This window comes from Schistocerca cancellata, chromosome 6, assembly GCF_023864275.1.
Source record: "Schistocerca cancellata isolate TAMUIC-IGC-003103 chromosome 6, iqSchCanc2.1, whole genome shotgun sequence".
NCBI classification, from domain to species: domain Eukaryota; kingdom Metazoa; phylum Arthropoda; class Insecta; order Orthoptera; family Acrididae; genus Schistocerca; species Schistocerca cancellata.
The window spans coordinates 694,644,253-694,932,610 of record NC_064631.1 but is presented as its reverse complement, the minus strand read 5'-3'; positions in this window follow the sequence as shown (position 1 = coordinate 694,932,610).

Genomic DNA, 288,358 nt, shown 5'->3' with positions numbered 1-288,358 from the left:
AATATTAGATGTTAGCAAATTACTTTATTTTAGAAACGCATGTACAGATAAATGCATTTTTTGTCTCTACTTCATCCATTATCTGTTTTTTGATGCCCAAGTAGTAAAACTCATCTACTACTTTAAGTGTCTCATTTCCTAATCCAGTTCCTTCAATTTTGCGGGATTTAAAGCTGTTACATTCCATTACCCTTGTCTTACTTTTGTGGATGTTTCTTCAACTGACTTTTCAATCCTCCAACAGATCTTCTAACTCCTATGATAGAATTCCAATGTCACTGACAAAACTCGAAGTTCTTAAGCCTCATCCCTGAAGACTAATTCCCTTCTCAAATTTCTTTCATTTCCTTTATTGCTTGCTCAACGTACAGACCGATTAACATCGAGAATACCCTACAATTTCATCTTATTTCCTTCTCAGCCACTGCTGCACTTTCATGACCTTCATGTCTTGCAAGTGCAGTTCTGTTTCTGTAAAAGTTGTAAAGAAACTTCCACTGGCCGCAGTTTACTCTGCTACCTCCAGTATCTCAAAGAGTATATTCCTGTAAACACTGCCAAAATCTCTCTCTAAATGTACAAATGCTAATTGATATACACGGTGGTCCACTGATCGCGACCGGGCCAAATATATCACGAAATAAGCGTCAAACGAAAAATGTACATAGAACTAAAGTTATCTAGCTTGACGGGGGAAACCAGATGGCGCTATGGTTGGCCCGCTAGATGACGCTGCCATAGGTCAAACGGATATCAACTGCGTTTTTTTAAACGGAAACCCCCATTTTTATTACATATTCGTGTAGTACGTAAAGAAATATGAATGTTGTAGTTGGACCACTTTTTTCGCTTTGTGATTGATGGCGCTGTAATAGTCACAAACATATGGCTCACAATTTTAGACGATCAGTTGGTAACAGGTAGGTTTTTTAAATTAAAATACAAAACGTAGGTACGTTTGAACATTTTATTTCGGTTGTTCCAATGTGATAAATGTACCTTTGTGAACTTCTCATTTCTGAGAACGCATGCTGTTACAGCGTGATTACCTGTAAATACCACATCAATGCAATAAATGCTCAAAATGATGTCCGTCAACCTCAATACATTTGGCAATACGTGTAACGGCATTCCTCTCAATAGCGAGTAGTTCGCCTTCCGTAATGTTCGCACATGCATTGACAATGCGCTGACGAATGTCGTCAGGCGTTGTCGGTGGATCACGATAGCAAATATCCTTCAACTTTCCCCACAGAAAGAAATCAAGGGACGTCGGATTCTGTGAACGTGCGGGCCATGATATGGTGCTTCGACGACCAATCCACCTGTCATGCAATATGCTATTCAATCCCGCTTCAACCGCACGCGAGCTATGTGCCGGACGTCCATCATGTTAGAAGTACATCGCCATTCTGTCATTCAGTGAAATATCTTGTAGTTACATACGTAGAACATTACGTAGGAAATCAGCATAGATTGCACCATTTAGATTGCCATCGATAAAATGGGGTCCAATATTCCTTCCTCCCATAATTCCGCACCATACATCAACCCGCCAAGGTCGCTGATGTTCCAAGTGTCGCAGCCATCGTGGATTTTCCGTTGCCCAATAGTGCATATTATGCCGGTTTGCGTTACCGCTGTTGGTGAATGACGCTTCACCGCTAAACAGAACGCGTGCAAAAAATCTGTTATCGTCCCGTAATTTCACTTGTGCCCAATCACAGAACTGTACACGACGTTCAAAGTCGTCGCCATGCAATTCCTGGTGCCTAGGAATATGGTACGGGTGCAATCGATGTTGAGGTAGCATACTCAACACCGACGTTTTTGAGATTCCTGATTCTCGCGCAATTTGTCTGCTACTGTTGTGCGGATTAACCACGACAACAGCTAAAACACCTACTTGGGCATCATAATTTGTTGCAGGTCGTAGTTGACGTTTCACGTGTGGCTGAACACTTCCTGTTTCCTTAAATAACGTAACTATCCGGCGAATGGTCCGGATACTTGGATGATGGCGTCCAGGATACCGATCAGCATGCATAGCACAAGCCCGTTGGGCATTTTGATCACAATAGGCATACATCAACACCATATCGACCTTTTCCGCAATTGGTAAACGGTCCATTTTAGCTCGGATAACGTATCACGAGCTAAAATGGACCGTTTACCGGATAACGTATCACGCCCCCCCATGAACCATGGACCTTGCCGTTGGTGGGGAGGCTTGCGTGCCTCAGCGATACAGATAGCCGTACCGTAGGTACAACCACAACGGAGGGGTATCTGTTGAGAGGCCAGACAAACGTGTGGTTCCCGAAGAGAGGCAGCAGCCTTTTCAGTAGTTGCAAGGGCAACAGTCTGGATGATTGACTGATCTGGCCTTGTAACAATAACCAAAACGGCCTTGCTGTGCTGGTACTGCGAACGGCTGAAAGCAAGGGGAAACTACGGCCGTAATCTTTCCCGAGGACATGCAGCTTTACTGTATGATTAAATGATGATGGCGTCCTCTTGGGTAAAATATTCCGGAGGTAAAATAGTCCCCCATTCGGATCTCCGGGCGGGGACTACTCAAGAGGATGTCGTTATCAGGAGAAAGAAAACTGGCGTTCTACTGATCGGAGCGTGGAATGTCAGATCCCTTAATCGGGCAGGTAGGTTAGAAAATTTAAAAAGGGAAATGGATAAGTTAAAGTTAGATATAGTGGGAATTAGTGAAGTTCGTTGGCAGGAGGAACAAGACTTCTGGTCAGGTGACTACAGGGTTATAAACACAAAGTCAAATAGGGGCAATGCAGGAGTAGGTTTAATAATGAATAGGAAAATAGGAAAGCGGGTAAGCTACTACAAACAGCATAGTGAACGCATTATTGTGGCCAAGATAGTCACGAAGCCCACGCCTACTACAGTAGTACAAGTTTATATGCCAACTAGCTCTGCAGATGACGAAGAAATTGAAGAAATGTATGATGATATAAAAGAAATAATTCAGATAGTGAAGGGAGACGAAAATTTAATAGTCATGGGTGACTGGAATTCGAGTGTAGGAAAAGGGAGAGAAGGAAACGTAGTAGGTGAATATGGATTGGGGTAAGAAATGAAAGAGGAAGCTGCCTGGTAGAATTTTGCACAGAGCACAACTTAATTATAGCTAACACTTGGTTTAAGAATCATGATAGAAGGTTGTATACATGGAAGAACCCTGGAGATACTAAAAGGTATCAGATAGATTATATAATGGTGAGACAGAGATTTAGGAACCAGGTTTTAAATTGTAAGGCATTTCCAGGGGCAGATGTGGACTCTGACCATAATCTATTGGTTATGACCTGTAGATTAAAACTGAAGTAACTGCAAAAAGGTGGGAATTTAAGGAGATGGGACCTGGATAAACTGAAATAACCAGAGGTTGTACAGAGTTTTAGGGAGAGCATAAGGGAACAATTGACAGGAATGGGGGAAAGAAATACAGTAGAAGAAGAATGGGTAGCTTTGAGGGATGAAGTAGTGAAGGCAGCAGAGGATCAAGTAGGTAAAAAGACCAGGGCTCTTAGAAATCCTTGGGTAACAGAAGAAGTATTGAATTTAATTGATGAAAGGAGAAAATACAAAAATGCAGTTAATGAAGCAGGCAAAAAGGAATACAAACGTCTCAAAAATGAGATCGACAGGAAGTGCAAAATGGCTAAGCAGGGATGGCTAGAGGACAAATGTAAGGATGTAGAGGCTTCTTTCACTAGGGGTAAGATAGATACAGCCTACAGGAAAATTAAAGAGACCTTTGGAGATAAGAGAACCACTTGTATGAACATCAAGAGCTCAGATGGAAACCCAGTTCTAAGCAAAGAAGGGAAAGCAGAAAGGTGGAAGGAGTATATAGAGGGTCTATACAAGGGCGATGTACTTGAGGACAATTTTATGGAAATGGAAGAGGATGTAGATGAAGATGAAATGGGAGATACGATACTGCGTGAAGAGTTTGACAGAGCACTGAAAGACCTGAGTCGAAACAAGGCCCCCGGAGTAGACAACATTCCATTGGAACTACTGACGGCCTTGGGAGAGCCATTGCTGACAAAACTCTACCATCTGGTGAGCAAGATGTATGAAACAGGCGAAACACCCTCAGACTTCAAGAAGAATATAATAACTCCAATCCCAAAGAAAGCAGGTGTTGACAGATGTGAAAACTACCGAACAATCAGTTTAATAAGTCACAGCTGCAAAATACTAACACGAATTCTTTACAGACGAATGGAAAAACTATTAGAAGCCGACCTCAGGGAAGATCAGTTTGGATTCCGTAGAAATACTGGAACACGTGAGGCAATACTGACCTTACGACTTATCTTAGAAGAAAGATTAAGGAAAGGCAAACCTACATTTCTAGCATTTGTAGACTTAGAGAAAGCTTTTGACAATGTTGACTGGAATACTCTCTTTCAAATTCTAAAGGTGGCAGGGGTAAAATACAGGGAGCGAAAGGCTATTTACAATTTGTACAGAAACCAGATGGCAGTTATAAGAATCGAGGGACATGAAAGGGAAGCAGCGGTTGGGAAGGGAGCGAGACAGGGTTGTAGGCTCTCCCCAATGTTATTCAATCTGTATATTGAGCAAGCAGTAAAGGAAACAAAAGAAAAATTTGTAGTAGGTATTAAAATCCATGGAGAAGAAATAAAAACTTTGAGGTTCGCCGATGACATTGTAATTCTGTCAGAGACAGCAAAGGACTTGGAAGAGCAGTTGAACGGAATGGATGGTGTCTTGAAGGGACGATATAAGATGAACATCAACAAAAGCAAAACAAGGATAATGGAATGTAGTCGAATTAAGTCGGGTGATGCTGAGGGTATTAGATTAGGAAATGAGACACTTAAAGTAGTAAAGGAGTTTTGCTATTTGGGGAGCAAAATAACTGATGATGGTCGCAGTAGAGAGGATATAAAATGTAGACTGGCAATGGCAAGGAAAGCGTTTCTGAAGAAGAGAAATTTGTTAACATCGAGTATAGATTTAAGTGTCAGGAAGTCATTTCTGAAAGTATTTGTATGGAGTGTAGCCATGTATGGAAGTGAAACATGGACGGTAAATAGTTTGGACAAGAAGAGAATAGAAGCTTTCGAAATGTGGTGCTACAGAAGAATGCTGAAGATTAGATGGGTAGATCACATAACTAATGAGGAAGTACTGAATAGGATTGGGGAGAAGAGAAGTTTGTGGCACAACTTGACCAGAAGAAGGGATCGGTTAGTAGGACATGTTCTGAGGCATCAAGGGATCACCAATTTAGTATTGGAGGGCAGCGTGGAGGGTAAAAATCGTAGGGGGAGACCAAGAGATGAATACATTAAGCAGATTCAGAAGGATGTGGGTTGCAGTAGGTACTGGGAGATGAAGAAGCTTGCACAGGATAGAGTAGCATGGAGAGCTGCATCAAACCAGTCTCAAGACTGAAGACCACAACAACAACAACAACGTATCACGAAGCATATGCCTTCAGCACTGGTGGAATGTTACGTGCTGCCACGTACTTATACATTTGTGACTATTAAAGCGCCATCTATCACAAAGCGAAAAAAGTGGTCGAACTGAATGATTCATATTTCTTTACGTACTACACGAATATGTAATAAAAATGTTGGTTCCTATTTTAAAAAACGCAGTTGATATCCGTTTGACCTATGGTAGCGCCATCTAGCGGGCCAACCATAGCGCAATCTGGTTTCCTCTTCAAGCTGGACGAGTTTCGTTCTTTGTAGTTTTTTCGTTTGACGCTTATTTCGTGAGATATTTGGCCCGGTCAATATCAATGGACCACCCTGTATAGGGAAGTTTGCGTTTCTTTAGCGTCTCTTGTAGAATAGGTCACAGGGTCAGTTTGTCTCAAGTGTTTATGTTTCTTCTGAACGCAAAATGATCTATCAGTTTTTCCATTCTTCTGTAAATAATTCAAGTCAGTTTTCGCAACCGTGATTTGTTAAACCAATGGTTCGATAATATTTAAACCTGTCAGCATGTGTCTTTTTCGGAATAGGATATACTGCATTTTTTGAAGCCTTGACTATATCGCCCGTTTAATATATCTCACGCACTGGATGGAATAGTTTTGCCATGTCTGGCTGTCCCAAGAATTTTAATAATACGGAGGGAATCGCGTCTCCTCCAGGGACCGTCTTTTGAATTAGGTCTTTCAGTGCAGCGTCAAGTTCTTCTCACGGTTTCATACTCCCCATCTCATCTCCGTCTACTTCCTCTTTTCAATAATCTTGCTCAAGTTCTTAGCCCTCGTGTACAGCCTGTCTATCCCAATTTTCAGTCTTCCCTCCTTTGCATTGTGTGGGCTTGGCATCTGAGTTCTTAGTATTCGTAGTGTGCTTCTCTTTTCTGTGAAGCCTCTTCTTACCCTATAGGAGGGATCTTTCTTTCCCCTAGACAAACAACAGCACTGCATTTCTCGTCAAACTTTACTACTTAGCCATTTTTCACTGGCTGTCAAAATCATTTCTTATACGTCTGTACCTCTTTTTACTTTATTCCTTCTTCGCGTTTTTAAATGTTCTACTGTCATCAATTAAATTCAAAGTCTTCAGTGTTGTAGAAACATTTCAACCAGACTTTATATTTTTAAATATTTGATTCTCAACTGCTTTGACTATTTCAAAGCTATCCATTTGTTTTCTGTATTAGTCTTTTTCCTCTTTTAGAACAATTATGTCTACTACTCTCTCTGCGAAATAACTTCTGGTTGTCATTTTGTCCAGGTCTCATGCCACTAATTCCTTAGTTTTTTTTACAGTCTCCTAGTTTTTAACTGCAGTCCATAAGCAGTCAGCTATCGTCAGAGTTCACGTAGTCCCTTGAAACGTTTAGAAATCCCTTTCTGGCAATCTTATATAGACGATATGAAACCTTCAAATGTCTCCACATCTCTTCGACGTGTAGAACATTTTTACATGATTCTCAAAGCAGTGTTAGCAATGATTGAATTGTGCTTTGTGCAACGTATTAATAGACAGGTTCTACTTTCATTTTCCCTCCACGAGGTCTGTATCCTCCTGCTGTTTTTCTTTCTCTTCCTTTCTGTACTAGCGAATTAATGTCGCGGATTACATCTCTTAGTTATCTGAATAATAACATTTATTACGAGCGAATAAATTGTCTTCAGCTGCGTTAGGTGTAGATGTACTACCCATTGGAGACATATGATAACTTTTGTCGGACCGGGAGTCGAACTCGGATTCCCCGCTTGCTGCTGGCGGTCCCCTTAATCTTTAGACTCTCCGTGCACGTTCCCGGACGGGACCAGACTTCCACACGTCACACTGTGAGTATCTCTATACCATAATCTTCTACAGATCCGGGTTCGAGATCCACTTCGGCAGAAATTTTCATGTCACCAATAGGTGGTACAGCTACACTAAGTGATCAAAAGTATCCGGACACCACCAAAAACATGCGCTTTCCATATTAGGTGCATTGTGCTGCCACCTACTGCCAAGTACTCCATATCAGCGACCGCAGAAGTCATTAGAAATCGTGAGAGAGCAGAATGGGGCGCTCCGTGGAAGTCACGGACTTCGAACATGGTCAGGTGATTGAGCGTCGCTTGTGTCATACGTCTGTACGCGAGATTTCCACACTCCTAAACATCCATAGGTCCACTGTTTCTGACGTGGTAGTGAAGTGGAACCGTACGCACAAAAGCGTACAGGCCGACCTCGTCTGTTGACTGACAGAGACCACCGAAAGTTGAAGAGGGTCGTAATGTATAGTAGGCAGACATCTAGCCAGACCATCACACAGGAATTCCAAACTGCATCGGGATCCACTGCAAGTACTATGACATATAGGCGGGAGGTGAGAAAACTTGGATTTCATGGTCGAGCGGCTGCCCATAAGCCACACATCACGCCGGTGAATGCCAAACGACGCCTCGCTTGCTGTAAGGAGCGTAAACATTGTACGATTGAACAATGGAAAAACGTTGTGTGATTGACGAATCGCGTACAGAATGTGGCGATCCGATGGCAGGGTGTGGGTATGGCGAATGCCCAGTGAACGTCATCTGCCAGAGTGTGCAGTGCGAACATTAAAATTTGGAGACGGTGGTGTTATGATGTGGCCGAGAACTTCATGGAAGGGACTTGCACCCCTTGTTGTTTTGCGTGGCACTATCACAGCACCGCAGATTATCTTCCCTGCAGAATGCAGTCTCCATTTTATACACAAAAAATTGCTTCCTCTCATGTTAAATCAGTGTCCGGAGGTAAAATAGTCCCCCGTTCGGATCTCCGGGGGGGACAACTTGAAAGGAGGCAAAAAATCAAAACGAGAATTGGTACCTGGAATGTCAGAACTCTGCTACAAGCAGGAAAACTAGAAAACCTTAAAAGAGAGATGGAAAAGAATCATATGGACCTCATAGGAGTTGCTGAGATAAGATGGAATGGACATGGAGAGTTGCAGTCAGATGAATATGTATTCTACTAGTCAGGACGAGAAGTAAAAGGAATTAATGGAGTAGGAATGATTATGACAAAGGAATAGGCTAAATGTGTGGAATATGTAGACTATGCACATGACCGGGTTATTGGTGTAAGGCTGAAAGGAGCACAAAAAGATTTACTGATTGTCCAGGTGTATATGCCAACTTCAGAACATGATGACCAAATTGTAGAGGAAACGTACAATGTAATAGAGAGAATAATGGACGAAAATAAAAAATGCTGCAAAATAGTAATGGGAGACTGGAACGCCATTGTGGGAGAAGGGAAAGAGGGAAACATAGTAGGCAGTCATGGTCTTGGAAAGAGAAATGACAGAGGTGGATGGTTAATTGACTTCTGCAGGGAAAGGCAGCTGATAGCGACAAACACATGGTTCAAGAACCACAAGAGGAGGCTCTACACTTGGAAATCACCAGGGGATAAATGCAGAAACCAAATCGATTTTATACTGGTAGAAGGAAGATACAGGAATGGAATCAAGAAGGTGCACACATTACCAGGTGCAGATATTAATAGTGACAACAACTTACTTATGGCAGAAATAGAAATAAGAATGAAAAAACTGAAAAAGGCGACAATGGTGAAGAAGTGGGATTTAGAGAAGATAAGGTCCAACAAAGAACAAATTACAGAAATGCTGTCTCGGGACTTTCTAAACACATTACGAGACAAAAAAGCACCTGATAATGCCAACGAGTACTGGAATATGCTGAAAGAAGGAATCATTAAAGCAGGGCAGCAAAATGTAGGATATGTAGAAGGGAAAAGGTAAAAAAAAACCATGGGTCGCACAAGAAATGATTTCCAAGATGGAGGAGAGAAGAAAATTGAAAAACAAGAACACTGAAGATGCAAGAAAGATATGCCGAAGGTTAAATAACGAGCTGCAAAGAGAAACAGAGCAGGCTAGGAAAAAATGGCTAAAAGAGGAATGTGATGAAATTGAAGAACTGGACAGGAAGGGAAGATACGACTTACTATACAACAGAGTAAAGACTATGACATGGGAACAAAACAGAGCAGGAAGTGCTACTATGGAAATTTTGAGTAAAGACGAAGAGGTTGTGTACAAAGATCGTGACGATGTCCTCCAGAGATGGGAAGAATATATGAAAGAGCTATATGACACAAATAGCAAACCAGAAACTCTGGAACTTGAATCACACAACAGTGTAAGTGATGAAGAGAAAGGACCGACCATCATAATGGAAGAAGTAAAGTCTGCCATTGCTGCAATGAAAAATGGCAAAGCAGTAGGTACAGATACAATACCGGGAGAAATACTAAAATGCTTGAACCACAATGGAATAAGAGAAATATTGAGGTTATGTAATAAAATGTATGACAGTGGTGAATGGCCTGAGGACTTTTTGACAACAGTAATGATTCCATTACCGAAAAAACAAGGAACCAAGAAATGCAGCGAGCACAGGACAATCAGCCTCATTTCACATGCAGCCAAAGTGATGTTAAGAATAATTAATAAAAGACTAGAAAAAGTAATAGAGGAGAATCTCGGCGAGGAGCAGTTTGGCTTTAGACGGAATACGGGCACCAGAGATGCAATAGGGCTCCTACGAATCTTGGGAGAAAGGTTTATTGAAAAAGGAAGAGACCTATATATGTGCTTCATCGATTTAGAAAAGGCATTTGACAATGTGGTTTGGGACAAGCTGGTGACTATTATGAGGGAAAAGAGAGTGGACTGGAAAACCAGAAGACTTATAAACTCATTATACCTTAATCAAAAAGTTTCAGTTAAAGTGAGAGGAGAAAGTACAAACTGGATCAGACTAGGGAAAGGAGTAAGACAAGGATGCTGCCTATCACCTACTCTTTTCAACCTGTACTTGGAAAATATGATTGACCAATGCTCATTAGATGACAAAGGAGTAGAAATTGGAGGAAGAAGAGTAGGGTGCTTGAGATTTGCTGATGACATGGTCCTTCTAGCCACAGGGGAAAAAGAATTACAGGATTTGGTGGACACCATTGAAACTAACGGGAAAAAATATGGAATGAAAATTAACACAAATAGAACAAAAGTATCGGCAATAGGAGGAAATAAGTAAATAAAAATTGTGCTGAATGGAGAAACACTAGAACAGGTGTAAAATTTTAAGTATCTTGGAAGCAGGATAGACACCGACTGGAAGTGCACCACAGAAATTAAAACAAGGATAGCAATGGCAAAAGAGGCGTTTTATATGAAAAGGAGAATCTTCTGCAGCAGTCTGGACAGAGAACTCAGAAAGAGACTCATAAAATGTCTTGTATGGAGTGTTCTTCTATGTGGCGCTGAAACATGGACTATGAGGAAAAAAGACAGAGAAAGGCTGGAGGTTTTTGAGATCTGGACATGGCGGAAGATGGAAAGAATAAGTTGGATGGACAGAGTGAAAAATGAAGAGGTACTGAGAAGAGTGGGAGAGAAAAGACAGTTACTAGATGTAATAAAGAGAAGAAAAAGAAATTGGATTGGGCATATATTGAGAAAGAATGACGGACTGATAAAAACAGTTTTAGAAGGTTATGTAGAAGGGAAAAGGAAGCGAGGAAGGAAGAGATTCCAGATACTGGATGACATGATGGACGGTACAACATACAGCAGCCTTAAGAAGGAAGCAATGGATCGCAGAAAATGGAGAGGCAAAGGACCTGCTAATATAGCAGATAACTGATGATGATGATCACAGCACAGGCCTACATTGATGTTTTAAGCACCCTCTTGCTTCCAACTGTTGAAGAGCAGTTCGGGGAGGGCGATTGCATCTTTCAACACGATCGATCACCTGTTCATAATTCACGGCCTGTGGCGGAATGATTACATGACAATAACAACCCTGTAATGGACTGGCCCGCACAGAGTCCTGACCTGAATTCAATGGAACATCTTTGGGGTGTTTTGTAACGCCGACTTCGTGCCAGGCGTCACCGACCGACATTGATACCTCACCTCAGCGCAGCACTCCATGAAGTATAGGCTGGCATTCCCCTAGATACCTTCCAGCACCTGATTGAGCGTATGCCTGCGAGAGAGGAAGCTGTCCTCTAGGCTCAGGGTGGGCCAACACCACAGTGAATTCCAGCATTACCGATGAAGGCCGCCACGAACTTTTAATTCATTTTCAGCCAGGTGTCCGGATACTTTTAATCTAACACATCTGACGCCAAGTTATTCGCATTCAGCGAATTTATTTCGAAGTAATTTCGAACGGCTGTCTATCGTTAAGAGTGTTTGTCCATCCAGATACCCAAGTAAGTTTCCTTTATCTCATCGTACCTTCTTTCAACGTCTTCATCAGCAGCGGAGGTGGTTGGCATTTAAAATTGAACTACAGTGCAGACTTTGGCTTCGTGCCTATCTTGGCTCTTATGATACGTTCACTAAGATGTTCGTAGTAGGTTATTTGCATTTCTATTTCATTATTCATCATTAACACTACTCCTGCTCAGTTCTATCGGAATTTGTTCCAGTTTTCTACTATGTTTCTACAAGCAGTGCAAGATGTCCTGTCGATTAAGCCAACTGAACAAACTAACCCCTCAAAAATAGAGCCCTTATATTTACGAAACTACGAATATTATAGTATATACTTATATTAAACTAGTAAGGAAATATTAGAACCCATCAAGAAAGCGAAGTTTTGAAGAAAAACATTATTGGTTGTAGTGGGACATGAACCGCTAACACACTTAAACTTCGCTATGTAACTGTGGTGCTACTCATTGCTCTTTTTTTTGTATCTAGAAGATTTTTCTTCAGTCTGCATACATACCAATATATCGTTTATCTTTTCAATTGTACGAGCATTACACATGACCAACCTGTTCATGAATTCATTCAAAGAGCCAGATGCGTGTAAGGAGTGGGTGACGGGTGATTCAGAAAAAATAAATGGTAGCTCATCTGACTTTAAAATACGTCCCTGGTGGTTGTAATGAGCAGAATGAGAATACTCCAGTAGGCTTTTGCAACGGCGCCCCACGTCCCATGCTTAGGAAAACGTTTCCCAAGCTACTAACAATGTATTATAGACCATGAGCACATGTGGATTTGTGTATCCTCTTTGTAAGTGAAGCTTTCCTCATCCATAAAAACAACAAAAAATAAAGAAAGCTCCGATTTTTTTTTCAATTTATTGGCTGTCAGGCCGTACCCTTTCAGCCTCCTCAGTAGGAATCCCAATCATGACGGTACGAAAGTAAGCACAAGACAACGCCAGTCCCCAAGAGGGGAAAACATCTCTTACCCAGCCGAGAATTGAACTTGGGTCCCTTCACTTCGCAATCTCTCACACAGACCGCGCAGCTGTTTTGCTTTTTTTTTTTTCAGCGTGACCTGGTATTATCATGAAACTTCAGTACACCATAGTCAAATCATCATGTAATATAAGTTGCAAATGGGAGAAAAAATTAATCATGAAAAATAACAACAGTAAAAGGAGAAAGGGGAAAAAAAACAGAACACAGCCGAAAAACCACCACCAAGCTCTCGTGATATGTATAAACAATTTTAATATAGTTTTTATGTTTATTTACTTCTTCTTAATATTTATTCATTTTGTATTTTTTGTATATTTAGTTTAATATAGAATGTAAAAGCAGAAGGACACAGTGATCAGATTATATTCTAAATAGCAAACTAAGAAAAATTCCAATCTGATTTCAAGGACTGTATACGCTCATGTGTATGTATTCTTCATCTATACACATTTTACAATAGAACTGGAGCCATACTGAGTCAGAATACAAAGCAAAATGAGCAGGTCAACTAAGAGAGAACATGTCGAAGCAAATCAGATGGGAAACATACATAACAAAGAAAACACCTATCACCATAAAAATGAAATTAACCAACTCCTTGCCGACGGAAAACAAGACTGAACATGTTGATGAAGAGGTCTAGATATCGAGGCATTCGCAGGCACGTCCAATAGATCGTGATCGTGCACTGCACGAAAGTTCATGCGATCTTCCCCCTTATCTTCTACAACATAACGAACGAAGTGTCCCAGCAACCATATAATGGTAGACTACCGAGTCAATGATAATTACGCGCTCATATCTAGCTTGTTACCATGTCCTGAATGTCCGTCCCCGGGTAGCCGAGTTTCCCAATGGTACGTAGTCGTTAATGGGAAGCTGGTGACGCAAGAACGTCTCTACAATATCCACATGGCAGAATCTCCCAATTGTGTGGGTTGTAAATCAGTAGATTCTGACGAGCACCGCATCAGCTGTGGAGAGGCGGAAGCGGTTTGTCACCTAGTGCGGCAGATGCTGGCTTATCTCTTGCGAGTTCGGCCGGAGCATATATCTGCACGCACGTTATTGTTTCCGGATGAGACATTTTACCCCAAGGCTCGAACCAACTCTGTCACCTGGATACGTGGACATGCAGTCCATTACCTCTGTCGTGACGGACACAAGAATTTCCTTGACATCATGCTATTTCCGGGCATACCAGATATCGACAGTGCTTGGCGAACTACCTATGGAGTGCCTTTCACAGCCCGCCGTGCAGCTGGAATGTTCCAGGCAGTGGCAGATGAGGTCAGAACGAAACGCAAACGATCATATATTGAACAATCCTTATCAGTGGGCGCAGACGCTGGGAAGCCTCACTACGACGTGGTAGCTTTCTTTTCATTCTATTTATGTTTCATATCTTCGATGGCGTCTTCATTCTGTTTCAGTTTTCCCAGGCTTGATTAACTATGACTGTTCGCCCATTGATATCTATATAAATAAAAAAAAAGATTAAACAAAGTGGGCAGGAGACCTGCGTTCGTATCCAAATAAATACACAAGAACAAAATAAGAACAAAATGAACAACAAATAAAATATAATAAAATATTATACCCTTTCCTTTTCCTTTTTTTTTATACAAAGTTCAGAGGCATATTTAATTTTTGTTCGTTGGCGGAACCTGAAGTGGTGGCGAACGGCCGTCCTAGTTAGCTTTAGGATGAAAGTGGCGGTGGCACTAGTTTTGTTTTTGTTTTTAGGCTAGATAGGTTTTTGGGGGTAGTATGGGTGATAGGGGCCAACGCCTGAAGTGGAAGAGGTAATTTTCTTTTAAAAAAATAAAAAATAAAAAATAAGAAAATAAAAAAAAGAAAAAAAAAGTGGTCAGCGCGACAGAATGTCAATCCTAAAGGCCCGGGTTCGATTCCCGGCTGGGTCGGAGAATTTCTCCGTTCAGGGACTGGGTGTTGTGTTGTCCTAATCATCATCATTTCATCCCATCGACGCGCAAGTCGCCGACGTGGCGTCAAGTCGAAAGACTTGCACCCGCCGAACAGTCTATCCGACGGGAGGCCCTAGGCACACGACATTTACATTTTTTACCATGTCCTGAAAGCTTTAATTGTAGCTGTATTACTAACTGAAACTCAGTTATAGCAAACTGTACCAAGAGGAATGCGTTTTAACGGATCCTCAACATGCTGTTGATTTCAAATGGCCGACTCTCATAATACGCAAGTTACAATAATTCTCTTACCACGAATTCGTTACTTTTCTTGTCATATTATTACAACGAATCATACAATTAACGGAGGGTTTTCGAGACCTCCCCACTTCTCTGGTGTTCAGAAAAGCATATATACGTACGTGCTTCAACTGGAAGCCAATATGCCGCCTCACAACTCTGCACCGAAGGTAGACGGCGTGCGAGGCTCACGACAAAGACAGGCCGCGACGCGTACGTCAAAGAGGTGGGCGGAGCTAGCTCAGGTCAGCACACAAACTGCGTTTCTCCACCTGTAAACTCGGAACTAGACATGTATGTACAAACGAGAATTGCATCTTCTACTGGAATCCACTATTATGGACTCTTACTGTTATTACAGGAAGTCCACAAACTTGTTGATAATTTATGACGTCTGTAATGGGGTACAACAAATTTGAAATCATGCCAAAATGATTACCTGATGCATAAGGCGCCACATCTAGTATGACATGAGGACTATTAATCAGAAGAGGCTAAATGCTATAAAAAGCCGTTATACACTACTGGACATGAAAATGGCTACACCACGAAGATGACGTGCTACAGACGCGAAATTTAACTGACAGGAAGAAGATGCTGTGATATGCAAATGATTAGCTTTTCAGAGCATTCACACAAGGTTGGCGCCGGTGGCGACACCTACAAAGTGCTGACATGAGGAAAGTTTCCAACCGATTTCTCATATACAGCAGTTGACAGGCGTTACCTGGTGAAACTTCGTTGTGATGCCTCGTGTAAGGAGGAGAAATGCATACCATCACGTTTCCTACTTTGATAAAGGTCGGATTGTAGCCTATTGCCACCGAAGTTTATCGTATGACGAGACTGCTGTTCGCGTTGGTCGAGATCCAATGACTTTTAGTAGAATAAGGATTCGGTGCGTTCAGAGGGGTAATACGGAACGCCGTACTGGATTCCAACGGCCTGCTATCACTAGCAGTCGAGATGACAGGCATCTTATCCGCATGGCTCGTGCAGCCACGTCTCGATCTCTGAGTCAACAGATGGGGACGTTTGCAAGACAATAACCAATTGCACGAACAGTCCGACGTCATTTTTTCGGATAAATCCAGGTTCTGTTTACAGCATCATGATGGTCTCATCCGCGTTTGGCGACATCGCGGTGAACGCACATTGGAAGCGTGTATTCGTCATCGCCATACTGGCGTATCACCCTCTGTCATGGTATGGGGTGCCATTGGTTACACGTCTCGGTCACCTCTTGTTCGCATTGACGGCACTTTGAACAGTGGACGTTACATTTCAGATGTGTTACAACCAGTGGCTCTATCCTTCATTCAGTCCCTGCGAAACCGTACATTTCAGCAGGATAATGCACGACCGCATATTGCGGGTCCTGTACGGGCCTTTCTCGATACAGAAAATGTTCGACTGCTGCCCTGCCCTGGCCAGCACATTCACCAACTGAAAATGTCTGGTCAATGGTGGCCGAGCAACTGTCTCGTCACAATACGCCAGTAACTATCTTGATGAACTGTGGTATCGTGTTGAAGCTGCATGGGCAGCTGTACCTGTACACGCCATCCTAGCTCTGTTTGACTCAATGCCCAGGCGTAACAAGGCCGTTATTACGGCCAGAGGTGGTGGTTCTTGGTATTGATTTCTCAGGATCTATGCACCCAATTGCGTGAAAATGTAATCACATGTCAGTTCTAGTATAATATATTTGTCCAATTAATATCCCGTTTATCATCTGCATTCCTTCTTGGTGCAGCAATTTTAATGGCCAGTAGTGTACAATTTATGTCGAGACTTGATCTTCAATTTTGTTGTACGACTAGTATTCACTAAGATCTCACAGTAGAAGATTCCAATAGAAGATGAAATTCTCGTTAGTACGCACACACCCAGCTGCGAGTTAACAGGTTTAGAAACGCATATTGTCTGCTGGGTTGCGGGAGCTCGGGCCTACCTTCGTGACGTAGGCGAAGCGGCCTGTCTTTGTCGTCGGACTCGGATGGCGTGCATGTGACGTAGTTGGCTTTCTGCCATCTCATTGGTCAATGTTCAACCGCACGTTCAGAGTATCTGCACGTTCGAAAAGACTTCCCGACGTGGTATTCCACGCTACGAGGTCAGAAACTCGACACACTCAACGGTCAACGTTCGACAGCACGGTTCGTGTGCTGACGGCTTAAGGCTTATGACGTAATGCCTTCATTGGGGCGCTGGTCTCAGACATATGCGGTACGCTTGCCTTCCACCCCCCTTCCTGTACTTCGCTATCTCCGTTACATATTTGGAACCTAGTTCTGATGTAGATGGCTCTCATTTAGCACTTCTGATGTTTAGAATTGCCTATGACCTTCTTTGCAGCTATCCCATTCTTCACAAGTATATATGAAAACTGACGTCACTTCGTAAGTCTTCTTCTGAACCTCATTCCTCACTTTTTCTATCTGAGTTCTCGCAATTGTGCCACATATTCTCTCGTACTGGATGTCTGGACGGAACTGAATACTTGACGTTTAACAATTTTTGTAAAATGAAGGAGCACAAGAAACTACTTCTTACAGGTATAAAAAGTTTCCTTCTAGTGTAACCTAACGTACCTTTCTTGGAAATCACTTGAAACTTTTTGTTGTGTATATTTTACTCCTTTTTTAGAAATTCTTGCATATTTCCTATTCTGCCCCTCACTGGGGCAAAATGGGATACGACAACGTTTCGTGAAATTACTGCATAAAAGTCGAAATCATTAGGAATATCATCTTAAAACAAGACAAAGTTTTTCAGTGAACAGTTTAGACCAAGGAATACGGAATCTTCAAAAAATCGCTAACAAAAAGAATATATTTTAATGTCAATCAGAAAAATGTACGATTATTTTTAATGCTTAATACCAAGATACGGTCGTTCTTACTTTGTTGAATCACATCGCTCATACACCAGATGTATTTTCTGCCTTACGAAGAGACAAAATAGGATGTCAAATAATAAATATTATGACCTGTCCTCTTTGTTTGTCAAACCTGTATGGTAGGCCATTTCATTTTTCTAGCTGATAGGCTGATAATCTGACAGTGACATGTTTCATAGCCGGACTGGAAAGTCTGCTCTCTGTTGACTTCAAGTATGCTACCACATCGTCCTTTAGTTCTGTGGTGAACAGATTCTTGCATTTCCCATTTGATTAGTGAACTCTGTAGTTGGGGTTATTCTTAACTTTACGAACGTATCTTTCCAATGTTGATTTGGGTACGTTAAACTCCTTAGATACCTTTAATACTACCATTTCAGAAGATAAAACAGTAGGAACTGACGTTTCCATTGATTTAATGTACAACTGCTGTCTATCTCTGTTTCTAATGTAAGTTTACAATACCTGGGAAAAAAATTGAAATATACAGTTTGAGGTCCACCTGTATAAAAAAAATAAAGGAGTAGAAAACGGAAAACTATCCCAATCTGCCTCTTCCCTTTCCACCTTAAGAGAACTTTTCAGGTTAATAACTTTTATGGAACATAATGAATGATGGTTTTAAACATGTTAAGAAACTAACTTACAGCGAATGGCTTGCGCTTTAAGATTACTTTCATTTAAGGGTGTACAATTAAGAATTAACGGCTTATATTGCATTTAAATTCAGCAAAATTTATAAGAACAAAACTGTAAACGTGAAGGACAACCGATCACTTACAAGTCAAAGTTACTGTCGGGCTCTCCATTTCATTCAGACACATAGTTCCATGTCACTACAGTAGGTTGCAGCATTTTACACTTGTGACCTGTTATCCAGTTCTGGCCTGTCTTTCCCTAGATATCTTTTTTCCTTATCTTCGTAGATTATAAAGATTACAATGCAGTCGAATATTGAAAATATGACACTTGCTCCAATGTTTTACCATCGATGTAGACTTTATATCTCATCAGTTTCCTTCGAAGGAAACACTTTACCTTAGTTTTAGTTATTATAATCTTTAAATTGTATCCAGAGATTAGTGGACACCACCCCATGAAGTTTACCATCCGTTTCTTGAAAATTACTTTCGACAGCACATAGTATGCTGCCCATTACTGGATTTTCAATCAATCATAGCCTTCTTTCCAGGTTTTTATCACGGTGTGTTTGTGTATGTTTACGTTAAATTACGACGAAGACATACGGCATCCCTCTCTAGCTACCTGGTTGAAACCTGTCTCCGACAATTGATTTACAGTGTCATTGATGATTAATTTAAAGACCTAGTCACTTTGACTATTATCTTCGATAGCCTCTACTACACATTATCTCCAATAACTTCTTCTTGGGACCACGGTCAAATGCTATTTCAAAGTCCAAGAAAATTAGGTCTCTCTCCAAGCTGAATTCTGGTATTTTCTAAAGTACTTTCCTTCAAAAACCTTCACACTAAAAGATCACCCGTACCGTAAAGCCCTTCATTTATTTTTCTCCATACACTCTGTTGTCATCAGTGCAAAAGGGGATACTGCTGATTATTACGTACGTTCCTCTAGTTCAGATTTTCGCGAGAGAGTTGTGTATTCTTTCAGAGAGGTGGACCCTGATTTCGAGAAGATTGTTTGCGCTGATAACTATTAGGCTGGTTACATCTTCCACTTACGCTGCGCACAGCCTACAAGCCAGCACTTTTCTCAGTTTATGGAAATTAAGCTCTTTGAGAACTTATTCATACAAAACCGAAAAGAAAATATTATAATGTAGCTGGTAGGCTGAAGACACGTTCTTGTGCCCACACAACGGAAACAATTAGGAACATCAATTATCTGCGTACAAAAGATGACACTATTCAACAGGGACCGACGTCACATCGTACCACCTAATACCACGTAAAGAAGCAAGCTTTTGATATGTTCTCAACAGACGTAACAGAAGCCAACTGAACAAAATTTAAGCCGCGCGGGATTAAACGAGCGGTCTTAGGCGCTGCAGTCATGGACTGTGCGGCTGGTCTCGGCGGAGGTTCGAGTCCTCCCTCGGGCATGGGTGTGTGTGTTTGTCCTTAGGATAATTTAGGTTAAGTAGTGTGCAAAGCTTAGGGACTGATGACCTTAGCAGTTAAGTCCCATAAGATTTCACACACATATCAACATTTTTTTGAACAAAGTTTGAGTCGTTTACCTCATTTTAACTATTGCACCTTAACACCGTTGACTAAACCACAACATAAAAGCAGCTGTAATATTATTCGCGCAAAAGAAATAGACACAAGACACCACATTATTAAAATATGGGAACCTTCATTTCTATCGTGAAAACTTAAAATTTGTACAGATAATGATGAGAAACCATTTCTGCTGATTACCGTAAACTGACGCAATAACAATATAATTTTTTATTTTTATTTGTAGGCTTCTAAACCCTCCTTATAGTACATATCTTATATCACTAACTTTTTTTCTCCATCTGGCATCCCCCCATTCCAGTATGAAACAGACCAGCAGACTAATAACCCAAAAATGTTTGCTTTTGTGTCCTGTTAGCGTTATCTTGGTTTATAGCTATCATCATCTTTCACTTCGTCTACTATGTTTTCCCCAGTCCTGATACGTTTCTCGCCAACATCATTTATGTTTTCCTCTCTATCTATCTTTCTCCTAGTTTACTCTTCCTACGTATTATGTGGTCAGTAGACAGTTCATTCCAATAAGCGCATCTTGTAATTCTGCCTTACTTTTAAATACGATCACATGTTCATCCACAAGTCTTGTCATTCATACCGTTCACCCTGTATTTTAATGACACTTTTGAATTTTATTTGCTTATTGTATACACATTACAAACAATAGTTAAGATCATCTGCACGTGACGACCTTTCCAGTCTAAGTTCTTTTCTCTTGGGATTCCACTGTTGTTCCTTATTGGTTCTTATACACACTATTTCACATAGTGCGTAACTATATTTCCCACCATTTCAAACGTTTGTACTTTTGAACGCTTTTTCTAGATCAATAAATCTTTAAATTGTGAAAATCGGCAGCTATAAACTATTATAAGTACACGAATATAAAATAACGTATGGTATTACATTATAGAATATGGAGGTATAAATGAATTTCTCAAATAACCATCGTTTAAGTATCCACATTTCATGTGTAAATCTCACTCTCCAGCCTTATCAAAGACGCTACACTTCGCACACACTCTCCACAGGCGTCTACACTTAACATATATGTCCCATTTAACACACATGCGGCCGGAATAATGTCAAGTAGACATGGTTAAAATATGTATGAAGCCACACGAAGGGAAAAACATTAAAACACAAGCTGAAAAAAAATAACGTACACGTATCAACAGCTACATTATAATATTTTCTTTTCGGTTTTGTATGAATAAGTTCTCAAAGAGCTTAATTTCCATAAACTGAGAAAAGTACTGGCTTGTAGGCTGTGTGTAGCGTAAGTGGAAGATGTAACCAGCCTAATAGTTATCAGCGCAAACAATCTTCTCGAAATCAGGGTCCACTTCTCTAAAAGAATACACAACCAGTGGTGGCCAACTTCTTCATGGAACAATTCGAAGCACAGGCACTGGACTCGGCGACTTGCAAACCTAAGGTGTGGTGCAGGTACGTCGATGATACTTTCGTGGTGTGGAGCCATGGTGAAGAACAGCTCGGTGAATTCCTGAGACACTTGAACAGCCTCCATGCCAACATAACATTTACCATGGAAGTAGAAAAGGACAAGAAACTGCCATTTCTAGATGTGCTGGTCACAAGGGACGGCGAAAACCTGGGACACAGCGTGTATCGAAAACCGACACGCACGGACCGATACCTGCACAAACTGTCAAACCACCACCCGAGCCAGAAAAGAGGCATGATTAGTACGCTCGTAACGAGAGCAGGACGAATGTGTGAGCCTCAACACCTCAAACGAGAAATGCAACACCTGGAAACTGTTCTGAGGAGCAATGGGTACTCCACAAATTACATTAGAAGTGTAACAGAGCCAAACACTCGGCGAAGTAAGGAACCATAAAAAGAAATGTCGGGTACGGCCTTTCTGCCAGACATTCCCAGAGTGACGGACAGAATCGGCCGTATATTGCGCAAACACGGCGTAAAGACGATTTTCAAACCGACAAGGAAGATCAAAGAGTGTCTTAGATCAGCGAAGGAGAAAAGAGACCCACTTGCAATGTCGGGAATATACCGTATACCTTGCACATGCGGAAAAGTTTATGTCGGAATGACTGGACGATCCATTAACACCAGGATCAAAGAGCATAAGCGACATTGCAGGTTGGGGCAGGTGGAGAAATCGGCCGTGGCAGAGCACGCACTGAATGAGACCGACCACGTAATAAAATTCGCCGACACGGAAGTTCTGGCTGTAGAGAAGCACTATCACACGCGCTTGTTCAGAGAAGCTGTAGAAATCCAAAAACACGCGAACAGTTTCAACAAGAAAGAGGAAAGCCTTAAGGTAAACGGATCCTGGCTTCCCGTACTGCAGCGAACGACCATCGCAGGTAGCAAGAGGAGAACCGCACCGGAAATGACCGCGGAGAAGCCCTCGGACGTTGGCGCGCCAGGTACATATAGTCTGCGGCCGCGAGCTCGCCTCCAGTTCACCACCGGCAATGGAGGGTGAAGCTTTGACAATGCCAGCCACTCGTGCTGGCGAAACGTCAGAAAAATCATTAGATGAACGTCGGCCGAAGAACCCGAGACAGAAGCCAATAGGCAGTTTGTCATACACAACTCTCTCGCGAAAATGTATGTATTGTAAAAAACCGCGCCTCTATTTATTTAATTTTTTTCTTATTGACATTTTGTTTTGGAATCGACAGAAATATACTGATGGTGAGAGCGAACTGTCAAAGTTTATTTTGTTTCGAGGTTATCTTCAGATGAGAAACGTTGTGGAGGCTATTTTTGGATGTGGCGCGTGTTTTCTCGAGCGGAATGCCGCCGCAGTAAAAACCGTCCGGCCCGCCGGGAATTCGCCGCAGGCCAAGCTGCTATGAAAAATGTGACGTGAGAACATTTTCCCCGCTATTCACCGTGTCCGAGGTCCCGGAGCCGGTGGCAAAATTTGAAGACGGCGACTGGAAAAGATTGCTGTCCTCCAGAGTACAATCCCTGTCCCCGTGCTACCCACTGTGTCCACCTTGCACGGATCTGCGTTTTTCTGCGTTCGCTGACTGCCTCATACCCGGTAACGTCACTCAAGTCTTTCGTAAAGAGAGGCCCTGGAGGACGATCAATACAATTCGCACGGTTTTTTTACAATTATTTTGGTGAATGTTGAACAAGCAACCGCTTGCAGCAGGCTTGTTTGGTAGTTGTGCCCTCGTTCAGAAATTAAATCGACGCCAACTGCGAGTTAAATAAACTAAGCTACAATCGTCGTAGAGAGCTTCGAAGATTAGTAAGGATAATCGGAGTTAACGTTCTGACACGTAACTCGCGCTCTTCTCGTATGACATTCAGAAAGTCATAGATCAGGCGCCTGCATTTCTAAGACGCGCTTCCACTGATCAAAGAAACCCTTGGTCATTCGGGCAGCCCTTCTTTGTATTCATTCAATGTTCACTGGTAGTCCTATTTGGGCCGGCAGGGGTGGCTGAGCGGTTCTAGGCGCTACAGTCTGGAACCGCGCGACCGCTACGGTCGCAGGTTCGAATCCTGCCTCGGTCTTGGGTATGTATGATGTCCTTAGGTTAGTTTGGTTTAAGTAGTTCTAAGTTCTAGGGGACTGGTGACCTCAGCAGTTAAGTCCCATAGTGCTCAGAGCCAGTTCTATTTGGACAGGTTCCATGGTCTAGAGCAGTTGTTCTCAACTGTGAAAGGGTAAAATGTAACTTTCGTGAGGAGTGAAAACAAAACTGTTCAGTTGTGTTTCGGTCACCAGATACAGTATTTTTAAGAGATCATTACTATTTTGACTCTTTCATAAGTCCTTAAGATTGATTAAATAATTTATCAACAATTACAATTTCATTCAAATTACATTGCATCGTGGCGCAATATGGTTGGATTACGGCGAAATGCATGTATGACCATCTCCCTCAAATAGTCCATCAGCTATGCATATAGTTTGTACTTTATATCACACGTCTATTACAGTAAAGCTGAGACATCTACGTTTCATACTCATAAACAGCTCATAAAAATGTCTTCAGCGAGTTGTAGGTAGTTTCCGCAGTAGAACAGAAGTTTCTTCTAAATCGACTTCTGTTCCTTCTTCTTCTATCACATCAGAGAGATCTCCCCCGTCACAGAGGCCCTCGATGTTCTCTTTCCACCTATCCACTCTCTGCTCTGCATTTAACAGTGGAATTCCCGATGCACTTTTAATGTCTTCTTCTCTGATGTCTCACACGTTCTAATACTCCATCCCCTATCTCTTCTCTATCGACTGCTGTTTCTTCTTCTATCACATCATCAGATAAGTCCTCCCCCACATAGAGACCAAAGTGTACTCTTCCCACCTGCTCCCTCTCCCTTCTGCATTTAACAGTAGATTTCGTACTGAGCTCTTAATATTGCCGCGCTTGCTTTTAATTTCACCGAAGGTTCCTTTGCTTCTCTATACGCTGAGTGAATCCTTCTGACAATCACTATTTTCGATTTCTCCACATTTTTCACACAGAAATTTCGCCTTAGCTTCGCTGCACTCTCCAGTGACTTGCATATTTGGATTCCGATCTTTCCCTGAAAATTTATTTATGACCTTCTTTCGTCAATCAGCTGAAGTGTTTCACCTGTAACCAATCATTTCCCCGGAACTACTTTCACTGCACCTATATTCTTTCCAACTCCTGTGATTGCCCCTTTTAGACATGTGAGTTCCTCTTTGAATCAACTGGCTACTGAGATATTTATTATCTTTAGCCTCATGGAGCTTCAAGTCTATCTCTTTATTCCTTAGGGCTTCTCTTAAACGTGAGTCTGCCTTTCATCATTAAGAAATTGGAACTGAAAGCACAACACAACAGTAATTATCTAATGGCTAACATCCAGGTGTAAGGTCTGCACTGTATTATTATTACCGTTATTATTATTGGTAGTGGCGGTTGTCACACAAAGCAATGGCAACATAATGCCTTTTAATTTCTACCAGTTCATAAGTAAGTCCAGCAATAAAGTGATATACAAATAGCTGGCCTACGTGTAGTGCACACGTTTTAATTTGGTTGGTGTTCAAGTAGGGTGAAAGACAGAGGAAGACAGATTGAAATACGTACAGCAAATATTTTAGGACGTAGGAGACAGTTGCTGGGATGGAAAAGAAGTTTGGCACAGGAGAGGAATTCGTAGCTGGCCGCATTAAACCAGCCACGAGACTGACGACCCGAGAAAAAGGGGACGGCGGGTGTGGGTGAAGCAAGTGGCGCTGGGGAAAGTAGTGATGCAGAGGAAGCAGAAAAGATAGCTAACTATCCACAAGGGTTGTGATAAATCATGCTTCCTCTGCATCACTACTTTCCCCAGCGATACTTGCTTCACCACACACTTACTACTTTAAATGTCTCATTTCCTAACTTAACTCCCTCAGCATCACCTGATTTAATTCAACTACATTCCATCATCCTCGTTTTGCTTTTGTCGACATCCGTTTTATATCCTCCTTTCAAGATAGTGTCCATTCCGTTCAACTGCCCTTCCAAGTCCTATGCTGTCTCTGCCAAAATTCCAAGGTTATCGGCAAACCTCAAGGATTTTATTTCTTCTCCCTGGACTTTAACTAGTAATCCATTTTTTTTTGTTTCCTTTACAGCTTGCTCATAGCAATAGCAATTCACGCGAATTACATGGGGTGGGGTCTTTTTTGGGGGGGGGGGATACATTATGCCCACCCGAAAAAAAATTTAAATCACTAATGATGTTATAAACATAAAGAGTTGCTGATGTGTAAGGAGGGTCAAGGACCTGGAAATACCTTTTAACACATACTTAGCAGTATCAACGCAAGTGAAAAAGAAAAAAAAAACCTTCTACTTTATTGTTAATATTAGATTCCAAGCAAAAGAACATAAGAAGGAACGTAAAACTTTGATATTTCGTCTCTGTATGGATAACGCTGATGACCTAGCTGTTAAGTGCCCTACGTCATAAATCATCGTCATCATCATCATCTTTGGGGGTAGGTTGTATTTGATACTAAACAAATCTTATGTCAGATTTCAGTATCCGTAGAAAGCTATCCTACTGAAATTTGCATGAGAAAGGAGAGAGACTTGACCGAGTATTTTGGTAGTTTTAAGCTATAAATAGTATGGAAACTTTAAACACGAGAAAAGACAACCAAGGTCTATTTCTTAATCTGTCTGTTAGGCTGTTTATCAAACTCCAGACGTTGTAGCTTCTGTAACACACTTTGGGCGTCCATGAGTATCAATACGAGGCCGAAGGTCCGCGTATCATATGAGGTGCATTCAAGTTAAAAATATGGCTCTGAGCACTATGGGACTAAACATCTGTGGTCATCAGTCCCCTAGAACTTAGAACTACTTAAACCTAACTAACCTAAGGACATAACACACATCCATCCCCAAGGCAGGATTCGAACCTGCGACCGTAGCGGTCACGCGGCTCCAGACTGAAGCGCCTAGAACCACACGGCCACACCAGCCAGCCATTTTTAAAGTTCTAAGGCCTCCGTTTTTTTTTTCTCTGGACTCGAAAGAGATAGAAACATGCGCATTGTCGTAAAATGAGGCCACGTTCATTTTCAATACATCCCAGAGATGGCAGCACAGTACGGCAGATGGAATTTTACCGCCAGCGGCGAGAATGAGAACTGTTTTAAATACTTAAAATGGCGACGTTTTCCTTACTGGAACAGGGTGCAATCATTCGTTTTCTGAATTTGCGTGGTGTGAAACCAATTGAAATTCATCGACAGTTGAAGGAGACATGTGGTGATGGCGTTATGAATGTGTCGAAAGTGTGTTCGTGGGTGCGACAGTTTAATGAAGGCCGAACATCATGTGAAAACAAACCGAAACAACCTCAGGCTCGCACAAGCCAGTCTGACGACAAGATCGAGAAAGTGGAGAGAATTGTTTTGGGGGATCGCCGAATGACTGTCGAACAGATCGCCTCCAGAGTTGGCATTTCTGTAGGTTCTGTGCACACAATCCTGCATGACGACCTGAAAATGCGAAAAGTGTCATCCAGGTGGGTGCCACGAATGTTGACAGACGACCACATGGCTGCCCGTGTGGCCTGTTGCCAAGCAATGTTGACGCACAACGACAGCATGAATGGGACTTTCTTTTCGTCGGTTGTGACAATGGATGAGATGTGGATGCCATTTTTCAATCCAGAAACAAAGCGCCTGTCAGCTGAATGGAAGTATACAGATTCACCGCCACCAAAAAAATTTCGGGGAACCGCCAGTGCTGAAAAAATGATGGTGTCCATGTTCTGGGACAGCGGGGGCGTAATCCTTACCCATTGCGTTCCAAAGGGCACTACGGTAAATGTGCATCCTACGAAAATGTTTTGAAGAACAAATTCCTTCCTGCACTGCAACAAAAACGTCCGGGAAGGGCTCCGCGTGTGCTGTTTGACCAAGACAACATCGAGCTAACGTTACGCAACAGTTTCTTCATGTAAACAACTTTGAAGTGATTCCTCATGCTCTCTACTCACATGACCTGGCTCCAAGTGACTTTCGGCTTTTTCCAACAATGAAAGACACTCTCCGTGGCCGCACATTCACCAGCCGTGCTGCTATTGCCTCAGCGATTTTCCAGTGGTCAAAACAGACTCCTAAAGAAGCCTTCGCCGCTGCCACTGAATAATGGCGTCAGCGTTGTGAAAAATGTGTACGTCTGCAGGGCGATGACGTCGAGAAGTAACGCCAGTTTCATCGTGAGTAGTTAATTAGAAAAAAAATCGGAGTCCTTAGAACTTGAATGCACCTCGTAAGAAATAGGTTCCCTGATGGCCAGTAAGCCCGCCGTGTAGCTAGACGATTCAGCCGGCAGCGCAAAGGTTTGATATGTGTCGCTAGAGAGGCCGAAGAAGACGTATTCCACCCCGTAGATGTAAATAAACTGTGGCTATTGTAGGGTAAGGAAGTACTTCAGGACGTGATTAATGTTCGTTCCTGTCTGAAATTGGGGGGAAATACAGCACGAGGAATGGGTGAATAAAGTACCAAACGGAGAACGAAATCAGGTGAGTATCGGGTTTTGTAGGACTTGCGATAAAAGATGTCGCCATTTCTCATAGCTATGATTTAGTAAGACAGTTCGGTCCGTCCTTCGCCTGAGATGCCTGCGTGAGTCCTCAGGAGTGAGCCACCGCCTTAGGGAGCCACAAACGTGAAGACCGACTAAAGAGAAGATTATCAGACAAGACTTGCGACGTATGATGAGCGGCATTGCAGACGCTTCCAATAACAGTGCACTGATGGACGTTGATTTCATGACTCCAAGAACAAGATGGAGTGCACTGTCATGAAGAACACCGCGTTAATGTACTGAAGATTTCGTCGCGTTGCCTTAATCGAAGATTGAGCGGGTCAAAACCTTACACAAAGTGAACAGGACTGTCAGAACCGATAGTTCTCTTCACTTTGTATCAGGTTTTGACCCGCTCAATCTTCGATTATGCCAACATACTCTATGACACCCCACCAAATTCTAGCAAGCATTGGCAATATATTCGCAGTGTGTTACACCTTGTCTGTGACGTACGCAAAATTGTGTGTCCAGGTCAGCTTGTAGTCAAAGCAGACGCCAATCTGTTTATCATGCGACTGAACAGGAAGGTAGCACGAGTCAAGCTGAATCCAAATGATAAGTAACTGCGTCGTTTTCTTTATTAACACTGCAGATTTTACGAGTGAAAAAGTAAGTTCATTTCCTGACTCTTATGTGACCAGCTTGTCACTTGCACCTTAAAGCCATACTATTTTCACCCAAAAGCATTGCGAATGGGCATATATACAATAGACGATTTTCCCTGTTACAGGAGAAATAAAACCGTCTTCTCACAACGAACAACATTAAAATGCGATTTCTGAATGAGGGAGGCGCTGTGTAATCTTTACATATACACAGAACGTACACTTGTTAGCCAAATCCTTATGACCACTGCCCACCACGACGTTGGATACCGCCTGGTGACTCTGTGAGCACATAACGCGGTAACAAAAGTATGTAAACGGAGGAGACAAAGGCGGAAGACCACCCTAGCGAAGATATGTGTTGCAAATGAGGAAATGCATTAAGCGATTTCGACAAAGGTCTGATAATTATTACGCAGGACCTGTGAACTAGTATCTCGAAAACCGCGAATCTGGCCGAATATTCATAGTGAAACCAACAGCAGGCGTTAAATGTTTAGACGTCTACGACTCTTCACAGAACGTGGGGTTCGGATGCTTGTCTGCTCTGTGTTTCCGAACGCACTGTTCATCGTACATTGCTGGACATGGAATTCCGCAGCAGACCAGCCCTATGTGTTCACATGTTGACACAACGACATAGACAATTACGATTGCAGTGGTCACTGGACTATCGCGATTCGACCGTCGATCAATGGAAACGTGTAGGAGACGACGGTGGCTCGAAACCACGAAGCGTGCCACGGACGCGGGATGGTGGGAGCAGTATTATGCTATGAAATACGTTCTCCTGAGCTTGCATAGGACCTGTGGCAGTAATCGGAGACACGCTGACAGCTGCCAACCACCTGCATCCTCTCATACCAGTTGTCTTCCCTGACGGCGACGTCATCTTTCAGCAGTACAATGGTGCGTGTCTAGGAGCTAGAACTGGATTACAGTGGTTTGAGAAGCATTTTAGTGAACCCACGTTGATGTCTCTGGAACCAAACTCGCCTGATGTACACTCCTGGAAATGGAAAACAGAACACATTGACACCGGTGTGTCAGACCCACCACACTTGCTCCGGACACTGCGAGAGGGCTGTACAAGCAATGATCAGACCCACGGCACAGCGGACACACCAGGAACCGCGGTGTTGGCCGTCGAATGGCACTAGCTGCGCAGCATTTGTGCACCGCCGCCGTCAGTGTCAGCCAGTTTGCCGTGGCATACGGAGCTCCATCGCAGTCTTTAACACCGGTAGCATGCCGCGACAGCGTGGACGTGAACCGTATGTGCAGTTGACGGACTTTGAGCGAGGGCGTATAGTGGGCATGCGGGAGGCCGGGTGGACGTACCGCCGAATTGCTCAACACGTGGGGCGTGAGGTCTCCACAGTACATCGATGTTGTCGCCAGTGGTCGGCGGAAGGTGCGCGTGCCCGTCGACCTGGGACCGGACCGCAGCGACGCACGGATGCACGCCAAGACCGTAGGATCCTACGCAGTGCCGTAGGGGACCGCACCGCCACTTCCCAGCAAATTAGGGACACTGTTGCTCCTGGGGTATCGGCGAGGACCATTCGCAACCGTCTCCATGAAGCTGGGCTACGGTCCCGCACACCGTTAGGCCGTCTTCCGCTCACGCCCCAACATCGTGCAGCCCGCCTCCAGTGGTGTCGCGACAGGCGTGAATGGAGGGACGAATGGAGACGTGTCGTCTTCAGCGATGAGAGTCGCTTCTGCCTTGGTGCCAATGATGGTCGTACGCGTGTTTGGCGCCGTGCAGGTGAGCGCCACAATCAGGACTGCATACGACCGAGGCACACAGGGCCAACACCCGGCATCATGGTGTGGGGAGCGATCTCCTACACTGGCCGTACACCACTGGTGATCGTCGAGGGGACACTGAATAGTGCACGGTACATCCAAACCGCCATCGAACCCATCGTTCTACCATTCCTAGACCGGCAAGGGAACTTGCTGTTCCAACAGGACAATGCACGTCCGCATGTATCCCGTGCCACCCAACGTGCTCTAGAAGGTGTAAGTCAACTACCCTGGCCAGCAAGATCTCCGGATCTGTCCCCCATTGAGCATGTTTGGGACTGGATGAATCGTCGACTCACGCGGTCTGCACGTCCAGCACGAACGCTGGTCCAACTGAGGCGCCAAGTGGAAATGGCATGGCAAGCCGTTCCACAGGACTACATCCAGCATCTCTACGATCGTGTCCATGGGAGAATAGCAGCCTGCATTGCTGCGAAAGGTGGATATACACTGTACTAGTGCCGACATTGTGCATGCTCTGTTGCCTGTGTCTATGTGCCTGTGGTTCTGTCAGTGTGATCATGTGATGTATCTGACCCCAGGAATGTGTCAATAAAGTTTCCCCTTCCTGGGACAATGAATTCACGGTGTTCTTATTTCAATTTCCAGGAGTGTACATCCTATGAAACCTATCTGGTCGCCATCGGGAGCCAACACCGCGTACGCAAATCAGCGGCCCATTATTTACCCGAATTACATGATCTGTGCGTAGATATCTAATGATCTAATGGCACTATCTCAAAAAACCCACTAACAAATTGTCGGATCCTCGATACGAAGAATCGGTGATGTATTTCGTTCTAAAGACGGTCAAACAAACTATCCAGCAGGTGGCCATAATGTTCTGGCCCATCAGCGTAGATGGCATTTTCCTAGTTTGAGCAGTTGCACTGAAATGTTAGCGATTTGATTATGCAAGCAGCTATTATTTTTCATGTAAATTTGATGATTGTGGCGCACCGCTTTCCTGGAGTTGTAATTTTAATTTTCCTCCAGTGCAGGAGTGATCTTATGCTCAGACACATGTTGTATTGAAATCACGCTCTGTAATGAAGTAAAACAATTTTTTTATTATTTTGTGACTATTAGTGTAATGTAATAAGAAAAATATGAGCCCTGACTTATACAAAAAAGAAACACGTTAATGCAATGGCTGAGCATAAAAGAGAAATAACTAATGTAAGAATATTATTAACAGTGTAATATGTTGTTTAATTTAGCCCGACGTGTATAAGCACTCAGTAAACTAGTTCAGTTCTCAGGGTAGTTACGTAATCGTCTATAATTAATTGCCCTTTTCTTATGCGTCCAACACTAGGTTCGTGAGAAGTCGTGTGCTTATTGCACCAGAGAATATTTGCCAAGTCTGTTCGATGTACACTACTGTAGTACGTAACTTAATGTCTTGGTTTCGTCTCGATTCCCCAATATAAGATAACAAGAGTAGCATCTACAAATGAAATCCTATAATGGAACTGGAATCCTATGACCAGACCTTTTCTGCCTGGGATGTTATCTCGTTATATAAAGAAAATCTGTGAGTAAAATTGTTAAACTATTAGTAGCTGTCTCCGGTCTCGTGGGATCTGAAATAAAGTTAATTGTCCTAACCGACGGCACGTCTCGTAGATGAACTAAAAGAAAAATATTAAAGAATCTTCTAAGATGGCGCCTAACAATGAAAATTCTTTGTTGAGGCCTATATCTACAAAGGCAGTCTAGTTGTCAGACTAACAATAGATTGACCACATACACAAAATTCTTTTAACAAAATAAGCACTACATTTTTCGGGTTTTAAGTACAACTTACATTATCAGCTGGTACAGCAAGATGAGCTTTACACAAGATCGTTCTCTTAGGTCCGAATCCAAGCAAATAAGATAAGCAAATGACAAAGGAAAGATAGTTCATGCATAGAAGCGCAAGAGTACATGGAATAACATGTCCATTGTAGTTCCATCTCTTATTATTTATAAAATTTATCGTAATAATTAGTTTACATTTTTTTAACCCAAGCCCACCCAGGAGAAACAGTACAGCTGATATGTATCTGATTTTATGGCCTAACCGTACACCATGCGGCACAAACAGTGGGTTTTCTCACGATCTTGATTCATCACGCTCATAATATCTGAGCTGTAGATAGCCTGCGGTCGGAATGTTTACATCTCAGAACTCTGTTCGTAGGAAACAGATATTCGTTTCATATGATTTAGATGTTACATCAGAAATATAAATAACGAAACACAGTTACCCTCTAAACCAATCAAAGACGACTATGAGTACACCAGGCAGGTGCTTGAAGGACTTCATAAAACTCCAGCAAATGTGATATTCGACGAACAGGACACACAATTCAGGAGGACAATGTGAACGGGTCGGCATACTCGTCTCCTCGAGCCATTGGTAATGGCTAGTCGATGCACTATAAAGAAACGAAAATTGTTTCTTACAATTCAAACTTTTGGGCATATTGAAACTTTTGGGCACATGTGTTCGAGGAGTCAGTCGACTTACGGCTTTCTGAGAACTTGATTAGAAGGGACGGTGGTTTCCGGTTGGATGCAGCATGGAGTCCTTTTATTGGGAAACATCGTGGTATGCGTAATCAATGTTGGTCGCAGATTTTACCAAAAGAAGAAGACTTATCTGATACTGATAAGTGAAATCAGTGCGCACCTGAGATTTGTAATCAGTGCGCACCTGAGATTTGTAATGTATACACACGCAGTGTGCATATCAGCAAAATCGCGGCTGTGTGCAGATTCACAGTTACATCGCTGGTTAACACAGCAGTAGTCCTGGACAGATAGTGGACACGTCAGAGGATAATCTCAAAGTAACGACGCAAGTTACCGAACACAGAGTGATGTTATCTTGTAGATAAGAAGAAGAGCTGCATCGTTAGTAATGAGCGAACTCTTGATGATCGACGCTGCTCGTCAGGAAAATAGTTAATATTACGTACGCTTGGTAGTTGCACCGACGTAATCAGCTGCTGCGTCAACGTAAATTCTTATGTCGCATTGTCGTATTATTCACGTTGATTACTGTTTGAAGATTACATCAAGACAATTATGTGCGATCTACTTAACTTTTTCTTTCAGGAGTGCTGGGTCTGCAGGGTTCGCAGGAGAGCTTCTGTAAAGTTTGGAAGGTAAGAGACGAGATACTGGCAGAAGTAAGGCTGTGAGGACGGGGCGTTAGTCGTGCTTGGGTAGCTCAGTTGGTAGAGCACTTGCCCGCGAAACAAAAAGGTCCGGAGTTCGAGTCTCGGTCCGGCACACAGTTTTAATCCGCCAGGAAGTTTCTTACATAACTCTTATCTGCAGGCATATTGAGTTCTAATGGACGTAAATTCGTGGACTGAGTAATATATTACATCTTTCAGTTCTTTGTCTTTTTTAATGATGCAGGTACTGGATTTCTCTTCAGGTTTTGTAATTGTTGATCAGAACGTTGGCGACAAACAAATTAAATTTTAAAAAATGCGTAATATGTTTCTCAGTTCTAAAGATAAAAAGACGTAACTTTAGAGAAGTATGACAAAACAAATATGTTGGTCACCCGTGGTGCCAGCATAAAATCTGTATGACACGAAGTGTTGCCTAAGTACGCAATAACTGTGGCACAAGTCGTGTCAAAATCAGTACTAGGTACGTGCTGTCCACCTTTAGCTGAGGAAGATTATTTTTAAACAACGGCTCGCGTTATTGTTACTGTGTCAAACGAATTACATTTCGTAACCAGTGGCGGATACAGGAAAACCTCAAGAAGGGGGCGCTGAAGATATCTTGAGTTACCTTTACTTTTACCGTAATAAAATATAATCAAGTCATATGCAAATTATAAGAAAGTTTTATTTAAACTAATTATACACATGTACAAGACAATGTCATCTTATGATATAAAAAAGCTACAATTGTGGTTCTCTTCCTTAAATGATAAATCCTATACGCCTATTCTCGCTGGCAAATTGGGTAATTATACCGTCAATAGGACAATCGATGTCAGTGTGAATGTTAAAACAAAGCTAAGCCATTAAGTCGATCCGACGCAGTCACGTGTGCTACATAGGAAAGTACAACTACTCGATAACTCGATTCAGTCGAGTCGACTGACGAAAGAATCGAACAAATAGCATGGCAACTGACTGACGGAGGCGGCGTGAGTCGTAATGCGGGTAGACTCGTAACGGGTGGGGGGTTCACCCCGCGCTACCCCCATATGTATCCGCCACTGGTACTAACTACATGACATGTAATTCAACTGGTGTTTTAAAAGTGCAGCTTACTTTATAACAGAAAAGAATCTGTCGCGCAGGGCGTCAGTCCAGTATCCATGCAAATCGTGTTTATGAAATACTGATAGACTTTCTATACATTAGTAATGATAAAACAAACGAAACGAAAACTTAAATTTATACATGCTGTAGAGACGTTAATCAGGACAGCCACCGTATTACACTAGTCACCATTAAAATTGCTACACCACGAAGATGACGTGCTACAGACGCCACATTTAACCGACAATAAGAAGATGCTGTGATATGCAAATGATTAGCTTTTCAGAGCATTCGCACAGGGTTGGCGCCGGTGGCGACGCCTACAACGTGCTGACATGAGGAAAGCTTCCAAACAATTTCTCATACACAAACAGCAGTTGACTGGCGTTGCCTGGTGAAACGTTGCTGTGATGCCTCGTGTAAGGAGGAGAAATGCGAACCATCACGTTTCCGACTTTGATAAAGGTCCGATTGTAGTCTATCACGATTGCGGTTTATCGTATAGCGACATTGCTGCTCGAGTTGGTCAAGATCCAATGACTGTTAGCAGAATATGGAATCGGTGGGTTCAGGACGGTAATACGGGACGCCGTGCTGGATCCCAACGGCCTCGTATCACTAGCAGTCGAGATGACAGGCATCTTATCAACATGGCTGTAACGGATCGTGCAGCCACGAACTCGATCCATGAGTCAACAGATGGGGACGTTTGCAAGACAACAACCATCTGCACGAACAGTTCGACGATGTTTGCAGCAGCATGGATTATCGGCTCGGAGACCATGGCTGCGGTTACCATTGACGCTGCATCACAGACAGGAGCGCCTCCGATGGTGTACTCAACGACGAACCTTGGTGCACGAATGGGAAAACGTAGTTTTTTTGGATGAATCCAAGTTCTGTGTACAGCACCATGATGGTCGCATCCGTGTTTGACGACATCGCGGTGAACGCACATTGGAAGCGTGTATTCGTCATCGCCGTACTGGCGTACCACCAGGCGTGATGGTATGGGTGCCATTGGTTACACGTCTCTGTCACCTCTTGTCCGCATTGACGGCACTTTGAACAGTGGACGTTACTTTTCAGATGTGTTACGACCTTGGCTCCACCCTTCATTAGATCCCTGCGAAACCCTGCATTTCAGCAGGATAATGCACGACCGCATATTGCAGGTCCGGTACGGGCCTTTCTGGATACAGAAAATGTTCGACTGCTGCCCTGGCCAGCACATTCTCCATATCTCTCACCAACTGAAAATGTCTGGTCAATGGTGGCCGAGCAACTGGCTCGTCACAATACGCCACTAACTACTCTTGATGAACAGTGGTATCGTGTTGAAGCTGCACGGGCAGCTGTACCTGCACACGCCATCCTAGCTCTGTTTGACTCAATGCCCAGGCGTAACAAGGCCGTTATTACGGGCAGAGGTGGTAGTTCTGGGTACTGATTTCACAGGATCTATGCACCCAAATTGCGTGAAAATGTAATCACAGTTCTAGTATAAGATATTTGTGCGATGAATAACCGGTTATCATCTGCATTTCTTCTTGGTGTAGCAATTTTAATGGCCAGTAGTGTAAAAACTTAATAGAAAACTTTTTTCGGCTTTCGTCACTTTTTACTAATATTTATTCACACATTCATACCCTGTAGACCAAATACTATCATTTGATTTCCATATCTCCAACATCCAGTTTTTGTTTTGTTTTGGTAATATTTTGATGAAACTTGCTTTTTTATGCAATTTCAGTAATTTTTTACAAATATTTATTAGCACAATGCATTTCGGTAGCAATCTGCCATCATCAGGTGCTTCACCATCATCAGGATCCTTACAGTTTTGAAGCACCTGCTGATGACCACATGCTGCCGAAACCTTCCTGGAAGAAATTTTAGTAAATAATTACTCAAGTAGAAGAAACTGTTTCATAACCAAAGCAAGTTTCATCAAAATATCATCAAGAGAAAGAAAGGGGATGTTTGAGATATAGTAACCAAATGATACCATTTGGTCTAGGAAATAAGAATGTAGAATCTAATTTTGTCTAGGTGACGTTTAGTAAAGGTATTCCACGTACTGTCTTTATAGTTTATTCAATATTAGTTAAATTGGGGTCTTAGTGGAAAGCAAATGCCTGAATGAAGGGGTACTGACAAGAAAATCAAACGTAACAACTGTATTACACAAATAGCAACTGACAGAGCAAATATAAGTAAAAACGATTGTTATTGAAAAAAACAGGGAATTTCAAGACATTTTTGGTAGTAGTAGGAAGTGAGCGTTATGTTACTTAGAAACAGCTTTTAAAAGGCAAATATTGACAGTGACAAAAATCTTTCAGGCAGAAGAACCTTATCAGATATAAAGTGCCGGAACAGTTCCAATTTTTTGAGTGTATTCCCCTTGTTTCCTCTTCTCCCCATACAGTTCTGCCAAGACACCTGAATGTTCTGGTTTTTAGAAACCAAATTTAATTCTGGCTCATGTGATGCTTCAGCAAGTAACTTTATATTTCTAACAAGAATCTGTTCATTATTTCCATAGCGTATGGCTAATCTTAGATACCGTGACGAGCTATATTATGAAATGGGTTCGTACATCCTACTTGATGACGCATTCAAGTTAGAGATCTTCAATAATACTTGAGCTGAAGTTGGTTTTACTGAGCTGGATTTGCTTAGCGGTGACCCTGATCCATTCGTGTGTATTTCGCTTGTATGAATAGTGTAGGACTTCTCATGGGGCAGTAATGAAGGTAAAAGGATTGCATTTTATTATTTTAGAGATTGGAGAAGCTGTTCATGATATCATAATGAATATGACAGAAAAACGAATATCCACAGTCATGCCAAACGTTGTAAGAAGTGCTTTAAGCATATTCGAATCTGATTTGATGTAAACATTACAAGTTCACTGAAACAGTGTTTGAATTTTATGATAGTAGTGTACAATACATTGAACAGTGGACCAATCTTTTAACGCATTTTCAGACTACATATGGGTTCTTTTGCATTGTATACCTGTATGGGATGATATACAAAAATGCTAAGAGTCTTATAAAAATGTATTAGCAAACTGCAGAGTTAATGATAATTACTTGCTCCTAGAGCACTTAATATGTAGCAGTTTGTCATACCTCAGTAAATAGAGAAATGGAGTGTAGAAGAAACTGTCACTGATATGCGATGCGCACAAATGTTCCAGCACTTCACATTGAAACATATAACTTATTAACGTATTTATAACATTGTGCAATTTGCGTTATGTATTCCTGGTAAAAATGCAGCAGTCGAGCGTGCATATTCTTTGGCGTATAAGAGGGGGACATCAAAACTCAAATTAGAGATTTCATAAGTATTAATGATACTGTATGATAATTTGAAACACAGATCTTTGGAATTTGATGACTTCTTGAAAGGAAGCAAACATCTCCTGAATCAAATTCTTTCGCCGGTGAAGTATGGTGTTATGAATAACTAAGTATTAAAAACTGTGTGTAATTACCTAAGCATGTGTTGTGTTCTGTTTACCATCTGTTAATATGTTATTGTGCTGTAATTATACAGTAGCTCTGAATGTGCCTATGTTTTAGATAATGTTTGTTATACTATCATCTGACGCCATATTGTTGTATCATTTAATAATGTATAACAATTACAGACTATTGTTGCATTATGAGGAGTGAGCGAAAGTAGAATAGGTCCCAGCTTCGACTCCCAGAAATATGGTGACCTTATCAGATACCAATCGAAAGCTTACCACCGGTACTGAATGTTGAGAAAGATGGACTAACGAGAATTATATCAGAAATACTCTGATCAGGTGTTTGGCGGGCTATGTCAGGCAGCATGGTACCTCCAAAGTTAGGAAACAGAGTTCTTTAACGTTTTATGATTTTCAGTTTTGTTCCACACAGTATGTTAGAGTAGTAGTGTACACCTTCCAGAATTGTTTGCTAATTGCTATTTCACGGAATGGTGAATGAAGGGAGGGGGAAGCAAGCAGAACAGCGCAGAGGAGAAGGCAGAGAGGCTTGCATATCTACTGTTTTATGGATCTCTGACAGGGAAGGCCAGTCAGCTTCTGAAGGCAACGTTAGATAAGTCTTCAGGGCATTAGCAAAAATAAGCAGCGTCATGAAGACAGTGAATAATGATGGAGGGCATAGAACGCTTGCCGTATATAAAACACCTTCTGAGTGTGGGCATTCATGTTAATGTGAACACCGCTTATGTTCAACGTCAGCTTGGAGTAACAACTCACAGACGGCAGATGGCAGCACTGGCAATGGAGGGGATATAAAGCGTGTCGCGGAAAACATTGCAACCTTTGTCGTAATGCTAATAGAGGGCGATATTTCTGAAGTGCAAGCGCGCTTGATCGTTGGCTTTTGTCCCAGGAGTGAAAGCACTTCCTTCATGGCTATGTCTGTGCACTGTTGCGTGTCGCCGTGTACTAAGCACATAAACCGTGCATGGCAAAATGGCGCCGTCCAAAACTGGCGCCGATGTAACTGTTTCACCAATGGCCCTAAATGGCAGGGTTGAACGACGGCTGCCGAGATGTGTACGAGCAAACAACTGTTGAGCATCTGACTGCCCAGATTCACCAACATAACATCAGTGTCTCCTCAACGCTCGTTCAACGAACGTTGCAGCGTGTGAGCCTCCGCGGCAGGCGTCCGGCTCATACACCCACGTTGACTGCTGTTCGTCGGCGACTAAGCCTGGAATTTGCATTCCAGTACGACAACTGGAAGTCCACTGATTGACGACAGGTGGCCTTCCCAAATGAATCACGTTTTATGCTCCATCGGACAGATGTTTGTTGGTGGGTACGGCGTGAAACATGTGATATCAAATACCCTGCAGCGTTCACGGAGAAGGTCGAGTACGGAGTAGTGGGTATTTTAGTTCAAATGGTTCAAATGGCTCTGAGCACTATTGGACTTAACTTCTAAGGTTATCAGTCCGCTAGAACTTGGAACTACTAATACCTAACTAACCTAAGGACATCACACACATCCATGCCCGAGGCAGGATTCGAACCTGCAACCGTAGCAGTGGCGCGGTTCCGGACTGAAGCGCCTAGAACCGCTCGGCCAGTCCGGCAGGCGAGCATTTTGGTCTGGGGGATGTTTCCTTGGCATTCCCTGGGTGATCTCGTCACTCTAGAGGGTATTAATGTCCTTGGGGACAATAATCAGGCTTTGGCAGGATGTGACATTAATGTAATTAATAGTTCAAATGGCTCTGAGCACTATGGGACTTAACATCTGAGGTCATCAGTCCCTAGAACTCGGAACTACTTAAACCAAACTAACCTAAGGACATCACACACATCCATGCCCGAGGCAGGACTCGAACCAGCGATCGTAGCGGTCGCGCGGTTCCAGACTCAAGCGCCTAGAACCGCACGGTCACACCGGCCAGCTAATGTAATTAGACTATGTATAATGTTGAACAGAAAATGAGTGGTACAGGGCAATATTTGATACAATACGAAGGTGTTTGCAACTACAGTATCCCCAGGATTTAGCTGAAACAAAATGTGCTCAAAAACTCGCAGAAATTCTACCAGTTGGCTCGACTGCAAGTTCAACACAACACTACTATCATAACACCTAACGTCTTCTTGGCACACTGGACTCGCATTCGGGAGGACGACGGTTCAATCCCGCGTCTGGCCATCCTGATTTAGGTTTTCCGTGATTTCCCTAAATCTCTCCAGGCAAATGCTGGGATGGTTCCTTTGAAATGGCACGGCCGACTTCCTTCCCCATCCTTCCCCACTCGATGACCTCGCAGTTTGGTCTCTTCCCCCAAACAACCCAGCCTAACCCATTTGTAAACAGATCATATCACGATAGTAGATATCCTATCGAGGAAAATATACCGGAGATCCATACGTCTGAAATGCACCAATGTGCTGCTACGACCATAAAACGGCATTTAGTCAGCGTCGAAAAGTCAATATCCGTGGAGACATGACTGCAAAAGTACTTCTGATTGCGACAGTTTTTTGCGTCAAGCATCTTCCAGTGCATGCGCCAGTTCTTTCTTCTCCGGTGTCATCTTTGCGTTGATGACAGAAGAGGAATTTCGAACATTTACCCTAAAAATTAATACTTCATGGAATCTAGTACCTGTTTTCTTTTCTTCACTATGTTAGGTAACAGCTGATGGTCTTGTTATACTAAAAGTTCATTCATACCCCTTTCATTATCAAAGATTGAAATATGTGCCTTTTATAATTAGGTATTGAATCTATTGAATCAAACAATATTGCTAGTCAGTTGCCTCACTACCGATCTGTTTCTTTATTCAACTTATTAGAATAATAACATTGATATCATTCTGTTCTTATTGTGCAATAGTTCACTCTTAAAGTTTAATCCAGTAGGCATTAAACAACACTCTAATGTAATGAAAGCATCTGCGGGCAGGAATTACAACATATCTTAGCTTTTACTTTTCAGCGTAAATAATAATTTTGACGAGTGCGTGCTCTCTTTTGCAGAACAGGTATCAACTAGGAAAGTTGCGTTAGCTGCACGTACTTTTACAAGCTCGTGTTAATTTTCAAACAGTGCTCATTCGGTGTCCCTGATCACGATCGAAGTTCATCATTTTAATTTTCTTTCCGAACATTATAGAAACACATTAGTCTCAGAGCGAAGAACTACTATTGTTTGTGGCTTTAAAATCCCAATCTGTTCCATTTAACTTACATTGGTTAAATTCTTATTAACATCTCAATGGCTATGAATGTTCTCTTGATTAAATACAGTACGTAATAACACAAGTTTTTAGGCAAGTGATTACCACTGCATTACACGGGACTGTTGAAATGTTCACTTTGCACCTATGAATTCGTTTTAATAATGAAAAGTGTCAAAGTGCTTATCCGAAGCGAGTAATAGTGCTGTTTTAAGTGAGTCTAAATTTCGAGATAATTGAGTTCAGGCACAATGAGTGGCAAAATGGTACCGTGCAAATGAGTTCCGTCTGTTTTACAGTATCCATGCTGTATTACGCCAGTTTCCTACGCTGGACGCTAATAACAGTTGCGAGCGTTTGCTTTACTGCCTGTTCAATTATTTTAAAACGTAAGAAAATGATTAATGTATAATTCCACGTAGCTGGTTTTCAGTACAAAACTGAGTTAACTTTTTTCATTTTTCAAAATAAAAACTTGGATTTTCCAAAGACATTTTGGAATTATGTCACGCTGTGCGTGTGTAGAATCCGCATATTTACGATGAAAATAATTATACTATGGAAGTTTCCCAGTGAGTGTAAATATGAGGGCCGGCTTATGGCATATTCATTTATGTGGCTCTTTAACGAATGAGTCGCTAGTGGCAACAGGGCCTTAGTAAGCCTTTCATAGATACAATGTAGTTGTTTATGAAGGAAAATGTGATTAATACGAATGGCTGTAATATGTAAGTTCTGTTACTCGAGCTAAATAAAAACATTAAACATTCCGTCATTCGCTGGCAGTGAATGTCGTGTTTACTTATGGACTGGAAGTAAGTGACATACGCCTGATCACAAGACTTTAACATCTGACGCACATCTGCACAAATTACCAAGCGTCACACATATGCGCCACAACTAAAGTTACTGAAAGAGACTGTAAGTGACTGACAAATACTGAAGGGGAAGTACTTTCGAAGCTACAAGAAATTTCAGATGCCACGTTACAGTCCTGTTTGTTCCAAGAGAAACAGTAAGTGATACACTTAAAGTCGGTTATGGTTCAACATTGATATACCGTGATACGCCAATATATGGGTCGTATAGTTTTGTGTTTATGTAAGCAAAAAATCAAAATGGCTCTGAGCACTATGCGACTTAACAGCTGAGGTCGTCAGTCCCCTAGAACTTAGAACTACTTAAACCTAACCAACCTAAGGACATCACACACATCCATGCCCGAAGCAGGATTCGAACCTGCGACCGTAGAGGTCACGCAGCTCCAGACTGAAGTGCCTAGAACCGCTCGGCCACTGCGGCCGGATATGTAAGTAAACTGCTTAAAGATTCCTCAAGGATAACCAGTTACTGGCCATTTATTTCAGTTTACGCGAGTTATTTCGTCCCTCCTACTGCATCCAAGTGAAAAACTTTTTCAAATTTTCATTATAGTCATTATTTCCCATATAATGAGCTCTGCTTTAAGCTAGTGCTTGCTGCACTCTCTATTTGTAGTTCTTACTTGTTAATATTTTCTCTTTCCTTTCATGCCTTCGATGCCAACGTTACAGCTTCCACTACCTTGAAATGCCAAGGTTTTTCATTGATGTAGAGAACAATTGCGCATCAGCAGTCTTAATATAGTTAATTTTCTTTCTTAAAAAGTGAGCGTCTTAAGATTTGCTAACTTCGGAGTCCTCCTTGATCTAAAGTACACAGATTATCAGAAGACATTACTGGAAACGCTGCAGATTCGATAAACATTGCATAGCAGCCTTTTTTGTATGTACTCGGTTGGTATGTTATAGAAATAGCTTAACAGAAAATAATTCCGGAACTGTCCAAATGTTGAAACCACAACTGTTTAAATTTTAGTCTTAGTACTCCTCAAAATATTTAAAATATTTTTTATACTTCTTTCTCAAAGTTAATTTTGAATTTTATTGTACGCTGCCTTCGTAAGCTATTCCGAATAGCTATATATACATATACAGCTATTCGTAAGACAGCACAAATTAATCAAATTAATATAGGCTATATACCCAGAGGTGAAGAAAAAGTTTGCACAGGATAGAGAAACAGAGAGAGAGGTTGTGCCAAATATTTCTTTTTTGCGCATTTCTGTTCATTACCTCCTCATTAGTTATATAATCTACCCATCTAATCATCAGCATTCTTCTGTAGCACCACATTTCGAAAGCTTCTATTCTCTTCTTGTCTAAGCTGTTTAACGTCCACGTTTCACTTCCATACAAGGCTACACTCCATACAAATACATTCAGGAGAGCCTTCCTGACATTTAAATCTATACTCGATGTTAACAAATTTCTGTTCTTCAGAAACGCTTTTCTTGCCATTGCTAATCTACGTGTTATATCCTCTCTACTTCGACCATCATCAGTTATTTTGTTGTCCAAATTGGAAAAGTCACCTAGTTCTTTAAGTGTCTCATTCCCTAATCTAGTTTCTTCAGCATCACCTGATTTAATTCGACAACAGTCAATTATCCTCGTTTTGCTTTAGTTGACGTTCACCTTATATACTTCTTTCAAGATATTGTCAGCTCCTTTCAACTGATCCTCCAAGTTCTTTGCTGTCTCTGACAGAATTACATTTCATCGACAAACCTCAATTTTTTTTCATTTATTCACCTGCCCTTTAATTCCTACTCCAAATTTTTCTTTTGTTTCCTTTACTGCTTGCTCAGTATGCAGATAAAATCACATCGGGGATAGCCTACAGCCCTGTCTCACTCCCATCTGAACCACCGCTTCCTTTCCATGCCCCCCTAATCTTATAACCGCCATCTGATTTCTGTACAAATTTTGAATAGCCTTTCACCCCATTTAGAATTTGAAAGAAAGTGTTCAAGTTAACATTGTCAAAAGCCCGGTCTATGTCTGCAAATGTTATAAACGTATATTTGCCTTTCCTTAACCTATCTTCTATGAGACGTCGTAGGGTCAGTATTGCCTCACGCGTACCTACATTGCTGCGGAATCCAAACTGCTCTTCTCCGAGAGCGTCTTCTACCAGTTTTTCCATTCTTCCTTGAAGAATTCGTGTTATTATTTTGCAACCGTGATTTATTAAACTGACTGTTCAGCAGTTATCACACCTGTCAGCACACTATTTCTTTGGAATTGGAATTATTATATTCTTCTTGACGTCTGAGGGTCTTTCGCCTATCGCACACATATTGCGCACCAGGTGTAAGAGTTTTGTCATGGCTGACTCTCCCAAGGCTATCAGTAGTGTTAGCTGAATGTTGTCTACTTCAGAGGCCTTGTTCCGACTTAGGTCGTTAAGTGATCTGTCAAATTCTTCACACAGTATCATACCTCTCATTTCATCTCCATTTGCGTCCTCTTCCATTTCCAAAATATTGCCCTCAAGTCAACATTGCTAAAAGCCCTCTCTAAGTCTGCAAATGTTATAAACGTATATTTGTACAGACCCTCTATATAATCCTTCCACCTTTCTGCTTTCCCTTCTTTGCTTAGGACTAGTTTTCCATCAGAGCTCCTGGTATTCATAAAGGTGATTCTCTTTTCTCCAAAGGTCTCTACTATTCCTGTGGGCCCCACTTTTCTCTAAGAACATCCGCAGTGATAGATGAAGGTAGAAGATGATTTATCTCCTATAAATTGGAGAGCGGGTAATTTATGGGATATGCGAGGTGGGGTGGTCTGGGATACTTCATGTCTAAGTTTAACCAGGGCCATTTATGGTCGTAGATAATAAACGCTAACTTCAAGTTGCGATTAATCATTTCGGCAAAGGAAGCCTGAGGTTAATAAGGTGTGGTGGTAACATGTTTTAACCAATTGCCAAACCAGCATTGTCTAAACAACCTTGCCAAAAAACCAGGAGCGTTATCCGTAACCAACACCCGTTCTGGCCCGTACCACCTAAATACACTCCTGGAAATTGAAATAAGAACACCGTGAATTCATTGTCCCAGGAAGGGGAAACTTTATTGACACATTCCTGGGGTCAGATACATCACATGATCACACTGACAGAACCACAGGCACATAGACACAGGCAACAGAGCATGCACAATGTCGGCACTAGTACAGTGTATATCCACCTTTCGCAGCAATGCAGGCTGCTATTCTCCCATGGAGACGATCGTAGAGATGCTGGATGTAGTCCTGTGGAACGGCTTGCCATGCCATTTCCACCTGGCGCCTCAGTTGGACCAGCGTTCGTGCTGGACGTGCAGACCGCGTGAGACGACGCTTCATCCAGTCCCAAACATGCTCAATGGGGGACAGATCCGGAGATCTTGCTGGCCAGGGTAGTTGACTTACACCTTCTAGAGCACGTTGGGTGGCACGGGATACATGCGGACGTGCATTGTCCTGTTGGAACAGCAAGTTCCCTTGCCGGTCTAGGAATGGTAGAATGATGGGTTCGATGACGGTTTGGATGTACCGTGCACTATTCAGTGTCCCCTCGACGATCACCAGTGGTGTACGGCCAGTGTAGGAGATCGCTCCCCACACCATGATGCCGGGTGTTGGCCCTGTGTGCCTCGGTCGTATGCAGTCCTGATTGTGGCGCTCACCTGCACGGCGCCTAACACGCATACGACCACCATTGGCACCAAGGCAGAAGCGACTCTCATCGCTGAAGACGACACGTCCCCATTCGTCCCTCCATTCACGCCTGTCGCGACACCACTGGAGGCGGGCTGCACGATGTTGGGGCGTGAGCGGAAGACGGCCTAACTGTGTGCGGGACCATAGCCCAGCTTCATGGAGACGGTTGCGAATGGTCCTCGCCGATACCCCAGGAGCAACAGTGTCCCTAATTTGCTGGGAAGTGGCGGTGCGGTCCCCTACGGCACTGCGTAGGATCCTACGGTCTTGGCGTGCATCCGTGCGTCGCTGCGGTCCGGTCCCAGGTCGACGGGCACGTGCACCTTCCGCCGACCACTGGCGACAACATCGATGTTCTGTGGAGACCTCACGCCCCACGTGTTGAGCAATTCGGCGGTACGTCCACCCGGCCTCCCGCATGCCCACTATACGCCCTCGCTCAAAGTCCGTCAACTGCACATACGGTTCACGTCCACGCTGTCGCGGCATGCTACCAGTGTTAAAGACTGCGATGGAGCTCCGTATGCCACGGCAAACTGGCTGACACTGACGGCGGCGGTGCACAAATGCTGCGCAACTAGCGCCATTCGACGGCCAACACCGCGGTTCCTGGTGTGTCCGCTGTGCCGCGCGTGTGATCATTGCTTGTACAGCCCTCTCGCAGTGTCCGGAGCAAGTATGGTGGGTGTGACACACCGGTGTCAATGTGTTCTTTTTTCCATTTCCAGGAGTGCATATTAGTAAGATGAGAGATGGTGGTAAGTGCGATCACACCGCAGCTAGGTATCAACTAAATTAACCTGGAGAAGGCATCCACCACTACGAGAATATATGAATTGACTTTTTTCGTCCGGGGAAGCGGACCCACATAATCAAACAGTTTGTCCAACGGATGCTTTCCCAGTTCCGAGTGCAGAAATCTCCTCGCCGGGGAGTTACCTGGTTTTCCCTTCTTACAATGTGCAGTGCAACATGGCGGCGAGTGGGTGACGTGCGTTAGCTTGGCTCGCAAGTTTACGTGAAATCTGGAGGTGTTTTAAGCAGTTAGGCTAGTCTACATATACTAAACAGTGTGCGATTTGCAGGGGGGGTGGATGGGGGGGGGATTTTCCTTCCTCTGCATCAGAGCATCCCCTCCTCTGGTTTTAGTTTATGCATCCCAACCTGGACTGTTTATTTCCCACGCACTGGGGTAAAACTTCACATATAATTTAAATTTGTGGAGCCGAACACTGAAAGTTTTTAATACAGTCTTACTATTAATATGTACGCTTATTAATTTTGAAAAAGTGTTATGTAGTAGGTAAGCATTTCAAAACATTTAGAACTAAACGTCCAGACGACGCACGCCACATTTCCGTAGCATGCCACAATGTTGCAAGACGTCGCCCCAGCGTAAACGAGGCTTTAGAGCCAGGTCTGTATTGTATGGTGGATGTGATGTGTTGCGTACGAAACTAAAACCTGCAACCAGATCCAAACGTCGTGGACAACTGCGAAGAGGTGTCATCCTGCTGCAAGATAACGCTCGCCCACATTCTGCCAAACAGACAGTCGACGCAATAAAGGAGTTGAGATTCGAGGTGCTGGAACACCCACCACACAGTCCAGACCTGGTTCCAAGCGATTTCCACATGTTTGGACCCTTAACGGAAGCACTACAGGGAAGCAGGTTTCAGAGTGATGAAGACGTCATTGCTGCGGTGCGAAATTGATTACAGATGCAACCGATAAACGTATTTTCTGATGAAGTAAAAACACTCGTAAAACGTCGGGAAAACTGCATTCAAGTCCAGGGAGGTTATGTAGAAAAATAACGCATGTTTCAGTTTTCTATCATCAGAATAAGTACAGCTTTTCAGAAATGTGCCTTTACTTTTTGAATTCCCTTCTTATATCTGTATGTAGATGATTTTGTAAATAAGCTTTACCTATAATGTACTTTTAAAGATATAACAAGGGATGGCTTTTCTGATAGTGCTTACGCGTGAATAGTGAGTTTCGGCATTAACATCTATTTATAAATAACGGTTGTACCATGGGTAAAGCCACGGTCCAAGCTAGTAACATATACAGGGTGAGTCACCTAACATTACAGCTGGATGTATTTCGTAAACCACATCAAATACTGACGAATCGATTCCACAGACCGAAAGTGAGGAGAGGGGCTAATGTAAATGGTTAATACAAACCATAAAAAAATGCACGGAAGTATGTTTTTTAACACAAACCTAGGTTTTTTAAAATGGAACCCCGTTAGTTTTGTTAGCACATCCGAACATATGAACAAATACGTAATCAGTGCCGTTTGTTGCATTGTAAAATGTTAATTGCATCCGGAGATATTGTAACCTAAAGGTGACGCATGAGTACCACTCCTCCGCTGTTAGATGGTGTGTATCGGAGAGCACCGAATTACATAGGGATCCAAAGGGAACGGTGATGGACCTTAGGTACAGAAGAGACTGGAACACGACATTACGTCCACATGCTAACTCCTTTTTATTGGTCTTTTTCACTGACGCACACGTACGTTACCATGAGGGGGTGAGGTACACGTACACACGTGGTTTCCGTTTTCAATTACGGAGTGGAATAGAGTGTGTCCGACACGTCAGGCCAATAGATGTTCAATCTCGTGGCCATCATTTGCTGCACACAATTGCAATCTCTGGCGTAATGAATGTCGTACACGCCGCAGTACATCCGGTGTAATGTCGCCGCAGGCTGTCACAATACGTTGTTTCATATCCTCTGGGGTTGTAGGCACATCACGGTACACATTCTCCTTTAACGTACCCCACAGAAAGGGGTGCAGAGGTGTAAGATCAGCAGAACGGGCTGGCCAATTTATGCATCCTCCACGTCCTATGAAACGCCCGTCGAACATCCTGTCAAGGGTCAGCCTAGTGATAATTGCGGAATGTGCAGGTGCACCATCATGCTGATACCACATACGTCGACGCACTTCCAGTGGGACACACTCTATTCCACTCCGTAATTGAAAACGGAAACCACGTGAGTACGTGTACCTCTCCCCTCATGGTAATGTACATGTGCGTCAGTGAAAAAGACCAATAAAGAGGTGTTAGCATGTGGACGTAATGTGCTGTTCCAGTCTCTTCTGTACCTAAGGTCCATCACCGTTCCCTTTGGATCCCTACGTAATTCGGTGCTCTCCGATACACACGATCGAACAGCGGAGGAGTGGTACTCATGCGTCACCTTTAGGTTACAATATCTCCAGAAGTAATTAACATTTTACAGTGCAACAAACGGCATTGAGTACGTATTTGTTCATATGTTCAGATGTGCTAACAAAACTAACGGGGTTCCATTTAAAAAAACCTAGTTTTGTGTTAAAAACATACTTCCGTGCGTTTTTTTATGGTTTGTATTAACCAATTACACTAGCCCCTCTCCTCACGTTAGGTCTGTGGAATCGATTCGTCAGTATTTGATGTGGTTTACGAAATACATCCAGCGGTAACGTTAGGTGACTCGCCCTGTATAATTATACTAACCCCTAAGACTTCCCCCCCACTGGTAAAAGCACAAATCGAACACTGATACTAAAGCCGTATACCTACTCCCGAGTTTCGTATTTTACATCACATACTGAGAACCAGTTACACGGAATCGCACTTAAAATGGAAAATCGCCGAACAACGCGCAGTGCAGCCAACGGCCAGGCCGGCGACATCGCAGGCGTGGAGTCCACCTCCGCCCGGCATCGCCGACATCGTCGCACTCGTGAAGGCTGAGGCGAGTGCCGCGCTGCAGGCTAAGGAGACGCTCGGGCTCGTTGTTCAAACCATCACTGATGCTGTCACTGCAGCAGTGACGGACAAAATACAGAAAACTCTGGAGGCGAATGCGAGCGAGATTCGTGCACTGGACACATCGTTAAAAGCAAGTGAGGAGAAAGCACGACTGCTCGAACAGGAATTGATCGAGAAGACGGACGAGCTCGAACAATATCAGAGGCGGCAATAATCTCAGACTGTTCGGCATTCCAGAGAGCAGCAGAGAGAACACAGATGAACAAGTGATAAACCTTGTCCAAGAAAAGCTAGGCGTGCAGGTGACGCTGAGTGACATTGACAGAAGTCATAGAGTGGGTCGTAAGTCGCCAGGCTCTACAAAACCAAGACCTATAATAGTGAAATTTATGTCGTATAGGCAGAGATCTGAAATCTTCAGAGCAAAGAAGAATCTCGCGAAGTCGGGTCTGACAGCGCGCGAGGATCTGACCTCTGAAAGACTAAAAATTTTGAAGAGCGCGATTTCGAAATTTGGGCTACAGAACGTATGGACAAATGACGGCAGGATAATGGTTAAGACCGAAAACGGAAAGAAAACAATTTGCAGTGTTAATTAACTCTAAAGCCTATGCTGTAGAAGCTAAATCATGTCTAATCTTGCTGCCACTAACCTGTATGTTTATATTGTTTACACTGTCAACTATATCTTAACTAATGTATTATCAAATTGTTCGTTTCCCTACATAACTATTTTTTTATCTCTAATTATTTTTTCTCGTGTAATTTTTGTTATTATTTGTATTAACGACTTTTCCTTTCTCCACATAACTATTTTCATCTTTAATTGTTTTTCTCATGTAATTTTGTTAATTATTACATAAGGTAGTCTCACTTCCATGCCTCATTAGCAACCCACCATCATACTTTAGTTGTAATCCTCATAAGTGAAATTAATATCACACTCTGTCGTAATGTGCAGATTACTCCCGTTGTGTTTAGCGAAATTCCTTCCCCTGCCAGCCCACAGCTACTTCCAGAACCGTTGCAGACCTCGCTGACCTTGGCCGCAGATCCCGTTCCTCCCCGGGGACCTACCCCCTCCCCTTCCCGGCTGCTTTCACTGCACAGAACTGGGAGGACACTCCCTCACCCCCCCTCCCCTCCTTCACACGCCTTCCGCATTCCTCATGCCAGACCCTCTTTATCACCGCCAACCACGACCCGCAAACATCGGTCGGCAGCCTCCTCGGGCAATCAACACCCGAACGCACCAAGCTGCATATAGCACATGCAGATGTCCAGTCTCTGCCAGCTCACTTCGACGAGTTCAAATATATATTTAAAACTGCTGATATACACGTAATACTTTTGTCAGTGACTTGGCTTAAACCAAGTATTCCTACAAGTTCCGTAAACCTAGATGGCTATATCTGTCTTAGGCACGACAGATGCAACAGACGAGGGGGTGGAGTAGGGGCGTACATACGCTCTGATTTTTCACCTACAGTACTACACACATCCGACAACAATGCAGATAAACAAGTGGAATATATGTTCATAGAGATCAAATCACTTAACAGAAAGTGCTTAATATGTGTCCTTTACCAACCTCCTAAACTAGGTGGGTTCGCCTGCTTCGAAACTGCCCTCTCTAGTCTCGAATCGTCATATGAACATGTAATTATAGCAGGTGACACTAACATTAATTTTCTGTGCAATAGTCCTTCCACTGGGAAATTTAAGAGGATGCTTTCTTCCTCAAATATGACGCTACTTCAGCTGGCACCTACTCATCACACGACTACCAGGCACATTTTCATAGATATATTCGCAACGTAATCTCCGAACAGAGTAATCCGCACCTCTCAAATATCTGCGCCTGGCATGTCCGCCCATGACATCATTTCCGTGACGTATTCACTAGAATGTCCTAGAAAGAAACAAAAACTGTCTACATACCGAGACCTCAAACGCATAAATTTGCCTGAACTCGAAACTGAGGCACAAGAAATAGTTTGGGGGATGACCTCTACTGCCCTCATGGACACTTATGAGGATTACAACTAAAGTATGATGGTGGGTTGCTAATGAAGCATGGAAGTGAGACTACCTTATGTAATAATTAACAAAATTACATGAGAAAAACAATTAAAGATGAAAATAGTTACGTGGAGAAACTAAGAGTTGATAATACAAATAATAACAAAAATTACACGAGAAAAAATAGAGATAAAAAATTAGTTATGTAGAGAAACGAACAATTTGATAATACATTAGTTAAGATATAGATGGCAGTGTAAACAATATAAACATACAGGTTAGTGGCAGCAAGATTAGACATGATTTAGCTTCTACAGCACAGGCTTTCGAGTTAATTAACACTGCAAATTGTTTACTTTCTCTTTTCGGTCTTAACCATTATCCTGCCGTCATTTGTCCATACGTTCTGTAGCCCAAATTTCGAAATCGCGCTCTTCAAAAATTTTAGTCTTTCAGAGGTCAGATCCTCACGTACTGTCAGACCCGACTTCGCGAGATTCTTCTTTGCTCTGAAGATTTCAGATCTTTCCCTATACGACATAAATTTCACTATTATAGGTCTTGGTTTTGTAGAACCTGGCGACTTACGACCCACTCTATGACTTCTGTCAATGTCCAGGATTTCACTAACAAAATTATTCAACTATATGACAAATATGCTCCAATAAAGACCAGAAAAGTAAAAAGGCAACCTTCACTTTGGCTGACTGATGAACTGAAACAGCTCATGAATCTCAGAGATGCTGCACATCGAGCATACAAGATACACCCTACACCTGAAAATCATGCTGTATACAAGCAGAAACGAAACAAAGTCAGTCAAGCGGTGAGAAACGCTAAGCTCAGACATGCCCGTACATTAGCTGACAATAGATGTAGACCAGCTATCCTGTGGAAAAATCTCCGTAGTCTCGGTTTAGGCAAAATAAAAGTTGCAGAAAATCACATGGTCCCAGCTGAAGAACTTAACCGATTCTTCACATTACCTACAACCAAAATTGAAGCGCAAAAAACAGAGAATCATTGATTACTTCATCAGGATGAACGACTGTGGCAAAGAAATATTCTATCTACAGCACGTCACTTGCAGTACTGTCAAGAAGGCCATAATGCGGATTAGATCAGCATCTACTGGACATGATGGTATCACTATCCAGATGGTAAAACTTATTATTGAACAACTACTGCCCTCTATAACAGACATTTTCAACGATTCATTAATCACGTTTTCCCTGAGGCCTGGAAACTGGGACAAATTAAGCCACTGCCTAAAAAGGACATCGCCACAGCACCCTCTGACTACCGCCCCATCTGCCTTCTTCCTGCACTATCAAAGGCCTTAGAATGTATAGTTCATGACCAGCTCACCAACGACCTAACTACTAACAACCTACTAGACGAATGCCAATAAGGTTTCCGTAAACATCAAAGCACACCTTTATCCGCTCTGATAAAGGTGACAGATGACCTGAACCTTGCCATGGACAGACAAGAAGCGACTATCATTTGCTTCTTAGATTTCAGCAAACCATTTGATACTGTCGACTTCGACATCTTACTGGCCAAACTTAGCGGTCTAAATTTCTCACCAAGTGCAGTGCAATGGTTTCCCTCATACATGACGTCTCGTCAGCAACGCGTCCTGTCTGGGAATATAAAATCACAATGGCGGCAGGTAGTGTCAGGCGTTCCCCAAGGGTCAGTGTTAGGTTCTATACTCTTCTCCCTGTATGTCAATGATGTGTCATCGGTTCTGACCTATTGAAAATTCCATATGTATGCTGATGACCTTCAGTTGTATCTAAGTGCGAAACCAAGCAATCTCAAGAAAGCTATTGAAAATTTCAATACTGACCTCGATGCACTGTCAAAATGGGCACAGGACATAGGTCTAAAACTAAACCCATCTAAAACCCAAGCGGTACTTGTTGGTCACTCTAAGCTCATTACCCCAAAACATCGGGAATCCGTACCACCTCTTATCCTAAATGGAACAAATATTAACGTCTCCCCCTTAGCAAAGAGTTTGGGAGTAATAACAGATGAAAATCTAAATTGGACAGAGCACGTAACTGCAGTGTGCAAAAAAGCATCAGCATCCCTTTATGTCCTACAAAAATATAAAAAACTCTTCCCTTTCGATCTGAAAAAGAAATTAGTACAAACGCTTATACTACCAATCATTGACTACAGCGATATTATCCTACAAGGCCTCTCTCAGGAAAATTCCCGACGTCTAGAACTGGTCATGAATGCCTGCGTCCGATATGTCTGTGACGTTCGACTTTTTGATCACATTTCACCAGCATATGCAAAATTGTCCTGGCTGCGTGCGACAAACGCAGAGATTTCCATACACTCTGTCTCATCTACTGCCTTATAAATGTACACTGTCCCTCATATCTCTCCTCGTCCCTAACGCTCATGTCGGAACAACATGACAGAAACACACGTTCCCGTTATAATAAAGTCCTCTCCGTTCCACTGCATCGCTCAGTCACCTTCTCCAAGTCCTTTACAGTAGCGGGAACCCGACTCTGGAATAACCACCCTCGTTATGTTTGAGAACTTGAAAACATGTCCGGCTTCAAAAAGCAGTTAATGACGTATCTACTTAAGCAACAGTAATGCCTTCCTCTGTACATGAATGCACTTCACCTCATTACTTCCCTCTTTCCCCCTCCTTAAATCCCCCTTCCCCGAAACTCGCTATACTAGTAAACATCTACTTTACACACCAAGATATTATGTACATCTGCACAAACATTCATTAGTATTGCCAGTCCTTCTCATGTTCGTCATTATTATTTGATTTTTTTACTGTTATTATTATTGCTTTTATCATAATCTGTATGTATAGCACTTGTAAAAATAATTCCGCATTTACTTTATTAGGTCTTAGTCACTACTCTTTATTCATATTGCCACTAGAGTAAGCTAATTTTCTCATTTAAACTATGGTCATGATGTAACTCTGATGTGTGAAATGCTGCATGTGTGGAACACTGGTCCAATGTAAGAGAGGGCCTGATGGACCTAATCTCATCAGGTTAAATAAATAAATACAATCTCGGCATTCTTTGGCTAAACCTGTAATGTCTTTATAAAGTGTCTGCCAGGTCAGCTGCTCCTTGACCTTCTCTAAGGTGTTATAAAGACCTAAATGCCTTCCTACTGGAGAGTCATGGAAGTACCGAAAGACCAGAATAATTAAAGTTCGTGGGAGACAAATTCCAGCTTCCCCAGACCCACCCCTGCAGTTACCACAGAACGCCGTTCTTCAGAATATAGTCACTGGGTTCCTGTCCATCTAGTACAGGGCTTAACAACTGGCCGGTTTTGAGCGCGAGTACTCGCGTCTGCTCAGGCACGTGCTCGCGAGCAGGTGCAAGGTCGCGGTGTAGGGAGGGAGGGGAAATGCGCGCGCACGTTTGAATGTGATCTCGCGTTCTTAGCAGATTTAACTAGCAATCTGAATGCTTTGAACATTTTACTACAAGGTAAAGATCTGCTAATTACTCATTTCATAGATCGAATACGAGCTTTTAAAATGAAATTGACACTTTGGGTGAGTCAGCTGGAAACAGGAAACCTAGCTCATTTTCCTAAATTATCATCCATGCAAGATGTTCACAAAGACTGTGAACGTCATTCACATAGTTTAGTTGATCAGCGCTTTCAAGATCTGACAGCACTAGACAGTGATTTTGATCTGTTCTCTCCATATTCAGCGAATATTTAAGAGATTCGTCCTGAGCTGCAGCAAGAAATTATTGACCTGCAGTGTGACAGAGAATACAGCGACAAATTTCAGAACAAGAAAAACATTAGGAATTCTACAGACACTTCCCTCAGGATAGATTTCCTCGTTTGCACAAACTGGCGGCTACAATAATATCAATATTCGGTTCCACATATGTTTGTGAACAACTGTTCTCTGCAATGAAATGTAACAAGACGCGCTTGAGAAACGCATTGTCTGATCCAAATTTAAACTGCACGCTGCGCCTAAAATGCACAAGAACAATTACTCCGAACATAGACGCAATTGTAAAGAGCAAAAAGTATAAGATAACCGAGAATCCCACACTTCAGTGACACCTTTTATTGTGTAACAGTTCACAAATTAATGCGAATGTAGAGGCATACACTAAGCTAATAAAATTATGTGGCATGTGTACATTCTCCTTTATTTGTTTCATTTGTCGCAGTAATAATTCGTGAGTGATATCGCTGCAGGTGACCGCGAATTTACATTGACTGGCGGCAGCTGTTGTGTGCAACACGTGACTTTCCCCACTCTCCGCTCTGGTCCGGTAGTGGGGGTAGCGTGCTCGCGCTGCTCCGTGCTCGCGCCTTGCTGCTCACAGCTTGCTTCGCGAGCACGTATGTTGTGAAGCCCTGATCTAGTATCTGCTTCCTGAGTTCAGTTTTCAAATTATTAAACAGTTGGGGTACCTCAGTAATGATCGTACATACTAGGTGACTGTCTGGCGTTTCCTCATCTCATTCTGCTGGAACATCCTGGTAAGGGTGTCAGCAACCTGATTAAACTGGAAAGGCGATATGTGGACCGCCCATCTCGCGACACGTCCTGTCGTCCTAGGACGAGCTAGGACCCAACTAAGGGCCTGATTATCCGTCTTCAGTTCAGATTCACGATGTTCGAGATAGAACCGAATTTTTTCCAGGGCAAATAACACAGCTAACGCTTCGCACTCATATACCGAGTAACTGAACTCAGGCCCCTCCAGATGTCGGGAAGAAAATGCTAACGGACGCCTGATATCTTGATCTTAATGTAAAAGAACTGCCGCCACCCCAATATTGCAAGCATCAGTGTGGACCACAAATCTTTTCTTAATCAGGTACGGCTAAAACTGGTTGGTTGGCAATCGCAGTTTTAATTCCTTCAAAGGCTGCCTGCTGACTTTCAGCGCAAATGAATTTCTCATCATTTCTGCATAACAAATTTAACGGAGCTGTAAGTTGCGCAAAGTTTCCGACAAATCTGCGGAAATAATTTGCCATCCCTAAAAATCGGGCAACCTTCCTTTTATTTCGTGGCTGCAGAGAATTCCTCAACCCCGTAGTGCATTCCTGATCAATGCTAATTCCGACACCGGACATCATGTGACCCAAAGACGACACCTGGTGCTCATCCAAGGTTATCTTTGTCGTTTCACAGTCAGCCCCGCATTCCTGAGCCTGGACAGTACCTTCCGGATGTGCTCAAAATGCTCTTCAAAGGAGGCATGAAATATGACCACATCGTCCAAACAACTGAAGACACCAACTTTACATCACGTAAAATTTTATCCAACAAACGGGACAAAACTGCTGCACCGTTTGGCAAACCAAATGGGACCAGGTTGAACCAATATAAATTCCAATCCGTGGAGAAGGTGGTTAGTTGCTTAGATTACTCCGTTAAGTGTAACTGATAATAAGTCTGATTAAGATCTACGACCGTAAACCAAGATGCTCCAGAAAACCGGGTGAAACAGTTGTGGAGATCGGGCAGTGGCACCGATTCCAAGGTCATCTTTTTATGGAGAAGCTTGTAATCAACCACAGGTCGGAAATTCTGCACCTGATCTTTAGGTGCTAAGAAAATGGGGGAAGCGTAGGGGGAGGTGGATGGTCTTATGACTCTTAGGTGGTGACAAGCGATATGGAGAACGGCAAACCGGCACGTCATCCATGACACGAATATTGTACCTAATGACGTCTGTGACTCCCAACATGTCACAAAGTACGTCAGAAAATTCTCCCAAATGTTCACTTAACTGTTTCCCTTGTTGATTAGAGAGGTGGTCTATCCCAAACCGGCACGTGTTACTACTGGTTTCACGACCGATCCCCACATGAGCACATGAGCAAAGGGCTATTCGGTTTTGGGGGGAAAATATATAATAAAAGATACGGATACCAAAATCTAACACAAAACCGGTCTTACGGATGAAATCATGCCCTAAAATTAAGTCAGGCACCAGTCCCTGAACCAATAAAAACTTGAAAGGCCATGAAAATTCACACACAGAAAGATTTCGCCCGGCTTCCCCGCACAGAGGTTACTGTTGGCCAATGGCCACCCGACATCTTTCAATCTAGGGACGTTTTTTTTTTGGTCATCAGCCTACTGATTGGTTTGATGTGGCCCGCCATGAATTCCTTTCCTGTGCTAACCTCTTCATCTCAGAGTAGCACTTGCAACCTACGTCCTCAATTATTTGCTTGACGTATTCCAATCTCTGTCTTCCTCTACAGTTTTTGCCCTCTACAGCTCCCTCTAGTACCATGGAAGTCATTCCCTTATGTCTTAGCAGATGTCCTATCATCCTGTCCCTTCTCCTTATCAGTGTTTTCCACATATTTCTTTCCTCTCCGATTCTGTGTAGTACCTCCTCATTCCTTACCTTATCAGTCCACCTAATTTTCAACATTCTTCTATAGCACCACATCTCGAATGCTTCGATTCTCTTCTGTTCCGGTTTTCCCACAGACCATGTTTCACTACCATACAATGCTGTACTCCAGACGTACATCCTCAGATATTTCTTCCTCAAATTAAGGCCGGTATTTGATATTAGTAGACTACTCTTGGCCAGAAAATCCTTTTTTGCAATAGCGAGTCTGCTTTCGATGTCCTCTTTGCTCCGTCCGTCATTGGTTATTTTACTGCCTAGATAGCAGAATTCCTTAACTTCTTTGACTTCGTGACCATCAATCCTGATGTTAAGTTTCTCGCTGTTCTCATTTCTACTACTTCTCATTACCTTCGTCTTTCTCCGATTTACTCTCAAACCATACTGTGTACTCATTTGACTGTACAATCAGTTCACCAGATCATTTAATTCTTATTCACTTTCACTCAGGATAGCAATGTCATCAGCGAATCGTATCATTGATATCCTTTCACCTTGTATTTTAATTCCACTCCTGAACCTTTCTTTTATTTCCATCATTGCTTCCTCGATGTACAGATTGAAGAGTAGGGGCGAAAGGCTACAGCCCTGTCTTACACCCTTCTTAATACGAGCACTTCGTTCTTGATCGTCTACTCTTATTATTCCCTCTCGGTTGTTGTACATATTGTATATGACCTGTCTCTCCCTATAGCTTACCCCTACTTTTTTCAGAACCTCGAACAGCTTGCACCGTTTTATATTGTCGAACGCATTTTACAGGTCGACAAATCCTATGAAAGTGTCTTGATTTTACTTTAGCCTTGCTTCCATTATTAGCGGTAACGTCAGAATTGCCTCTCTCGTCCCTTTACTTTTCCTAAAGCCAAACTGATCGTCACCTAGCGCATTCTCAATTTTCTTTTCCACTCTTCTGTATATTATTCTTGTAAGCAGCTTCGATGCATGAGCTGTTAAGCTGATTGTGCGATAATTGTCGCACGTGTCAGCTCTTGCCGTCTTCGGAATTGTGTGGATGTTGGTCATCCGAAAGTCAGATGGTATATCGCCAGACTCATATATTCTACACACCAACGTGAATAGTCGTTTTGTTGCCACTTCCCCCAATGATTTTTGAAATTCTGATGGAATGTTATCTATCCCTTGTGCCTTATTTGACCGTAAGTCCTCCAAAGCTCTTTTAAATTCCGATTCTAATACTGGATCCCCTATATCTTCTAAATCGACTCCTGTTTCTTCTTCTATCACAACAGACAAATCTTCAGCCTCATAGAGGCTTTCAATGTATTATTTCCACCTATCTGCTCTCTCCTCTGCATTTAACAGTGGAATTCCCGTTGCACTCTTAATGTTTCCACCGTTGCTTTTTTTAATGTCACCAAAGGTTGTTTCGACTTTCCTGTATGCCAAGTCTGTCTTTCCGACAATCATATCTTTTTCGATGTCTTCACATTTTTCCTGCAGCCATTTCGTCTTAGCTTCCCTGCACTTCCTATTTATTTCATTCCTCAGCGACTTGTATTTCTGTATTCCTGATTTTCCCGGAACATGTTTGTACTTCCTCCTTTCATCAATCAACTCAAGTATTTCTTCTGTTAAACATGGTTTCGTAATCTACGTAAGTGTCCATATTCAGTAAACCACTCGTAATTGTGGAGTGACACAGAGCTGCCTGAATGTAGTAACCCACACATTGGTTCATTCCTCACAGCCGCTCAAATAAATGGTAAGGTACGCATGGTGGCTGCCTGTATATCACCCCTGTCTCCGAGGATGCAACCCCACTCCCGCCTGGCATCATTTCTCTGCGCAAGGCGTCCTTGGAACCGGGCATCCTCGTACTAAATGATCACGTGTGCCGCATCTAAAACAAGCCCCTGATTCCATTGAACCGCGAGCTCTACCTATCATGCTACACTCTGGACCGTAGTTAGATAAGTTCTGATGTCCACCCCCCCCTCCCCATTAACTCATTACGCTGGTTCTCGGCAAAGGACAATTTCATAACAGGGTTACCATGATTCTGTAACTCACGAGTGGTTCTAGGCGCTTTAGTCTGGAACCGCGCGACCGCTACGGTCGCAGGTTCAAAGTAATTTTAAGTAGTTCTCAGGTCTGGGGGACTGATGACCTCAGATGCTAAGTCCCATAGTGCTCAGAGCCATTCGAACCATTTGTCACTCACTAAGAGTGACCGTGTCACACTACAACGCACTCCTTGCTGTGAATTTTTTCGCTTACTTAACACATGACACTGTTTGTATACGATGTATTCTCTAGTGTAAATATGTATTGTAAATACTATGTTTAAATTATGTAATATTTAACACTGGCAAGTCAGGGCATATTTAGTTAACGCTGAAGTCAGAGAGATTGTTTTGTCGTGCCGCTGGGCGCGGGAGTGCGCCAGCGGGCAGTAGTAGCAGTGACGCCGTGCTCGGACTAAGACGTACAGTCGAGTGCTGCTATTCCCAGCTGTGTTACATCTAACGGCTAGTGTGTGGATCTAAGTACGACGGGAAAGTAATGGTCGGCATATCTGGAACCATGGCCGGGAAAGTTATTATGGATTAATGGACATAGTGCTGAAGAAACGAGGGCTTAAATGTGAAGCGCACTGCGGGCCCAAGTCGCAACAGTAAAAGTCCGCTGCCACATTGTGTCACCGCCGTGGACTTCCGTCAATCCACCGACAACGAGGGAAGTAAGATCCACGTAATATTCGTAGAAGGCTTGCCAGTGACTGTGCTTTCCTCTGAAGTTGAACAATTAATAACAAGCACTTCATAATCGAAGTGCTATCTAAAACTAACTGCAACAGTATTTCAGCTATCTTGAAGCAGAGACGACTTCGCTGGCTGGGACACGTCCACCGTATGGATACTGACAGATTACCACGTGAGGTGATGGCTTGGAGAGATCTCTGTAGCCAAAAGACCTGTAGGACATCCTGGATTGAGGTTCAAGGACTCCTGTAAACGAGATATGGAGAGCTTTGGAATCGACACAAACAGATGGGAAGCACGGGCTAGCATGAGACCAGAGTGGCGTGATGATATATCATCTGGAATTTCGAAGCATGATGAAGGCTTGTTAGACAGATTAAGACAGAAAAAGCTTCGCAATGGTACCACTCCTCCTGTCTCAGCAGCCAGATACACTTGTGACAATTGCGGCAAGAGATGCCGTGCTGCCATTGGCTTGACAAGTCATACGAAAAAATGCAACCCATAAACACACAGACACTGCAACAATCATCTACCAAGATGTCGTGCTCAATATATGTATAATAAAAGTGTTGCAGTTACATTCCACCCGACAATAACACCAAGTATGTTCCTTCCGATTCATACCTTATTGAACCGAGTGTGTCACGCCATTATCAAGAGAAAATATGTTAATTATCAAATTATTTGGATAGACGGTGAAGAATAAATTTCAGACTGTTTGAAAGATTGATTACCGTAGTTAATTGTTGCACTTAATAAGCTTACGGCCAACCGTAGTAACTTAATAATAGACTGAAGTAATACGTTTGATTATTAAGATTTACTTCAATGCATATTCAGCTGAAGTCAGTTCAAGGATATTTCATGAAACTATAAAGCTTATTCCAGCTGACAGTCGCCCAATTAATGAATTATTATCATTCAAAACATAGTTAATCAATTATTGGAAATATATTTCATTATCAGGAGATTAAACTGTTCAAAGTACGTAATTTTAAAGACAGAATGACAGTCCATTATTCAAAATCTCGATAGATAATTATCTGTGTTGTCAGCATTGCAGTTATCTGACAAATTATGAACAAAATAACTATCAAAATACTTATTGAAAGTTAAACATTAATGTTTAATTGTTGTTAGATTTATGACATTATTTTATATGACTACTGAGCCTGACACAGCACTTACGTAAAAGTTCCCGTTCCACCTGCTGCGCTACAAACAGGTAAACTTTATTTTTGACACAATTATTCACGTACTTAACAGTACTGTCGCTCATCAGTTGAGCTGGCGACCGATTTTTTAATTGCTTTTACAACTTAATCATTTCTTTCGGCAAAATTTCCACTGGCAAAATTTATTTGTAAACTATTTCCATTATTTCATTTGACGATCGTTATTGAATGAAATTACTAATTCAATAACGATCAGGTTATAAGGTCTCCTGTTTCCCGCGGAATAATCATTATTTACTTCGGATTCGGATGCCTTATCCCGACACGGGTCAAAATTCATAATTCGTGGTCATTGTTAACTTGTAATTTCGCAAATCCCGGGAAGCAGGGGGGAGTTATAACCGGACGAGGAAAGAGTGCGATCCGAGACCCATCTTCAGGCCGAATACCTTTCAAGACATTAGGAACTAAATTGGCCTCCGGAACATCCATATGTAGTGCCGATACTGCCTCACGAACCAGCTCTATATATTCAAACAACGGTTCGTGGGAATCCTACACGCGCCAGTAACATGTACACTCTAGCTCTTCACGCATACAGTCTGATAACATACCCTCCACGACCGATTGCCTCAGTTCCTCGATCGTTTCGGATAGCAGATTACTTAAGCTACCGCGTGGTAACGGGTAGACTGCAATAAGTACTACGTGAGGGGGGGGATCCTTAATGCGTCATCATTTGACTCAAACTTAACTAGCAGCCACAATAACTGTTTTATATTTTCTAACAGTTCCCCGAATGCTATTTACGACCTCGGACGGCAGATCCACATTCGGCTATTGGATTGTCAGAAACACGTTCTATATTGACATGTGGAATAATCGGGTCTACTGCCGGATGTTTGTGTCGCTCTGGAACAATATTTCGGCCACGTAACTCGTTGCCTTCTTCAGGTGCTACCTACCGCGAACAGAACGCCCGACACAGGACAGGCCCCAGAGAGCTGCCACAAGATGGCGCCCAAGTCGGGCGCGGACGTCCGAGGGGACACCGGGGAAGAGACAACACATTACAAGCAGCGCCAGGCGGGCGCGGACGCCAAAGAAAGCACCCAGCGCCCTCTGGGCATATATACTGGACAAGATCCTCCAACACGGCTGTCTCAGGTAGTACCTGAAGATGGCAACGAGTTACGTGGCCGAAATATTCTGCCAGAGCGACACAAACATCCGGCAGTAGACCCGATTATTCCACATGTCAAGATCTCGCCGGGAAAGCCTGAAGAGTTACGCGTTCTATATTATTTGTATCAGTTCACTTTCTAATTCTAAAGCTGCAGTTTGGATCTGCAAATCAAACAAAAGATTATTTAACTGAATGACACCGGCTAACTGCTCAGTGCTCGGTTCTAGAAGTTTAAGATTCTTCACTGTATTGCCCAGGTGAACTAATTGTGCATGAATGCGCTTCACCTCCTTCACGGTTGGTTGATTATTTAGGAGAAAGGAGAATTTTCTTGTAATTGCTTCAATGCTACCATAATAGTCTGTAAAGTTTGGCTCACTTCGCCAACCGTGCTGACAGAAACGGAGAGTGGTGTTGACATCGCAGCCCCTAGACCGGCTGCCAGCTCTCCTCCCACCGTACCGTGAACATTTTGTTACCCAATGCTCAGTTCATACTCGAGCTTGTAACAACACTAACGCTATCCTACTGTATATGTAATAAATTTTTGTCTTCTGAATTTCGATAAATTAGTATAATCGATATTCTGGTTTCATTTCTTTTTTGTTTCATGCCATTATGTTGAAGAAGCTATAAACAATTTTCGATGTAAATTTTAATATTTATGTCAAATTTCAAGCAATGTTGTAATCGAAGGGAAGTGTACCTAATGTTGAAACTATTGTAAGATGTGAAAGTTGTATTTGTACGCCTAGTCCATACGTAGGCAATGTATTAGATTATGTGGAATGTAAAACCTTTGGTGAATACCCTGTCTGTAGGGGAGCGGTAAAAGGTGGAGGCAGGCAAGCGCGGGAAAATGCACACGGGCACGGTACAGCATAACGGGCTCAGCAGTAGTAGTCGGAGTTGGGCATCGATCTGAGAAACACGTGCTCGATCGAGGAGGCTCTCCTGGAAAAAGTGGTTTCGTTGAGCCTCGGATGTGCTGTTTCCGACGTCTATACAGCATGACAATATTCCATTGGCACTAAATGGAAAAGCATTGCGACGCCATGAAGAAGTAAAGTGCCGATATTTCATGAGCCATTGCTGTAACTGCACGTGTGCTTTGTGCCTCACCATCTCGCCGCCTGCCAACCGCCTCATCGATACGAACAGGTTGAAACTTTCAGTACTGTATTCGTGTGGACCAGTGTCACCTTTGCTACATACTGTTCAATAACAACTTTAATTTTACCAGAACTGTCCTATCAATTAATTATCCTCACAACTAACCTAGACAGGGTCCTTTCCAAATGTTGTGCAATCCGAGTATCCTAAGATGAAGATTTAAAGTTTATGTTAATAATAATTACCTGCAGACCTATCAATGTTAAAATGATGTTTATAGATCTTTGTTGTTAATGAATACTGGACGAATAATATAGGTATGACAAAGTTGGAAGATACTGTTGAAATTGGTTTAGTAATGAAGTTTATTCAAATTGAGACAAAAATAACAGTAGTTAAATGAGCAGGAAATAAGACAAAAAGAGTGGTAAATCATATATTGGAAATCCAGAATGCTTAAGGCTCTCAATGATCAAACTTTCACTACAGTGATCATAACAGTTTCAGGGTTCCCCCCCCCCCTTTCTCCTTTCTTTCTTTTCTATTCATTTGAATCCTGAAGTGTACTGAACTGCTTTGACCAGCAAAGTTAAAGTCAATATAAAACCTAAATTTATCAGTGTTTTACCCTTCTTAAAATTGACTTTGTATGTGTGTTTCAAAAGTGCTATTTCTAGGGTAACCTATGCCTGATTTCAGTCGGATCAATAGACAAAACGCAGTTTGTAGTAATCATTATAGTGTAATGTTGTGTATTTATAGCTTGTCCAAATTAGTACAGAAAGTGAAAATATTAGTTCAGTAGATTTTTCTGGTTCTTAAGTTTACCATATAATGCAGTATTACTACGGGTTGTTATGCTTGCACGTACATCCACTTGTACAGGGAAGGAAACTCAGTTAATGCCTAATTAGACTGGCGACCGTATTATTAACAATTGGTAGCATCTGCTGTGTATGTTTCTTGTCCGTCCTAACGTGTAGTTACACTTTAGACTTGCTTGATGTATCATTGTTGTTACTGAGTGGGTGTAAGTCTGATTTTGCCTCCATTCGGGTACACGCGGTCAACATATTTACTAAATTCTTTCTTATAAGGTGAAGCCCGTCAACTTACCATAGTACAGGCTTTAAAGAGTTAACGTACGCGAGAGCGGAGACGTTACAAGCTGATCCCGTTTTAGGTACGAAATTCCCGGACATTGACGTGGTTCCACGGTGCGGCTGTGGACAAAATAGAATAATTAGACAATGTCCCAAAAGAATAAAGTACAAAATTTAAACTGAAGCATGTTGCGTGAAATGAAACTCGTGACAACCCCCAGCTAACGAGTCGAAAACTTCTCTGTGCTACCAATGAGACGTAGTATTTACTGGAATAAGGAAATATTGGAAGGGAGGACCCACCAATATAACTTTCTTTTCAAGCAAACTATTTATTTAACAATATATAAGCATAAAAATTTCTTTAGCAAAATGAACAAATTTCGAAAAGTCTTTTGACCTTAAACCCTAAGTTGAATAACCTTTTACAAAATAAATCTGGAGTGCCGGACCTCGAACCCGCCCGTTATCGGCTGAACAGTGGTGTTTACTACCGCGCTGGACACACTAAATGGTTCAAATGGCTCTGAGCACTACGGGAATTAACATCTGAGGTCGTGAGTCCCCTAGACTCAGGACTACTTAAACCCAACCAACCTAGGGACATCACACACATCCATGCCCGAAGCAGGATTCGAACCTGCGACCGTAGCAGTAGCGCGGTTCCTGACTGAAGCGCCTAGAGCCGCTCGGTCACCACGGCCGGCTAGGAAAGGTCATTTTTCCCTCTTCTGCAACACATGAAAACTATATAAGCACCATTGATGACAAGAGTGATTCAATTACTCAAAACACATGACGTAGCTTTTTATCTGAAAACTGTTATGTCGAAAGGTTCGGGGTTAAGATGCGCACCTGTGCTTAAATGTTGAACAGATAAGCAAACAATATGTCAACGATATGGCTTACTTCAAAGCAACAACCCTCTTCATTTCAGTCGGCAACCAAGGTGCGAGGAGATCCCAACCCGGCCCTTCTGACAATTTCTTTTTTTGGTCATCAGTCTACTGACTGGTTTGATGCGGCCCGCCACAAATTCCTTTCCTGTGCTAACATCTTCATCTCAGAGTAGCACTTGCAACCTACGTCCTCAATTATTTGCTTGACGTATTCCAATCTCTGTTTTCCTCTACAGCTTTTGCCCTCTACAGCTCCCTCTGGTACCATGGAAGTCATTCCCTCATGTCTTAGCAGATGTTATATCATCCTGTCCCTTCTTCTTATCAGTGTTTTCCAAATATTCCGCCGGCCGCGGTGGTCTAGCGGTTCTAGACGCGCAGTCCGGATCCGCGCGGCTGCTACGGTCGCAGGTTCGAACCCTGCCTCGGGCATGGATGTGTGTGATGTCCTTAGGTTAGTTAGGTTTAAGTAGTTCTAAGTTCTAGGGGACTGATGACCAAAGATGTTAAGTCCCATAGTGCTCAGAGCCATTTGAACCATTTGAGCCATCCACATATTCCTTTCCTCTCCGATTCTGCGTAGAACCTCCTCATTCCTTACCTTATCAGTTCACCTAATTTTCAACATTCGTCTATAGCACCACATCTCAAACGCTTCGATTCTCTTCTGTTCCGGTTTCCCACAGTCCATATTTCACTACCATACAATGCTGTACTCCAGACGTACATCCTCAGAAATTTCTTCCTCAAATTAAGGCCGGTATTTGATATTAGTAGACTTCTCTTGGCCAGAAATGCCTTTTTTGCCATAGCGAGTCTGCTTTTGATGTCCTCCTTGCTCCGTCCGTCATTGGTTATTTTACTGCCTAGGTAGCAGAATTCCTTAACTTCATTGACTTCGTGACCATCAATCCTGATGTTAAGTTTCTCGCTGTTCTCATTTCTACTACTTCTCATTACCTTCGTCTTTCTCCGATTTACTCTCAAACCATACTGTGTACTCATTAGACTGTTCATTCCATTCAGCATATCATTTAATTCTTCTTCACTTTCACTCAGGATAGCAATGTCATCAGCGAATCGTATCACTGATATCCTTTCACCTTGTATTTTAATTCCACTCCTGAACCTTTCTTTTATTTCCATCATTGCTTCCACAATGTACTGATTGAAGAGTAGGGGCGAAAGGCTACAATTTTACTTTGACTAAAACCCTGGTGACAATTGGCTGATAATATTTTCGAAGTTAAACTGAAGACTACTCCGAAGGAACGTCTTAAAATATTACTTGCGAACACTTATTACAAGAGAAGTCACTCGGCGGTTACAAGATATACCTAAAATACACCAATAATTACATGGCCTTTCAAATACAGAAATGAACAGCTTAGTACAACAGATTGTTCAGATTGTAATTAATAACCGAGAAATGCAATTACAATCAAAGAATTGAACTGGTCAACATCTAAATCTAAACACAAGGTCCCTCTTTTGTTTAACGGCAACGTGTGCCTTAGTACAATTATTCTGAATGAATTTACAACCAGGTGCTGATTCATTAGAATATTAATGATCGGGTACAAACCAGAAAGAAAAGGCAATATAATGACAGGACAAATTTTCAAACGACAACTACTGTCTTGGTACAATACTACGGCCTATATTTACGACCAAAGAGCCGACCGAGTAAAACTCTCAGGGTGGGTAACAAACCAGAAAGTAATAAAGAGGGCAGGTAGACAATGACACAAATCGCCACGAGGATTACAGAATGTTACTGCCCTCTATCAGCAAGCAGTTCCATGGATCCACGGTGCATTGCACACACAAGGGAACATCCCCATCGCACCCCCCTCAGATGTAGTTATAAGTTGGCACAATGGATAGGCCTTGAAAAACTGAACACAGGTCAGTCGAGAAAACAGGAAGAAGTTGTGTGGAACTATGAAAAAATAAGCAAAATATACAAACTGGGTCGTCCATGCGTAAGATAGGCAATATTAAGGGCAATCTAAGGCGAGGAGCGCTGTGGTCCGGTGGTTAGCGTGAACAGCTGCGGAACGAGAGGTCTTTGGTTCAAATCTGCCCTCCACTGAAAATTTCGCTTTCTTTATTTTCGCAAAGTTATGATCTGTCTGTTCGTTCATTGACGTCTCTGTTCACTGTAATAAGTTTAGTGTCTGTGTTTTGCGACCGCACCGCAAAATCGTGTGATTAGTTGACGAAAGGACGTGCCTCTCCAATGGGAACCGAAAACATTTGATCGCAAGGTCATAGGTCAACCGATTCCTCCACAGGAAAACACGTCTGATATTTCGTATACGACACTGGTGACAGCATGTGCGTCACATGACAGGAATATGTTGTCGACCCACCTAACTAGTACACTTGGCGAATGGGTGAAAAGTTTCATCTATCTTGCCCGATTTAGGTTTTCTTGTGGATGTAATAATCACTCCAAAAAAAGTGATGAAAACATAAGAGTTTTTCACATAAACTGAAAATAAAAAGTTAAAATTTTCGGTCGAGGGAAAATTTGAACCAAGGACGTCTCGTTCCGCAGCTGTTCACGCTAACCACCGGACCACGGAGCTCCTCGCCTCACATTGCCCTTAATATTGCCTATGTTACGCATGGACGATCCAGTTTGTATATTTTGCTTATTTTTTCATAGTTCCACACAACTTCTTCCGGTTTTCTCGATCGATCTGTGTTCAGTTTTTCAAGGCCTATCCACTGTGTCAACTTATAACTAAATCTGAGGGGGGTGCGATGGGGATGTTCCCTTGTCAGTGGCGCCGATGCAAGCCAGGTAGAAGAGGGCAGCCAGGCCACGAGCGGTCGTCCGACACGAATGTCGCCAACCAGCCGACGGGATGTCTGCCTGCTGCTTGCAGTCTACGCTGACCCCGGTGAAGTTCTCCGGTATCTTCGCTGTGCGCAGGCCCTCCTTGTGCAGCTTGTGGCTTCGGCCGCTCGGACCTCGTGACCACCTCCTTTCGCGACGCTATCATAGACTTACTAAATAATAACTAGACGGCGCATTGGCGCTAGTGTCGCGTCCCCACATTGAACGAGACAGAAGCCGCCATTTGCAGAGAAACAGTGCGTAAACAGGGTTCGTTCGTATGCTGCTTTTAATTGTAACAGTAAGAATGGAAGCAAAGACGAAGACGGAAACAATGTTACATTTCACAGGTCAGTCATTTCTGGTTGTTTGTTATTTTCTATTACTTGTATATAGTATTTTCATGGAGAAATAATACATCATGATCGTTTGTTTTTGTTTAGAATTCCCCTTACAAATGATTTTCTAAATCGGAAATGGATTGTTGCTACTCGGAGAGAGAACTTCCAAGCGACAGCAAATCATTTGCTGTGCTCTCTTCATTTTGAAAATTATGTATGGAAAATTATGTAAATAGAAGTCAACTGAAGGACGATGCTATATCGACAGTATTTGGATTTCCAACTCATTTGAAAAGGTATAGTGTTTGCAAAGCCGATTAATGCATATGCTAAATGTAGGTGACAGCAGATTGTTCTATAGCCTAACCTCATGTCTATATTTATACCTTACACTGTATCTAATTTCTGCTACAAAAATTGCAAGTTACATAGGGAAAAAGTTGCAGTGTTAGATTACAGACAAAGGTACTTTGTTGCATGTTAAGTACTTATATTGTATTTGCACATAAATTACTAAAAATACTAAGAGGGTTAATGTACTAAGTTGAACTGAATGAAGAACTAGGCACATGATAGATATTTAGATTTTGAATCAAATATATATTAAGTTTGAATCAGAGGTAGGTCGAATAATTGCGCTTAGATACTTAACATGTGTTGTCAGGTGGTGATTACACTTCGTCAATGATCAAATATTTGATCAAATGTTCCAAACTCAACCACTTTCAGAGGTGTTATCAGTGTTAAAAACTAATGTGCGAATGAAATTCCTACGATATTTAAAGTGATATGGGTTATTACAATTAATCATACCAATATTCGAGTGTAGACAATACTGTACTGTACAAAAGTAAACGTGCAAAATGTACACAGTAGTCGGGAAAAAGCAAACAGGAACTTCCAGGAAAATTACGTGAATTAAATAATAATCGTACTGTCTGCTACTTTAAAAGTATCATGTAATTATCTAATGCAAATAGCTCGATGTAAACTCGCTCCACCTTGTCAGGAAAGAGCCTTACATTCTTAAATTTCGCGTCTCTATGCAGGCGTATTTCGGAAATTAGGAAACTTCATTCATCTAAGTAGACTTTTAAAATAGACTCGAATACTCAGTATTTTTTTAAATAAACATGTGTTTAATTCGTGCTTCAATTTGCACTTGTTGCGTCTCATATACGTCAAATCACAACCCCAGTACTAGGATTCATCCCTGCAAATGGCGGCTATCAGCTGCTTCAATTGGGGGACAGTTGCCTCGCTTCTCCGCTACGGCGTGGTAGGGACTTGGACGCTACCGCCAATCAGCAACTTCGTGCCCTTCTTCTCGGCAAGCAAAGACCTTCTAGGGGCATAACCCACAGATACCAACTCTTCCTCATAGATATTGGCAAAGGGGCAGTGGCGCCAGACAGAACAGTCTACCAACTCAATGGCGCCACAGCTCAGTTTGTAGTAATTAAAAATTAACTTCCTTGTTCGCTAAGCCGGCAAAAAAATTGTTTAATAAGCACAATAAGTCTTAAAAACAGAAACTAATATTCGAACTTGTTCATAGATTCATGGCTATTTGTGATTTTACTGAACCAATGTTGTTATGGCTTGATATGCAATATTCCGGCATTGGATCATTACTCCGAGTTCAACAGTACTTCATGTATTTTTCTAACCATGTTACTTTAGTAACGTAGTTCAGATTAAACTGTGAAAACATGTAGAGGTAAGCATTGATGTCGGGGCGCATTTGTGTTGCCATGTAGGTTCTACCTGAATCTTGGTCATCACAGCGCAAATTGTATAATCAATCTTTTTCAAAATTTTAGACAAAGTATTTTAGTTACACTCAGAAGTTTACATGTTGTACACATGACGAACTCACTTAATACTAACGACGAATTTACGTTTACATTACGAGAACACTGTTTGGATAACTAATTAGTTAGCGTCATAGTCCGTAAATAACTGGCGATCATGTTCTTTTGTAACGATTCTACTTGTTCCCGTCAATTTTGGCAAGTATTGTGTGTTTCCATCGTCTCAGCCTCGTAGTGATTTGCACTAAATTTCGTGAAAATTATTAATATTATACCATTTAAAGTTAAGTAGTAGTAGGACTAGCATTTTGGGCTGCAGATGAACATCTTTTTGGAAATGCTTGATACAAGTCCTTTAATTTGTTCAGACATTTTTATTAATGTTGTGTTGATTGTCATGCAAACTATTTTAATACATACATATTACTTATGTTGTGGATTGGCAAGACAGCCAACCCACAATGAGAGGAAGCCGAAAGGCACGCGTTTTAGCTCACGCAGGCTGGCGTGAGGTCTGGAACAGGTCAAGGAAATTATACTAGCAAAAAACGTACGTAGCTGTGGAATACTTAACTTTAATCCATGACTGGTAAACATCGCTCTTGACGGTACATGTTTTACAGCATCAATAGTAACTGGTAATGGCGCCTTGCTAGGTCGTAGCAAATGACGTAGCTGAAGGCTATGCTAACTATCGTCTCGGCAAATGAGAGCGTATTTTGTCAGTGAACCATCGCTAGCAAAGTCGGCTGTACAACTGGGGCGAGTGCTAGGAAGTCTCTCTAGACCTGCCGTGTGGCGGCGCTCGGTCTGCAGTCACTGATAGTGGCGACACGCGGGTCCGACGTATACTAACGGACCGCGGCCGATTTAAAGGCTACCACGTAGCTAGTATGGTGTCTGGCGGTGACACCACAACTTATATGCACTGTCATCTCGTTTCGGCTGTGAAACCGAAGCCTGTGCCTCAGTTCCGAACTGTTAGGTTCACGATCCAATGGTCCTATTATTTACTTGTTTTGGGAGTACAGGGATATAACTGTGGATTCAGACATTATATGAACAAAAGTATGTGTGAAACTTCCTGGCAGATTAAAACTGTGTGCCCGACCGAGACTCGAACTCGGGACCTTTGCCTTTCTGGAGTATGTGTGCCTTAACTAACGGAACGTGGTAAATTGAATTTTTAATAAAACAATTCAGCAATCAAAGTAGTAAAACATATTACCTCCTACATCAATATTAAGTTTAACTCACACATATACCAAGTCTCCCGTTCAGCTTCACTCAGAAATCAATGATATTTCTCGCCACACTCGGTTCGTCACCATCGTGCGTGTTTGTCTGCATTAAAACAATCAATAGAGAGCTGAGGTTTCAGAAATATTCGGAAAACGAAAGACATATTCAGAGGCATCAAGTATTCTTGTATAAATTGGCAGACATGTTTCTATGTGAATAATATACGTATTCCGGAATTTATTAGCGATTATTTGATATTAGTAGCTATTTCACTTCTTTCATAAATAAACGTAAAAACATTATGGTCTTTATCTCATAAAGCAAATTAATTTAAGATGATAGAGCAAAGTGCTGTGATGCAGGACCTTGCTATGTACTTTTTTGCACAATTCATTCCAAATTATTGTTTCATAATTGCGAGCTCGTCTGTTTAGTGTTGAAAACTCACCATGTTATTTAATAGTGGGACACCTTTCACGTACGGCGGCCGAAGTGGCCGTGCGGTTCTAGGCGCTGCAGTCTGGAACCGCGAGACCGCTACGGTCGCAGGTTCGAATCCTGCCTCGGGCATGGATGTGTATGATGTCCTTAGGTTAGTTAGGTTTAACTAGTTCTAAGTTCTAGCGGACTAATGACCTCAGAAGTTGAGACCAAAGGTGCTCAGAGCCATCTGAACCATCTACATCTACATCCATACTCCGCAAGCCACCTGACGGTGTGTGGCGGAGGGTACCTTCAGTACCTCCATCGGTTCTCCCTTCTATTCCAATTTCGTATTGTTCGTGGAAAGAAGGCTTGTCGGTATGCCTCTGTGTGGGCTCTAATCTCTCTGATTTTATCCTCATGGTCTCTTCGCGAGATATACGTAGGAGGGAGCAATATACTGCTTGACTCCTCGGTGAAGGTATGTTCTCGAAACTTCAACAAAAGCCCGTACCGAGCTACTGAGCGTCTCTCCTGCAGAGTCTTCCACTGGAGTTTATCTATCATCTCCATAACGCTTTCGCGATTCCTAAATGATCCTGTAACGAAGCGCGCTGCTCTCCGTTGGATCTTCTCTCTCTCTTCTATCAACCCTATCTGGTACGAATCCCACACTGCTGAGCAGTATTCAAACACAGGGCGAACAAGCGTACTGTAACCTACTTCCTTTGTTTTCGGATTGCATTTCCTTAGGATTCTTCCAGTGAATCTCAGTCTGGCACCTGCTTTACCGACGATCAACTTTATATGATCATTCCATTTTGAATCACTCCTAAAGCGTACTCCCAGATAATTTATGGAATTAACTGCTTCCAGTTGCTGGCCTCCTATATTGTAGCTAAATGATAAGGTATCTTTCTTTCTATGTATTCGCAGCGCATTACACTTGTCTACATTGAGATTCAATTTTGAACCTTTCACGTACTGGGTGTATAGTCATGGAAACTCCATAATATTTCGATTATTACGTCATTATTCCGAAGTAGTCGGTAAGGATGTTAAACTACCTGTATTAATTTTCCCTTGCACGTCTCGCTGAACGTACGAGCTTCACACGCACCGCCGGCCGAAGTGGCCGTGCGGTTAAAGGCACTGCAGTCTGGAACCGCAAGACCGCTACGGTCGCAGGTTCGAATCCTGTCTCTGGCATGGATGTTTGTGATGTCCTTAGGTTAGTTAGGTTTAAGTAGTTCTAAGTTCTAGGGGACTAATGACCTCAGCAGTTGAGTCCCATAGTGCTCCGAGCCATTTGAACCATTTTTTTTTCACCCGCACCGACACCTGATTACTAACTGAACTTGATAGCGGTCTGCAAAATCCTTGCCCGGTGACTGTGACAGGTGTTTGTGTGTTCCAGGGCGTGGGCCAGCATGGCCATGTCGTTCCTGGGCATCATGCTGGTGCTGCTGTGCTGCTCGTGCTGGAAATACGCCATGCACGTCCGAAGGGTCAGGTCGGAGGCCCTGCTTTCCTCGCGTAAGTAGAACTATCCAGCAGCGTCCAGGTGGCTGTTTCATTGGGGGGTGAACATTCCAGTACAGACTGCATATACTGGGCTATTACAAATGATTGAAGCGATTTCATAAATTCACTGTAGCTCCATTCATTGACATATGGTCAAGACACACTACAGATACGTAGAAAAACCCATAAAAGTTTTGTTCGGCTGAAGCCGTACTTCAGGTTTCTGCCGCCAGAGAGCTCGAGAGCGCAGTGAGACAAAATGGCGACAGGAGCCGAGAAAGCGTATGTCGTGCTTGAAATGCACTCACATCAGTCAGTCATAACAGTGCAACGACACTTCAGGTCGAAGTTCAACAAAGATCCACCAACTGCTAACTCCATTCGGCGATGGTATGCGCAGTTTAAAGCTTCTGGATGCCTCTGTAAGGGGAAATCAACGGGTCGGCCTGCAGCGAGCGAAGAAACGGTTGAACGCGTGCGGGCAAGTTTCACGCGTAGCCCGCGGAAGTCGACGAATAAAGCCAGCAGGGAGCTAAACGTACCGCAGCCGACGGTTTGGAAAATCTTACGGAAAAGGCTAAAGCAGAAGCCTTACCGTTTACAATTGCTACAAGCCCTGACACCCGATGACAAAGTCAAACGCTTTGAATTTTCGGCGCGGTTGCAACAGCTCACGGAAGAGGATGCGTTCAGTGCGAAACTTGTTTTCAGTGATGAAGCAACATTTTTTCTTAATGGCGAAGTGAACAGACACAATGTGCGAATCTGGGCGGTAGAGAATCCTCACGCATTCGTGCAGCAAATTCGCAATTCACCAAACGTTAACGTGTTTTGAGCAATCTCACGGTTTAAAGTTTACGGCCCCTTTTTCTTCTGCGAAAAAAACGTTACAGGACACGTGTATCGGGACATGCTGGAAAATTGCCTCATGCGACAACTGGAGACCGACAGCGCCGACTTCATCTTTCAATAGGATGGTGCTCCACCGCACTTCCATCATGATGTTCGGCATTTCTTAAACAGGAGATTGGAAAACCGATGGATCGGTCGTGGTGGAGATCATGATTAGCAATTCATGTCATGGCCTCCACGCTCTCCCGACTTAACCCCATGCGATTTCTTTCTGTGGGGTTATGTGAAAGATTCAATGTTTAAACCTCCTCTACCAAGAAACTTGCCAGAACTGCGAGCTCGCATCAACGATGCTTTCGAACTCATTGATGGGGACATGCTGCGCCGAATGTGGGAGGAACTTGATTATAGGCTTGATGTCTGCCGAATCACTAAAGGGGCACATATCGAACATTTGTGAATGCCTAAAAAAACTTTTTGAGTTTTGGTATGTGTGTGTTCAGCATTGTAAAAATATCTCAAATAATAAGGTTATTGTAGAGCTGTGAAATCGCTTCAATCATTTGTAATAACCCTGTACACTTTTCCATCCACAAGGCCAGTTGAGGAAGAGCTCACAGGGAGGTAACTCGAGGCGAAGTGGTAATGTAGCGGAGTGTTTTGAGGATAGAAGTTGTTCACTTTCCCATCTAATCGCCTGACAGTTCAGCGCATCAGCAGCACTAAACTTCCTACTTGCGAAGCCTGCCACCATCGAGAGGTTTCCCCTCGGATATGGGAGGTGCGATACCAGATATCTACACTCCTGGAAATTGAAATAAGAACACCGTGAATTCATTGTCCCAGGAAGGGGAATTTTACTGACACATTCATGGGGTCAGGTACATCACATGATCACACTGACAGAACCACAGGCACATAGACACAGGCAACAGAGCATGCACAATGTCGGCACTAGTACAGTGTATATCCACCTTTCGCAGCAATGCAGGCTGCTGTTCTCCCGTGGAGACGATCGTAGAGATGCTGGATGTAGTCCTGTGGAACGGCTTGCCATGCCATTTCCACCTGGCGCCTCAGTTGGACCAGCGTTCGTGCTGGACGTGCAGACCGCGTGAGACGACGCTTCATCCAGTCCCAAACATGCTCAATGGGGGACAGATCCGGAGATCTTGCTGGCCAGGGTAGTTGACTTACACCTTCTAGAGCACGTTGGGTGGCACGGGATACATGCGGACGTGCATTGTCCTGTTGGAACAGCAAGTTCCCTTGCCGGTCTAGGAATGGTAGAACGATGGGTTCGATGACGGTTTGGATGTACCGTGCACTATTCAGTGTCGCCTCGACGATCACCAGTGGTGTACGGCCAGTGTAGGAGATCGCTCCCCACACCATGATGCCGGGTGTTGGCCCTGTGTGCCTCGGTCGTATGCAGTCCTGATTGTGGCGCTCACCTGCACGGCGCCAAACACGCATACGACCATCATTGGCACCAAGGCAGAAGCGACTCTCATCGCTGAAGACGACACGTCTCCATTCGTCCCTCCGTTCACGCCTGTCGCGACACCACTGGAGGAGGGCTGCACGATGTTGGGGCGTGAGCGGAAGACGGCCTTACGGTGTGCGGGACCGTAGCCCAGCTTCATGGAGACGGTTGCGAATGGTCCTCGCCGATACCCCAGGAGCAACAGTGTCCCTAATTTGCTGGGAAGTGGCGGTGCGGTCCCCTACGGCACTGCGTAGGATCCTACGGTCTTGGCGTGCATCCGTGCGTCGCTGCGGTCCGGTCCCAGGTCGACGGGCACGTGCACCTTCCGCCGACCACTGGCGACAACATCGATGTACTGTGGAGGCCTCACGCCCCACGTGTTGAGCAATTCGGCGGTACGTTCACCCGGCCTCCCGCATGCCCACTATACGCCCTCGCTCAAAGTCCGTCAACTGCACATACGGTTCACGTCCACGCTGTCGCGGCGTGCTACCAGTGTTAAAGACTGCGATGGAGCTCCGTATGCCACGGCAAACTGGCTGACACTGACGGCGGCGGTGCACAAATGCTGCGCAGCTAGCGCCATTCGACGGCCAACACCGCGGTTCCTGGTGTGTCCGCTGTGCCGTGCGTGTGATCATTGCTTGTACAGCCCTCTCGCAGTGACCGGAGCAAGTATGGTGGGTCTGACACACCGGTGTCAATGTGTTCTTTTTTCCACTTCCAGGAGTGTAGTAGTCTACTCATATATGTCCCGACTCATCAATACCCAGCCTAAACCCCTAAGGACAGAAACTTGACATTTACAGAGGGTGTTGATATTGTACTACAGACGTCGTTTAAGGAGGATTTTTTTGAAATTCCATCCCTAAGGGTGGGAAAGGGCGGATAAAGTGTTTTTGAAAGTGTCACTATTAAGCCAGTTTTGAGGCTACACCTACGAAAATTGCCATTCGGATCCTTGGTCAAATAAAGAAAGACATGTTTCAGCATTTTCAGAAATTTAACCCCTATGGAGGTGAAATGATGAGTGGAAGTTGTTTTTGAAATTAAATCATTATTGACGAATTACTACTGTATTTCTAAAGCTACTGTAAATCTATGAAAACTGGCATTTGTTTTGAAAAGAATGAAATAGAGAATGAAATTTTTTATGAAACTATTTCATTATGGAAGCATTTTAAGGGTAAATCTATTAAAATTTGAATTTGGCTTCTCAGTTGGAAATAAAAAATATATGTGAACTGTAATTTAGTTTCAAAGAATATTCTTAAGAATTTATTTTATTCACTAGCTATTCATCAAGAACATTAACACATATAATCAAACTATGGAAGTAGTTGCCAGGGAGTAATATGAAATCATAACCTAATTCCTTTTTACAAATGGGAATTTTATTCACTTTAATAGTGCCTAAAAGCATTTTTTAAAAGAAACAGATTTAAAATTATAATCAGAAAGCACCCTCTAAATATCAAAGTTACAATTTATTCAGAGGCAGAAAGAAACAAGTTTAGACTGTATGAGCTTTCGGGCAGAGAAACTTCCACTCCCTTTTGACACGGCCATAGTTCTGACCGCTCACAACAGCCTCTGAAAGACTACACTGGTGCAAATCTGCAACACACCAGGTAACTTTAAACTAAGAGTTTTAACAATTTACACGAGCACACAAACTAAGCACCCCCCGTAGGAGGGACGGAAATGGTACAAAACACTAACAATGAAAATATTAACCTTCCTACCGAAAACTTGATTTTAATTTCTAAGAAACGTCTTATGACGAAAGGGTGGAAACTTTATATACTAAAACGATCATTTAAAAAAAGCCCATGAAATGCAATCTTATATAAAATTCTACATGGTTGGCCAAACAATAGTTAAGATGCTCTACAGTACACAGATACCGCCTCCCAAGATCATAGGCAATAATATCAAAGCTTCCAAAGATCAAAACATATTTCAGGTATTAGGCCGTTACACTCTAAGCTATAACTTCGTTAACACACCAAATCCGACGAACATGCCAGAGGTAGCTACTAACGTAAGATAGATCGATAGGTAGATTACCGAACAACCCCAACCGCAGGTTGCTCTAACCCGCCCCTACTCCACAAGGGAAAAACGGACCACCCAATTTATAAACAACCACCTTCCCGAGGGTTGGGCCAACGGAGAAGATGGAGAACAATGGTGGGACGCCCCAAAGCAAAACGGATGGTGATCTTACGAAGAAAACAAGTATAATCTAACAATAGTAATTCAAACAACATATCACCAATCACTTAACTACTAATAAACTGAGGTTTCTCGAGAAGACCTGGCGCAGCAACCCCAAATCGCTCACCCGAACCGTCCGCTGCCAGCCGCTTCAACGGACGCAGGAAGGAGCGCCGATCTCCCGTCTCACGGCGTCGCAGTTCGCATCGGCCACAGTGATGTCGTGGGTTGACTCCTGTTGCTCTCGTGTCGACCGCGAAGCCACTGCCCCTCGCTATACGGCGCGGCCCACTGGACTCACGTGGCGACCTCACATGCGCCGACGCTCAAGACGGACAAGTCACTTTGTGTCTCAGTGCGCGACCGACCAACCGATCGATCCAACCGCCAATGACCATTGCCTGAGCAAACTTGAGCAGACTGGCGGCCGAACGCGCAGACTCAGATGCAGGAACTCAGCCCCGACCGGGCGACCACTCGTTAAGTTCTCTTACTGGCGGAGTGAAAAACTCTCATTTTGCCGGCTTTAAAGGTTCATTCGAACGACAAACATACTAGCACTCCGAACGACAGACAGACACTAACTGCCTAACAAATGCAGACGAGAGACAGACTAGCAAGCTGGGGGCGAGAGACTGACGCAGACTGACTGACTGGCGAGCTCATAGCGCCCCTTATATGCACGTGAACAGGCAACCTTTCCCCTTTCTCACAAGAGGGAGACACCAAAGCTGCGATTGCCACAGCGGCGCCACCGCTAGAAACGGAGGGCGACTGCTTCACTCTACGCGCTGCGGCGCGCTCTTGAAAACAGCAATTTTTACCACGGTTCAATACGTGATTCAACCAATAACCGGGTAAAAAAGGGGATAAAAGTTTCGGGGAAATATTTCACTGTGCAAGCATTTTCGAAGCTAAATCTATGAAAATTTGTATTTGACTTCTCTGTTAGCAATTTAAAAAAATACCTGTTCCACTATTTTCGAAAAATTCGGCTCCCAAGCGGGGTGAATTAGGGGAAGAAAATTTTTAAGTAAATTGTTCGTTATATTTAAAAATGCAAAATCTTTGAAAATAGGCATTTCATATCTCTGGTAGATATAAAGAAACAGGTCTCCGTGGATAAATGTTTCTGTGGGAATATGACCACAAGAACGCAAAAGTCATGATTAACAGAAACCTTGGGCTCCAGCTGCCAGAACCTGTTTTTTGCTGAGAAGGACATTTGGAAAAGACCGTGCTTCTATGGGCTAGCTTGAAAAGCTCAGAAAGTCTTGCAATTTGTCAACAACGTAAAAATTCGATTAACGGAAAACGAAAAAAAACAGTGCAGACCATGCAGTCTACGGGTGTGAAGCATCATGTGCTAAGCTAGCGTCACATAATAATATCTCGTCCTAAATATTACCCAATTATTACAAAATCGTAAATACTGGGTGCCCATAACTGAAGTTCCACTTTCAAAACGCTTTAGAAAGAAAACCACTGCTCAAATTTGAACAGCACATATCGACGCAGAGAGGAACCTCATGGAACGAAACAAATTTAACGAAAATTGCCAATAGCGTCTTGACGTAAATGTGGACGGCTACAAATGACAGATTAAACACGATCCAACGGCTACAGATTGAGTTGCACATTACACCATCTGCGTCTGTATTGTTCGATGTGAATGACTGTCAACAGTTGTGGTAGTTTGATAAGCCCATTCGTCACGGCACTGTCGTATGATGTCGGATGGGAAACATCGATTTTTAGTCATCCTGAGGCCAAAAACCACAAAAAATAAAAATAACATCGGATTTTAATTGTAGTTGGTCCAAAAAGACAAAAAAAGCAAAATGACATAGGTTTCTAACTGTCGCGAGACTGACACAAGACATTTTCTATATACTAAGACAGTGACACTACAGATACCAGGAAACGCACGATTTATCTCCAAGATAAAATACGGCCCTACGATAAACGATGCCGTCAACCTGCACCAAACAATCACCTTTGCAGAATGAAGTGCTACCCGTTGATGTGCGTGTGGATTTTCCGTTGGCAATATTCTGAAATTCTGCATAGCAACGTGTCCTCGGGGATACAAATGGGCTTCGCCTGTTCACAGAATATTCCATGGCCATTCATTGTCCTCTTCCATGCGTGCAAGAAATTCTAGAACGAACGTTTATCTTGCTGGCAGGTCAGCATGAAGCAACTCCTAAACATGAGTGATTTTGTATGGATAACAATGCAGGATGTTTCGTAGGATTTTATGCACCGTGACAACGTTCTGGCATCTTCGACAGACTTCGAACCAACTAATCTCTTCCCTCGGCACACACTGAACTGTAAAAGAACCTGCCTTTCGGAATTTTGCATTAATTTTTTCCAGACCCCTTGCCCACACACCGTGAAAATGCTTTTCTATATATCGCTCTGTTTCCGGAAGTTCTGAACGGCAGCGCACAGTCACCGTTCCTGTAAAAGAGCTTTACCAGCAGCGCGCGATCCATCTTTGAGATGGGAATGTTGGACGTATCTGACTCAAACCGAGGAACAACCGTGTGCCGCGCGTCTGTTGGTGTGCAGATTATGACTCTTACAGCGCCATTTGTTAGTCAAATTTTCGTTACTTTTTCTTATATCATCGACGCTCTGTATAAAAGAGCATGACACATTTATTTATACACACATCAAAAAGAAGTTTTGCATCATCTCGGTTCCGAGAATTCCACAACCTACACAGAAAATTGACATAGAGATAAACATAATTTCCGCCCTTTCTATTGCCCATGAAAACCACACATTGCACGTTGTACTACCATACAGCGAGACCTTCAGAGGTAGTGGTCCAGATTGCTGTACGCACAAGTACCTCTAATACCCAGTAGCACGTCCTCTTGAACTGATGCATGCCTGTATCCGTCGTGGCGTACTATCCACAAGTTCATCAAGGCACTGTTGGTCCAGATCGTCCCAACCCTCAACGGCGATACGACGTAGATCCCTCAGAGTGGTTCGTGGGTCATGTTGTCCACCAACAGCCCTTTTCAGTCTACCCTAGGCTTGTTCGATAGGGTTCATGTCTGGAAAACACACTTGCCACTCTAGTCGAACAATGTCGTTATCCTGAAGGAAGTCATTCACAAGATGTCCACGATGGGGGCGCGAATTGTCGTCCATGAAGACGAATTCCTTGCCAACATGCTGCCGATATGGTTGCTCTATCGGTCAGAGGATGGCATTCACGTATTGTACAGCCCTTACGGTGCCTTCCAAGACCACCAGCGACGTACGTTGGCCCCACATAATGCCACCCGAAAACAGCAGGGAACCTCCACCATGCTGCACTCGCTGGACAGTGTGTCTAAGGCATTAAGTCTGATCGGGTTGCCTCCAAACATGTCTGCGACGATCGTCTGGTTGAAGGCATATGCGACACTCATCGGTGAAGAGAACGTGATGCCAGTCATGAGCGGCCCATTCGGCATGTTGTTGGGCCCATCTGTCAGGGTTCCCACGAGCCATAATCCGTAGGCAGCAGACATCCACTGCAGTAGTAGCCCTTGGGCGGTACGAGCGAGGCATGTCATCGACAGTTCCTGTGTCTCTGTATCTCCTCCATGTCCGAACAACATCGCTTTGGTTCACTCCGAGACGCCTGGACACTTCTCTTGTTGAGAGCCCCTTCTGTCACCAAAGTAACAATGCGGACGCGATCTAACCGCAGCATTGCCCGTCTAGGCATGGTTGAACTACAGACCAACACGAGCCAAGTACCTCCTTCCTGGTGGAATGACTGGAACTGATCGGCTGTCAGACCCCCTCCGTCTAATAGGCGCTGCTCATGCATGGTTGTTTACATCTTTGGGCAGGTTTAGTGACATCTCTGAACAGTCAAAGGGACTGTGTCTGTGATACAATATCCACAGTCAACGTCTATCTTCAGGAGTTCTGGGAACTGGGGTGATACAAAACTTTTTGATGTGTATATTAACACAGGATAAAGATTACATTGTAAATCAGAAGCCACTTGTGTGGCTACATTTTAAGATAGTACAACTGCATGGTAACCTTTCCTTGTTGAGGCTTCAGTATGATTACAACTAGTTGACACTGTAATGTTAGATGCAGCCCGACTGCTATGGCATTTATACAGCACCTCAAAGACAGTAGCAGCAAGTTATATAAAAAGATGTAACGTGCAGAGGCAAATTTCTGAAACCTCTTCTCCTCTCCCACCCCCAAGCATGATTTTAAATATGGAAATTCTAACACTGGTATCTAAACAAATAAAGGGTGTGGCACACGAGGTGCCTGTGGTTGCTAAACAGTTCTCTTCATTAGCTAAGGCAGCATATGTTAACGCGCAATGATAATATGACTAAAATCATTTGATACAACGTTATTTCGCCATGAACAACATTACTGAACAGTGATCATATAAATGGGAGACAACCAAAGAGTGCTATTTCTGTATGCATGCGTATCACGTTTGTAAACTCATCCCACAAAGTATAAGGTAGTCCCTTGGCAACATTAGCGCTTGTATGTAGCTGTACATGTGTTACTAGTTTTGCATGGGCAAAAGTAATTCTTGGAAGCATATTTAATAACTAAGTTCATCTCTTTCATTTGGGCAATTGAAGGTTTCGTGATCAGATATTCTGTATTTACATTATCACTTAAGAAGGCATCACATATAGTAGATTATACTATGCTCACCATAAACACTGTCTAATAGCCAATAATATTCTTGAGAGGTAGTAATTGAAAGTGACATTTCAGTTTAGATAACGAACAGATTCTGGCATTACGTAAGTGGTGTTTTCTTGTTTTAAGTGGAAATAGCTACCTTTTTACCTTGTAAGGCGGCAGATTAAATGAAGGTAAATTTCCCACCTTACATGAGAGTTTTATGCATCATATCGGGAAAGTGAATATGACACCTAACTTACTTCAGCAGAAAAGAGCAGATCGTCTATAAGTATGAAAAGGAAAGAGATGACACTCAGTTCACGGTATTAAGACACTGATCCCATATACTGCATGTTAATGAGCAAAAGGAGAAACAGGTAGTTAGAGGGAACAAGAAGAAACGTTTTGTTTGGAAGCAGGAGCATGCAGAGGAAAAGGACGCTCCATGGGCGGTACAACAGAAAGCTCTTTGGGGGCATCCCGCGGCGGGAGTCAACAAACGAGCAGGTGACTGATGCTGGAGAGCAAGTAGAAGGCCGCCAGAAGTGGGATGGAAAGAAGGTTTAGAAAACTGTGTTCAGGAATTTCCAAACGGATATGAACAAGCCAGTGATGCAGTTTATCAGATGAACAGCGGATGGTACGTTCAGGATGTATGCATGTAACTATTAGGCGTCTGGAATGGGCACAAAATGTCCAGTTGACAGAGACGAAGTAGCAAGGAGTAGGGTGCTGAGATTTTGATGCAGTTGAATGGTGGGACCCTTGCGATAGGCAAAGAGAGTTTCCACAAAATAAGAGGAACGCTCCTAATGGTCAGAAAAGCTGTGACATGGAGCACAAAAGAGCCCAAATGGGAGACACTTTTGCTAGGAGAGAGATAAGACCAAGAATTTCAGGGACCCTCGTCTGAAGTGGCGTCAAGTGTAGAATGGGTTCCGTCATGCTCTGTACGATGCAGAGGAGAAAATTGTGTGAGCACTGCGTTCACTGTGGCTAACATTAAGCTAGATATTAGCTGAAGCATCACTGAATTCCAACTGCAGAGAAACGAACCAGCCATTTAGTTAATTATTCTTGCGAGAACTGAGAGGGCACTGTAATATGCACACTGCTCCAGCCATGCGCATGCATATCACCATATTCCAAGACTAGGGATGAGTACATGTTTTCTCACCCAACGAGAAACATACGAGAGTTTGTGCTGACAAAAATTAGCAAAGGTTTTTATTAGCTTTTATAGGAATTTCAGAGGATGAGAGCAGCCATGCAGACGTCAGCCCATGGCAAGTAAGGTATATACCGCGAGCAGAGGCGTAAACATGTTTGTTCACCCGCTTGTGTCCACAATAAACTCGAGCGACTTTGGGTAATCTTCTCCTCATCTTGTCACGATAACTAACTATCGTCCATTGACTAGATTGTCACCCTAAGTAGTACCGAACTTAGAACCGGAATCGGATGTTTTGTCGCAGTGCTGGCCAACCTCATGGTGTAGTAGTAAGAATAATTTTGTAAAGAAACTTCTAGTTAGAATTTGATATTGTTGTGTTGAGAGTTATTTCACTTTCTGAGGACGAGATGCGTTATCTTGACTGTCTTAACATTGTCATGTTACAGAATGTGTAAAGGCATGTATTTCTGTGATAAAATTGCAACATTAAAACCAACATCTTTATAGATTGATCAAAGTTGTATTGTGTCATAGAATAAGGATCCACACCTATACTGAAGTGTAAGAACCTTACGTCAAAAATCTTAAGCACTAACCTCTAGGTCTAATTTTTGCAGCTCAAAAATAACGAACATTCGTGTAGTGTGAAATGTAAGTAATTTAGCTCTACGAGTCCGCATTATAATGGGTGATAAGTGTAGGCGTTGCCTTAGGGCACTCAAACAGGGAATGGTATGTCCAGATCGTGCGTTGGAAATCCGATGAGGTGATTGGATGGGCGGGGGGAGGGGGGGGGTGAATGAGGAACTCACTCAACGATGCTCTCCCGTGGAACTTTAGGCCTGAAAGGTAGATAAGAGAATCGCTGAAGAGGAATCAAAGATTTGTGCCCTTCAGGCTGAATTAGATAAAGCGAAATTTGAACTAAACAGGCTGAAGGGGGGGAAAGACTGTGGGAAACTGGTAAAGGTAACAAGTAATGGGTGACAGGGAAATAAACCTTCGACTACATCTGATAAGTTTAACTTGTTACTAATAGTAGAGGGGGGGGGGGGGGAGAGCGTCATCCAGCTGTAGTAAGCTGCAGCAGACGTCAGGCAAAGAGGTCAATAACAAAAGAAATTAGAAAGCAAATAATCTGGCTGTTATTCAGAAGCCATGGCTGCGATATACGCTAGATTGAACGAGACAAGTTATGAACATGGTACCAGACCACAATTATTGCGAAGCAAAGTGCTATCCTTAGCTAGGTCAAAGAGGACACTAGGAATTCGTGTGAGGATTTTTATGAAGAGGATAAGGTCATTATTGGAGGTGGAGCAAGAAACATCCTCAGTAAAGACAGAAATTACAGCGGTAGGGGTGACTTGGAGGAAGAGGATTGGCTACTTAACACACAAGTGTGAGTTTTGAGGAGGTCCTGCAACAACATAACTAGTCCTGGGTTAATACTGCCATGAGCTATGAGAACACAGACGGTTGCTACTGACTCAAATTAAATGTCCTACAGGTTCAGTGCATTTTGTACAGTTGAGAAATGGGGTGATTCTATACACTGACAACACGTGAATAGGTGGGGGGAGAGTGGGAAAGATAGGTCAGCTGAGCTTCTTGCAGAGAAAATGCGGTGGCCTGGCCTCACAGAAAGGAAGATCCTTTGAGTTACTGTTATCAGAGGGATAGCTTTTTCAGATCAGAGTCAGTAATTAGGCACTGTGTAGTGAAATAAGCCAAAAGAACTGAACAGTCCCCAATATGCTCAAGAAAACACATAAAAGTAAGTTTATCTTATTTCGTCAGAGTAATTGAAGATTGGTTAATAAGGTAAAGGAGCCCCCTGTGTATTTGAAAAAGTTAGAAAGCTCTGAAAAGATAGGTGTCCTGCAACTCTCTGAACACATAACCACATTTTAGAGAAAACATATATGCAAAAGATTGCAAAACAACTTTTTGTTGTTATCTTCTAAAGCTTTGATGAATTATATAAATAACATATAGTAACACAAAGCTGCTTTAGAAATCAAATTATGCTGCTGTTCAGGTGTTACAAAACGTCATTTCTATTATAAAATATTACAGTTTAGCATCCTTTTCGTATAAAACTAATATGGGAAAAGGATGGGTTGTTACATACATTACAACAGAACACCAGATTTTTTGTGTGTGCTTGTCAATTACTACTTAGGAATACTTCACTTTTACGTGTAACTGTATACGGATCACAATGGGAAAATTTGAACTGTTTATGAAGCATATGAGTTCCTTATTATACCATATGGCAAATATCAGCAAGCTATTAACAGTCTGCGGCAATGTAAATGCAGATTTTATAAAACATTCTGACAGTAAAAATCATCTGGAAACCTTAGTTGGATCCTACAATTTCCTCCTTATTTATATTTCACAAGGATTTCTCAACTAGGAATGCCATTTATAAATTCATTCACACAATTTTACAAGCACTAAATAACAAAATGTCACCACTTCGTATTTTTTACGATCTACATAAGGCATTTGTCTATTTGAATCACATGGATACTGTCCTACTTAACCAAAACTTTGTAATTAATATTTCAACCAATGTAATCAGGGGAGATTCTTCTCATTTGGGAGAAATGACTTATGGCGATCCGCAAGGTTCAGTGTTAGATGCATTATTATTTATAATATGTGTAAACGACTTCCTCTCTAATACATAACAAACGGAATGAGTTCTTTCTGCGGATGTCATTCTTAGAGTAATGAATCCAAACATTATATGTACACTATGGGCTATTAAAACTGCTACACCAAGAAGAAACGCAGATGATAAAAGAGTTTTCATTGGACGAATATATTATACTAGAACTGACATGTGATTACATTTTCACACAATTTGGGTGCATAGATCCTGAGAAATCAGTACCGAGAACAACCACCTCTGGCCATAATAACGGCCTTGATACGCCTGGGCATTGAGTCAAACAGAGCTTGGATGGCGTGTACAGGTACAGCTGCCCATGTAGCTTCAACACGATACCACTCTTCATCAAGAGTACTGACTGACGTATTGTGACGAGCCAGTTGTTCGCCCACCATTCACCAGTTGTTTTCAATTGGTGAGAGATATGGAGAATGTGCTGGGCAGAGCAGAAGTCGAACATTTTCAGAATCCAGAACGGCCCGTACAAGACCTTCAACATGCGGTCATGCATTATCTTGCGGAAATGTAGGGTTTCGCAGGGATCGAATGAAGGGTAGAGCCAAGGGTCTGAAATGTAACGTCAGCTGTTCAAATTGCCGTCAATGCGAACAAGAGGTGACCGAGACGTGTAACCAATGGCACCCCATACCATCACGCCGGGTGATACGCTAGTATGGCGATGACGAATACACACTTCCAATGTGCGCTCTCCGCGATGTCGCCAAACACGGATGCGACCATCATGATTTTGTAAACAGAACCTGGATTCATCCGAAATATGACGTTTTGCCATTCGTGCACCCAGTTTCGTCGTTGAGTACACATCGCAGGCCCTCCTGTCTGTGATGCAGCGTCTAGGGGAACCGCAGCCATAGTCTCCGAGCTGATAGTCCATGCTGCTCCAAACGTCGTCGAACTGATCGTGCAGATGGTTGTTGTCTTTCAAACGTCCCCACCTGTTGACTCAGGGATCGAGACGTGGCGGCACGATCCGTTACAGCCATGCGGATAAGATGGCTGCCATCTCGACTGCTAGTGATACGAGGCCGTTTGGATCCAGCACGGCGTTCCGTATTACCCTCCTGAACCCACTGATTCCACATTATGCTAACAGTCATTAGACCTCGACCAACGCGAGCAGCAATGTTGCGATACAATAAACCGCAATCGCGATAGGCTACAATCCGACCTTTATCAAAGTCGGAAACGTGATGGTACGCATTTGTCCTCCTTACACGAGGCATCACAACGTTTCATCAGGCACCGCCGGTCAACTGCTGTTTGTGTATGAGAAATGGGTTGGAAACTTTCCTCATGTCAGCACGTTGTAGGTGTCGCCACCGGCGCCAACCTTGTGTGAATGCTCTGATAAGCTAATCATTTGCATATCACAGCATCTTCTTCCTGTCGGTTAAATTTCGCGACTGTAGCACATCATCTTCGTGGTGTAGGAATTTAAATGGCCAGTAGTGTATTTAGAGTAACGTATAGTAGAAAATCAAGAAAAGGGGTCGAAACTTCAAAAATTTTGTGTGTCCATGTCGATGCGAATTTAAACGGGAAAAAAGACGTTTTTTGAAATTCTCGTTCAGCTACGTTTTCACTCTGAATCAAAAAAAAAAGTGTGTGTGAAACCTTTTGAGACTTAACTGCTAAGGTCATCAGTCCCTAAGCTGACACACTACGTAACCTAAATTATCCTAAGGACAAACACATACACCCATGCCCGAGGGAGGACTCGAACCTCCGCCGGGATCAGCCGCACAATCCATGACAGCACCCCCTAGACCGCTCGGCTAATCCCGCGCGGTACTCTGAATCGTTTGTAATTTTGGGGAGAGACAAATCGACAATCAGGAATAATTCTTAGGTATTCAGCCGATTGGCGTCGTCCAAAAGGCACGACATTTGGGGTGGTGAGTGGGGGGGGGGGGGGGCGGGAAAGCCGACTTCTCGGCATCTTCAGCCGTTAGCCGTTCCTGACGACTGGGCGATATCTGCCGGTGTCGCCCTTATATCTTCTCGCTGCCACCCCAACCCCCGCTACCTCCTAGCTGCGCCTTCGGGCGCGGACCTGGTGCGATGGTGGGAGAAGCGCGCCGTCGGGCGTCGAGCCAGGGTTTTCAGTAGCGCCGCGCACGGCGCCGGACGCAGATCTCCGATGGTGTGGCGACAACGCTTTTTCGCGCTCTTCTGCTGTCATGACGGGAGCGGATCTTCACGTAGACTCCCGCTGTGCTCTGAACGTGCTGAAGGTTGGGTCACAGGCTTACTTTATTAAACCTACTGTCTTTATTAGTGTGTCACACAGCCGGATCTCTACAGCTTCTTTGAGAAAACAATCCCAGAAGATCCAGAATGAGATTTTCACTCTGCAGGGGAGTGTGCGCTGATATGAAACCTCCAGGTAGATTAAAACTGTGTGCCGGACCGGGACTCGAACTCGGGACCTTTGCCTTTCGCGGGCAAGTGCTCTACCAACTGAGCTACCCAAGCACGACTCACGCCCCGTCCTCACAGTTTGGAAGGCAGGAGACGAGATACTTGCAGGAGTAAAGCTGTGAGGACGAGGCGTGAGTCGTCCTTGGATAGCTCAGTTGGTAGAGCACTTGTCCGCGAAAGGTAAAGGTCCCGAGTTCGAGTCTCGGTCCGGCACACAGTTTTAATCTGCCAGGAAGTTTCAATCCCAGAAGATGTTGGACTGTTGCTACAGCTCGGTGTCGTCATAGTTAATGGCATGTCCACGGGAGATGCAGTGTTCTGCCACTGTGGACTACACCACTCAGACAAAATATTTTAATACTTGAAATACTAAATATTCACTTTACATTAATAGTGGAAAAACGTGAACAAATTCTCTTCACTTTCTTACCAACACATATCCCATCCATCATTGAAGAAATTCAGTAAATCATAAATTGTTACGATAACATAAATATCTCGAGTCCTAAATCCCTGACCAAATTAATTACTACGCTTGAATGTCTCGACAAATGGCTTAATACAGTGTCATTTGAACTTTTCTGATTGAATTACAATATATCTCTCCACAAAAGAAAAATAATGTAAGAAAATTATTGCTGGTAGGCAGCACAGCCTAAACACACCGTACCCCGTCACAAGATACAAGTCGACTATTCTTACTCTCTCTTCCACTGCACTCCACTGATAAGCGAAGGTTCTACTAACAGTGACTCGCAGAGCAGTCTCTTTGGCAGAGATGTTACCCGCCATTACTCACATCCTATTGAAGCTTTGCTTTTCTGCGTGACATCCAAAATATTACCAAAATTACATTTTTTGTATAAAAACAATTACAAGATGACCTACAACTGCCACAAGGCAGTCACGTGAAACTTAATGGCTTATGACCACTCTGACGCTGTTGACGCGTGAATAATTCAGTTGGTTGTATGGAATCAGCGCAGTGAGATGGGTCGACGTAGAGAACGGCAGAAAGAAACTAGCGTCTTTGGACGTGCTCACGATCACACCGTGAGCGATGTTTACCGATTTGTCGATGCATTAACAGGAACTGTCCAACGTGTCTATGAGAACTCGTTTACCACTTACAATCATTTCACGCGACGTGAGAAGAGTGGTCGCAGAAAGATCATAACCGACAGCGACGGGAGACTAGTATCAAGCGTCGTCAACGACTATTGGTTTCAAATACGACAGCAAATATCGCTGTCACTCAATGCAGGTCCACCGTATCAACCATTTTACGAGCGGTCATTTCTAAGAGAACTGTATGCAGGGGACATTTGGAAACAGATTCCTCGTAAAACGCCACTGCACACAGCGTCATATTAAGCTGCACGCTTTCAATGGGCAAAACAACACAAAAACTGCAAAGTGGCTGACTACAGGCATAAAGTGTTGTCCGCCAGTTTGCGATTTTCGCCTCTTCTCAAATAACGCACCTTCCACTGCAGAGACAGCACAGTGAGGCGTTTATCCTACAATGCGTGGCGAGTGAAGGTCAAGCCGGACGTGTTTCTGGAATGTTTCAGTTACCGTGATATTGCTAAACACCACTAAAAAAGTTTCCATGCTGTATTCATGAAAAATGTATGAAGTAGTACAGATTTGCATGTTAAACGGTGTCTCTTTATTTAGGGAATATGAATCTGGAATCAGATACTCTCTAGGCAACGTGTATCAAACGTTTTGATACTCATGTTCCGCTTCATTCACATCAACTGAAAAAACATGTGTGGGAAACAAGGTGTCTATATCAGCGTCGATTGAGGTAGGTCAATAACTGCAATAGACCGTTTCTTAAAACTGTCTCAAATCTGCTTTCATTTGAGATTTGCTAGAAATCGCTCATGTCGGATATCTGTGGCGATAACTTCCATCTCACGGCTGATCAAAGGTAGTTCTGACTGTGAATACGGCCTTATCAGTGTAAGGCATTATTTATAAAAACGAAGCCAAAAGCGAAGCCTCGAATACTTTAAGATAACTGATCTAACAAACGTATGCAATATAATTAATAGCCGGCCGCGGTGGTCTAGCGGTTCTGGCGCTGCAGTCCGGAACTGCGGGACTGCTACGGTCGCAGGTTCGAATCCTGCCTCGGGCATGGGTGTGTGTCGTGTCCTTAGGTTAGTTAGGTTTAAGTAGTTCTAAGTTCTAGGGGACTTATGACCTAAGATGTTGAGTCCCATAGTGCTCAGAGCCATTTGAACCATATAATTAATATGAAAAGCAATTTTATGCTGTAGTCGAAATCGCCTGTTATATTACGCCTCAGCCTAATTTTTATTTGTGAAGATTTAGGCTGAAGAGAAAAAGAGCTCTCAATCTGAAACATGTGATCAAATGTCAATGGAGAGCTTGCGATCAATCTGCGAACGTTTAGAGTGAATAATTCTTAACAATTATTTCACAAGAAGATGTAATATATATTTTAAAAAATTTAAATGAATTATAATTGAATATGATTGCGTTGTTAAAATTTTTGTGGTTATCTTAGTTTTTCTTAGCGATCGGACTTCGCTGAACTTCTAGTTGAAACTGTAGACGGCGAAGGACTCTGGGAACACCGGAGCTTGTCGTAATCTCGAAAATCCTCTTTATGTAATTTTCCTCATCACTTACTTCAATAACTAAAAAATACTTGACACTGTTTCTCCATATAATATTATTCCCACACACATGTGATACATAAAGCTCACAATACTTCATATCTTAAGTAGCACATCTTCATCGTCGTTCTACATACGAGAGAGTCTGTAAGAGTGAAGTAAACAAAAAACAAACTGTACAATAGTTGAATGTTTTTTCGTTCATTTGTCTGCGCCCTACCGCGCGTTTATAATCGTCGTCTCTGCCAACCTTCTGGTTACTCGGTGTTTCAATTTCTTGTTTTTTAATAAATCTTAATTTTACGGCGTCGTGGGCTTTCCATCATGTACTTAAATAATTGCCCCCACACTGTAGGTTGACATGTTATGGAGACCTACAGTGTTGTTTTACTGGCATTTGCCGATAGTGGTCGATGCCCTTTATTGTCGTCTCCTTTTTTATTTAATGGAATGGATATGTCAGCTCATCCTATGTATGTTAAAGTTCTACAAGAAAATAAAATATTATATTCATAAGATGTGTGTCCATTACATATTTAAATTTAGCGCGCTAACAATGTCCAGTTTGCTTCATTCTCGCTGCCGGGTTTCGCGCCGGCGCACTGACTGATTGGCGACAACAACTAGTTGCCAACGCTTGCAACCGTGCACGTACATGCACTCGTTTTCTTAGTGTTGATGTCACATAGATTGTCACACCTACACCTGAGCGCCACGCATCGAAGAATTGCTGTGGCGATTGTCTTCATTCTGGGTGCAGTGGATGTGTGCTTACTGTTCAAAATCCGACACTGTGGCAGATCATCTCCATTTTCACGGTACGGGCGTCATTATTACCCGTCGTACTCGCATTTTCAGCTGAGAGAACCCTGACCAATATCATCCGTCGATGAGGTGAGTACCCGCTAAAACAAACATAATTCCCCTGTCAATGTATCAAGCGTTGTGAGCCACGATACTCAGAAACAATTTCCTTGCACACGCATGTTCACGCCACCACACTTGACCGTGCACTTGTTGAAAAACACATACAGCCACCCAAAACATTGTGCAGATTGCTTGTCTTTGAAGTTCATTTCTTCATAAGGAGTTTGGTTTTCAGTGAAAATTCATATAGGTATTGAGTTACCATAAAAAAAGCCGTACCGTAGGTGCAACCACAACGGAGGGGTATCTGTTGAGAGGCCAGACAAACGTGTGGTTCCTGAAGAGGGGCAGCAGCCTTTTCAGTAGTTGCAAGGGCAACAGTCTGGATGATTGACTGATCTGGTCTTGTAACACTAACCAAAATGGCCTTGCTGTGCTGGTACTGCGAACGGCTGAAATGCAAGGGGAAACTACGGCCGTAATTTTTCCCGAGGGCATGCAGCTTTACTGTATGGTTAAATGATGATGGCGTCCTCTTGGGTAAAATACTCTGGAGGTAAAATAGTCCCCCATTCGGATCTCCGGGCGGGGACTACTCAAGAGGGTGTCATTATCAGGAGAAAGAAAACTGGCGTTCTACGGATCGGAGCGTGGAATGTCAGATTCCTTAATCGGGCAGGTAGGTTAGAAAGTTTAAAAAGGGAAATGGATAGGTTAAAGTTAGGTATAGTGGGAATTAGTGACGTTCGGTGGCAGGAGGAACAAGACTTCTGGTCAGGTGACTACATGGTTATAAACACAAAGTCAAATAGGGGTAATGCAGGAGTAGGTTTAATAATGAATAGGAAAATAGGAATGCGGGTAAGCTACTACATACAGCATAGTGAACGCATTATTGTGGCCAAGATAGATACGAAGCCCACGCCTACTACAGTGGTACAAGTTTATATGCCAACTAGCTCTGCAGATGACGAAGAAATTAAAGAAATGTATGATGAAACAAAAGAAATTATTCAGATAGTGAAATTTTAAAAGTCATGGGTGACTGGAACTCGGTAGTAGGAAAAGGGAGAGAAGGGAACGTAGTAGGTGAATAAGCATTGGGGCTAAGAAATGAAAGAGGAAGCCATCTTGTAGAATTTTGCACAGAGCACAACTTAATCATAGCTAACACTTGGTTCAAGAATCATAAAAGAAGGCTGTATACATGGAAGAAGCCTGGAGATACTGACAGGTTTCAGATAGATTATATAATGGTAAGACAGAGATGTAGGAACCAGGTTTTAAATTGTAAGACATTTCCGGGGGCAGATGTGGACTCTGACCACCATCTATTGGTTATGACCTGTAGATTAAAACCGAAGAAACTGTAAAAAGGTGGGAATTTAAGGCGATGGGACCTGGATAAACTGAAAGAGCCAGAGGTTGTACAGACTTTCAGGGAGAGCATAAGGGAACAATGGACAGGAATGGGGGAAAGAAATACACTAGAAGAAGAATGGGTAGCTTTGAGGGATGAAGTAGTGAAGGCAGCAGAGGATGAAGTAGGTAGAAAGACGAGGGCTAATAGAAATCCTTGGGTAACAGAAGAGATATTGAATTTAATTGATGAAAGGAGAAAATATAAAAATGCAGTAAATGAAGCAGGCCAAAAGGAACACAGACGTCTCAAAAATGAGATCGACAGGAAGTGCAAAATGGCTAAGCATGGATGGCTAGGTGACAAATGTAAGGATGTAGAGGCTTATCTCACTAGGGGTGCCTACAGGAAGATTAAAGAGACATTTGGAGATAAGAGAACCACTTGCATGAACATCAAGAGCTTTGATGGAAACCCAATTCTAAGCAAAGAAGGGAAAGCAGAAAGGTGGAAGGGGCATATAGAGGGTCTATACAAGGGCGATGTACTTGAGGACAATATTATGGAAATGGAAGGGGGGTAGATGAAGATGAAATGGGAGATACGATACTGCGTGAAGATTTTGACAGAGCACTGAAAGACCTGAATCGAAACAAGGCCCCAGGAGTAGACAACATTCCAATAGAACTACTGACGGCCTTGGGAGAGCCAGTCCTGACAAAACTCTTACTACCTGGTGAGCAAGATGTGTGAGGCAGGCGAAATACCCAAAGAAAGAAGGTGTTGACAGATTAGAAAATTACCGAACTATAATTTTAATAAGTCACAGCTGCAAAATACTAACGCGAATTCTTTACAGAAGAATGGAAAAACTGATAGAAGCCGATCTCGGGGAAGATCAGTTTGGATTCGGTAGGAATGTTGGAACACGTGAGGCAATACTGACCCTGCGACTTATCTTAGAAGCTAGATTAAGGATGGGCAAACCTACGTTTCTAGCATTTGTAGACTTAGAGAAAGCTTTCGACAATGTTGACTGGAATACTCTCTTTCAAATTCTGAAGGTGGCAGGGGTAAAATACAGGGAGCGAAAGGCTATTTACAATTTGTACAGAAACCAGATGGCAGTTATAAGAGTCGAGGGACATGAAAGGGAAGCAGTGGTTGGGAAGGGAGTGAGACAGGGTTGTAGCCTATCCGCGATGTTATTCAATCTGTATACTGAGCAAGCAGTAAAGGAAACAAAAGAAAAAGAAAAAACACTTCATACTCTTTATCCATATAATGTTATTCACGCACGCATGTGATACACGAAGCTCACAATACTTCATATCTAAAGTCGCACATCGTCATCGTCCTTCTACATACGAGAGAGTCTGTAAGAGTGACGTAAACAAAAAACAATCTGTACAATAGTTGAATATTTTTTCGTTCATTTGTCTGCACCTTACCGCGCATTTATAATCAACGTCTCTGCCAACCCTCTGGTTACTCGGTGTTCCAATTTTTTGTATTTTTATAAATCTTAGTTTTACGGCATCCTGGGGGCTTTTCTTCATGTACTTGTACACAGAGTAACGATAAGCATTGCGTGATAATACTCATAATAATAGAATATTTTATTACAAGAAATAACTCGTGAAAAATCTCTATGTCTGTATTTATGCGAGTTTTGACTGTAATAAATGCTATCGTTAAAAACATTTGGCTGCCTTGTGCATTATGTAAGTAACTTGACAAACAGGAACTTAATGTTGACAACAACAATCATAGAAAAGTGCCAATAACAATGTTAGAAAAGTGCCCGTTGACATCTTCCCTCGGTTTCAATCAGTGATATCGCAAAAGTACTGTCAGAGTAGTGCAGGGCAACGTCGGTTAATTACGTGAGCTGCTTTTTTGTTTGTCTGTTTTTAAAACAGTTTTTACTGTTGCTAAACAGCAGTCACACAGTAATTTTTATATTAAGACACTACCATTTGTACTTTTGTTTATTTAATTATGGCCCAGGTTTCGTCCTTAATGCCATTTTCATCTTTTGTATACCAAAGTAAGCCTGTTGTTACTAAATATGACGTGCTCCCAACTTTATTTACTGATCTTTTTGCAAGATGATGTTTTTACAACTGGCATTTCGAGGGAAGCCAATATATCTCTTGATGTATGGCCAATTTTGAGTTTGAAGTCTACAGTATATGTTACTGACATAAACTCAGTCACTTCAAAACTTTTTTTTTATTTGCTCCCACTTCGTCCATTTGTAAAATTTCGTGAAATTCGATGAACCGCCTACACCCTCCCCCTCACTTGAGGAATACTCTGGCTATTTTAAATAGAAAATATATTTACTAGACATACTTGAAGCTTGTCTGTCATGTATCACACTTTTCTGTGAAAGTGAACGAGGAAATGATAACTACATTATTTTAAGGTTAATTGTAACGAATTTAATTAAACTGATTGTTTTCAATGCTGTCAAATGGCTCTCTACAATCGCAGTTTTTCGAAAATAATTTTCAAATAAGTAAATACAAATTAGGCTGCGACACCACCTTCCGTAATTCCTCAGTCACTCCATCGTCGTTCGTGTGCTTCCTCTACTGCAATCTGTATAAATTACTCTTACTAACAAACAGTGTCCGCAGCTAGTGGTCTCGTGGTAGCATTCTCGCTTCCCGAGCATGGAGTCCCGGGGTCGATTCCCAGCGGTGTCAGGGATTTTCATCTGCCCCGGAGATGACTGGATGTTGTTGCGTCGTCTTCATCATCATCATCGTCATTCATTCCCATTACGGTCGGAGAAAGGCAACGGCAAACCACCTCCATTAGGACCTTGCCTAGTACGGCGGTGCGAGTCTTCCTCAACGTTCCCCTACGCTCTGTCAAGCAGCATGGGACTTCATTTCCATTTCCAACAAACATTAGAACATACACATGAATTGAAAAGCTTTATATTTGTTTGAAACACTGATTAAGAACACTTTAATACATTTTTCATCTAAAATCGTGTTTTTATTAAACACTTTGTAAGACTTGAAAATGCCTTGCTTTAAACGCATCAACCCTGAGTAGGCTATACTACTTATGTTTATAACAGTCGGACAGACCGACAAAAAGGCTCCTGAAAATAGTAGGCCTAACTGTTTTAACAGATAGCTAAAAATTGAACTTCTACTGATACAAGCTAATGCCACTGAATCTTATATGAAAGGCAGTACTGTTCGTTCCGTCTTACGAGACCTATAATTACGTAACTTCTCAATTTCTAAATTTATATGATCACTAAGAGAATTCTTGTTACTTAACTTGAGCTTAGCTTCGTTTCACAAAAGAGTAACCTCTATGTGGGACGTTTGAATCGACTTGCCAGCAGGTCAGTTAACATACCCATTGTAAAAGTTTGGGTGCAAATCCATTTTAAACACAGTAACATACTTTCTAACTTTCGGATTATCAAGATTCTTTCTCAACCGACATGCATGAATTCCGCCGCTCTGGGAGGGAACGCCGGGCGAGGTGGCTGAGCGGTTCTAGACGCTACAGTCTGGAACCACGCGACCGCTACGGTCGCAGGTTGGAATCCCGCTTCGGGCATGGCTGTGTGTGATGTCCTTAGGTTAATTAGGTTTAATTAGTTCTAAGTTCTAGGGGACTGATGACCTTAGAAGTTAAGTCCCATAGTGCTCAGAGCCATTTGAACCATTTTTTGGGAGGGAACATCCCAAACGTAATCTGGCACTTGTGGGGCATGCCTTTCAGATCGGGGCATCCGGGATATACGCATGTATAACGCATTCATTTAAAATTACAGTCTACAGGCTACTCCAGTCGAATGGCTCTACCACCTTGCAGGAATTGCGCCATCTCCTGTTCGAAGAAAAATATCAACAAACGGGAAGGAACTAAACTGGAGGAGAAGAAAACGCGTTCCATGCATAGCAGCAACCTACCCTACGACTAAGCTCAAGGAAACGTTCCCTCAGTACATGGGAGAAACTATGACCACTGATGAAAAAGTCAGGCTGCAACTATGGAGGGCTGAAACATCCTACCTTCTTGGTTGGAAAAGATTTTCAGAATCTTTACCCTCTTGTCAAAAAGAGTATTGGTCAATCTGGAAGTCCTTCAATAGGCTTGAGGTCAGCAGTGGGCAAAATGGGGACACATTGAACAAAACAGAACCCAATGTGACTGAGGGAAGAACAGACTGTTCAACACATAATTCAGTGTCGACTGTGTCCAGCCACCTCCGCGGAAGACGACTTTCGCCAGGCAACTGAAAATGGACCGGAAGTGGTCAAATTTTGGTCAAAGATTATACAAACTGTGTTTATCTGTCACGAGTTGTGTAACTGTATTTTATGTATGTTTCTGAGACGAGAATAATAATAACAATTTACTTAAAGACTGGTACTTATTATCTATACTCTGACTTAATTTTATTAAAAAAGGTGTTATTTTTTAATAATGGGGGTTTTCTGAATGAAAAAGTTAACGTGAGATTTTAATTCACCTCCCCGTTTAAATGAGAGTTGGTGATGTTTTCCCCGACTAATTTCCTCCATTTTGAGATCACGTAATTAATGAACATACCCTAAATTAGTAATCGAGCGTACAAGCACTAATTATTTGGTAGTAAGACCTAGGCTAATGGCGTGTAAGAGCATTCGATGTCAATTGTTCGTATCATTCTTCCGTAGGCTGACACAAGGCTACTTCAAACGGTAGCAATATTCACGATAAAGGTTGGATACATGCAAACGACGTTTAATATGAAAAGCAGGTTCCTGGACACTGCTGCAAGAAAAAGCAAATGACAGAGAAATAATCAAAAGCGAGAGATACTGTTCTTTTATGCAAGACGTTAAGCAAACCGAGGAAGGCAGAGAAAAGAGAGTGTTGACTATCGTCCACTAAGAAAATATGATGGAAAAGACAAACTAATTAAGCCAGCAACAGAAGACAACAGCGCTATTTTGTACTACGTCCATACAGAAGAACTTTTCGAAATAGTGCACTTAACTTACTTGAACATGGTGTAAGAATGGAAGAGGAACTGCAGTTTAAGTACAAAAATGTCACCAAAGAGGTCATTCCTTTGTATCCTCACTTATGCAGACCTTATCAGACTAAACTGTCTAATCCAAAGAAAGGTTTAGTTTCCCAACCTCTAACATTTAAAGACTTCAATTCCAAATGCAAGGTAGCCAAGTTTATATTATTGCGACCCATGGAAAGGAAAAGAGCAGATGAAGTTCATTAACATTTGCTTGACATCTTTACCACTAAAGGTGCTCCTCGTGTGCTGCAGTCAGATAATGCTAGAGAGTTTTCGATCCAAGTTTTAAATGAGCCATACAACATGTGGCCTGGACTGAAATTGGTTTTCGAAAACCCCGAGGTAGCCAAAGCCAAGGTTCTATCGGATGGGCCAACCAGGATATACCGAATATGATAATGACTTAGATGCAGACAGATAGCACACTGGGCTGAGAGTCTTCGATTCATCCAATTCGTGAAAAACCGTTCTTTACATCAAGCAATTCAGCAGTCACCATACGATGCAATGTTTGGCTGTAAAGCAAAAGTGGTGCTGTGTACTTGAAATCTCCCTAAAAAAATTATGATAACATAGTGACAGAGGGAGACCTTGAGAAATTCGAACCCGAAATGGACGATGCTATAAACGTAGTGACTACTTCCAATGATGAAGCTGCTGCCGTGGAGATAGAACCATCGAAAAGTCGAGACCATTTACCTAACAGCAATAGAGTTTGAAAGGTCTCTGTTGGATTCCTTTCATATTAATTTCTTAAATCTGTTGTCATTTACGGCATAAATTCCTCTTCTAAATTTACTGTGGTGTTTCTGACTATCTGGGAGGAGACTGAGCAGTGGAACGTGTTACTTTTACACATAAACAAGAACGATCTGTCACACTACTACACTTTAAAACACAGTTTATATGTAATTCATGTCACACAGTCTCATACGGAACCTACATCCGCTTTCTTTTATATATTGTATATGACAAGATACTGTCATCCCCTTCCCTACTGTGTTAAAGAATGAATGAGCAAATGTATTTCTAGTTGCATGCATGAGGGTAGCAGACAAGCCTGTCTGCTACAGAACAGTAGCACCAACGTCGGAACAGGTAGCTACACTTTCTAAAAGCAAAGAGGTTTCTATCCTTAGTATGGTCTTGCCCGTCCCTTGTCATGTTGGTATAGGAAGCTGCCTCTCTGGCCACTTCCGTTTGTGAGGTACCCTCAGGAAGGGACCACGGCTGTCTGTCTGCGGCGAGCGTCTGAAGTGGTAAGATCTCGGGCTAAGCGCGTGTCTGCTAAGTCCGTAGGACAATGGATTTCTTAAGTTCAGCCTAACTGAAAATCTAATCACCTTTATTTCAGATTTAGATCTAAAGCATCTAATGTTATCTTAAATTGCAACGCAGTGTATTTCGAGTGTGAAGTTCAGAATATCTTCCAGTAGTTGCTTTGTCACTAATTTGTGAGTAAAGTGGAACCACGTGTGGATGATCCGAAACTCTAACTAAGATCATCAATCTTAAATGTGAATGTGCATGAGATTGTAACGACTCGTCTTGACAATATTTTTCAATATAGCAACTTTTCTTTATGTTCAACCCACGTGGGGTGTACTTTGTGAAACCAGTACCACCTGCTTATACAATTGTTTGACCCATCAGGTTAACAGTAAGACGATAGTAACCAGTTCGAGGTTTTTCTTTTGTAAATTGCTTTTCGATCTAATTTATTTTAATTGTCAAAATTATTGTGGAGTTACACTCTTTGTGTAAACCGAGTTGACCACGTGAAGCATGTGGTGTAAGCATCAAAGTAGCCCTCAGCTATTCTTTTCGGGAAGATTTCACAGAGAGTTAGTATGAATTTAGTATACCAGTGTGTGGTAATTACATGACGGACAGGATTGCGCTACGAACGTAACATCTTTGGGTGAAAATTGAATTGGTTGGTTGTGGTTAATTTCCTCTTGCATATGTTTCAATGTTCTTCGTGTGTTATTTTATTAATGCAGTGTTGTATGCAGTCCCCCAATCTTGGCTCCCTATTTGATGTGTTCCATAAGATTACAAACTCACATTTTCACAATCCTAAATAAGGCACCAGTTTAGTTATGAATCAAGTTTAATATGCTGAAATTTCAATGATCAATGTTAAAATAAATTTCGAAATATAAACTGATTTATTTCTTTTTATTTAAATTCTCTTTTGTATATATATATATATCACCAGTTGTCGCATGACTATTAAAAGATTATAATTAATGTTAGTCTGGTTGGGAATTTGGTAAGCTAGACTGGATACCTGGTGAAACAGTTGCTCAGTAATACAAGGTTAACTTCCCCAGACAGCTCACAGCTTCTAACCCGCTTTTATTGTCTATCAGCACCGCTTTCATATCAAATTAAAGCAACAACATTACAAGTTAAAATAAAATGTGTGGTTTGTGAAGAAGGGTGTAGTGCTGTTCATTGTTGTATATCCTATGGCAAGATGTGCATGCAATTTCTGGAAGGAATAATGATGCAGATGAAGGATATGGAGGGAACATTAGTTGCAAACTATGTTAAAACAAACAGGAAATCAGGAAGAAGAGGGCAGGAGCTCACGACAGTTTCCAAGGACAAGGTGCAAAGATGTTTAAAAATTCAGATGCAAAACTGACACCTGCAAAAGTTGGAGGCAATGTCCGCATCCGTATACCAGGTGCTGACAGAGGTCGCGGAACTCCCAGAAGCGTTCTTGCAGTGGTTATGAATGTCGATGGAACTTTGTACAAGCTGGGAGCAGGATGTGATGTTCAAACAAGCAACTATGCTCCAGAAACGAGTTGTCTATTTTGCAGGAGGAACAACTTGCACTGGAATCCAATGCCAAAGAAGAAAAATCATTTCGAAACATATCGTCTTTAGTCACTGATCAGTGGCCAAGGGTACAATCGATGCTGTTGGTCTATTAAATGCGCCACAAATTTGTTACAAATGGAAAAAAAATTGTGTAATTGCAAATGCCATCAAAACCTTAACTTGTTGTAATAAGTGAATACCGGTTGCATCACAAAAAGATTTATAAAGTGAATAGATTGTATAAAGTTTACACGTTTTATAAGTGATAATGATGAATTAAGAAGATTGCATACATCTTGAAATTATACATATTCATCCACTCTTTATTTATCTCCCGATTCTGGCCGATCTGTCTACGCTATTTCGCAAACTGACCGGCCAGATCCCAAACTCAAGGAAAGATCGGACAGTGACCGGTCAATATCCTGACATACAATTTGAAATTGTTCAGTCAAATCCGCATTGCTTCTTTCATCGGAGTTTGGCCGATCGGTCCCAGCGATTTAGCGAACTGGCAGGCGGAATCCCGAAATCTGGAAAAGATCGGACATTGGTAGGCCAATTGAATGCGACATTGGCCACTTCGCGACTTGGCCGGTCAGTTCCCGCTTTGGCCGATCTAGAGCTTTCGACATCAACGTAACGATCATTAACATGATTCACTTGCATTAATCATAAGCTCTCTCTCTCTCTCTCTCTGTAAGTGTGTGTGTGTGTGTGTGTGTGTGTGGTTGTGTGTGTGTGTGTGTGTGTGCGTGTGTGTATTATGATTTCATTTTTACATATTCACAAGTTTGGTAGGCAGTTTCCTTTACCACCCATTTAAAACATAAATAAAAACATGACATAATCTTCATTAAACTTTAACGTTCTCTTATATTATTACTTCAGATCATTTGCAACATCGTCAGGTGGCAGTTGCAGTATTTAGTTCAGGTGTACTGCTCGTGGGAACCAGCGATGTCGATATTTCTGCAATCTTGTACGTTTTCGTGGCGTGCTTTCCTTCAGAGCAGTTGCATTTGCATTTAAGCTTAGCACTTTCACTGCTTATGTACTGGGGAAGTGGTCAACGACATTATTGCTAAATGTTTAACTCTACCCATGTCATGTAGATGATGAGATATGCATACTGTAAGTTATTTCCGTTTCGAGTGTTACTAATACTGCAGTTTCTGTCTTGGAACTGACAACAAAGTTCATCAGGTATTATATCTGCGGTGACGCTTTGTCAGTAGAACTACCTATTTAAAAACCCGATTTTTAAATAGACAGTTTCTTCTTCGTTGATTAGAGACCCTAGGATTTCTCGATGTGAGTGAGTGAGAAAGAAAAAAGTCTGCTATTATCTGTAATGTGAAAGCTGTGTACCATAGACTCTTTAGACCATCTTTAATGTATGACGAATTGTTCACAATCTTGGCAATTAGAATATACTGTTTTTTTCCTTCCTTTCTTCAAGGTATTAATTCCAAAGTATTTTTCTAGCTATAATTTGTAAAGTAGTGGTCAAGTCCATAATTTGTATATATTCAAGGATTATTCGTCTCCAACGAACCAGTGAATAATTTTCAAGAATATTTTATTAATATGTTCAAGTTTTTCTTTTGCGCTAAATTATACTAGTTGCACCACAAAGAACTATTTCAGCTTCTTGGATGTACAGTGGCAGATAATTTACGTATAACATGAACACGAGCAGGTGCAAAAATGGAACCTGAGTTCCACCAGTAGTCATTATTCCTCATGCTGAAGATGTTGCTTCTAAGTGCGTACTCCTTCGGTTTCTGAATGTAAAACTCTATGACATTTAGTTTGCTGGGATGAAAATAATTATCAGTGGCAGCATAATGTTATTACACTACTCACCATTAAAATTGCTGCACCATAAAGAAATGCAGATGAGAAAAGGGTATTCATTGGACAAATATACTATACTAGAACTGACATGTGATTATATTTTCACGCAGTTTGGGTGCGTAGATCCTGAGAAATCAGTACCCAAAACAACCACCTTTGGCCGTAATAACGGCCTTGATACGCCTGGGCATTGAGTCAAACAGAGCTTGGATGCCGTGTACAGGTACAGCTGCCCATGCAGATTCAACACGATACCACAGTTCATCAAGAGTAGTGACTGGCGTATTGCGACGAGCCAGTTGCTCGACCACCATTTACCAGACGTTTTCAATTGGTAAGAGATCTGGAGAATGTGCTGGCCAGGGCAGCAGTCGAACATTTTCTGTATCCAGAAAGGACCGTACAGGACCTGCAACATGCGGTCGTGCATTATCATTCTGAAATGTAGGGTTTCGCAGGGATCGATTGAAGGGTAGAGCCAGGGGTCGTAACACATCTGAAATGTAACGTCCACTGTTCAAAGTGCCGTCAATGCGAAAAAGAGGTGACCGAGACGTGTAACCAATGGCACTCCATACCATGACGTCGGGTATGGCGATGACCAATACACGCTTCCAATGTGCGTTCACCGCGATGTCGCCAAACACGGATGCGACTATCATGATGCTGTTAACAGAACCGGAATTCATCCGAATAAATGACTTTTTGCCATTCGTGCACCGAGGTTCGTCGTTTAGTACACCACCGCAGGCGCACCTGTCTGTGATGCAGCGTTAAGGGTAACCGCCACCATGGTCTCCGAGCTGATAGTCCATGCTGCTGCAACCGTCGTCGAACTGTTCGTGAAGATGGTTGTTGTCTTGCAAACGTCCCCATCTGTTGACTCAGGGATGAAGACGTGGCTACACGATCCGTTACACCCTTGCGGACAAGTTGCCTGTGATCTCGACTGCTGGTGATACGAGGCCGTTAGGATCCAGCACGGATTTCCGTATTACCCTCCTGTACACTTTTTTTTTCTTTATTGTGATTTTAAACTTCTTATACAAAGACGGGCTGTCAGCAGCAGAGTACGCCGCTCTTCAGCCTTGAGTTTGACAATAAGTATTACATAGAGGGGGCACAGAGAATACAGTCAAAACGGCGGGCAAAAAATGTAGACACTAAAAAACAACAACAAAAACATGGATCCGTTAACGCTGGACGAGAAACCTCACGAACACTAGTTGACACGGCGCACATAACATGGATGATGGCAACGGCACACGTGAACGGTGGTGGCGTGACGGCGAACAAACACTAAACACAAACGAAGGCAAACACACGAGACACGGATGGCGATGCTCTCCGGCGCGCGAATGTTGACTGAGCGTGTGCGAGTCCGGGGACCTGCCAAGAGAGGAGGAGGAGGAAGGGGAGTGGAAGAGGGAGAGGGGAGAGCAGAGATGCCATGGGCAGGGGAGAGAGGGGGAGGGAGGAAGGGGGAGGGAAAGCCCGGGGGAAGAGGGGCGGAGGAAGGGGGACGGGGGAAAAGGAAAGAGAAGGGAGGGAGGTTGCCTAAAGGAAAGGACACAGGAAGTGGGGGGGGGCGGATCAAAGTTGATAGGAGGGGTAGATGGAGGGGAGGAGGACATCATCAGGGAGGGGGAGCTGGCGGAAGCCACCATGGGAGAGGGTAAGGAGGGTGGATAGATGGAGACCGGGTGGGACGTGGGAATACAGGCGCGGCAGCGGGTGGGGGTGGGAGGGGATGGGTGAGACAAGGAGATGAGGAGGATCGAGTTTGCGGGAGGTGTACAGGATCCGTATCCTTTCAAGGAAAAGGAGGAGGTGGGGGAAGGGGATGAGATCATACAGGATCTGCGTGGGGGAGGGGAGACGGATGCCATAGGCGAGGCGGAGAGCATGGCGTTCAAGGATTTGGGGGGATTAATAAAAGGTAGGGGGAGCGGAGATCCAAGCCGGATGGGCGTAACAAGGGATAGGGCGGATGAGGGATTTATAGGTGTGGAGGATGGTGGACCTGTACACATCGACTCCATATTCTGCTAACAGTCATTGGATCTCGATGAACGAGAGCAGCAATGTCGCGATACGATAAACCGCAGTCGCGATAGGCTACAATCCGACCTTTATCAAAGTCGGAAACGTGATGGTACGCATTTCTCCTCCTTACACGAGGCATGACAGTAACGTTTCACCAGGCAACGACGGTCAACTTTTGTTGGTGTACGAGAAATCGGTTGGAAACTTGCGTCATGTCAGCACGTCGTAGGTGTCGCCACCGGCGCCGACCTTGTGTGAATGCTCTGAAAATATTATCATTTCAATATGGCAGCATCTTCTTCCTGTCGGTTAAATTTCGCGTCTGTAGCACATCATCTTCGTGGTGTAGTAATTTTAATAGTCAGTAGTGTATTCTTATGTTCAAGAACAGTTTATATGTAAGAAACTGATTACTGCTTGCAGAAACTACTCTAAGCAGGGAGCCTTTGTTTTAGTGGGTGCCATGTGCTTCTTGCTTGCTGACCTGCTGCAGTAAGCTGGTTTCTAATCACGCACTGTGCGCCTTCTTCTGTCCGGCAGGGCCACGTACGCAGCGGCTCTCGGAGGCCAGCACCGCCTGCCCGTCCCCAGCGCAGACACCGGCGGTCCGAGCCAGCTGGCTGGGGGACCCGCCACCAGGTCAGTAACTGCCAGGCCTCCAGGGCCCTCTATACGTTGTTGTCTGCCTCTCGAGGTCCTCCGACTTGCTAACGGATTCGTGGATCCGGCACCTTGTTTTGGCCACTCTAACGCAACGGTTCGAGCCAGGAGCAAGTTCCTGAAACCCCTCGACACCCTTACAGCGAACCTGTATGTCGCCGATATTCCACGCCGTGTTTTTTGACCTTCATAGCAACCATGCCGACGTCGCAAGCTGAAGATGAAGAGATAGAGAAGGTGTATGAGGATATTTAAAGGGTAATGCAGTATGTAAAGGGGGACGAAAATCTAATAGTCATGGGCGACTGGAATGCAGTTGTAGGGGAAGGAGTAGAAGAAAAGGTTACAGGAGAATATGGGCGTGGGACAAGGAATGAAAGAGGAGAACGACTTACTGAGTTCTGTAACAAGTTTCAGCTGGTAATAGCGAATACCCTGTTCAAGAATCACAAGAGGAGGAGGTATACTGGGAAAAGGCAGGGAGATACGGGAAGATTTCAATTAGATTACATCATGGTCAGACCGAGATTCCGAAATCAGATACTAGATTGTAAGGAGCACCCATGAGCAGATATAGACTCAGATCACAATATAGTAGTGATGAAGAGTAGGCTGAAGTTCAAGACATTAGTCAGGAAGAATCAATACGCAAAGAAGTGGGATACGGAAGTACTAAGGAATGACGAGTTTGAAGTTGTCTAACGCTATAGATACAGCAATAAGAAATAGCGCAGTAGGCAGTAGAGTTGAAGAGGAATGGACATATCTAAAAAGGGCCATCACAGCAGTTGGGAAGGAAAACATAGGTACAAAGAAGGTAGCTGCGAAGAAACCATGGGTAACAGAAGAAATACTTCAGTTGATTGATGAAAGGAGGAACTAAAAACATGTTCCGGGAAAATCAGGAATACAGAAATACAAGTCGCTGAGGAATGAAATAAATAGTAAGTATAGGGAAGCTAAGACGAAATTGGTGCAGGAAAAATGTGAAGGCATCGAAAAAGATATGATTGTCGGAAGGACAGACTCAGCATACAGGAAAGTCAAAACAACCTTTGGTGACATTAAAAGCACCGGTGGTAACATTAAAAGTGCAACGGGAATTCCACTGTTAAATGCATAAGAGAGAGCAAATAGGTGGAAAGAATACATTGAAAGCCTCTATGAGGGTGAAGATTTGTCTGATGTGATAGAAAAAGAAACAGGAGTCGATTTAGAAGAGATAGAGGATCCAGTATTAGAATGGGCATTTAAAAGAGCTTTGGAGGACTTACGGTCAAATAAGGCAGAAGGGATGGATAACATTCCATCAGAATTTCTAAAATCATTGGAGGAAGTGGCAACAAAACGACTATTCACGTTGGTGTGTAGAATATATGAGTCTGGCGATATACCATCTGACTTTCGGAAAAGCATCATCCACACAATTCCGAAGACGGCAAGAGCTGACAAGTGCGAGAATTATCGCACAGTCAGCTTAACAGCTCATGCATCGAAGCTGCTTACAAGAATAATACACAGAAGAATGGAAAAGAAAATTGAGAATGCGCTAGGTGACGATCAGTTTGGTTTTAGGAAAAGTAAAGAGACGAGAGAAGCAATTCTGACGTTACGGCTAGTAATGGAAGCAAGGCTAAAGGAAAATCAAGACACTTTCATAAGATTTGTCGACCTGGAAAAAGCGTTCGACAGTATAAAATGGTGCAAGCTATTCGAGATTCTGAAAAAAGTAGGGGTAAGCAATAGGGAGAGACGGGTCATATACAATATGTACAACAACCAAGAGGGAATAATAAGAGTAAACGATCAAGTACGGAGTGCTCGTATTAAGAAGGGTGTAAGACAAGGCTGTAGCCTTTCGCCCCTACTCTTCAATCTGTACATCGAGGAAGCAATGATGGAAGTAAAAGAAAGGTTCAGGAGTGGAATTAAAATACAAGGTGAAAGGATATCAGTGATACGATTCGCTGATGACATTGCTATCCTGAGTGAAAGTGAAGAAGAATTAAATGATCTGCTGAACGGAATGAACAGTCTAATGAGTACGCAGTATGGTTTGAGAGTAAATCGGAGAAATACGAAGGTAATGAGAACTATTAGAAATGAGAACAGCGAGAAACTTAACATCAAGATTGATGGTCACGAAGTCAATGAAGTTAAGGAATTCTGCTACCTAGGCAGTAAAATAACCAATGACGGACGGAGCAAGGAGGACATGAAAAGCAGACTCGCTATGGCAAAAAAGGCATTTCTGGCCAAGAGAAGTCTACTAATATCAAATACCGGCCTTAATTTGAGGAAGAAATTTCTGAGGATGTATGTCTGGAGTACAGCATTGTATGGTAGTGAAACATGGACTGTGGGAAAACCGGAACAGAAGAGAATCGAAGCATTTGAGATGTGGTGCTACAGACGAATGTTGAAAATTAGGTGGACTGATAAGGTAAGGAATGAGGAGGTTCTACGCAGAATCGGAGAGGAAAGGAATATGTGGAAAACACTGATAAGAAGAAGGGACAGGATGATAGGACATCTGCTAAGACATGAGGGAATGACTTCCATGGCACTAGAGGGAGCTGTAGAGGGCAAAAACTGTAGAGGAAGACAGAGATTGGAATACGTCAAGCAAATAATTGAGGACGTAGGTTGCAAGTGCTACTCTGAGATGAAGAGGTTAGCACAGGAAAGAAATTCGTGGCGGGCCGCATCAAACCAGTCAGTAGACTGATGACCAAAAGCAGAAGCAACCATTCTAGGTTTACATTTCAGCAAGATAACGTCCGCCCCCTAACAGCGAGAGTTTCTACTGCTTGTCTTCGTGCTTGCCAAACACTGCCTTGGCCAGCTAAGTCGCCACATCTCTTCCTCACAGTGGACGTTTGGAGCGTTATCGGCAGCGTCTTCAAATTATCTCGGGATTTTGAGGATATCTCGGCACCCATTGGACAGTTTAGCACAGTAACCCTCAGGAGGACATCTGTCAGTCCTTTGAGTCCACAAAATAACAGATGTATTTGACCATCATAGATCATTTTTCCAGGTTCTTAATTCTCGTTCCCATACCGGATACGTCCGCAGAAACTGTAGTTCGTGCATTTGACACCCAATTGGTGTTACTGTAAGGAAGTGCTGAAGCTGTACTGACAGATCAAGGCACGAATTTTATGTTTGCATTGTTTACATAAGTCTGTTGTTTGTTGCGAATCAAAATGTGGAGAACGACACCATTTCATCGAAAAGCGAACGGACGCCTGGAGTGATTGGTTGGTTGGTTGGTTTGGGGAAGGAGACCAGACAGCGTGGTCATCGGTCTCATCGGATTAGGGAAGGATTGGGAAGGAAGTCGGCCGTGCCCTTTCAGAGGAACCATCCCGGCATTTTCCTGGAGTGATTTAGGGAAATCACGGAAAACCTAAATCAGGATGGCCGGACGCGGGATTGAACCGTCGTCCTCCCGAATGCGAGTCCAGTGTCTAACCACTGCGCCACCCCGCTCGGTGCCTGGAGTGAGTCCACCGCACCATTACTCGCGTGCTCTCTTATTATGTCAATATAAATCACTCTGACTGACAGGTATGTCCAATACGTCACATCAGCATATAATAGTCGGGTCCACGAAGCTACAGGATATTCCCTTTATGGAGCGGTATATGGCCGACCTATGAATTCGTCTTTTGAGATTGACAAACTGCCCCCTGGAATTAAATCCAAAGATGTGAAAGGTTTGGCCGACGTCTTAAAGCCATTTGGAAGAATGTAAGAGGGAACAACGCAAAAGCCACTGCTCAACAGTTAAAGAGGGATAATCAGGAAGCAAAAATGCCCAAGTACAAGGTAGGAGATGTAGTTATGTTACGCAGTCCAGTAGTAAAAGAGGGAAGAACAAAGAAGTATACACCTACGTATGAAGGACCATATCGTATCACGGGGCTTACTTCGCTGGTAAATGCGGAAATTCAATTAGCAGAACACACAGTGATCGTTCATTTCGACAGGTTAAAATTCTACAAGGGTTCCGAGCCACTCCTGATCTATAGTGAAACGGAGCCTGCTACGCTAGTAGTTCCAGCAAAGAAAGTAAGAAAGAAGGTAATACAAGTGCCTTGACCGCTACATAAATATGCTCTAAGATCGAAACACCCCTATGATGTAAGTTACAGGAATTAGGTCCAATACGAAGTGTAATCAGCAGGAAAAGTCCTGCGTGAAGTAACGGAATTAATCGACGGAAGCTATCATTGTTTCTGCTTTCATAAGGGCCACAGGTGGATCAACGGGTTATTGACTTACTCAATTTGTCGAACTATTCCTGTTGAATCAGTGATCCAATTTTTCTGAAATTGTAATCATTTGTTTGTATATGTATATCCACCGATTTCCGTCCCATTCGAATAGTTCCTTCGCGTTACGTAATTTTCCTCTCTTTGTTGAGTATCATGCAGTGGGTTCCGTGAAAGCAGCTTTATATCTCTTGTAAGAGGAGGAAACTTCAGAGTCCTGGGGCCGCGCACACCATCACAAAGGCCGTATCCACTTGTGGAGATTCTGAAGCGAACGAAAGTTCCCTGGCTGCATTTTTAATCATCACATAGACCCAGCCTGAAAGGACGAATCAAGAAGAGAGGTAATATCTATTCTCCCACTCAGTACGAACCGCAGGAACGACAATTTCTACCTAAACTGCACCACTTCGAGCCAAGGTCAGGCTCGTCTTTTCTGTGTCAGCGTCAGCACATCGACCCAGCATCCGGTGTAAAGTGTCATTGGGTTCACAACAAGGTACCTTTCGTTGCATCTCAGATAATTTGGCCAACAGGAGCTACATTTCTAACACATTAAGGTTGGTTATGTCAACTATTTTCGAAGTTGCATAAAGTTACTTTTCAGAAAACGCATGACCATACAACACCCTCCTTGTCATTGTAGAGAGAAGGAAGTGCTTCTCTGGGCGGTATCACTAACCTGGTGTCCTGCTGCTTCGGTAAGTCCCCCGTAGCACAGTGGTAAAGCTCAGTCCCCAGGTTCCGTGTAGGTGGTGATCCTGCTGAAGCGGAGTGTTTAGGGATGCCAGTTGTTAATTGTCAACAACGTTTGTGCTATACTTGTTTTAATACAGTAATTGTTTTGTCACACACGTCACAGAATCGCATTTGCAATATGGCGGCTCTGGTCTACGCCGTTATATTCGGGTCTTTACACACATTAACACAGTTTTCTGACTTTACATTATGATAGACACTGCCCACGACAGGTGGCGTCCTGATAACTGATAACTTCACTTTATATCTTGTTTAAGGGGCTCCGGAAAGGCTCAAAATCATGAAAAGTTCAATTTTTACTTTTTTGCGATTTCTGAATCTGCAGACTATTACCTTTTAATAGATATATAATTTATTCAATTCCGAAGACTACAACTATTTTTAAATTTTTTTTTTAAATGTGTTCTACATGGGCGTGACCCACTGTGGCGCTGTTAAACTGCTGTCAAATGGTGTTATTATTAACGTCCGTGTTCATCAGGTACATTTTAGTCATGTGAGATAAAGTATGTGTTGTGGCTAACCTGTGATGGTTCAATAAATATCGCTGGTGGGATTGTTTCATGTTTATTTACTCTGTCGTTATCTCGAAAATATTCGTAATTAATTCTGTTTCTTGAGTCTCTGTTTTGTTGAAGTATAATAATGAGTAACAGTAAAGTTATTAGAAATCCTCTGAAGGCTTTTAAGAAAAGGAGAAATGTTGGAAAGCCAAAGGTATGTCTTATTACTGTAAATAATAACATTCTAACATGGTACGAGCGATGCTTGCTTTAGACAAGGAACGCCTTCGGGCTGCAGACAGGGCTGTAAAGAGTCTAGAAATACAAGCAAGAGTAAACAGGAGGAGGAACAAGAGGAAGCTGGAGGAGGAGTTTGCAGAGGATGAAGATAATCCATCCTATGGACCTGGAAGGCACTAAAAAGTTAATCCAATCTTTGTCGCTCGATTCCCAAAACTTTTATTTTCTCATACTAATTACATGTTTTCTAAGGATCTTCCAAACGTATTTGTTTCAAACTTTCAGTAAATGTTACACAGTACCTTCTGCATAATTTAACACAGCCTTTTTCCAAAAAACTGTATATTTTTGAATATATAAATAAAAAATTGCAAAAAAAAATGTTGTGAATTTTCATTACAATTAAAAAAAAATCATCTTTAATAACTGAACTAAAATTTTGTAAAATCCCTGTGTTAAGTTGTAGCCCATATTCCAATAAATAATCTGTAAAAAGTTCAACTTCCTACCTCAAATACTATGTGAGGAAAGATGTAATTTATGTTATTTTAACATTGCAAGTATAGGGCGTTCCGGATCCCCTTAACATCTCAAATATGCACGCGTAACCGTTCTTCTAGAGCCGCCCCGGTTACTCGACCGTGCGTTTTGTGTGGCTACTCGCGACTAACTCACCCTGTCTTCCCGAAGGACAAGAGTGACCACCTTTCTCTCCCTCAGCCAATAAGGACACTGCTCTCGTTTCCTTATAAAAAGGTACCGGCAAACATTCAGAAAACATTCCTAACACACAAAGAAAGAATATATGTTATGTGGACATGTGTCCGGAAACGCTTACTTTCCATGTTAAGAGCTCATTTTACTACTTCTCTTCAGATCACATTAATCATGGAATGGAAACACACAGCAACAGAACGTACCAGCGTGACTTCAAACACTTTGTTACAGGAAATGTTCAAAATGTCCTCCGTTAGCGAGGATACATGCATCCACCCTCCGTCGCATGGAATCCCTGATGCGCTGATGCAGCCCTGGAGAATGGCGTATTGTATCACAGCCGTCCACAATACGAGCACGAAGATTCTCTACATTTGGTACCGGGGTTCCGTAGACAAGAGCTTTCAAATGCCCCCGTAAATGAAAGTCAGGAGGGTTGAGGTCAGGAGAGCGTGGAGGCCATGGAATTGGTCCACCTCTACCAATCCATCGGTCACCCAATTTGTTGTTGAGAAGCGTACGAATACTTCGACTAAAATGTGCAGGAGCTCCATCGTGTATGAACCACATGTTGTGTCGTACATGTAAAGGCACATGTTCTAGCAGCACAGGTAGAGTATCCCGTATGAAATCATGGCGGTGAATCGAGGAAGTGCAGTACATACAGACGAAACTAAAATGAGTTCTAACATGGAAATTAAGCGTTTCCGGACACATGTCCACATAACATCTTTTCTTTATTTGTGTGTGAGGAATATTTCGTGAAAGTTTGGCCGTACCTTTTTGTAACACCCTATATATACAGGGTGAGTCACCTAACATTACCGCTGGATATATTTCGTAAACCACATCAAATACTGACGAACCGATTCCACAGACCGAACGTGAGGAGAGGGGCTAGTGTAATTGCTTAATACAAACCATACAAAAATGCACGGAGGTATGTTTTTTAACACAAACCTACGTTTTTTTAAAATGGAACCACGTTAGTTTTGTTAGCACATCTGAACATATAAACAAATACGTAATCAGTGCCGTTTGTTGCATTGTAAAATGTTAATTACATCCGAAGATATTGTAACCTAAAGTTGACGCTTGAAACCTCCGACAGTTGCAACATACATCGCGTTTCTACAGAATGATCTGCCAACGTTGCTCGAAAATGTCCCACTGGAAACGCGTCGACGTATGTGGTATCAGCATGATGGTGCACCTGCACATTCCGCAATTAACACTAGGCTGACCCTTGACAGGATGTTCGACGGGCGTTTCATAGGACGTGGAGGACGCATAAATTGGCCAGCCCGTTCTGCTGATCTTACACCTCTGCACTTCTTACTGTGGGGTACGTTAAAGGAGAATGTGTACCGTGATGTGCCTAAAACCCCAGAGGGTATGAAACAACGTATTGTGGCAGCCTGCGGCGACATTACACCAAATGTACTGCGGCCTGTACGACATTCATTACGCCAGGGATTGCAATTGTGTGCAGCAGATGATGGCCACCACATTGAACATCTATTGGCCCGACATGTCGAGACACAATCTATTCCACTCCGTAGTTGAAAATGGAAACCAAGTGTGTACATGTACCTCACCCCTCATGGTAATGTACATGTGCGTCAGTGAAAAAGACCAATAAAAAGGTGAAACTTCCTGGCAGATTAAACTGTGTGCCCGACCGAGACTCGAACTCAGGACCTTTGCCTTTCGCGGGCAAGCGCTCTACCATCTGAGCTACCGAAGCACGACTCACGCCCGGTACTCACAGCCGGGCGTGAGTCGTGCTTCGGTAGCTCAGATGGTAGAGCGCTTGCCCGCGAAAGGCAAAGGTCCCGAGTTCGAGTCTCGGTCGGGCACACAGTTTTAATCTGCCAGGAAGTTTCATATCAGCGCACACTCCGCTGCAGAGTGAAAATCTCATTCTGGAAACATCCCCCAGGCTGTGGCTAAGCCATGTCTCCGCAATATCCTTTCTTTCAGGAGTGCTAGTTCTGCAAGTTTCGCAGGAGAGCTTCTGTAAAGTTTGGAAGGTAGGAGACGGATACTGGCAGAAGTAAAGCTGTGAGTACCGGGCGTGAGTCGTGCTTCGGTAGCTCAGATGGTAGAGCGCTTGCCCGCGAAAGGCAAAGGTCCCGAGTTCGAGTCTCGGTCGGGCACACAGTTTTAATCTGCCAGGAAGTTTCATATCAGCGCACACTCCGCTGCAGAGTGAAAATCTCATTCTGGAAACATCCCCCAGGCTGTGGCTAAGCCATGTCTCCGCAATATCCTTTCTTTCAGGAGTGCTAGTTCTGCAAGTTTCGCAGGAGAGCTTCTGTAAAGTTTGGAAGGTAGGAGACGGATACTGGCAGAAGTAAAGCTGTGAGTACCGGGCGTGAATCGTGCTTCGGTAGCTCAGATGGTAGAGCGCTTGCCCGCGAAAGGCAAAGGTCCCGAGTTCGAGTCTCGGTCGGGCACACAGTTTTAATCTGCCAGGAAGTTTCATATCAGCGCACACTCCGCTGCAGAGTGAAAATCTCATTCTGGAAACATCCCCCAGGCTGTGGCTAAGCCATGTCTCCGCAATATCCTTTCTTTCAGGAGTGCTAGTTCTGCAAGTTTCGCAGGAGAGCTTCTGTAAAGTTTGGAAGGTAGGAGACGGATACTGGCAGAAGTAAAGCTGTGAGTACCGGGCGTGAGTCGTGCTTCGGTAGCTCAGATGGTAGAGCGCTTGCCCGCGAAAGGCAAAGGTCCCGAGTTCGAGTCTCGGTCGGGCACACAGTTTTAATCTGCCAGGAAGTTTCATATCAGCGCACACTCCGCTGCAGAGTGAAAATCTCATTCTGGAAACATCCCCCAGGCTGTGGCTAAGCCATGTCTCCGCAATATCCTTTCTTTCAGGAGTGCTAGTTCTGCAAGTTTCGCAGGAGAGCTTCTGTAAAGTTTGGAAGGTAGGAGACGGATACTGGCAGAAGTAAAGCTGTGAGTACCGGGCGTGAGTCGTGCTTCGGTAGCTCAGATGGTAGAGCGCTTGCCCGCGAAAGGCAAAGGTCCCGAGTTCGAGTCTCGGTCGGGCACACAGTTTTAATCTGCCAGGAAGTTTCATATCAGCGCAAACTCCGCTGCAGAGTGAAAATCTCATTCTGGAAACATCCCCCAGGCTGTGGCTAAGCCATGTCTCCGCAATATCCTTTCTTTCAGGAGTGCTAGTTCTGCAAGTTTCGCAGGAGAGCTTCTGTAAAGTTTGGAAGGTAGGAGACGGATACTGGCAGAAGTAAAGCTGTGAGTACCGGGCGTGAGTCGTGCTTCGGTAACTCAGATGGTAGAGCGCTTGCCCGCGAAAGGCAAAGGTCCCGAGTTCGAGTCTCGGTCGGGTACACAGTTTTAATCTGCCAGGAAGTTTCATATCAGCGCACACTCCGCTGCAGAGTGAAAATCTCATTCTGGAAACATCCCCCAGGCTGTGGCTAAGCCATGTCTCCGCAATATCCTTTCTTTCAGGAGTGCTAGTTCTGCAAGTTTCGAAGGAGAGCTTCTGTAAAGTTTGGAAGGTAGGAGACGGATACTGGCAGAAGTAAAGCTGTGAGTACCGGGCGTGAGTCGTGCTTCGGTAGCTCAGATGGTAGAGCGCTTGCCCGCGAAAGGCAAAGGTCCCGAGTTCGAGTCTCGGTCGGGCACACAGTTTTAATCTGCCAGGAAGTTTCATATCAGCGCACACTCCGCTGCAGAGTGAAAATCTCATTCTGGCAATAAAAAGGTGTTAGCATGTGGACGTAATGTGCTGTTCCAGTCTCTTCTGTACCTAAGGTCCATCACCGTTCCCTTTGGATCCCTATGTAATTCGGTGCTATCCGAAACACACGATCGAACAGCGGAGGAGTGGTGGTCAAGCGTCAACCTTAGGTTACAATATCTCCGGATGTAATTAACATTTTACAATGCAAGAAACGGCACTGATTACGTATTTGTTTATATGTTCAGATGTGCTAACAAAACTAACGGGGTTCCATTTAAAAAAAAAACGTAGGTTTGTGTTAAAAAACATACTTCCGTGAATTTTTTATGGTTTGTATTAAACAATTACACTAGCCCCTCACCTCGCGTTCGGTCTGTGGAATCGATTCGTCAGTATTTGATGTGGTTTACGAAATATATCCAGCGGTAATGTTAGGCGACTCACCCTGTATATATATATATATATATAAAATATATTATATATATGTATATATATAACCTTCTAACCTTCAGCCAATGGGCGTTCAGATCGTTGTTGCTAGGCGGATCTAACGTCACGTTTGCGGACATTGTGACGGAAGTTTGTCTCGGAACACTGTCTCAGATTGTAAGATCCTATTCCCAACTAGTCGGATCTTGTCCCTACTAAGGTTGCACAACATTGCCTCCAATGATTTCATCTCCAACGCTCCTTGCTGACGCTTATGTGTTAAATGTACATGTAGCCAGGCTGCTACTGAGCAGTCCCGATTACATAAATATGCATAATACTTGGCTTAAACACGTGAAGGGAAGGCACATTGCATTACAACCAGATGTTGCCCCTACTGCCTTCACCTACTTCCAATAGAAGGTGTTCGACTCTTGCGCTGACTAGCATATTCTTCAGCTATCTCGCCCATTTAGAACATCTGACGACGGATTTCGGAGAGGACGTTACATCATCACTTTAAAAACATGCCCGCGTTTATCGTCCAAATACAACTCGATACCCTGCGTTGTGAGATCCGTTGTACCTAGCAGGAATGGCATTTCAGCAAGATAACGCCCGCCCGCTCACGGCCACAGTTTGTACTGCTTGTTTCCGTGCTCGCCAAAGTTGACCACCAAAATTCGCATCCTGTGTTCTTCGAAGTTACCTACAAATTCAATCATGTGTTCTTGCTGTTATACTGCATACGCACAATTAGACAAATTTCATTTTGCCACCCTGCCTTGTGTTGTAAAGGGCCGTAGTGTAGACAGAGGGCCATGACGAAACACAGCAAGAAATGGAGTGCCTGTAACTAACCGTCAACCATTTATGTCACCATAAATTTTCTAAATAGGATGCTGGACTTCCGTGAAAGTGCATTTACGAACCCAGCGGAGAATCTGCCCTCTTAACTCGACACCAGCAGTAAATCAGCCGTTCCTAACGACCTGTGCATCCCTAACGACCAGCCACCGCCTCTAATGATACAGTACAAGGTAGGGCATGCTTCTCTGCCCAATAAAGGTAAGAGAGAGAGAGAGTTATATGACGGCGTACAGATGCTAAATTCGCCCAATTGCTGTTACAAACTGCTCAAAAGAACTATACAACACCCATATTATTTTAATTGTTTTGTGGTTTTTTTCATCATTTTTATCGGTAAACTCTTTCTCCATATTGTCTAGATCACGGAAGGCCTCCGTGTGCAGCTACCTGAGTGACACAGTTAACAGGAAATTTGCATTCACTGTGCACTTCGGTAGATTGCACTGTGTCTCAAATTATCAACAGGACAAATGATGTAACCTCCCAACAGAAAAATAATATGAATAATATTCACATTTAGCGTAACCTCCCAAAACAAAAGATTAATATTCACATTTAGTGTAAACTCTCAACAGTAAAAGTTCCGAAACCTCCCAGCAGTAAAATATAACCATAACATTGACATTTAGCGTAACCTACCAACAGATAAATTCCGTAACCTACCAATAATACAATGTGACTAACCTCTCAATAAAATCGTCGCTCACTTATAACCTTTCAATAACGACTGTGAATTTAAACTGGTAAATTTAGGACGTCAGCAGTGCTGCGTCATGGCCCTGAAAATTCATTCTGAATAAACTGAAAAATCTTACCTCAATTAGGTCGCCGGATAACGCGCATATATCTGCTCCTATAAGAAATTTTTCTGGCGCAGCTCTGTAGAATGCTGCCCGATAGATTTGTCATGTATAAAAAAGAAGCAACTGATTTTTGCTTTCAATAATCGGGATGACCAAGGATTGGGGAAATTAGTAAATTCTTTATATTGAAATGAATGATTGTCAAAACTCACTTTTTATGAGAAAGATTATTATTAAGAGATTTTTTTTGAACATTTACTTGGGACTTGATATAAGAATACTACATATGCGCCAGGCTGCTTTTACCTTATACACTCCTGGAAATGGAAAACAGAACACATTGACACCGGTGTGTCAGACCCACCATACTCGCTCCGGACACTGCGAGAGGGCTGTACAAGCAATGATCACACGCACGGCACAGCGGACACACCAGGAACCGCGGTGTTGGCCGTCGAATGGCGCTAGCTGCGCAGCATTTGTGCACCGCCGCCGTCAGTGTCAGCCAGTTTGCCGTGGCATACGGAGCTCCATCGCAGTCTTTAACACTGGTAGCATGCCGCGACAGCGTGGACGTGAACCGTATGTGCAGTTGACGGACTTTGAGCGAGGGCGTATATTGGGCATGCGGGAGGCCGGGTGGACGTACCGCCGAATTGCTCAACACGTGGGGCGTGAGGTCTCCACAGTACATCGATGTTGTCGCCAGTGGTCGGCGGAAGGTGCACGTGCCCGTCGACCTGGGACCGGACCGCAGCGACGCACGGATGCACGTCAAGACCGTAAGATCCTACGCAGTGCCGTAGGGGACCGCACCGCCACTTCCCAGCAAATTAGGGACACTGTTGCTCCTGGGGTATCGGCGAGGACCATTCGCAACCGTCTCCATGAAGCTGGGCTACGGTCCCGCACACCGTTAGGACGTCTTCCGCTCACGCCCCAACATCGTGCTGCCAGCCTCCAGTGGTGTCGCGACAGGCGTGAATGGAGGGACGAATGGAGACGTGTCGTCTTCAGCGATGAGAGTCGCTTCTGCCTTGGTGCCAATGATGGTCGTATGCGTGTTTGGCGCCGTGCAGGTGAGCGCCACAATCAGGACTGCATACGACCGAGGCACACAGGGCCAACACCCGGCATCACGGTGTGGGGAACGATCTCCTACACTGGCCGTACACCACTGGTGATCGTCGAGGGGACACTGAATAGTGCACGGTACATCCAAACCGTCATCGAACCCATCGTTCTACCATTCCTAGACCGGCAAGGGAACTCACTGTTCCAACAGGACAATGCACGTCCGCATGTATCCCGTGCCACCCAACGTGCTCTAGAAGGTGTAAGTCAACTACCCTGGCCAGCAAGATCTCCGGATCTGTCCCCCATTGAGCATGTTTGGGACTGGATGAAGCGTCGTCTCACGCGGTCTGCACGTCCAGCACGAACGCTGGTCCAACTGAGGCGCCAGGTGGAAATGGCATGGCAAGCCGTTCCACAGGACTACATCCAGCATTTCTACGATCGTCTCCATGGGAGAATAGCAGCCTGCATTGCTGCGAAAGGTGGATATACACTGTACTAGTGCCGACATTGTGCATGCTCTGTTGCCTGTGTCTATGTGCCTGTGGTTCAGTCAGTGTGATCATGTGATGTATCTGACCCCAGGAATGTGTCAATAAAGTTTCCCCTTCCTGGGACAATGAATTCACGGTGTTCTTATTTCAACCTCCAGGAGTGTACTACAACGCTTAGGCTCCGCCATCGCTCCACCACGACCGGCCCAGCCAACACGATACACCAGACTGCTCGCTACAACTACTACAACTGCCACACAGTTCCAACTACTGACAACACTGCTCTCTGGTCTGAGATTCTCTTATAGTTTACATATTGTAGGCAGCGCGTGAGCAAGCCATCGAAATTACATCTGCTAGAGTGCGCTAGCAACAAATTCTTTAATCATGGACCTCTTACAAGGGGTTTCTAAAGGGTGTTTCGAAAATGACCGGTATATTTGAAACGGCAATAAAAACTAAACGAGCAGCGATGGAAATACACCGTTTGTTGCAATATGCTTGGGACAAGTTTTTATTGCCGTTTCAAATATACCGGTCATATTTGAAACACCCTGTATATAGTCTTCTGTCTGTCAACGTATCTCAGATGGTGACTTTAAGCTTAGGCTGTTGTCACATTATTATTACCGAGGGGCGTTCAGTGAGCAAAGCAATGCATTGTTTTCTCGGTCAGTTCCTGTTGGAAAAAGGCGGATTCGCTGTGGAACGACGTGTAGTTACGTTACGTTCCGATATGTAGAGTCTGTAGCTGAGGTATTTTCCAAACGGAGATCTGCCGTTAAGTTCCCTTTGGTGTAAAACCATGGTAACGCATATGATCACAGGCTCTTGAAGAATGTCTGCGGAGACCTGGTGGTGAACAAAAGCACGGTGAGTCGTTGGACGAAGCGTCCGCCATCGTCGCAACAAGGTCAGGAAAATCTGTTCGCCCTCCTACTTGCCAATCGGCCGCACACAGTCGTAACTGCTGCAGTGTTCGAATATGCTGACCGAGGTGATCGACGGACCTCAATCAAACACCTGGATGTCTTTGTTGGTAGTGCTGACACACTGGGCCTCCATTTAGGCTACTCAAACCTCAAACATGTGTGCTTGCTGGGTTCATAGCCGCCTAGCAGAAGACCATAAAGAGCAACAGCGAAGGATTTGTGCGAAATTGCTTGCGTGTTACAAGATCTGTAAGTAGGCTGTTTATATTCTCTTATTGGCAACGTTACGTAACGCTCTGTATGATAATCACTGGCTGTGCTGTGTGCAGTCTGTGGCTAGTTTGCATTGTTGTCTGCCATTGTAGTGTTGGGCAGCTGGACGTGAACAGCGCGTAGCGTTGCGCAGTTGGAGGTGAGCCGCCAGCAGTGGTGGATGTGAGCAGAGAGATGGCGGAGTTTTGTAATTTGTCATGAACTGCTATATATATTATGACTATTAAGGTAAATACATTGTTTGTTCTCTATTAATATCTTTCATTTGCTAACTATCCCTATCAGTAGTTAGTGCCTTCCGTAGTTTGAATCTTTTATTTAGCTGGCAGTAGTGGCGCTCGCTGTATTGCAGTAGTTCGAGTAATGAAGATTTTTGCGAGGTAAGTGATTTCTGAAAGGTTGTTAATATTTTAAACTACACTTTAGACAATACACGATATTAAAATACGAAGTCTTAAAGTACTGCAGGTTGTATGACTATATGCCATAGTTTGTGAGTTCGTGAAATTGGTTGGAAACCGTGTAATTGACAGTGGTAACTTATGCTGAGCAACAAACAATTATTTATATTGCGAATCACATTTCTATTAAATGGACACACATAGTCAACAACAATATGAATTTGACTTTTTTGATAACAAAATACGTAAATAAGTGCGTTGCACAATTCAGGATATGTACTTACGCCAAAAACACAAAATAAACAATCCAAGCGATATTAGCATAACCATAATCATAAAACATATACAAAACTTATCAAAACGAGTACTAACCTACTATCTTGCAACAGTTCTTTCACGAAGGAAATGGAAGTGCTAGTAAAAGGTTTCGTAAATGTCCTCCCTATAATACTTCCGAAAACCACTTAGATGTATTAAATTGATATAAGATACAGTGTAAACATAGACATTGCAACCAAACACATTGTACGTCGTAACACACAAAAATAGCTTGAGTTAGACACTCCCCCATGAACCATGGACCTTGCCGTTGGTGGGGAGGCTTGCGTACCTCAGCGATACAGATAGCCCTAAATTAGGTACAACCACAACGGAGGGGTATCTGTTGAGAGGCCAGACAAACGTGTGGTTCCTAAAGAGGGGCAGCAGCCTTTTCAGTAGTTGCAGGGGCAACAGTCTGTATGATTGACTGGTCTGGTCTTGTAATACTAACCAAAACGGCCTTGCTGTGCTGGTACTACGAACGGCTGAAAGCATGGGGAAACTACAGCCGTAATTTTTCCCAAGGGCATGCAGCTTTACTGTATGGTTAAATGATGATGGCGTCCTCTTGGGTAAAATATTCCAGAGGTAAAATAGTCCCACATTCGAATCTCCGGGCGGGGACTACTCAAGAGGATGTCGTTATCAGGAGAAAGAAAACTGGCGTTCTACGTATCGGAGCGTGGAATGTCAGATTCCTTAATCGGGCAGGTAGGTTAGAAAATTTAAAAAGAGAAATAGATAGGTTATAGTTAGATATAGTGGGAATTAGTGAAGATCGGAAGCAGGAAGAACAAGACTTTTGGTCAGGTGAATACAGGGTTATAAATAAAAAATCAAATAGGGGTAATGCAGAAGTAGGTTTAATAACGAATAAAACAATAGGAATGCTGGTAAGCTACTACAAACTGCACAGCGAACACATTGTTGTGGCCAAGATATACACGAACCCCACACCTACGACAGTAGTACAAGTCCATATGCCAACTAGCTCTGCAGATGACGAAGAAACTGAAGAAATGTATGATGAAATAAAAAAATTATTCAGTCAGTGAAAGGAGACGAAAATTTAATAGTCGTGAGTGACTGGTATTCGTCAGTAGGAAAAGGGAGAGAAGGTAACATAGTAGGGGAATATGGATTGGAGGTAAGACACGAAAGAGAAAGCCGCTTGGGAGAATTTAGCACAGAGCACAACTTAATCATAGCTAACAGTTGGTTCAAGAATCATATAAGAAGATTGTATACATGGAAGAAGCCTGGAGATACTGACAGGTTTCAGATAGATTATATAATGGTAAGACAGAGATTCCTGTGCTAACCTCTTCATCTCAGAGTAGCACTTGCAACCTACGTCCGCAATTATTCGCTTGACGTATTCCTATCTCTGTCTTCTTCTACAGTTTTTGCCCTCTACAGCTCCCTGTAGTACCATGGAAGTCATTCCATCATGTCTTAGCAGATGAACTATCATCCTTTCCCTTCTCCTTATCAGTGTTTTCCACATATTCCTTTCCTCTCCGATTCTGCGTAGAACCTCCTCATTCCTTACCCTATCAGTCCACCTAATTTTCAACATTCGTCTATAGCACCACATCTCAAATGCTTCGATTCTCTTCTATTCCGGTTTTCCCACAGTCCATGTTTCACTACCATACTATGCTGTACTTCAGACGTACATCCTCAGAAATTTCTTCCTCAAATTAAGGCCGCTATTTGATATTAGTAGACTTCTCTTGGCCAGAAATGCCTTTTTTGCCATAGTGAGTCTGCTTTTGATGTCCTCCTTGCTCCGTCCGTCATTGGTTATTTTACTGCCTAGGTTGCACAATTCATTAACTTCATTGACTTCGTGACCATCAATCCTGATGTTAAGTTTCTCGCTGTTCTCATTTCTACTACTTCTCATTACCTTCGTCTTTCTCCGATTTACTCTCAAAGCATACTGTGTACTCATTAGACTGTTCACTCCGTTCAGCAGATCATTTAATTCTTCTTCACTTTCACTCAGGATAGCAATGTCATCAGCGAATCGTATCATAGATATCCTTTCACCTTATATTTTAATTCCACACCTGAACCTTTCTTTTATTTACATCATTGCTTCCTCGATGTACAGATTGAAGAGTAGGGGCGAAAGGCTACAGCCTTGTCTTACACCCATCTTAATACGAGCACTTCGTTCTTGATCGTCCACTCTTATTATTCCCTCTTGGTTGTTGTACATATTGTATATGACCAGTCTCTCCCTATAGCTTACCCCTACTTTTTTCAGAATCTCGAATAGCTTGCACCATTTTATATTGTCGAACGCTTTTTCCAGGTCGACAAATCCTATGAAAAATGTCTTGATTTTTCTTTAGCCTTGCTTCCATTATTAGCCATAACGTCAGAATTGCCTCTCTCGTCCCTTTACTTTTCCTAAAGCCAAAATGATCGTCACATAGCGCATTCTCAATTTTCTTTTCCATTCTTCTGTATGTTATTCTTGTAAGCAGCTTCGATGCATGTGCTGTTAAGCTGATTGTGCGATAATTCTCGCACTTGTCAGCTCTTGCCGTCTTCGGAATTGTGTGGATGATGCTTTTCCGAAAGTCAGATGGTATATCGCCAGACTCATATATTCTCCACACCAACGTGAATAGTCGTTTTGTTGCCACTTCCCCCAATGATTTTAGAAATTCTGATGGAATGTTATCCATCCCTTCTGCCTTATTTGACCGTAAGTCCTCCAAAGCTCTTTTAAAATTCGATTCTAATACTGGATCCCCTATCTCTTCTAAATCGACTCCTGTTTCTTCTTCTATCACATCAGACAAATCTTCACCCTCATTGAGGCTTTCAATGTATTCTTTCCACCTATTTGCTCTCTCCTCTGCATTTAACAGTGGAATTCCCGTTGCACTGTTAATGTTACCACCGTTGCTTTTAATGTCACCAGATGTTGTTTTGACTTTCCTGTATGCTGAGTCTGTCCTGCCGACAATCATATCTTTTTCGATTTCTTCACATTTTTCCTGCAGCCACTTCGTCTTAGCTTCCCTGCACTTCCTATTTATTTCATTCCTCAGTTACTTGTATTTCTGTATTCCTGATTTTCCCGGAACATGTTTGTACTTCCTCCTTTCATCAATCAACTGAATTATTCCTTCTGTTACCCATGGTTTCTTCGCAGCTACCTTCTTTGTACGTATGTTTTCCTTCCCAACTTCTGTGATGGTCCTTTTTAGAGATGTCCATTCCTCTTCAACTGTACTGCCTATTGCGCTATTCCTTATTGCTGTATCTATAGCGTTAGAGAACTTCAAACTATCTCTTCATTCCTTAGTACTTCCGTATCCCACTTCTTTGCGTATTGATTCTTCCTGACTAATGTCTTGAACTTCAGCCTACTCTTCATCACTACTATATTGTGATCTGAGTCTATATCTGCTCCTGGGTACGCCTTACAATCCAGTATCTGATTTCGGAATCTCTGTCTGACCATGATGTAATTTAATTGAAATCTTCCCGTATCTCCCGGCCTTTTCCAAGTATACCTCCTCCTCTTGTGATTCTTGAACAGGGTATTCGCTATTACTAGCTGAAACTAGTTACAGAACTCAATTAGTCTTTCGTCTCTTTCATTCCTTGTCCCAAGCCCATATTTTCCTGTAACCTTTTCTTCTACTCCTTCCCCTACAACTGCATTCCAGTCGCCCATGACTATTATATTTTCGTCCCCCTTTACATACTGCATTACTCTTTCAGTATCCTCATACACTTTCTCTATCTGTTCATCTTCAGCTTGCGACGTCGGCATGTATACCTGAACTATCGTTGTCGGTGTTGGTCTGCTGTCGATTCTGATTAGAACAACCCAGTCACTGAACTGTTCACAGTAACACACCCTCTGCCCTACCTTCCTATTCCTAACGTATCCTACACCTGTTATACCATTTTCTGCTGCTGTTGATATTACCCGATACTCATCTGACTAGAAATCCTTGTCTTCCTTCCACTTCACTTCACTGACCCCTACTATATCTAGATTGAGCCATTACATTTCCCTTTTCAGATTTTCTAGTTTACCTACCACGATAAAGCTTCTGACATACCACGCTCCGACTCGTAGAACGTTATCCTTTCATTGATTATTCAATCTTTTTCTCATGGTAACCTCCCCCTTGGCGGTCCCCTCCCAGAGATCCGAATGGGGGACTATTCCGGAATCTTTTGCCAATGCAGAGATCATCATGACACTTCTTAAAAAAATGGTTCAAATGGCTCTGAGCACTATGGGACTTAACAGCTATGGTCATCAGTCCCCTAGAACTTAGAACTACTTAAACCTAACTAACCTAAGGACAGCACACAGCACCCAGCCATCACGAGGCAGAGAAAATCCCTGACCCCGCCGGGAATCGAACCAGGGAACCCGGGCGTGGGAAGCGAGAACGCTACCGCACGATCACGAGATGCGGGCGACACTTCTTAAAATACAGGCCACATGTCCTGTGGATACACGTTACGTGTCTTTAATGCAGTGGTTTCCATTGCCTTCTGCATCCTCATGTCGTTGAGCATTGCTGATTCATCCGCCTTTACGGTCAATTTCCCACCCCTAGGACAAGAGAGTGCCCTGAACCTCTATCCGCTCCTCCGCCCTCTTTGACTAGGCCGTGGCTAGAATGAGGCTGACTTCTTTTGCCGGAAGTCTTCGGCCGCCAATGCTGATTATTTATCAAAATTTAGGCAGTGGCGGGGATCGAACCCGGGAACGAAGACGTTCTGGTTATGAATCAAAGACGCTACCCCCTTTTCTTGTTTTTTTAATCTCATTTTGTTCGTTTCCGTTCGTTTTATCTGCTCTAGGCGGACGTCGAAAGATACCCGTTTTTTTTTAGTTCGTTGTTGATCCATTAACTCAGTTTTTTTATTACAGAGGGCAGCTGGCCCTCTGACCGAACACGCTGAGCTACCGTGCCGGCAAAAATAAAGAATGTGAACTTTTCACTCGAGGGAATGGAGATGGGACCTGGATAAACTGAAAGAACCAGAGGTTGTAGAGAGTTTGAGGGAGAGCATAAGGGAACAATTGACAACAATGGGGGAAAGAAATACAGTAGAAGAAGAATGGGTAGCTTTGAGGGATGAAGTCGTGATGGTAGCAGAGGATCAAGTTGGTCAAAAGACGAGGGCTAAAAGAAATCCTTGGGTAACAGAAGAGATATGGAATTTAATTGATGAAAGGATAAAATATAAAAATTATGCTTATCCATTACGGATATTTTAGAGCCGTGACTGTATATTAATTAATAAATATAAAAATGCAGTAAATGAAGCAGGCAAAAAGGAATACAAAAGTCTCAAAAATGAGATCGACAGGAAGTGCAAAATGGCTAAGCAGGGATGGCTAGAGGACATATGTATGGATGTAGAGGTTTGTCTCACTAGGGGTAAGATAGATACGGCCTACAGGAAAATTAAAGAGACCTTTGGAGAAAAGAGAACCACTTGTATGAATATCAAGAGCTCAGATGGAAACCCAGTTCCAAGCAAAGAAGGGAAAGCAGAAAGGTGGAAGGAGTATATAGAGGGTCTATACAAGGGCGATGTACTTGAGGACAATATTTTTAAAAATGGAAGAGGATGTAGATGAAGATGAAATGGGAGATATGATACTGCGTGAAGAGTTTGACAGAGCACTGAAAGACTTGAGTCGAAACAAGGCTCCGGGAGTAGACAACATTCCATTAGAACTACTGACAGCCTTGGGAGAGCCATTCCTGACAAAACTCTACCATCTGGTGAGCAAGATGTATGAGGGAGGCGAAATACCCTCAGACTTCAAGAAGAATATAATAATTCCAATCCCAAACAAAGCAGATGTCGACAGATGTGAAAATTACCGAACTATCAGTTTAATAAGTCACGGCTGCAAAATACTAACACGAATTCTTTACAGACGAATGGAAAAACTAGTGGAAGCTGACCTCGGGGAAGATCAGTTTGGATTCCGTAGAAATATAGGAACACGTGTGGCAATACTGACCCTACGACTTATCTTAGAAGCTAGAATAAGGAAAGGCAAACCTACGTTTATAGCATTTGTAGACTTAGAGAAGGCTTTTGACAATGTTGACTGGACTACTCTCTTTCAAATTCTGAAGGTGGCAGGGGTAAAAGACAGGGAGCGAAAGGCTATTTACAATTTGTACAGAAACCAGATGGCAGCTATAAGAATCGAGGGTTATAAAAGGGAAGCAGTGGTTGGGAAGGGAGTGAGACAGGGTTGTAGCCTCGCCCCGATGTTATTCAATCTCTATATTGAGCAAGCAGTAAAGGAAACAAAAGAAAAATTCGGAGTAGGTATTAAAATCCATGGAGAAGAAATAAAAACTTTGAGGTTCGCCGATGACATTGTAATTCTGTCAGAGACAGCAAATGACTTGGAAGAGCAGCTGAACGGAATGGATAGTGTGTTGAAAGGAGGATATAAGATGAACATCAACAAAAGCAAAACGAGGATAATGGAATGTAGTCGAATTAATTCTGGTGATGCTGAGGGATTTAGGGGATTCTTTGATGACACTGATCATTATTTAATCTGCAGTGAAATTGGGATTGTGAGGCCGAAAGTGCAGGAGGTCAAGTCCATATGTAGGAGGATAAGAGTGGAGAAACTTCAGGATAAGGAAGTCAGGCACAAGTACATAACAGCGATCTCAGAAAGGTACCAGTTAGTTGAATGTAGTCAATCACTGTCATTGGAAAAGGAATGGACAAGGTACAGGGACACAGTACTAGAAGTGGCTAAAGAATGTCTTGGAACAGTAGTGTGTAAAAGTAGGATGAAGCAAACAGCTTGGTGGAATGATACAGTCAAGGCAGCCTGTAAAAGGAAAAAGAAGGCGTATCAAAAATGGCTACATACCAGAACCCAGGTAGACAGAGAAAGTTATGTTGAAGAAAGAAACAAAGCCAAACAGATAATTGCAGCATCCAAGAAGAAATCGTGGGAAGACTTTGGAAACAGGTTCGAGACTATGGGTCAAGCTGCTGGAAAACCATTCTGGAGTGTAATTAGCAGTCTTCGAAAGGGAGGTAAAAAGGAAATGACAAGTATTTTGGACAGGTAAGGAAAACTGCTGGTGAATCCTGTGGATGCCTTGGGCAGATGGAGGGAATATTTTGAAGAGTTGCTCAATGTAGGTGAAAATGCGATCAGTAATGTTTCAGATTTCGAGGCAGAATGGGATAGGAATGATGATGGAAATAGGATCACATTTGAGGAAGTGGAAAAAATGGTCAATAGATTGCAGTGCAATGAAGCGGCTGGGGTGGATGACATTAAGTCGGAACTCATCAAATACACTGGAATGTCAGGTCTTAAATGGCTACACAGGATAATTGAAATGGCCTGGGAGTCGGGACAGGTTCCATCAGACTGGACAAAAGCAGTAATCACACCAATCTTTAAACATGGAAACAGAAAAGATTGTAACAACTACAGAGGTATCTCTTTAATCAGCATTGTGGGTAAAATCTTCTCAGGTATTGTTGAAAGGAAAGTGCGAGTATTAGTTGAGGACCAATTGGATGAAAATCAGTGTGGGTTTAGGCCTCTTAGAGGTTGTCAGGACCAGATCTTTAGCTTACGGCAAATAATGGAGAAGTGTTATGAGTGGAACAGGGAATTGTATCTATGCTTTATAGATCTAGAAAAGGCATATGACCGGGTTCCTAGGAGGAAGTTATTGTCTGTTCTACAAGATTATGAAATAGGAGGCAAACTTTTGCAAGCAATTAAAGGTCTTTACATGGATAGTCAGGCAGCAGTTAGAGTTGACGGTAAATTGAGTTCATGGTTCAGAGTAGTTTCAGGGGTAAGACAAGGCTGCAACCTGACTCCACTGTTGTTCATATTATTTATGGATCATATGTCGAAAACAATAGGCTGGCTGGGTGAGATTAAGATATGTGAACACAAAATAAGCAGTCTTGCATATGCGGATGACTTAGTTGTGATGGCAGATTCGATTGAAAGTTTGCAAAGTAATATTTCAGAGCTAGATCAGAAATGTAAGGACTATGGTATGAAGATTAGCATCTCCAAAACGAAAGTAATGTCAGTGGGAAAGAAATATAAACGGATTGAGTGCCAAATAGGAGGAACAAAGTTAGAACAGGTGGACGGTGTCAAGTACTTAGGATGCATATTCTCACAGGATGGCAACATAGTGAAAGAACTGGAAGCGAGGTGTAGCAAAGCTAATGCAGTGAGCGCTCAGCTACGATCTACTCTCTTCTGCAAGAAGGAAGTCAGTACCAAGACTAAGTTATCTGTTCACCGTTCTATCTTTCGACCAACTTTGTTGTATGGGAGATAAGCTGGGTGGATTCAGGTTACCTTATCAACAAGGTTGAGGTTACGGATATGAAAGTAGCTAGGATGATTGCAGGTACTAGTAGATGGGAACAATGGCAGGAGGGTGTCCACAATGAGGAAATCAAAGAAAAACTGGGAATGAACTCTATAGATGTAGCAGTCAGGGTGAACAGGCTTAGATGGTGGGGTCATGTTACACGCATGGGAGAAGCAAGGTTACCCAAGAGACTCATGGATTCAGCTGTAGAGGGTAGGAGGAGTCGGGGCAGACCGAGGAGAAGGTACCTGGATTCGGTTAAGAATGATTTTGAAGTAATAGGTTTAACATCAGCAGAGGCACCAATGTTAGCACTGAATAGGGGATCATGGAGGAACTGTATAAGGGGGGCTATGCTCCAGACTGAACGCTGAAAGGCATAATCAGTCTTAAATGATGATGATGATGATGCTGAGGGAATTATATTAGGAAATGAGACACTAAAAAGAGTAAAGGAATTTTGCTATTTGGGGAGCAAAATATCATGATGGTCGAAGTAGAGAGGGTATAAAATGTAGAGTGGCAATGGCAAGGAAAGCGTTTCTTAAGAAGAGAAATTTGTTAGCATCGAGTGTAGATTTAAGTGTCATGAAGTCGTTTCTGAAGGTATTTGTATGGAGTGTAGCCATGTATGGAATTGAAACATGGACGATAATTAATTTGGACAAGAAGAGAATAGAAGCTGTTCAAAATGGTTCAAATGGCTCTGAGCACTATGGGACTCAACATCTTAGGTCATAAGTCCCCTAGAACTTAGAACTACTTAAACCTAACTAACCTAAGGACATCACACACACCCATGCCCGAGGCAGGATTCGAACCTGCGACCGTAGCAATCCCGCGGTTCCGGACTGCAGCGCCAGAACCGCTAGACCACCGCGGCCGGCATAGAAGCTGTTGAAATGTGGTGCTACAGAAGAATGATTAAAAATTAGAGGGGTAGATCACATAATTAATGGTGAGGTATTGAATAGGATTGGGGAGAAGAGAAGTTTGTGGCACAACTTGACTAGAAGAAGGGATCGGTTGGTAGGACATGTTCAGGCATCAAGGGTTCACCGGTTTAGTATTGGAGGGCAGCGTGGAGGGTAAAAATCGTAGAGGGAGACCAAGAGATGAATACACTAAGCAGATTCAGAAGGATGTAGGTTGCAGTAGGTACTGGGAGTTGAAGAAGCTTGAACAGGATAGCGTAGCATGGAGAGTTGCATCAAACCAGTCTCAGGACTGAAGACCACAGCAACAACAACAACAACAGACACTCCTGTATCACAATCTACTTGCCAGAACACACTGAAAAATCTAAAGAAGAGGACTACTCAAAGTAAAGATATTTTCACAAAACAGATAATAGATGTACTTTGCTTCTCATGGAGAATAGTGTTTATGTTGAGTAAGTTTAGCAGCTCTGCACACCCAATTCCTATATTCTCACCAAGGATCCCACCATAACATTTAATGAAGAAATTAAAAACTTTACGAAGACCTGCACAAGTATAATACCTGAATATGAAGCTTATTTGAGCATCATAAACTCAGTTTCTCCTAAACTGTGTGGATTTGCTAAAGTACAGAAGGAAGGCCAGCTTTTACGACCTCTTGCTGGAACCTACACCACACCAAACTGTAAAATCACCAAAGAAATATGTTTATGTATCAGAACTGAGAGCAAATTTAATTTTGGAATTGTAAATTCAGTGGACCTCATTAATAAAGGTAAAGACCTTCCTATTCAACATTGTGGAAAATTAAATCTTCTGATGTTTGCAAATGGTTCAAATGGCTCTGAGCACTACGGGACTTAACTTCTGAGGTCATGAGTCCCCTAGAACTTAGAACTACTTAAACCTTAGGATATCACACACATCCATGCCCGAGGAAGGATTCGAACCTGTGACCGTAGCGGTCGCGCAGACCCAGACTGTAGCGCCTAGAACCGCTCGGCCACCCCGGCCGGCTCTGATGTTAGCAGCTGATTGAACGTGAACACAGCTGGAGATTACATAAGTTAGATGCGACCTTTGCCGAACATGTGCTGAAGGAAGGTCACAGATACCAATTCTACACAGAAGTACTACATATAGCCAACAAAAGAAGAAAGTAAGCATTTTCGAAGCACCTGATGTAAACAGACGTCTGACGCAAAATCTGCAGCTGGGCCTGAATGATCAGTTACATATGAACACATCCCCATTCTTATGCTTCACACGTTGGCAAGCGGGGAGCACTCAAACCTTCTGAGGCAAATTGAGAGGATACTTGAGTAGGATGTAGTGGCTCCGATCACGAGAATTGACAACGGACGGAAGAGCGGAGTACTGACCACTTGCCCCTCCGTATCCGCTTCCAGTAACGCCAATAGGCTGACGACGACACGGTGGTCGGTCAGTATTGTTGCGCCTGCCGAGGCCTGTTTGGGCAGAGTTTATGATGCACTCAACAAGCCACATATCCACAAAGCACGTTATCTTGCTTACCAGACAAACTCCACCAGTACAGCACGTAACACTGTAATATTGTGTATTTTACCCATGTTATGTGTTTAATATTGCCCATTATATAAAAATGTAATTTTCAATGTAAAACATATTCTTTGTACAGCTTAAGTTACTAGTACTCAGTCAGTTCTCAACCAATTTCACGACTCATAAACTATGGTATCATAAGTGTATAACCTGTTATACTGTAAGATTGTTAGTGTTCACTTGGATAGTTGTAAACCATATTCACGACCGCACGAACTATCGCATCATAAGCATATAACCTGTAATACTGCAAGATGGTGTATTTGAGTTATTGTGTATAATGCTGTCTATTGCCTAAACTTTAGTTTACAGTATTAAAATGCATTTTTGTAGCATAACATAAATAAAGAGAGCGTAGGTTAACAGTTTCTCAGCCGATGTCTAGACTTCACAAACTTTACCATTAATACCACTTAACCTGCAGTGCTTTGTAGTTTAATTTTTATTGAGCTTAAGATTTTCCATTGTATAAAGTAATTTCAACGTTAAGAATCATATTTGATGCCCAAAAGTCTAAGAAGGTGGATTGTATCTTTGCTCGTAATGTTTGGTTACCTAAGAACTAGTGTCCCTTTCAGACACGCGCCAACCGTTTCCTGAAGATGGCCCAGTAAGCCGAAAACTTGTTTAAAATAAACAAAAATCAACCTTAAACACGGACGTATCCTTTTCTGGAGGCTGCAAGGGGATGTAACACTGTCAGATGTATTTGCCATCCTCCAACACCTGGCGTGTGGCGTGGGCTGCTAACGTGGTAGTTAGAATATCAGCCGCTTCATTTTCGACGGTTTAAGGCCTTTCTTCGAGTTTCTTCGACTTTTTCCAACAACATAACACAATACTACATGTTGCCCTGTTGTCCTTGCCTGCCTGGATACAGAGGATGTTCCACTGTTGCCCTGGCCAGCATGTTCTCCATACACAATCACCGGACAGATAAGTAGTCACCCATACAGAAATCAGTAGAAGGATTATTTAGTACAATGTAATTCCGCCACTGGAGTTGATAACCACGTGGTTTCGGTTAGGAACTGAGCCCACAGGGTTGTGTAGGTACGTCGCGTCCATACTAAGCCACTCACGGAGGATTTGATCGCACAGTTCCATCAAATTGAGAGAATGTTGATGTCAGCGTTTTACTCACTTTTACAGCGAGTCCCAAAGATTTTCTATGTTGTTCAGTTTTGGTGATTTTGCAGGCCAGCCCAGATGTAATCGGGTGGGGGGAGTGTTCATATCCCTCCAGCACAATGAACTTGACTTTTACATGACTGTGTGACCAATCTCCTGTTGACAGGTGACCAATAGTTCATTGCATGCAGATCCAGTCACAACGTTCTCTCTTTAACGGGTAGGGATGTACCTCCATCCAGTGCCTGCAGCAATCCCTGTCGGATTTGGGACCGATTTTGATCCACAAGGCGTGAAACGCGTTTCCAGCCTCTCTCAGTCAGGATCATTTTCCGACCACACTTCTGACGTCGCGTTTCGTGGACAGTTATATTACACCACTGCCTCTAGGCACGTTGAACAGTCTGCAGCGAAACACCAATTCAGCAACTTCATACACAGTATGGTTATGGGAACAGGCAAACAAAATTGTCCCTTTTTGCCTCTTCTTCTTCTTCTTCTTCTTGCGTTACGGCCTCTGTAGGACCACGGTAGCCCCTTCGTGGACTGCATTTTCCGCTTCTTCTCCCAGAAACTCTTCATTCTTTCTGTTCTTCTCTCTCGCTCTTCTTCCGAGATCTTCAGTGTCCGTTTCTCCTGTCGGCTCCACTGGTGACACTCTAATCTTTTCATGTATTCGTCTCTGTCTTTGATCTCCGTCATACTGGTCGGTGTATATTTGTTCCTCTAATTTTCCTTTCCTTCGACCTTGATCCCCAATTCCAACGAGTCCTTCCGAAGTTCAACAACCCACTTGGTTCCTGTCTTTCCCCTTGTCCTCCCTGTTGTTTCCCACACTCTCTTCGTCATTCTGTCCATACTCATCCTAACTAGAGGTCCAGCACACCTTGCCCTTTTGAGTCCGATTTCCCCTGATATTGTTCTCATGTTCCGGTACAATTCTTCCCTAGGTCTTCGCATCCACCTCTCTCCACCTCTTTTGGGACTTTTTGTTACTCTGTTATGTCCTTACATTTCCTCATGTTTATGCTCACTTAGGGGCAGTGCGAGCGTGATTCAGCGAGTGCTTCAGTCACAGCATCATCTGTAAAGGTTTAACCATTCATAAGTGCGTGCGCCCTGGGGTGACTAATTCTTTTATTCGGTGAGGTTATATCACCCTTGAAAACATCTGGCACGCCACCATTTGCCATCCACTATGACTGATTAGCACAGAGTTGAAGCAGCACGGATGACCTAACCGTAACAACCATACAAGCCCAGCCAGACTTACGAGCCATTGGCGACGTCAGTGGATGTAGCTCTGTGTAATCATTTCCGCAAGTCACCTACGAACGTAATCGTGTATTCTTCTTACTGCATTTGCTCAATAAGTAATACACTACTGGCCAATAAAATTACTACACCACGAACATGACGTGCTACAGACGCGAAATTTAACCGACAGGAAGAAGATGATGTGATATGCAAATGATTAGCTTTTCAGAGCATTCACACAAGGTTGGCGCCGGTGGCGACACCTACAACGTCCTGACATGAAGAAAATTTCAAGCGATTTCTCATACACAAACAACAGTTTACCGGCGTTGCCTGCTGAAATGTTGCTGTGATGTCTCGTGTAAGGAGGAGAAATGTGTACCATCATGTTAGCGACTTTGATAAAGGACGGATTGTAGCCTATCGCGATTGCGGTTTATTGTATCGCAACATTGCTACTCGCGTTGGTCGAGATCCAATGACTGTTAGCAGAATATGGAATCGGTGGGTTCAGGAGGGTAATACGGAGCGCCATGCTGGATCCCAACGGCCTCGTATCAATAGCAGTCGAGATGACAGGCATCTTATCCGCATGGCTGTAACGGATCGTGCAGCCTGGTCTCGATCCCTGAGCCAACAGATGGGGTCGTTTGCAAGACCACAAACATCTGCACGAACAGTTCGACGACGTTTGCAGCAGCATGGACTATCAGCTCGGGGACCATCGCTGCGGTTACCCTTGACGCTGCATCACAGACAGGAGCGCCTGCGATGGTGTACTCAGCGACGAACCTGGTGCATCAATGGCAAAACGTCATTTTTTCAGATGAATCCAGGTTCTGTTTACAACATCATGTTGGTCGCATCCGTGTTTGGCGACATCGCGGTGAACACACATTGGAAGAGTGTATTCGTCATCGCCATACTGGCGTATCACCTGGCGTGATGGTATGGGGTGCCATTGGTTACACGTGTCGCTCACCTCTTGTTCGCATTGACGGCACGTGGAACAGTGGACGTTACATTTCAGATGTGTTACGACCCTTGGGTCTACTCTTCATTCGATCCCTGCGAAACCCTACATTTCAGCAGGATAATGATCGACCGTATGTTGCAGGTCCTGTACGGGCCTTTCTGGATACAGAAAATGTTTGACTGCTGCCCTGGCCAGCATATTGTCCAGATCTCTCATCAATTGAAACCGCCTGGTTAATGGTGGCCGAGCTGCTGGCTCGTCACAATACGTCAGTCACTATTCTTAATGAACTGTGCTATCGTGTTGAAGCTGCATAGGCAGCTGTACCTGTAAACGCCATCCAAGCTCTGTTTGACTCAATGCCCAGGCGTATCAAGGCCAATATTACGGCGAGAGGTGGTTGTTCTAGGTACTGATTCCTCAGGATCTGTGCACCCAAATTGCGTGAAAATGTAATCACATGTCAGTTCTAGAATAATATATTTGTCCAATTAATACCCGTTTATCATCTGCATTTCTTCTTGGTGTAGCAGTAGTGTATGTTCATCTGGGTGTTGCATTTTTACCGGCCAGCAATGCAGGTGTTTCCCCCTGTGTTTCAGTGCTACCGGACGAGCCACCTCCTCTGTACGAGACCTGCGTGTCGGTGATCCCCTTGCCGGCGACAGGGGAGACTACAACAGTGGCGACCCTGGCCATACCGCCGTCGGCTGCCACACTCCCGACGCCCTCGAGTCGCCGCTCTTCTGGCCAATAGCGGCGCCCTCCTTTCTACGCTTCGGCTACAACTGTCAAAGCTTCGCTCGCACCACGCGCAGACACAGGCGAGGTTATCGACCTGTTGCTACAAAAGTCTTGAAACGACGGACGAACGCAGAACGTCTGGTGCAGAGTGTTCTCGGCAGGAATCTCGATACTCACGATTGACACTGCTCGAACATCTAATCAGCCATTTTTGTGGCGGTGTACGTTAACGAGACTCTTACGGAGTGGAGAGGGCCTGAGGCGAGGGATGTGCCGTAAGAAGTGGGCAGCCTGTCACGTGACGCACCAGCTGACAACTCTGTTCTGCCGATTCTCGCTTCTGGGACCTCAGCGAGCATTCAGTGTTGACTTCTGCGTTGTTACAAGAGTGTTAACTATTGTTTTGCCTTTGCAATGCTCCTTACTAAAGATGTGCAGGAATACCTTATGTACTGCACACGTAATTCAGAGCAATGGTTTTGTGTCTAATTACAACACGACGAGCAAGTACCGGACACCTCTACCATACGTAGAGCACGTCGCAGCACTATCATTTGCTAAGAGAGAGAAAATTCGAGTAGTGTGGTGTGAGACAAAGACTAGAATATTCTGCAAACTATTCCTTTTTTATGTTTTTGAGCTGCGGAAATCATTTGTATAACATCCGCCATCTGTCTCTGTAAAGAATACATCAAAAACTTCTTTTGTTATATACACATCTTTTTGACAGATCTTCCGATTTTTCTTTTATTCCCTGTGTCTTCAGCGAACAAACCGTGCCGCTGTTCAGTTTTGGAAACGTGCTTGACTACTACACAAGTTGCCGTTTGTTAATCACTTGAATTCCTTACGTCTCGTGTCAATTTTGTGTTTTAACCTCTCAATTTCATTAATAAAACTACTGTATAATTCCAGAATTTTTGCCCCTCTACTGTGTAACGTAAGCTGTCTCGAGTTTTTCTCGTAGAATAAACTATTTGACTGATCAAAAGTGAAATCTGGGCTCTCATGCGCTGCTCTCTTATCAACTGAACCATCTGAGCGCACCTTACAGCCCAGATATGAGCTAGTATTTCTGAGGGACCTTCTATTTTAAATTGTTTTTACTAGTCCGTTATTAGACACGCTAAATAATTAACTTTTTTATGTCATATATCGCACATTAAGATGCAGCTTGACATGCAAAACATTTTATTTCACTTTTTACTAAAAAGCTGTATAGTTTATAATGAATTTTTATAGTGTGTCATATTTAAAGACGATTTTCCTTAGATGTTCGAAATATAATGTTCACAATTTTTAAATAATTTTCATATATACACATTATTAAAAAGAATTACACCCCACATTATTCTTTCAATCACAAATATCATGTGATATCAACTTTCATTTTGGCATTACTGGTAACCTTTACCCAACAATTATGCATGAATTTTTTGTCATACTGGGCCTCAGATGTAAATGACATCGAAAATGTTTCTCTTCTCAGCTAAATCCATAACATATGAAGTAAAATGGGGTAACAGCACTTACTATAAGTTCTAAGTGTTCACATTCCATCAATATAATAGACAACGGTGATTTTTTCTTGAATTAGCAAATGTTTACCTGCTTTTTAATTACATCTTAGATAAGGAACACAGTTAAGCACTGTTATAGGCCATCCACGCAAACATTTTGCAGTTCTTCAATGCATTTTTTGATATACCTATTTAACGCTACGATGAAAGTAAAGGAGCTAAGACAAGGCATATTTTCGATACACTCACGAAAATGGTGGTATGGCTTCAAATTATGAGATATAGTAAGTACTATGATACAGGGATTGGATTTTAACTGTCGATTTATTAGTTCATTTCGTTTTATTTCCTACATGTGTAGATTTCACGCAGAGAATTCACTTGCAGCTAGACACAGCAAACACGGGAGTAGGGTGATTAGGAGATGATTTCACAACTATTTATCGTTTTATATTAACTTAGCTGTAAGCAGTCCTCCATTAACAGACCAATAGGATTCATTAGTTTTACAGTGTATGTAACCTGGAGTAGTTGAAGGGAATAAATTGCTTCTCATCCTTTAAAGTCAACATCTGTCCCCGCAAAAGAATTTCTAAGTATGGAAACAGAGATGTACCGTGTTTCGGCGGGATACCTAACTCGACGAGAACCTAAAAGTTTTATAATGAATCAGCAAGTAATTCAAAGCGATAACATTACAAATTCAGCTGTATACGTACACAAACAGTGGGGAAAAATCACGTAACTGTACACACTGAATCAAACTCAGACGAACGTATGTATAAATTTTTAAGTTACAGTTGAGGGGTATACTCCTGTAGTTCACAAAAAATAACCATTTTCCACGTATATCAATCTATTATAACAGAGATAAGAAAGCATTAATTTACTAGTAAATTTCACTTTTCAGTTGCTGTACTGAAATAAGGGAAAATTTAATTGAATGGAACATTTAAAGTTAGTTTCATACTTTTTGTTGCTTATATTATTGTTTAATTAACTTCACCACAGTTTAATTAATTATTAATTTTAACTGTAGTGGCAAAATTTTTGTAATATACATACAGCAGTAAAAACTGGGATAAATTACAAGCAACTGCACGGCACTCAACTCTATGTCTTATATCTCGCAAACAACTGGTGTATACCACTCTTAATCCCTCGATTTATGACAGCTAGCTCCGAAGTAGCAGTGTCCATGTTAGCGTTTCCAGGACCAATTATGGTTCTTATAGATTTAGCAAGTTAAACATAAACTTATAAAGCAAAATTATACTATAGAAATATAACTTTAAGTTAGTGTAAAACTGTTTGCATCGATTATTTTGTCAACATTCGCCTTTTCTCGCTGTTAGAAAACTACATTTCGATAGAAATGTCCGTATCAGTAAGTTGCAACAGATTCTGTGCACTCGACACTGTGCATTTCAAACTAAAGAAGAATACAAACTGCAAATTCTTCTTGGGAGTGAATTCGAGTGGATACACTCCTGGAAATTGAAATGAGAACACCATGAATTCATTGTCCCAGGAAGGGGAAACTTTATTGACACATTCCTGGGGTCAGGTACATCACATGATCACACTGACAGAACCACAGGCACATACACACAGGCAACAGAGCATGCACAATGTCGGCACTAGTACAGTGTATATCCACCTTTCGCAGCAATGCAGGCTGCTAGTCTCCCATGGAGACGATCGTAGAGATGCGGGATGTAGTCCTGTGGAACGGCTTGCCATGCCATTTCCACCTGGCGCCTCAGTTGGACCAGCGTTCGTGCTGGACGTGCAGACCGCGTGAGACGACGCTTCATCCAGTCCCAAACATGCTCAATGGGGGACAGATCCGGAGATCTTGCTGGCCAGGGTACTTGACTTACACCTTCTAGAGCACGTTGGGTGGCACGGGATACATGCGGACGTGCATTGTCCTGTTGGAACAGCAAGTTACCTTGCCGGTCTAGGAATGGTAGAACGATGGGTTCGATGACGATTTAGATCTACCGTGCACTATTCAGTGTCCCCTCGACGATCACCAGTGGTGTACGGCCAGTGTAGGAGATCGCTCCCCACACCATGATGCCGGGTGTTGGCCCTGTGTGCCTCGGTCGAATGCAGTCCTGATTGTGGCGCTCACCTGCACGGCGCCAAACACGCATACGACTATCATTGGCACCAAGGCAGAAGCGACTCTCATCGCTGAACACGACACGTCTCCATTCGTCCCTCCATTCACGCCTGTCGCGACACCACTGGAGGCGGGCTGCACGATGTTGGGGCGTGAGCGGAAGACGGCCTAACGGTGTGCGGGACCGTAGCCCAGCTTCATGGAGACGGTTGCGAATGTTCCTCGCCGATACCCCAGGAGCAACAGTGTCCCTAACTTGCTGGGAAGTGGCGGTGCGGTCCCCTACGGCACTTTCGTAGGATCCCACGGTCTTGGCGTGCATCCGTGCGTCGCTGCGGTCCGGTCCCAGGTCGACGGGCACGTGCACCTTCCGCCGACCACTGGCGACAACATCGATGTACTGTGGAGACCTCACGCCCCACGTGTTGAGCAATTCGGCGGTACGTCCACCCGGCCTCCCGCATGCCCACTATACGCCCTCGCTCAAAGTCCGTCAACTGCACATACGGTTCACGTCCACGCTGTCGCGGCATGCTACCAGTGTTAAAGACTGCGATGGAGCTCCGTATGCCACGGCAAACTGGCTGACACTGACGGCGGCGGTGCACAAATGCTGCGCAGCTAGCGCCATTCGACGGCCAACACCGCGGTTCCTGGTGTGTCCGCTGTGCCGTGTATGTGATCATTGCTTGTACAGCCCTCTCGCAGTGTCCGGAGCAAGTATGGTGGGTCTGACACACCGGTGTCAATGTGTTCTTTTTTCCATTTCCAGGAGTGTACTATGAAGAGTTAGAGAAAACTTTGATTTCCGAACGTATGCGTTAATCTTTAACATGGCTTTGAAACTTAAGCATGTTCTTGGTGTACCAAAGTCACCCCAATTGTCGCCGATTGTGAATGGAGAAAGAATAAAGAGCTTAGTTTTTAAAACAGAAAACCAAATGGGTAAGTACAGATAGAATCTATTACCAACATTGATGTATGACCCATAAAAGAATGCAGCGTAAGAAGTCATTACATCGCACAGGCAGTGGCAGCAAGTATGAGAAGCAGGAATGTAGTTGCATTAAACCATCTAAACAGGAACGAAACCTGAACTACCAGAAAACATGTGGGCTGCTATTTTTTCCCTTCGCTAAATTTGATACATAACCATGTTGCAGAGCTGAACATCTGAACAGCTGTTGATCCTGTTCCGAACAAGACCAACATTAGTGGAGTAAGTTTATCTTTTGAGAGATGAAGTCGCCAAATGGAATGTAAGGTGTAAGACCTGTAGATTGAAGCTATCTGAAGATGATTAAGACTGTGAAACCTGTTGTAGGTGATTAAACGAGACAAGTGCCAAATCCCATGGCTCTGCCATGTTATAATATACGAGGTGCATTCAAGTTCTAAGGCCTCCGATTTTTTTTCTAATTCACTACTCACCCGAAATCGATGAAACTGGCGTTACTTCTCGACGTAATTGCCCTGCAGACGTACACATTTTTCACAACGCTGACGCCATGATTCCATGGCAGCGGCGAAGGCTTCTTTAGGAGTCTGTTTTGACCACTGGAAAATCGCTGAGGCAATAGCACCACGACTGGTGCATGTGCGGCCACTGAGAGTGTCTTTCATTGTTGGAAAAAGCCAAAAGTCACTAGGAGCCAGGTCAGGTGAGTAGGGAGCACGAGGAATCACTTCAAAGTTGTTATCACGAAGAAACTGTTGCGTAACGTTAGCTCGATGTGCGGGTGCGTTGCCATGGTGAAACAGCACACGCGCAGCCCTTCCCGGACGTTTATGTTGCAGTGCAGGAAGGAATTTGTTCTTCAAAACGTTTTCGTAGGATGCACCTGTTACCGTAGTGCCCTTTGGAACGCAATGGGTAAGGATTACGCCCTCGCTGTCCCAGAACATGGACTCCATCAATTTTTCAGCACTGGTGGTTACCCGAAATTTTTTTGGTGGCGGTGAATCTGAGTGCATCCTTTGAGCTGACTGGCGCTTTGTTTCTGGATTGAAAAGTGGCATCCGCGTCTCATTCATTGTCACAACCGACGAAAAGAAAGTCCCATTCACGCTGTCGTTGCGCGTCAACATTGCTCGGCAACATGCCACACGGGCAGCCATGTGGCCGTCCGTCAGCATTCGTGGCACCCACCTGGATGACATTTTTCGCATTTTCAGGTTGTCATGCAGGATTGTGTGCACAGAACCTACAGAAATGCCAACTCTGGAGGCGATCTGTTCAACAGTCATTCGGCGATCCCCCAAAACAATTCTCTCCACTTTCTCGATCATGTCGTCAGACCAGCTTATGCGAGCCCGAGGTTGTTTCGGTTTGTTGTCACACGATGTTCTGCCTTCATTAAACTGTCGCACCCACGAACGCACTTTCGACACATCCATAACTCCATCACCACATGTCTCCTTCAACTGTCGATGAATTTCGATTGGTTTCACACCACGCAAATTCAGAATACGATTGATTCCACGCTGTTCAAGTAAGGAAAACGTCGCCATTTTAAGTATTTAAAACAGTTCTCATTCTCGTCGCTGGCGGTAAAATTCCATCTGCCGTATGGTGCTGCCATCTCTGGGACGTATTGACAATGAACGCGGCCTCATTTTAAAACAATGCGCATGTTTCTATCTCTTTCCAGTCCAGAGAAAAAAAAACGGAGGCCTTAGAACTTGAATGCACCTCGTACAATATAGATGTGGAGATCTGCGGGTCTTGTCTAGCCCCTGTAGACGTACACATTCGAATGGGATATACACTACGTTGTGACCTGATTGTTGAGTATGAACAGTCTGCTGTTACAAATGACATCTGAGACTAATGGAAGCTAGGGCTGTTTTTAGCAATAAAGCACGAAACTTGTCTAAAACTTTTGTTAAATATTTGGTAACACACAACGATCGTTGTGACGATATTTTTAAGATAGTGGTCGTGATGGTGTAATGTTAACATATACAGAGACTTGCGGGATATACCGATCGAATGGAATGCTCCAAATTTTTGTGTTGAAATGTTGTTGAAATTTAAAATGGTAGAAACAGCTGTTTGAATATAAAAAGAAACAGAGTTGCTAGTATTCGAAACAAATAAATAGACATATTAGTATATTCTTAATATCTAATCTTATTACTGCCTTCGGTGATAATTTATGGTTTTTTTAAGAACGGCTTTCGGCAGAAACATCTACTCTGGGAAAAAGACATCAATAATCTACTGCAATATAAAACATCTAGATCTTTTAGCGAAAAGGAACAAATTAAGGGAAAATAGTAGTGAAAACGATGATGTCATCAACAGAGTACTAAGAAGACACAGAATAGACATAGTATTTAAAAAACAAGAGAGGTGCACGAATATTCGCAAAGGCCTTGCGCCCGCCGTTTGCTGCAACAGGGGTAACTTATATAAAATCCTTAGCGCATGCTGTGAAGTGTGCGCATAGACTACAAAAAGAGGCAATAACTCTCGATTTAAAGAATACAGCAGCAATTTTCGCCGGGGAAACACTGATAAATCGGCAGAAGCAGTTCATGCACTGGGACCAGGGAGCCAAGAAATTCATTTCTCCGATCCTATATGGTTTTGTCAAGATCCAGTCGTTACTATACAGAGGCTATAGAAATTCAAAAGCATCAAACACAACTTTAACAGAAAAGAAGTAGAAATAAAATGAGACTAGCTGTGAGCCGTAAAGCTAAATAAAACAAACAACAACAGCTCTTCTTTAATAGAAGCTTATAAGCAGTTTGGCTTTCTGAGATTCTTTTACGTTTGTATTGACATGTAAGTCTTTTTAGACTCTGATGATGTTTTTATCACTGGAAGACAAAATATTACGTAGAGGAATACGCCTTGGACCACGATCTAATAAAAAAAAGAAAATGGTTCAAATGGCTCTGAGCACTATGCGACTTAACTTCTAACAAGGGAACCTCCCCATCGCACCCCCTTCAGATTTAGTTATAAGTTAGCACAGTGGATAGGCCTTGAAAAACTGAACACAGATCAATCGAGAAAACAGGAAGAAGTTGTGTGGAACTATGAAAAAAATAAGTAAAATATACAAACTGAGTAGTCCATGCGCAAGATAGGCAACATCAAGGATACTGTGAGTTCAGGAGCGCCGTGGTCCTGTGGTCAGCGTGAGCAGCTGCGAAACGAGAGGTCCTTCGTTGAAGTTTTCCCTCGAGTGAAAAATTTATTTTCTTTATTTTCGCAAAGTTATGATCTGTTCGTTCGTTCATTGACGTCTCTGTTCACTGTAATAAGTTTAGTGTCTGTGTTTTGCGACCGCACCGCAAAACCGTTCGATTAGTAGACGAAAGGACGTGCCTCTCCAATGGGAACCGAAAACATTTGATCGCAAGGTCATAGGTCAACCGATTCCTCCACAGGAAAACACGTCTGATATTTTCTATACGACACTAGTGACGGCATGTGCGTCACATGACAGGAATATGTTGTTTAATTGTCTGAAAATAAAAAATTAAACTTTTCACTCGAGGGAAGACTTGAACCAAGGACCTCTCCTTCCGCAGCTGTTCACGCTAACCACAGGATCACGGCGCTCCTATCCTCACATTCTCCTTGATATTGCCTATCTTCCGCATGGACTACTCAGTTTGTATATTTTGCTAATTTTTTTCATAGTTCCACACAACTTCTTCCTGTTTTCTCGATTGATCTGTGTTCAGTTTTTCAAGGCCTATCCACTGTGCTAACTTATAATTAAATCTGAGGGGGGTGCGATGGGGGGTTCCCTTGTAAGGTCATCAGTCACCTAGAACTTAGAACTAATTAAACCTAAATAACATAAGGACATCACACACATCTATGCCCGAGGCAGGATTCGAACCTGCGAACGTAGCGGTCGCCCGGTTCCAGACTGTAGCGCCCAGAACCGCACGGCCACTCCGGCCGGCACGATCTAATACCTACAAAACAAAAACCACGAAAGTAGGTGAAAGTTGCCAAAGATGATCTATAATCCTCGCTTAGTAACACAGAACCACACTTACCAACCATCACCAAAAGACGCTCTCTCGGATGTACACGCTTCCGCATACTTGGCAGCAAAATTGCAGATAACGACGGTGACATGCGATTCCTTCACTTACCACAACAGCTTGTGCTTACGTCATTATCCTGGTCGGCAAAATTAACACAGTCAGCTATGTCGAATGTTATCCCTTTATCTGACATAGTATCTGTGGTAGTTATACAAAATGAATGAGAAATAGCAAAACGTGGGCGTTCTTGTTGTTGAGATGTTCCATCGGAAGCTGTTCTTTACACTAGTCTGTCCTGTGCAGATGTCTTCATTTGAAACTGATTACTGTATTTTAATTTGGGCCTCTCTATACGATTTTTCCACTCCACGTTTTCCTCCATTATCAAATTGACAATTTCTTGATGCCTCAGGATGTCCTATCAACCGAACCCTTATTTTAGTCACAGTGTGCCATAAACTTCTTTTTTCCCCGAGTTCGATTCAGTAATCCCGGAACAGTTTTCCATCTACCTGCCTAGTCTTCAACATTACTGCACAGGACCACATTTAAAAGCTTTTATTTTCTTCTTGACTGAATTGTTTACTGTCCACGTTTCAGTTGCTTACAAGACTACCCTCCATACAAATATCTCCAGGAAAGACTTCATGGTATTTAAATTTATATTAGGTATTAAAAAATTCTCCTTTCTCAGAATTGCTTTGAATGTTGTTGCCGATCTGCATTTTGTACCGACTCTACTTTGGCCACTGTGTTATTTGCTGTGCAAATATCCAAAGATCTACTACTTTTAGTCAAAATGGCTTCAAATTCTTTTAGTGTCTCGTTTCCCACTCTAATCCGTTCTGCATCATCTGATTTAATTCGACTACTTCCACTGTCTTTGGTTCACTTTTGTTGACGTTGTTGTTGTCGTTGTTGTTGTTGTTGTGGTCTTCAGTCCATATACTGGTTTATGCAGCTCTCCATGCTACTCTATCCTGTGCAAGCTTCTTCACCTTCAGTACCTACTGCAACCTACATCCTCCTGAATCTGTTTAGTGTATTCATCTCTTGGTCTCCCTCTACGATTTTTACCCTCCACGCTGCCCTCCAATATCAAATTGGTGATCCCTTGATGCCTCAGAATATGCCCTACCAACCGATCCCTTCTTCTGCTCTAGTTGTGCCACCTCTTATCTCCCATTCTATTCAGTACCCCCTCATTAGTTATGTGATCTACCCATCTAATCTTCAGCATTATTCTGTAGCACCACATTTCCAAAGCTTCTATTCTCTTCTTGTCTAAACTATTTACCGTCCATGTTTCACTTCCATACGTGGCTACACTTTATACAAATACTTTCAGCAACGACTTCCTGACACTTAAATCAATACTCAATGTTAACAAATTTCTCTTCTTCAGAAACGCTTTCCTTGCCATTGCCAGTCTACATTTTATATCCTCTCTACTTCGATCATAATCAGTTATTTTGCCCCCCAAATAGCAAAACTACTTTACTACTTTAAGCGTCTCATTTCCTAATCTAATTCCCGCTGCAACACCCGATTTAATTCGGCTACATTCCATTAACCTAGTTTTGCTTTTGTTGATGTTCATCTTATATCCTCTTTTCAAGACATTGTCCATTCCGTTCAACTGCTCTTCCAGGTCCTTTGCCGTCTCTGACAGAATTACAATGTCATCGGCGAACCTCAAAGTTTTTATTTCTTTTCCATGGATTTTAATACATAATACGAATTTTTCTTTTATTTCCTTTACTGCTTGCTCAATATACAGATTAAATAATATCAGGGAGAGGCTACAACCCTGTCTCACTCCCTTCCCAACCACTGCTTCGTGTCTATCTTGGCCACAATAATGCGCTCACTACGCTGTTTGTAGTAGATTTTAGTTTTGTTTCCTTTAGTGCTTGCTCAATATACAGATTGAATAACATCGGGGAGAGGCTACAAACCTGTCTCACTCCCTTCCCAACCACTGCTTCCCTTTCATGCCCCTCGACTCTTATAACTGCCATCTGGTTTCTGTACAAATTGTAAATAGCCTTTCGCTCCCTGTATTCTACCCCTGCCACATTCAGAATTTGAAAGAGAGTATTCCAGTCAGCATTGTCAAAAGCTTTCTCTAAGTCTACGAAGGCTAGAAACGCAGGCTTGCCTTTCCTTAATCTATTTTCTGAGGTAAGTCGTAGGGTCAGTATTGCCTCACGTGTTACAACATTTCTACGGAATGCAAACTGATCTTCCCCGAGGTCGGCTTCTATCAGTTTTTAACGTTAATCTAATCTATTATCAAGACACTTCGAATCCATTTAGCTCTATCTACAAGACTCCTGCCGCCTCCGACAGAATTATAGTGTTATCGGCAAATCTCAAAGCTCTTATTGCTTCTCCCTGAACTTTAATTCTCTCTCCGAATTTCACCTCCGTTTCTTCTACTGATCGCTCATTGCAGAGATTGTATAACACCTTAGAAGGGCTAAAACCCTGTCTCATTCCCTTCGCAACAACTGTTTCCCTTTCCTGTCCGATTTTTTATAACTGTAGCCTGGTTTCTGTACAGGTTGTAGATAAGCTATCGTTCCTAGAACTTTATCCCTGACACTTTCAGAGAGTATAGTCCAGCCAATATTCCTAAAAATGATGGTTGAGTAGAAGTGAATGCACTTTAAAACTGAGTTCTGAAACATGTAGCAAAAAAAATCCATGTTTATCTCAGGTGAACCAGCACTTTTAGGGGTCAAAAATAAAAATCCCCTAAAAATTTTGCTTAACGAGTCTAAGAGTAGTAACTGGTGCCGTAGTAAACGAATCTTACTGGGTACTAAATGGTCAGCTCTGTGAGAATAGCTGAAGAGTACTGACTGTTAAAACGCGAAATAAATAAATTTCATAGTTCCATACAGCAGTAACTAAGAAAAACAGTACGTTCTACTCAACTGAAAATAAAAAACAGATCAATTTCGCTTCAGCTGTTTTGTAAAGAATATGATTAACTACTGAGAAGAAATAAAATCACGTATTCTCTGAAGAAGAGTACAGTCGCTGCATGTAGTGATACTGAGTGCATAGCTCTTTCAGATCAGTGTTAATAAATACACCAGTATACCTAACCGGCCGCAACGAAAAAATACGTCAGAACTACCTGGATACAAATCGACGATTGTCTTTATACAATCAATTTTTAGTCTTCATTCTTTTTGGCCGCCATGTGTCGTCTTACATGGCCATTATACAGGGTGATTCAAAAAGGATACCACAACTTTAAAAATGTGTATTTAATGAAAGAAACATAATATAACCTTCTGTTATACATCATTACAAAGAGTATTTAAAAAAGTTTTTTTTCACTCAAAAACAAGTTCAGAGATATTCAATATGGCCCCCTCCAGACACTCGAGCAATCTCAACCCGATACTCCAACTCGTTCCACACTCTCTGTAGCATATCAGGCGTAACAGTTTGGATAGCTGCTGTTATTTCTCGTTTCAAATCATCAATGGTGGCTGGGAGAGGTGGCCGAAACCACATATCCTTAACATACGCCCATAAGAAAAAATCGCAGGGGGTAAGATCAGGGCTTCTTGGAGGCCAGGGATGAAGTGCTCTGTCACGGGTTGCCTGGCGGCCGATCCATCGCCTCGGGTAGTTGACGTTCAGGTAGTTACGGACAGATAAGTGCGCTCCATCCTGCTGAAATATGAATTGTTGTGCTTCTTGTTCGAGCTGAGGGAACAGCCAATTCTCTAACATCTCCAGATACTGTAGTCCAGTTACAGTAGCACCTTCGAAGAAAAAAGGACCAAAAACTTTATTGGCTGAAATGGCACAGAAAACGTTCACCTTAGGCGAGTCACGTTCATACTGAGTTGTTTCCCGCGGATTCTCAGTGCCCCATATACAGACATTGTGACGGTTGACTTTCCCGTTAGTGTGGAAAGTTGCTTTATCACTAAACACAATCTTTGAAACGAAAGATTCATCTGTTTCCATTTGAGCAAGGATAAAATCATAGAAATCGATTCTTTTAATTTTATCAGCTGCAGACGATAAGGTTTCATAACTAACCTTTTTCGTAGGACTCTCCATACAGTTGATTGTGGAATTTGCAGCTCTCTGCTAGCTCTGCGAGTCGATTTTCCTGGGCTGCGTACAAATGCTTGCTGGATGCGTGCTACATTTTCATCACTCGTTCTCGGCCGCCCAGAACTTTTCCCTTTGCACAAACACCCATTCTCTGTAAACTGTTTATACCAACGTTTAATACACCACCTATCAGGAGGTTTAACACCATACTTCGTTCGAAATGCACGCTGAACAACTGTCGTCGATTCACTTCTTCCATACTCAATAACACAAAAAGCTTTCTGTTGAGCGGTCGCCATCTTAGCATCAACTGACGCTGACGCGTAGTCAACAGCGCCTCAAGCGAACAAATGTACAACTAAATGAAACTTTATAGCTCCCTTAATTCGCCGACAGATAGTGCTTAGCTCTGCCTTTTGCCGTTGCAGAGTTTTAAATTCCTAAAGTTGTGGTATTCTTTTTGAATCACCCTGTAATATTCTGCACCTGCACCGCATCTACTCTGATCTTCAGACTACTCCCGGATGTGACGCTGCGTGGCAGCTCGTACGATCTTTGCATGCAACATATTTTCATAAAATGATAATTTAAGAGATTTTCTTCCCACTTGCCACCCTCTTTCCACCATTCTGAAAATGTTTCAAACTCATCTTCGCACCTTTAAGATTGAAATACACATATTAAGGAGGAGTATAAAACCAGATGTAACTGAACCGCTGCAACGTAGATTTGCCGTTCTCTGTCCTTTCTTCAGTGAGAGACTGTAAGTCTCTGGTGGGGCCTGTCACCCACTACATCTACGTCTATGCTCTGGAAACCACTGTGAGCTGCATGGCAGTGGGTACGTCGCATTGTACCAATTATTAGAGTTTCGTCCCTTTTCATTCACATATGGAGCACTGGAAGAATTATTGTTTAAATGAGTCAGCACATGTTGGAATTAATCTTATCTTGCCTCACGATCCCGTTCGAGGCGATACATACGGAGTTTTAATATAGTCCTAAAGTCATCATTCAAGGCCAGTTCTTGAAACTCTGTAAGCAGGCTTCCTCGGGATAGTTTATGCCCTTCTTCAATAATCTGCCAATTCAGTTTCTTCAGCACCTCTTTGACTCTCTCCCATGGGTCAAGAAAACCTTTGACAATTCGTGCTGCCCTTCTCTTTGTACGTTCAATACCACCTGTTCGTCTTATTTCGTGTTGGTACCACACACATGAGCAATTTGCTAGGATGGGTCACACGAGGGACTTGCAAGCAATCTCCTTTGTAGACTGGTTGCATTTTCCCAGCATTCTAACAATAAACCGAAGGCTACCACCTGCTTTATCCACGACTGAGCATAGGTAACCACTCCATTTCATATTCCTGCAAGGTGTTAGATCCTGTTGTATGAGTTGGCCGATTCCGACTGTGTCTCATTGATGTTACTGCCATAGGATGCTAAGTTATTTCGTTTTGTGATGCGCACAACCATATATTTCTGAACATTTAAAGCAAGTGGCCAATCCTTGCATCACTTTTAAGTCTTATCAAGATCTGACGCAGCTTCCGCCAGACAGTACTTTATTAGAGATAACTGCACCATCTGCAAACTGTCTGACATTGCTATTGATATTGTCTCCAGGGTCATTAATATACGACATGAACAACAAGGGTGATAACACGAGGTTACATCTGCATCTGACGGTGAGTGCCCATCCAAGATAATATGCTGTGTGCTACCTACAAAAAAATTCTTAACCTAGTCACAAATTTCCCTTGGCACCCCATATGATCGTACTTTTGATAAGAAGCGTAGATGTGGTACTGCGTCAGATGGTTTCCAGAAATCGAGAAACATTGCATCTACCTGACTGTATTGAGCTACAGCTTTCAGTCTGTCATGTGAGGAAAATGTGAGTTTGATTTCGCAAGGTCTACGTTTTCAGACAGGTAACAATCTGAGGGGGAAGAGATCACAGAATAGGGGAGGGTGTTATACTTTAGCTATAGGAAGAATAATTCTTGATTTTTTGAGACTTTATGTTTATAGATCATGAATTTTCTGTATATGACATAATTAGGGATGAGAATCTAATACATATGTAATAATAAAGGGTAATTGTAGTTAATACAACAATAATAGTTATAATAGTTGTTGTGTTGTTTTTTATTAACGATTGTATTGCAATTCATTTTAGTAGAACTCCAAGAAATGGTGGTAAACGGTCACTTCTCACGCTTTCGATTCTAACCAACCTTCTAATAGAGCACTTGCCGGCGAAAGGCAAAGGTTCCGAGTTCGAGTCTCGGTCAGGCACACAGTTTTAATCTACCAGGTTAGTTTCAACCTTCTAATAGTTTAAAATAGTTTCTTATTCCATTTTTAAATGATGTCATTCACTTTTCATGTGTTTAAGATTTTTTCTGAAACCACAAAAATTACTCCGAAAAATTAAGATTTCTCCGAATGTGAAAACATGTTCCAAGGTACCACATATTCATTTACCTAAGAACAAATATTCGACTGAAATTTGAAAGGGCCGCACTCGATAAAATCTTGTCAATACTGCTTTTAATAATCTATCGGTTACATCATTACCCCATTCTACATCAGTAATTAGTAAGTGAAATCAAATCAAATCAGTCACAACTTAAATGCTGATTTCAATTTTCACAACAGGTAAAACTTTTAATACTTTAAAAAGACACACGTAATTTACAAGTATCTCATATTCCACGGTAAAAGATCTTTTTCTGATTCAAGGTACAAGATAGTGCACGGTCAACGAAGCACTGTCCAAATACTACATAAATAATTCTAGAATACATAGCATTTTATTGACCATAAAATTCTGTGGATGAAGAAATAACAATGTATACCAAATAGCTTTAATATGTTACACAACACTTTAAATGTACAGAAACAAAAATATTTATAAACGCTATTGCAAAGTAGAACCTCACGTGTGCAACAACAAAATCTGTAGAAAATGACTGAAACTGCTTATGGCGGTCTCTAGTGCGCATTCCATCGCGTGATTCTAAAATTAGTCACAAGACTTAAGTATCTATCAAAAACATCATATGTCCGTAGCTATACTATCTAATCAAAAGTATCCGGACATCTGGCTTAAAATGATTTACAAGTTCGTGGTGCCCTCCATCGGTAATGCTGGAATTCAATATGGTGTTGGCCCACCCTTAGTCTTGATGACAGCTTCCATTCTTGCTGGCATACGTTCAGTCAGGTGCTGGAAGGTTTCTTGGGGAATGCCAGCCCATTCTTCATGGAGTGTTGCACTGAGGAAAGGTATCGATGTCGGTCAGTGATGCCTGGCACGAAGTCGGCGTTTCAAAACATCCCAAAGGTGTTCTATAGAATTCAGGTCAGGACTCTGTGCCGGTCAGTCCATTACAGGGATGTCATTGTCGTGAAACCACTTTGCCACAGGCCGTGCGTTATGAACAGATGCTCGATCGTGTTGAAAGATGCAGTCTCCATCCCCGAATTGCTCTTCAACAAAGGGAAGCAAGAAGGTGCTTAAAACATCAATGTAGGCCTGTGGTGTGATAGTGACACGCAAAACAACAAGGGGTGCAAGCCCCCTTCATGAAAAACACGACCATATTGTAACAACACGCAAAATAACAAGGGGTGCAAGCCCCCTCCATGAAAAACACGACCATATCGTAACAATACCGGCTCCGAATTTTACTGTTGGCGCTACACACGCTGGCAGATGACGTGTACCGGGCATTCGCCATACCCACACCCTGCCATCGGATAGCCACGTTGTTTACCGTGATTCGTCACTCCTCACAACGTTTTTCCACTGTTCAATTGTCCAACGTTTACGCTCCTTACGCCAATCGAGGCGTCGTTTGGCATTTACCGGCGTGTGTGTGGCTTCTGAGCAGCTGCTCGAGCATGAAATCCAAGTTTTCTCACCTCCCGCCTATCTGTCATCGTACTTGCAGTGGATCCCGACGCAATTTATAATTCCTGTGTGAAGGTCTGGGTAGATGTCTGCCTATTATACATTACGACCCTCTTCAAGTTCAAAAAATGGTTCAAGTGGCTCTGAGTACTATGGGACTTAACAGCTATGGTCATCAGTCCCCTAGAACTTAGAACTACTTAAACCTAACTAACCTAAGGACATCACACAACATCCAGTCATCACGAGGCAGAGAAAATCCCCCTCTTCAAGTGTCGGCGATATCTGTCAGTCAACGGACGAGGTCGGCCAGTACGCTTTTGTGCTGTACGTGTCCTTTCACGTTTCCATTTCACTAACGCATCGGAAATAGTGGACCTAGGGACGTTTAGTAGTGTGGAAATCTCGCGTACAGACTTATGTCACAAGTGACAGCCAATCACCTGACTACGTTCGAAGTCAGTGAGTTCCGCGGGCATCACAATGCACCTCATATCAAAAACGTGTGTTTTTGGAGGTATCCGGATATTTTTGATCACATAGTTTATAGTATCCTCGTACAACACTCTCCGTTACTATAACCGCACTGATCATAGCAGCAGTGTATGTTACGTTTCAGCGTCTGTTTTTTAATCTCTTTTTTGCATTATACAACGCACAAGTAATACAGTTCGTTGGAGTTCTGCTACAGGTGTGCTCATAATGATTTCTCTGCCTGCATGACAAGGGGCTGTTTAATGATCATTTGTAATTTTGAAGCTTAATCCAGAAAAATAAACCTCGAAGCCTGTGCACATAAGATGAACTACTCAGGGACGAAAATATGTGCTATTTTACCTCAAAACACGATGTGTGAAGAATGAAGCAAAGCCGCTGCCTCAGAATGCATCCCCGAACATATTTCATACTGCTGTCCGTCAGATCAGTACGATTCTAAGAAAGAAGCTCTTGTGTTTTAAAATTACTTTATCAGGTGAGGTTACGTTTCACACAGCTTACTTACATATCAAAACAGATCGCAATACAACCTACCTTTTACTGGTCTCTTATGTTACCTGCCGCCTTTATGAAAAGATTAGCCCACGACATTCGAAAGACAGCTGTTAATGCGACGAATAACATTTTAATAAAAATTTTATAATAAGATGTTTTCTTCTTTTGCAGGAGAGCATCTTTATGTGTACTGTTTGGCTTTGGAAACCACCTCTTGTTTTAAGAAAATGCTTAGAAAACATTTGAAGTAATGTTTAAAGCTGGATGCCGCAAAGTTCTCTCCTTATCAAATACTGGATGAATATTGTCTGGGAAATTTGCGCGCTGTGAGTTACGTTGCCTCAACGTATTCTAACTTTAATACTCGACTTCATGCTTTAAACCTTTGACATAATATTATACCTCATAATGGGTATGTTATGGCAGCATTTTAATTCTTAAATTCAGTCAATAATTATACGATATACTAAAAATCAAATTTTTTTACCCAGTTTAACACACGAGCTTCCACTTATGTCGAGTGAGCCTTAAACCAGCCTTGCATGAAGCAACTGTTCTACGAAAATAAATAAACACACAAACAAATTAACGTTACCCTGACTGTGGTATGTTTAGAGGGCAAGTAACTGTGTGCAGAGAGCTCGGAAATACTGGCTCTCTCTGAGCGGGATGGTTAAGTAAAGAAATCTGGATAAAATTGCACATGTATAGATCAGCGGAATATTATACGCCGAACAAGTAAATGCGAGGTGGTCAACAGTCATTTCACAGCTGGGAAGGTTTCAGAAACGAGGCAACATGCAAACAGGAAAATACGGACAAGGTAGTCTCTGATACAACATAACGCCAGGTACTGAAACGCTGAACCCCAATCTTCCTTCCTTCCTTCTTTCGACTCTCACTGTAAGTGCGCCATGGGACCACACCAGAAATTGTCTCTGGAGCTCAGCAGCAAAGCTCACTTTTTGGTATTTCCTTCTTTACACCACATTTCTTTCGTTGTCTCAGACTGGGCTCTTTTCCTTTCTTCAGTTCACGTGCTCACTGTCAGGTTTAAATTTTCTAAATGGACCACGATCCAGCTGTCAGTCTCTTGCATGTAAATAACTCTACGCGGTATTTCCCTTAGCGTTATTCGTGCTTCTTTCATGTCCTCTTTCATGGCCACGATCTATTTTCTTGCCTCAGTTTTAGCGCTGCTGCTGAAAGCTTCCTTCAAAAATAATTTTTATTTAATTTTGAAGTCCTTACTGGCTTGGGTAGTTGATGTAACTTAGCTGTCGTTTAGCTATGAGCGACTTTATGCATTTCCAACTGCGAGAGAAACTAAATACAAGGATACTGACTGCAAGAAATACAACGCGTATTTGGTAGTGTTCTATAATCTTTCTAAGAAGAATGTAAACTGATTAAACGCTGAACTGTCCTGTTAACATCTTTAATTAAACGGAGCTGTCCCTATGTGTTGATCATCTGCCTAATAATAGTGTTCCTCAAATGATCACTGTGCACTGAAAATTTTCGAAGCAAACTGATCCGGAAATGAAAACATCTTACCTCTTCCTTGGAAACGTGTGCGCCAGCGGCAAATTCTTAACTACAGATGCCGTGAGCTTAGTGCAATGTTCCAGATAATAAGTAAATTACTTTATAAACATCACTGAGTAAGACACACATCAAATAAAAATGATTTGCATCTAGGATGTGAACAACGCTCTTAGGTGAAATAGTTCTTTAATAAACCGTTGTATATTATCTGATACATTACTATTTGTATGAAATTCGTGTTACAGCACTCATTAACACTGACAAAGTGCAACACTGATATCAAACTCTCACCTTCACATATGTCAGATAAATAATTCATAAAAATAATTCCGAGAGTTCCAGAACCTGCACAGAAAATTGGAATAGAGATCAACATAAACATCACCTGCGCCTACACGCCTGCGCCGTCTGCAGCTCATACAAAACAATGTACTCAAAATCATAAGCAATGCTCCACGATACACACGCATCGCGGACCTACACCGGGAATACCGACTTGAGACTCTCACGGAGGTAATCCACAAACTCACCACAAGACTATACAGAAACTCCAGACATTCGCAGAACCCGTTTATTCTGAATCTGGGGAACTACGCCCACAACCATAGATGGAAACATAAAAGACCAAAAGACATACTTGCAAGGACATAACATCTATGGCCAAGCATACGCAAACATAACGGCACAGGCGAGCCCCTGTTAATCAGACGCATTTACTGGATATCCAGCTGAAATACACTGCCGAATAACTGGCACCACACAGGGAAGCCGTACCGTACACTGCATGCAAACAAGCTCCACACATCCCCCACACAGTGAGATGATCTATGGCCGATCTCCCACTACTGTATAACGATCTTGATTGTTCCAGGAATGTAGCAGCTGCAGCAACTGGGACACATCGCCATCGCTTGTCATGGTAATGATGCATGATACCTACACTAACAAATCCAACCTTGCATGAGCTATCGCAGCTAGTAAGCCACTATTGCTCTTACTATCCATCCCTCTGTCGCAGAGGTTTTTTCCCACGGCACAAGCCTTGGCACTTTTTTCCCTCTGCTCTTCAAATCGCTACCCTCACTCGCGTTTCGTTCACTATCACCTGATGGACCGTGTTAATGCGTAGCCTTACTCAGACGCACGGACAACATCACAGCCCAGCATCCTGTGATCCACCTACTAGATAACTAACATGCTTACGGAGATGACAGTAGAACTTTTGGTTTGGTCACCACGTTGGTGCGGGCGTGGAGGGGCCCCATCTCTATTTCCGCCCTTTTTGTTGCTCACTGAAACCACACATTACATGTTTTACCACCATACAGCGAGACCTTCAGAGGTAGTGGTCCGGATTGCTGTGCACACCGGTACCTCTAATACCCAGTAGCACGTCCTCTTGCACTGATGCATGCCCGTATTCGTCGTGCCATACTATCCACAAGTTCATCAAAGCACTGTTGGTCCAGATTGTCCCACTCCTCAACGCTGATTCGGCGTAGATTCCTCAGAGTGGTGGGTCACGTCGTCCATCAACAGCCATTTTCAATCTATCCCAGGCATGTTCAATAGGGTTCATGTCTGGAGAACATACTGACCTCTCTAGTCGTTCGATGTCGTTATCCTGAAGGAAGTCATTCACAAAATGTACACGATGGGGGCGTGTAATGTCGTCCATGAAGATTAATGCCTCACGAATATGCTGCCGATATGACTGCACTATCGTTGGAGGATTGCATTCACGTATCGTACAGCCGTTACGTCGCCGTCCATGACCACCCGCGGGGTACGTCGGCCACCCCAAAACATCACGTTCCTCCACCTAGCTGCTCTCGCTGGAGAGTGTGTTTAAGGCGTTCAGCCTGACTGGGTTGCCTCCAAACACATCACCGACGATTGTCTGGTTGAAAGTATATGCGACACTCATCGGTGAAGAGAATGTGATGCCACTCCTGAGCGGTCCATTCGGCATGGACCTCGCCATGGACGTCGGCAGTGAAGTTGCGCATCAAGCAGCCTATTGCGCACAGTTTGAGTCGTAACAAGACGTCCTGTGGTTGACCGAAAAGCATTATTCAACATGGTGGCGTTGCTGTCAAGGTTCCTCCGAGCCATAACCAGTAGGTAGCGGTCATTCACTGCAGTATTGGCCCTTGGGTGACCTGAGTGAGGCATGTCATCGACAGTTCCTGTCCCTCTGTATCTCCTCCACGTCCGAACAACATCGCCTTGCTTCACTCCGAGACGCCTGGACACTTCCCTTGTTGACTGCGCTTACTGGCCCAAAGTAACACTGCAGACGTGATCGAACCGCGGTATTGACCGTCTAGGTATGGTTGAACTACAGACAACGTGAGCCGTGTACCTCCTTCCTGGGGGAGTGAATGGAACTTATCGGCTGTCGGACCCCCTCCGTCTAATAACCGCTGTTCATGCATGGTTCTTTACATCTTTGGGAGTGTTTAGTGACATCTCTGAACAGTCAAAGGGACTGTAATTGTGATACAATTTCCACAGCCAACGTCTGTCTTCAGGAGTTCTGGGAACTGGGGTGATACAAAGCTTTTTGATGTCTGTATTTTCTTTACTTCGGGTACCCCAGCCGCGAATTCATTGGTTAGATGCATGGTTTCACTTCGGCTCTTATTAACTGATTTGCAAGAACCACTTTTCTGAATTGCATTTGTCTGGACAATTTTAAACTTACAGGCCATTTTGGAGTTCTCTAATCGAGAGAACAAATTGAAATTTAAAACGAAGTTGAGAAATACTTTTGGCTATGAGGCACACAAATAATATTTTTTAGAAATTGAAGGTTGTATACATGGAAGAACCCTGGAGATACTAAAAGGTATCACATAGATTATATAATGGTAAGCCATAGATTTAGGAACCAGGTTTTAACTGTATGACATTTCCAGGGGAAGATGTGGACTCTGACCACAATCTATTGGTTATGACCTGTAGATTAAAACTGAAGAAACTGCAAAAAGGTGGGAATTTAAGGAGATGGGACCTGGATAAACTGAAAGACCCAGAGGTTGTACAGAGTTTCAGGGAGAGCATAAGGGAACAATTGACAGGAATGGGGAAAAGAAATACAGTAGAAGAATAATGGGTAGCTTTGAGGGATGAAGCAGTGAAGGCAGCAGAGGATCAAGTAGGTAAAAAGACGAGGGCTAGTAGAAATCCTTGGGTAACAGAAGAAATATTGAATTTAATTGATGAAAGGAGAAAATATAAAAATGCAGTAAATGAAGCAGGCAAAAAGGAATACAAACGTCTCAAAAATGAGATCGACAGGAAGTGCAGAATGGCTAAGCACGGATTGCTAGAGGACAAATGTAAGGATGTAGAGGTTTATCTCACTAGGGGTAAGATAGATACTGCCTACAGGAAAATTAAAGAGATCTTTGGAGATAAGAGAACCACTTGTATGAACATCAAGAGCTCAGATGGAAACCCAGTTCTAAGCAAAGAAGGGAAAGCAGAAAGGTGGAAGGAGTATATAGAGGGTCTACACAAGGGCGATGTACTTGAGGACAATATTATGGAAATGGAAGAGGATGTAGATGAAGATGAAATGGGAGATACGATACTGCGTGAAGAGTTTGATAGAGCACTGAAAGACCTGAGTCGAAACAAGGCCCCGGGAGTAGACAACGTTCCATTAGAACTACTGACGGCCTTGGGAGAGCCAGTCGTGACAAAACTCTACCATCTGGTGAGCAAGATGTACGAGACAGGCGAAATACCCTCAGACTTCAAGAAGAATGTAATAATTACAATCCCAAAGAAAGCAGGTGTTGACAGGTGTGAAAATTACCGAACAATCAGTTTAATAAGCCACAGCTGCTAAATACTAACACGAATTCTTTACAGACGAATGGGAAAACTAGTACAAAATGACTTCGGGGAAGATCAGTTTGGATTCCGTAGAAATACTGGAACACGTGAGACAATACTGACATTACGACTTATCTTAGAAGAAAGATTAAGGAAAGGCAAACCTACGTTTCAAGCATTTGTAGACTTGGAGAAAGCTTTTGACAATGTTGACTGGAATACTCTCTTTCAAATTCTAAAGGTGGCAGGGGTAAAATACAGGGAGCGAAAGGCTATTTACAATTTGTACAGAAACCAGATGGCAGTTATAAGAGTCGAGGGACATGAAAGGGAAGCAGTGATTGGGAAGGGAGAAAGACAGGGTTGTAGCCTCTCCCCGATGTTATTCAATCTCTATGTTGAGTAAGCAATAAAGGAAACAAAAGAAAAATTTGGAGTAGGTATTAAAAGCCATGGAGAACAAATAAAAACTTTGAGGTTCGCCGATGACATTGTAATTCTGTCAGAGACAGCAAAGGACTTGTAAGAGCTGTTGAACGGAATGGATGGTGCCTTGAAGGGAGGATATAAGATGAACGTCAACAAAATCAAAACGAGGATAATGGAATGTAGTCGAATTAAGCCGGGTAATGTTGAGGGTATTAGATTAGGAAATGAGACAGTTAAAGTAGTAAAGGAGTTTTGCTATTTGGGGAGCAAAATAACTGATGATGGTCGAAGTAGAGAGGATATAAAATGTAGACTGGCAATGGCAAGGAAAGCGTTTCTGAAGAAGAGAAATTTGTTAACATCGTGTATAGATTTAAGTGTCAGGAAGTCATTTCTGAAAGTATTTGTATGGAGTGTAGCCATGTATGGAAGTGAAACATGGACGGTAAATAGTTTGGACAAGAAGAGAAAAGAAGCTTTCGAAATGTGGTGCTACGGAAGAATATGAAGATTAGATGGGTAGATCACATAACTGATGAGGAAGTATTGAATAGGATTGGGGAGAAGAGAAGTTTTTGGCACAACTTGACTAGAAGAAGGGATCGATTGGTAGGACATGTTCTGAGGCATCAAGGGATCACCAATTTAGTATTGGAGGGCAGCGTGGAGGGTAAAATTCGTAGGGGGAGGCCAAGAGATGAATACACTAAGCAGATTCACAAGGATGTAGGTTGCAGTAGGTACTGGGAGATGAAGAAGCTTGCACAGGATAGAGTAGCATGGAGAGCTGCATCAAACCAGTCTCAGGACTGAAGACCACAACAACAACAAGAAAGATGAACCTAAAGTCTGCATTAATACGCCAGCGGATACATATACAGGGCTATTACAAATGATTGAAGCGATTTCATAAATTCACTGTAGTTCCATTCATTGACGTATGGTCACGACACACTACAGATACGTGGAAAAACTCATAAAGTTTTGTTCGGCTGAAGCGAGCGCAGTGAGACAAAGTGGCGACAGGAGCCGAGAAAGCGTATGTCGTGCTTGAAATGCACTCACATCAGTCAGTCATAACAGTGCAACGACACTTCAGGACGAAGTTCAACAAAGATCCACCAACTGCTAACTCCATTCGGCGATGGTATGCGCAGTTTAAAGCTTCTGGATGCCTCTGTAAGGGGAAACAACGGGTCGGCCTGCAGTGAGCGAAGAAACGGTTGAATGCGTACGGGCAAGTTTCACGCGCAGCCCGCGGAAGTCGTCGAATAAAGCAAGCAGGGAGCTAAACGTACCACAGCCGACGGTTTGGAAAATCTTACGGAAAAGGCTAAATCAGAAGCCTTACCGTTTACAATTGCTACAAGCCCTGACACCCGATGACAAAGTCAAACGCTTTGAATTTTCGGCGCGGTTGCAACAGCTCATGGAAGAGGATGCGTTCAGTGCGAAACTTGTTTTCAGTGATGAAGCAACATTTTTTCTTAATGGTGAAGGGAACAGACACAATGTGCGAATCTGGGCGGTAGAGAATCCTCACGCATTCGTGCAGCAAATTCGCTATCCACCAAAAGTTAACGTGTTTTGTGCAATCTCACGGTTTAAAGTTTACGGCCCCTTCTTCTTATGCGAAAAAAACGTTACGGGACACGTGTATCTGGACATGCTGGAATATTGGCTCATGCCACAACTGGAGACCGACAGCGCCGACTTCATCTTTCAACAGGATGGTGCTCCACCCCACTTCCATCATGATGTTCGGCATTTCTTAAACAGGAGATTGGAAAACCGATGGATCGGTCGTGGTGGAGATCATGATCAGCAATTCATGTCATGGCCTCCACGCTCTCCCGACTTAACCCCATGCGATTTCTTTCTGTGGGGTTATGTGAAAGATTCAGTGTTTAAACCTCCTCTACCAAGAAACGTGCCAGAACTGCGAGCTCGCATCAACGATGCTTTCGAACTCATTGATGGGAACATGCTGCGGCGAGTGTGGGAGGAACTTGATTATCGGCTTGATGTCTGCCGAATCACTAAAGGAGCACATATCGAATAATTGTGAATGCCTAAAAAAACTTTTTGAGTTTTTGTATGTGTGTGCAAAGCATTGTGAAAATATCTCAAATAATAAAGTTATTGTAGAGCTGTGAAATCGCTTCAATCATTTGTAATAGCCCTGTATTTGTTCGCCCGTTTTCCGTTCGGGCAGAGGACGTCTCACAAGTGCTCCAACTGACTGACCTTTAGTGCCATATCCGCCTGAAGGACCGCTTTCTTACGTGTAAAACTTTGAATGACTTTTACAGCTGTCTTCCACGAGAGAAATATCCTCTTTTGGACAAGCACGAGGCCAAAGTTCTCTCAATGTTTCGTTCCACGTATATTTGTGAGCGCTTTTCCTGTCTTTTAAAGTTTGCTAAAACTAAGAACCGTTTATTCCTTGGCGATAAAAGTTTGACCAATTGTTTGAGGTTAGTAGTCTTATGGAATATTGTACCAAGCCTAGACGACATCGTTTCCTCTAAAAAGAAAAACTTGTAAAATGTTAATCGTCTTCATTAACAATGTTGACTGTAAGAATTAAAGAGCTTTATAACCTTAATTCTATTTTAATAAGTTTTCAAACTTGGTCAGTTAAAATTATTACCTACAAAACAGCAAACTAAGGATCCGATTTCTAAACACTGAAAAAGGGATACAAACAATTGTAGCACGAAGTATAACAAAAAATACTTACTTGTAACTACTAACTGTAAGAATGAGACTCGATATCCCTTACATAAAATTAATTCTAAAATAGAATATTTTGTTTACGTTAGATCTGACCGCGGGACAGTCCAGCGCAGAGTAGTGCTGTGCGCTCTCTCTTTCTCTCGCTCGCTCCTACGTCGACACTAGCGACACACGGTTGCGGACGGGGCGCTGAACTACACTGCCTTGCGGGCACAATTTCTTGGATGAGCCTGCTCTAACAAGGGAACCTCCCCATCGCACCCCTCTCAGATTTAGATATAAGTTGGCACAGTGGATAGGCCTTGAAAAACTGAACACAGATCAATCGAGAAAACAGGAAGAAGTTGTGTGGAACTATGAAAAAAATAAGCAAAATATACAAACTGAGTAGTCCATTCGCAAGATAGGCAACATCAAGGAGAATGTGAGCTTAGGAGCGCCGTGGTCCCGTGGTTAGCGTGAGCATGGCCCAGGTCTTCCCTCGAGTGAAAAGTTAATTTTTTTTATTTTCAGACAATTATTATCTGTCCGTCCGTCCATCCGATGCGAGGTAACTGCGCCGTAGTATGGGGACGCTACACCTAAACAAACGTTAAAAACATATGTTTTGACAGAGCACACGGAAAACTGCGCGACTGTGAAACTGTTGCATTCATTTGTTGCAGTTTATGTGACAAACTCTTATGCTTTCATCACTTTTTTGGTAGTGATTATCACATTCACAAGAAAACCTAAATCGGGCAAGGTAGAAGAATCTTTTTACCCATTCGCCAAGTGTACAAGTTAGGTGGGTCGACAACATATGCCTATCATGTGACTCACATGCCGTCACCAGTCTCGTATATAATATATCAGACGTGTCTTCCTGTGGAGGAATCGGTCGACCTATGACCTTGCGATCAAATGTTTTCGGTTCCCATTGGAGAGGCACGTCCTTTCGTCTACTAATCGCACGGTTTTGCGGTGCGGTCGCAAAACACAGACACTAAACTTATTACAGTGAACAGAGACGTCAATGAACGAACGAACAGATCATAACTTTGCGAAAATAAAGAAAGTAAATTTTTCACTTGAGGGAAGACTTGAACCAAGGACCTCTCGTTCCACAGCTGCTGACGCTAACCACGGGACCACAGCGCTCCTGAGCTAATGCTTTCCTTAATGTTGCCTATGTTGCGCGTGGACTACTTAGTTTGTATATTTTGCTTATTTTTTTCATAGTTCCACATAACTTCTTCCTGTTTTCTCGAGTGATCTGTGTTCAGTTTTTCAAGGCCTAATCCCTGTGCCAACTTATAAGTAAATCTGAGGGGGGTGCGATGGGGATGTTCCCTTGTAAGTCTTCTCTACCAGCAGAGAAAGGCGCGCGAAGAACATTGCTTCACCATTGGTCAGTTTACTCAACAGCCAATAGCACAACAACACTCTCCCGCGTCAGTCCGAGCTTTTCATCAATAACCAATCGCAAAATAGTAAACCTAATTTCTGCAGTTTTCACCGACGTAATTATCTAATTAGCTGAAGTTTTGATTATGCATAAAGTCATTTACCATTGTTATTTACACGTGAATTAACTTTCCCTTTTACCATAAACTTACTTTACAAATCTATTCTACAAAAATCCCCTTTGTCCATATCCATACTTCTTCGAAATGTTCCCACACTAAATCCCACTACATAACTCGTTAAACAATTATCTTCATATTAACCTTAAGGGCAGCCGGAGGTGGTCAAATCCAAAAACTTACGATTTTTTTTTGCTACCGAAAATTAATTGGAACATTCCTCTTTAATGTAAATTTTGAATTATTGTTCTACTCGCCCTAGAAGTGGAGTTATTACCATTTTTCCCCACGCCTGCAGAGGAAATGGGCGGCCGCTGAATGCATCTAACACCCTCTCGTGACTTCCTGGCGAACTGCTTGGGATTTTCTCGGCCTGTTACGCATACAGCGCCTTATGTTACGCATACAGCGAGTGTGGAACGGTTGGCTACATTGTTTTCTGTGACAAATGAAGCGTTAAGAGGCCCAAACAGACTTTGGGTTCAAGTAAGCTCAGTGATGGAAAGACAATAGCAGGGAGAGGCAGGCTTACTGATGAGGTGATTGAACGTCTACAGAGATACTATGGGTATGCTATAAGGCAAAATACTAGTAATGTTATTGACATGCGAAAAGCAGAGTGGCCAAAGTTCCTTCATACTGCCTCTTCCAATGAATACCCTCAAGACAGCCTGTGCCCAAAAGATTCCTGGTGCAAATATAATGCAAAAAAGACTATGATCACAAACATGGTTTGCCAGCAACTGTGATAAATGCAATAAAACCAATTTTTCATGACTTCGCACAGCCAGAATTGTTACACAAACGTCTACACGGAAAAACGCAGAATCCTACTGAGAGCGTAAACAATCTGATTTGGAAAGTGATTCCTAAAAGGGTGTTTGTAAGCATAAAAACACTGCACTTTGGCAGTTATGATGCAATAGCAACCTACAACCAAGGGAACAGTGTGAAGTGTGAAGTTCTGAAGGCATTAGGATTTACAGCTGGGGTGAACACTGTACGAGCACTAAGAAATATTGACAGAGAAAGTATAAGAGGAGCAGAAACAAGAGAAAGGCATATGAAGTATGATGGAACAACAGGCCAGGAAAGAAGACAGAAGAGGAAGCTTTTGGAGGATGAAGAAGAAGACCCTGATAATCCATCCTATAGTGCAGGAATGTATTGAGAAACTTTGCTAGCCATTTCCCGTAAATTAGAATTTTTCGAATATAAGGAACATTTTCTCAAAATCCACTCAAGTTAGAGAGATGAAATTTTTATACAGCATTCCTAGTGGTCAAACATACATTGTAACACAGCCATTTGGCAATATGTTCAGTAGTTTCATTTCAGTTTAATTATAAAGCAATTATTAGTAAAAAATTTGGGTTATTAATAAAAAAAAATAATTGGAAGGAAACTAGAAAAGATACTCCAAAATCCCTCTATCATAACTGCAATACTAAACCACTCTATATGTAAAAAAATTCAAATTTTTCTATTTGGTAGTTTATTCATAAATGTTCCTCAAACTTATAGTGATTTTAACATGGGCAGCATAGGCACCTCCGGCTCCCCTTAAGCCACACCCGCGCATCATTCATACTGCTGAAACACATTTATAACATTTTACATACACAAAAATACGTAATAACAATTTATGAAAATACTTGAACAGTTTATGAAAAACATTCTATTTCTTTAGTGCACTCTAGTGGGCACAATCGAAACCAAAATCACAGTCCCCCTATCCAATATTGTCCTCTATCGGCTGATACATAAACTACGTGCGCGTCCAGTCTCGCATCACCATCTGTCACTGGCCAGCTCTGAGACACATCTCCCACTTAACCGCCTCCAAGGCAGGATCGGTATAGGGCGTTACGCCTCAAAGGTCGTTGTTAACGCAATTAGAAGATTACTAAGCACTTGATGTACGAAGTTTTATACTGACGAACAAACTGTCAAATCTGTTGCGTAAGAAGCAAACTGATATACATACAAGGTAATTAAGCTGCTCCTACCTATTGGTTTCATGCAACATGCAACACCTTCAAATAACCCAGACGAAATTTTCATATTCTCTCGCTCGCAACACGCAAAATGTTAAGTCCTACAGGAAAATGATCAAGACGTTTTGTGAGAAATTTAACGTAGTTAAATTTTGTACTGGGATACGTTTCCACTAGAGGCCACAGTTCTCGAATTACTCAAGAAAAAACGTGCAAAAGTGACCTCCAAACGCGATTTCTTGAATAAATCGAAAAACGTGGCTTCCAAAGAAAACGACTCGTAGTACAAAATGTAGCTACGTTCAAGTCCTTACAAAAACTTCCTGTTCATTTTTTCGGTACGGCTAATAGTTTGCCAATAGCGAGCGAGAGAATACGAAAATGTAGCGCTTCGTTTTTGAAGGCGATGTGGGTCGTATAAACATGAGACGTAGGGGAGGCTGAATCAGCACCTATACACAAAGTGTCGCCCCTGAGTTAATAGTCGTATTTTCTCTGGTGTTTCAGCAGCTATCTGCAGTTTTGTTTTTGCAACGTGTAGCTGGAATCAGCCAGGACGAATACTTCTCATCAAGCCTTTCATGCGACGACAGTGCCGACGGAAAACGCCGATTCTTCTTCCCGTCACAAACGAAATAGTTTTTGATGTGGAATTTTAGTTACCCATTCCGTTGAGTGGTGCCAAATTAGTCTATAACAATACTCAATTTAGCGTTAAGTATTAACAAAGACAGAAAAAGAAGAATAACCAGTATTAAAGAAGCGACTGAAGGCTTAGAAGCCAGCGCGAGCCGGGAAGATGGTGTCTCTACTGGTGAGCTGGTTATTCTTTGCATTTTACTATCTTTGTTAAGACGTATCGCTGAATCCAATATCGCATTAGACGTCTTTGAGACCACTCTACGGAATCGGTAGGTAAAATCCACGTTAAAAATCATTTTCTTTGCAATGGGAAACAGCCTTCAAGTGAATGATCCCTTGCCTGCAAGTCGCTGGAATATCAATAATACAGGGTGATTCAAAAAGAATACCACAACTTTAAAAATGTGTATTTAATGAAAGAAACATAATATAACCTTCTGTTATACATCATTACAAAGAGTATTTAAAGGGTTTTTTCACTAAAAAACAAGTTCAGAGATGTTCAATATGGCCCCCTCCAGACACTCGAGCAATATCAACCCGATACTCCAACTGGTTCCACACTCTCTGTAGCATATCAGGCGTAACAGTTTGGATAGCTGCTGTTATTTCTCGTTTCAAATCATCAATGGTGGCTGGGAGAGGTGGCCGAATCACCATATCCTTAACATACCCCCATAAGAAAAAATCGCAGGGGGTAAGATCAGGGCTTCTTGGAGGCCAGTGATGAAGTGCTCTGTCACGGGCTGCCTGGCGGCCGATCCATCGCCTCGGGTAGTTGACGTTCAGGTAGTTACGGACAGATTTAGTGCCAATGTGGTGGCGCTCCATCCTGCTGAAATATGAATTGTTGTGCTTCTTGTTCGAGCTGAGGGAACAGCCAATTCTCTAACATCTCCTGATACTGTAGTCCAGTTACAGTAGCACCTTCGAAGAAAAAGGGACCAAAAACTTTATTGGCTGAAATGACACAGAAAACGTTCAACTTAGGCGAGTCACGTTCATACTGAGTTGTTTCCCGCGGATTCTCAGTGCCCCATATACAGACATTGTAACGGTTGACATTCCCGTTAGTGTGGAAAGCTTTCTGTTGAGCGGTCGCCATCTTAGCATCAACTGACGCTGACGCCTAGTCAACAGCGCCTCAAGCGAACAAATGTACAACTAAATGAAACTTTATAGCTCCCTTAATTCGCCGACAGATAGTGCTTAGCTCTGCCTTTTGTCGTTGCAGAGTTTTAAATTCCTAAAGTTGTGGTATTCTTTTTGAATCACCCTGTATTATCTTGGAACTCTTCCATTTGGTCCGTGTTTGCATAGAAAAACGGTAATATCACAAACTGAGTTCGCCTTGATGCAAAACACCTTGCTACTCGTTTATTTATTATGCCAAACTAGTTTCGGCGACAAATATCACCATCATCAGTGGTTTTTTTTAATATAAAGCATGCAGAAAATGGTATGGTTGTACAAACACAGTAAAACATTACTACATTTTTACAGATCGTCTTTTGAAATATAGTTTTATATTGATCTTTTCATACTACCTTATATATTGTATACTACAGCATGTTTTAAGCAATTATTGGCGCTGTTTGTGACATATTTTCTGTGCTCTTATTTTTTCTGTTGCCGTCTTTTTACTTAGCGAACATCATGTCATCTGCAACCATGTGAGGAGCTGTTAGTAAACAAGTACTCGAAGGTGAACTTCGTATGTCAGCATTATATACTTGGCGTTGCTGTAGTGTTGTGGAATATCACAATCAGCGCCAAAAATTGCTCAAAACATGCTGTAGCATACAATGTAGAAGGTAATATGAAGATATCAATATAAAACTATATTTCAAAAGACGATTTGCAAAAATGTTATAATGCTTTACTGTGTTTGTACAACCATACCATTTTCTGCATGTTTTAGATTTAAAAAAAACCACTGATGATGGTGATATTTGTCGCCGAAACTAGTTTGGGATAATAAAGAAATAAACAAATAACAAGGTGTTTAGCATCAAGGCGGACTCAATTTGTGATATTACCACTGGAATATCTTGGGTAAGAGAATGAAACTCTCACTCGCCTGCGAAGAGCGGTTCATTTTTGTAACTTCTACATCTACATCTATACTCCTCAATCTATTGTGAAGTGCATATCTGACCTCACATGATACCACGTGCATAATCTCCTCTCCGCCCCATTCGCGTTTGGATCTTGTTAAGAATTACTGCTTAAATGCCTCTGGAAGCCCTGAGTTGGCCACAAGAATTAAAATTATGAGGATTAAGTATATTCCTAGGTTCTCCACTACCATTCTTGAAACTCTGCAAGAAGGCTTTCGCTGGGTAAGCGGCATCTATCTCGGAGAGTCTGCTATTCATGTTTTATAACATTTGTGCAGCGCTTTCCCGTAAATCGAACGAATCTGTGACCTTTCTTACCGTCCTTCTTTCTTTGGAAGTCTGACGTATCAGCCGCATCACCCTGCTCCACAGCAACATGGTGGCCAAATGTAACCTCTAATCGTCTCCAGTTTGCCACACTTAAGATGCGTCACAGTCTGGACATTCAGCCCTGTATAGCCCGAACCCTAGTAGGGATTTCAGCTTTGAGGTTGAATAACAAGTGCACTGTTTTTGTTCTGCTGATTTTTGAATATTTCTAAATAATTTTCGGCTTATTGGGCCATATTTAGGAAACAACTGTTTAGCGTGTGGAAAGGACACTATTTCTTAGGTAACCAAATATTATCAGTAAAGATACAATCTGCTTACACAGAAAGTTGATCACCAGACATTTTTTAATGTTGAAATTAAACTTTAAGTTAAAAAAGCAAGTTTGGTACACAACATGCTGTGCAAAGGAATTGTGTCTTTGCCTATAATGTTTAGTTATCTGTGAACTAGTGTCCCTCGCAGACGTTAGTCAGTTGTTTCCTGAAAATGGCCTAATAAGCCGAAAATAAGATGAACATCAACAAAAGCAAAACGAGGATAATGGAATGTAGTGGAATTAAGTCGGGTGATTATGAGAGAATTAGATTAGGAAATGAGACACTTAAAGTAGTAAAGGAGTTTTGCTATTTGGGGAGCAAAATAACTGATGATGGTCGAAGTAGAGGGGATATAAAATGTAGACTGGCAATGGCAAAGAAAGCGTTTCTGAAGAAGAGAAATTTGTTAACATCGAGTATAGATTTAAGTGTCAGGAAGTCGTTTCTGAAAGTATTTGTTTGGGGTGTAGCCGTGTATGGAAGTGAAACATGGACAACAAGAGAATAGAAGCTTTAGAAATGTGGTGCTACAGAAGAATGCTGAAGATAACTAACATATAACTAATGAGGAGGTATTGAATAGGACTGGGGAGAAGAGAACTTCGTGGCAAAACTTGACTAGAAGAAGGGATCGGTTGGTAGGACATGTTCTGGGGCATCAAGGGATCACAAATTTAGTATTGGAGGGCAGCGTGGAGGGAAAAAGTCGTAGAGGGAGACCAAGAGATGAATACACCAAGCAAAATTCAGAAGGATGTAGGTTGCAGTAGGTACTGGGAGATGAAGAAGCTTGCACAGGATAGAGTAGCATGGAGAGCTGCATTAAACCAATCTCAGGATTGAAGACCACAACAACAACAACAAGCCGAAAACTAGTTACAAATAAACAAAACGCAGTAGAACAATAGCAAAAATATTCAAATGTGTGGGAATTCCTAAGGGACCAAACTGCTGAGGTCATCGGTCTTTAGACTTACGCACTACTTAAACTGACTTATGCTAAGAACAACACAAACACCCACGCCCGAGGGAGGACTCGATCCTCCGGCTGGAGAGGCTGTGCAATCCGTGACATGGCGCTCCAAACCACTCGGCCACTCCGCGTGGCAGAACAATAGCATTGTACTTGTTGTAGTGTTCTTTTAAATCAGATGCACTGTTCGCAACATACCCTTTCCAGGTAAACGTGCCTGAAATCTCTACTATTTATCTCAAACTTCAAATGACTCAAATTGACATGCACTGAATTGAAAGTCGAGGATGATCTGACGCAGTGTGAGAATTTAATTTTAAGAGAAATTTGATTACAGCAACTCCGAAATAGCAAGTTTCAACAAACACCGCTCATACGATAAAGTTTCAAAACAAATATTAATCTCTACGTTAAATTTAATCAGTACAAAAAAGGTACCAAAGCTAACTTCCAATGACTGAAAATCGGCTGAGGTTATGTATATGTTTTGCTACACCAAAATTGAAGACACAATCTAGCTTTACAGAATAGATTGCAAGAAGCTCCTCGCCGGTACCAAATCAATAGCCGTCTCTCAATCAAAGGGAACAGAAGCTTGACATTGATAAACAATGACGTGAACGGTTCTTGGTACTACTACACACCAAATTTCAATTACACACGCACAGCGAGCACGTCTTTTAACTGATCGCAGCCCGTTGCCAAAAAAAAAAAAAGTGAGTTGAGCGTCCGTAGACGGAGCTTAAGTTAGCTTCAAGTTAACCACTAATCCCAACAACTCACTGAGGCACGAAGCAGATCGCCAAACACAATGTCGCGATAATGCGACCAAGATCAGGAGTTAACTAGGAACCACCAGCAAACAGCGTTATTAGCTTCAAACAGAAAACCACACCAGAGGTAGTGGGTGTGGGGCCGTTCCAAAGGGTGCTGTTATAATCTTATCGTTTGACAGCGTCCTTACACAAACTAGAAGATCGACTCGAGGGCCCTCACGGACGTTTTCAGCAGAAATTTTCACTTGCGGGACGCCACAGTCAAATTACTGCCCCACAATAAGTGACCACAGGCCATCCATGCATTGCCATGTCGTTACACTCACGTCCTGACGCTCAGAATACATCTACATCTACGTGGATACTCTGTATATCACATTTAAGTGCCTGGCAGACGGTTCATCGAACCACCTTCGAGCCGGCCGCAGTGGCCGAACGGTTCTAGGCGCTACAGTCTGTAGCTGCGCGGCCGCTACGGTCGCAGGTTCTAATCCTACCTTGGGCATGGATGTGTGTGATGTCCTTAGGTTAGTTAGGTTTCAGTAGTTCTAAGTTCTATGGGACTGATGACGTCAGAAGTTACGTACCATAGTGCTCTGAGCCATTTGAACCATTTTTTAACCACCTTCACAAGTCTTCTTTATTCCAGTCTCGTATAGCGCGCCGAAAGAATGAACACCTATATCTTTCCTACGAGCTCTGATTTCCCTTATTTTATCGTGATGATCTTTTCTCTATACGTAGGTCGGTGTCAACAAAATACACTCCTGGAAATGGAAAAAAGAACACATTGACACCGGTGTGTCAGACCCACCATCATTGCTCCGGACACTGCGAGAGGGCTGTACAAGCAATGATCACACGCACGGCACAGCGGACACACCAGGAACCGCGGTGTTGGCCGTCGAATGGCGCTAGCTGCGCAGCATTTGTGCACCGCCGCCGTCAGTGTCAGCCAGTTTGCCGTGGCATGCGGAGCTCCATCGCAGTCTTTAACACTGGTAGCATGCCGCGACAGCGTGGACGTGAACCGTATGTGCAGTTGACGGACTTTGAGCGAGGGCGTATAGTGGGCATGCGGGAGGCCGGGTGGACGTACCGCCGGATTGCTCAACACTTGGGGCGTGAGGTCTCCACAGTACATCGATGTTGTCGCCAGTGGTCGGCGGAAGGTGCACGTGCCCGTCGACCTGGGACCGGACCGCAGCGACGCACGGATGCACGCCAAGACCGTAGGATCCTACGCAGTGCCGTAGGGGACCGCACCGCCACTTCCCAGCAAATTAGGGACACTGTTGCTCCTGGGGTATCGGCGAGGACCATTCGCAACCGTCTCCATGAAGCTGGGCTACGGTCCCGCACACCGTTAGGCCGTCTTCCGCTCACGCCCCAACATCGTGCAGCCCGCCTCCAGTGGTGTCGCGACAGGCGTGAATGGAGGGACGAATGGAGACGTGTCGTCTTCAGCGATGAGAGTCGCTTCTGCCTTGGTGCCAATGATGATCGTATGCGTGTTTGGCGCCGTGCAGGTGAGCGCCACAATCAGGACTGCATACGACCGAGGCACACAGGGCCAACACCCGGCATCATGGTGTGGGGAGCGATCTCCTACACTGGCCGTACACCACTGGTGATCGTCGAGGGGACACTGAATAGTGCACGGTACATCCAAACCGTCATCGAACCCATCGTTCTACCATCCCTAGACCGGCAAGGGAACTTGCTGTTCCAACAGGACAATGCACGTCCGCATGTATCCCGTGCCACCCAACGTGCTCTAGAAGGTGTAAGTCAACTACCCTGGCCAGCAAGATCTCCGGATCTGTCCCCCATTGAGCATGTTTGGGACTGGATGAAGCGTCGTCTCACGCGGTCTGCACGTCCAGCACGAACGCTGGTCCAACTGAGGCGCCAGGTGGAAATGGCATGGCAAGCCGTTCCACAGGACTACATCCAGCATCTCTACGATCGTCTCCATGGGAGAATAGCAGCCTGCATTGCTGCGAAAGGTGGATATACACTGTACTAGTGCCGACATTGTGCATGCTCTGTTGCCTGTGTCTATGTGCCTGTGGTTCTGTCAGTGTGATCATGTGATGTATCTGACCCCAGGAATGTGTCAATAAAGTTTCCCCTTCCTGGGACAATGAATTCACGGTGTTCTTATTTCAATTTCCAGGAGTGTATTTTCGCATTCGGAGGAGAATGTTGGCTGGCTCTGAGCACTATGCGACTTAACTTCTGAGGCCATCAGTCGCCTAGAACCTAGAACTAATTAAACCTAACTAACCTAAGGACCTCACACACGTCCATGCCCGAGGCAGGATTCGAACCTGCGACCGTAGCGGTCGCTCAGCTCCAGAATGTAGCGCCCAGAACCGCACGGCCACTCTGGCCGGCGAGAATGTTGGTGATTGGAATTTAGTGAGAAGATTCTGTCGCAACGAAGTAAGCCTTTGTTTTAATGATGTCCAGCGCAAATCCTGTATCATTTCTGTGACACTCTCTCCCATATTTCGCGATAATATAAAACGTGCTGCCCTTCTTTGAACTTTTTCGATGTACTCCGTCAATCCTATCTGGTAAAGATCCCACACCGCGCAGCAGTATTCTAAAAGATGACGGAGAAGCGTAGTGCAGGCAGTCTCCTTAGTAGATCTGTTACATTTTCTAAGTGTCCTGCCAATAAAACACAGTCATTGGTTAGCCTTCCCCGCAACATTTTCTATGTGTTCTTTCCAATTTAAGTTTGTTCGTAATTGAAATTCCTAGATATTAGTTGGATTTACGGCATTTAGATTTGACTGATTCATCGTGTAACGCAAGTTTAACGAATTCCTTTGAGAAGTAATGTGGATTGCCGCACCCTTTTCGTTATTCAGGGTCAACCGCCAATTTTCGCAACATTCAGATATCTTTTTTAAATCGTTTTGTAATTTTTTGATTTTCTGATGATTTTATTAGTCGATAAACGATAACGTCATCTGAAAACAACCTAAGACGGCTGCTCATATTGTCTCCCAAACTGTTTATATAGAGAAGGAACAGCAAAGGGCCTATAACACTACTTTGGGGAACGCCAGAAATCAATTTTGCTTTACTCAATTACTGTCCGTCAATTCCTACGAACTGTGACCTCTCTGACAGGAAATCACAAATCCTGTCTCATAACTGAGACGATGTTCCATAAGCACGGAATTTCACTACAAGCCGCTTGTGTGGTTCAGTGTCAAAAGCCTTCCGGAAATCCAAAAATACGGAATCAATCTGAAATCTCTAGTCAATAGCATTCCACACTTCACGCTAATAAAGAATTAGTTGTGTTTCAAAAGAACGATGTTTTCTAAATCCAAAGTGACTGTCTGACAAGAGACCGTTTTGGCTCAAATGGCTCTGAGCACTATGGGACTCAACATCTTAGGTCATAAGTCCCCTAGAACTTAGAACTACTTAAACCTAACTAACCTAAGGACAGCACACACATCCATGCCCGAGGCAGGATTCGAACCTGCGACCGTAGCAGTCCCGCGGTTCCGGACTGCAGCGCCAGAACCACTAGACCACCGCGGCCGGCAAGAGACCGTTTTCTTCGAGGTAATTCATAACGTTCGAACATAATACAGGGTGCGTGAAAAAAAATTTATACACACTTTGAAGCGTCATAAAAAATTTATTTCCATTCTACAATGTTAAATTTCTAGAAATGGAAAACTTAAAGTCCAATTGGGAAAATAAATGTACTTTTCCAATGTGATTAATGTTCAAACTGGTGGCCTTCAGCATCAATACATTTCTGAGTACGAGTCACCACTGATTCCGTACATCGTAGCAAAGAGTCCAATGAGATTTCTCCGCACACCGCCTGAATCTAATTCCAAAGTGTGTCCAGGCTACGTGGTTTACGTTTGTACACCTCATCTTTTACTGTGCCCCATAAGAAGAAATCCAGCGGCGTGAGGTCTGGAGAGCGTGCAGGAAACTCGATTGGTCCCCTGCGTCCTATCCACTGGCCTGGCTCATTGTGATCCAGGTATGCTCGTACGTCCCTATGACAGTTCGGCGGGGCGCCATCTTGTTGGAAATAAAACTCACCATTACGGTATAATGCACGAATGGCAGGGAATATGGAGTCAGCAAGCATTGTTAGGTACGATTCTCCAGTAACAGCACCTTCAAAGCGGAAAGGCTCAATGAGTCCCCTTGCAGACAAACCACACCACACATTTACACCAGGCAAATTCAAAGCCTTTTCAAATGTAATGTGAGGATTATCTTCAGCCCAGTACACACATTTGTGCCTATTGACAGTTACATTGAGTTTGAATTGAGCTTCATCCGAACAAATTATGCTACCCATAAATCCCGGTTCACGTCTCACGCTTCAAAGCTCAAAAGCACGTCCTCCATGATGCAATTACTTCCTTTCCACTGCTGCCACCTGTTGAAGAAACATAGCATTACTTTTTCACAGATATTTAACCTTGTAGAACAGGATATCAAATTGTCTTTTTTTTTTGTCATCAGTCTACTGACTGGTTTGATGCGGCCCGCCACAAATTCCTTTCCTGTGCTAACCTCTTCATCTCAGAGTAGCACTTGCAACCTACGTCCTCAATTATTTGCTTGACGTATTCCAATCTCTGTCTTCCTCTACAGTTTTTACCCTCTACAGCTCCCTCTAGTACCATGGAAGTCATTCCCTCAGTCTTAGCAGATGTCCTATCTTCCTGTCCCTTCTCCTTATCAGTGTTTTCCACGTATTCCTTTCCACTCCGATTCTGCGTAGAACCTCCTCATTCCTTACCTTATCAGTCCACCTAATTTTCAACATTCGTCTATAGCACCACATCTCAAATGCTTCGATTCTCTTCTGTTCCGGTTTTCCCACAGTCCATGTTTCACTACCATACAATGCTGTACTCCAGACGTACATCCTCATAAATTTCTTCCTAAAATTAAGGCCGGTATTTGATATTAGTAGATTCTCTTGGCCAGAAATGCCTTTTTTGCCATAGCGAGTCTGCTTTTGATTTCCTCCTTGCTCCGTCCGTCAATGGTTATTTTACTGCCTAGGCAGCAGAATTCCTTAACTTCATTGACTTCGTGACCATCTATCCTGATGTTAAGTTTCTCGCTCTTCTCATTTCTACTACTTCTCATTATCTTCGTCTTTCTCCGATTTACTCTCAAACCATACTGTGTACTCATTAGACTGTTCATTCCGTTCAGCATATCATTTAATTCTTCTTCACTTTCACTCAGGATAGCAATGTCATCAGCGAATCGTATCATTGATATCCTTTCACCTTGTATTGTAATTCCACTCCTGAACCTTTCTTTTATTTCCATCATTGCTTCCTCGATGTACAGATTGAAGAGTAGGGGCGAAAGGCTACAGCCTTGTCTTACACCCTTCTTAATACGAGCAATTCGTTCTTGATCGTCCACTCTTATTATTCCCTCTCCCTATAGTGTACCCCTACTTTTTTCAGAATCTCCAACAGCTTGCACTATTTTATATTGTCGAAAGCTTTTTCCAGGTCGACAAATCCTATGAAAGTGTCTATATTTATCTTTAGCATTGCTTCCATTATTAGCCGTAACGTCAGAATTGCCTCTCTCGTCCCTTTACGTTTCCTAAAGCCAAACTGATCGTCGCCTAGCGCATTCTCAATTTTCTTTTCCATTATTCTGTATATTATTCTTGTAAGCAGCTTCGATGCATGAGCTGTTAAGCTGTTGTGCGATAATTCTCGCACTTGCAGCTCTTGCCGTCTTCGGAATTGTGTGGATGATGCTTTTCCGAAAGTCAGATGGTATATAGCCAGACTCATATATTCTACACACCAACGTGAATAGTCGTTTTGTTGCCACTTCCCCCAATGATTTTAGAAATTCTGATGGAATGTTATCTATTCCTTCTGCCTTATTTGACCGTAAGTCCTCCAAAGCTCTTATAAATTCCGATTCTAATACTGGATCCCCTATCTCGTCTAAATCGACTTCTGTTTCCTCTTCTATCACATCAGACAAATCTTCACCCTCATAGAGGCTTTCAATGTATTCTTTCCACCTATCTGCTCTCTCCTCTGCATTTAACAGTGAAATTGCCATTGCACTCTTAATGTTACCACCGTTGCTTTTAATGTCACCAAAGGTTGTTTTGACTTTCCTGTATGCTGAGTCTGTCCTTCCGACAATCATATCTTTTTCCATGTCTTCACATTTTTCCTGCAGCCATTTCGTCTTAGCTTCCCTGCACTTCCTATTTATTTCATTCCTCAGCGACTTGTATTTCTGTATTTATGATTTTCCCGGAACATGTTTGTACTTCCTCCTTTAATCAATCAACTGAAGTATTTCTTCTGTTACCCATGGTTTCTTCGCAGCTACCTTCTTTCTACCTATGTTTTCCTTCCCAACTTCTGTGATGGCCCTTTTTAGAGATGTCCATTCCTCTTCAACTGTACTGTCTACTGCGCTATTCCTTATTGCTGTATCTATAGCGTTAGAGAACTTCAAACGTATCTCGTCATTCGTTAGTACTTCCGTATCCCACTTCTTTGCGTATTAATTCTTCCTGACTAATGTCTTGAACTTCAGCCTACTCTTCATCACTACTATATAGTGATCTGAGTCTATATCTGCTCCTGGGTACGCCTTACAATCCAGTATCTGATTTCGAAATCTCTGTCTGACCATGATGTAATCTAATTGAAATCTTCCCGTATCTCCCGGCCTTTTCCAAGTATACCTCCTCCTCTTGTGATTCTTGAACAGGGTATTCGCTATTACTAGCTGAAACTTGTTACAGAACTCAATTAGTCTTTCTCCTCTTTCATTCCTTGTCCCAAGCCCATATTCTCCTGTTACCTTTTCTTCTTCTCCTTCCCCTACAACTGCATTCCAGTCGCCCATGACTATTAGATTTTCGTCGCCCTTTACATACTGCATTACCCTTTCAATATGCTCATACACTTTCTCTATCTGTTCATCTTCAGCTTGCGACGTCGGCTTGTATACCTGAACTATCGTTGTCGGTGTTGGTCTGCTGTCGATTCTGATTAGAACCACCCGGTCACTGAACTGTTCACAGTAACACACCCTTTGCACTACCTTCCTATTCATAACGAATCCTACACCTGTTATACCATTTTCTGCTGCTTTTGATATTACCCGATACTCATCTGACCCGAAATCCTTGTCTTCCTTCAACTTCACTTCACTGACCCCTACTATATCTAGATTGAGCCTTTGCATTTCCCTTTTCAGATTTTCTAGTTTCCCTACCACGTTCAAGCTTCTGACATTCCACGCCCTGACTCGTAGAACGTTATCCTTTCGTTGATTATTCACTCTTTTTCTCATGGTAACCTCCCCCTTGGCAGTCCCCGCCCGGAGATCCGAATGGGGGACTATTCCAGAATCTTTTACCAATGGAGAGATCATCATGACACTTCTTCAAATACGGGCCACATGTCCTGTAGACACACGTTACGTGTCTTTAATGCATTGGTTTCCATTGCCTTCTGCATCCTCATGTCGTTGATCATTGCTGATTCTTCCGCCTTTAGGAGCAATTTCCCACCCCTAGGACAAGAGAGTGCCCTGAACCTCTATCCGCTCCTTCGCCCTCTTTGACAAGGCCGTTGGCAGAATGAGGCTGACTTCTTACGCTGGAAGTCTTCGGCCACCAATGCTGATTATTTATCGAAATTTAGGCAGTGGCGGGTATCGAACCCGGGACCGAAGACGTTTTGATTATGAATCAAAGACGCTACCCCTAGACCACGGGTAAATCCCTTGTCTATGACAGTTCAAAGTGTGTATACATTTTTTTTTACGCACCCTGTATATGTTCCAAAATCCTGCTGCATATCGACGTTAACCATATGGGCGTCCAATTTAGTGGATTACTCTTACTACCTATCTTGTATATTTTGTTGGGTGACCCTGCAACTTTCCAGTCTTTGGGTAAGGTCTTTCGTCGAGCGAACGGTTATACATTTTTAAGTATGGAGCTAATGCGTCAGCACACTCTGAAAGAAACCTAATTGGTATACAGTCTGGATCAGAAGACTTGCTTTTATTAAGTGATTTAAGTTGCTTCACTACTCCGAGGATATTTTCTTCTACGTTACTCATGTTGGCAGCTTTTCTTGATTAGAGGTCTGGAATATTTACTTCGCCTTCTTTTGTGAAGGTATTTCGGAGGACGTGTGTTTAGTAACTCTGCTTTGGCAGCACTGTGCAATGCACAATGCAGTCGCGGCAGGCGCTTTAGTTTCTCCCGAGCACCTTACTGCCCTCGCGCGGTGTTCGAGGAACAGAGCAAGTCTTAAGCAAAGATCTTCGACGTTAAAATATGGGTTCTAGTCGACCATAGCTCAACCTCCGCTCCTTAATCTGGAACCTGGGGTGCTGAGCGTTGAGAGGTTCCCCGCTCAACACCGGCCTCTCAAGCATCTTTCGTCTGACTAATGGGGATCCTGACAATTTTACCCGTGGCTGTCCTCTATGCATAAAAGATAACTGGACAGAGTACTTCCACAATTATATAGCAGCCGACGAAGCATGATAACATTCTTTTCATCTTACTGATGATCCATTAAGTACCGCTCCAGTTTTAGTGCTTCTTGATTTTCTGAGCGACGCTTCCAATGTTGGAATAGCGGCTGTACTGTTAAAAGAGCAGGACACTGGGCGCCGGCCCGTTGCTTCCGCCTCTAGGTGTTTGACGTAGGTGGAGATGAAGTATCCGGTATACGAAGTCGACGCCCTTGCAGTATTGTTCAGTTTGGGAAACTTCCATTCCTACATCTAACATGGCCGACTTTATATTCGAAAATGCTTTAAGTTAGAGGGGCAACCAAGCTCTGAGCTGGGTCTTGCAGGGCCATGGAAAACCACCCGAATAACCCACTGGGATGTGTTTATCTCCACATTCGAATCTTCAGTTAAACACGTCAGAGAATCAGACAACCCAGCGGCAGATGCGTTGAACTTGTAACACCATAGCTCTAATGCTGTACTGATTAATTTTGCCTCTTGTTTTGTTTAATGTTATAACGTTGAGTTTATGTAAATGTTGTTTGATAGAATCGATAACGCAAAATTGTATACTCCTTCCTTTGTAAAAACTTTGATGTCATGGTTTGATTCTATACAATGTAGTGTATCTGTCATTTAAATTCTTTGTCTCATTTGTAGGGAGACAAAACTTACTGTATATTGTTGGAATTTAGGTGAACAATTTTTTGTAGAAATGTCTATATGTGCAAATGTTCTGTTTTATTTAATATGTTTGGTTGCTGTTATGTAAACTACTGACCTTCCCTTAGGGTTCTTAATTATTTTGTATGTAAAAAGTATTGTGGTCCCCCTCGGGAACGGAAGCATGCAGACAGCCTGACAGCCTTACTCAGGGCCAGGAAATTTCTGACAAATACATCTTCTACCTTCAGCGAGGCAGGCCTTCTCCCCCAGTTATATATTCCAGTCTCCTTATCCCAGACCCTTTTGATCAATTCGGGGTCCACTTTCTCGGGAAGCAATTATTAATATTACGTAAGTTAACGGAGGTGAGTTAAGAGGCATAACCTCAGCTGGAGTGATTTTATGCGCTTCGTGGACCGCTGAGCTGAACGCAAAGTTCAGCCAACCCAAGGATTTGTCCCAATTAGATTGAGAATTACCATTGTAAACAATTAACACCGACTTCAAATTTCCATTTACTCTCTCGGCGAAAGAAGGTTTCGGACAGCACCGGACAGTGGTGACGGGATACGCTGTTTCCGATACAAAACCTGCAAAATTCGTTACACACAAATGTCGGAGCATTATCGCTTACCAGCAACCTGGATGGCCCAGTGCCGGAGAAGCCTCTACAGGACGCTCAAGAGTAGTCTCGCTGATCATTCCCCAGCTAGGGAACAGTCAGACAAAACGACTCTTCGGGTACTGGGAAATGATTCTAAATAATCAGCAAATAATTTGCCCATAGGTCTATACTCTCGACTCGAACTGAGTTAATCCCTGCAGGTGTTAGGGTTTGGCTTAGGAGTCTTCCACTCTGCACATATGGCGACCGAATATAACGTCGGCCTTGTTAGATGATCTTTGACCGTGTCAGTAACTGTATACGTCCCCAGGTGCCCTCCACATAAGAACCTGTGAAAATAACGAAAAATAGCTCACTGCAGGTGCTTGGGAAGACAAATCTTAGTTTTTCCGTCATTATGGGTACAATAACTTGAGTGGTATCCGCTTGGTTGCTTTCCTTCCCTTTTCTGTCTCCTGACTTTCCCCCAGCATTCGTCCTGTTCCTGATCCTGGGGCAAATCCTGCAAGGGAGCACAGATCTCGGTCAAGTCAGTGGAAACTGCGAAGGTCTTCCCATAATTTTCCTGAACCTCGGGCTCACTTTTCTCAGCTTCGAACATCCAGTTTATAACACTACCGTTCGCTTCCGTTATACCATAACTTTAAAGTTGGATGCAGATCGTATAATGAAACCATCTTGTTAAAGCAATTATGGTATAAAACAACAGTGCAGTGTTACCCTCTGCAAGGAATTTTGTTGTGATGACCTCGATGTGCCTAACGGAGGTGGCTTATCGGAAGTGAAAGTCAGAATTACGTAAATATTTAAACAGTAATAAACAATAATTTAGCTATACACAGTGTCCAAATGATAATAAAATCGGTGGCCATTCTAATTAGCCATAAGAATGAGTAACATTCTTGTTCAAGAAACTGAAAATGGGCAAACACAGCCTATACTTTGTCACACGAGAGTGCAATGGACTCTGGCACCTGCATATGTTAACGCTAACGTTGGATCTGACAGAGCAGAACAAACTATTTGCATAAATATAACAATTAACGATACACGCTGTTACCTTCAGGGCTTGGTCAAACTGAATGGTCTCAATAATATTACTATTAATATTCACTGTATAAACATAAAGTGGACATAGGTTCAGTATTACTTTTAAGACATTTTTCTATCTGACAAAATATTGTAAATGTAATTCGCTGCAAAATTATGAACAGGGCATAGGTTACGTCTCTCTCAGCTAAATCACTGACCTTTGAATAAAAGAAGTTACTGTTTTCATAGATAGTTGTCTTTCTATTAATTGTTATTTATCTTAGCACAATAGACAAACTGTGGGTCCTGTTACACTATTAATAAGCATTTTCAATGTACAAGAGAAACCCAGTACTGTAAAGAACTTGACAGGAATAGTAAGAGTAATGGAAACTATCTATAATTCAGTAACTTTGCGCATTTGGACTACTTTCAATTGGGGGGATCTTAATATTGAGCACTGTAATAGAGCTAAGTAAACGCACTTTCATTACATTAGTGAAATAAGCACTTAGCAAGCATGAACATATCATTCTCAACAGTTGCAGTTCTGAACTTTTACTGCAGTGAAACACAATTGAGATATTTGTAAGATCCTTTAAGCACTTTAGCGTGGGAGGGACCCTAAATGGATATGTGACTGAGGATAAATAACGGTAGGTACAAGAATTCAGTTTAAATTTACCTTATATTTGAGTACACTATAACATCCTAAGAGCTGATCCTTCACTGTACATTACTATAGATCTTCTGCTCCATTACAGTGATTGCGCAATGTGGTGGCTAGTGCATGTTGGTAGGTGGATTTGCAAGTAGAATTGCTGGACTCTGTCATTTCTGGGTGGCGATGATAGATATCAATTCCAACATAATTCCAGCTAGTTACTGCATCCATCCGAGGCTTTGTCACATTGGAAAACGCCCCTCTCGGCAACAGCACAATTCACAACCTTTTCGTGAGCTGTTGGTGGTTCAATAGCACATCCCCAACTGACTCTTGGTTCCACCTTTCTATCCATGCCAAATACATTTTGCGCGCGCTGCATGCTTCCGTTCCCGAGGGGAACCACAACAACTTTTACATACAAAATAATTAAGAACCCTAAGTGAAGGTCAGCAGTTTACACAACAGCAACCAAACATATTAAATAAAAGAGAACCTTTGCACATATTGACATTTCTACAAAAAATTATTCACCCAAATTCCAAAAATATACAGTATGGTTTGTCTCCCTCAAAATGAGACAAAGAATTGAAATGACAGATACACTACGCTGTATAGAATCAAACCATGACATCAAAGTTTTTACAAAGAAAGGAGTATACAATTTTGTGTTATCTATTCAAACAACATGTACAGAAACTCAACGTTATAACATTAAACAAAAGAAAAGGCAAAATTAATCAATACAGCAGTAGAGCTATGGTGTTAGAAGTTCAACACATCTGCCACTGCGTTGTCTGATTCTCTGAGGCGTGTAACTGAAGATTGGAATGTGGAGATACGCACAGCCCAATGGGCTATTCGGCTGGTTTTCCACGGCCCTGCAAGACCCAGCTCAGAGCTTGCTTGCCCCTTTAACTTAAAGCATTTCCGAATATAAGGTCAGCCATGTTAGAAGTAGGAATGGAAGTTTCCCAAGCTGAACAATACTGCAAGGGCGTCGACTTCGTATACTGGGCACTTCATCTCCACCTACGTCTCATATCTAGAGGCGGAAGCAACGGACCGACGCCCTGTGTCCTGCTCTTGTAACAGTACAGCCGCTATTCTAACATTAGAAGCGTTCCTCATGAAATCAAGAAGCACTAAAACTGGAGCGTTACTTAATGCATCTTTCAGGGCATCAAACGTCGCCGGCTGTGTCTCCATCCAGTTAAAGGCATTGCCTTTCTTCTGGAGTTGATTTAGAGGTGCTGACAACTGTGCGAAATTCGGAACGAGCCTTATGAAAAATATATCATTGCTACAAAGCGCGAGGCTCCCCTTTTATACTGGGGCTGTTTGTGACCTCTGATAACCTTAGTTCTTTCCTGGCCTACATTAGTGAGCTTCACAGTCAGACCAGCGCTTCTTAAGTACCCAAACACTTGTCTCAAGTGGTCGGCATGTTCGGAAAGGTTTTACTGTATACAACGAGGTCGTCCAAATAAGTGTAAACAAACTGAAACGTTAATTCTCGAAAAATGGGATGTAACAAACGAGATAGAAAGGCAGCACCTGTAGCTAACCCTAAGGGAACTCTGTTAAACTCATACAAATTCCAATCGGTGTAGAAAGCCATAATAGGTTTAGATCTAATCTGATAAAAGCACCTAATGGTGTACCTGGCTGACGTCTAATACAATAAGGTAACGAGCACCAGCAAACCATGAAAAACAATTGTGCAGGTCTTGTAAGGGTACTGTTTCTAACAAAACCTGATGATTTAATGCCTCATTATCAAATATAGATCGATAACCCATCACTCACAACTTAGGAACCAGGAAAATTGGTACCGCATACGTCGACGTGGAGAATCTAATGATCCCATCCTCCAGCAACCGAGTAACGATCTTTTTTATCTCACATGGGTGGGAATTGACGTAAGGAAATTGCTGCACAGAGACCTGATACGTCAGCTGAACATCATGTTAGACATTATTATTAAACCTCAGCAGATCGGTCGATACATCACAAAATCCAAAATTTTTGCTCCTCCAGGGCTTCCACATGATATAGCTCAGATTATTGCTCAGATCCAACAGAACTTAAAAAGAAGGTTCCTCCGAAGGGAGAAACTTATACAGATGTTTACGCTGTAGGTACCACTGGTAATTAATGAGAGAACAGATATTTCCAGAATTCCAGAATCTAGTAAGCTGCACACCCATTCTCGATTAATGGCGGAGCAAATGAAAGGAAGAGAACTCTTCACAGTCCGTTATTTTTTATTTTTTTTTTTTATTTGTCATCAGTCCACTGACTGGTTTGATGCGGCCCGCCACGAATTCCTTTCCTGTGCTAACCTCTTCATCTCAGAGTAGCACTTGCAACCTACGTCCTCAATTATTTGCTTGACGTATTCCAATCTCTGTCTTCCTCTACAGTTTTTGCCCTCTACAGCTCCCTCTAGTACCATGGAAGTCATTCCCTCATGTCTTAGCAGAAGTCCTGTCATCCTGTCCCTTCTCCTTATCAGTATTTTCCACATATTCCTTTCCTCTCCGATTCTGCGTAGAACCTCCTCATTTTTTACCTTATCAGTCCACCTAATTTTCAACATTCGTCTATAGCACCACATCTCAAATGCTTCGATTCTCTTCTGTTCCGGTTTTCCCACAGTCCATGTTTCACTACCATACAATGCTGTACTTCAGACGTACATCCTCAGAAATTTCTTCCTCAAATTAAGGCCGGTATTTGATATCAGTAGACTTCTCGTGGCCAGAAATGCCTTTTTTGCATTAGTGAGTCTGCTTTTGATGTCCTCCTTGCTCCGTCCGTCATTGGTTATTTTACTGCCTAGGTAGCACAATTCCTTAACTTCATTGACTTCGTGACCATCAATCCTGACGTTAAGTTTCTCGCTGTTCTCATTTCTACTACTTCTCATTACCTTCGTCTTTCTCCGATTTACTCTCAAACCATACTGTGTACTCATTAGACTGTTCATTCCGTTCAGCAGATCATTTAATTTTCTTCACTTTCACTCAGGATAGCAATGTCATCAGCGAATCGTATCATTGATATCCTTTCACCTTGTATTTTAATTCCACTCCTGAAACTTTCTTTTAGTCTCCATCATTGCTTCCTCGATGTACAGATTGAAGAGTAGTGGCGAAGGGCTACAGCCTTGTCTTACACCCTTCTTAATACGAGCACTTCGTTCTTGATCGTCCTCTCTTATTATTCCCTCTAGGTTGTACATATTGCATATGACCTGTCTCTCCCTATAGCTTACCCCTACTTTTTTTCAGAATCTCGAACAGCTTGCACCATTTTATATTGTCGAACGCTTTTTCCAGGTCGATAAATCCTATGAAAGTGTCTTGATTTTTCTTTAGCCTTGCTTCCATTATTAGCCGTAACGTCAGAACTGCCTCTCTCGTCCCTTTACTTTTCCTAAAACCAAAGTGATCGTCACCTAGCGCATTCTCAATTTTCTTTTCCATTCTTCCGTATATTATTCTTGTAAGCAGCTTCGATGCATGAGCTGTTTAGCTGATTGTGCGATAATTCTCGCACTTGTCAGCTCTTGCCGTCTTCGGAATTGTGTGGATGATGCTTTTCCGAAAGTCAGATGGTATATCGCCAGACTCATATATTCTACACACCAACGTGAATAGTCGTTTTGTTGCCACTTCCCCCAATGATTTTAGAAATTCTGATGGAATGTTACCTATCCCTTCTGCCTTATTTGACCGTAAGTCCTCCAAAGCTCTTTTAAATTCCGATTCTAGTACTGGATCCCCTATCCCTTCTAAAACGACTCCTGTTTCTTCTTCTATCACATCAGACAAATCTTCACCCTCATAGAGGCTTTCAATGTATTCTTTCCACCTATCTGCTCTCTCTTCTGCATTTAACAGTGGAATTCCCGTTCCACTCTTAATGTTACCACCGTTGCTTTTTTTAATGTCACCAAAGGATGTTTTGACTTTCCTGTATGCTGAGTCTGTCCTTCCGACAATCATATCTTTTTCGATGTCTTCACATTTCTCCTGCAGCCATTTCGTCTTAGCTTCCCTGCACTTCCTATTTATTTCATTCCTCCGCGACTTGTATTTCTGTATTCCTGATTTTTCCGGAACATGTTTGTACTTCCTCCTTTCATCAATCAACTGAAGTATTTCTTCTGTTACCCATGGTTTCCTCGCAGCTACCTTCTTTGTACCTGTTTTCCTTCCCAACTTCTGTGATAGCCCTTTTTAGAGATTCCATTCCTCTTCAACTGTACTGCCTACTGCGCTATTCCTTATTGCTGTATCTATAGCGTTAGACAACTTCAAACGTATCTCGTCATTCCTTAGTACTTCCGTATCCCACTTCTTTGCGTATTGATTCTTCCTGACTAATGTCTTGAACTTCAGCCTACTCTTCATCACTACTATATTGTGAATTGAGTCTATATCTGCTCATGGGTACGCCTTACAATCCAGTATCTGATTTCGGAATCTCTGTCTGACCATGATGTAATCTAGTTGAAATCTTCCCGTATATCCCGGCCTTTTCCAAGTATACGTCCTCCTCTTGTGATTCTTGAATAGGGTATTCGCTATTACTAGCTGAAACTTGTTACAGAACTCAATTTGTCTTTCTCCTCTTTCATTCCTTGCCCCAATCCCATATTCTCCTGTAACCTTTTCTTCTACTCCTTCCCCTACAACTGCATTCCAGTCACCCATGACTATTAGATTTTCGTCCCCCTTTACATACTGCATTATCCCTTCAATATCCTCATACACTTTCTCTATCTGTTTATCTTCAGCTTGCGACGTCGGCATGTATACCTGAACTATCGTTGTCGGTGTTGGTCTGCTGTCGATTCTGATTAGAACAAACCAGTCATTGAACTGTTCACAGTAACACACCCTCTGCCCTATCTTCCTATTCATAACGAATCCTACACCTGTTATACCATTTTCTGCTGCTGTTGATATTACCCGATACTCATCGGACCAGAAATCCTTGTCTCCCTTCCACTTCACTTCACTGACCCCTACTATATCTAGATTGAACCTTTGCAAATCCCTTTTCAGATTTTCTAGTTTCCCTACCGCGTTCAAGTTTCTGACATTCCACCCCCCGACTCGTTGAACGTTATCCTTTCTTTGATTATTCAATCTTTTTTTCATGGTAACCTCCCCCTTGGCAGTCCCCTCCCGGAGATCCGAATGGGGGACCATTCAGGAATCTTTTGCCAATGGAGAGATCATCATGACACTTCTCCAATTACAGGCCACATGTCCTGTGGATACACGTTACGTGTCTATAATGCAGTGGTGTCCATTGCCTTCTGCATCCTCATGTCGTTGATCATTGCTGATTCTTCCGCCTTTAGGGGCAATTTCCCACCCCTAGGACAAGAGAGTGCCCTGAACCTCTATCCGCTCCTCCGCCCTCTTTGACAAGGCCATTGGCAGAATGAGGCTTACTTCTTATGCCGGAAGTCTTCGGCCGCCAATGCTGATTATTTATCGAAATTTAGGCAGTGGCGGGGATCGAACCCGGGGCCGAAGACGTTTCGATTATGAATCAAAGACGCTACCCCTAGACCACTCACAGTGCGTACCTAAATAGAAACCTTAAGCGCCCCCCCCCTACCCCTTCCATAGTACCATCAGCTGTTATTTCTGGCTGGGGAGAGTCTCAGTCAAAGAGGACTTCAGCTCGACAGTGATAAACAATGTCGTGAGTGGTTCTTGGTAGTACAACATACCAAAATTCCAATCACACACACACACACAAACACAAGGTCTCTCTACGATTCGTAGTCTATTGCCAAACAAAATGAGTTCTGTGTCCACAGACGGAGCTTAAGTTGGCTTCAAGCTAACCACTAATCTGAACGGCAAACAAACACACGGAGCAGATCGGCAAACGCTAACACCAGTAGTTATGTCACAGTAATGCGACCACGAGCACGAGTTAACTAGGAATCAATGCCCAACACTGTTGTAACCTTTAAACAGAAGTCCTCACCAGAAGTAATGGACTTGGTGCAGTTCCATCTGGTCCATGCCTCTCGTTTGACAGCGTCCTTACACAAGCTAAAGTATGAAGACCCTCATGGGTGACTTCAGCAGAAAATTTCCTTTGCAGAACGCCATAGCCAAAGAATATTTTGAACGTCCTAAACAGTCACTGACCCACGACTACCCCAAGTTAACATATTCGGTCGTTCAATAGGCTTCTTGTAAAGAAGTGCTGGTCGTAATACCCCGTTATCAGCACAAAACACGCCACGCGGAGTTTATGGGCGACGTGAAATGTTCGAACGCAAATATCTCCTTAAATAAATCACTCACAAGGCTCAAACCTATACAAAACACTCGATACTGTAGTTGCTTTTCGTCCGCGACACGAGAACCAATCAAACGGGTGAATTTCTTCGTTTTGGTACAAATTTGATCAGCGCGGTTTAACGTAGGTGTTTGCCAGATGACAGCTCCCGACACCCATCTTGTCCCATAGGTGTAGGGCCCAAAGCCCTGCTCTAACGCGAGAGAAACGCTGAATACCTGTTAGTTAGTATATTAAGCAGCCAATCAGATAATCTCGAGCACTTCTATACTTGCGGTATTTGTAACGTCAGCCAATCAGATTACCACAAGTAGCACAGACTTGAAACTAAATACAATTCAATGAAAACAAAACACAATTCTTTTCCAAAAAATAAATTACTAATAAATTTAATGCTCCACGCTCGTTCTGGCTGCCTTTTACAAAATCAGGCTCACTAGGACATACGTCACAAATTTCCGTATTGTTCGACAACTTTTCAGTCATACATTTACAGTTTTAATACAGAATCACATTTACACTCTACGCATGTCCTCCATTCACTCTCTCACTTTCTCTAAAACACACGCGCAACCAAAACACGATGAAATAATAAGTTTCCAAAGTATTTTTATTTACGTCACAAATCAAACTAAAGTAAATTCTAGAAAATTAGGTTATACGAATCTATTCTCTTAAATGTAGTTTCAAGAACACAACTCAATTTAACACTGGTAGCACGGTTATTATGCGTTATAGGTAAAATTTTGTATTTCCAAAACTACTGAAGTTGTTGATTTGAAATTTGAACAGTATGGTTGTGTTGTTCATACAATTTTGTGTACTAAGTATGAAAAAGATTAGTTAATATTTAATACTACTTCTTCAGATTCACAGAGTCTGTTAACGTATAGCACGCAGCATTAATCAAGTACACCACTCGCTCGGCGCTGTAGCCAGCATCAGTTGTGCCAGCAAGGGAATTAAAATCGACCCTGTAACGTGCCAAAATTAATTTTGAACAATATCGTGTCGTTACGTGAATAACATGGTCGTTTCAGTATATTATTACAGCAACAAGATGTCGTAAAGCAGATGAAGTGTGTAAAAATGCTATATTTCTTCTAAGTAAAGCCAAAAACCAGTATTGTAACAAGCTGTACAAGTGTTCATCCAGAAGCGGCAAAGACCATCTATGCAGCGTTAACTGACAGCAACGTGCGCCAGAGATCATCCTGGGCGAACTGGCCGCTAAACAATGAAACGACAGCCACAAGGAATTACATATACATTATTAAGGAGTAATGGTAGAACCCTTCGTTTGCCCAGATTTATGTTTCCGCTATGATTTTGTGAAAAGAAACAGTTCGTCACTATTAAGGAGCCGAAGAGAACGTGAGCTCGAGTCGGTAAGACGACTGTTATGACACGGCATGTTCGTCGGGATGCGTTTACGTGTCTGAGTATCGATACCTTCCTATGAGAATTCGGTGTCGACTGTCAAGACAGTTGAAGATTTTCCGTGAATCTTGTTGGAAAGGTTTCGGAACTTGCAAGGAATGGATTTAGATTCTTAAATGCAAGATTAGATGATACAGAAAAGACACTAGGGCATAATCAGGTATGTAGCTCGTCGTAATTTTGTTATGTACTTGACCTGTGGTGAAGCGATCTTTGAGCGACGGGCTTATCGTAGCGTTTCTGGTGCGCTGTGTTAGTTTGAAGACTGGTATTCATGTGTCGTAGATATGACCGTAAATGGAAGTTTTATTGTCAACCATTGTGTCTGACGAGGTACGGTCTTGTTGCATGTGACACTTTGTTGCACACGCCAGAAAATTTGGGAGTTGCGCATAGTCTGAAGATTTTGGGATAAGCACACCCTAAGGTAGTTGGGTGTTAGATATTTGTGTAGATTTATGAAGGATAGTGTTAGTGCGAGCTAGTACCTAGTTATATAGTGTGGATTATTTAATAATCGAGGGTGGTTCTCGAGGAGTCCTTGATCGTAGTGTAAGTAGGCTGTTTATGTTTTCTTATTGGCAACGTTACGTAGCGCTCTGTATGAAAATCACTGGCTGTGCTGTGTGCAGTCTGTGGCTAGTTTGCATTGTTGTCTGCCATTGTAGTGTTGGGCAGCTGGATGTGAACAGCGCGTAGCGTTGCGCAGTTGGAGGTGAGCCGCCAGCAGTGGTGGATGTGGGGAGAGAGATGGCAGAGTTTTGAAATTTGTAAGACTGGATGTCATGAACTGCTATATATATTATGACTATTAAGGTAAATACATTGTTTGTTCTCTATTAAAATCTTTCATTTGCTAACTATCCCTATCAGTAAGTGCCTTTCGTAGTTTGAATCTTTTATTTAGCTGGCAGTAGTGGCGCTCGCTGTATTGCAGTAGTTCGAGTAATAACAGGACACAATTTTACAAATACTGTAGATTCAGGTTTTGCGTCCTAATGCACCACCGAAAAGGGTAGAGGAATAGATTCCAGACACTAATTCATTGTTATTACAGCTAATGCAACAAATGGAACAAAATCAGAGACAAACACTAAAAGCTTCAAAAGTTAGACACAATGGAACAATACCAGAGACAAACACAGCAAAACCTTCAAAAGTTAGACACAATGGAACAACACCAGAGACAAACACAGCAAAAGCTTCAAAAGTTAGACACAATGGAACAAAATCTTCAAAAGTTAGACACAATGGAACAAAAAATGGCTCTGAGCACTATGGGACTTAACTTCTGTGGTCATCAGTCCCCTAGAACTTAGAACTATTTAAACCTAACTAACCTAAGGACATCACACACATCCATGCCCGAGGCAGGATTCGAACCTGCGACCGTAGCAGTCCCGCGGTTTCGGACTGCGCGCCTAACAATGGAACAACACCAGAGACAAACACAGCAACAGTTAGACGCAATGGAACAAAATCATCAAAAGTTAGACACCACACTTGAACAAGCACGTGAAGATTTAACTACTGAGTTACATAAAATCGAATCGAAATGTCAAAAAGTCTGTAATGAGGTAAAAACACAAATTTGTGAGCATTTCAAACCTATTTTTTCGCGTCATGAAAATGCAATACAGAATCACGAAGCAGCCATAAAAGAACTGCAAACTACTGTTCATGAAAATCATGAGACCTTGCAAGCTAAAATTGACTCAGTTGCATCTTCCGATTCGGTTATGCAACTTGCAAAAACTCAGGAAAACTTAAAGGACACAGTAGATACGATTTCAACACAAATGGACACTCTGAAACTTGGTTCAGAAAAACACACAGAGGAAATAATTTCACTAACGGATAAAGTAGCCAAACTTTCAGATCAGTTCACTAACTTATCTACAAAGGTAGATGATGATCTGAATGACACAAGACCTGTAGCCATCACTGACACAGAAGAGTATGAACAAATTAAGAAATTCTAACAAAATCAGAATCAAATTAATACGCAACACAAAAGAGAAATCCGGGAAGTACAAGTTCAGTTGGCACAAGTAATACGAAAATTACATATTTCAGAGGACACTTGCGCTCCAACACGGGAAGAGGGACTTAGAAATACGGAACAACCACAAAATATTACACAGGACACTTCGGAAATTATGAAAGAAATTGGCAAGGCACGCCGAATTTTGAGATGGAACCGCCGAAACGACGTAACATTGACCGACATGTGACTCGCCGACATGGTGATTTTGACTATAAGCTGTTCATTACTACACGTAAATTCAAAACATTTAAGAATTCTGGCAACGACATTCATCCACAAGCATGGCTCCATCAATTCTCTCATTGTTTTCCTCCCAACTGGTCGTTAGAGCACAGATTAGAATTTATGTGTGGCTACTTAGAGAATGAACCAGCTGAAAGAATGCGATCAGTCATTCACGATTGTCACAGTGAAGAAGAATTTTATCACGCCTTCCTCTCAGCATATTGGTCTCAAGCTACACAAGACCGAGTAAAACATAGCATCATAATGATGAAACATTTCGAACAATCTGAATTTTCCAGTCTTGCGAAATATTTTGAAGACATGTTGCATAAGAATCGGTACCTGTCAAACCCATACAGCCCGTCAGAACTCATCCGCATTTGCTTAATCAAATTGCCTGAACATTTACGACAAATTATTTTGGCAGGACGTTGCGAAGATGACATTGAAGCTTTTCAGCGACTGTTACAAGAACTGGAAATTGACACTGACAATCGCGGGACACGAAAACAGGAACACAACAATTACAGGTCACATCCATCACGATTCCGCGATGAAAGAAATAATAACTGGACACGACAAGGCTATTCTTACAACGCAAATCGTGACCAAAACAGACACCACCCATATGACAACCGTTGGCAGAGTAGTAATAATTACAAAGAAAGATCGCATTTCCATAGTAATGAATGTGACAGAGACAACCGTAGAAACAGACATTATGGGAACCAAAACAATTATTATCAAGGGAGACAGAATAACTTCAGACTCAACAGTCCACCGCGCAGTTACGATTCAGGGAGAAATTCTCCACCACATGACCGACAAACAAGAAACTATGTAAACTACCGACAATATGACAGACCTGAATTCCATCAGAACTGGCGAGTTTCAAACAGGACAGGGCCTTCTCGTCAAGGTGAATTTGTAGATGTTAGGTCTCCAAATCCCAATAATGGCGCGCGCCAACAAAGAAACAGACAATGACTCGCACCGAAGGCAGCCACGTGCGCCCACTGGCTCAGGGAAAAATAACATAGACGCTAACCTTGAGAAAATTTTTTAGCATTCCTTACCAGTGTATACAGCATGATAATTGCTTTGAAGTTAACTCTGAGGACTAGGAAGAGTAAAGGATTGCACCACATTTCACATGTAAAACCGTTTATTGAAAGATAATCTGTTTTTTAACTTAGTCTTTGCTATAAAATTTTTCACTTCACGTTCCTATAACTCTTTGTCACACTTACAAACTGTTAACATGCAACTATGTTTTAAAGTTAACTAACTATCCAGTCAAGAACCTAGGGAACTTAGACAAGTAATTGCGAATGCATTGTTATAGTGAAAAGACGACACAGTGTTGTTATTTATACATTCTTCCTTGTTAGCTGCATGATTACGTAACAAATATAGAACATATACTGCTAATGAGATTTTAATGCAACCTTTTGGTTTTCTTGAAAAGACATACTTTATTTGAAGTACGAGTACTTTCTGTGAGATTAAAGATGACTTAGTATTTAGTTTCTTTGACAGCTACAAGATTATATCACGACGCTACTTATGTGTGACACAATTTACATTGTTGTTTTCGTGCTGTATCTGTTTTATATGTGCACAGTTTTTCTGAATTCTTCTGGGAAGTAAAACTTGTTTAATAGTAACTTTGTGGTATACCTACAATAAGACAGCCTTTTTTTTTGTTTTGTAGCACAAAAATACGTTACAGTGTAGTACTTTCTTAATCATGATACTGTACGTAATAACTAAGATACGTAATAACTAAGATATCTATACGCAAAGCATTTCACTTTTGTTTATCATGAGCTAACTACATTGGCTTCTGCAGAACTTAGCTTTCGGAGGAAAATAACTACGACACTTCCACAGAGATTATCTTACAACAAGATGCACAGTTTAGCGCTACAGTACACGTATTTGAGTGATTAGTTTTGTACTTAAAACATTTATTTTTAAAGATATTTGAAGTACAATGATAGAAAGGTTTTGCGTGAGACATTTCATTCCATTGCTGTAATCTGTAACACCTGAGGGTATAATTACATTAATCCTCAGGGGGGTACACGCCTACTTTGTGTATCATGTGTTTGGCAAGCACAAGGAGCTCTAGCTAATATGGTATTTGCTTATACAACTTTACACATCGGTACCATATTTCTCTCACACTGAATTACACAGCTATCTGATTATTTAACAGAGAAACAAACATTTTTTTACTACATCATTGACACATGTTTACGCAATTACACAGTTGGGTAACTTCACATTTACGAAATTGTATTTTGTCTGTACTTTGTGAATTGTTCATATTTTTTCAGAACCATTGTGATACTATGAGAGCTTTGAATAATGTATTTTTTATGGGATCATGATTTTTAAAGTACGTTTGAGGTAGATGACACTTTTGACATGAGCAGAGAATTTTTTTAGGTTTTTAAATTATTGAAGGAAGCTACGACGACTTTGAGATTTGGCTGAGGTTTTATGATGTTATGATGACGATGTGTATTATGCTGTTGCGGTATGTTTATGGTCAATAAGCTGATGCTATATGATGAATTTGATTATGCTACATATTTATTATGATGAAATATTGAAGAAGTGTCGACAAATATGTATATGTGTAATAAGGTAACGAATAAGGAGTAGTGGTTAGGGACTCTGTCTTGTGAAAAAGGATGATGGAAACCAAGAATCGTACTTTAAAGAGTTATGAAATGTGTGTAAATGCGTGAATGAATCACAATGCCGCCGAAAAACTTTTGGACACTATTATATTTAAAACATTTTGTTTCTACACATTTGTAACACAAATTCTTGACCTGTGAAATTTTACATGAGACTGTCACTGTAGTGCAAACTGCTGTCGTAAATATTTCGGTAAGAAAGGTAAGTGACCTTGACGTAATGCGTTATGGGCGACCAGCTGTACGAGTCGCCTGGAGAAAAAGGCATTAGGTAAAAAAAAAGAGACCATTAACCTCGCTATTGCCATTCCATTGTAGAAAGCATCGCAAATACGACATGCTCATTACTTGGAAACATATCGTACTTTGTGCTACTTACTGAAATGCTTATGAATTGATGGGAAATATAATTACATCTGCAAACCTGATTATGACAAGTGTCTTTCTACGAGAGTTGAGAGCTACTGACTTACGAATTGCCACATAGCTATTCAATGATGTTTTTATGCTTTGGTTTGCGTAATTGCTTATTTCATTTGATATCTGTTTTCCAGCTGTGTTGCAGCATTGGTTTTATAAAATAAACTTAAATGCATTTGCTGATGTGAACACTTTCTGTCAACAGATCTATTAAATAATTATTTTCTGATCCACATTCTTCGAAAAAGGAGCTCTTGGAATGGAAAGAACAATAAGAAGGGACTAATAACGGTAACTGCATATATAATTTTCTTTTCAAGTACTTGGTGATTTTTTGTAGAATTGGTTTTTGTGGTGCACCACTTTAATTACATAGACATTAAGATGTGAATAGACATTTCCCTTAGCTGCATTGTTGTCTTTAGTGTACTATTTTTTCTGCTTGAGCTTTATCATGTTTATGTATAAGTTATTGCATTTGCTGCTGCTGTGTGCCAGGCACAGTGCTTCTAAATTTAACTTTGTATTACTCTGTTAAGCCAGTTTTACTATTGATTTATTTTTCTTGTTGCTGACATTGGCTCATATTAGTTGTAATGTTGCATTTTATCTGTTGATTTAAATTTACTGCTGCTTGCTTTGCCAATTTGAATTTTTTTGTCATTGCTGTTTGTGTTAATTTGTTATGTGCTGCTGCATTGCCTCATCCCTTGGTATATACATCTGAGCTCAGTAGATTTAAGTTAGCTTATCGGGGGTAGACTATATAAGAAACTAACTATAATGAATTGGAAGAAATGCATTGAGAAGCTATAAGAAAATGGTTTGGCAAAAAAAAGTACTGTACAGTGGAGAAAAACTATTTTTGAAAGAGGATGTGAATAAAATACAGAAAGCATGTTTGGATAGGACTTTTTGGAAATAATGAAGAACGAAAGGAGATCTCCAAGAAGTAAAGAAAGTTTTGTCTGCAAAATACTGCAGTAAGACAAACCCTGTCCTTTCCTTGTGTTATCCCACTATGTGTTTGTGTACTCTTGTGTATTTGTGCTTTTCCTGTCTTTATGTGTTTAGCTAATAAGATTTATGTTGTAGAAATTTTCTAGTACTAAGCTACATTCACTATGATGAGGAATACTGTTATCCTCAAATATAACTGGCATTAATAATATGTTATTTACCTTGTAAATATGCTTAGACATTATTTATCTGTTCTGTTTTGTTGCTCATGTGTGAAGTTGATGTTTCAAAAGTTATTCTGATCTTTTATGTATGTACTTTTGTCATAATTCCTGTAACACTGATGTATCTGTTTATTTCTATTCTTTCGTAAACCCTGTTTTACTACAAATGTTATCTGAATTTTTATGTTCTTTAATGACGTATTTTGTACCTTTGTTATTGTATTCTTATGCTATGAAATTGTAATTGACACCAGTTCATCAAATTAAGTAACTTGTAAGCTACATTTCACTGCAGATGTTTCTGTTGGTCGTAGTATATGGACAATATGTGAAAAGTAGGGACTGATAGTGCTCCCACGTGTGTTAATAATTCAGCAAGGGACTGGTTAACAGCATTGCTGGTTCTAGGGACAATTCCAAAAACTTTGTGAGTGCACAAGTGGTGGTTTATGGACTTGCTATATTCTCCGCAAGACTCTTCGATGGTGAATGTGCACCTGCACAGTCGCAACAGATTGCTGCTGGCTGTCTCTACAAGGACTACAGTGGGTCTGCATCTTTGATGGCCCACCAATACCATTATTTCTACAAGGACTACAGTGGGTCTGCATCTTTGATGACCCACCAATACCATTATTTCTACAAGGACTACAGTGGGTCTGCACCTCTGGTGGCCCACCAATACCGTAATCCCTACTGGGACTACAGTGGGTCTGCTCTGTGATGACCTACCTACCAATCTTCTTCAAAACGTCGAATGACTCTGCTGTGGGTTTGCTCTGTTGTGGCCCATTACCTGTCAGCATGTCAAGAGTCAGCACTGTCTTTCCGTTGGAAGGACAACACTACTTCTTCAAGACTGCATGGAAATCCACTGCTTCTGTGTGCATTGTCTTTTACTGCTCAGACTTTGGGAAAAGAAACTGCAGTTTTACTGTGATGAATGATCAGGACTGTCTTTATGGACTGTGAGAAAATTTTAGTTTTTGACCAACATTTTATTAATAAGTGTGTGCATTTGATATCTTTCTTAGTGTAATTATGAAAAAAATTTTCAAATATGTATTGGCCAGTGCCCAAAACAATTTGTAAAATTTTTTTGTGGGGAGCAACTTTTTACAGCTGTATCAAAATTTTAAGGATGAGATCACTTAGTACTGAATTCAAAATCCGTTTTTATCAGTCAACTATTGTACCAGCAGCATTATATGGATGTGAAGCTATTACATTCAAGAAAAAAGATGAAGAAAAACTGTTGATATTTGAAAGAAAAATACTAAGAAAAATATTTGGACCAATCTTCGATGAAAATGTCATGGAGTGGAGGATAAGGAAAAATGAAGAACTACGGGAGCTGTACAAACATAGTACCATTGTGTAAATGTTAAAGAAGAGAAGACTGAACTGGGCTGGTCATGTAGCAAGGATGCCGGAGAACAGACTACCCAAAATAGCATCCACTAAGAAATTAGAAGGAAAGAGAAGAAGAGGAAGACCTCGAATTAGGTGGATGGAGAATATCCGGGAAGATGCAGCTAGGATGGGCATCAACTCTGATTGGACAACAATTTCCCTGGATAGAAATAATTGGAAGAGGCTCGTAGAGCAGGTGTATGGTCGATAAGGCCTTAGCCACGTGTAAAGTAAAAGTAAAAGTAATTGGCCAGGGCCCAAAACAATTTGTAAAATTGTTTTGTGGGGAGCATGGGGGCTATGTAAGTAGGCTGTTTATGTTTTCTTATTGGCAACGTTACGTAGCGCTCTGTATGAAAATCACTGGTTGTGCTGTGTGCAGTCTGTGGCTAGTTAGCATTGTTGTCTGCCATTGTAGTGTTGGGCAGCTGGATGTGAACAGCGCGTAGCGTTGCGCAGTTGGAGGTGAGCCGCCAGCAGTGGTGGATGTGGGGAGAGAGATGGCGGAGTTTTGAAATTTGTAAGACTGGATGTCATGAACTGCTATATATATTATGACTATTAAGGTAAATACATTTTTTGTTCTCTATTAAAATCTTTCATTTGCTAACTATCCCTATCAGTAAGTGCCTTCCGTAGTTTGAATCTTTTATTTAGCTGGCAGTAGTGGCGCTCGCTGTATTGCAGTAGTTCGAGTAATGAAGGTTTTTGTGAGGTAAGTGATTTGTGAAAGGTATAGCTTAATGTTAGTCAGCGCCATTCTTTTGTACGGATTTTTGAAAGTCAGATTGCGTTGCGCTAAAAATATTGTGTGTCAGTTTAAGCACAGTCATGTATAATTTTTCTAAAGGGACGTTTCAGTAGGACCAAGTAAAGGAACAAAAAGACCGAAACTGAATTGTTATTACCAGAGTATTTAGCTTGTACTCATTGTTAGTGACGCAATCGTAGGGAATCCCTTTCCCTAGCAGAACCATCTGAAGACGGAAAATCCGACTGCTACCATTATACTAGTAGTAAGTGAAGAGTGACAGTCTATTAGATCTGTGGTTGGTATGTGAGAAGCCAACAACTGAAGTGTTTGAGTCTTGAAACTCTGATTTTAAGTTGAGACTGAAAGTGATGGTGCGCAAGTTTCAGGTTTTTTTTTTTTTTTTTTTCCTACCTCGTTCATTCTGGGGTTAAATTTGTGGTCAATCGCTCACATCAACGTTTGCCGATGTAAAGACTTCATTCATTTTAAATAAACTCTGATTCGTTAAAACTAATACAAAGTCTCTGTATCATCATTTTACACACTTTTCTAAATAAATTGAACTCGAATTTTGAAAAGAAAATAACAATAATAATCAAAATATCCACGGGTGTGCTGCCGGTCTATAGTGTCCAACGGGCACAATATTTCGGCGATCATACATGTCGCCATCATCAGGTGAACTGACGGACTGAGCTCCTGTGAACGTGCCGGCACGGAGATCCGTACGCTATGGCTGCTCAGAGGGAACTGGGTTCGGTCGCGGCGGCGGTCGACTTAAATACCCTCCGCCCGCGGCGCGCTCCCTCCGCCGTCCGCGCCCCGCGCCGCGGTCGCGCGGTGGAACAGATTGCGACGGCGTCTGAGATGACGTCGGTGTGATGTCTCTGTCCGCCGTGGTCGTCACAACTATACGTTTGCTCGATTTACTCTTGATTAACCCAATCGCTGGATCCCAAGCCTTGCTAAGATTATAGCCACAGTCACTGCTTATGAGGTCGTCATTGGTGCGAATTTCGATGGCCTCTCTAACAACGCTGTCCCAGTATCTCGACGTCTGTACCAAAATCCTCGTGCGGTCATACTCCATGGCGTGATTTTCCGACAAACAATGTTCAGAGACCGCCGACTTGCTCGGATAATTCAGTCTAGTGTGCCTCTGGTGTTCACGGCATCGATCCTCGACGGTACGCATCGTCTGACCAATATACGACTTGCCACATTGACACGGAATGTGGTACACGCCGGCCTTCCTCAAACCGAGGTCATCTTTGGCGCTCCCCACCAGTGCACGAGTTTTATTTGGAGGACAAAACACAGTTCCGACCTGGTGTTTCTTCAGAATGCGGGCGATTTTCCCCGAGAGTGCGCCTGTGTAGGGAATAAATGCAGTGCCTACCTCCTCCCTCGTGACTTCATCCATCTCAACAGGTTGTGCTGCAGTGGTTGGGCGGAGAACACGCATTCTGAAGAAACACCAGGTCGGAACTGTGTTTTGTCCTCCAAATAAACTCGTGCACTGGTGGGGAGCGCCAAAGATGACCTCGGTTTGAGGAAGGTCGGCGTGTACCAGATTCCATGTCAATGTGGCAAGTCGTACATTGGTCAGACGATGCGTACCGTCGAGGATCGATGCCGTGAACACCAGAGGCACACTCGACTGATGCATCCGAGCAAGTCGGCGGTCGCTGAACATTGTTTGTCGGAAAATCACGCCATGGAGTATGACCGCACGAAGATTCTGGTACAGACGTCGAGATACTGGGACAGCGTTGTTAGAGAGGCCATCGAAATTCGCACCAATGACGACCTCATAAGTCGTGACTGTGATTATAATCTTAGCAAGGCTTGGGATCCAGCGATTGGGTTAATCAAGAGTAAATCGAGCAAACGTATAGTTGTGACGACCACGGCGGACAGAGCCATCACACCGACGTCATCTCAGACGCCGTCGCAATCTGTTCCACTGCGCGACCGTGGCGCGGGGCGCGGACGGCGGTGGGAGCGCGCCGCGGGCGGAGGGTATTTAAGTCGACCGCCGCCGCGACCGAACCCAGTTCCCTCTGAGCAGCCATAGCGAACGGATCTCCGTGCCGGCACGTTCACAGAAGCTCAGTCCGTCAGTTCACCTAATGATGGCGACATGTATGATCGCCGAAATATTGTGCCCGTTGGACACTATAGACCGGCAGCACACCCGTGGTTATTTTGATTATCAAATACGCCGGGAGAAACTCAGGAATCACAATAATAATAATAGATTATATGAACCTATTCCCTTTGATGCAGTTTCAAATGATAATATACAGGAAGACATTACAGTACCTATACTCAGTTTAACAATGCCACAACGGTTATTACGTGTTTTAGGTAAAATTTTATATCTCCAAAAGTACTGAAGTTATTGATTCTTTACAAAATTTTGAATGCAATAAAGCTTATTGAAAAGTGAAAATTTAAGAACATTTAACTCTGTCACAGTAACATGTTGAATCTTTTATAGTTTGGACTTGATAGCTATACATCGAAATGATATAAAGATTATTACTAAAATTTGTTTTCTACAACATTCAAATTTTTGAGTCTTTTAAAAAATAAATGTCTATTTGACAAAAATTAGTGCAATTGAAAAAATTCTTTTTCGAACTCCCTTCACTTTTAGATTCTACTTTCCCATTTTCCTGGAAGAAAAGCTATTTTCGCAATGAAACAACCTACTAAATAACTTCATTGAAACCATCTTTATACACAACGCACTTTGGTGGGTGTCGGTCATTACAATTGTAACCTATTCCCGAAATTCGCTGTGGTGAGCGTTCATAAAAAACTTTTTGAACATTACGTAATCTACACTACGTAAAGGTGCTATGGAGAGCGTCTCTGTTTTATGTAAGTGCACTTTTTCACAAATTTGTCCCAACAAGTGCTATTGTTGGCGGCCTTGATCTGTTTGATAATAGTATGACAGGAGGAACCAGCTCCTATCTTTCACAAATTTTTGCCGGTTTGGTGAATGTCTATAAAAATTATATATTTTCAGCACCTACTTTTGGATGAAACAGCATGGAAACTACGGTTCACAGTCATTACTTCACCAATTCCATACTTGGATACATTATAAACATTAATGTCCACTCACCTATCATGTACAATTGACTCTCAAACCCGGTTTACATAATGGATGTACCTGCAAAACATGGTACGTCTAAGTCAAAAAATCATTACTGTGCTTCCTGCCAAGAGGAATGTTACACATGTTTCTTCCAGGTATGTACACTATTTGTTTCTTGTCATAGTCGAAAGATTTACAAAGACAGGTTTACAGTTTTCATTGATCTTACACACCTGGCAGTAACATTACTCCACTAAAGTATTAGTCAGAATAAACTCTTCTTGATAAAAAAATATTTTTCAGTAAAAAGTGAACTAATCTTTAGTAATCAAAAGTAAATGGCACTCTAACTGTCCCTGTCGTTACCCAACTCAGATTCCAAAAGAAAAGAGTAGTCATTAAAAGATACTTCAGATCTAAATTCACTCAAGCAAGTTATGACTAAAAGACATTTTTGATCAGAAGTCAAGATCTTGCGTAGTAAAACACTAATAATCATCATCTTTACTACGCAAGATCTTGACTTCTGATCAAAAATCTTTCCTAACTTTACTCTCAAATTGTAGTAATCACGTTTCTCAACTTTTAGAAAATCTGTACATATTAAGGCTAACACCTACTCTTTCATAAGCTTTACACAATATATACAAATACACACGGAATGAAAATTTACTGTAAACATTTACAATAACTGCATCAGTTTTCAGTTGTCATAAAATACACAAATTTTTACCTTGATCTCTGTACGAAATTTCTTGTCTTTGTACATTAACAATCGTATTAGTACTACCTCTGTTCTGATACTTTTGCGTAAACAGGTACAAGCAGATTTCATTACAGCTATATTATACATTACCTTATTCCACAAAATTTTCATATATTCTCCTCACTCATTCCTCATTCAGTATTTAGTACGTTAGTACAGTTTTTAGTACTGAGATTTGTTCTAAAATGGTATGTCAATAACTCTTATCTCCTACAAAAACATTGTGGTTTCTGGAACTTGTAATGAGTAGATTTAGATTTTTAAATGCAAGATTAGATGATTTAGTAACGATACTAGGACAAATCAGTCGAACTGTATGATGAATTTTATTGGAATGTACATCCTCATAGTTTTGTTTTGTACTTGACCTGCGATCGAGCGATCTTTGAGCGACGGGCTTGGTGTAGCGTTGCTGGTTTGCTGCGTTAGTTTGAAAACTGGTATTGGTGTGTCGTAGATACTACCGTAAATGATAGATTCATTGCCTGCCATTGTGTCTGACGAGGTCTGGTTTTGTTGCCTGTTATCGTTTGTTGCACACGTCAAAGGATTTGGGAGCTGAGTATAGTTTGAAGATTATGGGATAAGCGCACTCTAACGTAGTTGAGTGTTACCTATTCGTGTAGATTTGTGGAGGATAATGTTACTACGAGGTAGTAACTAGTTATATAATGTGGATTAACTAATAATCGAGCGTATTTCTTGATCGTTGGTTCAAGAACAGGAACAAACGGACTGAAAATCATTTGTGATTACCAGAGTATTTAGCCTATACTCAATGTTAGTGACGTAATTATAGTGATTGCCTTGGCAAACCCGAACCACCTAAAGACGGAAAGTCCAACTGCTACATTTATTCTAGTAGTCAGCGACGAGCTGCAGTTAAAAATATTGACAGTTAGAAACCAATACACCAAGATTTACCTACGAAAGAATTCTGATTTAATGCAGAAGACTATATTTAAACTTTATTAGCAGAGATATCGCTAATCAGTGGATGTAAGTAACTTCTCTTTGTCTCCATAGTAACCAATAGATCTTTGGCCTGAGACAACTGCTGTATAAAAATGATTAACTGCAGAGCCTTTTATGAATTTTGCAATGCGTAAGTGCTGTAATTAAAAAGTAGGATTAATTTACACAACAACCTAATGCCAAGTACAACGTTGTCATTATATGAGTATCGAGTTCAGTAGTGTCAATATAACGTGGTGGAGTACGACTGTCCCGTATAATTTTCATTAATAGCAATTTTTACGGTCATGTTTGTGGTGTGTTGATAATCTCTATAACTATATATGAACCTAACTCTAAAAGATACGTCGGATTGTTACTATATTATGGTGTTGGAAATCATACTTACCAATTCGATCAGGTACACGGGTGCTGATTGCCTTCTGAATTGCTCATACAGTGTCTCCAAGAATGTGTTATCTTCTGAAAGGTTAGATTAAGATCTATTGCGCCACTCCAAGAACTATTAGCAATTTATGGCTTCTATATTTAATTGTTTTTCTCGGTTTCCTCTTGTACAGGGTTGGGGTTACGACTGAACGTTTTATCAGGGCTAGACACATGGACACCCGTAGGCGGAAATTCCGGCACAGTGTATTCCTCCCAGCTCCACGGCAAGCTATGCTTTCAATGCAAGGTGACAACTCGTAATAATTTGCTACGTTACGACTGCCCCACACTAGTAATCACTAGCTGTTCATTCGTTGTCATGTCTCGCATACTGACTCAGAGCGCAGTGCTGGATGCTTGCATACTCTCTCTCTCTCTCTTGCGCAGTAGCGGCGAGAATGGTAGTTTCTTCCAACCACCTTAGTACCCTCAAGCGGTGAGCGAGAAATAGCGCATCAAGTCCTAAGCAGAGTTCTTCCATGTTAGAAAATCTAATCGAGCTGACCACGGCTCAGTTTGCTTAAAATGGCCATTTTTTATGATATAAATAATCAATTACATATACACAAAGCGTTATGTAACATTACACATGTGTAGAGGGCGCCTTTAGTCATACATATGAACTACGCCGAGGCCAGCTGTGAAATAACTAAACTGCAACCGCAGTGCAATCTGAACTCTTGACGTGTATAGTCCAAGAAGGATTATTCCAAATAATCGCTGAAATCCAGAATGAGATTTTCACTCTGCAGCGGAGTGTGCGCTGATATGAAACTTCCTGGCAGATTAAAACTGTGTGCGCAACCGAGACTCGAACTCGGGACCTTTGCCTTTCACGGGCAAGTGCTCTACGATCTTTTTTTATGGCAGACGATTATCCATCTTTTTTTTGTATGTTATTTTGACGAATCAAAGGTGCTACCCCTTTTTTGTCTTTTTTCTAAAAAAATAAAATAAAAATAAAAGCGCGGTTCCTCCGCTTTATGGTCCAACAATGCGACCACTTTTTTGGGAACAGGAAGATAGGGTAAACAAACAATCTTTATTCGTGCAATTGTGCTGTCCTAGGGATAAGAAAAGTATCGATACAGCAAAAACAATTTGGAAACCATAAAATGAACGCAAAGGCCGCCATCTTTTTTTTTGTGACAGGAATAAAGTAAATGACAATCCTAGTCACGGGCGGGAGTGAAAATGAAGTTATCATCTGCATCACAATCCCTGCAGCACGCGGTGTCGCATCATAAACCTGGCAGAAAGCCATATAATCTTGACCATTTCTGCCAGTGTGGGCGGTATTTATTTCTACTGCGCCGACCATTCGAAGGACCGTTATCTGAGGTGGTTTCGGTGTTTACTATCGTTGTGTGTGTGTGTGTGGTTTGTTTTTTTTTTTTCCGCGTGAACATAATGCAGTCATAACTGGCACCAACAGGTAGGGGCCAGTTTTCTTCTCAGTGTGCTATGTGCCAATATAATTGAACCACGCTGTACTGTCTCTAGTCGTTCTGCTACAGGAGTCTTCCCAGTTCTGGGACACCCCAGCTGTCGGGCGGATTGTGAAAAACACTGCCTAAAAAATTGGGAAAGTAAGTCCTGTATTTCGTATGACTCCGTATGAGCTCGTGTTGTTCTTGTAAATACATCCAATAATCCACCACGGACTTAATATCGTACGAATACAAATATTTCGTCGCATGTCCAGCTATCCAATTGACCGCATACGTCTTTTGTTTGGGAAAAAGGTCTTGTCCGGTAGAAAAAGTACATCCGATGTGATTTCTGTGTAGTTAGTGCGCCGAAGGAAGGCCAGTATTCGACGCGTCAGCATCCAGACGTCCCTCGCTGCGCCACACACTAAACCATGTTCTTCCGTTGCTAACAGTCCACAGTTTGTGCAAAGAGGAGAATCGACCATATGAATTGTGTGTAATCGACTCCTGGTCACAAGTTTACGGTTTATAAGAATATACCACATCGATCTCGCTGCGGTTGACAGTAATGGAGTATGCACTGCACACCAAATGTGGTTCCACGTTCTCGACGGGTATTTTAATTCCATTATGTTGCGGCCATGGTGATCCATCAAGCAGCTATAGATCTCCCGAGTCGTGGGTATTCTCGTCGAAGGTACTTTCAGACGAACATAACTGTAATCAACAAGAAATGAGGCAATGTATGCAAGAGAAGGCGAAATATTGCCCACCGCAATAGGGGGTTCGTACGAAGGCGGAACAAGTACTTCTATCAGAGCTGACGTTATGGTATTCTTTCTTTGCTGCCAATTTCGTATCATCGCTCGCATGTAAAGCGCCAGAGCTTTGTTTCGCACGTTTGTGAGGTTGAGGCCACCGTTCCCGAACTGTAGCGTTAACGTATCATACACTCCTGGAGATGGAAAAAAGAACACATTGACACCGGTGTGTCAGACCCACCATACTTGCTCCAGACACTGCGAGAGAGCTGCACAAGCAATGATCACACGCACGGCACAGCGGACACACCAGGAACCGCGGCGTTGGCCGTCGAATGGCGCTAGCTGCGCAGCATTTGTGCACCGCCGCCGTCAGTGTCAGCCAGTTTGCCGTGGCATACGGAGCTCCATCGCAGTCTTTAACACTGGTAGCATGCCGCGACAGCGTGGACGTGAACCGTATGTGCAGTTGACGGACTTTGAGCGAGGGCGTATAGTGGGCATGCGGGAGGCCGGGTGGACGTACCGCCGAATTGCTCAACACGTGGGGCGTGAGGTCTCCACAGTACAACGATGTTGTCGCCAGTGGTCGGCGGAAGGTGCACGTGCCCGTCGACCTGGGACCGGACCGCAGCGACGCACGGATGCACGCCAAGACCGTAGGTTCCTACGCAGTGCCGTAGGGGACCGCACCGCCACTTCCCAGCAAATTAGGGACACTGTTGCTCCTGGGGTATCGGCGAGGACCATTCGCAACCGTCTCCATGAAGCTGGGCTACGGTCCCGCACACCGTTAGGCCGTCTTCCGCTCACGCCCCAACATCGTGCAGCCCGGTGTGGGGAGCGATCTCCTACACTGGCCGTACACCACTGGTGATCGTCGAGGGGACACTGAATAGTGCACGGTACATCCAAACCGTCATCGAACCCATCGTTCTACCATTCCTAGACCGGCAAGGGAACTTGCTGTTCCAACAGGACAATGCACGTCCGCATGTATCCCGTGCCACCCAACGTGCTCTAGAAGGTGTAAGTCAACTACCCTGGCCAGCAAGATCTCCGGATCTGTCCCCCATTGAGCATGTTTGGGACTGGATGAAGCGTCGTCTCACGCGGTTTGCACGTCCAGCACGAACGCTGGTCCAACTGAGGCGCCAGGTGGAAATGGCATGGCAAGCCGTTCCACAGGACTACATCCAGCATCTCTACGATCGTCTCCATGGGAGAATAGCAGCCTGCATTGCTGCGAAAGGTGGATATACACTGTACTAGTGCCGACATTGTGCATGCTCTGTTGCCTGTGTCTATGTGCCTGTGGTTCTGTCAGTGTGATCATGTGATGTATCTGACCCCAGGAATGTGTCAATAAAGTTTCCCCTTCCTGGGACAATGAATTCACGGTGTTCTTATTTCAATTTCCAGGAGTGTATTTGATCTTAAATAACATCCCAGTACTAACATAGTAACCAAAGGCAGCCATGAGGCGGTCTGCGATACCCTTCGGTATTGGGAGGATCTGCGCTAAATAGGGCAGTCGTGACGCTATGTGAATGTTGGTGTATGCCACACGTTGGATCATGTCAAAGGCTCTCAGTGAGTTGTTGCGTATCGCCAGACGAACATTCTGCAGAAGCCGCCGAGAACTCGCCGCCGCTGACCGCCGTAGTGAACGAGTAAATGTAATCCCCAGACATCTCAGCGATTCCACCGTCTGAAATGGTCCCGGTACGTCTTCCAGACCCCGTCCAATGTGCATAATTTTGGATTTCGTCGCGTTAACGACACTTCCTACGGCCGTCCCGTAAGAGTCTAGATGTTCAACAGCCTGACGCACTTCATGTCCTGATCTGACAAGAAGGATCAGGTCGTCCGCATATGCGCGACAAACGAAAGAGTTCTCATTAAGCGCTGTCCCAGTAAGTGAGCGCCTCATAACACACATCAGCGGCTCAAGCGCTATCGCAAACAGCATCATGGAGAGTGGACACCCTTGTCGGACTGAGCTGTTAATAGGAATCGAGCCCGCTTCCCGACCGTTTACCATCACCTTCGATGTAGCCCCTCATATTAGCCTTATAACGATGGAGATGAAAACAGGTGGAATCACCATTCGGCTCATGACTGACGCCAAGAAGTCATGGTTTATCCTGTCGAACGCACTATCGAAGTCCACAGATATCATAGCTGCTCGCAGTTTACACGTTTCCGCAAGGGTGATAACGTCAAGGTATTCACTTAACGCCGAGGAGATGTTGCTTCGCACCCCTAGGCAAGCCTGATCAGGGGATATTGTCCTGGATATCGCCAGCTTGAGACGAAACGCTAGCAGTCGTGCAAAGATTTTATAGTCGGTGTTTAGCATAGTGAAAGGCCGATATTGATTAACACTGCGACCCCCCGCCATCTTCGGGATGGGAAGAAGAAAGCCTGTCACAAAATCCGACGGTAGGCGCATGTCAGGACGCATCGCCTCATTGTACATCGACACCAACTGTAGCATCATCATGTCCACGAATTCTCGATAAAACTCTAGCGTAATCCCATCTGGCCCTGGTGATTTATGGGCCGCTCCTTTCGTGAGTGCCACCTTTATATCGTCTTCTGTGAGTGGCTCCATAAGCGCTGCCTTATCCGTCTCTGTCAGTGTCGTTTGCAGATGTTGCAGTATCTCTTCCCCCACCAGACGGTCCGTCGGTGTACCGGCATAGAGGTGGCGGAAATGCTCTAAAAATTCATTTGCAGTGTCCTGTTGTGTTGTCAGTTGACGGCCATCTAAACCGTAGAGCACTGTTACCAATGCCCGGCGGTAACGTTTATGTTCCCGCGACACATGGTGCATCGAGGTACATTCCCCAGTGATGGTGTCGAGACATCTTGCCCGTATTGGGATGCCACCCAGTCGTCGTCGCGTGATCGATAGGATTTGTGCCTTGACACGATGAACTTCCGCATGATGTTCTGCCGACGGCACCTGGAAGGACAGCTCACGAAGCATGGTGTAATAATAATCAAGAGTGTCTCTTTGCCATCTCGTCTTATCTCGACCATACTGTATGAGAGCTCTTCTTATTGCCGGCTTAGCACACTCGAGCCACCATTGAAGCACGGAGGTATATGTTGGTAGACGGCGTTGACATGTGGCCCATACCTCCTCGACTCTCTGACGACATTCGGGGTCCGCCAAAAGTGACGAATTGAGCTTCCATGTCCCGCGGCTTCTCCACACACTTTGCCTACGGAGTGATATGGTACAAATGTAGGCCAGATGATCAGTAAATGCCTCAGGACATCGTTCCGCGTCGACCACCTTATCCTGTAGGCCAACCGATACATATATTCGATCGAGCCTGCTCGCCGAGTGACTGGTATAAAAAGTATATCCCTCACGGTTCCTATGAATCATGTCCCAGGTGTCGCGTAACTCCAGATCCCGGTAGAGCACATGCAATTCACGGCAGGTATTGTAATGTGGAGTCTGGTCTTTTTGGGCTAAAACACAATTGAAGTCACCACCTATAATGAAATGATCGAATCTGCCGGTAAATAAGGGCACAATCTCTTCCGAATAATATCTCGCACGCGCCCGTCTGTTGTCTGTGCCGGAAGGGGCATAAACATTGAGAATGCGAATTCCATTAACAGTTATCGCCAGTCCTCGTGCCGAAGGTAGATAAGCCAAGTCGCGAACCGGAATCCCGTCCCGGACCAATATCGCCGTTCCACTGTCGTTGTTCGAGTGCGGCTAGGTGTAGGAGATGTATCCATGGACTTCCTGGAACTCAGGAATGTAAATTTCCTGTACCATCAGTATATCCACATCCAACGCGTATATAATGTCCCTAAACAACTGCTGTTTCACGGGCGATCTGATGGTATTTACATTCACTGTCCCTATTCTGTATGCCTGGGGTCGAGTAGCCGTCATCTCCACATGATGTTAAAATGACAAAGTTTCACCGTATCGATAGTCCCTTTGCACATCCGCAGAGGGTCGCCCGACGGACGTGTCCCTGTGACATTAGGTTTCTTGAGATGCGGACGGATGCGAGTCCCCACCAGTAGAATGGTCCGCATCGGTGATTTCGTCGTCCTGCTCATACCAGCTGATATTATTGGGGTGCTCCAAATTTTCCTGTGCGGCATTGATGTGTGACATCTGTTGTTCTTTCGCAGCTTGAGACTCCACCGCAGGAGAGGTAGCAGGCCCCTGAGCGGATGCGTCTTCTGAGCGACATGACATCTTTTCTCTGTCCGAATTCATATGGTCTGCGACATCCGAAGCTTGTAGTTCCACGTCAGACAGGTCCATAGTGTTAGACTCATCTGGGCTCCCAAGAAGAGAAGGGAGCGTCTCCGCAGAGTTTAGTCGGCGCTTCTTGCGGCGCTTTGGCGAGCGTTGTTTGCGGGCCCTAACCTCGGCTTCTGGTGTTGGCGAATCTTGCATCACCTGCGCTCTCGCCGCCGTCACAACGCCCTGGGGCCGTTCCACTTCAGCTTCCATGCCTGTTGTGATGCTGTCATCCTCTTTCTGCACCACCTGCAATGTCTGAGATTGGAGGTTGGTCGGAGCCATTCCTTCTTCAGTGGGGTCCGAAGGCGCCTCAATCAATTGCGGCGTCGGTTCGATAGTGCGCTCCGATCGCAGCGTCACCTCCCCGCGAAGCGCCGCCACGTAAGTCATCGGCAGTGACGTTGGTGTAGTCGGATCCTGGAGGTCTCCGCTGGGGAGTTGCACGAGTCTCCTCTGCATACACGCAGATCGAAGATGTCCTTCACCACCACACCCGGAGCATGTCCGGGGCTGTCCATCATAGATGACAATAGCACGACAGCCGCCGATGTTGATGTACGATGGCACATGTTTCGTAAGCGCAATTCGCACCTGTCGGACACCATTGAGCACTGGATACGTGCTAAAACTTGCCCAACGTTCGGCCGTATGACTGATAACTCTGCCATATGGCTGGAGCGATTCAGTGACCAAGGATTCTGGTACCTCGAAAGGCAGCTCGAAGACTCGAATCGTACGCACGATCAGGCCCGAATGAGCGACTAAAACTTCGCCAATATGACCATCGGAGTGTCGGAACTGGAATCCTCGTTTGGCGGCTTCAATGATCCTATCGCATGCTGCGTCGTCAATCATCTTTACGTAAAGAGTGCTGCTCACGATTGATAAATGAATTCCAATAATCTCCGTGTAATTAAGTTCCACTTCGTCCCTCAAGAAACGTTCGATTTTGAAAGCCTTCGGTCGTGCATACTCGTTACAGATCGTGACAACGTGAACTGTATCGTGGTTTTTCGGAAATTGTGTGCCATTGCGTTCGATCCAAACAATAACACACGCGAGTGACGACGGTGTAAACACCGCTTCTTCCGCGAACGTTCGCAGCCGGGACGTAAATAAGTCCGAGCTGCTCCGCGGCTAAAGGCGGACTGGCCATCTGAGCTACCGAAGGACGACTCACGCCCGGTCCTCACAGCTTTACTTCTGCCAGTATCTCGTCTCCTACCTTCCAAACTTTTCAGAAGCTCTCCTGCGAACCTTGCAGAACTAGCACTCCTGAAAGAAAGGATACTGCGCAGACATGCCAGGAAGTTTCAATCGCTGAAATGTCTTAACTTCTCTGGTGGTAGGTGCCATCAAGTTGTAAATGAAATTTATACAGTTGTACTTCGGTATTAAATTGTATTGGATCGTGTTTTGGTTCCTGTAATGCCTCTAGCACTGAAGATGGTCACTCAGTGACCGAAATCTAGATCTGTTGCAATAAACGCAAGTTGCGGCTGCTTGCTATACAATTATAACAACAGTTCACGTGGAACGTAAAATTATACAACACTACCGGTCATTAAAATTGCTACACGAAGACGATGACGTGCTACAGACGCGAAATTTAACCTACAGGAAGACGATGGTGTGATATGCAAGTGATTAGCTTTTCAGAGCATTCACACAAGGTTCGCGCCGGTTGTGACACCTATAACGTGGTGACATGAGGAAAGTTTTCAACCGATTTCTCATACACAAACAGCAGTTGACCGGCGTTGCCTGGTAAAACGTTGTGATGCCTCGCGTAAGGAGAAGAAATGCGTACCACCACGTTTCCGACTTTGATAAAGGTCGGATTGTAGCCTATCGCGATTGCGGTTTATGGTATCGCGACATTGCTGCTCGCGTTGGTCGAGATCCGATGACTGTTAGCAGAATATGGAATCGGTGGGTTCAGGAGGTTAATACGGGACGCCGTGCTGGATCCCAATGGCCTCGTATCACTAGCAGTCGAGATGACAGGCATCTTATCCGCATGGCTGTAACGGATCGTGTAGCCACGTCTCGACCCCAGAGTCAACAGATGGGGACGTTTGCAAGACAACAACCATCTGCACGAACAGTTCGACGACGTTTGCGGCAGCATGGACTACCAGCTCGGAGACCATAACTGCGGTTACGCTTGCCGCTGCATCACACACAGGAGCGCCTGGGATGGTGTACTCAACGACGAACCTGGGTGGACGAATGGCAAAACGCCATTTTTTCGGATGAATCCAGGTTCTGTTTACAGCATCATGATGGTCGCATCTATGTTTGCCGACATCGCGGTGAACGCACATTGGAATCGTGTAATCGTCATCGCCATACTGGCGTATCAGCCGGCGTGATGGTATGGGGTGCCATTGGTTACAGGTCTCTGTCACCTCTTGTTCGCATTGACGGCACGTTGAACAGTGGACGTTAGATTTCAGATGTATTACGACCCATGGCTCTACCCTTCATTTGATCCCTGTGAAACCCTACACTTCAGCAGGATAATGCAAGACCGCATATTGCCTTTCTGGATACAGAAAATGTTCGACTGCTGCCCTGGCCAGCACATTCTCCAGATCTCTCACCAACTGAATACTTCTGGTCAATGGTGGCCGAGCAACTGGCTCGTCACAATACGCCAGTCACTACTCTTGATGAACAGTGGAATCGTGTTGAAGCTGCATAGGCAGCTGTACCTGTACACGCCATCCAAGCTCTGTTTGACTCAATGCCCTGGCGTATCAAGGCCGGTATTACGGCCAGAGGTGGTTGTTCTGGGTACTGTTTACTCAGGATCTATGCACCCAAATTGTGTGAAAGTGTAATCAGATGTCAGTTCTAGTATAATATATTTGTCCAATGAATACCCGTTTATCATCTGCATTTCTTCTTGGTGTAGCAATTTTAATGGACGGTAGTGTATATGCCACTGACATTGGTACACCGACCCCACCACTTAGGGAAGAGGTGGATGAGTTCTGTGTAAAAACTCTTGATTTGCTGACAGAGCTAGGTTTTAACGGTGTACTGCACTTCTAAGGGACCGCACATATGCAAGTCACATGGGGAGGTATTGAGGTCTGAAGTACGATATTCGAGGACCTGCCACTGAATGTCTGTAGCAGTTCGAGGGTCTCCTTAATCATATGTGGCCATCGTTGTCGGAGTAGAGAAACACTTTTATTTTAGGGCTTGGCTCTGCGTTGGTTCTTGATGGCCTGTTTGAGCGTCATCATTACTGCTCAGCATTAACTGTTGTACCCAGAGGTAGCCAGTCGATGAGTTGAGGTCTTCCGACATCGAAAAAGAAAATGAGCATCACTTTGCGGCCTCTCTGGACGAAGGGAGCCTGGTTGCTGCAACTCTATGCTCATTCATTTTCACTTCTGTACACGTTAACATATTCCTCTACTTCAGTGGTGCTTTTCCTTACCGTTTCTCCGTCTGCATTTTATGTCTCCTCTGCTACGGCCATCATTACGTATTTTGCTGACCAAATAGCGAAAATAATCTACCACTCTTAGTGGTTCATTTCCTAATATAGTTCCCTGAGCACCGCAGATTTATTTCGACTGATTTCCTGTACCTTGTTTTCCTTTGTAATGTTCAACTTATAATCTCTGTTCAAGAGACTATTCGATCCTTTGAACAGATATTCCCAGTTATTTGCCACCTGTGACAGAATTACAATGTCATCAGTGATATCTCAAAGTTTTTGTTTCTTCTCCCAGAATTTTAACACTCTTTCGAAATTCCTACTTGGTTTCCTTCACAGCTTGCGCAGTGTACAGACTGAATAACATTGTGGGCAGTCTACCGCGCCCTCAGTTATTACTTCCTTTTCATGTCCTTCGACTGCACACTGGTTTCTGTTGAAGTTGTAGATAATGTTTCTTTTCTCGTTTTTATCTATGCTACCTTCATAATTTCAATCATGATTGCCAAAATCCTTTTTTGGAACTGCTAATGTTAGAAGTTAGGTTTCAGTTTCTTTAGTCTACCTTCTAAGATAAATCTAGGATCAGTATCACCTCGCGAGTTCCTACATTTCTCCGAAACTCAAACTGATTTTCCCGGAGCACAGTTTCTACCAGTTCTTCCATTCTACCATAAACAATTCGTGTCCGTATTTTGCAACCATTACTTATTAAATTGATATTTCAGTCAGCACCTGCTTTTCTTCATACCGGTATTATTACATACGTTCAGAAGTATGGAGGTATTTCACCTGTCTCACATGTATTCTACGCCGTATGAAATAGTACTTTCGTACCTGGTTCTTTCAAGGATCTCAGTTATTCTGTGGGAATGTCATTTGCTTCAGGATCCTTGTTTCGACTAACGGTAGATCTTTCAGTACTTTGTCAGATTCTTATCTCAATATCATATCTCCCACCTCATCTTCATTTACTTTTTCTTACCTTTCTATAATGTCACCTTTAAGTTCATTTCCCTTATATATATTCCTTCTGACTTCCCGCTATCCCTTCTTTGCTTAGTACTAACTTGACATCGAAGTTCTTGATTATCATATAACAGTTTATCTTTTTCCAAAGGTCTCTTTAATTTTCCTATAAGATCTCCCGCTGGTTTTTTTCAGTTCACTGAAAATGTCAATTTTTTACTTGTTTAAGCTGGCCTTCGTACACTGGTAACTGTAGCTACAATTCCTTGGAGATACTTATTTGACAGATTGCAACTTAATTCTCGGGCTGCCTTTCGAACGCTGACCTTAGCCCTTCGGAGGGCATTGCTTACACGAACCAGGCTATCAGCCTCGAAGCATGGCCCGTTCTGAGGTTTAGTAATAACCATAACTCTCTCTCTTACTTTCCATATTTCGCTTAAACTCTACTGAGTACCTTACGGGACTAGTACTCTCGAAAGAAAAAATATTTCGGAAAAATGGTGTAGCCACTAGGGCTCAGATTTCAAAATGAATCTTTTGCTCTGTAGAAGAGTACGCGAGGTTTTAAAACATCCTCGTCGGTTCTTTTACTGTGTCCCACATTCTTATACATACGGTTAATGAAACTCCTCCAATTATCATCGGTATCATTTGGTGTGAAATTTATGCAGACTCGAAAACATCTTTTTGCTCCATTAAACCTAAATTAATTGCAAATTTGCGTATATAGCATGCATTCCAGGACTTCATGAAAATTACCGAATTCCATGAAATTTACGAATAATTAAATATACATTACTTGCTCCTGTAACCATTTTTTGCACAGTTAGTGTTGGAATTTATTTTAAATTGTATTTTATGTTCACAGTTGCTGACGATCCAATTTGGTCGCACAGAAGCTTACATTGGTACGCTTAATTTTTCCCGCACAAAAATATCAATTTAACAGTCATTTTCTACTTTCAAATGAGCTGTCGCTATTTTGCATTTCACATTATAACGAGCGTTACATGCTACTATGTTAAACATATATTAACATATTAAAATGAGGTTTCATGCCGCCATATTTTCGAGTGTCTTTCCTATTTTTATAACTATCACATTTTTAAATTCTTGCTTGTGGTTTCCCATCCATTCTCTCTTGAGACGTTATAAAGTTTAAGTACCATTTTCCACCAAAGTCAATAAATGAAATATATGTTTTTAATCGCTTGTAGTGTTTCGTTTCAAATGCATCTTATATTAGCAAGTAACTAATTCTGAAGCATTACAAGGTATCCGATCAATCAATTGTCTTAATAGCAGGGAAGCGTTATGCAATAAACTGCAACAACTGATCAGTTTTTCTTGAAACGTTTGTTTGCTCGTACAGTACCTCGCTGCCTTCAGCTGGTTCATCGTCAGATGTTGATATTTTCACTAAGCCACTCATTACAAAAAGCGCATATTGTTGTAAAAGTAATATTACCGATCCTCACACAGATATTTCGTGTGTCTTCTGTTCGCAGATTTCATTTAAACGAATTTTTCAGTGGCACTTTGGAGCTTATTTTCTAGATATTGAACTATAATCTATTGTACGTGGTGGCATCTGATATTACTGTGCTCCGTAAATTCCACGAAGAAACCCAGAACCCTGTATTTTTCTTGTCCTCTCTTTCTCCGCCTAACATTTCTCCATTTAGCCCTTAGCTTGTCAGATTACTCTTTCACGTCCTTCTCTATCACAGTGCTTCCCATTGTTCCATGTTCTCCATGCGGTTTCACCTCCGCACAAGTATTAAGTCCACATACTTCTCAAAGCAACCACTTCCAAAAATGTCTTCTGTTTGCATCAGTCTTATTTTTATACCACTTTCTTTTGTACGTTTCCCTTCTAAAAGAATGTTTTATTGGCTTTGACTAATGAATCCTTCACATTTTTCTTAGTTGTATCATCTTTTATGTGGGTTTTCCAGGCACACTACTTAACTGAGGTAGCTCGACGTCGTATAGAATAGCTCTCTGGAAAAAATACACAGAATAAACGAAGCAACAGCGTGTTGTATAGCTGCTCCAGAGGTTCTAAGTGTATCCGTAATTTACTGCTGCGGATGTGCCAGTTTGCAATATTTGGCAAGCTTATTAACCACTGGCATCAACGAAAAAAATTGGGTTTTGCGTTTATTATACAATGGATTTGTGTCCAATGAATCTATCGTCAGTTTTAATTAGATCCTGTGACCACGCAGGCTTTCCCGGAGTAATAAGTCTTGAAAGCCTCTTCGGGTTTGCTGCCGTATCCTAAAATCAACTTGGCTCGATATTTCGGCGATCCAACTGGTCGCCATCTTCAGGAGAATGCTGCTTCTGCTGATGAGTACCGCTGAAAACTGACGTTGCAAATCTACGCCCTATATAGGCTGGTTCTTTGGGACGCAGTGTTCACCGAAAGCCGACGCACAGAGATCGGTATCTGCTTTCTAAGAGTTGTCATCCACCACACCAACGCATTGGCGTCCTTCGACTTTGGTACGCAGAGCATATGCCATTTCCGACGCGGACAACTTTACCCAAGAACTTGCGCATTTGATGACTGTTTTTAGAGGAAAATGGATACTCCGAGAAGCAGATTCGTTGGGCTATGGACTTTGGACCATCCTTGGAGGTGCTTGAAGATGAACATAGATCGATGGCCTTTCTTCCTTATGCTGGAGGCATATCGTTTAACATTGAAAGAATTTTAAGGAATTTTAACATTAATAGTGTGTTCCGTCCACCTTCTAAGATTAGGGCACTGCTCGTCTCTGTGCTAAGATGATCTGGGGCTTAGGAAACCCGGTGTGTACAAAATTCCGTGTCAATGTGGGAAGGCTTACATTGGTCGTTCGATTCGCACAGTTCATGACAGGTGTGTGGAACATCGCCGTCATACGAGGCGACAACAGCCGGAAAAATCGGCAGTAGCAGAACACAACTTAAATGAAGGACACGGTATGAAATTTGATGAGACTGTCGAAGTTTCCAACATTTCCGGTTTTTGGAACAGTGTCTATAAAGAGACGATTGAAATTAGGTCGGCGGATAATTTAATCAACAGAGACAATGGGTTTCCTCTTAGCAAGACGTGGAATCCTGTATTACCTCGCGTCAAAACTGAACATTCTTCGGTGCGGCCCTGACTGCGATATATCGTTGCCAGCAGTGTTCCACTAAGGGCGGCGCCACCTCCCTGTCTTGGAGGGCAGCAACCGTGGTGGGCGGCGCATGCGCCCTGTACTGAACGGTGGCCTATATAGGACGTCTATCTGAAGCCTGGCGTCTGTTCTCAGCGGGACTCATCGGCAGAAGCAGCGTTCTCCTGTAGATGGCGACCAGTTGTATCGCCGAAATATCGAGTCAAGTTGATTTTAGGATACGGCAGAGGCTAGGGAAGATCTGGACAGGTTAAGGAGGGAGAAGGGCAAAGAGAGGTGGGAAGTGGCAACAGGTAGCAGAAGGAACAGGCCTAGAACTAAGTCTGACAGTTTTGTGGTAAATGTCAAAAATAAGTTTGACCTGTTGCTTCAGTTAGAAACTGATGAGCCTCAAGCAGAGGTAGGTGTAGACAGGACACAACAAACTTTCAATAGGAAATTGAAAAAGAATGTAGGAAAGCCATCGAAAAGGAAGAAAGTTTTGCTGTTAGGCAGTTCTCATGCCAGAGGTGTAGGCCAACTTCTGCAGGAGGAATTAGGACCAGAATACCAGGTCACAAATTTTTTCAAACCAAGTGCTAGTCTGGATCAGGTGACAGAGGGTTTAGGTTCACTCTGTAAAGGATTTACCAGGGAGGACACCGTGGTTATTGTGGGAGGGCCAGGGAACAGCATCGACAGAGATCCTGGGTACAGTATAGAGTGTGACCTGGTAAAGATTGCATCGGCATCGAGACACACCAATGTTGAATTTGTATCTGTCCTGAGACGCCATGACCGGCCTTATTTGAACTCTTCTGTTGGGAGAGTTAATTTGGAGTTGGAACGGCTGATTGGGTCGGGTGCGGGGGCTCATATTGGTGTGGTTCCTGTTGATTCTCTCAGTAGGTGGGACTATACCAGGCACGGCCTACATCTCAACAGGAAAGGGAAGGGTAAGCTGGCTGGGGTAATAGCAGGAAATTTAAGGGGGGGAGGCACTGCCATGAATGGTAAAATACCAGTGGTTACAGGTGTTGGAGCAGCACCTTTTTTAGGATAGGTAAGACAGAAAGATGTCAAGTTCTACGAGAGGTCAGGATTGAAACAAATCTTCAGTTTAGGAAAGAAATTAAACAGCACAATTCTAGCACATTGGATCACCAATCACACCTGTCAATAATAAATTTTCACCAATCACCAGAAATTTTGTCTCCACCAAGTTGTATCTCAGTCCTAGGTAATTGCATTGATGAATTAAAGTCACCCAACCCAGTTGACATAATCTGCCTCTCTGAACACCATGTGACCACTGGTATAGCAACTAGGCCTAAGCACAATGAGAAACTCAGACAGGAGAGTACTGCAAATGTTAGAATAAGGAAAGGTTCTCATAAAAGTATAATTAAAAATAATGTAAGTATATTTCATCAAAATATTGGGAGTTTAAGGAATAAAATAGATGAGCTTCTGGTTTGTTTAGAAGATTTAGAAGCTGAGGATGAAATAGATATACTATGCCTGTCTGAGCATCACATTGTTACTGATATGGATAAGGTAAATGTAAGTGGATATAAGCTCTCTGCAAATGTAATGAGAGAAAATATGGAGAAAGGAGGAGTTGCCATATATGTGAAAAGTTATCATTGTGCAAAAAGTATAGAAACAAAAAAGTTTTGTGTAGAGAAACATATAGAAGCATGTGCCTGTGAGCTTAAATTAAATAAAGGCACATTTATAATTGTAACTGTATATAGGTCCCCATCAGGAAATTTTCATCTGTTTCTGAAAAATTTGGACTCCTTGTTGTGCTATCTGTCAGACAGGGGAAAGCAAATTATTATTTGTGGGGACTTCAATGTAGATTCTCTGAAAGTGGGTAAAATGACCTTGAAGTATTACTTGGTTCTTTCAATTTGACACCCGTTATTGATTTTCCTACTCGGGTGGTAAAGGATATCAGCTCACTGATAGATAACTTCTTTATAGACCAAGATAAGTTTAACCAGATAAATTCTCAGCCTGTTGAGAATGGTCTCTCTGATCATGGTGCACAGCTAGTTACAGTATATGACATAGCTCCATTCAGCAATACTAAACAGTCCTCCAAAGTAGTACGTTCAGTCAACGATTTAACAATTGCAAATTTCAGGGAAAGCCTACAGCAGTTAGACTGGGATGAGGTGTACCGTGAACCTGATGCCAATTTAAAATATAATTTATTTCATGACATTTTTGTAAATGCATTTGAAAACTGCTTCCCCAAGAAAATAGTTAAATATACTCATAAGAAACCTTGTAACAAACCATGGCTTACTAAGGGTATAAAAATATCTTGTAACCGGAAAAGGGAACTGTATCTGACAGCAAGAAAGAGTAGTGACCCAGAAACTGTCAAACATTATAAAAACTACTGTGTTATATTAAGAAAAGTTATTAAAAAAACCAGAAGTATGTGTATCATGTCTGAAATCAGCAACTCTGATAATAAAATTAAAACAATTTGGAATATTATTAAAAGAGAAACAGGACAACCAAGAGCACAGGAAGACAGTATTACCATCAAATTGAATGAAAACCTTACGAACAAAAAGTCAGAATTTGAAAATATTTTTAATAATCATTTTCTAAATGTTGTGGATATAGTAGGATCCAGGTGTTCATTAGAAGATGCTAGGCTGTTAATGGAAGAGGCCATACCTATGCAATTTGATACAATTGAAATCTCACCCACTTCTCCCTCTGAAATTAGGAAAATAATAAACTTGCTTCAAAGCAAAAACTCACATGGAATTGATGGCATTTCCAGCAAAATACTAAAAGCTTGTTCTCAACAGATAAGTAAGATTCTCATCCATCTGTGTAATAGCTCTCTGGAACAGGGCATTTTCCCTGATAGACTGATATATGCTATTGTTATACCTTTGCATAAAAAGGGGGATAGATCTGATGTCAACAATTACCGTCCAATCTCCCTTCTAACAGCTTTATCCAAAATTTTTGAGAAAGTAATGTATTCAAGAGTAGCTTCACATATCTGTAACAATGAAGTACTAACAAAATGTCAATTTCGTTTCCAGAAAGGTTTTTCAACAGAAAATGCCATATATGCTTTCACCAATCAAATTTTGAATGATCTGAATAACTGAACACCACCCATTGGGATTTTTTGTGATCTATCAAAGGCTTTTGATTGTGAAAATCATGAAATTCTGCTAGACAAGCTCAAGTATTGTGGCATGAGTGGGACAGTGCACAAATGGTTTAATTCGTACCTAACTGGAAGAGTGCAGAAAGTTGAAATAAGTAGTTCTCATAATATGCAAAGATCAGCACATTCCTCAAACTGGGGAACTATCAAGAATGGGGTTCCACAAGGGTCAGTCTTGGGTCCTTTGTTGTTCTTAATATATATTAATGACTTGCCATTCTATATTTATGAAGAGGCAAAGTTAGTTCTGTTTGCTGATGATACAAGTATAGTAATCACACCTGACAAACAAGAATTAACTGATGAAATCGTCAATACTGTCTTTCAGAAAATTACTAAGTGGTTCCTTGTAAACGGACTCTCACTGAATTTTGATAAGACACAGTACATACAGTTCCATACAGTGAATGGTATGACGCCATTAACAAATGTAGATCTTAATCAGAAGCATATAGCTAAGGTAGAATATTCCAAATTTTTAGGTGTGTCCATTGATGAGAGATTAAATTGGAAGAAACACATTGATGATCTGCTGAAACGTTTGAGTTCAGCTACTTATGCAATAAGGGTCATTGCAAATTTTGGTGATAAACATCTTAGTAAATTAGCTTACTACGCCTATTTTCACTCGTTGCTTTCATATGGCATCATATTTTGGGGTAATTCATCACTGAGGGATAAAGTATTTCTTGCACAAAAACGTGTAATCAGAAAAATAGCTGGAGTCCACCCAAGATCATCCTGCAGACATTTATTTAAGGATCTAGGGATATTCACAGTAGCTTCTCAGTATATATACTCTCTTATGAAATTTGTTATTAACAACCAAACCCAATTCAAAAGTAATAGCATTGTGCATAACTACAATACTAGGAGAAAGATGATCTTCACTATTCAAGATTAAATCTAACTTTGGCCCAGAAAGGGGTGAATTATACTGGCACTAAAGTCTTTGGTCACTTATCAAATAGTATCAAAAGTCTGACAGATAACCAACAAGTGTTTAAGAAGAAATTAAAAGAATTTCTGAATGACAACTCCTTCTACTCCATAGAGGAATTTTTAGATATAAATTAAAAAAAAAAACAAAAAAATATTAAAAAAATAAAAAAACACAAAAAAATGAAAAAGTTGTTATATTAACTTAAGTATGTTGTTAAATTAACTTAATTATGTCATGTATTGGAAAATTTGACTCGTTCCACATCATTACGAAATATCGTATTCATGATCCATGGAACTAGTATTAATCTAATCTAATCTAATCTAATCTAAGTTTAAGATTGTAATAGACAGCAAACTTCCTTAAATATTTGCAAGCAGTACTTTGCAAGTGGATATCTAAAGATTCTATCCAGGAGAATGCAGCCTCGGAGACCTTCTCTTGTACGCTGGACAGAGTTGCAGCATATTTCCGTAGAGGAAATTCTGTGACTATGTATTGCATTGTTTGTCGTAGGCATCCGCAGTCACACTTGGTATTCTGAACGATTCTCCACTTGTGCTTCAAGTCCATGCATCTTCAGTGCTTGGTGCGTATGGGATTCAAAATGGTCCACAACCTCCATTTTTTCTTTTTTCTTTTGAGTCACCAGGCTTCACACTGGTTTGATGCGACCCGCCACGAATTCTTCTTCTGTGCCATCCTCTTCATCTAAGAGTAGTCCTAAGTTATTTGCTGGATGTATTCCAATTTCTATCTTCCTCAATACTTTTTACCCCCTTCAAATGGTTCAAATGGCTCTGAGCACTATGGGACTTAACATCTGTGGTCATCAGTCCCCTAGAACTTAGAACTACTTAAACCTAACTAACCTAAGGACATCACACACATCCATGCCCGAGACAGGATTCGAACCTGCGACCGTAGCGGTCGCATGCTTCCAGACTGAAGCGCCTAGAACCGCTCGGCCACACCGGCCGGCTTACCCCCTTCATCTCACTGCAAAAAATACAAAGAATAAACGAAGCAACAGCGTGTTGTATAGATGCTCCACAAGTTCTAAGTGTATCTGTAATTCACTGCTGCGGATGTGACTATTTGCAATGCCCGGTAAGCTTATAAATCACCGGCATCAACGAGAAATAATGTGTTTTGTCGTCAGCTTCAATTAGATCCTGTTAGCTGTCCTGTACTTCAGTGAGGTGAGGTCTCAGAACTATCTACTTCTTTAATGAGAAAGCTAGATGATCTTTTTTAAAATCACGATTAAAAGAAAGAGAAAAAAACGATTTACTACGAAAGATAGGAAGAATATTACTTGACGTTTATAATCTGGACAACTGCATTTCGTGTTTGGCTTAGTTCATGTTTTACATTTTCGTGTAACATCAAAAACAATTAAAGTGTAAAATAAAAATCTCAAATAGAACTAAAACAGACACCAGGCAATAACATAATTGAAATCAAACCTATAAAAATAATAAAAACAGTTGAATTTCACACATCAATTATTTATAATGGTAACTACGTAGACATGTAACATCGCTGATCCACTGTCGTTCAAGCTATCACAAAAGTAGGATACATGGAAAGAAACTAAAATCAGATTTACACCTCCAGTGTACATCTAGGAGAAAATAATGATCCTAAAAAAAGACAGCAGATAACAACAACGATGTTACATGTAAGGTAAAAGTACCTAACGACATATTACAGCTTTCTGATCATAGTTACAGATTATTATATTAAGACCATCGCTTACTAATGTAGTTACAGAGCATGTGATGATGGCAATACACCTAAATAAGCTCATCGTGAATGATATAAAACAAAGACAATTTACAGAGCAGCGCAGATGTCTACTATTCTTGATAACTATGTCATCAAATGCACTGCGGGCCCCAAAGAACAAAAGTTATTCCCTTATGTCTTAACAGACGTGCCGCCATACTGTCCTTTCTCCTTGTCAGTGTTTTCCATATATTCCTTTCTAGTACTGTGGAGAACCTCATCTTTCTTTACCTTACCAGGCCACCTCAATTTCTGCGTTCGTCTATAGCATCACATGTCCTCTTCTATTTAGGTTTTCCCACAGTCCATGTTTCACTACCACATAATGCTATATTCAAAACGCACATTCTCATAACTTTCTTTCGCAAATGAATGTTTATGTTTGATACTAGTGGACTTTTATTGGAAAGAAATGCCCTTTTTGCCAATGCTAGCCTGCTTTTGACGTCCTCTTTGCTCCGTCCGTCATTGGTTATTTTGCTGCCTGGGTAGCAGAATTTCTTAACTTCATCTACTTTGCGACCATCAATCCTGATGTTAAGTTTCTCGCTGTTCTCGTTTCTGCTACTTCTCATTACTTTCGTCTTTCTTAGACTTACTTTCTGTCCATATCTTGTACTCATTAGATACTAGATTCCATTCAGCGGATCAGTAATTCTTTTTCACTTTCACTGAGGATAGCAGTGTCATCAGCGAATCTTGTTATTGAGATCCTTTCAGCTTGAATTTTAGTTGCACTCCTGAACCTTTCATTTATTTTCCTTCATTGTTACTTCGACGTATAGATTGAACAGCCAAGACGAAAGACTACATTTCTGCCTTACATCTTTTTAATCCGCCCACTTCGTTCTTGGTTGTCCAGTCTTATTATTCCCTCTCAGCTCTTGATCATATTGTATATCACCCGTCTCTCCCTAAAGTTAACATCTATTTTTCTCAGAATTTCTAACGTCTTGCATCATCTGACATTATCGAACGCTTTCTCCAGGTCGACAAATCCTACAAATGTGTCTTGATTTTTCTTTAGTCTTTCTTCCTGAGCCGGCCGGAGTGGCCGTGCGGTTCTAGGCGCTACAGTCTGGAACCAAGCGACCGCTACGGTCACAGGTTCGAATCCTGCCTCGGGAATGGATGTGTGTGATGTCCTTAGGTTAGTTAGGTTTAATTAGTTCTAAGTTCTAGGCGACTAATGACCTCAGAAGTTAAGTCGCATAGTGCTCAGAGCCATTTGAACCATTTTTCTTCCTGAGTATTTGTGCAATTCCTTTACACGGAATTTTTCTTGAGAGCTTTAGAAGCATATATTTCCGCCTTACTGTATAATATGTTATGTCAATAAACGCGACCATTGTGTTCTTATAATCTCCGAAGCCCTTCTCTGTGTATGTTGGCAATGCTAGCACTTGATCGATGCAGCTGCGGTCTGGTCTAAAGCCAATCTGTTCTAAGGGACTATGTTTCAAGATAGTTGGTACTATCCTATTACACAGTACTCTCTAGCAATTTGTAGCAGACACTTAGAAGTCCAAGCGGTCGGAATTGTTACCTGCTTTTGACCGTTTGAGGATGGCTATTATCTTCGTTGTCTTAGCTTTGCCCGTCCCCACGTTACGAGGACTTTGTTAAACAGTGCAACTAACCACTGCACTGTACCTTGGCCATCATGTTTAAGGAACTCAGGGCACACGCCATCAAAAACAGCTGCTTTACCAGTTTTCAAGGAGACTAAGGCTGAAGCAACTTTGACATGTTTTGTGCTAATTTGGAAGACTGTGCTTCAGATGTCTTAGACTTTAGCTCATATTTCATTCCTTTGACTTTCTGTTTGTTGTAGTTTCTTGGTTTTCTGTTAGATTGAAAAACCATGGTATGGTGTTATTAATTTCTATGGCACTACGTAGCTTCCTTACTAATGTCCATACTTTCTTGTTCGACTGGTGGAAAGGATTGTTTTCGCTTAGATGTCTCCATTTCTTTTGCCTTGCTAAGTCTAGAGGCGAGATCAGCTCCTGTGCTACCTCAGTGCCGTTTCAGATTCTTCATACAATTCCTGGCATTTAGGACTCCATCCGGGAATGTAATTGTACCAATAGGCGCTTGGAATATGTTTTCTGGCCTTGGAATGCATTATTCTGACAAAGCGGTCATAATGCCTAACTGTAGGTGGAATAAAGTGGATAATAAAGTTACCGTCTTCAGAGAACATTTCCCCGTTGTCATTTTGAAGGTTTCATCGTGGCTTTGGAATGGACTTCATTATTGAAATTTTTGTCCATTATTCACCAAAAGAGGTCGGTGTTGGCTTCTAGGAAAATCACTGAGCAAGTTCGGGCTGCTCTGCAACAGTAGTCCCTTGTTGTCAGTGGTAACACAGCAGAAGTCTGGGCTGTGATCTTGAGGGTAACTAGAGGAGTGGAATGTCCGTTTGTCCTTCACACCAAACAATGGAAAAAGACGTTAGGTTTCAGTCTATTCCGATACCTTCACATCACCTCCGTTCGTGATTCTGTAGCCCCACTGTGTGTTATGTCTGTTGAAGTCTCCAATTACTAACCCCAGGCGTTGAATGTTTTGAGCAACTTCTTTTGCCCATGGTTGTGGTGGGGGCTTGTAGATGTTCACAATCTGTGTGATAGCGACTTTCAGCCTCATGGTACAAATCATAATTTTTGCTTCTGTTTGAGCTTCTGTTACCTCATGAATATCATTCTTGATTTATGTTGCAGATCCATAGCTTGAGTGATATGTAGCAGCAAATAACGTATAGCCAGAGATCTTAACATGAAATGAAGCAGGGTTTCATCTGAGCAATGAGTTTCCCGTAGTAAAACGACATCCACCTTATTTTCAGTCAATATTTCGGTGAGACAATCACCTTTTGCTCTGCGTATTACCTCTATGTTTAGTTGTAGGAGCCGGAGGGTATTTCCTAAGTCCTCTGTCAAGTAGTTCTGTGAAGAACTATTTTGGTTCATTTCTGTGTATCCTCTAACACCTGGGACATCCTGAGGTAATTACGAATCGCTAGAGGTCCAACAGTCTGCATCCCCTGTAGATTATTTAGTTGCAACTAAGTTACATTGCCCGGGCTACGCTACTGGGAAGATAGTCTTCTATTCTATACTCTCAGTAAGGTATAAATATTTAAAGTATACCTTGCTGAGGTGTAAAGTTCGAACACCTCAATGTATACAATAAATAGTTGCCGTATTGTATTTAATACTTGTAGGAGAAACTCACTTTCCAATTCTTTACTAAATATCCTTACACACTATTACTGCAGTTGTTGTTACAGAATTCTTTGATATTTAGTTTTCTTTGTGTCTTCACATTTATTGTAAAAACAGCGAAGATGTGTAGTCGCCTACAGAGGAAGTCCCTCATAAAACCCTTATTCAACTGATTCTCGCTAAAGTCTGGGAGGCTCACCAAATTCGTTTGACAGAAGGATAAAGACGGCTGAAAACAGTGTTGCTAAATTCGCTATGACTTTCTCTAATCATAGTGAGAATGTCACAGAAATTGTCACCTTTATATAGAAACAATGAAATCATCAACCTAACGAATCTTCTTGGTTAATGCATATTAGTTAAAATAAAACACATTTCTCTTAGTAGGAAACTTAGTACTTTGGATCAATATAAGTTAATGTACCAGCAAAAGCAATTTTTAATATCTGGATTTTGTGTAAAATAACAACTACTAAGGGAAACGAAGTACATCAAAGCAATCAGCAAAATATAAGTTTCTGTCTGAGTAATAATAATTTGAAAAAAGTTGCATGTGACTAAATTAGATATTTGGTACGTAATTGATAGCCATAAGTAAATTGAAAAAATAAACACTAAATCATATTAAAACTGAAGAAACTGCAAAAAGGTGGGAATTTAAGGAGATGGGACCTGGATAAACTGAAAGAGCCAGAGGTTGTACAGACTTTCAGGGAGAGCATAAGGGAACAATTGACAGGAATGGGGGAAAGAAGTACAGTAGAAGAAGAATGGGTAGCTCTGTGCGATGAAGTTGTGAAGGCAGAAGAGGATCAAGTAGGTAAAACGACGAGGGCTAGTAGAACTCCTTGGGTAACAAAAGAAATATTGAACTTAATTGATGAAAGGAGAAAATATAAAAATGCAGTAAATGAAGCAGGCAAAAAGGAATACAAACGTCTCAAAAATGAGATCGACAGGAAGTACAAAATGGCTAAGCAGGGATGGCTAGAGGACAAATGTAAGGATGTAGAGGCTTATCTCACTAGGGGTAAGATAGTTACTGCCTACAGGAAAATTAAAGAGACCTTTGGAGAAAAGAGAACCACTTGTATGACTATCAAGAGCTCAGATGCAAACCCAGCTCTAACCAAAGAAGGGAAAGCAGAGAGGTGGAAGGAGCATATAGAGGGTCTATACAAGGGCGATGTACTTGAGGACAATATTATGGAAATGGAAGAGGATGTAAATGAAGATGAAATGGGAGATACGATACTGCGTGAAGAGTTTGACAGAGCACTGAAAGACCTGAGTCGAAACAAGGCCCCAGCAGTAGACTACATTCTATTAGAACCACTGAGGGCATTGGGGGAGCCAGTCCTGACAAAACTCTACCATCTGGTCAGCAAGATCTATGAGACAGGCGAAATACCCTCAGACTTCAAGAAGAATATAATAATTCCAATCCCAAAGAAAGCAGGTGTTGACAGATGTGAAAATTACCGAACTATCAGTTTAATAAGTCGCAGCTGCACAACACTAATGCGAATTCTTTACAGACGAGTAGAAAAACTAGTAGAAGCCGACCTCGGGGAAGATCAGTTTGGATTCCGTAGAAATACTGGAACACGTGAGGCAATACTGACCATACGACTTATCTTAGAAGAAAGATTAAGGAAAGGCAAACCTACATTTCTAGCATTTGTAGACTTAGAGAAAGCTTTTGACAATGTTGACTGGAATACTCTCTTTCAAACTCTAAAGGTGGCAGGGGTAAAATACAGGGAGCGAAAGGCTATTTACAATTTGTACAGAAACTAGACTGCAGTTATAAGAGTCGAGGGGCATGAAAGAGAAGCAGTGGTTGGGAAGGGAGTGAGACAGGGTTGTAGCCTCTCCCCAATGTTATTCAATCTGTATATTGAGCAAGCAGTAAAGGAAACAAACGAAAAATTCGGAGTAGGTATTAAAATCCAGGGAGAAGAAGTAAAAACGTTGAGGTTCGCAGATGACATTGTAATTCTGTCAGAGACAGCATAGGACTTGGAAGAGCAGTTGAACGGAATGGACAGTGTCTTGGAAGGAGGATATAAGATGAACATCAACAAAAGCAAAACGAGGATAATGGAATGTGGTCGAATTAAGTCGGGTGATGCTGAGGGAATTAGATTAGGAAATGAGACACTTAAAGTAGTAAAGGATTTTTGCTATTTGGGGAGCAAAATAACTGTTGATGGTCGAAGTAGAGAGGATATAAAATGTAGACTGGCAATGGCAAGGAAAGCGTTTCTGACGAAGAGAAATTTGTTAACATGGAGTATAGATTTAAGTGTCAGGAAGTCGTTTCTGAAAGTATTTGTATGGAGTGTAGCCATGTATGGAAGTGAAACATGGACGATAAATAGTTTGGACAAGAAGAGAATAGAAGCTTTCAAAATGTGGTGCTACAGAAGAATGCTGAAGATTTGACGGGTATATCACATAACTAATGAACTATTGAATAGAATTGGGGAGAAGAGGAGCTTGTGGAACAACTTGATAAGAAGAAGGGACCGGTTAGGAGGACATGTTCTGAGGCATCAAGGGATCACAAATTTAGCATTGGAGGGCAGCGTGGTGGGAAAATACCGTAGAGGGAGACCAAGAGATGAATACACTAAGCAGATTCAGAAGGATCTGGGTTGCAGTAAGTACTGGAAGATGAAGAAGTTGGCACAGAATAGGGTAGCATGGAGAGCTGCATCAAACCAGTCTCAGGACTGAAGATCACAACAACAAACAAATAACATTTATTTGCTCTAGGACTGCTCTTCAGTGTGTGAGTTAACGAGCATTGCGCTCTCATTTAAATATATGACCGAAAGAGTCAGCCTACAGGAATTGTGAAACGCACCCTGTCGTCCAGGACTGCGTGCCACAAACGGCAAAGATTCACTACGAGATGTGGAAACTGAAAGGCGTATATTGTCTATTGAGGCCTAAGCACTGTAGTGTGCGAGTGGGACAGACGAAAACCTACGTCAGAGGGAAACCCCATAGAAGGCGTTTGTGGCCAGGGAGAAGTAGCAGTGTTAAATATGGCGGACCTAAGATCGGCCAGAAAAGGAAACATTTATGAAAACTATTTAATTCTGTAGTAATTCAGAGAACGAGGCCACAGTAATTTTAATCTACCACCGTTCATACATTTTCATGGTAATCCCAAAAAAAACTTGAATATTGTTCCCATCTATAATAGTTTAGGAATTACTGTTAATGTGAAATTCACGAATTTGGAACAAAGTCCTGAACGCTAAAATTTGAGCGCTTCGGTCGATCTTAACGATCGACATTTCATATAGAAGCGCATCATTAAAATGACAAATGTTGTAAATATCAACTCTGTAACTTCATTTGTTTAAAGATGTACTAAATTTAAATTATCAGTATTTTGAGTTAAGCATCGGATCATCATTTCCCTTACACAAAGCACAATGAACGGTGACAGCATGACACCTTATTGAATCAAATGGTTCAAATGGCTCTGAGCACTATAGGACTAGACATCTGAGGTCATCAGTCCCCTAGAACTTAGAACTACTTAAACCCAACTAACCTAAGGACATCACAAGCATCCATGCACGAGGCAGGATTCGAACCTGCGACCGTAGCAGTCGCGCGGTTCCGGACTGAGCGCCTAGAACCGCTTGGCCACGACGGCCGGCCCTTATTGAATCATTAGGTAATATAATATTTATTGTAAAGTTTAGTTCGTAGTACTTGCTTTTGTTCTTTATTTATTTAACAGAAAGCACTTTGGTGCAAGGCTACTGGCCGTGACATTCAGAGTTAAGAAGGAAGTGTATTGGTTTTATGTAAAACAATTTGACGTTTATTATGTAATCGATATTACTGTTACTTTATTTAGAACGTGAAAGTCGTCAAGTTTTGATTATTTAAATGTGTTAAAATGTAAAATAATATAGAATAAGCTGCAGCCAATCAGATGGACGGCTTCAGCGAAGGGAACTGCACTAGTCTACATCTACATTCTACATCTACATTTATACTCCGCAAGCCACCCAACGGTGTGTGGCGGAGGGCACTTTACGTGCCACTGTCATTACCTCCCTTTCCTGTTCCAGTCGCGTATGGTTCGCGGGAAGAACGACTGTCTGAAAGCCTCCGTGCGCGCTCTAATCTCTCTAATTTTACATTTGTGATCTCCTCGGGAGGTATAAGTAGGGGGAAGCAATATATTCGATACCTCATCCAGAAACGCACCCTCTCGAAACCTGGCGAGCAAGCTACACCGCGATGCAGCGCGCCTCTCTTGCAGAGCCTCCCACTTGAGTTTGTTAAACATCTCCGTAACGCTATCACGGTTACCAAATAACCCTGTGACGAAACGCGCCGCTCTTCTTTGGATCTTCTCTATCTCCTCCGTCAACCCGATCTGGTACGGATCCCACACTGATGAGCAATACTCAAGTATAGGTCGAACGAGTGTTTTGTAAGCCACCTCCTTTGTTGCTGGACTACATTTTCTAAGCACTCTCCCAATGAATCTCAACCTGATACCCGCCTTACCAACAACTAATTTTATATGATCATTCCACTTGAAATCGTTCCGCACGCATACTCCCAGATATTTTACAGAAGTAACTGCTACCAGTGATTGTTCTGCTATCATATAATCATACAATAAAGGATCCTTTTTTCTATGTATTCGCAATACATTACATTTGTCTATGTTAAGGGTAAGTTGCCACTCCCTGCACCAAGTGCCTATCCGCTGCAGATCTTCCTGCATTTCGCTACAATTTTCTAATGCTGCAACTTCTCTGTATACTACAGCATCATCCGCGAAAAGCCGCATGGAACTTCCGACACTATCTACTAGGTCATTTATATATATTGTGAAAAGCAATGGTCCCATAACACTCCCCTGTGGCACGCCATAGGTTACTTTAACGTCTGTAGACGTCTCTCCATTGATAACAACAAGCTGTGTTCTGTTTGCTAGAAACTCTTCAATCCAGCCACACAGCTGGTCTGATATTCCGTAGGCACTTACTTTGTTTATCAGGCGACAGTGCGCAACTGTATCGAACGCCTTCCGGAAGTCAAGAAAAATAGCATCTACCTGGGAGCCTGTATCTAATATTTGCTGGGTCTCATGAACAAATAAAGCGAGTTGGGTCTCACACGAGCGCTGTTTCCGGAATCCATGTTGATTCCTACATAGTAGATTCTGGGTTTCCAAAAACGACATGATACTCGAGCAGAAAACATGTTCTAAAATTCTACAACAGATCGACGTCAGAGACATAGCTCTATAGTTTTGCGCATCTGCTCGACGACCCTTCTTGAAGACTGGGACTACCTGTGCTCTTTTCCAATCATTTGGAACCTTCCGTTCCTCTAGAGACTTGCGGTACACGGCTGTTAGAAGGGGGGCAAGTTCTTTCGCGTACTCTGTGCAGAATCGAATTGGTATCCCGTCAGGTCCAGTGGACTTTCCTCTGTTGAGTGATTCCAGTTGCTTTCCTATTCCTTGGACACTTATTTCGAGTTGTGCGAGGATATTCTGCGCGCGTGAAACGCGGCCGGGGGCAGGCAGAGGCACAGTTCGGCTGGAGACACCAAAGGGTACAGTTTGGGTTGCGACGCGAAAGCGAGCTGTCGGTCTTTAGGCAGGTACGAAGTGAAACGACTTAGAAAATATCGCGTCGTGAGGTGTCGCGCGACTTTGCGCGGTCAGCAGCCGCGCGCCTGGTGTGAAGTCTAACTTTCCGTGTAAATATCGAAGTGGAGTATCGGAGTTGTGTTTCGCGATGAGATTGTGAATGATCGAACTGCGTCAAATGGATATGCGTTCGAGTGTAATAAGATTGTTTCATACAATTTCGCAAATTTGCCATCAGCCAGACAATTAAACCAAAGGGTCACAAGTGCCTCATTTAGGGCGTGTAATGCGACACGTGCGGTTCAACCCCTGGAGGAGTTTGAGCCAAGACATTTCGACGAAGACGAACCGCGTGTGAGCCTGAGCACCTTTGTAATGTTAACTCGCAAGAGCAAGTCGGGATCCTCCATTTTGGTGTGTTTCAAAGGATTTTCTGATACTGTACGAGATGAATTTACCGCGACTACTGTCACAAATTCTGAATGCTTTAGCGTGAACAGTAACACGCAGTTTAGTACTGCTGCTCAGTAAATGATATTTTGTTCTAAATTCTACAGAGATACTCCGCAAGCCAACGAACGGTGCGTGGTGGATGTTACCCTGTACCACTAATAGTAATTTCCTTTCCTTTTCCACTCGAAAAAAGATCGAGAGTAAAACGACTCTCTAGACGTCTCCGTATGAATCTTAATTTCTCGTAACTTAACGCTAAGCATGCTGCCGGCAGTAGATTCATTTTGCAGTCAGCTTCAAACGCCGGTTCTCTAAAATTTCTCTATAGTGTTCCTCGAAGAGATCGTCGCCTTCCATCTACTGAATCCCACCTGAGTTCTCGAGGCATCTCCGTAACACTTTGTAAGGTGTCAGGCAAATCCAACACCTTCCATGAAAACCCTTGACATGATAAGCAAATCCAGTAGTATGTCACATAGCTCCGAATAAATCGTAACATTAAATTAACTAAAGTAATACGAGTAACGAGTGAGCAAATGGAATACCACAGACTAACACAAGAATGCCTAAATGCATGTCATACCTTCCCACCGTGAGACAGACGTAGTTCCGAGGGGAGAAACGTAACAGAAGCCGAGAGCAGAACCGCGTTAAGCTGGAAGGCCCTACGATAAGGGACGGACGGACACCCACGTCGCCGGCTAACTGCTAGGACCGCACCACCCGCAAGTTTTAGCGTGAGACTTTCTCGCGTCTATGTTACGTTAGGACCACCCCCCAGCCCATGTTAAAAGATAGAGCCCTGCAGAAGAACAGTATAGATCTTACGATAACGCTAAAAGGGCCACACCAGCTGCAAGTTTTAGCGTGAGACTTTTTCGCTTCTCTGTTACGTTGCAAACTTTAAAAACATTGCACCACCACGAAAAGTTTAACGTTTCTCATTGGATAGACAGAATTTTTGTAGGCGGAGCTTAAGGTTAACATTGAGACCCTGATTGGTCAGATGACAACACAGCCAGATAGTTTTTTTTAAAACCAACTTCGGTAAATTGTAGTAAGGAGAAGTTAGGACAGAGCTGCTTCCGAGAGGGTGAGCTGGATGGAGCTGCACCAGCCGCCGCCCCCTGACGAACACCGACAAGGTAATGAACGCACGCGATGCCAGATTTTTGAGCGCAGAAGGCTTCACTCAGAGCTGCAGAAGTCTCATCTGTTACATCCCCTTTGCGTAATACTAGTGCCGATCGTCAATTAAAGCTCATGGTGTTCACATTTGCCACTTGAAGTAAAAATCTGAAACGCGATGATTTTTCTGTTATATAGCCACTGTAATTTACGACAAGTTAGATAAGTAATTAAAGATAATTGAGGGTCACTGTAGACCATTTTGATAGTTTTTTCTTTTGTGAAACTTAATTCAAACATAGATTATAGATGTGATATGGCACAGGTCATCCTTTGATCCATTGTAGAACTTGAAAACCCATTCAGGGAATATTCGTTCACATTTTCTTGAACGCAGTTGGTTTTTACCATCATGTATTAAAACATTTCCTTTTATCAATAGTGCAATTTATAAACGATGTTTTGTGAGTAGAATAAAATTTCCAATGGTAAACTTAACTGCTTTTTCGACGTTATTTTACCAGCTAACTAAAAATAGGAAAGCCTTGAACCCCTTCCTCTAAATTTAGTTACTATTAAGATTCCTTTACAGGAAGTGCAGTGAAGGTGACGCTGAAATCATTAAGTATTTGGTTACATCATCGCTAGTCTCACTGAACTCTTCTGAATTCTACATGTCATGTGTGGTCTGACGTCTCCTTGCCAGCAACAGGTCCTAGGTTCAAACTAGTCAATTCCCTAAAAAACACGCTCAGAGCGTCGTTGTGCGAAAGTGGTAGGGAGACACGATATAGAACAAACAGGCACCACGCAGAATGTTTAGAACTTCCGTGTTGTTCGAACCCACAGTTAGCGAATCTAGCAGTCCAGCTCTAAATTGCTCCATTGTCTTCCTTCAATCCGACTTGGTGTGGATCCGAAACACTCAAGCACTAATGGCCTATATGCAGTCTCCTTTACAGACGAACCACACTTTTCTTAAATTCTCCCAATATACTGAAGTCGACCATTCACCTTCCCTACTACCATCCTTACATGCTCGTTGCATTTCACATCTCTTTGTTGTTGCAGCAAAGGCTGACGTTATCCAACTATCCATAGTGGTCTATCTTGTGGCAGCCGGTTCATATGTGTACAGTTACTGCACCCTATATCTATCTACGGTGCTTAATGCTTACCGTAGTCAAGACTTGTTCCTGTCCACAATATTATATCTGCACTCTGACCCCCTCCCCCCCTCCCCCACTCCCTGTTAACCAAGTTCCCTGCATTCCCAAATAAACGTTCTTTGACAGCTCTGTATGGATCCTTCCTTGTCATGAACATCTTTTCTCGCTCAATTCGAAGCAGTATATCTTCAGTACTTACTCACAGTGAACATCTGGAGTACGAGGTAGCAAAAGTCCAATGTTTCTTACAGCATTCGAAGCCCCACATGTATGTTGTATGTTAACCGAGGACCTAGAAACGACGAAGAAGCTCCGTCCCCGCCAACCCAGGGTCATTGTGTGGTTCGGCCCCCGGTGGACAACCAACCCCCCACCCCACCCAGGGAACGTCTCAGAAAAATGGTTCAAATGGCTCTGAGCACTATGGGACTCAACATCTTAGGTCATAAGTCCCCTAGAACTTAGAACTACTTAAACCTAACTAACCTAAGGACATCACACACACCCATGCCCGAGGCAGGATTCGAACCTGCGACCGTAGCAGTCCCGCGGTTCCGGACTGCAGCGCCAGAACCGCTAGACCACCGCGGCCGGCGGAACGTCTCACACCAGGCGAGTGTAACCCCTATGTTTGCGTGGTAGAGCAATGGTGGTGTACGCGTACGTGGAGAGCTTGTTTGTGCAGTAATTGCCGACATAGTGTAGCTGAGGCGGAATAAGGGGAACCAGCCCGCATTCGCCGAGGCAGATGGAAAACCACCTAAAAACCACCCACAGACTGGCGGATCACCGGACCTCGACACAAGTCCATCAGGCAGATCCGTGCTGGGGACCAAGCGCTCCTATCCCTCCGGAAACCCCGCATATTTGATCCGCGCGCGGCTCGTGTTCATGCCGTCTATTGTTTATCATCTTCTCTTACCGTACTGCCACTCCGTTTTCTTATTCCATTTACTGGAGTCACTAACTTCCTGCCTTGCCTGCCTGTGAGTGGCAGCAGCAGCGCTTATCGATAAGTGCACCGTCGTACCATCTCTGGAGCGACTGATAGTACTTCTCCGGGTCGTTGTGTGTCTGGAGTTCAGTCGCGGACGGTCCAGCAGTGGAGTCGGTCAGGGAAGGAGCAGCAGTCGGGGATGGTGCGCCAGTGGGGTGCGTACAGCCAGTGCTCGCCGACCGCTGGCGACACACATTAAATGTCCGGCGCAAGGAGATTGGAGCGGGACGACCGTTAGTTGGTCGTTCGGTTGGTCGTCTCATTGGGCGACGTGTATTTGGTCTTTTGACCGTTTCTGGGCCGCGTCAGTTCGCCATCTTGCCGGACGTGGGTCGGTTCCTTCCTTGTGCAGAGATGTCGTGACCAATGGGCAAGAATTACCTCTGCATGGTTGGGTCTGAGCCAGTGTGCCCGGGTCGCCGTGTCTCCGAGTTCCGAACGGACATGGAGTTGAGTCGGGTTGGAGCGACAGTCAGCTTCAGACAGCCAAGACTCGCCCGACCGTAGCCGACACTCGTAACATGAGTGGGAACGACCTGGGTTGGTCGTGCGCTGGGTTGTCTCATCGGACGACGTGTATTTGGTCGCCGACCGCTTGTGGAAACTCTTTGTGTGTTGAATTGCTTCGTCTTTGTCGTTCCACAGTGATTGCTTTTACGATTCTTCAGGTTCTTGTGCAAGTGTGTTTACGTGGATCCGTGTGTAGCTTCTGTGATTACCCGTGAGCAAATGAATGCCGTCTTCGTACTGAAGTAGTCAGTCGGTCGGTTGAAATAGAGCAGTGAGTGTGTCGGGTGGAAGGGAATTGATTAGGCTGTTGGTTGGTTCCTCAGCCGTCCCTAGGTCGTGTTACCAGCCGATTGTACAGTGGTGCGCTTGGCTGCCTGTCTCACCTAAACTGTGGTTAGAGTTTCCTTCCCAGGCCGACCCTTGGATCACTCCTGAATACGACTGTTTGTTGTTTATGATTGTCATTTTATGTGGTAGCAGGTACTGTGCCAGGCCTTCAACCGTGTATTAATATTGTCTGTTTATGTTTAGTATATGGCCTTCAGCAGAACTTCATGTCAACTATTTTAAGATTATGCCTTCAGCAGTGTTTTACTTAAAATTCTTGTTTCTTTGTATTTAGGCTTTCAGCCGCATTTGTTTCAGAATCTGTGGCTTTAATATGTAAATCCTTGTCTGTAAGGTTTCTCTTTAATTATCTTGAATTCTTGAAATAGCCTAGAAGATATTGCAGTTTTACTTAAGTAAGGCCTTCAGCCGTTACTCTAAATCCTTGTGTTTTGAAAGGAATCGTATAAACTTATTCGGGAGAAGTTAATTGGGCCCTCAGCCGTGAATTAATCATTGTTGTTTTAAAGAGAAAACTGTGCATTGGTTCGAGAAATAAAGTTGCGTGTTCTTGTGTAACTAATAGTGATTGACCTTTGCTGCTTTCAACAACTTGATCCGCTTGTAACCTCCCCCTCACTTATCGACCTTAATGACAATGAAAAATTAAACCGCGTGTACCTAATGGAAATTTGGGAAAAGCAATCGTCACCGAAGTTAATCTGTCGGTAAAGAGGGAGGAAAGGGTTACATCTAAATGAAGGGAAAATGCTAATGAAACTGGTGGAAATTAATTTTGAAAAGGGGTTAAGTTAATAAAGAAAGTAAATGTGCGGCCGATACATTAACAATTAACTAGCGGTAATTAGATATTTCAGATTTGGGGGAAATTACAGTCGCCAGTCCTAAGGACAATTACTATAGTAACTGAAAAAAATGGTTATAACACATAATATAATTAGTACTAGAAGCATGGCAACTGAAGCTTGACACATGTAGTGTGAAAACTGAAAGTTTGTCAGAAGTAATAAATTTCGCTGCACTCTGACTTAATTTAGCAAAAGAATTAATAAAACCGGAAAATCGAAAGTTAATTTAGTGACTGAAGTTAATAGTGAGCTTTCTTTCTGAAGCACATCGAAATTCAGTAAGATACGGTTAGTCTTGAACTACCTCAACAATCATTTCAAAGCTACTTGAATCTACGCAATTTAGGAATAAGAGATTTAACTTTGAACTTGAATTAAATGATTCTGAACAATTAACAATAGTAAAATTTAGTACGTACCAAGCTGAGCTGCAGTCACAGGTAAGCTAAAATACGGTAACAAAACTCGCACTCTTAATTTATGCTTGTGTAATCTAAATATTGTAGCCAGCTATGAATACCTTAACTGAACTTTGAAATTAAAGCAGTGACATCGAATGATGCTGGCGTTTGAATTTCAACGACACTCGGGTTCATTCCGGAAAAGGAAGGGACCTTGCTCGGTAATGCAATTGGAACAATGAGCAACAAAGGTTCATGCTACGTTGCTGTAATTTTGTGATTTGAACAGTTTGAAAAGCTGGGGTCTGCCATACAGTTCTAAAACTTTACGTGCTTCCAGTCTTCCTTGTTGGTTGATTGTAGGTTTGAAGCCGTCGATCGAGGAGGTGGCGACAGTCACTCATTGTCGGCCGTCGCTGTTGCAGAAGCTGGATGTTGGCGCGCCTTCTTCTCGACACGGTCACCAGGCGAAACGGGCTCTTGATGTGCGCCAGCTAATGCTTCCCGTCCGCGACACCGTGTCAGAAACTATCATAGCAAGTCGAGCGCAATCACATGCTGCCCAACCCCGAAAGGGCGGCAACTCGCGGGAGCGTCACACAACACACCTGCTCCACTGCACCACCCCAGCCAGACTCCCTCTCTGCCTGCGCTCCACGCGACCGAGTTCACTACTAAAGATCCTAAACACTTTGGTTCTCCACACGACCTATCGATGTATTCGTTCGATAGCATAGTTTTCCCTAGGCCAGACCCAGCGTATAAATACAAATAATATTCACAAAACAAACCAAATACAAATCGACATAAATGCATATACATACAATTAAACAATTACAATATATAAAGGCACAGAAATGTCATATGTTCAGATAACAAAATAAGGAAAAAATTTATAGTACAATAGATGGAAATACGAGGATATGCATTTCCGGCGTTACACGCTCTGTCCTGCGAAACCAGGATTTCAACTGTCTGCCATGCAACCACGATATTGGATGCTAATGGCACCAGGGGGTGGAACTGGAGGTATCGAGTGGTGAGCCAGCATGAGGCTACGGAGCGTAGATGAACTGCTTAGTTGACGAGTAACTCACAACAGTGCTGCAGTGCTAGTGGTGTTGATTCAAAGCAGAGCAATACAACGATAAACAAAGAAAACATAACATTATATCAACAGCAGCAGTCGCCGAAGTTGACGTCAGAAAAGAACATAAGGAATTTTTCAGAATGAGAGAGAAGTGGCAGATGAAACATTAGAATTTCTGCAAGATTAGTCAGTGGAATGTGCGGTGTCGTATACGCTCGACTATGCATACGATGTAGATGAAGAGTGCAATCATGGCGATATGTGCTTAACCAGTGAAAGTTATATTCAAACAGGTGACAAGCCAATTAGTTCATCATCTTTGTCCGACAGGGACCCACAAATCTCGTCTGTAATGAAAAGTAGTAAACTGTAATCTTTGTCGAAGGAGTGGGTACGAAATAATTACGTACGTGGAAGTTTATTTGCTCTGAGCACTATGGGACTTAACTTCTGAGGTCATCACTCCCCTAGAATACATAGAACTACTTAAACCTAACTAACATAAGGACGTCACACACATCCATGCCCGAGGCAGGATTCGAACCTGCGACCGTAGCGATCGCGCGGTTCCAGACTGTAGCGTCTAGAACGCTCGGGCACTCCGGCCGGCAAAGGTTATTCGCAGCATAGTAAAAAATTATGAGAAGATTTCGAAAAAGTCCGCAGGAATATGACCGATTAGTGCGTAAGTGCGACAAGGCGCAAACTGTGTTTGCGCGTTTCAAAGATGTTCGACACAATTTACACGATGTACATTACAATGACCTACTACGTTACACACATTAAACTGGTTGCTATATAGATCATGATGATTACTAGGAAAGCAGTGGATGGTAGCATAACTTCAAGCAATGCTACAGAATCGGAAAACGTAAGGTAATGAAATTTCAAACAAAGCGTCAGTTAGATGATGCACAGCAAACTGCGGTATCGGTACGAAAATTTCTAGGTGAGATAAAAAAACGAACATCCCATCGTTCAGTAAGGAATTTGTTTTCAATTCCGACCGATTGGAATGCATATGGAAGGAACCCTGAATAATAGGTATCAAGTGAACTGTATCGAGATCAATTATCCACCAATGCCTTAAGGCATTCGTATACAATTAAGCTGACTGTTAATGTGAATGGTAAATTTTCTGGTAAGTTACTTATTGTTCTGTGAGAAGTTGAAGGTGCTCCGTCCCCTAAGATTTTTTCTAATGTGCATGATCTTGAAAGGGTTAGTAAGTGATATTTACATCGAAGCAAGCAATAGTGAGAAAATGAGAGTAAGAGAACCACAACTGTGGTATAAACCCTACTTTTGACCAGTAGCCGATCAAAATAATTTACTTTTGCTTGTTTCCTGATGTCTATTTTGTCAAGTACAATACTGGTCATTGCAATTGCTAAACCACGAAGATGACGAGCTACAGACGCGAAATTTAACCGACGGGAAGAAGATGCTGTGATATGTAAATGATCAGCTTTTCAGAGCATTCACACAAGTTTGGCGCCGGTGGCGACACCTACAACGTGCTGACATGAGGAAAGTTTCCAACCGATTTCACCTACACAAACAGCAGTTGACCGGCGTTCCTTGGTGAAACGTTGTTGTGATGCCTCGTGTAACGAGGAGAAATGCGTACCATCACGTTTCCGACTTTGATAACGGTCGAATTGTAATCTATCGCGATTGCTGTTTATCGTATCGCGACATTGCTGCTCGCGTTGGTAGAGATCCAATGACTGTTAGCGGAATATGGTATCGGTGAGTTCAGGATGGTAACACGGAACGTGTAACGCCGGAAATGCATATCCTCCTATTTCCATCTATTGTACTATAATATTTTTTCCTTATTATTGTTACCTGAATATATAACATTTCTGTGTCTTCGTATATTGTAATTGTTTTACTATTTGTATATATATATATTTATGCATTTATGTCGATGTATAATTGGTTTGTTTCGTAAATATTATTTGTATTTTTACGCTGGGTCTTGCCTAGGGAAAACTGCTATCGAACGATTACATCGATAGGTCGTGTGAAGAACGAAAGTGTTTAGGATCTTTGGTAGTGTTAACTCTGCCGCGTGGAGCGCGGGCTGAGCAGAGAGGGTCTGGCTGGAGTAGCGAGTGGAGCAGGTGTGTTGTGTGAAGCTCCCGCGAGTTGCCGCGCTTTCGGGGTTTGGCAGCATGTAATTGCGCTCGACTTCCGATGATAGTTTCTGACATGGTGTCCCGGACGGGAAGCATTAGCTGGCGCACATCAAGAGCCCGTTTCGTCTGGTGACCGTGTCGAGAAGAAGGCGCGCCAACGTCCAGCTTCTGCAACAGCGACGGCCGACAATGAGTGACTGTCGCAACCTCCTCGATCGACGGTTTCAAACGTTCAATCAACCAACAAGGAAGACTGGACGCACGTAAAGTTTTAGAACTGTATGGCAGACCTCAGCTTTTAAAACTGTTCAAATCACAAAATTACAGCAACGTAGCATGAACCTTTGTTGCTCATTGTCCCAGTTGCATTACCAAGCAGGGTCCCTTCCTTTTCCGAAATGAACCCGAGTGTCGTTGAAATTCAAACGCCAGCATTAAAGTAATATATCTAATTCTATTTCACTGCTTTAATTTCAAACTTCAGTTAAAGTATTCATAGCTGGCTACAATATTCAGATTACACAAGCACAAATTAAGAGTGCGAGTTTTGTTACCATATTTTAGCTTACCTGTGACTGCAGCTCAGCTTGGTACGTACTAAATTTTACTATTGTTAATTGTTCAGAATCATTTAATTCAAGTTCAAAGTTAAATCTCTTATTTCTAAATTGCGTAGATTCAAGTAGCTTTTGAAAGGATTGTTGAGGTAGTCCAAGACTAACCGTATTTTACTGAATTTCGATGTGCTTCAGAAAGAAAGCTCACTATTAACTTCAGTCACTAAATTAACTTTCGATTTTCCGGTTTTATTAATTCTTTTGCTAAATTAAGTCAGAGTGTAGCGAAATTTATTACTTCTGACAAACTTTCAGTTTTCACCCTACACGTGTCAACCTTCAGTTGCCACGCTTCTAGTGCTAATTGTATGTGTAATAACCTTTCTTTTTCAGTTAATATAGTAATTGTCCTTAGGACTGGCGACCGTAATTTCCCCCAAATCTCAAATATCTAATTACCGATAGTTAATTGTTAACGTAACAGCCACACATTTACTTTCTTTATTAACTTTACCCCTTTTTCAAAATTAATTTCCACCAGTTTCATTAGCATTTTTCCTTTCATCTATATGTAACGCTTTCCTCCCTCTTTAGCGACAGATTAACTTCGGTGACGATTGCTTTTCCCAAATTTCCATTATTTACACGCGGTTTAATTTTTCACTGTCATTAAGGTCGATAAGTGAGGGGGGAGGTTACACGTGGCGACCTGGTGACAGGACGTTGTTCAATTTGAGGTTGTTCTGGACACGAATTTTGCATTGTGCAAATCTCGTAACAAAGTACTGGTTACAAAATGGTCGATACGTCAGTGAGAATATTAGTGTGAGGAATCCTAATCATATTTGTAATTTGGCATTTATATTGAAAATTATTAAAATGAGTGAAGGCAACAATTGCCAAAATTTGGTAGACTTGGATAAGGAACAATCGGTCGAACAGTGGGAAACGCGCACCGCGGTACCCATTGTTCAGGGGCAGGCGGCTAGCATGAAAGACGCGACCGCCGAAACGCAACAGAGAGCAGAAATGAAATTCCAAACTTTAGAAAATGTTTCGGAATCGGAAGTGAAAATCAAATCTGAATCCCTTGTTGACAATACGGGGGGACAATTAAAGAGGAAGCCGCTACGGAAGTAAAACCGGTAGTTTCCGGGAATTTAACTGATTTATAGAATGTTTTGATTAACGAAATCAAGAGTCAATCGGCAGAAATTATAGCTCTGTCTGCCAAGCAAGAAGCTCAGTCTGCCAAGCAAGAAGCTCAGTCTGCCAAGCAAGAAGCTCAGTCTGAAAAAATTGAACGGATGCTAGACAATCAGAACAAAGCTATTAACGTTGTTAACAACAATGTTGGAGTTGTTAACACAAAAGTTGATAAAATCAAAGAAGATATTGTTGTAATTAATACCGAAATCGGTAATCTTAAACAGGAAATGATAGGCGTTCAGGCGGAAATTGCGGGCATAAATACTCGTTTTTATTCCGAAATTAGCAGAATCGAGAAAAGTGTAGGAGAAGCAGTTGCTCCGATCAACGAGAATAAGGTGACGGAACAAATTCAATTAGTGAAAAATGAGGATCAAAAGAAGGTGGAAACTTTAAAGGCTTTAGTATCCGAAGTAGATACCAAAGTGACGAAGCAGGCTAATACCTGCGAAGAAAAAAAAAGGGAAGTAGAAACGCTTGTGACAACCACTTGCCAAGTAATTACGAGAGTGTCGGAATTAGAAAAGAAACTTGACGAAAAACAGAGCTATGTGCCAATCTGTGCACATAGTTCGGAATTGTTGACGAAAGAGGAGCGGTTCGACCCCTTGAAAAAAGGCGGTATACACGCGACGGATTTCATTAAGAATTGTGAAAGAGTTTTACCCAGATCATGGACTAATGAGAGAAAAATTAATGCGATTATTAATGTGTTGGCTGGTGTTGCCAAGCGTTGGGGCTTAAACCTCAACATTACGAACCTGACTTTTGACGAATTTAAAGATTTGTTTCTGGCTGAATACTGATCAGAGCAAAAACAGCAAAGTGTCTGGCGCGAATTTGTCGTATCGAGGCCTTTCGATGAGAATTCGCGCGGCTCGATGAAGGAGTTTTGTGAGGGCTGGATCCGCAAGTTGGAATATTTGCGAGATCGCCGCACGGAATCCGAAATAGTCTGGGAACTCTACAAGAAGCTTCCAGATAATACAAAACGCTACATAGGAAGCAATTACAGTACAATCAATGATTTCCTGGAAGGAGTTGAGGACGAGGACAATTGGCGCAATAATCGCGACAGTGGTAGAGGCCGTGGTAACAACAACGGGTACCACAGCAACCACAACAACGATAACCATGGGAATAATGCATACCGCAACTTTGGCAGCAATAACAATAGTGGTTCGGACCGTAATAACAATCGGTACAATGCAAATAATAACAGGAATGACGGAAACCAGTATCATAATAACGTGATACGGGCTTCACAGGATAGTAATAACGCCAGAGGGTGCGATAAGCCGCCTCAGCAGAATTCGGGGAGCGTATCTGCTGGGACGAGACAGGGAAACCATTAGCCGCGCCGGTGAGGGGCCGACCGGGCGTGGAGAAATTTTGGCGGCCCAATAACAGGAGAAAACCCAAGTGTTGTCGTTATGAAAATTCCGTGTGGAATAATCAACGGCGGGAGAGTGTGCCAGTGTTAGGAGGAAGGAGTGCGCCCACAAGTAGTAGATCAGCTGTATACACGGCAGTAGGAAGTACATTCACTGTCAGTGAGAACAATTTAAGTAGTGTTCCGGAAATCGATTATAAAGTGGCAGCTGTAATACCCACAGCGGAACTGGAGATTGAGTTTAATAATGATTCACAAGTGTTCAGAGAACATCAGATGTCGGATAAAACGTCCGTCATCGAGCGAGGAGATGCAGAGAGGGATGAGGTCTGGTTAAGGCAGTTCGGTCGCTTATACGACGAACTAAGAGATTATAGGGGCCTGTATGAGGGAAGTGTTTATGGGGAGCGCGCGCAGGATTTTCCGCGTCTCGTCCCGGAGGAAGATAGTGTTTGTGAAATGATAGAAAGTTCTGGCCCTAACCGGCAGACTTTACTAGAAATAGTTGATGTTAATGGGGAGCACGGCAAGATTCGTCGTGTTTCGTCCTGCAGGAGTTGGATGTTGAAGTAGTAACGGAAAGTTCTGGCCCTAACCGGCAGACTTTACCGAAAGTTATAGTGGTAGAAGTAGCCGACCCATCCGACGCAGACCTCCAGTTTAAACATTGCGAGAGTATTGAGGAGAAAGATTACGGAAATTTTAGTGATAGCCGGATGGTTTTTTCTGGAATGACCTGGATATAGACGAGGATTTACTGTGGGAAAATAAAGAAACAGTCGAGGACAAGTGTAGACAGATAGTAGTGTCTGCTAATATGCACGGCCTACAACTAAACGTGTTGATTGACACCGGTGCAGAATTGAGTGCTGTATCTGGAAAAATATTTCAGTTACTGAAAGACAGACCTGGCATCGTAGTTATGCCAGTAACAGGGGTGAAAATTATCGGTGCTACTGGGAAGGCCAGTAAACCGGTCACAAAACAGATTTTTGTCAACTTCGAGATATGTGGGGCACGATTTGAACAAGAGTTTGTCGTTGTACCAGACTTAACTATGGAAGTAATTATCGGGTTAGATTGGCTATTAAAGTACCGTGCAGTGATTAATTGCGAAAGCAAAACTTTGACATGCACCTCACAAGATAAAACAATAGTAGTTAGCTTTGACGAGGCAGGAGACGGTGTGCATAGGCAATACCAGCCTATACACATTGTTAACTGGCCGGATGGTATTGATGTAGGTATGAATTTGAACTACTGTAATGTGAGGAATCTCGGCATTGACAGTAGTGTAGAAAGTGAATTGGAAAGTATTGTAGACGGTGTGTCAAACGTAACACACGAACAAAGACGAGGTCTGTATGAAGTGATAATGAGGAATAAGAGTGTGTTTTCAGACAAACTGGGACTTGTGGAAGGATATAAATGCAAGTTGCATGTAATTCCGCACGAACCATTCTTCGTGAGACCGTATGCTATACCGCTGTCCAAAAAGGAAGCAGTGCAACGGGAGATAGATAAGATGATCGAATGGGGAGTGACTGAAAGGAGTACGAGTCCATACAATAACGGTTTGGTCATTGTAGCAAAACGGGATGGTAGTGTGCGTATTGTTATTGACGCACGCACGTTGAATAGGGTCGTTCAACGCGAAACAGACAGACCAGAGAGTATGGAGGAGATTTTGCAACGTTTTCATGACGTTAAGTTCATGACTAGCCTCGATCTGACGGCTAGTTACTGGCAAATAGAACTCGAAGAAGAATCTAGGCCATACACCGCCTTCTTGTTTGCGGGCAGGTGTTATCAGTATAGAGTACTGCCGTTTGGACTTAATACATCTGTGTCCGTATTCATCAGGGCCCTAGATAAAGTGCTAGGACCGGCTTTGAGTTCAAGATTAACTGTATATGTTGACGACCTATTGTTGGCCAATGCCACTTGGCATGACCATTGTGACCTGTTAGATGAAGTTCTTAGAGCATTGCGCCGTGGCGGAATGACTCTAAAGTTAAAGAAATGCGAATTTGTGAAGCAGGAACTGAAATTTTTAGGGCATGTAATTACCACTGCTGGTATTACGAAGTACCCAGAGAAACTAGAGGCAATAAGGAATTGTCCTCCACCCAAGTCTAGGAAACAGTTAAAAAGTTTTCTAGGGTTAACACGATTTTACCGTAAATTTGTAAAAGGACAAGTGTTTAATGATGAATATTTGAATAACCTCTTACGCAAAAATGTTCCGTTTGTGTGGACTGACGGGTGTCAGGCCGCTTTCGAGAGATTAAAAGACGAGTTGTTAAGATCTAACATACTATTTCATCCTGATTTATCGCTACCCTTCCACCTGGGATCGGATTCGTCGAATTACGGGACGGGGATAGAACTGTTCCAAGAAGTTGGTAAAGGGGAGGATAAGGAACACCGGACGATAGCGTTCGCGAGTCGAACTTTATCAAAAAGTGAGCGAAACTACACGATTTCTGAGAAAGAGTGTCTCGCTATCGTGTGGGGATTCAAGAAGTTCAAGGGTTACCTATGGGACCGTAAGATGATTATTCATACGGAACATAAGGCGCTCACTTATCTGAAGGATTGTAAACTACTTCACGAAAGACTGACTAGGTGGTCGCTGTATTTACAGCAATTTAACTATGACATCTGTTACGTAAAAGGGACCGACAATTGCGTAGCGGATGCGCTGTCGCGTTTGCCCGAGTCTAATCAAGATGAACTGAAAGATGAGGCAGACGGAGTGGTCAAATTATACTATTTTAAAGAAGTTGAGGGACGTAAATTAATAATGAACATCTGTAAGAATCTACGTCGTCATCAGAACGAGGATGGTTGTTTAAATATGGTGAAAACCTGATATGACGAAAGGAGTCCAGAAGGAGAGAAATTAAGGAAGTATTACAAGATATACGATCATATCTTGCACATACGTAAGGTTGAAGATAGTAATATTTGGCGGGTATGCTGGCCCACCAAATACATCACGGAAATAATAGACTACTACCATTTGGCGTATGGTCACTGTGGACCAAAGAAATGTACGGAAAAGCTGAGTGAAGTAGTGCATTTTAACAACATGTTAAAACGCGTTACTGACAGAGTGAAAACTTGCGATTTATGTCAGAAGGTGAAGGTTACCAACTGTACGAGTCGTGGTCCTATGCAAAGTATAAGGCCTAACGACACCTATGAATTACTGTGCGTGGACTTGTACGGACCTTTGCCCAAGTCATCAGGAAACTTTGCCTACATTTTAGTAGTGCTAGAAGCTTTTTCCAAGTTCATCAAACTATACCCGATTAGGAAAGCTACAGCCAAAGCGGTCTATAGCAAACTTGTGAACGATTACTTTGTTAATATTGGCAAGCCCAAGGCGATTCTATCAGACAATGGGGCACAATTTACTTCTAAGTTGTGGAATGAAGGCATGGAAAGTAATGGGGTCGAGGTGATCCATATTTCAGCTTATTGTCCGGCTGGAAATCCCGCTGAGAGGTATATGCGTGAGCTAGGCCGACTTTGCCGTACCTATTGCCATCACAATCATAGGGCATGGGGCAAATATGTAGTAATATTTGAGAGAATTATGAACACCTTGAGACATGAATCGATGGGATTTTCTCCAGAGGAAATCCTGTTGGATGACAGAAGTAAAAGTTTAGTGGAAGAGATAATCAAATTCCCTCCACGGATTGACATTAGTATTGGTGTGAAAAAAGATCGTTTGCGAGAAGTAATGAAGCTAAAAGCCGATGCTCGCATACGTCGTCATGACGCTAAAGCGCGTTTTGCTAAGTTTGCAATCGGAGACTTAGTACTTGTAAAAGCTCATGAGAAATCGAACGAGATAGACCATGAAATCTCTAAATTTAAGTTTGTTTATAATGGACCATATAAAGTAATTGGTATACCTCACACAAATGCTTATTGCTTAGAGTATCCAAGCTCTGGAAAACTATTAGGTATACGGAACATTGTAGACTTGAAGTTGTACCAACCTAGGATTGATTAATACCACAGAAAGAGTAATTTGTACACTATGTAAATATAGAGAGTAAGATTTAAGGATGTGCCATGTTTTTGCCTGACCTAGAGGTCATTAAAGAAATTGTAATTAATAAGTAATTAATGTTGATTAAATGATTTAAGAATTACTGAATATTAATCAATTTTAAAACCAAGCTACTAGTTTAAGTTTTCAGCTGAGTCACAGTAGATTAAGAAATGTAAATATGATTTTGTAACTTGCTGGAAGATTTCATGAATGTGTGTTTTATTAGTCATTGCCGATGTACTTAGACGCTGTTTTAAGTTTCAGGCTAGTACATGCGTGTGATGATGGACAGTGTTGAGTTATCCACTGTGATAGTATTAAGAGACTCCTTGAGATTACTCGGGAGTGAGTTTTTCCTAAAGAATTCAGTGAAACGGACTTTCTGGAAATGCCGTTACACAGGCGAGTGAGATCAAGCGTGCCGCACAGGCGGGCGCAACAATAGTGGCGAGGCGGAGCCGCTGTCGGCTCTTGTGCCGCTGTCGGCTCTTGTACCGCCGTCGGCATTCTTTGTACTTGCGAGTACGGAAGGTGGAGTTGTTTTTCTTCCTGGACAGCTGATGTGAAAGAATTCTGCAGTCAATATTTATGTTTTTTTTGGTCTGCTGTATATTATTTTCTTGTTTAGCGTTAATTGGACATGGCGAGAGTATTAATTATGAAAAGGTTATATAAAATGTGTATTCTATGTAATTAATTATTAATTTGCGTATTTTGATCTACCTGTTTTATGACCATGTACTCTGATTAATGTTGTAAATAGTATTCCATTTCTTGATAGTGTTACGGATTTTGACGATTTTGGAATAGCTAAACCATTTTCTATATTTTCTATGAATTTTAATACGTTGTCAACCTGTTTTATTTTGATCAAGATGACAGAGTGGAATAAGATTAGGAGTGTCACCACTCAATTATTATCGTCTAAAAATTGGTTTACGGTTAATTAGACGAATGCTAAATTTTGTTGATGTTTTGAGCATATGCATTTCCGCTTTTTCTTTTTTGGGACATTTTCTGAGTCTGTTTACGTTACACGAACATCCTCAGACAATGTGGGACATGTGTAACGCCGGAAATGCATATCCTCCTATTTCCATCTATTGTACTATAATATTTTTTCCTTATTTTTGTTACCTGAATATATAACATTTCTGTGTCTTCGTATATTGTAATTGTTTTACTATTTGTATATATATATTTATGCATTTATGTCGATGTATAATTGGTTTGTTTCGTAAATATTATTTGTATTTTTACACTGGGTCTTGCCTAGGGAAAACTGCTATCGAACGATTACATCGATAGGTCGTGTGAAGAACGAAAGTGTTTAGGATCTTTGGTAGTGTTAACTCTGCCGCGTGGAGCGCGGGCTGAGCAGAGAGGGTCTGGCTGGAGTAGCGAGTGGAGCAGGTGTGTTGTGTGAAGCTCCCGCGAGTTGCCGCGCTTTCGGGGTTTGGCAGCATTTAATTGCGCTCGACTTCCGATGATAGTTTCTGACATGGTGTCACGGACGGGAAGCATTAGCTGGCGCACATCAAGAGCCCGTTTCGCCTGTGACCGTGTCGAGAAGAAGGCGCGCCAACATCCAGCTTCTGCAACAGCGACGGCCAACAATGAGTGACTGTCGCAACCTCCTCGATCGACGGTTTCAAACGTTCAATCAACCAACAAGGAAGACTGGACGCACGTAAGGTTTTAGAACTGTATGGCAGACCTCAGCTTTTAAAACTGTTCAAATCACAAAATTACAGCAACATAGCATGAACCTTTGTTGCTCATTGTCCCAGTTGCATAGCCAAGCAGGGTCCCTTCCTTTTCCGAAATGAACCCGAGTGTCGTTGAAATTCAAACGCCAGCATTAAAGTAATATATCTAATTCTATTTCACTGCTTTAATTTCAAACTTCAGTTAAAGTATTCATAGCTGGCTACAATATTCAGATTACACAAGCACAAATTAAGAGTGCGAGTTTTGTTACCATATTTTAGCTTACCTGTGACTGCAGCTCAGCTTGGTACGTACTAAATTTTACTATTGTTAATTGTTCAGAATCATTTAATTCAAGTTCAAAGTTAAATCTCTTATTTCTAAATTGCGTAGATTCAAGTAGCTTTTGAAAGGATTGTTGAGGTAGTCCAAGACTAACCGTATTTTACTGAATTTCGATGTGCTTCAGAAAGAAAGCTCACTATTAACTTCAGTCACTAAATTAACTTTCGATTTTCCGGTTTTATTAATTCTTTTGCTAAATTAAGTCAGAGTGTAGCGAAATTTATTACTTCTGACAAACTTTCAGTTTTCACCCTACACGTGTCAACCTTCAGTTGCCACGCTTCTAGTGCTAATTGTATGTGTAATAACCTTTCTTTTTCAGTTAATATAGTAATTGTCCTTAGGACTGGCGACCGTAATTTCCCCCAAATCTCCAATATCTAATTACCGCTAGTTAATTGCTAACGTAACAGCCGCACATTTACTTTCTTTATTAACTTTACCCCTTCTTCAAAATTAATTTCCACCAGTTTCATTAGCATTTTTCCTTTCATTTATATGTAACGCTTTCCTCCTTCTTTACCGACAGATTAACTTCGCTGACGATTGCTTTTCCCAAATTTCCATTAATTACACGCGGTTTAATTTTTCACTGTCATTAAGGTCGATAAGTGAGGGGGGAGGTTACAAACGCAGTGCTAGATCCCAACGGCCTTGTGTCACTAGCAATCGAGGTGACAGGCATCTTATCCGCATGGCTGTAACAGATCGTGCAGCCACGTCTCGATCCCTGAGTCAACAGATGGGGACGTTTGCAAGACAACAACCATCTGCACGAACAGTTCGACGATGTTTGCAGCAGCATGGACTATCAGCTCGGAGACCGTGGCTGCGGTTACCCTTGACCCTGCATCTCAGACAGGAACGACACCGATGGCGTACTCAACAACGAACCTGGGAGCACGAATGGCAAAACGACATTTTTTCGGATGAATCCAGGTTCTGTTTACAGCATCATGATGGTCGCATCCATGTTTGGCGACATCGCCGTGAACACACATTTGAAGTGTGCATTCGCCTTCGCCATTGTGGCGTATCACACGGCGTGATGGTATGGGGTGCCACTGCTTACACGTCACGGTCACCTCTTGTTCGCATTGACGGCACTCTGAACAGTGGACGTTACATTTTAGTTGTGTTACGACCTGTGGCTCTACCCTTCATTCGATCCCTTCGAAACCCTACATTTCAGCAGGATCATGAACGACCGAATGTTGCAGGTCCTGTACAGGCCTTTCTGGATACAGAAAATGTTCAACTGCTGCTATGGTAAGCACATTCTGCAGATCTCTAACCAACTCACCAGATGAAAACGTCTGGTGGTCAGTGGTGGCCGAGCAACTGGATCGTCACAATACGCCAGTCACTTTTTTTTTTGGTCATCAGTCTACTGACTGGTTTGATGCGGCCCGCCACGAATTCCTTTCCTGTCCTAACTTCTTCAACTCAGAGTAGCACTTGCAACCTACGCCCTCAATTATTTGCTTGACGTATTCCAATCTCTGTCTTCATCTACAGTTTTTGCCCTCTACAGCTCTCTCTAGTACCAAGGAAGTCATTCCCTCATGTCTTAGCAGATGTCCTATCATCCTGTCCCTTCTCCTTACCAGCGTTTTCCACATATTCCTTTCCTCTCCGATTCTGCGTAGAACCTCCTCATTCCTTACCTTATCAGTCCACCTAATTTTCAACATTCGTCTATAGCACCACATCTCAAATGCTTCGATTCTCTTCTGTTCCGGTTTTCCCAAAGTCCATGTTTCACTACCATACAATGCTGTACTCCAGACGTACATCCTCAGAAATTTCTTCCTCAAAATAAGGCCGGTGTTTGATATTAGTAGACTTCTCTTGGCCAGAAATGCCTTTTTTGCCATAGCGTGTATGCTTTTGATGTCCTCCTTGCTCCGTCCGTCATTGGTTATTTTACTGCCTAAGTAGCAGAATTCCTTAACTTCATTGACTTTGTGACCATCAATGCTGATGTTAAGTTTCTCGCTGTTCTCATTTCTACTACTTCTCATTACCTTCGTCTTTCTCCGATTTACTCTCAAACCATAGTGTGTACTCATTAGACTGTTCATTCCGTTCAACAGATCATTTAATTCTTCTTCACTTTTACTCAGGATAGCAATGTCATCAGCGAATCGTATCACTGATATCCTTTCACCTTGTATTTTAATTCCACTCCTGAACTTTTCTTCTATTTCCATCATTGCTTCCTCGATGTACAGATTGAAGAGTAGGGGCGAAAGGCTACAGCCTTGTCTTACACCCATCTTAATACGAGCACTTCGTTCTTGATCGTCCACTCTTATTATTCCCTCTTGGTTGTTGTACATATTGTATATGACGCGTCTCTCCCTATAGCTTACCCCTACTTTTTTCAGAATCTCGAACAGCTTGCACCATTTTATATTGTCGAACGCTTTTTCCAGGTCGACAAATCCAATGAAAGTGTCTTGATTTTTCTTTAGCCTTGCTTCCATTATTAGCCGTAACGTTAGAATTGCCTCTCTCGTCCCTTTACTTTTCCTAAAGCCAAACTGATCGTCACCTAGCGCATTCTCAATTTTCTTTTCCATTCTTCTGTATATTATTCTTGTAAGCAGCTTCGATGCATGAGCTGTTAAGCTGTTTGTGCGATAATTCTCGCACTTGTCAGCTCTTGCCGTCTTCGGAATTGTGTGGATGATGCTTTTCCGAAAGTCAGATGGTATATCGCCAGACGCATATATTATACACACCAACGTGAATAGTCGTTTTGTTGTCTCTTCCCCCCAATGATTTTAGAAATTCTGATGGAATGTTATCTATCCCTTCTGCAGCCATTTCGTCTTAGCTTCCCTGCACTTCCTATTTATTTCATTCCTCAGCGACTTGTATTTCTGTATTCCTGATTTTCCCGGAACATGTTTGTACTTCCTCCTTTCATCAATCAACTGAAGTATTTCTTCTGTTACCCATGGTTTCTTCGCAGTTACCCTCTTTGTACCTATGTTTTCCTTCCCAACTTCTGTGATGGCCCTTTTTAGAGACGTCCATTCCTCTTCAACTGTACTGCCTACTGCGCTATTCCTTATTGCTGTTAGCGTTAGACAACTTCAAACGTATCTCTTCATTCCTTAGTACTTCCGTATCCCACTTCTTTGCGTATTGATTCTTCTTGACTAATGTCTTGAACTTCAGCCTACTCTTCATCACTACTATATTGTGATCTGTGTCTATGTCTGCTGCTGGATACGCCTTACAATCCAGTATCTGATTTCGGAATCTCTGTCTGACCATGATGTAATCTAATTGAAATCTTCCCGTATCTCCCGGCCTTTTCCAAGTATACCTCCTCCTCTTGTAATTCTTGAACAGGGTATTCGCTATTACTAGCTGAAACTTGTTACAGAACTCAATTAGTCTTTCTTCTCTTTCATTCCTTGTCCCAAGCCCATATTCTCCTGTAACCTTTTCTTCTACTCCTTCCCCTACAACTGCATTCCAGTCGCCCATGACTATTAGAATTTTGTCCCCCTTTACATACTGCATTACCCTTTCAATACCCTCATACACTTTCTCTATCTGCTCATCTTCAGCTTGCGACGTCGGCATGTATACCTGAACTATGGTTGTCGGTGTTGGCCTGCTGTCACTACTCTTGATGAACGTTTTCACAAAAGACTTACAAACACTTATATTCATATTCGATGTTAGCATGTTTCTCTCCCTCAGAGAAGCTTTCCTTTGCTATTACAAACCTACATTTAAATTACTTCAAAATTCTGCCGTCGTTATTGATTTGCCGCTCTTACAAAGCCCTTTCACTTGTTTTAGATTATCATTTCTTGCCATTATCATCCAATTCATTTCAACACATTAGCCATAAATGACATGCAGAGGTAAAAACAAGGTGTAAGGATTCTGGAATGGGTCCGCGCTCTTGAGTATGCAACACGAACTGCTATCACAGGCAAGAACGGTCTGCCGAGTACGGCACATATAGCGGAGCCAGATGCGGCAGAGGGCGGAACCTTTATGTTCCCCATAAATTCCCCATATAGGTCGCCAGAATCCGCACCTTAACAAAAGCCGGCCCTGTGCCGAGGCACCACCAGTAAATGACGAGACCGTAATGATCAGTACGTCGGAACTCCCAATAAAATTTCCCAGCCTCTAATGACAAACACGTACAGCCGCCACGTGGGGTGGAGTTTTGTCTGACAGTGCCATAAACCTGCGTTATGAGCCAGAATGATTGTCTGCAGCTTGTAATCGTACCCTCCCACACTTCACCACTAAATTTTTCATTTTAATTTTATCCATATTTCGCAGCTTCGATGTACCGGTATTCAGTACACTGGGGGTATGAATTAGAAAACGCCTTCAGTCACAACTTTTCGTGTTTTTTTAAGTACACGGCGCATTCCGGACCCTGTGGGTCCATCATCCGATGTTATTTGTCTTAATACATTCTTTATTTCTTCTCTTGAATGAGGTGAAATCCATATTCCTGCCACGAAATTGCCTTACGTTAGCTAATGAATTTCATAAGTCAAACGCGGAAAATATGTGCGAAACAATGGAAAAGATGAACAGTATAAACCTACCACATAATTCAAAAAAATATTATTTTACGTTTTAGCACCAACAAACAATCTTTCCTCCATCGTTTTCGTACATGTCACTTCATTCAAGAGGCACATTTGCATACGCATGTTTGTAAACACTTCACAGACGTTTTTGTACACGTTGTTGTCAGAGATGAATTTATTCGTAGTGCTAAAGATATAACCATTAAAGAATTGACATAACTTTAGAATAGGCCATAAGCAATGACTACACAGCCAAAACAATTGACGATTTAAACAGACAAACACAAAAGTAAGGCAACAAATGACCGCACCGTCAATGAAGAGAAAATATTCGCCAGTATCCCATACCTGGGCCCCATATCACAGAAATCGCTAACCTTTTCAGAAAAGCAAATGTAACAGTTGCATTCTCGACTAATAATAAGTTAGGAAACTTACTCGTCCATAACATTAAAAATCAAATACGCAAACATACAACAACAGCGGAGTGTACAAAGAATCATGCCCCAGTTATCCTGCCTACTATGTAGGGAAGACAGGCAGAAACTTCAAAACCCGTTTTCAAGAACACGTAAACGCTTTTAGGCTCAACCACTTCGAAAAATCAGTCGTTGCACCACATATGTTGGAAACGAAACATGTTATCAACAGTCTAAAAAACAATTTGGTAGTATTTTACATAACGAAGCCAATGATAAGACCGTAAATCTGTTAGAACAACTGGAGACATACCTCAGCAAAATCAAGAAACCAGAATCTATGTTAAATGAACAAACAGATTTCACAAGCCACAGTTATTTCAGTAATTTTAAGGACCTGTTCTAAAGTTATTTCCTGCATATGTCAATTGTTTAATGGTTATATCTTTTGCTCTACGAATAAATTCATCTTTGACAACATCACGTACAAAAACATCTGTGAAGTGTTTACAAACATATGTGTGCAAATGTGCCTCTTGAATGAAGTGACATGTAAGAATACGATGGAGGAAAGAATTTTTACTGGTGCTAAAACGTTAAAAACGCTTTTCTTGGATTACATGGTATGTTTACATAGTTCTTCTTTTCCACTATTTCCCACCAATTTTCCATGTTTCACTTGCGATATTCATAACCTAACATTAGACCTTTTCGTAGCAGGAATGCGCATTTCATCTCGAAAAGTTGTGACTGAAGGCGTTTTTTAATTCATACCTCCAGTGTAAAGTTCTCATTCTTTGCACAAATTTTGAAAACTTCGAGAGGAATAAGATTACAAAAGAGGAACTTTTGTAGCTTATCTTGATTTTCTCATTGTTGTTATCGCTGGCTCAAAATCTTGTAGCGCTAGGAGCGCACTCTTGCTGCTAAAAATTTTGATTTAACGTTGCGGGGTCTTGAAGAACAAATAACTGATGTAGAGTTGCCTGTTGTTATGAAATCTTTTTATTTTATCCCATTCTTCTAAATCACATTGGACTTATAATTTCTACATTCAAAACACCAATAAATACATTGTTGGTTACAAACATATAAGAACGTCTACTTCCATCTGAGGCATGCCCACTGTTAGTTACATTCTATGGTGCTCACAATTTCCAATGAGTTTACAAAGCAGAAGAGTTTACATACCTTCTCGGCAGGAGAAGAATCTTTACCTAATTATATCATTATTTTATAAATAAATAAAGAACCAAATTCAATAATTAATGTTTGATTGCACAATTAATAATATGAATTTTAAGTATGCCAGAAATTTTGTAATTTCAATTATTCTTAAAAGAAGAGTAATTTTAACTGCTAGTACACATCGACTGCAACACATTAATTTCTTTTTTATACATTTTAGCCTGAAATATAATACATCATATACAAAATCATAAGAATTCTTTTAGCGAAACAGTTGAGATAATTTTAATCTAAACAAGAATCGATAGTGTACATGGTATCGGTTATCTCTATAAAAAAGGTAATGTTAGGGGAGGATGATTCAGTATAAGCTCCAGTACTGCAGGTACTGTCGCTGAAGATGAGATGAACATACACTCCTGGAAATTGAAATAAGAAGACCGTGAATTCATTGTCCCAGGAAGGGGAAACTTTATTGACACATTCCTGGGGTCAGATACATCACATGATCACACTGACAGAACCACAGGCACATAGACACAGGCAACAGAGCATGCACAATGTCGGCACTAGTACAGTGTATATCCACCTTTCGCAGCAATGCAGGCTGCTATTCTCCCATGGAGACGATCGTAGAGATGCTGGATGTAGTCCTGTGGAACGGCTTGCCATGCCATTTCCACCTGGCGCCTCAGTTGGACCAGCGTTCGTGCTGGACGTGCAGACCGCGTGAGACGACGCTTCATCCAGTCCCAAACATGCTCAATGGGGGACAGATCCGGAGATCTTGCTGGCCAGGGTAGTTGACTTACACCTTCTAGAGCACGTTGGGTGGCACGGGATACATGCGGACGTGCATTGTCCTATTGGAACAGCAAGTTCCCTTGCCGGTCTAGGAATGGTAGAACGATGGGTTCGATGACGGTTTGGATGTACCGTGCACTATTCTGTGTCCCCTCGACGATCACCAGTGGTGTACGGCCAGTGTAGGAGATCGCTCCCCACATCATGATGCCGGGTGTTGGCCCTGTGTGCCTCGGTCGTATGCAGTCCTGATTGTGGCGCTCACCTGCACGGCGCCAAACACGCATACGACTATCACTGGCACCAAGGCAGAAGCGACTCTCATCGCTGAAGACGACACGTCTCCATTCGTCCCTCCAATCACGCCTGTCGCGACACCACTGGAGGCGGGCTGCACGATGTTGGGGCGTGAGCGGAAGACGGCCTAACGGTGTGCGGGACCGTAGCCCAGCTTCATGGAGACGGTTGCGAATGGTCCTCGCCGATACCCCAGGAGCAACAGTGTCCCTAATTTGCTGGGAAGTGGCGGTGCGGTCCCCTACGGCACTGCGTAGGATCCTACGGTCTTGGCGTGCATCCGTGCGTCGCTGCGGTCCGGTCCCAGGTCGACGGGCACGTGCACCTTCCGCCGACCACTGGCGACAACATCGATGTACTGTGGAGACCTCACGCCCCACGTGTTGAGCAATTCGGCGGTACATCCACCCGGCCTCCCGCATGCCCACTATACGCCCTCGCTCAAAGTCCGTCAACTGCACATACGGTTCACGTCCACGCTGTCGCGGCATGCTACCAGTGTTAAAGACTGCGATGGAGCTCCGTATGCCACGGCAAACTGGCTGACACTGACGGCGGCGGTGCACAAATGCTGCGCAGCTAGCGCCATTCGACGGCCAACACCGCAGTTCCTGGTGTGTCCGCTGTGTCGTGCGTGTGATCATTGCTTGTACAGCCCTCTCGCAGTGTCCGTAGCAAGTATGGTGGGTCTGACACACCGGTGTCAATGTGTTCTTTTTTCCATTTCCAGGAGTGTATATAAGCACCAGAACTTACAGTAATGGAGAGGAATGAAAATTTACAAAATAAGATGTGCGATGATCTCTTTTTAAGGGTATTAATATTCATACTACTACACTGTCGTGTAATCGGACCATTACTAATATTTGGCGCAGAACAGTGGTGTACCAGAATGGTTTTAAGCGAACAGATGAATAGAAGTGACAGTAGTATTTTTAACAGTCATTAAAGTAAAGTTATTTCGCGAATAATTAAGTACCGTAAGTACTGTGGCTGTCATCTGATTATCTGTAAGAAAATAAAGAGCAAATACTTAATTCAAAGAGATGATGAATTTTGTGTACTTACTACTTGTTACCGAGTCTTCACCTCTTTCATTTAAAAAAAAAAAATTAAAAAGAAATGTTCAAATGTGTGTGAAATCTTATGGGACTTAACTGCTTACACACTACTTAACCTAAATTATCCTAAGGACAAACAGACACACACCCATGCCCGAGGGAGGACTCGAACCTCCACTGGGACCAGCCGCACAGTCCATGACTGCAGCCCCTTTGACCGCTCGGCTAATCCCATGCGGCTTTCATTTCAAGCTCGGCGCAGTCCCCAGTTTCACTGCTATTTATATTTCTAATAGCACAGCACAGGCCTTACTATGAATGTGTCCTTCCACTCCATTGCAATAAAACGCTTCAACCGAGCATACATATGAGAAACTACCTAGCGACTGTATCTGCGTCATAGCACGGCACCACTCGGTTGCGCTCGGCGCAGCTTGGACTGCGAACATGGGTTGCACAGTTCCTAGGTAAACCAACACCCAGACACTGACGCACAATTTTAGCTTCCCACGCTTCTGCATGGGAAAGCATGCGGTGAAATGGAGTCTAAGGCCCACGGTCGTAAGTGACGCGTGATTTCTCACTGTGAATGTCCGATCGCTAGAGATTCATATACTATATGGAAAAAATTTCATATGAATTGGAGAGACTTGTTACAAATTACGATGCAAAGACAATCCAGTTGACGTATAAAATCACCGATTCAGGTATTTCCGATTTGAATTCCAACTAGTGAAAGTACTTTCCTCATCAGACTTGGTCCAATGGCGTGAAGACGGGGGCGTGAAATTGTCAATCATCTGACTCTACGTCTAAATTCCTAATTTATCACACATAAAAAACATAAATGTCAGTTACAAATCAGGCCTTAGACTTTTACCAATAGGCCAACTGGTGCCTACAATTCTGTACGGGGAGTGTGAAAGGGTACAGTACCGCCCGACATTGAAAATAGGTACAACATACTTCATTATTCTTGTCTGAACAACATATTTTTTCTAATAATAACTCAATTTCTATTAACACAGCGAAGCCGGATATCAGTGTGGGAAAGAATGACAATTTATTTATTTAATTGATCACATGTGCACTCCCACAAAGTAAATCCCTACATCCAGTTTGGTGAGATCTGTGAAATGAATGAATGTATGGTCGTCTGCTAACTGCAGATAGTGAATGTGAATATATGATCATCTTTGAGACGATCCTTTGGCCACCTTTGGTGGGACCAAAGAGATGAAATTTACCTGAGCTTTGAGCGCCTGAAATGTGGCTTACCAATACGGTAGCAAGGTGCTCCCCCACTTCATCACAGGTGTGGGAGGACCTGAAGAACGGCCATGTTTCAGCATTCTGCCGCTGGATCTTGTGCTGTTAAGACCTGTCTTAGTTGTGCTCCGTAAAGACAAAAGAGTGGAGACATGGTATGCATGTGGAATATTTAAGAGTAGTTTGAAATAATAATTTCAGGAACTTTTGTGGGGAGAATTAAATGTCAGGCAGGTAATATTAATGGGATCGTAGTAAACTTCGGAAAGGACCAACGGTCACAATGAAACCACGTGTAGCAATAAGTTGAAATACTTCCGTGTGCTTAAGTTAAGCTGAATTACTTGCGTGTGTACAATAAGTTGAAATATTTAAGAAATAGCGTATGTACCATAAGTTGAAATATTTAAGAAATGGCGTGTGCAGGACTTGAAATTAGAGAGGAGTACTTCCACGTGGTGAGTACTGTGTGAGTCTCAATCTGTGTATGAGACAAAGGATAAAGTGAAGTACTCGTCCATGGTATCAGTTGAGGACTCGTGTGTGTGATGAATATGTTCTTAATATTACTTTGCATGATATGACTCCGTGTGACGCTTGATTCAAACTATAAAACTCTGAGAGAGAAGCAAGGTGAGTCGGCCGTCTATCCAGCAACGCCACTTGGCTTGCATTGCACAGGAAGACGTGCATATATCTCCAGAGTTCATAGTAGGAAAGTAGAATTACGAAGTGGGGCAGTGTCGTGTGAAACTGGGATAAATATTAAGTGGGAAAGCGGAAAGTGATAATGTTGTGACTATTCCCTGTCTCGTATTTCATGTTGCAGTGTGATGTATGTCATGTAATTTGAGTATGTGTGGTTTGCATGGGAGAGTAGCAAGGTAGTTTCAGAGGTAATGGGTATGCATGTTCCTTTTGTACCACTCGGTCTGGAGGAAAGTTTCGTGATGATGGTTGTGAGAGTCGAAGTGTGAGATATAGCAAAAGATCCACCATCCTATCCAGAAAGTGCACTGTAGCGTTAAATAATTACGAGACCATAAGAGAGAGATTCACCAATGTAAAGCCATGCCCACTGGGCGGAATTTCTCACGTGCTGTTGTTGTAGGATATGGAATTTGTGTGTTTAGGTTATAGAATTTATCGTAATAAATAAGATAGTGAAAAGAAAAAGATTGGTGGACTTTTCCTTCGAATTGTATGTTGTCATGATATCCAGAATTTATAATGTGTGCGCCACTCATATTCAGTGCGATGGCCACGTGCTGATAAAAGCCGTTAAATTAAAAAGAAAGGGAAAGAAAATGTGGTACTGCCAGTGCGTAGTGAACAGTTAGAGTTCTGTAAATTACTGATAGTCAGATGTGCGTTTCCGTTTCGTATCATTCATATAGGAGGATAATTTGTAACTTTATTATGAGTATGAGAGTTCATGTTGTAAGTAGGCTGTTTAGATTTTTATATTGGTAATGCCACGTAGCGCTCTATATGAAAATCACTGGCTGTGCTGTGTGCAGTCTGTGGCCAATTTGCATTGTTGTCAGCCATTGTAGTGTTGGGCAGCTGGATGTTAACAGCGCGTAGCGTTGCGCAGTTAGAGGTGAGCCGCCAGCAGTGGTGGATGTGTGGAAGGAAATGACGGAGTTTTGAAATTACATATATTATGACTTTTGATGATATTAAGGTAAATACATTATGACTATTAAGGTAAATACATTGTTTGTTCTCTATTAATATCTTTCATTTGCTAACTATCCCTATCAGTAGTTAGTGCCTTCCGTAGTTTGAATCTTTTATTTAGCTGGCAGTAGTGGGTCTCGCTGTATTGCAGTAGTTCGAGTAACGAAGATTTTTGTGAGGTAAGTGATTTGTAAAAGGTATAGGTTAATGTTAGTCAGGGCCATTCATTTGTAGGGACTTTTTAAAGTCAGATTGCGTTGCGCTAAAATTATTGTGTGTCAGTTTAAGCACAGTCTTGTATAAATTTTTCTAAGGGGACGTTTCAATGTTACTCGATAAATAAGAATGAATGCACTCGCTTGGCACACCACTCATCTTGCAGGCCTGACTGCTTGATGCCACAGTATGAGCAAGGCATGTGGGTGCCTCTCAAGTGATCTTTGACCGTGGGCCGTGTGATCAGCATGTCGCCTGTCCCTCCAGCCGTTATTCCCTGTAGACGAATCCTGGTAACACCGCTGCTTCTTCATTCAACCAGAGGGCTTGGCATCTGACCTCACGCGGTGAGTTGACCACTCCTCCATTTTATTTAGCACAGAACAGTCCGAGGATGTACGGAGATCCGAACTCGAGTCTTACCGCATCGCAAGCGGGTGACGCTAACCATTCGTCTATGGCTGTGGTCTCACAAGTCCCTGTTTATCTCGCAAAGCGAGGGTCATGAGGCGTCATTGATGCTCATCTGTCCCTCGCATGGGGACAGAAATTCATTCTGAGTAGTAGGCTACACCTGGCATCAGCTTTAACCTTCTCCCTGTATTTATTATCCCTTCATCTTTATCCAGTATACATCCACTGCTTAATGAGGGACACATCCAATCTGTTCTGTTAGAGTCCGTTGTGTAGTCTGTTTCATCAGTGTCCTTCATGCCCTCAAACTATCTCTTCCGATGTTTTCCAGCAAATTTTCGTGGTCCCAAAGCCTCTAGCGCATCAACCAACGTCTCTGTTTGATGGGGGGCCTTTCCTCAATATGTGTCTATCATCACGCCGTTTCAGTCTGGCAGCTATTTCAACGATTAGAGCCTAGTGTGTATTCGTGGCTGCCACCCATTTGAAGTAGAAAGAAATATGGATAGGAACATCTCATATCTTTATTTACATCACAGTTCCCGGAATAGAATGTTCCACTTACAGATGAGACAAGGACAAAAAATTATTTGTCAATGACGTAAATATATTGACAACACCAATAAACATATAGTCATTACAGCGAATCATGTATGATCTCCAGCATAAACTTGTCTAATAGGTAACAGAGTTATTTTCCTTGTCTCTGTTGAGAAGTCAATACAGTATTGCAAAACATACAGTATAAATAAAGATATTTAAATATTAGTTGTTGGGAAATGAGACATTTCTATCCAGTTTTTGTGTCTGAGTGAGTTCTTTTAATCACTTCCGTTCTAGTTTTCTCACTATGGCTGTCATACAACACTCACCTCCCTATTTCTCTTTACGCACACTCTAATTTAAGGGCACTCGCTTTTGTCAGAGCAAACGTCTCCATTCCTTAAGCCACAAACAGTATTGTTTACTTTGGTTTCCAGTTTCAGTAGATCATCACTGACGAACAGGATGCGCTGAAGGTATCTCAGGAAATTTTCCTTATTGTTTTTTTATATTCCTAGCTGCATTTTGCTGGAAAAACAGCTAATTGTTGCTACAACTCATCCTATACGCACATAAGGACAAATCATTTAAGCTTATAGGTTTATCAGATGGTGCTGACTTCACCAACTGAAATATCAAAATTGGCCCACTTATCAAACTAACAATGGGACGACTGCTATTTGTCGGTTTACTACTGTATTCAGCAACTTGGTATTCTATTTCAGCAATGGTAATAGTTCAAGACTTCACGAAGGATAAATTAAACGTTTAAGTAGGATACCGTTTACCAATAATCTTGTTGTGTGGAGATATTAATCTTTTCACATGAAATATACGATAATATTAAGTCCTCCTGTCTTATTAAGTACAGTTTTTTTTTATCAATGTAGTTGTTGTACCCATTTTTAACATGTATCGTGTTCTCTGATCAGATGATTAGCACATATATGTTATGAGATGAAGAAATGAGAATCTGAGAGTACCAGTGGTACAAGTGCTTGCTGAAGTAAACTGAATAAATGACCGCTAAAGTTAAATGGCTATTTATATGTTATATGATTTAGTGTCTAAACATCAGATATTTTTTCTTAAGTCAGTTGCTCTGTATATTTTAGATATGGTTAGAGATCGTATTACCCCTGCATTATTTATTATATTGCATTAAAATACTCTTTGTGCCTTAAAACATTTCAGAGTAAAACAGATAGAAGTGCAAAAACATTTCCTTCATTGTTCTACACTGAAGCGCCAAAGAAACTGGTATAGGCACGCGTATTCAAATAAAGAGATATGTAAACAGGCAGAATAAGACGCTGTGGTCGGCAACGCCTATAGAAGGCAACAAGTTTCTGGCGCATTTGTTAGATCGGTTACTGCTGCTACAATGGCAGATTAACAAGATTTAAGTAAATTTGAACGTGGTGTTACAGTCGGCGCACGAGCGATGGGACACAGCATCTCCGAGGTAGCGATGAAGTGATAATTTTCCGGTACGACCATTTCACGAGTGTACCGTATCAGGAATCCAGTAAAACATGAAATCTCCGACATCGCTGAGGCCGGAAAAACATCCTGCAAGAACGGGACCAGTGACGACTGAAGGGAATCGCTCAAAGTGACGAAAGTGCAACACTCCCGCAAACTGCTGCAGATTTCAATGCTGAGCCATCAACAAGTGTCAGCGACCGAACCATGCAAGGAAACATCAACGATATGGGCTTTCGGAGACGAAGGCCAACTCGTGTATCCTTGATGACTGCACGACACAAACCTTTACGCCTTGCCTGGGCCCTCAAGACATGACTGAAGACATGTTGCCTGGTCGGACGAGTATCACTTCAAACTGTATCAAGAGGATGGACGTGTACGGATATGGAGAAAGCCTCATGAATTCATGGACCCTGCATTCAGCAGGGAACTGTTCAAGCTGGTGGAGGATCTCTAATGGTATGGGGCGTCTGCAGTTTGAGCGATACGGGACCCCTGATATGTCTAGATAAGACACTGACAGGTGACACGTACGTAAGCATCCTGTCTGATCACCAGCATCTATCCATGTTCATTGTGCGTTCCGAAGGACTCGGACAGTTTCAGTAGGACAATGCTACAGAGTAGCTGCAGGAACACTCTTCTGAGATCAAACACTTCCATTGGCAACCAAACTCCCCAGACATGAACACTATTGAGCATATCAGGGACGCCTTGCAACGTGCTGTTCAGAAGAGATCTCTACGCCCTCGTACTCTTACGGATTTATGGACAGACCTGCAGGATTTATGCTGTCACTTCCCTCCAGCACTACTTCAGACATTATTCGGGTCCATGACACGTCGTGCTGTGGCACTTCTGCGTGCTTACCAGGTTTCTACATGATATTAGGCAGATACACCACTTTCCTGGCTTTTCAATGTATACAGGGCTATTACAAATGATTGAAGCGATTTCATAAATTCACTGTAGCTCCATTCATTGACATATGGTCACGACACACTACAGATACGTAGCAAAACTCATAAAGTTTTGTTCGCCTGAAGCCGCACTTCAGGTTTCTGCCGCCAGAGCGCTCGAGAGCTCAGTGAGACAAAATGGCGACAGGAGCCGAGAAAGCGTATGTCGTGATTGAAATGCACTCACATCAGTCAGTCATAATAGTGCAACGACACTTCAGGACGAAGTTCAACAAAGATCCACCAACTGCTAACTCCATTCGGCGATGGTATGCGCAGTTTAAAGCTTCTGGATGCCTCTGTAAGCGGAAATCTACGGGTCGGCCTGCAGTGAGCGAAGAAACGGTTGAACGCGTGCGGGCAAGTTTCACGCGTAGCCCGCGGAAGTCGACGAATAAAGCAAGCAGGGAGCTAAGCGTACCACAGCCGACGGTTTGGAAAATCCTACGGAAAAGGCTAAAGCAGAAGCCTTACCGTTTACAATTGCTGCAAGCCCTGACACCCGATGACAAAGTCAAACGCTTTGAATTTTCGGCGCGGTTGCAACAGTTCATGGAAGAGGATGCGTTCAGTGCGAAACTTGTTTTCAGTGATGAAGCAACATTTGTTCTTAATGGTGCGGTGAACAGACACAATGTGCGAATCTGGGCGGTAGAGAATCCTCACGCATTCGTGCAGCAAATTCGCAATTCACCAAAAGTTAACGTGTTTTGTGCAATCTCACGGTTTAAAGTTTACGGCCCCTTTCTCTTCTGCGTAAAGAACGTTACAGGACACGTGTATCTGGACATGGTGTAAAATTGGCTCATGCCACAACTGGAGACCGACAGCGCCGACTTCATCTTTCAACAGGATGGTGCTCCACCGCACTTCCATCATGATGTTCGGCATTTCTTAAACAGGAGATTGGAAAACCGATGGATCGGTCGTGGTGGAGATCATGATGAGCAATTCATGTCATGGCCTCCACGCTCTCCCGACTTAACCCCATGCGATTTCTTTCCATGGGGTTATGTGAAAGATTCAGTGTTTAAACCTGCTCTAGCAAGAAACGTGCCAGAACTGCGAGCTCGCATCAACGATGCTTTCGAACTCATTGATGGGGACATGCTGCGCCGAGTGTGGGAGGAACTTGATTATCGGCTTTATGTCTGCCGAATCACTAAAGGGGCACATATCGAACATTTTTGAATGCCTAAAAAAACTTTTTGAGTTTTTGTATGTGTGTGCAAAGCATTGTGAAAATATCTCAAATATTGAAGTTATTGTAGAGCTGTGAAATCGCTTCAATCATTTGTAATAACCCTGTATTTTTAAACACTTTTTGGTACAACACACATGATATACATATTAAGATGTATGTTCATTATAAAGCAAGGATGTGTGTGTAATTACAGCGAAGTTAGGGTAACAAGCTGAAATCAATAGGTAAATAGGAAATCGAGACGAAAACATATGGTCGTGGTTGCTACATATGTCAGATATTATTCACAATCGTTTTGTATAATTTTCTCAGAGTCAGTGTCTGCAGAATCATGATCATTTCCGTCTTTGGAATCTCTTGAAGACTGTCTTTCCTGGGCAACACCCGTCATACCGTACAATCCTGTTGTGCATTTTTCAGTCTTGCCGCGGCCACTTCTTTGATCAAATCCTCTTCTTTCTCCACTCCCTCTCCTTACACTCATGGTAACTTCTGCCTGGGAATGGAATAAATGGGAATGAGACACTTCTATCCATTTTTTTGTGTTTGAATGAGTTGTTTTGATCACGTCCATTCTTGTTTGGCGCTATGGCTAGCATACAGCTTCAGATATTTTTTCCAAATAGTCAGTTACTCTGAAAGGGTACAGTACCACCCGACACTGAAAATAGGTACAACATACTTCATTATTCTTGTCTGAACAACATATTTTTTCCAATAATAACTCAATTTCAATTAATACAGCGAAGCCGGATACCAGTGTGGGAAAGAATGACAATTTATTTATTTAATTGATCACATGTGCACTCCCTCAAAATAATTCCCTACATCCAGATGGTGAGATCTGTGAGATGAATGAATGTATGGTCGTCTGCTAACCGCAGATAGTGAATGTGAATATATGATCATCTTTGAGACGATCCTTTGGCCACCTTTGGTGGGACCAAAGAGATGAAATTTACCTGAGCTTTGAGCGCCGGAAATGTGGCTGACAAATACGGTAGCAAGGTGCTCCCCCACCTCGAAAGAGGTGCGAGATGACCTGAAGAACGGCCATGATTCAGCACTCTGCCGCTGGATCTTGTGCTGTTAAGACCTGTCTTAGTTGTGCTCCATAAAGACAAAAGAGTGGAGACATGGTATGCATATGGAATATTTAAGAGTACATTGAAATAATAATTTCTCTATTTCAAGAACTTTTGTAGGGGAGAATTAAATTCCAGGCAGGTAATATTAATGAGATCGTAGTAATCTTCGGAAGTGACCAACAGTCACAATGAAACCATGTGTAGCAATAAGTTGAAATACTTCCGTGTCCTTAAGTTAAGCGGAATTACTAGCGTGTGTACTATAAGTTGAAATATTTAAGAAATGGCGTGTGCAGGACTTGAAATTAGAGGTGAGTACTTCCACGTGGTGAGTACTGTGTGAGTCTCAATCTGTGTATGAGACAAAAGTTAAAGAGAAGTACTCGTCCATGGTATCAGTTGAGGACTCGCGTGTGTGATGAATACGTTCTTAATATTACTTGGCGTGATATGATTCCGTGTGACGCTAGATTCAAACTCTGGGAGAGAAGCAAGGTGAGTCGGCCGTCTATCGAGCAACGCCACTTGGCTTGCATTGCACAGGAAGACGTGCATATGTCTCCAGAGTTCATAGTAGGAAAGTAGAATTACGAAGTGGGGCAGTGTCGTGTGAAACTGGGATAAAAATCAATTGAAGTGGGAAAGCTGAAAGTGATAATGTTGTGACTATTCCCTGTGTAGTATTTCATGTTGTAGTGTGGTGTATGTCATGTAATTTAAGTATGTGTGGTTCGCATGCGAGAGTAGCAAGGTAGTTTCAGAGGTAGTGGGTATGCATGTTCCTTTTGTACCGCTCGGTCTGGAGGAATGTTTCGTGATGATGATTGTGAGACTCGAAGTGTGAGAAATAATAAAAGATCCAACATCCTAACCAGAAAGTGCACTGTAGCGTTAAATAATTACGAGACCATAAGATAGAGATTCACCAATGGACAGCCATGCCCACTGGGCGGAATTTCTCATGTGTCATTGTTGTAGGTTATAGAATTTGTGTGTTTAGGTTATAGAATTTATCGAAATAAGTAAGATAGTGAAAAGAAAAAGATTGGTGGCGTTTTCCTTCGAATTGTATGTTGTGATGACATGCAGAATTTATAATGTGTGAAAAAAAAAAAAAAGAAAGAAAACGTGGTATTGCCAGTACGTAGTGAACAGTCAGAGTTCTATAAATTACTGATAGTCAGATGTGCGTTTCCGTTACGTATTATTCATATAGGAGGATAATTTGTAACTTAGTTGTGAGTACGAGAGTTCATGTTACTCGATAAATAAGAATGAATCCACTCGCTTGGCAGACCACTCATCTTGCAGGCCTGACTGCTTGATGCCACAGTATGAGCAAGGGATGTGCGTGCCTCTCAACTCTGTGTATATTTGTAGATATAGTTAGAGATCGTAGTGCCTCTGCATTATTTAGTACGATATATTAAAAATATTCTAGAGGTTGTTTTTTTTAATTCTGATATTTTTATTGAAAAAATTGTTCAAATGGCTCTGAGGACTATGGGACTTAACTTCTAAGGTCATCAGTCCCCTAGAACATAGAACTACTAAAACCTAACTAACCTAAGGACATCACATACATCCATGCGCGAGGCAGGATTCGAACCTGCGACCGTAGCGGTCGCGCGTTTCCAGAGATTGTTATTGAAATCATGATAAAGTGAGGGAAGTGGTTCCATATCTCCTGAAGATTTTTACATTTTGCAAATTTTATTTCAAACTCGTCTTGATGCAAAGGCTACAGAAGAGGTAGTGATCGGGAAGCAAAATCGGCCCTCTAAAATCCACTTCTACGGAAACAAAATAGTTCAAATGGCTGTGAGTACTATGGGACTTAACTTCTGAGGTCATCAGTCCCGTACAACTTAGAACTACTTAAACCTAGCTTACCTAAGGACATCACACACATCCATGCCCGAGGCAGGATTCGAACCTGCGGTTCCAGACTGTAGCGCCTAGAACCGCTCGGTCACCCCGCCCGGCTCTACGAAAGCAATATCATGATTCATTGAATACTTGAACTGCGCTGTTAGAGGATTTTCGTTACTGATTCTGATCCACCTGGTATTCTTCTCTTGTGTTTGGTTTCCTCCTGTGTATTTACCAACTTTATCCTTCGCTATGGCATCCAAGGCTTTAGTTGAAAGGAAGTCACTGTTGTCATTTGCACTATGGGAAACTTTCTGCTGACCTGCTTGATTGTTACGATCCTGTCTTGGAGATCAAATACATGTCTGGAATGTCTCTTTGCCTTTTTAGAGAGACCAAACTCTTTATCACATTCCAAATATCTATGGCCACGCTCAAGGACATTATGAGCTACAGTGTGCATGTGCTGATTTTGCCTCAAGGTTTACTATTAGCGCTCTAAACATAGCCTATTGAAACAAGCAGTAACTATTACTACAAGTACTCTTAAAAGCAGACAAAATAGGCTGTTGCTGAACTTTCAAAAAAGAAATTTCATATATGAACTTTCATTATGATTGCAACAATTCTTCCTCTATTAGCCATTTCACTTATACTAGTTGTACTGTAAATGCAGTCCAACTGTTGCCTTTGAGATTAAACTGTGTAACCATAGAGCGCGGCACTAAGCAGGAATTCTACTGTACTTCTTTTTCTTCTGCGATGTCCACGCTTTAGCTTTCGAAATGTGAATTTACATCATTTACTTGTGCTCATATCGCAGTTCACATAACTACTAAATGCCGGCCGCGGTGGTCTAGCGGTTCTGGCGCTGCAGTCCGGAACCGCGGGACTGCTACGGTCGCAGGTTCGAATCCTGCCTCGGGCATGTGTGTGTGTGATGTCCTTAGGTTAGTTAGGTTTAAGTAGTTCTAAGTTCTAGGGGACTGATGACCTCAGAAGTTAAGTCCTATAGTGCTCAGAGCCATTTGAACCATTTGAACTACTAAATCCACTGCTCTGTCACCGGTTACAGTACTATTGGAATATTATACTGAGACGATGGCGAGCTGTAGGAAATTGTACTTAGTGCTGGATTTATTGTCATCTTATGCTGTCATACAACTCGATCTTTATTTGTGGTATGAAAATAGTACAGCCCAGAAATTTGGAGCATATGACGTCAGTTCATACGTTATGGGTACAAGAAAAAAGGAACCGTGCAACAGCAGTCGAATACTGTACCCTGCTACAAGTAAGAGTGCTTTTCTGCGCTGAAGTCCACTGTTCTCCGGAAAGTAAAAAGGCTCGGGTGCAGGGAGTGTGGACAGCAGAGTTCGGGCTGCCTGGAACAAAGGCGTCACGCACTTGGCGCGCCAGCAGCCCTAGCCTGGTGTTCCTTTTGATCTCTCGCCGACGTCAAGGGAGGCTTCTGGTACACTGCTGCCCGCCTCTGGCCCGAGCGGAAAGCGAATCGCGCCGCACGTACACGTTCCTGAAACCTCCCGAACTTGCAACCGAGTCGCAGTGCTGCCTTTGGGAACTACTGCGTTGCAGAGAGAGGCAGTGCCTTGCAGACGGGCGGATACAGCAATCCTACTGCCACCTCCAGTACCCGTAACTCTCACAACTCTGTAGCAAAGTGTTACGTGCATAACCACAAAACTGCATTAACATCAGGCAGTTGTTCATTCTTTTAAAATTCCTAGAGGTTTTCCTGATGTTCGTCCACCCACAGGGATAGTGCCACATGACAGACAAAAGTCATAAAATTCTGCTGCGTCGGAAGAAAAGTAGCGCGTAGCGAATGACGCAACGAGGACACGAACGCACGCGAAGGTAGCATTCCTCGCCAAAATATGGCTGCTATAGTCTGTGACGCTACATCGCAGTCCTTGCTATGACTTTTTTCGCCTACGTAACACATGAAACTGTTTGTATACGATGTATTGTCTAGTGTAAATATGTATTATAAATACTATGTTTAAATTATGTAATATTTAACACTGGCAAGTCTGGGCATATTTAGTTAACGTTGAAGTCAGAGATATTGTTTTGTCGTGCCGCTGGGCGCGGGAGCGCGCCAGCGGGTAGTAGTAGCAGTGACACCGTGCTCGGAGTAAGACAAACTGTCGAGTGTTGCTAGTCCTAGCTGTGTTACATCTAACGGCTACTGTGTGGATCTAAGTACGACGGGAAAGTAATGGTCGGCATATCTGGAAGCATGGCCGGGCAAGTTATTATGGATTCATGGGCATAGTGCTGAAGAAACGAGGGCTTAAATGTGAAGCGCCCTGCGGGCCCAAGTCGAAACAGTAAAAGCCCGCTGCCACATTGTGTCGCTGCCGCGGACTTCCGTCGATCCACCGACAACGAGGGAAGTAAGATCTACGTAATTTTCGTAGGATAAAATTGTAGAAGGCTTGCCAGTGACTGTGTTTTTCTCTGAAGTTGAACAGTTAATAACAAGCACTTTATAATCGAAGTGTTGCAGTTACATTGCACCCGACAATAACACCAAGAAGGTTCCTTCCGATCCTTACGTTATTGAACCGAGTGTGTCACGCCATTACCAAGAGAAAATATGTTAATTATCAAATTATTTGCATACACGGTGAAGTGTAAATTTCAGACTGTTTTGAACGATTCGTTATCGTAGTTAATTGTTGCACTTAATAAGCTTACGCCAACCGTAATAACTTAATATGAGACTGAAGTAATAAATTTGATTATTATAATTTATTTCAATGCATATTCAGCTGAAGTTAGTTCAAGGATATTTCATGAAACTATAAAGCTTATTCCACCTGCCAGTCGCCCAAGTAATGGATTATTATGATTCAAAACATAGTTAATCAATTATTAGCAATATATTTCATTATCAGTAGATTAAACTGTGCAATGTACGTAATTTTAAAGACAGAATGACAGTCCATTATTCAAAATCTCGATCGATAATTATCTGTGCTGCCAACATTGCACTTAGCTGACAAATTATGAACAAAATAATTACCAAATTACTTATTGAAAGTTAACCATTATTGTTTAAGTGTAGTTAGATTTTTATGACATTATTTTATATAACTACTGAGCCTGACATAGCACTTAGGTAAAAGTTCCCGTTCCGCCTGCTGCGCTACAAACAGGTAAACTTTATTTTTGACACAATTATTCACGTACTTAACAGTACTGTCGCTTATCAGTTGAGCTGGCGACCGATTTTTTAATTGCTTTTACAAATTAATCATTTCTTTCGGCAAAATTTATTTCCAAATTATTTCCATTATTTCATTTACCGATCGTTATCGAATGAAATTACTCATACAATAACGGTCAAGTTAAAACGTCTCCTGTTTCCCGCGGAATAATCATTATTTACTTCGGATTCGGATGCCTTATCCCGACACGAGTCAAAATTCATAATTCACGGTCATTGTTAACTTGTAATTTCGCAAATCCCGGGAAGCAGTGGGGGTGTTATAATCCATATGATTGATGAAGAACACTGACAGACAAAATGAGACTAGCGCATCTGCTTCGCGCGTCTACCACAACCGATCACGTAAAGCGATTTTATATACCGCTGCATCTCTATGGCTCCGCTTCAATGTTAACTGCAGCCCTAAAGGCGACTGTTGTTTTCAGTCATGGCTTCGATACCACCAGCAGTCTTCTGGCTGGAGGCTGGCAACACTGAAAATTAAATAGGCTGGTTTGGTTTCCTGCAGAGTAGATGAGAAAAGAAAGGTGTGTGCAACATTAACTCGAAGAATGGACACGTTGATTGGGGTGTCTTAAGATATCACGGGCCAATTTCCATGGCGATAATTACACCGCAAACATTTGGGTTAAAATCTATTCCTTTGCTGAGTTCATACTTGCAAATAAACTTGTGCATTTCATGACCATTCAAACGCCGCGCTGCGTGCCGCATGGTTTGAGGCGTCATGTCACGGACTGCGCGGCCCCTCCCGCCGGAGGTTCGAGGGTTCGAGTCCTCCCTCTGGCATGGGTGTGTGTGTTGTTCTTACAAGGGAGCCTCCCAATCGCACCCTCCTCAGATTTAGTTATAAGTTGGCACAGTGGATAGGCCTTGAAAAACGGAACACAGATCAATCGAGAAAACAGGAAGAAGTTGTGTGGAACTATGAAAAAAATAAGCAAAATATACAAACTGAGTAGTTAGTGCGCAAGATACGCAACATCAACGATAGTGTGAGCCATGGAGCGCCGTGGTCCCGTGGTTAGCGTGAGCGGCTGCGGAACGAGAGGTCGTTGGTTCAAGTCTTCCCTCGAGTAAAAAGTTTAATTTTTTTTACTATCTATCCGTCCGTTATGTTTTCATCACTTTTTAGGGAGTGATTATCACATCCACAAGAAAACCTAAATCGGGCAAGGTAGAAGAATCTTTTTACCCATTCGCAAAGTGTACAAGTTACGTGGGTCAACAACATATTCCTGTCATGTGACGGACATGCCGTCACCAGTGTCGTATAGAATATATCAGGCGTATTTTCCTGTGGAGGAATCGGTTGACCTATGACCTTCTGATCAAATGTTTTCAGTTACCATTGGAGAGGCACGTCCTTTCGTCTACTAATCGCACGGTTTTACGGTGCGGTCGCAAAACGCAGACACTAAACTTATTACAGTGAATAGAGACGTCAATGAACGAACGGACAGATCATAACTTTGCGAAGATAAAAACAGTAGGATTTTCACTCGAGGGAGGACTTGAACCAGTGACCTCTCGTTCCGCAGCCGCTCACGCTAACCACAGGACCACAGCGCACCTTAGGTCACACTCTCCTTAATGTTGCGTATCACCCACATGGACCACTCAGTTTGTATATTTTGCTTATTTTTTCATAGTTCCACACAATTTCTTCCTGTTTTCTCGATTGATCTGTGTTCCGTTTTTCAAGGCCTATCCACTGTGCCAACTTATAACTAAATCTGAGGCGGGTGCGATGGGGAGGTTCCCTTGTTGCATAAGTTAGTTTAAGTAGTGTGTATGTCCAGGGACCCATGACCTATGCAGTTTGGTCCCTTAGGAATACACACATACCATTTAAATAAAAACCTTTAATTTCACAGCACGTAAAACAGCCTACTTTAGTTTTAAGATCCTATAAGACACCTATTTCTTTAATGTAACATATTGTGTTCTGAAAAGATCAGAAAGCTTACAAGAATCGAAGTCGTGCGGTAGCGTTCTCGCTTCCCGCGACAGGGTTGCCGGGTTCGATTCGCAGCGGGGTCAGAGATTTTCTCTGCCTCGTGATGACTGTGTGTTCTGTGATGTCCTTAGTTCTTAGTTCTAGGGGACTGATGACCATAGATGTTAAATTCCATAGTGCTCAGAGCCATTTGAACCATTTTTTTGGGGGACTGAAACTGAAATTTGAAACAAAAAATTTAAAAAATCTATTGTTCATACAATCCTGGCCTGATGCCTGTTTCCACAAATAAAGGTATTCGTAGGCCTTGAATGGGTCTCATATGAAAAACCGGCATACGTAAGGATAGAGTTAAAGCTACCTAGTCACTGTCCTCAAAAGCCTCTCTTCTTGGTTGTACACGGACTCTGATTGTAGAATAGTGAGGCCATTATTGAATTTTTATTATGCACCCGGCAAAATAGACTAGTAAGTACTGTATCGATGGATGCATAAAGTGCAACACGTTCACTGTTCCAACTTTATTCTAGTTTCAGTATGCTATTAGACAGAAGAAATTATCGATAAAAGCTAGTTCAAAGTCTACTCATATAAGACTGTGGCTGCCAGAATTTCTACACTATTCTCCCAAACATACAACAAAGAGGTCATTTGTTATGTTTTACGCTTCTTAGTTTTTCTTGCCATTTCACATTTACGAATTTCTTCTCACATATTTCTACAGAAGAGCATTTGTGAAGCAGATTACTTTGCAGATACTGTTTAAAATTATACTAAAGGTGTGTTTACACCTGTCCGACTTCCCGTACGCACTAGGTTCGTAAGTCGTTACATGAAGAGGCAAGGAGGCGCATGCTCTCCTGCAAACTAACCCAAGTCTCTGAATTATGCGCGCGGGGGTGCAGCAGTTTCCGTCTCCCCTTATCTGTAAGGAAGTCGAGTGCCTCTTCTCCCATGTGGGCCAAGCACAGCCGCGGTCGGGGATTGCATGGTTGCCGATTCCAAGTGACAGCTGCGGTACGCGCATGCGCATGCTTTGCGCTTGAAGAGAGCGTATATCCTGCCAGTCGTATTTCTTGCAAGACCACCTACAATAAATCAGACCTTAAGGCAGATATCGATAGTCGACAATTTTGTGGTGGCGTTCGTAGCGACGAACACTTCGCTGTAGAAACGGCTTACGAAGTCACCGCCACACTTTTAATAGCGGGCCGACCGGTCCGCTGGAACAGTGAACAGAAAAATGAAAACCCAAACACTCTGATTAAATAAAAGTCGGTACTTATCTTTATTAACGAAGATACAGAAACACAGTAGTGAACTCCGTGTCTACAGAAATCTGTCTAGTTCGAGTCGGAGCGGCTAGGTCAGCGTCGGCTGACGACAATCAACAACTCTGCTGCGATGAACACACAACTGACTAGCAAGTACACAAATCGGTGGCGAGTATACAACTGAGCGGCGAATACAGAACTGTCCTAGCGCTCGCGACTCCAGCGCTTAAGAAGCCAGAAGCCAGCGGTGGCGCGCGCAGACTTGGGGCGATTTCCTGTATCGCTGGCGCTGCTTATGCGGACGGCGTCCGGACTTTGATGCTGCCAACCTTTTGGCAGCGGGCTCGGTTGGCATTACTGGCTAGCATATAACAGACAATATGGCGGAAATCGTGGGGGAAACAAACCAGCGTGCTTGTGTTTCCGTAACGTGTGTGTGTAACATTGTATACGTGACGTTCAAGAGAAGCGAAAGCATTTATTACTACCTACTATTTATGCTATATGCTGTGAATGTCGTCACAAGTGCTACGGTAGTATTTATTTTCTAGATTCTCTAGTAAGTTCGGCTTAATTTAAACTGTAAACTGTTCTTGCGATGGGTCGTAGCTGTTGTGTACCAGGATGTAAATCCAATTATGGCAAAACATATGATGCCTCAACATTTAAGTTTCCCAAAGAAACAGATTTGCGGAACAAATGGGTTAAACTAATTCATAGAGATAATTTTGAAGTGAACGATAAAACTGTGGTATGCATTAAGCATTTTGAACCTAAGTTTGTGGTTAGGGAAGACATTTTTCCTGTGGAAAATAGTGAACCAATACGTGTGCCACGAAAAATACCAAAACTATCAAATGCAATTCCAACTGTCTTTCCTAATCGACCTTCATATCACACAATACCAGTTCCTAAGGAAAGAAAGAATCCTGAAGATCGTGTTCAACAGCTACTGGAACGTGATGAATGTAGTTTCAGTGACTGGTGCGGAAATGACAATATACCTGACTTTCAGCATTTTAATGCAGAAAAGGAATGTTTGTCCATTTACACTTTTAGTAAAGGATGACTACGTATCTTTCATTAAATTGAAGGATGATTCAGTCACTGATGTGCCATTAGTTTCAGTGTGCTTCAAGATATCAAGTTCCTTGGAAGTATAAGTGTTTCACAAAAATGTGTGTTTGCCTACACAAAACCTTGAAATGGATATTACAGTCCGGGGAGGAAGAGAACTTGAAATGTGACAAGTGGGCGAAATTTGACAATCTGGTGAGTCACCTAAATGATTTCACAGAGAACTCTACCGGCACCATTGACAAGATTATAATTTTAGTCAATGTTCTCAAACAAGCAGTGAAAACTGGAAGTGATTTTGATGATGAAACAGCCCCTACAATGGAATTTTTTTGGAGCAAATACAACTTTCAATAACAAAGCAAAGTAGATATTCTCCTGAGCTTTTGATATGGGCAGCAACCATTTGCTTTTCATTTCGTGGTGCCTACCATCACTTGAGAAAAACAAAAGTGTTAACATTACCTCATCCTGTCTATTTAAGACAGTTTCTATGCAAAATGGTTGCAAATAAACCTTTTATTGGTCCATCACAAGTAGCGTTTTTGAGGGAAAGAAATAAATTTCCCCAGGAAAGTGACAAGGTAATTTAAGTGATGCTAGATGAAGTAATTGTTAACTCAAAATTCTCTTATAAGGCAGGAAAGATACTTGGTGTTGCTAAGAAAACTTGAGGTATTACAACAGCAGGTACAATGCAGGTTTTCATGGCATCATCTTTACATTCTGATTATGAAGAAGCAATAGCTCTCTTTCCTGTAAAAAATATTAATTCTTATACACTACTGAATATGACAATTGATGTATTAAAGTTAACGCATGAGCTTGGATATGGTGTTATATGCCTGGTAACAGAAACCATAGCACTAACAGGAAACTGTATCAGCTTATGTGTGGTGGCACTTTACAGCTGTGTATTACAAATTCAGTTGCTCCACCCAAATTTCTCTTTCGTCTGTTTGACAGTGTGCACTTGCATAAGTGTATCAGAAATAACTGGTTGAATGGAAAAAATGAAACCTTCATAATGCCAAATTTTGAGGACATATTTGCTTTCATCAATAAGTTTCTACACAGTGATGAAGGGAATGCTGCATGTGAATATACTGTCAGTGAAGCAAAGTTTTCAGATTTGAGGAACCTGTTTAATTCTGAAAAAAATAAACTGTTGAAACTTGCCCCGAAGCTAGTGAGAACGGCAGTATATCCAGCTTCTATTGAGAGACAGAATGTTACCCTTGCTCTCAGTGTTTCTGATTCTAAAAATGTGGCAGCACTAGAAATTTTGAAAAGTCAGAGGATTGAGATTTCTGATGGCACTATTCAGTTTTTAAAATTAATCATTAAATGGTGGACAATTGTAATATCTCTTTATATTCTACTAAATATCCCTGCACAATTGTATGAGTGAATTACGTTTCCTACTTGACCATCTATATACGCGCAGTGTCAATGCGCAAAGGAGTACAGTACTATTACTATTCCATGAGCGCATAATTACTCTTTGTATTATTCTCTCTGGTGTGTTGAGAGGACTTCTAGGATCTTCTCCGTGCCGAATAGCCGCACTGAATAACTGTAATTTTGCTATCGAAATTACTGGAAGAAAGTGATTGGAAATATATTGTATGCTACTCAAGAAAATATATACTGAGCATTTACATCAAAGATGCGTGAGGAATTTCATTATATATGTATTCTCTAACTGGAAATTTGCACGGAGGTGTCGTTTCGTTGATAATCAGAATGGAACATCCGATGAATTGGAAACGAGCCGGCAATTATTAGATCCAAGAGCTCCATTATTTCATCGGATAATTAAACTCCATCAAAGCAAACTTTCTGCTTGATCTGAGGTTTACCGATTGACTACGCAACGCAAGCAAAACCAAGACATTTTATTTACACAGGATTGCAGATCGAATCATCGAGACTGCAGAGAAGGAGAGTCATCGTCCGACTTCGATTAAACAAGTAAAACGTTATTAAAACTTTCTTCAGCAACTGTGATGACTGTGGTATGACTGCTTATGAATGAGATCATTAATAAAATACTAATAACTAACTTTCCTCCTCACTGGTAACCAGTATAAACACAATATTAGTTAAAATCATACAGTTACTAATGTACAGCATCACATGAAAGTCAAATACAGATCAGATGATAGTTCTAGCCCAATCACTGGCCCTACTGACTCTAGAAAATTTGAAAACATTTCTTGACATCTAGAATGCATTGCCTGCTCATGGGAAACTAACCAATGAAACATGTACTACTTTCTCTCACACACTTGCAACAACAGTTCAGTTATGCAGATATATTTTTTAATACTTACAACTGGTCCTACATTCTTACAGCAAAATTACACAGTGATGCTTGAGATAGCAAGATTTGGAGCTTATAGAAGGCTAAGTGGCTGCACATATAATTTTTCAGTCGAGCAAATCTTGGAAGTAATAAGTGTACTGAAGCTCAGATCTACTGTACATGGTGAATTTACATTAAGTAATTTTGCAGCAAAAGTAAATTTCAGAATAAAACATCAAATGTATGAAAATTTAGATAAATTAGAAACTGCTCTAGAGGAACTAGCAAACATTCCCACGATGGATGAAGATTTGAAAGTCTTGGTTTGTATTGCTAGCTACACCAGCAAAACAGTGCTTGAAAAGCTGCAAAAAGGTGGAAAATGTTCAGGTTGTGAAGAAATGTTACAGACAGAGGATGAAATTTTGTTGCAGTGTGAAACCAAAGAACTCCTTTCCTATTTCAACCAACTTAATAGTGGGGGATTGAAGTGTTCTTCTATAATGATTTCCTTGTATTGTAATATATATATATACTTTTTCAAGTTCTGATTAGCAGCACATATCAATCAGAATTTCGCAAAATTGAAAATCAGAGAGATGCAGTACTTGCCTTAGGAACTGAATTGTGTGAAAATGCCATTAGTAACCTCAGTGATGTGTGCAAATGTGGCATTCCTTTAAAGACAATAATCAGGAAAAGTATTAAAGTGCTTTTAAATATTTTTATTAATAATTACACAAAACTCTTGAATGAAAAGTGTGTGTCAAAGGAAATTGCTCGAACACTAGTATAACAAAAAAGAGGAACTGATGAAGATATTGCAGCAAAAATACCAAAACGCGTAGTGGCCAAGCTGAGCAGCAAATAAATCCAACAGGTACTTCTGGCATATTACATAATGAGAGTGGCTAGAATTAACTGCATATTGTTTAATACAATTTTGAGCTTTAGTTAAACGCTTCACTTATTATAGCTATGTAGCTTCTATTTTGCAAATTATTGTTAGTGTCCAAATATGCCTTTTTTAGGTGTTATGTAGTAGTTGTTAGGATTTGATTTTGAGTAATTTGTGACTTTAGTAACAACTTTTTATTTAAGTTTGAATATAGAAAAATACATAACAATACGACATTTCTTACGCAATTTAGAATCTACTTTCCACATATGAAGTTTGTAAATAATTCGTATTAGGGTACCGCTGAAATACAGGGCCTAAGACTGCCGCCATCTTGGTTTCTGATGTACTCGTATTTTAGGTGGTCTTGGTCTCTTGCTTCCTTCTGCAGAATTTATCGAGTGGCACCGATGACAGCTCTCAACAGATGGAATAGAAATTATCTAAACAACTCGCTACGATCATGTTTCATCCTCGCATTAGCTACGGCATTCACAGTAGAACGCTCAGAACAGTCTTGAACGCTGAAACTTCCTGGAAGATTAAATCTGTGTGCCGGACTGAGACTCGAACTCGGGACCTATGCCCTTCACAGGAGAGCAGGAGAGCTTCTGGTAAGATTGGAAGGTAGGAGACGAGGTTCTGATGGAAGTAAAGCTGTGAGGACGGGGCATGAGTCGTGCTTGGGTAACTCAGATGGTAGAGCACTTGCCCACGAGGTGCCGAATTCGAGTCTCGGTTCGGCACACAGTTTCAATCTGCCTGGAAGTTTCATGTCAGCGCACACTCCGCTGCAGAGTGAAAATCTCATTCTAGTACTGAACGCTAATTGGCTGACGGAGAATACGCAGAATAAGCCTAAAATCGACCGCCATCATCCGTGCCACCAATTATAGCTGCAAGCACACAGGTGTAAACGCGTCTTGAGACACGCCCGTAGTCAGTTGTTCACTTTTATTAGAATTTTTAAGTTAAAAACAACTTCCAGATGCCCCTTTGCCACTTGAACGTGTCGTTACCCACAGGGATACATCATTACCAGCAGCGGAACACTACAGTAATCACCTGCCAGTAGTTCAGAAGGTAACTGAAAATCTAGCAGAGGATGCCGCCTCAAAGATCCCTGAAACCAACGGGGCTTGTATTAGAGCCCAATTCACTTTTATGGCAAGAATTATTTCCGAGTTAAAGGTTCAGGAAGGTGTGTTTACGAGAACATTTCTTTACTGGAGGAAGTTAAAGAGAAAATTAATGAAGTGGTAGATAAAGTGAGAGAAAAGTAATGGACATACATGCAAAAGATTTTGCAGAAGTATTCTGTCCTGAAGGACTTAGCGCAGCAGCATATACATTTAATGGAAAATCTGGTTTTCGTGATTCCAGCATTCATGTCCAATATGTGTCGAAAGTAATGTACTCCTCTGTCACATCCGTTGATGCAGAACATTCTTTTTAGGAATATAAATTGATACTGACTGCAAGCGCTATAATTTTCCTCTGAAAAGCGTAGAAAAGGTTTCAATTATATACTGGAAGCTAACTGTAGCCTGAGTGTTTGAAGCCACTTGTTTGTCCGCATTTATTAAGTTACATATTACACGTATTTCAACATATGGCTCTATATTTTTTTTTACTGTAGTTATACCTTAGAAACACTAAAAAGTTCTGGGATCAGTTTGAATGTTAAAGTAATGTTTGCTGTGTTGTGTGACTCTGTATATTTTAATTTACCTTGCTTTAATTTAATAATAATATGCTCATAATTATGTCAACACTGTTTATTTAACATTGCATTTAGTTTTTCTGCATAATACATTTTAGGGTCTATTTTAGGTTTTATATAGCCTAAATGAGGTAATGAAAGAACCTACTTTAGGGGCCTACAATGCACTTTTTACTATCTACAACTCAGTGTTCTAATCATAATTGTAGGAGAAGACTGACATTGGAAAATATACAACAAATAAAAGAGGCCATTGAATGAATGTCCTACCTTGAGGACGAAGATGGTAATGTACCGGGCCACGTCAAACAAATCAGAAGACTCATAGCCAAAAAAGCACTTTCCATTTGTATTTATTATTACGCTATAGTAACGATAGACCCATTACGATTTGGTTTTTGTTGAAGGGCCTGAATGGAAGTATTGCTAAAGTTCATTCCATGATTGTGTGCTATGGATTAACAAAGTTATTGCAAACATAATCAATCTTTTAAATATTCAGTTCTGAAACAAAGTTATTGATTATTTTAAACGTAATTTTCTCAAAACTGAATAAATTTCTTTTGCTATCGATTTTACTCCAAGTCAAACATCACGAATTTTATACAACATTTGTGTAAATATGTTTGTTAGCTTATAGAAGAGGATAACTTTCATTCTTATTTTTCAGTGACATTAACCTTATAATTTAATCAGTCATGTGTTGCCTGATTGAAATGTTTGTTTAAAAGAAACCGTGGTCACTCTTTTCGGTTTAGTAATTTTGGTCAGAGTTAATGTGTATTTTATACTATCTGCCACTGTAAAAACCCACGGTTTTCATTAATCAAATAATGTTATACATTGGGTGGTTGTACAAAATCGCTCATATCCAAAATGTTCGTGCCAAAAATATCCTCTGTAATTTGACAAAATTAGTGAAAATTTTTCACTCACTTTATGTTCACTTACGAAGAAGGTGTTGCCAATCGGGAACAAACCGAAGAGACTTCTTCGTCGTTCTACTACTTGAAAAACGTGTGACTTTCAGAAAGAGATTCGGTTGGTGGTGCGATTGGAGTTTCGGGTTAACGTTTTACTAATCACAGCTTTATTTATACTGGGGTACAGCATCTGCATAATAAGTGAAGGCATTGTGAGCACGAGCCATAGGAATCCCTGTTCATACACACACAGGTGAGTCAGAAGTAAAGCAAACTTATACTCAATAAAATAATGTGCTGGGAAATTGTGTTTCTTACCAGCAGGAATTTTTGTTTTCGCAACGGATTACCATCTGGGACTCGCAGAGCACGTGACATCCAAGCCTTTTTTATGTCAGTGTTGAGTTAGCTGTGTGCGAACAAAGACACGTTTTTCCAGGATGAACGTGTGCTCAGTTCTGAAAGTTACTTCTAATCGTAGTCTTTCTTACAAGACTTTGGGGTAACTTTTCCCTGAAACAAGGACTCCTAAGAAATCAACGTTTTTACTCATAGCCCCTCGTTTCAGAAGAACTGATAGTGTGAATGAATGCGAACGTTCCGGCCAACCTTCGATGTTAAGCGATGCCCCTTGCTACGTTCACGAAGAAAGTCGATACCGAAACTATGTCAGCAAACTGGAATGTCTTACAGCAGTGTTCGCAGAGCAACAAAGAAGTTCAGACCGTATTACATTCGCGTTGCGCATGAGCTTCGAGAATCTGAGAGAGGAAGCAGACTACATTACGGTTAATGGTTTTTGCGTATTATTGGCAACGATGTTCGGGCGTTGGATTACGTTTCCTGCTCTGATTCGCATGGTATAGTTTAAATGGCTATTTATATTTACACAGCCAGAACAACGTACATATACTTGTATTCACAAAACTGTCAAGTCTTCCGTGGGATCCTATTACGTTCACAAAGAGTAGGGGTTTGGTGTGCAATGTCGCACAAAACAGTAGCAGGCCCAATTTTTTTTCTCGGAAAGGACATCATCATGCAGTTCGTAGTATTGTTGGAGACTGATGAATGACACTGACGGCTGGAGCTAGATGGCGCAAGAGCGCACACGGGGAATGGCCATAATGTTGCGTGAGTTCTTTGCAGGACACATTTTTCGCGTGACTTTTGGCGAACTAAATGTCCAGATTTATCTCCCCCCGGCATTTTTTTCTTTGGGGACATCTGAAGAATAAAGTCTGTAAGGAAAACCCCCACACAATCGACCAACTGAATCACAACGTCAAAGAGGAAATATCCGACATAAACTTACCGAACATCCAAAACGTAGCAGCTAACATAAAGAGACATGATCAGGCGTGTGTTACAGCACATGGAGAACATTTCCAGCATACATTGTGAGAAAAGATATATTAGAGTGTACACATAATAAGTGCATTAATAAAGATTTTTAGGCTTGCGTGATGACTTGTTTACCCTGCGCGACAGAGGTTCCAAAATGCTCTCGTCGTGTACGTTGTCCTCTGGCTCCATAACGCTCTCAGGTGCCGGTCGGCTATCGTATCTGGGTGCAAGGTAAGCGTTTCGCCTAGTCGATGTCTTATAAGTTTTAATTTTAGATGGCAGCGCAGCTCTGAACAGAAACAC